Raw genomic sequence first — 282,863 nt, 5'->3', positions numbered from 1 at the left:
CCAGCCTGGGCAACAGAGTGAGACTCTATCTCAAAAATAAATACATACATATATAAAAATAAAACAAAAAGAAGAGCTTAGATTGGAATCATAACTTGTAACTCGTTTGTATCTTTAGTGCTACCTTATGGCAGTAGTTCATACTGGACTGTGACTTTGAACAACTAGTATATTTTTTATCTTCCCCCCTGCCCTTTCTTGGATCCCCAGTCAACACATTTTTTTAATTAAAAAAATTTTGGACTAGGTAATATACATGTGTCAACACTTAAAACATATAGAAGAGTATCCAGTGAAAAATAACTCACTTCTTCTCAGTCCTCTAGGCACCTGGTTTGTCTCCCACAGTGGCAATCACTTTATAACCTTCTGACATGTTCTGAGAATTTACAAATTTGTATTTACCTGTAGTTTCCTTTCCCCTCTTGTTCTATATCATACCTTTTTTATTTAGCAGTTTATTTTGGAGATTGCTTTAAATCAATAATATAAAGCTACTTCATTATTTTATTTTTGAATTTTGATATAACATAAAATATACCATTTAAACTTTTTTAAGAGTACAATTTAGTAGCATTAAGTATATTCATAATGTTATACAACCATTACCACTATCCATTTCTAGAACTTCTGATCATCCCAAACAGACTTTGTACCCATTAGGCAATAATTCGCCATCTTCCTCTCCCCACCCCCTAATAATCACTAATCACATTCTGTCTATGGATTTGTTCATACTAGATGCCTCATATAAATGGAGTCATAACAATATGTATCCTTGTGTCTTGCTTATTTCACTTAGCATATTATTATTATTTTTTTAAAAAAAATTTATTTATGTATGTATTTTTTTAGTAGAGACGGGGTTTCACCATGTTAGCCAGGATGGTCTCGATCTCCTGACCTCGTGATCTGCCCGCCTCGGCCTCCCAAAGTCCTGGGATTACAGGCGTGTGCCACTGTGCCCGGCCAGCATAATATTTTCAAGGTTCATGTATGTTGTAGCATGCATCAGAACTTTATTCCCTACTACAGCTTTAGTAATTCCATTCTTTGTTTTTGTTGTTTTGTTTTGTTTTGTTTTGTTTTGTTTTGTTGAGACAGAGTCTCACTCTGTCGCCCAGGCTGAAGCGCAGTGGCACGATCTCGGCTTATTGCAACCTCTGCCTCCTGGGTTCAAGCAATTCTCTTGCCTCAGCCTCCTGAGTAGCTGGGATTACAGGTGTGCACCACCACGCCCAGCTAATTTTTGTATTTTTAGTAGAGTTGGGGTTTCATCATGTTGGCCAGGCTGGTCTCGAACTGCTGACCTCGGGTGATCCACCCTCCTCGACCTCCCAAAGTGCTGGGACTACAGGCGTGAGCCACTGCACCCGGCCCCCATTCTTTGTTTATACCACATTTTGTTTATCCATTCATCCATTGATGGACACTTGAGTTGTTTCCACCTTTTGGCCATTTGAATAATGTTGCTATGAGTATTGGTTTACAAATATTTGTTTGAGTCCCTGTTTTCAGTTCTTTAGGGTATATAAGAGTGGAATTGCTGGATCATGTGATGAACATATGTTTACCATTTTGAGGAACCACCAAACTGCTTTCCATAGCAGCTGCATAATTTTACATTCCTACCAACAATGCATGTAGTCTCCAATTTCTTCATATTCTTGCCAACATTTATTTTCCTTTCTTAAAAAATTTTTTTATGGCCAGGTGCAGTGGCTCACACCTGTAATCCCAGGACTTTGGGAGGCCAAGGCGGGCAGATCACGAGGTCAGGAGATCAAGACCATCCTGGCTAACATGGTGAAACCCCGTCTCTACTAAAAATACAAAAAATTAGCCAGGCGTGGTGGCGGGTGCCTGTAGTACCAGCTACTTGGGAGGCTGAGGCAGGAGAGTGGCGTGAACCCGGGAGATGGAGCTTGCAGTGAGCTGAGATTGTGCCACTGCACTCCAGCCTGGGCGACAGAGCGAGACGTCGTCTCAAAAAATAATAATAATAATAATTTTTCTTTTAATTAATAATTTAATTTTTTTTTTTTTTAATGTATAGGATCTTGCTCTGTCACCCAGGCTGCAGTGTAGTGGTGTGATCATAGTTCACTGCAGCCTGCAACTCCTGGGCTCAAGCAGTCTTCCCTCCTCAGCCTCCTGAGTACCTGGGTCTACAGGTACCTGCCACCTCTCCTGGCCCTATTTTTTAATTATAATTATCCTGATGAGTATGGAGTGATATCTCATTGTGGTTTGATTTGCATTTCCCTGATGACTAATGACGTTAAGCATCTTTTCACATACTTCTTGGCCATTTGTATATTTTTGTAGAAATGCCTATTCAAGTCCTTTACCCATTTTTGTTTATTTTGTTTTAGAGGTGAGGTCTCACTCTGTCACACACGTTGGAGTGTGGTGGTATGATCCTGGCTCACTGCAACCTCCAATTCCCAGTGTCAAGCCATCCTCTCATGTCAGCCTCCTGAGTAGCTGGGACCACAGGTGCGCACCACTGTGCCCCGCTAATTTTTTGCAATTTTGGTAGACATAAGGTTTCGTCATGTACCCAGACTGGTCTCGAACTTTTGAGCTTAGGAGATCCAACCACCTCTGCCTCTGAAAGTGCTAGTGTTACACGCATGAGCCACTGTGCTCAGCCATTTGCCCATTTTTAAATTGGGTTTTTGTCATTGTTGAGGTATAGGAGTTATTTATATATTCTGGATATTAATCCCTTATCAGATATATGATTTGCAAATATTTTCTCCCATTCTATGGGTTTTCACTCCCTTGATAGTGTCCTTTGATGTACAAAAGTAGTTTCGATAAAGTCAAATTTCCTTTTTTTTTTTTTTTGGAGATGGAGTCTAGCTCTGTCACCAGGCTGGAGTGCAGTGGTACGATCTCGACTCACTGCAATCTCCACCTTGCAGGTTCAGATGATTCTCCTGCCTCAGCCTCCCGTGTAGCTGGGACTATGGGCGTGTGCCACAACGCCTAGCTAATTTTTGTATTTTTAGTAGAGATGGGGTTTCACCATGTGGGCCAGGATGGTCTTGATCTCTTGACCTCATGATCCGCCTACCTCAGCCTCCCAAAGTGCTGTGATTACAGGCATGAGCCACCGCATCTGGCCTTATTTTTTATGTTATTTTATTATTTTTTTGATCTGTGATTTTCTTAATTATCTTAAGTCATATGATCACACATAGTTTTAAAATGTGTGTATATCTCCTCTAATCATTGTAAGTTGGCAAAAGCACCATTCCCAATCACAAATACGCAACAGTTTTACAGTTTTATGTTTTCGAATGGCTTTTTTTTTTTTTTTTTTTGAGATGGAGTCTCACTGTCGCTCAGGTTGGAGTGCAGTGGCGCAATCTTGGCTCACTGCAGGCTCCGCCTCCCGGGTTCACACCATTCTCCTGCCTCAGCCTCCCAAGTAGCTGGGCTGTGCACATCCTAGTTTAGGTAGCATGCCATCATGTGATCCTCCCAGTTTCTCAGGAAAACTGAAAGGAAAAGAGACCTCAGATAAGTATCAGGGTGACCCTGCAGCAAATCACTACCAGGGGCTCTGAAGGGCTGAGACTCTGAGCGGGTGCAGGGCAGAGTCCCACACATTGCGCATGGCCTCCCCACACTCACACTGCCTGGTAAGCATTTTCAGAAGGACCAGTGGCCCCTTCAGGTCCCGTCTGCCTGTGTTAATCATGCTAAGAGGTGCCCATAGGGAAGAGGCTCCAGGAACCAGGACAAAACCCACAGAGAAAGCCCCTTCCAGGGTCCACCCAGGCCGGGCCTCAGGAGCCATGGGGCCCTAGGTACAGGCTGGGCAACCTTGGGCCATTCATCTCCCTCTATGGCCAGTGGCCTCCTTTTGGGGGGACATTTTCAGGAGGGACTGACAGCCATGGAGATGGGGAGCAGGCCTGAGCAGGGCAGGCTTCCTAGAGGTAGCCCAGAGAGCTGGGTCTGGTAGTGGGGGGGGCTCCAGCTCCACTGTAAAGGTGAAACTGAGGCTGAAGAGAGATCAGGTAGCACCCCCAGTGATACCCGGCCAGGAACAGATGGCAAAGATTTGCTGTTTTCCCCATCCCAGACTGCCCCGCGCCCACCCACTTCCAAGTACTCTGCTTTGTCCCCCTTCCCAGGTTCTGAAGTCGTCCTGTTTTACACCTGTCACTCCCACTGGAGCAGGGACCTTGCCTCCCTCACAGCCACAGAGGCCTTGCACCCAGTAGGCCACAAATCAGTATTTGTGGAATCAGTGAGATGGGATTCAAGCCCTAGGTGTGTCTGCAGAGCATTGGAAGTACAGTACTGGGTCCCCGAAGCCACAGGCAGAGGGTTCCTGGGGACCCGCAGGGGCAGTGGACGCCTACTATGATTTTCCAGAAGGCTGGTGTGACTGTCACTAAGTTTATTTGCTGGTCCAATTTTTTGGAATCCTGAAATTTCTACTGGGAGAAGCCAGAGTTTCCCACTTCAGCAGGTGTGACCACCTGGCCCAGGGCATCATCTCTTCCTCCTATCTGGCCCCTCTCCTACCATCTTCCCATGCCTCCCTGCCCAGGGGTGGGCAGTAGGGCAGGATGGGGTGGGAATCTGTTGTAACCAGGGAAGGGAATTGCCCCCAGGCCAGGAGAGTTTGTAGCTGGGGCTACTGTCACCAACAGCCCAGGACCTGGCAGCTGGGCCCTGCCCTACAGTCCTCCTGCATCTGGGCTCTCCCGAGGGGCTGTGAATGTTTTCCCAGGGTGGGGCTAAGCTAGAGCCCAGAGGTTTGCCCCTGGGGCACGGATTCCCCAGGTCACTCGCCTCCTATAGGCTTTAGTGAAGGAGGTACTGAGGGGAGGATGACTCTTCCCCTGCAAGGAAACGAGCCCCAGGGAAGGCATTCCTGCTCTGGGAACTGCCTCCCTCCCCCGCATGAGAGCCAGCCACTGCAGAAGCTTGGCCAAGCTGACCTTGATCTCTGCCAGGGAGGCTGAAAGAACATCCAGCCCCACCTGTGGTCCCCTCCCACCTCAGGCTAGGCTACATCCAGGCCTGCCAGGGAGACTGGTCTCACCAGCCCCCCTGCACAGATGTCTAGATGTCCAGAGTCCCAACAGAACACACACACGGATAAAAACGATACTGAAGCAGGCCAAGCTGAACGCTGGTGCCTCCCCAGGACATGACCCAGCCATGGGGAGCAGGATTAGATTCATTTGCTGAGTCTGCAATGAAACCAAGAAGCCTCATTTGGCTTTGTGGTCTCAGCACTTAGCACCAAGGAAGTGCATTTGTGGAAACTCCTGCCTGGCCTCTAATTCTGGCATAGGTCTGTGCTTGTCATTCAATCCTACTGGCTGGCTAGACCACCTTGCCTTGGCCCCTCCTGTTAGGAATCAGGTTGACTGTCTCATCAGAATATTGTTGAATCGAGGAGAGTCTCATACCCCAGGTAGCAGGCAGTGATCTCTGCATGGTACAGTCCTTGTCAGGACCTTTGTCCTCCTTGGCCAGGCTCCAGCTCTGAGCTGGCATTTTCCCTATCTCAGGTGCCGGTGTGTAAACACTGTGGTTTCCTTCTCTGGGTCCTCTTCTCAAGGTTTTCCTCTGCATCTTGCTGGTTGGGAATTGCAGCAACACTTAAAATATTTCTGAGTGTGAAGCTTCTTTCAGCAAACACCATTCATTTATTCAATAAATATTTATTGAGCTTCTACTCCATGTGCCCATCACTGTTCGAGTTGCTGAGCAGTTACCACATGTACAAAACAAGAAAATTCCTGTCTTCAGGGTTCCGATTTCAGTGAGGAAAGCCAGATAATAATGGTGGTAAATAGAGATATGTGTGTGTTCGATTGGAAATGTGCTTAGGAGAAGGATTGAGCTGGGGTGGGTGGGTGGTGTTGGCATGTTAGGTAGAATGGAAGCAAAGGCTTAAAGGAAGTGGGCGAGTGAGCTGTGTCCACATCTGGGAACAGCCGGCCTGGCTCGAGGACTCAGCCAATACAAAGGCCTGGAGGTCTGCGGGTGCCTGGCCAACGTGCCTGGCTCGTTGGCGGAATGGCGAGGAGGCTTGTGTGGCTGATGGGGAGCCGGGGGAGGGTAAGGGGAGGTGAGGACTCAGAGGTCAAGGGAGCAGTTCACACAGGGCCCTGGAGGACTCTGCCCTTTATCCTGGCAGGGGACCCTCTACTGAGAAGAGGAGGAGTGTGATGGGGACCTGGAGCCCTCTGGATGCTGCATGGCCCAGGGACCCAGGGGTGGGTAGGTGGAGGGAGGGAGCCCAGAGGCCACTGCAAGGATCCAGGCAAGTGATGACAGTGGCAGGACCAGAGGGGTGGCAGCAGGGGTGGGGGGAAGGGCTGGCTTCTGGACGTCCCTTGAAAGTGGAGCCTACAGCACTCGCTGACAATTATCCATTAAGCATCACCATGGCACTGCTGTTCCCACGGCTGTCACATCAGGTCCCCATGTTTGTCCTAGCATCTGTCTTTTCACACAGGGTCGGTGCTTTCTGTGTGTGTGGCTGAGCCTCAGCTGTCTTGCCCACTTGGTTCCTACCACCCCCGGAGCCAACTAATGAAAGGCTGCCTGAATTCTGCTCAGAATTCAGTTAAATGGTTACCAGTCATTATTCCGGAGATCACAAGATTTGCAACTTTCCCAGCTCACTATTATAGAACCTAAGATTGGCCTTTTGAAATGCAACCCTTTCATTTCAACCAAAAATCCTGGCCGGGCGCGGTGGCTCAAGCCTGTAATCCCAGCACTTTGGGAGGCCGAGGCGGGCGGATCACGAGGTCAGGAGATCGAGACCACGGTGAAACCCCGTCTCTACTAAAAATACAAAAAGTTAGCCGGGCGCGGTGGCGGGCGCCTGTAGTCCCAGCTACTCAGGAGGCTGAGGCAGGAGAATGGCGTGAACCCGGGAGGCAGAGCTTGCAGTGAGCCGAGATTGCGCCACTGCACTCCAGCCTGGGCGACAGAGCGAGACTCCGTCTCAAAAAAAAAAAAAAAAAAAAAACCAAAAATCCTTTCGGGTTTTTGCATTTCTGACGACTGGATGATCCCACTGGACCCTTGACTCGGCTCAACCAGTCCTGTGGCTCCACCTGGAAGCAGATTCAGTGCAAAAACAGCATTTCCCACACCCCTATGACTGCATCCCCACCCAGTCAGCAGCACCCATTCCTCTAGCCCCTGCCCACCAAACCACCCTGGTGAAACCCCAGCTTCCACATTTTCAGGGAGATTGATTTGGGCAGCAACTCCGTCTCTCAGGTGGCATGGCTAGGCTCGCGTCAGTTAAACTCTTTATTGCAATGCCATAGTCTCAATGAGTTGGTTTTGTCTGTGCAGTGGGCAGGAAGACCCCATCAGGTGATTACAAACCATGAAGGAAGGTCGAGGTTTTCTGATTACCATTCTGATTCTTAGGAGCCCCTCAACTTCAAAAAAAAAAAAAAAAAAAGCACACTGTAACTTTCAATTGATGGTTTGCATTAGCAAAATACTGTCAATGAATCTAAATCCATCAGAAGAGTGGCTAAATCAGCTCTAGCACATCTGTACCATGGAGCCTTTGAGGGAAGAATGCATAGTTCTATAGGAGCTCATGTGAATTGATCACCAGAATATATTAAATCAGAAGAGGTGGCCAGGCACGGTGGCTCACGCCTATAATCCCAGCACTTTGGGAGGCTGAGCGGGGCGGATCACAAAGTCAGGAGATCGAGACCATCCTGGCTAACATGGTGAAACCCCATCTCTACTAAAAATACAAAACAATTAGCCAGGCGTAGTGGCAGGCGCCTGTAGTCCCAGCTACTCGGGAGGCTGAGGAAGGAGAATGGCGTGAACCCAGGAGGCGGAGCTTGCAGTGAGCCGAAATTGTGCCACTGCACTCCAGCCTGGGCGACAGAGCGAGACTCCCTCTCAAAAAAAAAAAAAAAAATCAGAAGAGGAAAGTGTGACTGGAATAAGCATATGTGTATGTGATGGATGTCTATTTCTTTTTTATTCCTTTCTTTTCTTTTTTTTTTTTTTTTATTTTGAGGTGGAGTTTTGCTCTTATTGCCCAGGCTGGAGTGCAATGGTGCGATTTCTGCTCACTGCAATCTCCGCCTCCCGGGTTCAAGGGATTCTCCTGCCTCAGCCTCCCGGGTAGCTGAGACTACAGGCATGTGCCACCACACCCAGCTAATTTTGTATTTTTAGTAGAGACAGGGTTTCTCCATGTTGGTCAAGCTGGTCTCAAACTCCCGACCTCAGGTGATCTCCCTGCCTTGGCCTCCCAAAGTGCTGGAATTACAGGCGTGAGCCACCGCACCTGGCCTGTGATGGGTGTCTATTTCTTTTTTTTTTAATTTTTATTTATTATTATTATTTTTTGAGACGGAGTCTTGCTCTGTCGCCCAGGCTAGAGTGCAGTGGCGCAATCTCGGCTCACTGCAAGCTCCGCCTCCCGGGTTCACACCATTCTCCTGCCTCAGCCTCCACAGCAGCTGGGACTACAGGTGCCTGCCACCATGCCTGGCTAATTTTTTCTTTTTTAGTAGAGACGGGGTTTCACCATGTTAGCCAGGTTGGTCTCGATCTCCTGACCTTGTGATCTGCCCACCTCGGCCTCCCAAAGTGCTGGGATTACAGGCGTGAGCCACCACGCCTGGCCAATTTCTTAGTTATATTTACATCCTCTGTGTTTCTGAAAATACACACAAAAACAAGATGGTGTTTGCTTCTGAAGGAATCAGATGGGGTTAGATGAATGTTTACCCTTTGGAACCGCTTAAATGTTTTACCTTGCTGATATATTTCTTCTTCACACACACATACACACACACACAGTTTAAAAATCTAAGCCAGATATAAAAGACTATATGATTCATAATTTTCTAAATAATTTTTTTAATTTACAAAAATAGAAATAAAAATTTTTAAGATATATCATTCTATTTATATCACATTTTAGAAAGTCTATTTATATGACTATAAAGGGACAGATGGCAGCTTTTTGGTTTGCCTGAAATGGTGGTTACATAACTTTATAAATTTGCCAAAACTTATTGAAAGACATACTTGTAAATAATACATTTTATTGTATATAAATTGTCAATAAACAATGTTTTCAAAAATATCAGTTATTAAAATGATGTGCACATGCCAGGCATGATGGTTCACACCTGTAATCCCAGCACTTTGGGAATCCAAGGCACTCTGGGAAGCCGAGGCGGACAGATCTCTTGAGGCCAAGAGTTCGAGACCAGCCTGGCTAACATGGTGAAACCCCAACTCTACTAAAAATACAAACATTAGCCAGGCATAGTGGTGCACAGTCCCAGCTACCTGGAAGGCTGAGGCACAAGAATCTCTTGAGCCTGAGAGGCAGAGGTTGCAGTGAGGCGAGATCATGCCACTGCACTCCAGCCTGGGCAACAGAGCAAGACTCCGTCTCAAATAAAATAAAATTATGTGTACAAGAGCCGGGTGCGGTGTCTCACGCCTGTAATCCCAGCACTTTCGGAGGCTGAGGCAGGTGGATCACCTGAGGTCAGGAGTTTGAGACCAGCCTGGCCAATGTGGCGAAACCCCATCTCTAAGAAAAATAAAAATTACCTGGGCATGGTGGTGGGTGCCTGTAATCCCAGCTACTTGGGAGGTTGAGGCAGAAGAATTGCTTGAACCCAGCAGGCAAAGGTTGCAGTGAGCTGAGATAGTGCCACTGCACTCCAGCCTGGGCAACAAGAGTGAGACTCTGTCTCAAAGAAAAGAAACAAACAAAAAATTATGTACACAAATATGGACAGCACTGGCAAGAAGTGTGGCAAAAACACATGTGGTTCTCTTGTTTTGGGCTCAGACATGTGGCTGTGCCATCACAGGCCCCTGGGATTTAGAATCTTCCTTCTGAAAGGCGTCCTGTGCACACGTGAGCACCAGCCTGAACAAATGAAAAGGCTGAGCTGGAGGGGCTGGGATACAGCCCACCTTGACGATAGCTGCTCCTGGCTGTGCTGGGGGGCCCCAGGAAAGGCCATTCTCCCATTAGGATCACCAGGCCCTACTGAGGCTCAAGCTCCTTTGCTGTTTGGAATCTTCCCACCCCAGCCCCCCAGCCTCATCAAAGGCTGCCTTTTCCTGTTCACTGACCACAGCTGCTTTGACTCCATTAGCCTCGAGCTCCTGGAAGAAAAGAAAGAACCTTGTTTTCCCTGGGCTCAATGCCAAGAGACCGTGGGCAGTTGCTCAAGATTCACTTGTGAAACTCGGATCTCAGGAGGAGAGAAGCTTGGGACAAATACCGAGCCTCCCACCCCCACTCCAACTCTGTTACTGAGCACTTTACGGAAGGAGCAGGTAGGCCCTGCCACAGCTTCGGCAAGGGTGGACTGGGATAGCTTCTGTGCTGATACAAACATCAGGCCTCCCTGCCAGACGGCCCACCCCATGGAGCCAGCCTGACACCAGGCCAGCCTCCAGCCGTAACTGCAAAAGAGCAGGAGAGCCCGGAATAGCAGGCCTTCTTCAGCGAGCTTCTGAAGCAGCTTCGCCCACAGGTTGCAGGGTTTGGGTCCGCTGCCAGAAATAGCTCCCAGACCAGCTTTGGTAAAACAGACCTTTGCCTTAGTATTTACTAAATCCAAATAGGCTTTACAGTAAGAGTCGTGAAACGATTGGTTTTGTTTTATTTTTCGTTTTTTTTTTTTTTTTTTGAGACAGAGTCTCACTCTGTCATCCAGGCTAGAGTGCAATGGCATGATCTTGGCTCACTGCAACCTGTGCCTCCCAGATTTAAGCAATTCTCCTGCCTCAGCCTCCCAAATAGCTGGGATTACAGGTGCCTACAAGCATGCCTGGCTAATTTTTTGTATTTTAGTAGAGACAGGATTTGGCCATGTTGGCCAGGCTGGTCTCCAACTGCTGACCTCAGGTAATCCACCTGCCTTGGCCTCCCAAAGTGCTGGGATTACAGGCATGAGCCACCATGCCCGGCCTAAGTTCAGCCTTTCATGCTTGTCTTGAGTTGTCCAATATGGGAAAATGCCAGCTCACACTGATGAGAGGCTACTACTCTTTGGGGTTACCTATGAGCCCACTTTGAAATCCCGAGGTTGAAAGTCCTGAACATGAAAGATAAGCTGTCTGGCAAATTAGGATGGGCATTGACGGAGAAATGCCTTACAGCTTGAGTAGTACTTTTTCACCTAACCACTTAAACGGTTATTATAAAATGGGACACTGAGAAATTAGAAGAGTGATTTAATCCCACCTGCTCAATTGAAGCTCCTCTGATAGGTGAATTTAATTAGGAAATTGTTACTTATGGTATCAATTACATGGTCAGCTCAAGCCTCAAATTCAGCCGACTTTAGTTTCAAAATCAAATGCAATTTTTTTTTTTTTTTTGAGACGGAGTCTCGCTCTGTCGTCCAGGCAGGCTGGAGTGCAATGGTGCGATCTCGGCTCACTGTAAGCTCCGCCTCCTGGGTTCACACCATTCTCCTGCCTCAGCCTCTCAGGGTAGCTGGGACTACAGGCGCCTGCCATCACGCCTGGCTAATTTTTTTTTTTTTTTGTATTTTTAGTAGAGACAGGGTTTCACTGTGGTCTCGATCTCTGATCTCCCAACCTCGTGATCTGCCCACCTCGGCCTCCTAAAGTGCTGGGATTACAAGTGTGAGCCACCGTGCCTGGCCTGCAATTTTGTTTTTTAAAGAGCTTGGGCTCTTGCTATTGTGCCCCGGGCTGGCCTTGAACTCCTGGTCTCAAGGGATGCTCCCACCACAGCCTGCTGAGTAGCTGGGACTGCAGGCACATGTCACTGTGCTCAGCTTTTTTTTTTTTGTTTCCCCTTTGGTAGAAAAACTGCTATTATTTGTAATCTTACGTTATGGAGAATAGTTTGACAACAGATTCAGCTCTTCCTTTAGCCCTCTTCAACCTTCCAGATAGAACCCCACCCCAAAGAACACAGGCAAAGATACATCAGCATCAATAATTTATTGCAAATTCCCTAATATCACATGCTGGTGTGCTTGAGAATTCACTCAGGAATGTTCTGGGACGGGGGCCAGAAGGTAGAGAGCACCATGAAAGTACAGCCTGCGAGGCCGGATTCCTGAGGGGCAGACTTCATGCCAATGGAGGGGCAGACTTCGGGACCAGTCTGGATGGGCTAAGCTACCTTGGGCAGGAAGGAGCTAGGCCAGGCTAGGAGCCTGAGGTTCTCCTTTGGCCAACCCACCCCAGGTTTCCAGCCCCTCCTCCTAACTCAGGGTCCAGTGCGGTGAGGGAGGTGTGGGGAGGTTAGCGGCTCTACAGCTGCCAGGCTTGTGGGCACTACCAGTTGAGCGTGGGGTCCCTAGTCTAGTCCTTCACTGGGGAAAGCTAGGGCTTGGGCTTTCACTGCAGTATCTTCAGACAGGTCGGGATGAGGGATGAGGCCTTGCCCTTGGGGGGCTGCCCTTCCTCCGTAGCATCGAGGAGCTGCTGCAGGTAACGGGAGGTAAAGCAGCATGTGGCCTGTGGCTTGCATGCTGAAGAGGGCCCAGCGGAGAGCCTCCCTGGGTGGAATGAGAGGGCATGCAAGTCAAAACCACAAAGTAGGTTGGGCGTAGTGGCTCATGCCTGTAATCCTAACACTTTGGGAGGCCATGGTGGGTGAGTCACCTGAGATCAGGAGTTTGAGACTAGCGTGGCCAACATGGCAAAACCCAGTCCCTATTAAAAATACAAAAATTAGACCTGCTGGTGGGCGCCTGTAATTCCAGCTAATTGAGAGCCTGAGGCAGGAAAATCGCTTGAACCCAGGAGGCGGAGGTTGCAGTGAGCTGAGATGATGCCACTGCACTACAGCCTGGGTGACAGAGCAAGACTCTGTCAAAAAAATAAAAAAATAAAATAAAATAAAAAACAAAAAACAAAACCACCACCAACAACAAAACGAAGCTGGGCTCAGTGGCTCATGCCTGTAATCCTAGCACTTCAGGAGGCTGAGGCGGGCGGATCACTTGAGGTCAGCAGTTTGAGACCAGCCTGGCCAACATGGTGAAACCCTGTCTCTACTAAAAAATACAAAAAAATTAGCCAGGTGTGGTGGCACACACCTGTAATCTCAGCTACTTGGGAAGCTGAGGCACGAGAATCGCTTGAACCCGGGAGACAGAGGTTGTAGTGAGCCGAGATTGAGCCTGGGCAACAGAACATCTCAAAAATAAATAAATAAGAATAAAACATAAGTGTACACCTCCCTACAACCCATTATTCCCATGCTGGCCTGGAAGGGATTGGTTTCATTGTTTGTTTTCTTCATTAATAACATTTGAATACCACTGAGGTGGTAGCACTAAAAGCATTTCATCAATTCTAGAGCGATGTGCAAATAGGAACAGATGCTGCAGATGGGATCAGGATTAAGGCGAGGACCTACAATTCCACCTTAATTGAGATGCCCGGAACCTCCCTACTTTCTCATGCAAAACCCCAGCTCATTTCATATGGCTATTTTTCTACTACTACTTTGGTCCAGCCAGATTAATCTCCATAATGTGGCTCTGCCCTTGAGACACTCTGTTCTAGACTCTGAGGCCTTTCTAAGTCACCTGCAGTCTAGCTCATGTTCAGAGTGCTAGACATGAAGACACCCATGCCTGGCATGAGCATGTACTGAGAACTGAACCTGAATCAGGCAGGTCTAAGTCCTAATCCAGTCTTATTAGCTGGGTGAACTTCAACAAACTGCTCTAGTTTTGAGCTTCAGCTCCCTCATGGGTAAAATGGGATTGCACTTGCCACCCAGGGTCATGAGGCTGAAATAGCATAAAGCAATTAACATGGGGTTGGATATTTGGAAAGTAGGGGAAATGGGGAAGCGGGGGCAGGTTCAAGAGCAGCTGGTTGAATGCTAGACAACTTTGGCTAGGTGCCCTGGTTCACGCCTATAATTCCAGCACTTTGGGAGGCCGAGGAGGATGGCTTGAGGCCAGGAGTTTGAGACCAGCCTGGTCTAATGAGACCTTGTCTCTACAAAAGTATTAAAGAACTAGCCAAGCATGGTAGCGCACACTTGTGCTACTCAGGAGGATCACTTGCGCCTACGAGGTTGAGGTTGCAGTGAGCCATGATTGCACCACTGCACTGTAGCCTAGATGACAGAGGAGACGCTGTCTCTAAAAAAATAGAAAGAATGCTAGATAATTTTAATCAAATTCTTACCAAATCTGTTTGAAAGGGGTATGTGAGGGTCACTCGAGGTGTCTAGTCCTAAGTGAGATAGGGGAGTGGAAAACAAAAGGCAAAGAAGTGTTCCCTGGCTGTTGTTCAAACTTTAGTCTTTTATTAACATTCATTCAGTAAGTGAACTTATGGTCTGACTGGGGTGTGGGCAGCAGAAAGACTTAGAACTATTAACATCTACACAAGAGAATACTTTACATTTTCAAGGCTATATCTTAGAAGTATACCCACTTCTCAAATTAAGGAACTGAGGCTGACAACCTAGCTGACCAGCCTTAAAAAGGAATGAAATTCTGAGGTTGGCCGGTCGTGGTGGCTCAGGCCTGTAATCCCAGCACTTTGGGAGAACGAGGCGGGCGGATCACGAGGTCAGGAAATCGAGACCATCCTGGCCAAAACAGCGAAACCACATCTCTGCTAAAAATACAAAAATTAGCCGGGCGTGGTGGCATGCGCCTGTAATCCCAGCTACTTGGGAGGCTGAGGCAGGAGAATCGCTTGAACTGGGAGTTGGAGGTTGCAGTGAGCTGAGATCGTGCCACTGCACTCCAGCCTGGCGAAAGAATGAGACTCCGTCTCCAAAAAAAAAAAAAAAAAAAAAAAGAAAAATTCTGAGGCCGGGCACAGTGACTCACGCCTGTAATACCAGCACTTTGGGAGGCTGAGGTGGGCAGATCACAAGGTCAGGAGTTCAAGACCAACCTGGCCAGGATGGTGAAACCATGTCTCTACTCAAAAACTACAAAAAAATTAGCCGGGCATGGTGGCGGGCTACTCGGGAGGCTGAGGCAGAGAACTGCTTGAACCCAGGAGGCAGAGGTTGTAGTTAGCTGAAATCGTGCCACTGCACTCCAGCCTGGGTGACAGAGCGAGACTCTATCTCAAAAAAAAAAAAAAAGGAATGAAATTCTGATCCATACTGCAATATGAACGACCCTTGAAAATCCGAAGTCAAGGAAGCCAGAAACGAAGGATGAGTATTGACTGATTCCAGTTCCATATGGTACTAGAATTGGCAAACTGATAAGACAGAAAGTGGAGTGGAGGCTACCAGTGTCTGGAGGAGGAATGGAGACTTAGTGCTTCAGGGGGACAGAGTTTCTGGTTAAGATGATGCAAGAGGTCTGGAAATGGATGGTGGTGATGGCTGGGCAACATTGTGAATGTACTTAATGGCACTGAATTGTACACTTAAAATGGTCCAAACAATAGATTTTATGCTATACATATTTATTATAACTAAAAAAAACCTAGTGATACCACTAAGTCACTAAACTGATTCCAGTCACTAGACTGTGTTTAGGTTTAAGTGTCCCACCTCCCCTAACTGGACTGAGTTTAAGGTCTGAAACCTTTTTTTTTTTTTTTTTTTTTTTTTTGAGACAGAGTCTTATTCTGTCGCCCAGGCTGGAGTGCAATGGTGTGATCTCGGCTCACTGCAACCTTCACATTCCAGGTTCAAGTGATTCTCCTGCCTCAGCCTCCTGAGTAGCTGTGATTACAGGAGTGTGTCACCACGCCCGGCTAATTTTTGTATTTTTAGTAAAGATGGGGTTTCACCATGTTGCCCAGGCTGGTCTTGAACTCCTGACCTCAGGTGATTCACCTCCCTCGGCCTCCCAAAGTGCTAGAATTACAGGTATGAGCCACTGCCCCCGGCTGGTCTGAAACTTCTTGTTCATAATTTTGAAATATGCAGACTATTGGTAGTAGTCTGAGGTCAAGAGGTGGCATGAGATGGTAGTATCCTGGAAGAAGCAGCTGAAGAGGAAAATGGAACTCTCAGCCACAGAACCAGGCTCAAGCCTGCCACCCACCATTGTCTCTGGCAAGCAGACCCACACAGCCTCAGTTTCCTCATCTGCAGATTGGGTCTGCAGGAGATCAACTAAGAAAGCAAGAAGGTCTGATATGTTCTAGCTACATGTGATCTGGTAGAACTCTTGGGATCCTGAGCAGGATTTCTCAGAAGCCCCATGTGAACAGAGATCACCTGTGTCTTCATTTATTCTACAATCATTTAAATAACTACTATGTGTCAGCATTTACCAAGGTGCTGAAGGCCACAGAAATTCCTGCCCTCAGGGAACTTGTTCTGATATTCTGTTCATCTCTGAATCTGTAGTTACAGCATAGGGCCAGGCACGCAGTGGGCACTCAGAAAACACTGAATGAAGGAACTGGAGAAGAATAGACTATCAGAAAGATGGACTAGCAGCCACGCTCTGCTGCTCGCAAGTTTTGTGGCTTTGGACTGATTCAATCACTTCAGCCTCAGTGGCTACATCCACCCAATGGGTAAGGATGCCCCAGGGCGCCACTGGAGCAGCCGAATTTGGGAAACATCACCATAACGGCACGCAGCTTCTAACCTCACATATTCTCATGCTTCCTCAGACACTTGGTTAGGCTTTCAAAGTAAGTTTTAAGAAAAGTTCGTTATATGGTACAAATGACTGTGGTCTGTAAGACTTACAAACTAATTCTGTCCTATGGAGGGAGGATTATTTCATTCTTCCCATCCCCACGGGAGAAAAAACCCAATTTTGTATGTATACATTTATCTCTTTTTTTCTTCTTTTTAGAGACAAGGCCTCATGCTGTTGCCTAGGCTGGAGTACACAGTGGTATGGTCATATCTCACTGCAGCCTCAAACTCCTGGGCTCAAGCAATCCTCCCACCTAGCTGGGATTATGGGCACATACTACCACTGCTCCCAGCGTGCACGCCTCTCACTATGTTGCTCAGGCTGGTCTCAAACTGTGTGTGTGTGTGTGTGTGTGTATGTGTGTGTCTATGTTGCCCAGGTGTGTGTGTGTGTGTGTGTGTGTGTGTGCGTGCACGCATGTGTCTATGTTGCCCAGGCTGGTCTCAAACTCCTGGGCTCAAGAGATCCTCCTGCCGTGTGTGTGTGTGTGTGTGTGTCTCTCTCTCTCTCTCTCACTATTGCCAAGGCTGGTCTCAAACTCCTGGGTTCAAGAGATCCTCCTGCCTTGACCTCCCAAAGTGCTGGGATTCCAGGTGAGAGCCACTGCACCCAGCCTATCTCATCATTCTTACTGGACCTATATATGTGTGGGATTTTGAATTCTCCTTTGAATGATTGTAACTTCTTGCTAGTTCTCTCATTAATTAATGAATTCAATTAAATCTTTGACACATACTTTTTTTTTTTTTTTTTTGTAAGACACTTGCTGTTTCGCCCAGGCTGGAGTGCAGTGGCACAATCTCGGCTCACTGCCACCTCCACCTCCTGGGTTCAAACGATTCTCCTGCTTCAGCCTCCTCAGTAGTTGGGATCACAGGCATGCACTGCCATGTCCAGCTAATTTTTGTAGAGATTGGGTTTTGCCATGTTGGCCAGGCTGGTGTCAAACTCCTGACCTCAACTGTTCCACCCACCTTGGCCTCCCAAAGTGCTGGGATTACAGGCGTGAGCCACTGTGCCTGGCCAACACATGTTCATTTTTAAAAAAACTGACTAGAAGACTACTTAGGAAAACTTCCTATTTCAATGAAAAAATGTAGTTGCTAGAGTGGAAAGTAGTCATAAAAATAAAATGCATCCAGGTTCCACAAGGAGGAACACGTGCACCCCTGGGCACACGCCAGTGTCATCCACAGCACTTCGAGAGCCCATCAGGCTCCGTGTTGTCTGATACAGGCTATGCTTTGTCAGCACCAAAGCCAGACCCAGGTGCTGAGAAAGCTGAGTCCATGTGAATAGACAGGGGCTCTCCCATTGCCCGTACCCACCCTGTCCCCAGGAAATCCCAATTTGCTCACTTCATGATGCGTTTGGCCCCACAGCAGTGCAGATCGTAGGAAAGGGAGTACGTATCATAAAAAGTCGCTTTCATGTTCAGGCAGCCAATGAAGTCCTGTGGGTTCAGCTTGTACAGGTCAAAGTTTACACGGGCCACATCAATCTTCTTGGCAGGCTTATGGGAGAGGGACAGTGGGTGCCTCGTCCCCTGCATCGAGACAACCAGATGGTTAAAACCCCTTGAAGACTCTCTACTTATGCTTATGATAGGCTTATGACTACTGCATTCCAGCCTATTAGTCACTGCAGTATTCGATAGTGGTGATGGTTGCACAACTTTGTGAATATACTAAAAAACCCTGAATTGTACACTTTAAGAGGGTAACTTTTAGAGGAAGGAAACCATACCACAATTAAAAGGTAAATGTAACTTACATTCTATTTTATTGGACAATATTATTCTAGACTATGAACTCTGAAGCCAGGAGCCAAGAGGTACCCTGATAAAGTCTCTGGGTAGCGATTCCATAGCAGACGGCCTGGGGTCCAGTTCCACCTCATAGAGTCCAGCCCACTTGTTCTTTCCCTGGCAGCCAAGGAGCTATGAAGTGGGGCTTCCCAGACTGGCTCTGTGGCTCCATAGGGATGGCAGAAGCATCACTGACCTTATTCCCCAGCTTCAGTCTCGGCAACAGAGCGAGACAATGTTTCAAAAAAAAAAAAAAATTCTGACAGGTATTAAACCAAAGCTGAAAAATACATGAATAAAATACATTAGACTAGGTTTGGGGATAGAATGTGTGTAAAAAATGGTTCTCAAACTTGAATATACTACTGACTTTTTGGAAAGGAAAAGACATAGATTCTTAAGAATGTGGAACTCTGGTTTGAGAGGTACTGAGTTTAAAGTTTTATTATAAGACAATGTCTTTTAGGCCTGGTACAGTGGCTCACACCTATAATCCCAGCACTTTGGGAGGCTGAGATGGGAGGATCCCTTGAGCCCAGGAGTTTGAGACCAACTGGGCAACATAGTGAGACCCTGTCTCTGCAAAAAATAAATAGATGTCTTTGAGCTACAAATTACAAAGCTTTATCTTTATAACAATACAAGGACTTATTTTTAGATATTCACAAAAATAAAAATACAAAATTAAAAATTTATTGTAGAATTTGCAAACTTCAGAGAACACAGCTATTGAGTGTTTAGAAAATAAAAGATAATTTAAGATTGCTTATTTAGGGTCTTGAAATACCTCAGGGTCATGATATTCAACTCCATTTCTACAAAACTATTCAGCAGCGTAAATATAGGAGAGCTAGATGAATTTCTTTTGATTACACTGCCTGGAAAAGTCTTGAATTATCATAGACTGAACAAGTGTTTTTTCGTTTTTTTTTCTGGAGACAGGGTCTTGCTTTGTCACCCAGGCTGGACCAAAGAGGTCGAGGCTGCAGTGATTGAGGCTGCAAACGCAGTGGTGCGATCATGGCTCACTTCAGCCTCGATCTCCCGGGCTCAAGTAATCCTCCCATCTCAGCTTCCCGAGTAGCTGGGACTACAGGCACACACCACTGCACCTGGCTAATGTTTAAATTTTTTTGTAGAGACAGTGGTCTCATTATGTTGCCCAGGCTGGTCTTGAACTCCAGGGCTCAAGCGATTCTCCCGCCTCAGCCTCCCAAAGTATTGAGATTACAGGCGAGAGCCACCATGCCTGGCTGTGAACAAGTTTTTTGATGGCCTACCATATGCCTTGCACCCTGCTGCATGCTATGGGGTATAGAGTAAGACAAAGTCACGACCCTGCTCTCAGAGTTTCTGTTCAAGTGATAAAATATGCAAAGGGAAAAATAATAAATACTTAATCTAGTGCAACAAGAGCGAAACTCCGTCTCAAAAATTAAATTAAGTTAAATTAAATAAATAAATAAATAAATAAATAAATACTGCAATGAAGTATGTGAGGAAGTTGCCTTCACCCTAGGAAGGGAAATGATAATTACAATTCCTTACATGTCTAACAGCAGTGTTACAGATTGCAAAGCGCTTTGGTACTTAGCATCTCAGCTAACCATTGGAACAGTAATTTGGTAGAATGCAGATTATCACACTCACCCGACTGGATGTTACAAATACTAAAAGCTACAAAGCACCGGGCACTCTTCCCAACGAAAGGGTGGGATGGGATAGTTCATAGGTAACCCACCGAGGGTTGGCGACTAACCTAAAGGATTAACAGCACCGTTGTTTTTTGTTTGTTTTTAACACTCAATACGTCCTAGATCCTGTGCTAAGGGATTTATAGACATCATCTAATTTGATTCCCACCTGTCTATGAGGCAGGTACTATTATCATCCCCATTTCACAGAAGACAAAAGTGAAACACAGAGGTAACGGGTAAGGTCACCTTGCCAGTGGGGGCGAGACGTGAACCTCGGCAAATTGACACAACGCCTGCACTTTCTTGTCCAAGGTCACGGCGGTGTGAGGTAGGCTGGGGAAGGGAGGGCGCTGACCTGTCAGATACTTGTTCCTGGGTGAGCTTCTTGTCGCTCTCCAGCAGGATGGACACGTAGTGGCGGATCATGCCTACGAAGAGTGATAACGATGGGTAAGACCACCCAGAGGCAGATGTTGGAGTCAAGCAACAGTTCTGGCCCTGCCATCTTCACTGAAAGCTGGCTCCCAGCCGGTGATGGGCGAGCTTCTCTTCACCGGGTCGCAGTTGCTTCTCTCTGACGTCGCCTCTGGGCCTTCTCTCGCCCCTATGCCCGGCTAGCACAGAACTCTGCTGCAGCGCTGAGCCCAGCTTACTGCCTTCAGCTGGGCTGCCCAGCCTTCCACTTCCGGCGCGAAAGTTGGCGTCACGTCATGGCGCGCCTCGGTGGCGTCAGAGCGGCGTTGGGCCTGGCGGGAAAGTCGAAAACTACGGGCGGCGACGGCTTCTCGGTGAGTAAGTGGAGCAGTGGTCGTAGTCTCTCGAGGCCCCGCTCCCCTGCGGCCTAATCTCTAAGTCCGGGCCGCGGTCGGCGTTCTCCTCTGGGGCTCCGCGCCCCGAACCTTGGCTTCTTCATCTGCCCTGAGATGGGATAATCCCCACAGGTACCTTTCTGCGTCATTAAAATGAGAAAACGAGAAAGGCTTTTACCCTCACCCGCTTCCCGATGAACTAATCCAGGCCGTCGGCCTCATCTCACTTCTGTTCGGCTTTTCTGGAAGCCAGATGGTATCGCACGTGTTAAAGGCGGGTGCCTGGAAGCCGGACGTGCTGACATGACTTAGTTTTTCCATCTGCAAGATGGCTGATAATGGTTATCCGTATTAACCGAAGCGGCGATAAATAAAAAGCTTAGCACAGCGCCCGGTACCTCGTAAATGTTAACCATTATTAGAAGTCATTATAATCATGAAGAGTAAGTATAGGTGGTGAAGAGCGCAGGTGCTGGAGCCAGACTGTCCGAGTTAGAATCCCAGTTCTACCCGTGATGATGAGAAGAATAATGGTACCCACCTCAGAAAGTTTTGTGGGAAATAAATGAATTATTAAATATAAAGCATTTGAAACAGTTCTTGTTAGTTTTTAGCATTTCCCCTGCCCTGCGAGGTTTTCTCACTCTGAATATTCTCAGAAATTTTCCTTATGCCGGTAACTATGCTGGGCATTAGGGACATTGAGTAAGTGAGACTGGGTTCCTGCTCTCAGAGAGCCCCGGTCTAGTGTAAGCTAAGGGCCCCTAGATAAAGTGGAGCAGGGAAGCTGCAGTAGCAAACTCCCTTAGGGATAGGAGGAACACTTTTCAAGGAAGATGACATTCGATTGAATGTTTAGATCTGAGTAGGAATTTCCAGGCAAATAAGAGCACTTCAGATGAAAAGAACACCTTTGTGCAAAGGCACTGAGACCACGAAGGTTCTGATTTACAAGATTATGTGATTCAGGCACTCACCCACCTCTGCTGTCTCATTTCCAACTCCACATCTCCTTGTTTCAGTATGAGTGTTTATTTGCCTGGACTCCTCTTCTCCTACCCCTTCTACTGGCTAACTGCTGTTTCAGCCCTCAAGTCCCTGCCTAAAAATCACTTCTTCAGGCCGGGCGCGGTTGGCTCACGCCTGTAATCCCGGCACTTTGGGAGGCCGAGGCGGGCGGATTACGAGGTCATGAGATCAAGACTATCCTGGGTAACACGGTGAAACCCCGTCTCTACTAAAAATACAAAAAATTAGCCGGGCGTGGTGGCGGGCGCCTGTAGTCCCAGCTACTTGGGAAGCTGAGGCAGGAGAATGGCGTGAACCCGGGAGGTGGAGCCTGCAGAGAGCCGAGGGTGCACAACTGCACTCCAGCCTGGGCAACAGAGCAAGACTCCGTCTCAAAAAAAAAACCTCACTTCTTCAGGCTGGGCGGCTCACACCTGTAATCCCAGCACTTTGGGAGGCCGAGGTGGGTGGATCACTTGAGGTCAGGAGTTTGAGACCAGCCTAGCCAACATGGTGAAACCCTGTCTCTACTAAAAAAAAAAAAAAAAAAAAAATTCAAGGAGATTGTCCCTAAGAAATTGTCCTTGCTTCTCTTTACCACCCCTACTAGGAACTAGACTAAATTTCCTAGTAAGCCCTCATAGAACCTGTACTTTTATAGCACTTACATAACTGTAGTTCAATACATTAAGGCTATTTGTTAGTATACTGTAAATTCCCTGAGGACAGGGATCATGTCTGTCTAGTTCACAGTTGTAACCCCAGCACCTAACACAGTCCCTAACATATAGTATTGAAATAATGAATTAAAGGACAGGTACATTGGGGATAGATAATGGAGGGTCTTGAATCTCAGATGGAGAGCGATGGGTTTTATCCTTCAGCAACAGCGAAGTAGTCTGCCTAAAGAGGCAACTAAGACTTGAAAGGAAGGTAGTATTGACTAGATGTAAGAGTTGAAATTTGCTTAGCACCTAGATTTAGGTAGCATTAATATGGAGATGTGAGCCCCTCTGATTTTGGATAGAGCAGTTTTCTTTGAACAATAGCTTTAACTTCTCAGAATTTATCTTCTAGAGGGTTAACTTCTGTTTCCCGATTTTGCTCCAGGAAGTAATTTAAGTGCATATACTTAAGTGCATAAGACATTGGTCAAAATGGTTTCCAAAAGAAGACTGTCAAGATCTGAGGATAAAGAGAGCCTGACAGAAGATGCCTCCAGTAAGTATCTAGTCATTTGTTGCCTTATTTCCTGTAGCAATGTGTGAGGCATGTGAGAGATATAAAGTTTCTGCTTTTCGAGTGCTGAGAATCTTTAGTGTAATGAATGGAGTACACAGAATTAAGGGAGAAATACCAGATTTGGGACTGAGTTTTTGCCTCGAATTCTGCATGTAACTTTGAGTATGACCACAGCCTCTGGACCTCAGTCTCCACATCCATAAGAGGAATTAGTGTTACAGACTTTTTCTGCTATACATCATTTAGGTGTTGAGACACAAAGACATAACATAGTCTCTACCCTTAAAAAACTTTATGGTCTTTCTTCCTTTCTTGGGAAAAAAATATTATGATCTAGACACATGCTATGTTAGTGATGTGAAAGGAAAAATATATCAAAGCAAGCAAACCAGAGGCAAAGAAACAGTGCAGACGCTGCCCATATGAGAAATAGTTGACAAAGATCCCAAGAGTTCCAGATATAATGAGTTGATGGCCGGGTGCTATCACTCACACCTGTAATCCAAGCACTTTGAGGGACTGAGGTGAGAGGATCACCTAAAGCTAGGAGTTCAAGACCAGCCTGGGTAACATAGTGAGACTCCATCTCTACAAAAAATTTTTTTAACTAGCTGGGCGTGGTGGTGTGTGCCTGTGGTCCCAGCTACTGAGGAGGCTGAAGTGGGAGGATCACTTGAGCTCAGGAGGTCGAGGGTGCAATGAGTCAATAACAGCACCACTGCACTCCAGCCTAGGTGACAGGGTGAGAGAGACCATGTCTCAAAAAGGGAGTGGGGGACGGGGAGGTTGGTAGTTCGTTTATTGCTCTCATCTAGTCTATTAAAGCAGTTCTATCTCGATTTGTGTTGGTTTGTTTTTATTTTACTAGGTTTTTTGGGAACAGGTGGTGTTCGGTTACATAAATAAGTTCTCTAGTGGTGATTTCTGAAATTTTGGTGCACCTATCACCTGAAGAGTGTATAGTGTACCCAATGTGTATTTTTTCAATCCCTAACCCCCCTTCCACCCTTTCTCTTGAGTATCCAAAGTCCATTATATCGTTCTTGTTGTTGTTGTTGTTGTTGTTGTTGTTTGAGACGGAGTCTCACTCTGTCACCCAGGCTGGAGTGCAGTGGCACAATCTTGGCTTACTGCAACCTCCACCTCCCAGGTTCAAGCGATTTTCCAGCCTCAGTCTCCCGAGTAGCCGGGATTACGGGCGCCAGCCACCATGCCCGGCTGATTTTTTTGTATCTTTAGTAGAGACGGGGTTTCACCATGCTGGCCAGGGGGTGTCTGGAACTCCTGACCTCAAGTGATCCATCCACCTCGGCCTCCCGGAGTGCTAGGATTACAGGCTTGAGCCACCACACCTGGCCCATTATATCTTTTTTTTTTTTTTTTGAGATGGAGTTTGGCTCTTGTTGCCCAGTTTGGAGTGCAGTGGCACAATCTTGGCTCACTGTAACCTCCGCCTCCTGGGTTCAAGCAATTCTCCTGGCTCAGCTGCCCAAGTAGCTGGGATTACATGTACATGCCACCATGCGTGGCTAACTTTTATATTTTTAGTAGAGAAGGGGTTTCACTGTGTTAGTCAGACTGGTCTCAAACTCCTGACCTCCGGTAATCCACCCACTTCAGCCTCCCAAAGTGCTGGGATTTTGGACGTGAGCCACCGTGCCGGGCCTCATTATGTCATTCTTAATGCCTTTGCATTCTCATAGCTTAGCTTCTACTAACTTGTGGATTGAAGTTATTTCTTACTAGGTTATTGGAAGTTAAGTCTGATTCTTGGTCAATTCAACCGAAATAGATGAAAATGCTTGCTGAACAGCAATTATTTTTTTTTTTTTGAGACGGAGTCTTGCTCTGTCCCCCAGGCTGGAGTGCAGTGGCGCGATCTCGGCTCACTGCAAGCTCCGCCTCCCGGGTTCACGCCATTCTCCTGCCTCAGCCTCCCGAGTAGCTGGGACTACAGGCGCCCGCCAACACGCCTGGCTAGTTTTTTGTATTTTTAGTAGAGACGGGGTTTCACCGTGTTAGCCAGGATGGTCTCGATCTCCTGACCTCATGATCCGCCCGCCTCGGCCTCCCAAAGTGCTGGGATTACAGGCTTGAGCCACCGTGCCCGGCTAAACAGCAATTATAATGATAAAAATTGTGAGTCCAAAACCATATAAGGAATAGGCTTGATTTAAAAATGGAAACTGTGGGCCGGGCACGGTGGCTGACACCTGTAATCCCAGCACTTTGGGAGGCCAAGGCAGGCAGATCACCTGAGGTTAGGAGTTCAAGATCAGCCTGGCCAACACAGTGAAACCCCATGTCTACTAAAAATACAAAAATTAGCTGGGCGTGGTGTCATGCGCCTGTAATCTCAGCTACTCCAGAGGCTGAGGCAGGAGAATTGCTTGAACCCAGGAAGTGGAGGTTGCAGTGAGCTGAGATCACACCACTGCACTTCAGCCGGGGCAACAGAGCAAGACTCTTATCTCAAAAAAAAAAAAAAAAAAAGGAAGTTGTGAAGCTCCAATGGTTGATTGGTAATGGGATTATAGAATTAGAATATAGATAAATTGGTAGAAAATTTGAAACTGAAGAGGAATAATACAGGAAATTACTGAAAGTAAATGTTATACTTTGGAAATACTGTTCTCCAAAAGAGAAGAGACTTCTGAATTAAGTTTATTGAAGGGATTTGGGTTCTCTTGGTCGGTAATGAACAAACAATCTTTCATTCTGATTATGTTTTACATTTCATTCAGGAAGGTAGTGGTCTTTGTTTCATTCTGATTAAGGCTTTATTAGAAAGAGGGAGAGGAGGCTGGGCGTGGTGGCTTACGCCTGTAATCCCAGCACTTTGGGTGGCCAAGGCGGGCAGATCATGAGGTCAGGAGATTGAGACCATCTTGGCTAACACTGTGAAACCCCATCTCTACTAAAACTACAAAAAATTAGCCGGGTGTGGTGGCGTGCACCTGTAGTCCCAACTACTGGGAGGCTGAGGCAGGAGAATGGCATGAACCCGGGAGGCGGAACTTGCAGTGAGCCAAGATTGCGCCACTGCACTCTAGCCTGGGCGACAGAGCGAGACTGTCTCAAAAAAAAAAAAAAAAAAAAAAGAGGGAGAGGAATTGAAGAAGGAAAAAACAGAATGGCATCATTAAGGGAGAAGAGTAAATTTTAAACTTGGCTTCAAGTACCTGTTTGTTTCTTGTTTCTTTTTTTTTTTTTTTTTTTTGAGAAGGAGTCTCACTCTTTCACCCAGGCTGGAGTGCAGTGGCGCGATCTCGGCTCACTGCAGGCTCCGCCCTCCAGGGTTCATGCCATTCTCCTGCCTCAGCCTCCCACGTAGCTGGGACTACAGGCGCCCGCCACCTCGCCCGGCTAATTTTTTGTATTTTTAGTAGAGACGGGGTTTCACCGTGTTAGCCAGGATGGTCTCGATCTCCTGACCTCGTGATCCCCCCGCCTCAGCCTCCCAAAGTGCTGGGATTACAGGCATGAGCCACCGCGCCCGGCCCTGTTTCTTGTTTCTTATTTCTTTTTATGGGTTGAAAGTCTTGGGATTAAACCTATCTGAGCATTGTAGTCAAAGATATGATACAGGAGAAACTTCCCCATTCTGTCTACCCTTTATTCAGATCATTGAGTCTCAGATTTGGTGTGTATCAGGATTATTATCTGAAGAATGTAAAAAATTTGGATTCCTAGGTCCCATTCCCAAGATTTTGACTCAGTAACTCTGGTATATGGCATGGAATATGCCTTTTTTTTTCTTTGAGACGGAGTCTTACTGTGTTGCCCAGGCAGGAGTGCAGTGGCACTATCTGGGCTCACTGCAACCTCTGCCTCCCGGGTTCAAGTGATTCTCCTGCTTCAGCCTCCCGAGTAGTTGGTATTACAGGCATGCGCCACCACACCCAGCTAATTTTGTATTTTTAGTAGAGATGGGGTTTCGCCACGTTAGCCAGGCTGGTCTTGAACTCCTGACCTCAGGTGATCAGCCTGCCTCGGCCTCCCAAAGTGCTGGGATTACAGGCGTGAGCCACTGTGCTCGGTTGGGAATATGCATTTTAATAAGCTTCCCAGGGATTCCAGTGCAGTGGTTTGCAGGCAACAGCTTGAGAGACACTAGCTAGTTTAGTATTTGGGTGGAAAACATTTCCATGGGTTATTCTTGTTAGGCACTTGTTGGTTTGAATTTATTTTTTTAGAGATGGGGATTTCACTCTGTCACCCAGGCTGGAGTGCAGTGGTACTATCATAGCTCACTATAGCCTCAATCTCCTGGGCTCAAGTTATTCTTCTGCCTTAGCCTCCGAAGTAGCTGGGACTACAGGTGCGCGTCTCCTCACCTAACTAGTGTGTGTGTGTGGAGGGCGGGGGAGGTTGTGGGTGGGGGGGGTCTCACTTTGTTGCCCAGGCTGGTCTTGAACTCCTGGCTTCAAGTGATCCTCCTGCCTTGGCCTCCTAAATTGCTGGGATTACCACATGAGCCACCTTGCCTGGCCAGAAATGGCACATTTTGAATTCTTCAAATGAAAATATGTGAAAATAATTCTATTGGTTTGTTTGTTTGTTTTGGAAGCCACTATTGCTGAAGATAGTTTATTTCACTACAGCATCAATCCTAGTATAATTTTTAAGGACATATCAGTTTTCCTCTCAGGATTATTATTCCTGGGTTTAAGTTTTAATTTTTCCTTTACTATTTGCCATATTCTTGAAAATTTTTCTATTTTCAGAAACCAGGAAGCAACCACTTTCCAAAAAGACAAAGAAATCTCATATTGCTAATGAAGTTGAAGAAAATGACAGTATCTTTGTAAAGCTTCTTAAGATATCAGGAATTATTCTTAAAACGGGAGAGAGCCAGAATCAACTAGGTAATATTTTAATCTAATTTTATTCTCTGGGTTTAATGAAATAGCTCAGGACTGAATCATGGGTTTTCTAAATGGAGAGGCAATGAAGATTAGAAATGAGAGGGCCATCCATCTTGAGACAAAGTTGAAATTGCTTTATAGAAAATGGTACAGTCAGGCCGGGCGTGGTGGCTCACGTTTATCATCCCAGCACTTTGGGAGGCTCGAGGCAGGCGGATTGCCTGAGCTCAGGAATTTGCCTCCAGCCTGGGTAACACGTTTCTACTAAACTACAAAAAATTAGCCGGGCATGGTGGCTTGTGCCTGTAGTCCCAGCTGCTCGGGCGCGTGAGTCAGGAGAATTGCTTGAACCCAGGAGGCAAAAGTTGCAGTGAGCCAAGATCGCACCACTGCACTCCAGCCTGGGTGAAAAGAGTGAGACTCCATTTCCAAAAAAACAAAAAAAGGAAAAAGAAAATGGTACAGTCTTTGGTCCTCATTACTATGTGTTAAGTAAAGCATTTCTCATCCTTTTATTAGAAAAAAATATTGTATATTATTTATTTTGTTTTCCTATGAAAAAATAAATATCTAGAAAGCAGCTGTATCAGTGTCAGAATAATTTCAGAAGAAAATTTATAAAGCCATATAAGATTCTGTTTTTTTTTTTGTTTTTTTTTTTTGAGACGAAGTCTCGCGTTGTCACCCAGGCTGGAGTGCAGTGGCGCTATCGCGGCTCACTGCAAGCTCCGCCTCCTGAGTTCACGCCATTCTCCTGCCTCAGCCTCTCCGAATAGCTGGGACTACAAGCGCCCGCCACCGCGCCCGGCTAGTTTTTTTGTATTTTTAGTAGAGACGGGGTTTCACCGTGGTCTCGATCTCCTGACCTCGTGATCCGCCCGCCTCGGCCTCCCAAAGTGCTGGGATTACAAGAGTGAGCCACCGCGCCCGGCCTAAGATTCTGTTTTGGGGAACAGATTATTCTATCTTGCTAAGGTTATGGCAGGTCTTTTTTAGAACACTTAGTGGCTATCTGCTATCAAAGCTAAGTCTTTTTTTTTTTTTTTTTTTTTGAGACGGAGCCTCGCTCTGTCGCCCAGGCTGGAGTGCAGTGGCGCGATCTCTGCTCACTGCGAGCTCCGCCTCCCAGGTTCACGCCATTCTCCTGCCTCAGCTTCCCAAGTAGCTGGGACTACAGGCGCCCGCCACCACGCCCGGCTAATTTTTTGTATTTTTAGTAGAAACGGAGTTTCACCATGTTAGCCAGGATGGTCTCAATCTCCTGACCTTGTGATCCACCTGCCTCAGCCTCCCAAAGTGCTGGGATTACAGGCGTGAGCCACCGCGCCCGGCCAAAGCTAAGTCTTTTATGTGGATTTAGACAGAACCCCATGGCTCTGAGCTGGACACGGTGGCTCATGCCTGTAATCCCAGCACTTGGGAGGCTGAGGAGGGTATATCACGAGGTCAGGAGATTGAGACCATCCTGGCTAACACAGTGAAACCCTGTCTCTACTAAAAAAAAAACAAAAAAAACTCGCCTGTAGTCCCAGCTACTTGGGAGGCTGAGGCAGGAGAATCACTTGAACCCAGGAGGCGGAGGTTCCAGTGAGCCGAGATCACGCCACTGCACTCCAGCCTAGGCAACAGAGCAAAACTCCGTCTCAAAAAAAAAAAGATTTGGCTCTGAAATTAGGTTGAAAATATTTTTATTGGTTTCATCAGGCAAGAAACTTGGGTTTTTAGAGAAGGAAAACTATGGTAGGAAACCGGTGACCAGCTCTTCTTTTTTCTGCATAGCTGTGGATCAAATAGCTTTCCAAAAGAAGCTCTTTCAGACCCTGAGGAGACACCCTTCCTATCCCAAAGTATGTATTTTTCCCCTGGTATTTTTGCTTGTGCCAGCATAACTCTAGAATTTGGAATTTAAGGACACTGGTATAAAGTTGAGTGGGCCAGAATGATTTTTAACAGCAAATATTAAACTAAAAATTTTATTCTTTTTTATTTTTTAAATCTCCTTAAGATAATAGAAGAATTTGTTAGTGGCCTGGAATCTTACATTGAGGATGAAGACAGTTTCAGGAACTGCCTTTTGTCTTGTGAGCGTCTGCAGGATGAGGAAGCCAGGTGTGGAGAGGAGGCATGGAATCTTGCTGAAATTCAGTCTGTTCTGCTGACTGCATGGGGCTGGGGAGGGAGAGCACAGTTGTTTCAAATTTCATTTTTGGTGTAAGCTCTCTTTTCCACAGAGTTTAAGTTTAAAATTCCTAAGCTTGTGGTTATGAGCCTAAACATCAGTGTTTTCTAGAATGTGTTTCACCTATGTTGACAGAATTTCAAATCTCTACCTCTCCCTTGCAAAGAGCCATCTGCTCATTTCTGTATTTCTTGTCTAACAGGGTAGTTCCTCTTTAAAGATTATGTATTTAACCAATTTTATTGAGAAAAGATGATAAAAGCATTAAAACAAGGAAAGCAAAGTGGAAAACAGATTTCTTTTTTTTACAGTATGGGTGCATCTTATTCTAAGAGTCTCATCAAACTGCTTCTGGGGATTGACATACTGCAGGTAAGACTGTCACTTTTTCTGTGAACATTTGATGGATGAGGTTTGTGGTGTATGCTCAAGTCTAAATAGCGGGAACACAGGATACAGTAGGGTTAATTGGAGAATTTGGGTTTGTAACAGCTTTAGCACAGCCCTGTTGCTGTGATGGGTTTGGTAGGGTAATGTCTGTGTTTTAAAACTGTGCTTATTAGCCTAATACTTCTGGCTATTTATTCTCTCTGCATCTGATTCCTGTTCTTAAAGCTGCATCCTGTGTCTCTCTGAGTACTTGGTAATCTTTATCATATTCATATCTACATCATCTCCCATTTAGCTTTTTAGATGCTTATGTAACTTAATTTTGTCCTTTTCCTCCTCCTCTTCTCTTTTAATACATTAAGTAGACAATACATTAATATGACTTAAATATCTCAAGTTATACAAATGTATATAGAGCAGAAAACTTCCCTCCACCCCATTCTCCATTTTTCCTCTTCTCCCCTATTGTTAATCTTTTCACACTCTTAAACTCTTCCTTTTCACTGGAAATCTTGAAGATAATTTAGTTATTTTAAATCTAAGAGCTCCCTTGTTCCTCTGGAGAGCTCCCCTTGCAACTTATTTGATTTAAAGTCTGTATTTTGTGGATTAACAGTTATCATATTTAATAATATTTTGATTATCTGATTATTTTAACTTTGCCTTGATAATCATTTTCAGTTTTTCAGAAGACAAAGTAAGTCTTTGTATTCCAATAGCATATTCTAAAAATGAAGACATATTCATGTGGATATCCTTGTAATAAGATATCAACTTTAGCAAAGTGTTTATTCCAGGAGCTGTAGTTGGAAAGAGAATTATACATTTCTTTTTTTTTTTTTTTTTTTTTTTTTAAGTCAGAGTCTCCTCTGTCATCCAGGCTGGAGTGGAGTGGTGCAATCTCAGCTCACTGCAACCTCTGCCTCCCCCAGGTTCAAGAGGTTCTCGTGCCTCAGCCTCCCAAGTAGTTGGGATTATACATTTCTATTGTGTATTTTGAGATCATCTCCTAACTCCCTATGTCTTCTTTTTTAGCCTGCCATTATCAAAACTTTATTTGAGAAGTTGCCAGAATATTTTTTTGAAAAGTAAGTGGCATTATTATGGAATGTTCAAAGTACCCTGGTGTACTTAAGTTCTCTCTGAAAAGGTTACTCTGAAAACTTTTGGTTTCTCTGAAAGTCATATTTATCATGATGTTTCTTAAGTGACTACTAAAATTTTACTGTAGTGTCTTTGAAGTTTCATCTATTAACATGACTTTGTAAAAATAGATAGGATTACTGTTAAAAGTAACTATTGGCCTGGTGCAGTGGCTCACACCTGTAATCTCAACAGTTTGAGAAGCTGAGGCAGGAGGATTGCTTGAGTTCAGGAATTCAAGACCAGCCTGGGCAATGTAGTGAGACCTTGTCTGTATTTCAAAACAGAATTTTTTTTTTTTTTTAAGTATCTGTTGCTTATGCTCAGGAATAATCCCTAGTAGAAGGATACACAATATACTGGTAATGGTAGTTGTCTCCAAAGAGGGTAGCCAGTGGTTGGAATTTTCTGAATACTTTTCTTTACCTTTTAAATTTTGTAGTGTGTGTTCAGACAGGGTCTCACTCTATTGCCCAGGCTGGAGTGCCATAGTACGATCATGGCTCACTGAGGCCTCCACCTCTCAGGCTTAAGTGATCCTCACACCTCAGCATCATGAGTGCCTGGGACTACAGGTGTGCACCACCCGGTCCAGCTAATTTTCGTGGTTTTTTTTTTTGGTAGAGCTGGGGTTTCCCCATGTTGCCCAGGCTAGTCTCAAAACTTTCAGACTCAAGTGATCCACCTGCCTTGGCCACCGCTCAAACTACTGGGATGTGGCCCTACCTGTTTTTTTTTTAATTACTGTGTTGAAATGAACAGCCTAATAGAAAAGTAGACAAAGGTCATGAACAGACAGTTTACAAAGAAGAAATACAAGAACATCAAATATTTAAAAAATTCAATTTTGTTAGCAATCAAAGGCACAAATTTAAAACACTATATCAAAATAGTAAATAATAACTATTAAACAGTAAAATAAATGCATTTTTTCCTACTCTCAAAGGGTCTCCTTGTTGAGTGTAGTGAATAGGCATGCTCGTACATTGCTAGTGAGCATATAAATTAGTTCAGGCATTGATTCGGAAGAGCAATAGATTGTATGTGTCAAAAACCTTAAATTTTGCATACCCTTTAATCCTAATGTCATGTCTCCTAATTTATCCTAAGATAATAACTGTGAATGAAAATGAAATAATACTAGTTTAGTGCTTGCTTTGGCAGCACATATACTAAAATTGGAACAATACAGAGATTAGCATGGCCCTTTTGCAAGGGTGATACCCAAATTTGTGAAGTGTTCCATATATTGAAAAAGGATTACTCTTTAAAAAAAAGAAATGTAAATAATTGAGATGTTCAAAAAATAGAAATATTATGTGCACATTAATGATTGTAAAAGGAACTAGTTAATATCATACATTAACTGAAAAAAACAAACCCAGGTTACACATAGCATTTATATTAGGTTGGTGCAAAAGTAATTGCAGTTTTTGCAATAAGTAGTTCAGTATTTTGTTTAAAAAAGAAGATACACACATATACATATGCATATTAATAGTGTACATTTCTGGAATGACAGGATTATAGTCATTTTTATGTTCTCCTTTTTAATTTTTTCAGAGTCCTGATACAATAATAGTAAGTTTAAAGGTTTATTTATTTTGAGACAGAGTCTCACTCTGTTGCCCAGGCTGGAGTACAGTGGTGCAGTCTTGGCTCACTGCAACCTCTGCCTCCTGGGTTCAAGTGATTCTCCTGCCACAGCCCCCCAAGTAGCTGGGATTACAGGTGTGCGCGAACCACACCCAGCTAATTTTTGGTATTTTTAGTAGATATGAGGTTTCGCCATGTTGGCCAGGCTGGCCTCGAACTCCTGACCTCAAGTGATCTGCCTGCCTCAGTCCCACAAAGTGCTGGGATTGCAGGAGTGAGCCACTGCACCCACTGAAGGTTTATTTTTTCAAATTTGTTTTAGCTAAATGTCTCATGCTGTATGTTTTACATCCTGGCTAGTCTTTTTCAGTTAAGATTGGCTGCAATTGGCTGGGCACGGTGGCTCACGCTTGTAATCCCAGCACTTTGGGAGGCCGAGGCGGGAGGATCATGAGGTCAGGAGACCGAGACCACGGTGAAACGCCGTCTCTACTAAAAATACAAAAAATTAGCTGGGCGTGGTGGTGGGTGCCTGTAGTCCCAGCTACTCGGAGAGGCTGAGGCAGGAGAATGGCGTGATCCTGGGAGGCGGAGCTTTCAGTGAGCCGAGATTGCGCCACTGCACTCCAGCCTGGGCGACAGAGCAAGACTCTGTCTCAAAAAAAAAAAAAAAAAAGATTGGCTGCAATAAGAAGGACCATGCTGTCAAGGAGATGGAAGTGTTCCAAAACTTTAGATATAGGAGGCTCGAAGGAAGGTGGAAACTATCATTTTTGGAAAAATGATAATTGAGCCAACATTTTTTTATTTATAAATGATTTTTAGTACTTTTATGAATATAATCTAATTTGACTTTCTATGTTCCCTTAGCAATATATGCTTGCTTTTTTTTTTTTTTTTTTTTTTGAGACAGAGTCTTGGCTCTGTCACCCAGGCTGGAGTGCAGTGGCACGATCTCAACTCACTGCAACCTCCGCCTCCTGGGTTCAGGCAATTCTCCTGCCTCAGCCTCTCGAGTACCTGGGATTACCACCATCATGCCCGGCTAATTTTTGTATTTTTAGTAGAGATGGGGTTTCACCGTGTTGGCCAGGCTGGTCTTGAACTCATGCGATCTGCCCACCTTGGCCTCCCAAAGTGCTGGGATTACAGGCATGAGCCACCGCACCTGACTTATGCTTGCCTTTTTAAGCACTTACTGCGTTGATGTTATTAGTGTCTTACCTTTTAAAAATATTTGTTGTATTTAGTTTTTAAGATTTATTAACATTGTCTTTTTAAAAATTATTATTAAGAGATGCTGTCTAGCCCTGTCATCCCTTCTCTCTAAACCCTCCCTGGATGTAGCCACTGTTCATATTTAGCATGTCTTCTAGACATTTTTCTCAACAAACGTAAGCATATATCTCCTGCATATTGGGTATCACTTGTGTGTCTAGTGCAGAGCCGAATGCATAGTAGGTGTTCAGTAAATGTTAATGGAATGGCTAAAATATTTTGTGCAGTATTAATGCTTGCTGTTATTTTGGCCAGAAAGGCTAAGTTCCCTGTTTTCTCTTCCTAACATTTTAGCAAGAACAGTGATGAAATCAACATACCTCGACTCATTGTCAGTCAACTAAAATGGCTTGACAGAGTTGTGGATGGCAAGGTAGGCTTATGGACTTTATCTCTTGAATTTAAAGAGTATGTTTCTCATATCTTTTGGAAGTTGTATTTTTTTTCTCTTTCTAAACAGAAAATTCATACTTTTCCATCCATCCATTAGCTTTTTCCAATTTTCATAATTTGAGAATGATAGATATTTCACCCTTTAAATTTCAGAAAAGTTTACGAAGAGTAGATATCATTTATTAAATAAATTAAATATTTGGGAAGATTCCTTTTCAAAGTACAGAGATAAATAACTATGTTTATTTCTCAAATAATTTCAGCTCTGCATTTCACAAGTAGGTAGTCTTTCTTTATTCTGGGTAATGTGCTGCAGTTCTAATAGTGTCCTCTACTGCAGGACCTGACCACTAAGATCATGCAGCTGATCAGTATTGCTCCAGAGAACCTGCAGCATGACATCATCACCAGCCTACCTGAGATCGTAGGGGATTCCCAGCACGCTGATGTGGGGAAAGAACTCAGGTGGTTAAACACTCTGTCACCATCTAAGTGAGGCTCAGCTATGGGGGTTCTATCACTGCAGTATGCAAAGAGCAGTAGTAATATGGTCTCTTATATCTAAAAAGAGGTTGATACCCACCTTCATGAGTAGGGTATGGAATTTGACTTAAAAAAAAAAGGTATATATTTGAATAGATCCACGTACTTTCTTTTGTTTTTTTGAGTTGGAGTCTTGCTCTTGTCGCCCAGGCTGGAGTGCAGTGGTGCGATCTCAGCTCACTGCAACCTCTGCCTCCTGGGTTCACCCCATTCTCCTGCCTCACCCTCCCAAGTAGCTGGGACTACAGGCACCTGCCACTATGCCTGGCTAATTTTTTTGGTATTTTTAGTAGAGATGGGGTTTCACCGTGTTAGCCGGGATGGTCTCGATCTCCTGACCTTGTGATCCTCCCACCTCGGCCTCCCAAAGTGCTGGGATTATAGGCGTGAGCCACCGTGCCCGGCCCCACGTACTTTCTTTTAAATGGTATACCTGTTATGAGCGTGAAGTCTGGCTTAGGATTAGGTATCTAAATTTGGCCAATGGTGAAGTTGACCATGATCCCTTAAGTTTCATTAACTTGTTCTTCAGGGGATCCTTAACCCTGGCTGCACATTAAAATCATTTGTGGAGCCTATTAAACATCTACCTTCTTTGGGTTCCTAGGTGATTCATTCTAATGCACAGCCCTGCATCAGACCCCTTGTGGAGACCCATTGCTTACTGTCATTCATTTGAAAAATAGTAATTGGTAGGGCAGTATTGAGGAAGGGGAGAACAATATCCCTAGGTAATAAAGTTTCCATCTTAATGCAACTTTTTATTGTACTAGAAGTATTTTTTAAAAATTCAGTTTGTAATACTTCCTTTTGTATAGTTGTCTGCAAAGCTACCTCCAAAACGTCCAGTGATTTCTTGCCTTCCTCCTTTTGGGCAGGGTGCTCCTTCTGGGCAAAGCACTATGCCACCCACTTTACCTGCCTGATGCCAGCTCATCTCCTTTTGTATAGTCTTCTTTTAGCATCTATCACTGTCAGTTGGGCACAGTGGCTCATGCCTTTAATCCCAGCATGTTGGGCGGCTGAGGTGGGTGGATTGCTTGAGCCCAGGAGTTTGAGACCAGCCTGGGCAACATGGTGAAAAGCTGTCTCTCTAAAAATACAAAAATTAGGTGGGTGTGGTGGTACGCACTTATAATTCTGGCTACTCAGGAGGCTGAGATGGGAGGATCAGTTGAGCGTGGAAGGTCGAAGCTACAGTGAGCTATGATGACGCCACTGTACTCAAGCCTGGACATCAGAGTAAGACCCTGTCTCAAAAAGCAAAAAAAAAAAAAAAAAAAATCTATCACTGTCCTCCTCACTATGTTGTGCTCCTGTAGCACCATGTACATGTGTCTGTCATACTTATCACATTTCATTGTAAATGTTTTGGGTTTTCTTTTTCCTTTTTGCAGGGAAGGATATGTACCAAACTAAATAGTGGTGTTCTCTGGGTAGTGGGGATTGTGATGGAAGTCTTCTTGTTTCTACATTTATTATTTGAATTTTTATAATGAGCATATATTATTTTTGCAGTCAAAACAATTTTTAAAGAAACATACTATAAACGGTAATTTAATGGCAACTAAGTATATCCTTTATTTTCATACTCTAATAAATGATTTTCTCAAGTCATTGTCTGCCCAGCTCTGTTCAAACCATTACACAACTTTTTTCTTTTTCTACCATTCACAGTGACCTACTGATAGAGAATACTTCACTCACTGTCCCAATCCTGGATGTCCTTTCAAGCCTCCGACTTGACCCAAACTTCCTATTGAAGGTAGAAAAGACTCAGCTTTCCAGAAACAGAGCCAGCTTTCCAACCTCCCAGAACAAGTGTTAGTCAGTCATTGCCTTAGGAGTAATGAATATTTCACTTTGAAACCATAGTGAATCACATTTGATATCTCTTTTTTTTTTCCCTTCAATGAGTTTCAGATGCTATTCTATGATAGATTCACAGGTCTGGTTTTTTTTTTTGTTTTTTATTTTGTTTTTTGAGACGGAGTATCGCTCTGTCACCCAGGCTGGAGTGCAGTGGCGCAATCTCCGCTCACTGCAACCTCTGCCTACCAGGTTCAAGCAGTTCCCTGACTCAGCCTCCCAAGTAGCTGGGGTTATAGGCACCTGCCACCACGCCCGGCTAATTTTTGTATTTTTAGTAGAGACAGGGTTTCACCATATTGTCCAGGCTGGTCTTGAACTCCGGACCTTGTTTTCCACCCCCCTCGGCCTCCCAAAGTGCTGGGATTACAGGCTTGAGCCACCGTGCCCGGCCCACAGGTCTGTTTTTAAGCAGTAAGTTTTGAGTGGAAATCTTCTATATTGTCTGAATCATACCTGCTTCCCATAGGAATAATACTTTTTATGCCTTACTGTAGGCAGTTGAGAATTTAGGCTCTAAATGTAGGATAATAGCTCTGTTTCACATTTATTGCCCGTCTGTTTTTGATGAAGCTGTGGTATTAACAACTAAAAGACTTTAATTTGGGGAAAAATCTAAAATTTTGTCTTTCCCTAAATTATAAGTGGGAAAACGGAGTAAGAGAAGTGATTTTTTTCTAATTTTACCTAACAGTTCAGTACAAAGTTGAGATAGTGACATGAAAACCTATTAAGTTTTTGTGCTTTTAATCTTTAGGTTCGCCAGTTGGTGATGGATAAGTTGCTGTCTATTAGATTGGAGGATTTACCTGTGATAATAAAGTTCATTCTTCATTCCATAACAGCCATGGATGCACTTGAGGTATGCTCTTATATCCCATCACACCTAGATAAAGCAACTTAAGTGCCAATTGCTCTTCTCTGTCCCCAGACTAACTGAGAATACTGACTAATCCGGATAGCATTCAGAGGAGAGAATGGAGCTATTCAACGGGTTCATTGATCTATATAAGCTGCTATAAGACATTTACTCTTTCTGTGTAGTACCTCACAGAATTCTGAAATTTTGGGTATGACGTTCTATGACATTGCATTGGCTATTCTCATAACTCTATTTTTCAAAATGTATAACATTTAAAATTTTTTCTTCCTCAGTCTTTCAGGAGATTGTCATGGTAGAGAGACTGGACTGTGCCTACCCACTGTGAATGAGCAGAAAACCATAGCTAATATTTACTTTCTGCAGGTAATTTCTGAGCTTCGGGAGAAGTTGGATCTGCAGCATTGTGTTTTGCCATCACGGTTACAGGCTTCCCAAGTAAAGTTGAAAAGTAAAGGAAGAGCAAGGTAAAGAGCTCATCCTCACATAGGATGTCACAATTTTCTGACATCCCACAGAGTTAGAACTTAATACTTGCTACTACAAATAATGGTACTATTATGACACTTACGTCTAGCATTGTATAGTGTTTCAAATTACATATATGTATGTGAGTATGTATGTGTTTATATGTTTTCTTAGCCATTCAGATCAATCCCAGACAGACTACAGTGCGAGTTTATTAGCCATCTTACACATGAGGTTGTCATTTGCTCCAGGGTACATGGCTACTGAGCAGGAACTCTGATCTTGTAAGTTCTTTTCTGGTAGGTAGAAGAGTAATTTTTTTCCTCTCTGCTACTTGTAGTTCCTCAGGAAATCAAGAAAGCAGCGGTCAGAACTGTATTATTCTCCTCTTTGATGTAATAAAGTCAGCTATTAGATATGAGAAAACCATTTCAGAAGCCTGGATTAAGGTGAGATCTTTGGAACTTTGATTATCAAGGAGGAAATGCGTGGCAATTAGTGACAGATGTATAACTGAGGTAGACTGAAATAAAAATCTCAAAAGTCATTCAAGTGGAAATGATAGCTGATGGTTGCCATATGGACACACTGGCTCTCAGATGAGATAACAGGGCATGCTAAATAAGGTGTAACGTGTTTCGCTGATGTGTCATAATATTTTTGTGACTCTCTCCTGTTTTTTCAGGCAATTGAAAACACTGCCTCAGTATCTGAACACAAGGTAATGTTCATGTACTATGCATTTTAAGTATTGCAGACTTAAAAGTAATGACGTTGGCTAGCTTGCCTTCCCACTTTCTTTCTCTCTCCTCCCTCCAGTCACTCTTTTCTCTCTTCCCTAGTTGCTCTAATAAACATTAGCTCTCTGGGGAAGATAATCTGAGGTGGCGACTGGTCAGATAGCCTGCCCCTACTCACTCTGGGTATAAAATAAGCCTACAGTATCCACAAGGGGAAATATTAACATTGTAAACAAGCACATCAAGATGCAGTCAAAGAAGCCAGGTCCCCACTGATGAGATGAAGAAAATAACCACCTAAGTCTCAGGTCCCTATATCTGCCTAATTGCCCTTCCTTCCACCCAGCACCACTGTCAAGATAATGGCATTCCATGTTTTACTTTACTTTGCCCATGTAGACCTGACTGGAGTAAATCAGTCCGTCCACTGTCAAGGCAGTGGTACTGGATCTTATGTCTCTATTAATTCTAGAAATACCTTCCATCAAAAAGCCAGATGATTGGCCGGGCGTGGTGGCTCACGCCTATAATCCCAGCACTTTGGAGGCTGAGGCAGGCGGATCATCTGAGGTCAGGAGTTTGAGACCAGCCTGGCCAATGTAGCAAAACCCTGTCTCTACTAAAAATACAAAAAAAAATTAGCCTGGCCTGGTGGCACACGCCACTGCACTCCAGCCTGGGTGACAGTGCAAGACTCCGTCTCAAAAGATAAAAAGCTAGATGATTGAGTTCCTTTGGTGCTGATTGGTTGCCTTTAAAGATTTTTCTTTGGTTGCAATCTGTTTTGTGGGATTTTTGTTAGTTTTGTTATCCAATTTTTGGATGACCATCTTAAAAGCTTTCATGATGCTGAATAAAGCAATGAAAATTCATAATTTTTTGTGGTGAAAAATATCAAAGTACTCCAACACAGTGTTTTTGGTTTTGGATAAACATAAATTTACCGCCTTGGCTGCCTGCATTCCTATTTTTACATATTTGTAATCATTATATAAATATAATTTGTATTCTTACTTTTTTTCTTAACATTTTTTCTCCTGTCATAAATATTTCAAGGTCTGCATTGTCTTCATTATCTTTAATGACTGTATTCTGGTCTAATAACTCTCAATTTTGGTGTCCTAAGGAATGGGGCATTCAGTTAAGAGAAGTAGTAAAATTTGTTTTGTTTTTTCTTGTTTGTCCTGCTTGCCTTTTTGACTTTTTTTTTTTTTTTTACCTGGAAGCATAGACTCAGGTTGCCCTGAATACACTCCCAATGTTTTCTCTTTTTTTGTTTTGTTTTTCTTTTTCTTTTTTTTTTTTGAGATGGGGTCTCACTCTGTCACCTAGGCTGGGGTGCAGTGGCATGATCTCGGCTCACTGCAAGCTCCGCCTCCTGGGTTCACGCCATTCTCCCGCCTCAGCCTCCCAAGTACCTGGGAGTACAGGCACCCGCCACCATGCCCGGCTAAATTTTTATTTTGTTTGTTTGTTTTTGTTTTTGAGACGGAGCCTCGCTCTGTCACCCAGGCTGGAGTGCAGTGGCGCAATCTCGGCTCACTGCAAGCACCGCCTCCCGGGATCAGGCCATTCTCCTGCCTCAGCCTCTCCGAGTAGCTGGGACTACAGGCACCCGCCACCACACCCGGCTAATTTTTTTTTTGTATTTTTAGTAGAGACGGGGTTTCACCATGGTCTCGATCTCCTGACCTCGTGATCCTCCCGCCTCGGCCTCCCAAAGTGCTGGGATTACAAGCGTCAGCCACCGCGCCTGGCCACACCTGGCTAATTTTTTGTATTTTTAGTAGAGATGGGGTTTCATCGAGTTAGCCAGGATGGTCTCGATCTCCTGACCTCGTGATCTGCCTGCCTCGGCCTCCCAAAGTGCTGGGATTATAGGCGTGAGCCACTGCACCGGCCTTGTTTTGTTTTTCAGGAGACCAGGTCTTGCTTTCACCCAAGCTGGAGTGCAGTGGCATAATCATAGCTCACTGTTGCCTCCACCTCCTGGGCTCAAGTGATCCTCCCTCCTCAACCTCGAAAAGCAGTGGGATTATAGGCATGAGCCACCATGCCAAGCCTGATTATCCCTTTGCAGGTTGCTGTTTTTTCCACTTCATGTCAGGAATGTTTTTTCTCTGTCAAAAAATATAGTATGGCTCAGCAGTCCCTAACCTTTTTGGCACCACGGACTGGTTTCATGGAAGAGAGTTTTTCCACAGACCATGTCAGGGCATGATTTCAGGATGAAACTGTTCCACCTTAGATCATCAGGCACTACTTAGATTCTCATAAGGAATGTGCAGCCTAGATCCTGTGCATGTGCAGTTCACAATAGGGTTCACACTCCCATGAGAATCTAATGCAGCTGCTATTCTGACAGGAGGCAGATCTCAGGTGGTAATGCCCACTTGACCACCCCTCACCTCGTGCTGTGCAGCTTGATTCCTAGCAGACCACGGACTCTGTGGTCCAGGGGTTGGGGACCCCTGGTCTAGCTTATTCTTTTTGTTTTTAATTTTTTAATTTAAAATTTTTTTTAGATAGAGCTTTGCTCCATCGCTTAGGCTGGAGTGCAGTGACACAATCTCGGCTCACTGTAACCTCTGCCTCCCAGGTTTAAGTGATTCACTTGCCATAGCTTCCCGAGTAGCTGGGATTGCAGGCATCTGCCACCATGACCAACTAATTTTTTTGTCAGTATTTTTGGTAGAGATGCGGTTTCACCATGTTGGCCAGGCTAGTCTCGAACTCCTGACCTCAGGTAATCTGCCCACCTGGGCCTTCCAAAGTGCTGGGATTATAGGCGTGAGCCACCACGCCCAGCATGGCTTATTCTTTTTGATGACTGTGTAATATTCCAAAAATTAAAATTACTCCATCATAATTTATTGAACCTTTCCTGTATTGATGTATTGATGGGCATTTATAGTCTTTCCAACTTTTCACAAAGTAATTTTCCTTTTTTTTTTTTGAGACAAAGCCTTGCTCTGTCACCTAGGCTCGAGTTCAGTGGCTCGATCTTGGCTCACTGCAACCTCTGTCACCTGAGTTTAAGCGATTCTCCTGCCTCAGCTTCCCAAGTAGCTGGGATTACAGGTGTGTGCCACCTTGCCTGGCTAATTTGTGTATTTTTAGTAGAGACGGGGTTTCAGCATCTTGGCCAGGCTGGTCTTGAACTCCTGACCTCGTGATCCACCCATCTCAGCCTCCCGAAGTGCTGGGATTACAGGCATGAGCCACCGCGCCCGGCCTAGTAATTTTCCTAGTAATAGTGAAAATACATACTGTAGTTGGCAACAAATACACACTGGAGTTGGCAAGTTATTGAATTTTTCTTTTAATAAATATCAAGATGTTCAGAGTTACTTCTGCAGTAATATCACTTTTATGCATATTGCTCTGTATTCTTTTGTTTTGTTTTTTTTTTTGTTTTTTGTTTTTTGAGAATGGAGTCTCGCTGTCTCACCCAGGCTGGAGTGCAGTGGTGCGATCTCAGCTCACTGCAAGCTCTGCCTGCCGGGTTCACGCCATTCTTCTGCCTCAGCCTCCCCAGCAGCTGGGACTACAGGTGCACACCGCCACACCTGGCTAATTTTTTGTATTTTTAGTAGAGATGGGGTTTCACCGTGTTTGTCAGGATGGTCTCCATCTCCTGACCTTGTGATCTGCCTGCCTTGGCCTCCCAAGTGCTGGGATTACAGGCGTGAGCCACCGTGCCTGGCCTGCTCTGTATTCTTAAGGGGTACCAATGGTTAACAGTTGTGGCACTTTATTTATCTGAAAAATATTTCTGAGTTTTGTGAAAAGTGTAGATACTCCCAGGGGAGTGTGTGGAACAAATGAGCATTATCCTTTCTGTGTTTTAATTAGAGGAAAAGCTACTGTTTCATTGTAGCAAATGTACTGATTTGTTAACTGTTTTTCTTTTATTGCATATTTATTGACAATAGGTGTTTGACCTGGTGATGCTTTTCATCATCTATAGCACCAATACTCAGACAAAGAAGTATATTGAAAGGGTGCTAAGAAATAAGATTCGATCAGGCTGCATTCAAGAACAGCTGCTCCAGAGTACATTCTCTATTCATTACTTAGTAAGTGTCAGAGACTATATAATTTTTTATCTGAAATGGAAAGCTTTACAGCTCCCATATAAAATTTCATCTTATTTCAGTCCATTGTTCAAACCCATTGAGATTTTTGAATTTTATTTTTGCATTAATCATTTTAATTGCCTATCTCAATGCAGTTTGCAACTTTGACAGACTGGCCTTCCGTATCCTATTTAAGTAGCTTATAAAAACCTTGAGGGGAATAGGACCAGCCTGTAGAAACTAGTAGAAATGTAAATATGTACCTATTTGAACTATCACTCTTTGGCCATTCAAAACTGTGGACTTTAGGTGATAATTCCTCTGGAAATGTAAATTATTCAAAGTGGAATTTTATAAGCTAGGAATAGTGTTTTGCTGGCTGAACGTTCAGGATATTAACAGTATAGAACTTAGAAAACTGGATGAGTCAGTGGTTTGGGGTTTGGGTTAGGAGCTAATGAGAATACCTTGCTGGGTCTTAAATTTTATATTTAGGAATAGATTTAATGGTTGTATTATTTTATCTTGCAGTTCTTTCTGTGTTTATTTCTGCCAATTATATATGTTTTGGGCTGTAATTTTCTAGATGCAGAAACCGTGTGTAATTTTTCATTGCATTTTCCCCAATAAAGCATTATACCCAGCTTAGTACTAAATATAAGATTTTTAAAAATTATGGTATCAATAAGGAAGCTATGTTTATTAACTTGTTATTTAGTCTGGGTCCATTAATATCTATGTATATTGCATTATTGGTAGGGTATGATCACTTCTCTTCTTGATCTTTTAAAAAAATCAGTTTACTTAGCATTGAACTTTATAGACCTACTTCAAATTATAACCAAGGTGAAACATCCCTGGGGGATAGTGTGATTGCATGGGGAAACTGGTATTTAGAAGATCTGGCCTCCAATCCCAAATTGAGCAGATAGGAACGTTCTATTAGGCTTGTAATTTAACTTCTTTGAGCTTAAAGGTCAATTATTATCCAAACGTGGAATCCCATTGATGCTGAGAATAATCTCAGAATGATGAAGGATTATTTTTGTGTAAAACAAAGATTAAGATTTCCTAAGTTAAAATGAGAGCTAGGGAGGAGAAGTCTGACATTCCAAAAGGATAAGCAACTCCGGTTGTGTACTAACTGTTTCCTACAGCTTCTTTTCTCTCTCTACTCTTCCCCACTCAAGGTTCTTAAGGATATGTGTTCATCCATTCTCTCGCTGGCTCAGAGTTTGCTTCACTCTCCAGACCAGAGTATAATTTCATTTGGCAGTCTCCTATACAAATATGCATTTAAGTTTTTTGACACGTACTGCCAGCAGGTATGTTGAAACATTTATTTTGGCAAGGAGGGAACATGGAAAGGGAAAATAATCTGATGTTTATTTCTTATTGGTTGGAACTCACTGAAGGGGAAGGAACTCTGAACTGGGTCTCAAGAAAGCTCAATTCTAGTCCTAGCCTTGACGAAATGAAGAGACTTGACTGGTGGATCTAACTCTGTGTTCTGAGCTCTAAAATTCTCTGTCTGAAATTAAGATCCAGATCTAGTCTGTTTCAAAACATGAGACACTTTTTTTTGTTTTGTTTTGAGACGGGGTTTTGCTCTTCATGTCCAGGCTGGAGTGCAGTGGTGCTATCTCGGCTCACTGCAACCTTCGCCTCCCGGGTTCAAGCGATTCTCCTGTCTCAGCCTCCTGAGTAGCTGTGATTACAGGCACACACCACCACGCCCGGCTAATTTTTTGTATTTTTAGTAAAGACAGGGTTTCACCATGTTGGCCAGGCTGGTCTCGAACCCCTGACCTCAGGTGATCTGCCTGCCTCGGCTGGGATTACAGGCATGAGCCATCGGGCCTGGCCGAGACATATTTTAATAGCATATATCCAGAGAGGGAGGACTGTATTTGTGGAAAATGTTTATGAAAGCAAGTAAAGAACAGTGTCTTATTTTGTATTTTTACATATATTCTTCCTATCATTAACAATGTTAAAACACATTTGAATGGAGCTTTTAAAATGAAGATTTGTAAAAAAATTTTAAACATTTAAAGTAGAGCAATAGTTGCAGCTGACATGAGGTAGCTGTTGCAGTTAAGAATATAATTCTGTTATGACTATGATGGAGTGACAGTATAAAGGGAGAATGGCATCTAAGACATTTTTGAACCCTCTTAATGTCTTAGAGACACTATCATGATCCATGTTTGCTTGGAAACATGCAAATCTAGCCTGTACTATATAGAGAAAACCTTTAAAGCTTTTAGCTCCTTGAGTGCCATCTTTTTGAGGAATTTCAACTGATCTTGTACAACCTCAACTTAAAGGGTAAAATTTAACCCATATGGGAAAAAGAAAGAGGAAAACTATGCCAAGGAGCAAAATCAGGAGGGCTTAGGTAGTGCTCACTGATAAAATATGGGAAATAGGTCAAGACGGGATGGTCAAGTTACACTGGCATATTCCTAAATCTCCTGAAGCCAACATTAATGAAAACTAGATAATAGATGATGGGATTGGGTTGATTGTGATTTTAACGAAGAAGAGATTGGAGAGGCCTTGGGGGTGAATCCCTTTAGAATGGCCATCCATATTTTGTTTTACACTGTCCTATTGACTTTCCCCTGTATAGGAAGTGGTTGGTGCCTTAGTGACCCATATCTGCAGTGGGAATGAAGCTGAAGTTGATACTGCCTTAGATGTCCTCCTAGAGTTGGTAGTGTTAAACCCATCTGCTATGATGATGAATGCTGTCTTTGTAAAGGTATCTTACTGGCTTCTTGTACTTTAGATATTGAATACTATAATTGGTGGGAGGAGGTGGGAAGGAGGTGAGATGATGGGCAAGTAATATAAATAAAAATTGACTGTTCTATCTATGTGTTAATTCATTCAGCAAATACTTTTTTATACCTAACCTACAGGCTAAGCTCTGTTCTGGGTGCTATGAATGTAAAGTAGGCCCTTGCCTTTGATGTCAAAGACTAAGACACATAAGCAAGTCACTATAAATACAACATGGTGAATTCTCTGGTAAAGTACTATAGATACAACAGAGCAAGAATAATTAAATTTAGCCTGGGAAGCTGGAGAATTCTTCAAAGAGGCGATGTGCGTGATTGCTGAAGGATGGGAATGACTGACAAGAGAAAGTATGGGAAGTGCATTCTAGGCAGAGAAGAGTTTGAGCAGAAGCAAACTGGTGCCCAAGTCAATGGTGTGACTGAGGAATGAGAAGCAAACAAACATGACTGGAGAATAGGATATATATGGAGAGGAATGATGGGAGGCAAGGCTGGTAAGACATAAGACAGGCCCATGTTGCAAAGAGCCTCAAATAACATGCTAAAGAGTTTCAACTTTATTTTCTTTTTTTTTTTTTTTTTTTTTTTCGAGACGGAGTCTTGCTCTGTCTCCCAGGCGGGAGTGCAATGGCGCGATCTCGGCTCACTGCAAGCTCCGCCTCCCGGGTTCATGCCATTCTCCTGCCTCAGCCTCCCGAGTAGCTGGGACTACAGGCGCCTGCCAACACGTCCGGCTAATTTTTTGTATTTTTAGTAGAGATGGGGTTTCACTGTGTTAGCCAGGATGGTCTCGATCTCCTGACCTCGTGATCCGCCCGCCTCGGCCTCCCAAAGTGCTGGGATTACAGGCTTGAGCCACCGCGCCCGGCCTCAACTTTATTTTCTAGACAATAAGCTATTACTAGTTTTTACATAGAGTTGACCTAATCTACTCAGCATTGAGAGATAACTCAGTAGGCTATATGATGGGTGGATTGGAGACCACTGAAATGGTCTAAGGGAGTGAGTGTAAGGGCCGGATTTTGGTCACGGGAATGTAGAAGAAATGATGGCTTAAGAGACAATTTGGTGTTAGAATTAACATGACTTGGTGACTGTTAAGAATATGTGGCAGGCTGGGCGCGGTGGCTTATGCCTGTAATCCCAGCACTTTGGGAGGCCAAGGCGGGCAAATCACGAGGTCAGGAGATAGAGACCATCCTGGCTAACATGGTGAAACCCTGTCTGTACTAAAAATACAAAAATTAGCTGGGCGTCGTGGCAGTCGCCTGTAGTCCCAGCTACTCAGGAGGCTGAGGCAGGAGAGTGGCGTGAACCTGGGAGGCGGAGCTTGCAGTGAGCCAAGATAACACCACTGCACTCCAGTCTGGGCAACAGAGCAAGACTCTGTCTCAAAAAAAAAAAAAGAAGCTTAGAAGAGCACAGACATTTTGTTTTGAGAAGGTTAAAGTTTAAGTGGCAGATGAAAGCAAATGTCCGTAGAAGGAAAATGAAAAAACTGGAAGATTAATAATGTGAGCTTAAAGGATGTCAGGTAGCAAAAGCCCAGGAATGAGTTTCAAGAGTGAGGGATTGGCCGGGCGCGGTGACTCACGCCTGTAATCCCAGCACTTTGGGAGGCCGAGGCAGACGGATCACCTGAAGTTGGGAGTTCGAATCAGCCTGACCAACATGGAGAAACTCCTTCTCTACTAAAAATACAAAAATTAGCTGGGCATTGTGGTGCATGCCTGTAATCCCAGCTACTCAGGAGGCTGAGGCAGGAGAATCACTTGAACCCAGGAGGTGGAGGTTGCGGTGAGCTGAGATCATGCCATCACACTCCAGCCTAGAAGAGAAGAGCGAAACTCCATCAAAAAAAAAAAAAAAAGAGTGACGGATTTATCTCCAGTGTTGGATACTATAGAGGTTGAAGGTGGAGCAGAGGCTATTGGCTTTGGCAATTAGGATACCTCTGGTAACCTCTGAGAGAACAGTGTTAATTGAATTATAAGGGTGGAAGCCAGAGAGCAGTAACTTGAAGACTTGGGGAATAGAGTCAATGTTGAGAAGCATCAAGGAGGAGAGAATAAAAAAAGTAGCTTGAGAAAGAAGCTGGTTGCAAGGGAGATTATTTTTTAGATGAGGAGGTTTGAGATTGCTTGTAGGCTGAGAGAAAGGATTCAATAGAGAGGAAGAAATGGAAATTTTAAAAAATTAATTAAAAGTTTGCAAAGCTGTTTTATTACTTTATCCTCAGACAAACCATGAAAGGTACTATAGCTATTATTATCGCCACGTTACAGATGAGAAAAGCTGAGGCATTTCCCAAAGTCACAAAGTAAATACTTTCCTTGTGACTCCTTCCAGATCTGTAGAGAAGGGAGAAATAATTCATGGAGTAGAAGCTGGGAAGGGATGATATGGCAAGGAATAGGGTAAAGACATAACTTTTGGTAGAATATTGTTTTCACTGAAAGAAAGGGAAAGGTGGAGGTAAAGAATACCAACTGGGAGGTGCATTGGAATGATTAAGCAGTAGATGATTAAAGCCCAGGATTGTGGTTCAGAGTGAAGAGGATAAAGAAAACTTTATGTTTCCTGATAGTTCCTAGTCTCTGATAATAAGAGATTTAGAAAGTTGTAAGAGTTTTCTCAGTTTATATCTAGTCTATCAAACCTTTGGGCTCTGAGCATAGCTTTTAGAACTTGAGCTTTTAAGAGAGCTAAAAAGTTTTAGATACCTGGCTATCTATGTGTGTCTCTTTTAAAGGGATTTTAATTTTTTGAATTTTAAGGGAAAAATGTTAGCTGCTAGCCTCATTGTTGTCATCATTTTTTCCACAGGGCATTTTAGATTATCTGGATAACATATCCCCTCAGCAAATACGAAAACTCTTCTATGTTCTCAGCACACTGGCATTTAGCAAACAGAATGAAGCCAGCAGCCACATCCAGGTAAGAGGCAATATGCTGGGAAAGATTCTTTTTTTTTTTTTTCCTGAGATGGAGTCTAGCTCTGTCTCCTAGACTGGAGTGCAGTTGGCACGATCTCAGCTCAGTGCAACCTCCGCCTCCTGGGTTCAAGCAATTCTCCTGCCTCAGCCTCCCAAGTAGCTGGGACTACAGGCACGTGCCACCATACCCAGCTAATTTTTGTATTCTCAGTATTTTGTATTAATTTTAAACCTCTTTACTTGAAATTTGCTAGAAAAAAAAAAACAAGCAAATGATAGATTTGCTAGTGTGTAGTAGTGGAAATGGAGTACATAGCCATAGTACTAGCATTTTTTTATTCTTACCACAAACATTAAGTGCCTATTCTGTGCCAGGCACTGATATATTAGATCCTCTGCCCTCAAAAAGCTTTGTCTATTAGGGTAGAGATGGGTCTGTGATCAGCTAACCATGAAACAGTTCAGGTTCTGAGTGCAGTGGGGACACAGAATTGCCTTGTTTCCTAAGAAACATCTCCATCTAATGTGAACTTCACATGGGCTTGCTTTCGTTTGTGGACACCATTCACTGAAAAAGCCAGGCGGTAATCCCAGCACTTTGGGAGGCGAAGGCAGGCAAATCACATGTGCCCTGGAGTTTGAGACCAGCCTGGGCACCATGGTGAAAGCCCGTCAGTGAGCCATGATTGTGCCACTGCACTCCAGCCAGGGCAACAGAGTAAGACTCTATCCCAAAATAAATAATTAAATAAATAAATAAAATAAAACAAAAGGAAGAGATTAGATTGGAATCATAACTTGTAACTCGTTTGTATTTTTAGTGCTACCTTATGGCAGTAATTCATACTGGACTGTGACTTTGAACAACCAGCCTATATATACATATATATGTGTATATATATGTATGTGTATATATATATGTGTATATATATGTGTGTATATATATGTGTATATATGTGTGTATATGTGTGTATATGTATATATGTATATATGTGTGTATATATATGTGTATATATGTGTGTATATATATACGTATTATATATATACACGTATATATGTACGTATTATATATATACACGTATATATATACTTTTTTTTATTTTTTGAGATGGAGTCTCGCACCGTCGCCCAGGCTGGAGTGTAGTGGCGCAATCTCGGCTCACTGCAAACTCCGCCTCCTGGGTTCACAGCATTCTCCTGCCTCAGCCTCCCGAGTAGCTGGGACTACAGGCGCCTGCCACCACGCCTGGTTAATTTTTTGTATTTTTAGTAAAGACAGGGTTTCACCATGTTAACCAGGATGGTCTCGATCTCCTGACCTCATGATCCGCCAGCCTCGGCCTCCCAAAGTGCTGGGATTACAGGCATGAGCTACCGCGCCTGGCCAGAGCCATCATATTTTTTATCTCTTTTCCCCCCCTTTCTTGGATCCCCAGTCAGCACATTTTTTTAATTAAAAAAAAAAATTTTGGACTGGGTAATGTACATGTGTCATATAAAATTCAAAACGTATAGAAGAGTATCCAGTGAAAAATAACTCTCACTTCTTCTCAGTTCTGTAGGCACCTGGTTTGTCTCCCACAGGGGAAATCACTTTATAATCTTCTGAGATGTTCTGAGAATTTACAAATTTGTGTTTACCTGTAGTTTCCTTTCCCTTCTTTATTTTATTTTTATTTTATTTATTTATTTTTTTTGAGACGGAGTCTCGCACTTTCACCCAGGCTGGAGTGCAGTGGTGCAATCTCGGCTCACTGCAGGCTCCGCCCCCCGGGGTTCACGCCATTCTCCTGCCTCAGCCTCCCACGTAGCTGGGACTACAGTCGCCCGCCACCTCGCCCAGCTAATTTTTTGTATTTTTAGTAGAGACGGGGTTTCACCGTGTTAGCCAGGATGGTCTTGATCTCCTGACCTCGTGATCCACCTGCCTCAGCCTCCCAAAGTGCTGGGATTACAGGCGTGAGCCACCACGCCCGGCAGTTTCCTTTCCCTTCTTGTTCTACATCTTACCTTTTGCATTTAGCAGTTTATTTTGGAGATTGCTTCAAATCAGCAATATAAAGCTACTTCATTATTTTATTTTATTTTTGAATTTTGATAAAATATACATAACATAAAATAGACCGTTTAAGCTGTTTTTAAGGGTACAATTTAGTAGCATTAAGTATATTCGCAGTGTTATACAACCATTGCCACTATCCATTTCTAGAACTTCCTGATCATCCCAAACAAACTTTGTACCCATTAGGCAATAATTTGCCATCTTCCTCTCCCCACCCCCTAGTAATCACTAATCACATTCTGTCTATGGATTTGTTCATTCTAGATGCCTCATATAAATGGAATCATACGATATGTATCCTTTTGTGTCTCGCTTATTTCACTTAGCATAATATTTTCAAGGTTCATGTAGGTTGTAGCATGCATCAGAACTTTATTCCCATTACAGCTATAATAATTCCATTCTTGGCCGGGCGCAGTGGCTGACGCCTGTAATCCCAGCACTTTGGAAGGCCGAGGCTGGCAGATCATGAGGTCAGGAGATCGAGACCATCCTGGCTAACACGGTGAAACCCTGTCTTTAATAAAAATACAAAAAATTAGCTGGACGTGGTGGAGGCACCTGTAGTCCCAGGTACTTGGGAGGCTGAAGCAGGAGAATGGCGTGAACCCGGGAGGCGGAGCTTGCAGTGAGCCGAGATCGTGCCACTGCACTCCAGCCTGGACGACAGAGGGAGACTCCGTCTCAAAAAATAATAATAATAAATAAATAAATAAATAAATAATTCCATTCTTTGTTTTTGTTGTTGTTGTGTTTTATTTTGTTTTGTTGAGACGGAGTCTCACTCTGTCGCCCAGGCTTGAGTGCAATGGCACAATCTTGGCTTATTGCAACCTCTGCCTCCTGGGTTCAAGCAATTCTCTTGCCTCAGCCTCCTGAGTGGCTGGGATTACAGGCGTGCACCACCATGCCCAGCTAATTTTTGTATTTTTAGTAGAGTTGGGGTTTCATCATGTTGGCCAGGCTGGTCTTGAACTGCTGACCTCAAGTGATCCACCCTCCTCGGCCTCCCACAGTGTTGGGACTATAGGCGTGAGCCACTGCGCCTGGCCCCCATTCTTTGTTTATACCACATTTTATTTATCCATTCATCCATTGATGTACACTTGGGTTGTTTCCACCTTTTGGCCATTTGAATAATGTTGCTGTGACCATTGGTTTACAAATATTTGTTTGAGTCCCTGTTTTCAGTTCTTTAGGGTGTATATCTAAGAGTGGAATTGCTGGGTCATATGATGACCATATGTTTACCATTTTGAGGAACCACCAAACTGCTTTCCATAGCAGCTGCATAATTTTACATTCCCACCAACAATGTATGTAGGTTCCAATTTCTCCATATCCTTGCCAACATTTATTTTCCTTTCTTAAAAATTTCTTTTGATTTTTATTAATTAATTTAAAAATTATTATTATTTTTAGATAGGGTCTTACTCCATCACCCAAGCTGCAGTGCAGTGGCGCAATCATACTTCACTGCAGCCTGAAAATCCCGTGCTTAAGCAGTCTTCCCACCTCAGCCTCCTGAGTACCTGGGACTACAGGTACCTGCCACCTCGCCAGGCCCTATTTTTTAATTATAATCATTCTGATGAGTGCGAAGTGGTATCTCATTGTGGTTTGATTTGCATTTTCTAATGACTAATGATGTTAAGCATCTTTTCATGTACTTCTTGGCCATTTCTGTATTTTTGTAGAAATGTCTATTCAAGTCCTTTACCCATTTTTGTTTGTTTTGTTTTTGAGATGGGATCTCACTCTGTCACACACGTTGGAGTGCAGTGGTGTTATCTTGGCTTACTGCAACCTCCACCTCCCAGGCTCAAGAGATCCTCCCATGTCAGCCTCCTGAGTAGCTGGGACCACAGGTGTGCACCACCATGCCCAGCTAATTTTTTATAATTTTGGTAGACATGAGGTTTCATCATGTTACCCAGACTGGTCTGGAACGCTTGAGCTCAGGAGATCCACCCACCTCGGCCTCCCAAAGTGCTGGCATTACAGGCACGAGCCACCGTGGTCAGCTCTTTGCCCATTTTTAAATTAGGTTTTTGTCATTGTTGAGGTATAGGAGTTATTTATATATTCTGGATATTGATCCCTTATCAGATACATGATTTGCAAATATTTTCTCCCATTCTATGGGTTTTCACTCCCTTGATAGTGTCCTTTTATGCACTAAAGTATTTAGTTTCAATAAAGTCAAATTTATCTATTTTTTTTTTTCTTTTCCTTTCTTTTTTTTTTTTTTTTTTTTTTGAGATGGAATCTTACTCTGTCGCTAGGGCTAGGCTGGAGTGCAGTGGCACAATCTTGGCTCACTCCAACCTCCGCCTCCCAGGTTCAAGCGATTCTCCTGCCTCAGCCTCCTGTGTAGCTGAGACTACGGGCATGCGCCACAACGCCCAGTTAATTTTTGTATTTTTAGTAGAGACGGGGTTTCACCATGTTGGCCAGGATGATCTCAATCTCTTGACCTCATGATCTGCCTGTCTCAGCCTCTCAAAGTGCTGTGATTACAGGCGTGAGCTACTGCTCCCAGCCTCCATTAAGTTTTAAGATGGCACTCACCATCTTTGTGAAAAGTTGAACATGACTAACAAAATCTAATTATATCTTTAGAAGGGGTAAACAGTGATACCATTTACTGAATTGGAATTACTATTAAAATTTTAAAAAAACAACATATTCATTTAACCACAAGCCAGTCTTAGTTTTTTTTTTTTTTTTTTTTTTTTTTTTGAGACGGAGTCTCGATTTTTCACCCAGGCTGGAGTGCAGTGGCTCAATCTTGGCTCACTGCAAGCTCCGCCTCCCAGGTTCACGCCATTCTCCTGCCTCAGCCTCTCTGAGTATCTGGGACTACAGGCGCCTGCCACCACACCCGGCTAATTTTTTGTATTTTTAGTAGAGACGGGATTTCACCGTGGTCTCGATCTCCTGACCTTGTGATCTGCCCGCCTCGGCCTCCCAAAGTGCTGGGATTACAAGTGTGAGCCACCGCGCCCGGCCAGTCTTAGTTTTAAATGAGGACCACCCAAGAAGATATTCTGTCAGTCATTCATGATCTGAATTCTGGTGTATGACATCTATTAAAGTATGGTACACATAAAAAAGTCATGAGACATTTGTTTTGTAATAAATAAGGCAGTGGCCAATTATTACTCATTAGTAGCTTTTTTGAGATAAGCTATCAAGTTTACCCTTTCCGCCTTCTTAATTCTGGCAAAGATCATTTTTCTTCCAGGGATGTACTTCTTGGGATTCTCCAAATACTCCATCAGTGTACCCTCTCCCCAGGTGATGCCTTTGTTCTTACTGGTGTCTGTGTAAGAGAATCCAATGGCCTGACCTGTCTTCTACATGAAGAGACCATGGAGATTAGGCCCAGTCTTGTGCTTGCCTCCCTTTTCCACCGTGTGGCAATGGACACACTTCTGAACAAAAATCTTCTTACCTTTCTCAACATCACCCGTATTTAATTCTCTTTTTCGTCACTGGCACCACGAAGGTTGCCACTCCAAAGCTGTACGACCCACTCTCTATCAATTTTTTTCTTGTGTTGCTTGTCCTTTTGGTTGTCATGCTTAAGATACCATTGCCGAATCCAAGGTCATGAAGGTTTTCTTTTATTTTCTTCTAAGAGAAAGTTTTAGCTCTTAAATTTAGGTCTTTGATCCACTTTGTGTTAATGTTTGTATATAGTGTATTTTAATATTTTAAGGATTTAACTTCATTCTTTTGCACATGGATATCCAGTTTTTCCAGTGCCATTTGTTAAGAAGATGGTCCTTTCACCATTGAAATGATTTTGGCACCCTTGTCAAAAATCAATTTGTCACATATATGAAGGCTTATCTTTGAACTCTGTATTCTATTTCATTGGTCTATATGTCTGTCCTTCTGCCATCACCACACTGTTTTGACTGCTGTAGCTTTGTATTAATATTGAAATCAGGAAGTGTGAGCCCTCCAACTTTGTTCTTTTTCAAGGTTTTGGCAGTTTGGGGTCCCTTGAAATTCCATGCAAATTTTGGTATGGATCTTTCTGTTTCTGCAAAACATGTTGTGGGACTTTGATAAGGATTGCACTGAATCACTTTGAATGGTATTAGCAATATTAAGTGTCTTCCAATCCATGAAGACAATAGCTCTTTCCATTTACTTATGTCTTTAATGTTTTTTTTTTTTTTTTTTCTTGAGACGGAGTCTCGCTCTGTCGCCCAGGCTGGAGTGCAGTGGCGCAATCTCGGCTCACTGCAAGCTCCGCCTCCCGGGTTCACGCCATTCTCCTGCCTCAGCCTCTCCGAGTAGCTGGGACTACAGGCGCCCGCCACCACGCCCGGCTAATTTTTTGTATTTTTTAGTAGAGACGAGGTTTCACCACGGTCTCGATCTCCTGACCTCGTGATCCGCCCGCCTCGGCCTCCCAAAGTGCTGGGATTACAAGCGTGAGCCACCGCGCCCGGCCATGTCTTTAATGTTTTTCAGCAATATTTATTTTATTATTTTATTTTATTTTGAGACAGTGTCTGGCTCTGTCACCCAGGCTAGAGTACAGTGATGTGATCCTGGCTCACTGTGTTCTTGACTTCCCAGGCTCAGGTGATCCTCCCACCCCAGCCTTCCGAGTAGCCAGGACCACAGGCATGCACCACCACAGCTGGCTAATTTTTGTATTTTCTATAGAAACGAGGTTTTGCTATGTTACCCAGGCTGGTCTTTGGTCTTGAACTCTTGGGTTCAAGCAGTCCAGCCGCCTCAGCCTCCCAGTGTTAGGATGACAGGTATGAGCTACTTCGCCCAGCCTTGCCTCCATGTTTAAATCTTTACCTGAGTATTTTATTCTAGTTCATTATTTTGGCTGAGCAGTCATCAACATTATGATAATTTTCATATCCTTATAGAAATAATAACAATAAAAGATATTATTGAATGTCTATCATGTGCTAGGCACTGTTCTAGAAGTTTTTTATAATTTATCTCTAATCTTTAAAACAACGTTCTCCATTTCGGGCCAGGCACGTAATCACACCTGTAATCCCAGCACTTTGGGAGGCCATGGCAGGCGGATCACGAGGTCAGGAGATTGAGACCATCCTGGCTAACATGGTGAAACCCCGTCTCTACTAAAAATACAAAAAATTATCCAGGCATGGTTGGTGGCGGGTGCCTGTAGTCCCAGCTACTCGGGAGGCTGAGGCAGGAGAATGGCATGAACCCGGGAGGTGGAGCTTGCAGTGAGCCAAGATGGCGCCACTGCACTCTAGCCTGGGCGATAGAGCGAGACCGTCTCAAAGAAAAAAAAAAAAAAGTCCCCATTTCACAGACGTAAAAATTAAAACTTGGAGAGATGAATTGACTTGCTAAAGACACACAGGGCTGGGTGTGGTGGTTCACACCTGTAATCCCAGCATTTTGGAAGGCCAAGGCTGGTGGATCACCTGAGGTCAGGAGTTTACCAGCCTAGCCAACATGGTGAAACCCCGTCTCTACTAAAAATACAAAATTAGCCGGGCATGGTGGCGGGCGCCTGTAATCCCAGTTACCCAGGAGGCTGAGGCAGGAGAATCGTTTGAACCTGGGAGGCAGAGGTTGCAGTGAGCCGAGACTGCGCCTTTGCACTCCAGCCTGGGCAACAAGAATGAAACTCCGTCTCAAAAAAAAAAAAAAAAGCAGTAAACGATAAAAGCCTTTATAGTCTAGCTATATGGCTCAATATCCATACCTTCTTTTGCTGTGCCATTCCAGCATTTTCATCTTTCTTCATCATCTCATTGCAGGATGACATGCACTTGGTGATAAGAAAGCAGCTCTCTAGCACCGTATTCAAGTACAAACTCATTGGGATTATTGGTGCTGTCACCATGGCTGGCATCATGGCGGCAGACAGGTACACGTGGAGATTCTGACTTCTGTGGTTTAAGATCAGTTAATCTTACTAACAAAGTGTTACATCTCATAGACATCATTTTAGCAGTAGAAGTTACAACTATAAGAGAAACGAGCAAATGTGTTTTGCTACTTTTCCATTTTCCCTTCTAATCGTGACTATATATTACCATGTATATGTTTTGCTGGATTGTGTTCCTAGCCATTACAGTCTGTGGTTAAAAATTAAGGATTGCCTAGAGGTAAAATTCTAGAAATCTCCACACAAAACGGGAACCCTGATTCTTTTAGAATGCATTTTTCTTTATCTGCTCCTGATATAGGCATTAGACAATGCAGGTGTCTACATTGCTGTGTCATTCCTGTTGGGAACTTTATACATTTGGTACAAATAAGATCTTGTGTATTTCCCCTCACCTTGTTCCTTGAGGCCCCATTTGTAGAATCTAAAGAAATATCAGTTTGGGGGCTTGATAAGATGTTGCCATTACAAACCGACATTGGATATCAGTTCATGCTCCTTGGAATTTATTTTCTGAGACATCAGGAGACATCTTTAGAATCCACATTGTGGAATCCTAATTAGGGAAAAGGAGTCAGAACGGTGGGAGCAAAGAAAGCAAAGACAGAAAGTATATAAGTCTGCCTTTTTTCATGGTGCAGGACATGCAGCTCTCCTGCGCCCAACTTAATCACCAGACACCTGCAAGTTAGCTCACTGCAACTTTGGCATTATCAGTACTGCACAAAGCCCTCTTCGGCATACAGCATACATCATAAATACTACTCTATAAATCCCCAGCAAGCCGTTGTTTCCTTGCAGTCAGCTCCTCTATTGCTGGCTGCCCATTGCTTTCTTGCAACATATTTTTATACCTTCTCTAAGAAATCTGCCTTTCTTTACCTACAACTGTCTTAGTAAATTCTCCCCCTAACCCCACCCCAACCGCCACTGGCTCAGATAGTCATCACTGTCCTGTGACACACATTAATAATGGGAAGAGGTTGCAGAGTGTACTGGTTAAGAGTTCATTCAGTGAAGCCATACTGCTTGCCCAGCGTCAAATTCTGGCTCCATTGTTTATTAGCTGAATTACCTTGGGTAAGTTACTTTATCTCTCTGCCTTTGTAGACTCACATCAGTAATAAGGATAATAATAGGATTTATCTCATAGAGTCATTGAGAACATTAAAGGGTTAGAACAATGTTTAGCACATAATATGCACTAATTAAGTGCTTCCTCTAATTATTGCTAATTTGCCCTTAAAAAATACGTACCAAAAAGAAAAAATATATATAAGATAACCATCTTTTGCACTAATCTGTATTTTGTATGGACAAAATAAATACTCTTCACTGCCTTCATGCACTTTTATCTTTACCCTACCCTAGGGAAGTCAGAATTCTTAAACTTATTGGCAGTTGTTACAAAATATTACAAAAGTGAAATTAAAATTCTGTGTTTTTTACCAAACACTGGACGTTCTTACTCATAGGTGAGAACTGAACAATAAGAACACATGGACACAGGAAGGGGAACATCACACACTGGGGACTGTTGTGGGGTGGGGTGAGGGGGGAGGGATAGCATTAGGAGATACACCTAATGCTAAATGACGAGTTAATGGGTGCAGCACACCAACATGGCACATGTATACATATGTAACAAACCTGCACATTGTGCACATGTACCCTAAAACTTAAAGTATAATAATAATAAAATAAAATAAAAAATTCTTTGTTTTTAGAAGTGAATCATCTAGTTTGACCCAAGACAGAACCAACCTGAGTGATGAGCAGTGCACACAGGTGAGTTCTTTTTTTCTTTCTTTTTTTTTTTCCTGTCTTTTTGTTTTTTTTTTTTTAGAGAGTCTCGCTCTGTCACCCAGGCTGCAGTCCAGTGGCAAGATCTCGGCTCACTGCAACCTTCACCTCCCAGGTTCAAGTGATTCTCCTGCCTCAGCCTCCAGAGTAGCTGGGATTACAGGCGCGCACCACCACACCTGGCTAATTTTTTATGTTTTTGATAGAGACGAGGTTTCACCATTTTGGCCCCGCTGGTCCTGAACTCCTGAACTCAAGTGATCCACCTGCCTCGGCCTCCCAAAGTGCTGGGATTACAGGCGTGAGCCACCTCGCCTGGCCGAGTTCTTATAATGTGATTGGATATGTTTATGAGTAACTGAGGAATTGCTTCTAGTCACTGTCAGTTCACCAGAAAGTGCTTCTTTTGGAAAAGAAGTTTTCCTGAACTCCTACTTCTGTGGTTTTCTGACAGTTGGAAACTACTGGCTTGGGTTGCATTTATTTTTATGTTTTTTTATTTATGTTTAGATGGAGTCTCAACTCTGTCGCCAAGGCTGGAGTGCAGTGGTGCCTCCGAAGTTCAAGCGATTCTCCTGCCTCAGCCTCCCAAGTAGCTGGGATCACAGGCATGCACCACCATGCCCAGCTAAATTTATATTTTTAGTAGAGATGGGGTTTCACCATGTCACGGTTTTGCTACGTTGACCAGGCTGGTCTCAAACTCTGCCCCCATCAGCCTCCCAAAGCACTGGGATTACAGATGTGAGCCACCACCCCTGGGCCAGTTGCATTTATTTCTATTTCCATTTAATCTCTCTAATTAAATTATAAAGTCTTAGCAAGAAAGATATGCCATTTTTATGGAATAACACTTTGGTTGAAGCATGGGGACAAATAAGTATATAATTGGAAAGTGGGACATAAAGCTAGTTCAGGCAGGGCACGGTGGCTTGCGACTGTAATCCCAGCACTTTGGGAGGCCAAGGCAGGAGGATCACTTGAGGTCAGGAGTTTGAGACCAGCCTGGCCAACAGGGTGAAATCCCATCTCTAATAAAAGTACAAAAAATTTAGCGGGACACGGTGGCAGGCGCCTGTAGTCCCAGCTACTCAGGAGGCTGAGGCAAGAGAATTGCTTGAATATGGGAAGTGGAGGTTGCAGTGAGCCGAGATCACACTACTATACTCCAGCCTGGACGACAGAGCAAGACTCCGTCTCAAAAGAAAAAAAGAAAAAGCTAATTGAGAGAGAAAACAGAGAGCCTTGCATGTAAAGTAATACATTTTTATTTCATTCTTTAGGCAGAGGTATTCCTTAAGGGTTTCTTAGCATGGAGATGGCAAATCAAAGCTTTACTTTAGAAAAATTAATCTGGCTGCAGTGTCTGGCAGATTGGAAAAGGGATGATATCAGAAAGAGACAGACAAGTCAGAACATTCAGGAAAACTTCAAGTGAGGCGTAGAGCTTTGCCAGTAAAATCAGAAAGTGAAAAAACCATCTTGAATGGGGCGAGTGGAGTTTGGGAAGGATTGGCAGCCCAAGGTTTAAACCATTCTTCCTCTTTGCTCCAGGTGACCTCCTTGTTGCAGTTGGTTCATTCCTGCAGTGAGCAGTCTCCTCAGGCCTCTGCACTTTACTATGATGAATTTGCCAACCTGATCCAACATGAAAAGCTGGATCCAAAAGCCCTGGTAAAGCCAATTGTCTTTTCTTAAAGCAGTAAAGCATGAGAGCTGCTTTACCATTCAAGTCTTTCTGTTGCAGTGTGAAAATAGATCATCCTGTGACCTCTCCTAAATTCTAACTGGGAAAGGCTTTTCTGCCCTACCCTGCCTCACGGCTCTTCTCTGAGGCCTCCTTCACTTAATAACAATCACAATAGTAAAGAAGAGATTGACTTTGTTAATGATGATGGCTACTATCTGTCTGAGAGCCCTATTCTATGCTAGGCCTTGTGCTAAGTGCTTTTTATGCACTCTCTCTTCTCTACTTCACAATAATGAAATATTTATTGTTTCTTTTTAGAAATGAGGGAACTGAGACTTAGAAAGGTTAAGAGTAATTTATCTAGGGCTCTACAGCAAGTACACCCTGCACTGCCCTTTTTGTTTGTTTGCTTCCTGAAGGAATGGGTTGGGCATACCATCTGTAATGATTTCCAGGATGCCTTCGTAGTGGACTCCTGTGTTGTTCCCGAAGGGTAGGTATTGTTTACCTGCTGGCTTGGTTGTACTGGTGAAGTTACATCAATTCTGTCAGTAGCTGATACAAACTTCAGAATACCCTTGACCTCAGCCACAGCTGCCCAGTCCCACAGCTTCTTTCCTCCCAACCCCAGCACCTCTGCACCCTTAGCTCCAAAATTCCTAAAAGGTTCACTGTTTGTTCTTCTGTGTCTAATTTCCCCCCATGATGTTGTATTTGAAATTGGTTTGCTCTAGTGGTTTTCCCTGTAGCCTTGCGTATTCCTGAGCTGCAGCATCAGATTCTGGTTTTTCTCTGCAGTGACTTTCCATTTCCTGTGAAAGCGCTGTATGGACTGGAAGAATACAACACTCAGGATGGGATCGCCATAAACCTCCTGCCACTGCTGTTTTCTCAGGACTTTGCAAAAGATGGGGGTCCGGTGACTTCACAGGAATCAGGCCAAAAGTCAGTATAGTTTTTCTTTTCTAAACCTGTTAGTGTTTTGAATGTTCACGGGGAATTCCACAGTTCTTGGTGGGGAAGTTGAGTCAAAAAAGTTTCTCTCGAGACAATAGTATTTGGAGAACTTAGGGAGAATGGGGCAGATTCCTTGTTTTTTCTTGGATCCTTGGCTTGAGATTTATATTGCCTTGTGTGAGCCAACAGATATTCCGAGATTACTTTCTGGCCAACGTGGTGAAACACCGTCTCTACTAAAAATACAAAAATTAGCTGGGCAGTGTGGCATGCGCCTATAATCCCAGCTACTCAGGAGGCCGAGGCAGGAGAATTGCTTGAACCTGGGAGGCAGAGGTTGCAGTGAGCTGAGATCATGCCACTGCACTCCAGCCTGGGTGACAGAGCAAGACTCTGTCTCAAAAAAAGAAGTTGTGCTCCCTATGTACGTGGAGTAATACACCTATGAAGTGTGGTCTAGAAATTTATTTTTCCTTCTCAGATTGGTGTCTCCACTGTGCCTGGCTCCGTATTTCCGGTTACTGAGACTTTGTGTGGAGAGACAGCATAACGGAAACTTGGAGGAGATTGATGGTCTACTAGGTATGGGATGAAGTCATCAGATCCTTTCTTCTTTATACTCTTTCTTTGGTAAACTTAGGGAAAGGGCAGATCAGTACATGGTATATGTGGGGAGGAATTTTCTAACTTCAACAGAATAGTTTAGCATTGGAATTCCAAAGACAAAATAGTACATACAGAATCCCATTATGTTAACAAATCAATTGCTGCAAAAACTTTCTAATTATATTTGTTGATTGCTATATGATATACAAATATTTTAATCAGATCTTGGCCTTCAAATATGAGTTAAAGGGGAAAGTAAATAGCAAGGAGAGCTAGCTGCAGAGGCAACCTCCATGTTTTATTGGCTTGCACTAAAGGTAGTTGGAAATGTTTGTTCTCTCTCAGATTGTCCTGTATTCCTAACTGACCTGGAGCCTGGAGAGAGGTTGGAGTCCATGTCTGCTAAAGAGTGTTCATTCATGTGCTCTCTCATATTTCTTACTCTCAACTGGTTCCGAGAGGTGAGCAGAGTTAATAGGATGTTTCACTTATTGTGCATAGTTTTTCTCAAAACTATTTTCTTAGTTCCCAGAAGACTCCCTAGAAGTCCTCACCAAGCACTAACCCCCGTGTGCTTCTCTAGCTGTTATGTCCCACCACTCCCCAATTATATGAACCTCCTTATGTAGCCAAATGAGAATACTTAGAATTCACTTCACATTGCCCGTGCTTTATTTTCTCCAAGCTGCCTTCTGCCTAGAATGACCTTCTCACCTTCTTCACTGTGGAACTACTGTTGGTCCTAGCACAGGCATATGCCTACTGTTTTGATTCAGTGAGTGGTGGTAGTTTCCCTCCCATTAGAACATATTTGTGTTTAGTGACAACGATGGCAACATCTTATATCTCTACCTCACTGTCTTCCTCTCACATATTATTTCAGGAATTTTTGTGCACTTGAATGAGCTTATTTGATTACCACATCTCTATTATGATATGGGCAGGATAGCTATTGTCCTCATTTTACACATACAAATTTCAAGTATAGGGAGTTCAAAGTCATTAAAAATTTTTAAGTACTTACACTGTACCAAGTGCTGGACTCATTTCTTTATGAGGAAATACTTAGAAAGATTAAAGACTCAGCCAAGGTCACACAGTTAGTAAGTAGCAGTATAGAACTTGTTTCACCAAATTGTGTGCTCTCTGGCTATTCTACCTTGTAACATAACTAGTAATAAGTAAAACTAGGGTCACAAGCCTAATCTCCTTCCTTTTTTGTTTTTTTGAGACGGAGTCTTGCTCTGTCACCAAGGCTGGAGTGTGGTGGCTCAATCTCGGCTCATGGCAACCTCCGCCTCCCAGGTTCAGGCAATTCTCCTGCTTCAGCCTCCCTAGTAGCTGGGATTACAGATGTGTGCCACCATGCCCAGCTAATTTTTGTATTTTTGGTAGACATGGGCTTTCACTATGTTGGCCAGACTGGTCTCGAACTCCTGGCCTCAAGTGATCCTCCTGCCTCGGCCTCCCAAAGTGCTGGGATTACAGACATGAGCCACCACGCCTGGCTGAATCTCCTATATTTTGGCCCAGAGATTTTTTTTCTCTATACCACGTTGCTGAGGACAGTTCTATTACAGACTAAACTCAAAGATCCTGCTTTTCATAGACATCTCTCAGCTCTGGATAAATAATACAAACAAGATTAAAATCTGAACATTTGGAAGTATGAGAATGTAATTTGTACTTTGCAGATTGTGAATGCCTTCTGCCGGGAAACATCACCTGAGATGAAGGGGAAGGTGCTCACCCGGTTAAAGCACATTGTAGAATTGCAAATAATCCTGGAAAAGTACTTGGCAGGTAAGGGAAGTGTCCTATACTGGTAGTACTACTAGGCCAGTAGTGAGGCAATAAAGCACTTAGCTTTCCCTGATACCAAAACCAGACAAAGACACATCAAAAAAAGAAACCTCAGGCCAATATCCCTGATGAACGTTGATACAAAAATCCTAACAAAATACTAGCAAACCTAATTCAGCAACACATTAAAAATATCGGCCGGGCGCGAGGTGGCTCACGCCTGTAATCCCAGCACTTTGGGAGGCCAAGGCGGGTGGATCACTTGAGGTCAGGAATTCGAGACCAGCCTGGCCAACATGGTGAAACCGTGTCTGTACTAAACATACAAAAATTAGTCAGGCGTGGTTGTGGGTACCTGTAATCCCAGCTACTTTGGAGGCTGAGACAGGAGAATCGCTCGAACCTGGGAGGCAGAGGTTGCAGTAAGCCAAGATCGTGCCACTGCACTCCAACCTGAGTGACAGAGCGAGACTCCCATCTCAAAAACAAACAAAAAAAGATCATTCATCATGGCCAAATGGGATTATTTATCCCAGGGATGCAAGGATTGTTCAACATATGTAAATCAATGTGATACATCCTGTCAACAGAATGAAGGACAAAAACCACATGATATTTAAATTGATGCTTAAAAAAATTTTATAAAATTCATCCTTTCATCATAAAAAACCCTCAGAAAACTGGGTATAGACCCATAGCTACTATTAAACTGAACAGGGAAAAACTGAAAGCCTTTCCTCTAAGATCTGGAACAAGACAAGGATACCCACTTATATAATACCACTGTTATACAATACAGTATTGGAAGTCCTAGCTGGAACAATTAGACAAGAGAAAGAAAGAAAGGGCATCCAAATTGGAGAGGAAGATGTTAAATTATCCTTGTTTGCAGATGATATGATCTTATATTTGGAAAAGCCTAAAGACTCTACCAAAAAACTATTAGATAAATTCAGTAAAGTTGCAAGATACAAAATCATCATATAAAAATGAGTAGCATTTCTGTATGCCAACAACTAAGAATCTGAAAAAAATCAAGAAAGTAATCCATTTACAATAGTTACAAATAAACAAAAGTTACAGATAAAATAGGAGTAAGCTTAACCAAAGAAGTGAAAGAGCACTATAATGAGAACTATGAAACATTGATACAAGAAATTGAAGAGCAAATAAAAAAAGGAAAGATACTTCATGTTCATGGATTGGAAGAATTAATATTGTTAAAATTTCCATGCTATCCAACACAATCTACAGATTCAAGGCAATCCCCATCAAAATACCAATGACATTCTTCACAGAAATAGAAAAAAAAGCCTAAAATTTATATGGAACCACCGAAGACCCAGAATAGCCAAAGCTGTCCTGAGTAAAATGAATGAAACTGGAGGAATTGCATTACTTGACTTCAAATTATACTACAGAGCTATAGTAACCAAAACAGCATGGTGCTGGCATAAAAACAGATGCATAGACCAATGGAACAGAAGAGAGCCCAGAAATAAATCCATATACCTACAATGAACTCATTCTCAGCAAATGTGCCAAGAATATACATTGGGGAAAGACACTCTCTTCAATAAATGGTGTTGGGAAAACTGGATATCCATATGCAGGAGAATGAAACTAGACCCCTATCTCTTGCCATATACAAAAATCAAAATGGATTATAGACTTAAATCTAAGACTTCGAATTATGAAACTATTAACAACAACAATAACAAAAAACATTCAGAAAACTCTTCAGGACATTAGAGTGGGCAAAGATTTCTTGAGGAATACCCTACAAGCACAGGCAACCAAAGCAAAAATGGACAAATGGGATCACATTAAGTTAAAAAGTTAAGTTCCTTTCCTCTGCATAGCAAAGGAAACACCAAAGTGAAGAGACAACCCACAGAATGGGAGAAAATATTTGCAAACTATGTATCTGACAAGGGACTGATAACTGGAATATATAAAGATAGGAAAAAAAATTTATTCGGACTGAAAAATGGGTAAAAGGTCTGAATAGACATTTCTCAAAAGAAGACATACAAATGGTGGATATGTGAAAAGGTGCTCAACATCACTGAGCATCAGAGAAATGCAAATCAAAACTGCCATGAGATATCATCTCACCCTAGTTAAGATGGCTTTTATGCAAAAGACAGGCAGTAACAGATGCTGGTGAGAATATGGAGAAAAGAGAACCTTTGTACATGGTGGAAATGTAAATTAGTACAAGCACTATGGAGAACAGTTTGGAGTTTCCTCAAAAAACTAAAAATAGAATCACCATATATGATCCAGGAATGCCACTGGTAGGTATATACCCAAAAGAAAGGAAATCTGTATACCACGGAGATATCTGCACTCCCATGTTTATTGCAGCACTATTCACAATAGTCAAGATTTGGAAGCAACCTAAGTGTCCATCAGTGGGTGAATGGATAAAATGTACATATACACAATGGAGTACTATTCAGCCATAAAAAACAATGAGATCCTGTTGTTTGCAACAATACAGATGGAACTGGAGGACATTATGTTAAGTGAAATAGGCCAGGCACAACATATTTTCACATATTTGTGGGAGCTGAAAATTAAAATAATTTAACTCATGGAGATAGAGTAGAAGTATGGTTACCAGAGGCTGGGGAGGGTAATTGTGGTTGGGGGACTGGGAAAAATGAGGGTGGTTAATAGGTTCAAAAATATAATTAGATAGAATGAATAAGATCTAGTTGTTTTTCTGTTTTTGAGATGGAGTCTCGCTCTGTCACCCAGGCTGTAGTGCAGTGGCACGGTCTTGGCTTACTGCGACCTCTGCCTCCTGGGTTCAAGCAATTCTCCTGCCTCAGCCTCCTGAGTAGCTGGGACTAGAAGTGTGCACCACCACACCCAGCTAATTTTTGTACTTTTAGTAGAGATGGGGTTTCACCATGTTGGCCAGGCTGGTCTCGAACTCCTGACCTCAAGTGATCCACCTGCCTCGGCCTCCCAAAGTGCTGGGATTACAGATATGAGCCAGAGAGCCCAGCCAAGATCTAGTTTTTGATAGCACAACAGGGTGACTACAGTCAACAATAACGTACTGTACATTTAAAAATAACTAAAATAGTATAATTGGATTGTTTGTAACACAAAGAAATGATAAATGCTTGAGATGATGGATACCCCATTTACCCTGATGTGATTATTATACATTGTGTACCTGTATCAAAATATCTCATGTATGCCATAAATACATATACCTTCCCCGTTTTTTGTGGGTTTTTTTTGTTTTTTTTTTGTTTTGTTTTTTGTTTTTTTTTTGAGACAGGCTTGCTTTGTTGCCCAGGCTGGAGTGTGGTGGTGCGATCTCTGCTTGCTACAACCTCTGCCTCCTGGGTTCAAGTAATTCTCCTGCCGCAGCCTCCCAAGTAGCTGGGATTACACGCGTCTGCCAGCACACCTGGCTCATTTTTGTATTTTTGGTAGAGACAGGGTTTCACCATGTTGGCCAGGCTGGTCTCGAACTCCTGACCTCAGGTGATCCACGCACCTTGACCTCCCAAAGTGCTTGGTGTTACAGGCACAAGCCACCCTGCCTGGCCACCATTTAGATTTTAAATGTTTGTTTTAGTTTTTTTCTGTTTGTTATATCATTATTTAAAGTGGTTTTATGATAATTGATCATACTTAATATGACATTTCTGTGTTATCTCTGGCCATTTTGCTATGCCAAAACAATGTCAGATGACTTGAATATGTCTTATAAGCATTCAGCCATGCTTGGTAATTTTGGAAACTAGTTTTTAGCCAATGGAGTGACTGAATTTCAAGTCTAATGGTGGTGTGTAATTGGTACACATTGAGCTTCAGCCTGCTGTTTGTTTCAGTCACCCCAGACTATGTCCCTCCTCTTGGAAACTTTGACGTGGAAACTTTAGATATAACACCTCATACTGTTACTGCTATTTCAGCAAAAATCAGAAAGAAAGGAAAAATAGGTAAGTATGTTCTTTTCCTCTTGTCTTGTGTCTCCAAATAAGCTTCATTGAATTAACCTAAAAGTTATGTGTATCATGGCATCAGTAATTGGAACAATTGTAAAACTGAACTCTTTCTTTATTAGATTTATAAATACACTGTAATTTAGGGTTATAAAATTACCTCTTCTACCTCTAGGCAGTTTCCAACAGGTTGTTTTCTGAGGGCAATGGTATTTGGCAAACATGATTATTAATTACTTGAGTCATTTTTCCTTTTTAATATAAAAGAAAGGAAACAAGAAACAGATGGCAGCAAGACATCCTCCTCTGACACACTTTCAGAAGAGAAAAATTCAGAATGTGACCCTACTCCATCTCATAAAGGCCCGCTGAACAAGGTATTGGAATGATGGGTATCCGTGAAGGTTTGTGACATCCCAGTGAGATTAACAGAAACCAAGCTTTATTCTCTGCATTCTACAAAGAAAAAAAAATTAGGAAACAGCGAGCCAAAACTCTCTTAGGCCTTGGAGTAATCTCCTTAGTAGCAAAGTTCAGATTAGACTTTAGGTCCTTATTCCTGCCACACATTGTTGACTGTTTTTTTCTAATTATTTTCTTGACTGTTTTACTCCCTTTTTTGTACCCCAGCAGTATATTGAATTTTCTCTTGAGGTACTTGATTATCAGTAGTTCCCTTTTACTTTACATTTGTACTGTTTGCAGAATGAGTTTCATGTGTTTGAAATTGCCTGGACCACATGGATCCCAATTATTTCTGTTGATCAGCCACCATTTATTGTATATTTATTAGGTATAGTTTCTGTAAGAGCCCAAGTTTTATATTAATACCACATTTAATAAAGGAGGAAACTAAGACCCAGGGAGGGCAAGTGACTTGCGCAAAGTCACACAGTTAATAAATGCTGGAGCTAGCGTTTGAAGCCAGATCATTCTGGCCCCTAAGCTCACAGTTTTTTGTTTTGTTTTTTTTTGTTTTGTTTTGTTGTGTTTTTTTTTTGAGATGGAGTCTCGCTCTGTCACCCAGGCTGGAGTGCAGTGGTGCGATCTTGGCTCACTGCAACCTCCACCTCCCGAGTTCAAGCGATTCTCCTGCCTCAGCCTCCCAAGTAGCTGGGATTATAGGCATGCACCACCATACCCAACTAGTTTTTGTATTTTTAGTAGAGACGGGGTTTCACCATCTTGGCTAGGCAGGTCTCAAACTCCTGACCTCGTGATCCACCCACGTCAGCCTCCCAAAGTGCTGGGATTACAGGCGTGAACCACCACGCCCGGCCAGCTCACAGTTTTCTGTACTAGACCTAAATGCCTTGATTTGCCTAATAGATCATCCCTAAATAGAAACCAGCTAAGGGTCTTGATGTGTGACTTGTATCCCCATCTTAAATTAGGTGCTCTGTCTTGGGAATATTTAGGGACTTTGGGTAGAGGAAGTTGTTATTATAATGAAAATGTAATTTTTTGCATTAAATAAATGCATATTTGCACTTTGAAGTTTTTATTAAAATTTGATTAATATAGAAGATTTATTTATTCTCTTTGTTGCTGTGACTTCCCCATAGGAGTTCACAGGGAAGGAAGAAAAGACATCATTGTTACTACATAATTCCCATGCTTTTTTCCGAGAGCTGGACATTGAGGTCTTCTCTATTCTACATTGTGGACTTGTGACGAAGTTCATCTTAGATACTGAAATGCACACTGAAGTAAGTGACAGGCTAGGATCTCAGAATTTAATCTTCTTTCAGAAAGTTCCTCAGGTCTATTCTTATTTCACAAAGAACACTGTGACACTGAGGAGAGAAGTTAGACTGACTTTAAAAGCCTTTATATGTGAAAGTAATGACGAATAATCATCCTCATACTGGTGTTTGTAAGTCATAAGGTTTTTAATAATGTGTCAGACATTATAAAATATCGTGCCAATGATGTAATCCTTACATTTAGGTTACTACTACTACTACTACTAATAATAATAAGCTACCTAGATTATTTTTGTAGAGGAGCACTCTTCTGGTTCTTAGAAGTCATTGCCCTTTTCACTTTTTCACAACATTTGTTCAGCATCCGACAGTTGCTTACTGAGTCCTATTTTGTGTTTGCCACTAATCAAGGCACTTGTATTTCAGTAGTACATAGAGTATCATGCTTGCCTTCGAATAGCTTCTAATCTAATCAAAGAAGTGGAAATAGCTAGCAGTACCATAGCTTTATTATTATTATTAATTTTTTTTTTTTTTTTTTGAGACAGAGTCTCACTCTGTCGCCCAGGCTGGAGTGCAGTGGCGCAATCTCTGCTCACTGCAAGCTCTGCCTCCCGGGTTCACGCCATTCTGCTGCCTCAGCCTCCTGAGTAGCTGGGGCTACAGGCGCCCGCCATCACGCCCGGCTAATTTTTTGTACATTTTTTATAGAGACAGGGTTTCACCGTGTTAGCCAGGATGGTCTTGATCTCCTGACCTCGTGATCACCCGCCTTGGCCTCCCAAAGTGCTGGGATTACAGGCGCAAGCCCCCGTGCCTGGCCCCATAGCTTTATTGATGCCAAATACGGTATTAATGGTCCGAACCAAGGACTAGTGAAACTCTAGTGAGAGAATGATGTTTATATTGAAGTTGGGAGTAGAGAACATTTTCACAGATAAAGTAACTTTTGAGATGGGATTTCGTCAGAGACAGAGAGTAGAATTTCTCCAGGTTAAGAGAAATTGAAATAGCATTAATTTTCACGTGAAATTTACACGAATGTGGGTACCTTCAGAACAGAAATAGTATCTTTTTTTTTTTTTTTTTTGAGATGGAGTCTCGCTCTGTCGCACAGGCTGGAGTGCAGTGGCGGGATCTTGGCTCACTGCAAGCTCCACCTCTCGGGTTCACACCATTCTCCTGCCTCAGCCTCCCGAGTAGCTGGGACTACAGGTGCCTGCCACCATGCCTGGCTAATTTTTTATATTTTTAGTAGAGACAGGGTTTCACCGTTGTTAACCAGGATGGTCTTGATCTCCTGACCTCGTGATCCGCCTGCCTTGGCCTCCCAAAGTGTTGGGATTACAGGTGTGAGCCACCGTGCCCAGCCATATCTTTTTTTTTTTTTTTAATCTTTCTACATCATCTTGCCCTTAGGAGAGTCCACATAAATGTGTATTGAGTGAGCAGTTTGCAGTGAGACTGTATTTCACCCATTCTGCTTCTGGCAGTGTAATATAGTTATTCCACTGGGATCACTCTGGGATCCCGCCCAGAGTTAATAGTAGCAAAACATTAGACGAAAAGAAGTATGAAAGGATTATTTAATGAACAGACAAGTGAAATTCCCTTGAATTAGTCTTTTTTTTTTTTTTTTCGAAACCCTGCTTGTGGCATTCAAGGTCATTTTTTAAATCACAGGATATTTAGGAAATGCATCTTGGATCCGCAACTGGAAAGGTATACAGAGGAGTTTATAGAGAAAAAGTATGTCTTCTAAACTATCCTGTCTTGAATTATTATTTTACTATTCCGAATATTTATTTTGGACATGCTTGACTTTATTATATGACAGAGCATAATAGCTATCTTTTATATGAGATGGGTGCAATTTCCTCCCTTGCCTCTTTTTTCTTTTTGGAGACAGAGTCTTGCTCTGTCACCCAGGCTGAAGTGCAGTGGCAAGATCATAGCTCACTGCAGCCTTGAACTCCTGGGTTCAAGGATCAAGTGATCCTCCCAACTCAGCCTTCCAAGTATCTAGGGCCACTGGCATGCCCCACTACACCCGGCTAGTTTTTTTGTTTGTTTGTTGGAGACGGAGTCTTCCTCTGTCTGTCAGTCTGGAGTACAGTGGCGCGATCTTGGCTCACTGCAGCCTCTGCCTCCTGAGCTCAAGCGATTCTCCTGCCTCAGCCTCCCAAGCAGCTGGGATTACAGGTGCCCACAACCACATCAGCTAATTTTTGTATTTTTAGTAGAGATGGGATTTCACCATATTGGCCAGGCTGGTCTCAGACTCCTGACCTCAAATGATCTGCCTGCCTTGACCTCCCAAAGTACTGGGAGTTTGAGACCAGCCTAGGTAACACAGTGAGACCTATCTCTACAAAAAATTAAAAAAAAAAAAAGTAGCCAGGCATGGTGACGCACACCTGTGATCCCAGCTACCTGGGTGGCTAAGGTGGGACCATCACTTGAGTCCAGGAGGTTGAGGCTGCAGTGAGCTGTGAACACAATATTGCACTCCAGCCTGAGCAACAGAGCGAGACCCTGTCTCAAAAATAAGTAAATAAATAAATAAAAGTCAAATTATTTACCCAGCCGGGCGTGGTGGCTCACGCCTCTAATCACAGCACTTTGGGAGGCCGAGACAGGCGTATCACCTGAGGTCAGGAGTTTGAGACTAGCCTGGCCAACGTGATGAAACCCATCTCCACTAAAAATACAAAAATTAGTCAGGCATGGTGGTGGGCACCTGTAATCCCAGCTACTCGGGAGGCTGAGGCAGGAGAATTGCTTGAACCGGGGACGCAGAGGTTGTAGTGAGCCAAGATCGTGCCACTGCCCTCCAGCCTGGGTGACGGAACAAGACTCTGTCTCAAAAAAAAAAAAAAATTTTTTTTTCATCCATTGGGAAGTATGAACATGAAATAGCCAGGTGTGGTGGCTCATGCCTGTCCATAATCCCAATACCTTGGGAGGCCAAGGCAGGAGGATTGCTCGAGCCCAGGAGGTTGAAACCAGCCTGGGCAACAAAGTGAGACCCCATCTATATAAAAAAATTTAAAAATTCGCTGGGCCCAGGTGTGGTGGTTCATATCTGTAATCCTGGCACATTGGGAGGCCGAGGCAGAAGGATCATCTGAGCCCAGGAGTTTGAGACCAGCTTGGGCAATATAGTGAGACCTCATTTCTTATTAATTAAAAAAAAAAAAAATAGCTGGGCATGGTTGCATGTGCCTATAGTCCCAGCTACTCGGGAGGCTGAGATGGGAGGATAACTTGGGCCCAGGAGTTCAAGGCTGGAATAGCTATGATCTTGCCACGCCACTGCACGTTTACAAAAAAGAAAGAAGAAAATTATCATGAAATGACTAGGACATTCTTGGAACTAATCCTTTCCTCCATGTGACAGGCTACAGAAGTTGTGCAACTTGGGCCCCCTGAGCTGCTTTTCTTGCTGGAAGATCTCTCCCAGAAGCTGGAGAGTATGCTGACACCTCCTATTGCCAGGAGAGTCCCCTTTCTCAAGGTTAGTGTAGGCAGAAGCATAGGACTTGGGCTTAGTGGATTTGGGAACAAAGGAGGTATTATAATGAAAAAGTTGTCACTTTCTTTGGCATTGTGTTTGGGTCACTGGGTAGCATGGGTGCAGCTGTATTGCCAGACAATATTCTTATTTATTTATTTATTTATTTATTTATTTATTTTTAGATGGAGTCTCGCTCTGTTGCCCAGGCTGGAGTGCAGTGGTGTGATCTCGGCTCACTACAAGCTCCGCCTCCCGGGTTCATGTCATTCTCCTGCCTCAGCCTCCCGAGTAGCTGGCACTACAGGCGCCCGCCACCACACCTGGCTAATTTTTTGTATTTTTTGTAGAGATGGGGTTTCACTGTGTTAGCCAGGATGGTCTCAATCTCCTGACCTTGTGATCCGCCCACCTTGGCCTCTCAAAGTGCTGGGATTACAGGCTTGAGCCACCGTGCCCGGCCTCATCTTGCTTTAAATAGGAAGTCTGAAGGCTGGGCGTGGTGGCTCACGCCTGTAATCCCAGCACTTTGGGAGGCTGAGGAGGGCAGATCACTTGAGTTCAGGAGTTCGAGACCAGCCTGGCCAACATGGTGAAACCCCATCTCTACTAAAAATACAAAAAGAACTAGCCGGGCATGGTGGCGCAGCTGTAGTCCCAGCTACTTGGGAGGCTGAGGCATGGGGAGGCAGAGGTTGCAGTGAGCTGAGATCGCACCACTGCACTCCAGTCTGGGTGACAGATTTCGTCTCAAACAAAAAAAAAAGGAAGTCTACCTGTGCAGTGGCTCACACCTGTAATTCCAGCACATTGGAAGGCCGAGGCAGGTGGATCACCTGAGGTCAGGAGTTTGAGACCAGCCTGGCCAACGTGGCAAGAGGCTGTCTCTACTAAAAATACAAAAAAAATTAGCCGGGTATGGTGGCGCATGCTTGTAGTCCCAGGTACTTGGGAGGCTGAGGAAGAAGACTTGATTGAACCCAGGAGGCAGACGCTGCAGTGAGCCAAGATCATGCCACTGCACTCCAGCCAGGGCATTAGAACGAGACTCTGTCTCAGAAATTAAAAAAAAAAAGGAAGTCTGAAACAGAAAATAGAAAGGCACTTGGAATAAGAAATGTGTTTTTATTTTTTTGAGACAGAGTCTTGCTCTGTCGCCCAGGCTGGAGTGCAGCGGTGCAATCTCAGCTCACTGTAGTCTCTGCCTCCTGGGTTCAAGCGATTCTCCTGCTTCAGCCTCCTGAGTAGCTGGGGACTACAGGTGCACACCACCACACCCAGCTAATTTTTGTATTTTTAGTAGAGACAGGGTTTTAACATGTTCATCAGGTTGATCTCAAACTCCTGACCTAATGATCCACCCGCCTTGGCCTCCTGAAGTGCTGGGATTACAGGTGAGAGCCACAGTGCCCAGCAATTCATTCTTCTTTGTATTCACTATTGGCTCTACTTTTTGAGACAGGGCTTTGCTCTATTGCCCAGGCTGGAGTGTAGTGGCACAATCTTGGCTCACTGCAACCTCCACCTCCGGGATTCAAGTAATCCTCCTATCTCAGCCTCCTGAGTAGCTAGGACCACAGGCATGTGCCACCACACTCAGCTAATTTTTGTATTTTTTGTAAAGAAGAGTTTCAGCATGTTGCCCAGGCGTCTACATTTTTTTTTTTTTTTTCAATTATAAGAGGGAGGCAAGGCACAGTGGCTCATGCCTTTAACCCCAACACTTTGGGAGCCCAATCATGGATTGCTTGAGCTCAGGAGTTTGAGACCAGCCTGGGTAACGTGATTAAACCCCATCTCTACAAAAAATACAAAAACTAGTCATGTTTGTTGGCATGTGCCTATGGTCTCAGCTACTCAGGAGGCTGAGGTGAGAGGATCACTTGAGCCTAGGAATTCAAGGCTGCAGTGAGCTGTGATCGTCCCACTGCACTCCAGCCTGGGTGACAGAGCAGAACCTTGTCTCAAAAAAAAAAAAAAAAAATTATAAGAAGGAGTCTATTGCTCTACATTTGTCAACCTAAATGATTTCTACTTTTATGTGACCTTTATCTGATTAGTTATGATAGGGCTATATGTCTCAATCACTGTTCCTACTCTACAAAAGCCAATCTCTCAGTTATTGGAAGATGGAGCAAGATTTTTATCCCTCTGTCAGAATATAGTCTTAGGTGAACAGCTCATTTCTCCCATCCGCTCCTACCTGGTGACACAGGTTTGACTTGACTCCATTGTGAACCCTTAGTTTCTGAGAAGCTATCCAGCAGTTTCTTCACTCATAACTCTGAATTTATTATAGAACAAAGGAAGCCGGAATATTGGATTCTCACATCTCCAACAGAGATCTGCCCAAGAAATTGTTCATTGTGTTTTTCAACTGCTGACCCCAATGTGTAACCACCTGGAGAACATTCACAACTATTTTCAGGTCAGAAGCCTAGACTTAGAAGCTGCTAAGCAAATATGAGGTTTCATTTTTGGCCGAGAAAAAGGAAAATGAGGACAATTACTGAAGCAACTGTCCTAAAATCATTTTTATTTTTAGTGTTTAGCTGCTGAGAATCACAGTGTAGTTGATGGACCAGGAGTGAAAGTTCAGGAGTACCACATAATGTCTTCCTGCTATCAGAGGCTGCTGCAGATTTTTCATGGGCTTTTTGCTTGGTAAGTATGTGGGAAGTGTGGAGAGAAATGAGTATATACTTGCTTTTACTTGACAGTCACCAAGGCACTGAAATGTAGAAAAGAAAGAAAAGGTTCAAAAATCTTATGTGAATATGGTTCATTAATTTTGTGGGAGTGTTTTTGTCTGTATTATTTTGTTTGATCTTGTACCCTTTGAGTCCTTTGGAGCCACTATTGTTAACCCGTTTGACAGATTAGGTGACTTGCTGATGAGCTGATGTATAACAGATGTGGCCATCTGATCCTCAGTCCAGTTTCCTTTAGCGTGCTTCAATTCCAGATTGTTTGGTGACGAGCTGAACACTGTGAGCTGGGCTATTCCATGATACCTTCATGGAAACAGTGGGACTCGAGGGAACCCCAGAAGGGTACATGGCCTTTAGAGACATAAAGGAAGGAAGTGGAAGGTACAACATGGACAAAAGTAGAACTAAGGGAGGTGTGCCCCTTAAATACTTTTGTTCCTCAGGGATAGGCCTTGGGCTCTCTGTTCTCATTATACAAGATTTCTGGTCAATCCTACCCAAGCTTAAATTTAGCCAAAATTTATTTTTTGAGCTATAGGCATTTATATCCAACTGCCTACTCAACAACTCCTTAGATGTGTCATTGACATCTCACACTCCACATCCAAAATGGAACATGTCATCCCTAGCATGCTCCTTCAGCTTTGCCTGGCTTAGTAAATGGTACCACCAGTTGCCTGAACCAGAAACCAGGAGTTATTCTTTGTCCCTCCCTCTGCTCTCCACCGTCTTTTTCCCACATCTGATTGCCAAATCCTGTTGATTTTATTTTCTGTTATAATTAACATCTAGATAGCCATCTGTCCCTGTTTCTCCACTGCTTCCAGACTCCCATTATCTCTCAACCTGGACTGGGCTTGGTTCACACTTGGCCTCTCTCAGTCCATGCTTCACATGGCGGTAAGAGTGATCTTCCTAACGTAAACCCAATTTGATCCTATCCCAATTTTTATTTCTGATGGCTTTTAGATTTTTCTTGAGTTAAAACTCTCTTACCTAGCCTCTAGGTCTTCTTCTAGACTCCTGCTATTCCACTTATTATGTTATACTCTGCCTCCAGCCTCACTGAATTAATTTGAGCACCCTATATAGCTTTTACGTGGGAGGCTTTGCACATGTTCATTCTCCTGCCAGGACCCCCACTTTTCTTGATCCCCAGCTTTTTCTGACTCATCACATCTCTTGAGATCTGAGCTTAAGCATCCATCCTGCCTCTCTAACCCCCAGTTCTCTTCTAACACTCTGGTATCCGTTTGTGATAAAACTTAATCTCATTTTATTATAATTACTTGTTCATCAGTCTTTCCTGCTAGACTCTGAGCTCCATGAAGGCAGCTGTCTGTCATTTTTATATCCTCAGTACTTAAAAGCAGTGCCTGACAAAAAATTTGAACAATTTATCAAAGAGACTTAAAGATAGCAAATAAACATGTGAAAGGGGCCTGACATCGTGGCTTATGCCTGTAATCCCAACACTTTGGGAGGCCAAGGTGGGTGGATCACTTGAGCTCAGGAGTTCGAGACCAGCCTGGGAAGCATGGTAAAACCCTGTCTCTATAAAAAATACAAAAATTATCTGGGCATGGTGGCATGCATCTGTAGTCCCAGCTACTCAGGAGGCTGAGATGACAGGATGGCTTCTGCCTGTGAGGCAGAGGTTGCAGCGAGCCAAGATTGCAACACTGCACTCCAACCTGGGCAACAGAACCAGACCCTGTCTCAAAAAAAAAGAAAAATCTGGGCACCGTGGCCCAGCGAAGTTAACACAGAAAATAAACCATCTCTAAAAATTATAAAAACAACAATTAAAATAAATACATGAAAGGATGTTTATCACTTCTTAAGGGAATGCAAATTAAAAGCACAATGAGATAGCACAACACACTCACTAGCATAGCTACATTAAAAAGACTTAGCATGCCAAGTGTTGGTGAGAAGGTGGAGCAACTAGAGCTCTCACATGCTTCTAGGGGGACTTTATAATGGTACATCCATATTGGGAAATAGTTTGGTAGTTTCTTAAAAAGCTAGACATGCACCTACCATGTGACTCAGCCATTCTATCCTTAGGTATTTAATCAAGGGAAATGAAAGCATATGTCCACTGACCGGGCACAGTGGCTCACGCCTGTAATCCCAGCACTTTGGGAGGCTGAGGCGGGCGGATCACCAGGTCAGGAGATCGAGACCGTCCTGGCTAACACGGTGAAACCCCCGTCTCCACAAAAAATACAAAAAATTAGCCAGGCGTGGTGGCGGGCGCATGTAATCTCAGCTATTCAGGAGGCTGAGGCAGGAGAATCGCTTGAACCTGGGCGGCAGAGGTTACAGTGAGCCGAGATCGTGCCACTGCACTCCAGCCTAGGCGACAAGAGTGAGACTCTGTCTCTCACACACAAAAGCATGGGAAACAAGTTTAGAATATACTATGTAAAACCACAGGCTAAATTGCTAAAAATATTCCCGTACCAGACCCTGGTGGACATACGCTTTTTTTTTTTTTTGAGACAGAGTCTCGCTCTGTCGCCCAGGCTGGAGTGCAGTGGCGCGATCTCGGCTTACTGCAAGCTCCGCCTCCCGGGTTAAGGCCATTCTCCTGCCTCAGCCTCCTGAGTAGCTGGGACTACAGGCACCTGCAACCACGCCCAGCTAATTTTTGTATTTTTAGTAGAGATGGGGTTTCACCATGTTGGCCAAGATGGTCTCCATCTGTTGACCTCGTGATTCGCCCGCCTCAGCCTCCCAAAGCCCTAGGATTACAGTTGTGAGCCACCACGCCCGACCTCTCAATTCTTTTTTCAAACCGTTAAACTATTGATGGTACAAACTGGAGGCCAGGATCCTTAAATACTATCCAAGTAGTTTTCCAGAAACTAAGCTAACCCCTTTTACCTTGACTTCCTTAGGAGTGGATTTTCTCAACCTGAAAATCAGAATTTACTGTATTCAGCCCTCCACGTCCTTAGTAGCCGACTGAAACAGGGAGAACACAGCCAGCCTTTGGAGGAACTACTCAGGCGAGTCATACTACATAGCCAAGATTGTTGTCCCAAGAAACTCCTAGGAACAGGATTGGCAACTTTCTTTAAAATAACCTGGATGTCTTTCAGTAGTTGTAAAGGAAATTATTTTCAGCTACTCTCCTCATATATAAGCTTTCTCATCTATGTATTCTAATAAATCCTGAAGTATTAGAAACCTTGAATAATCATGCTAAATCTTCATGAATGCATCAGCCCATAAACTCAGCCTTTTCAAGTAATAATGATGAAAACATTGACCATCTGTAATCAACTCTTGATTATCCAGGGACCTACTGTCTCCCAGCAGGTTTGGGTAATTAGGCAGCAGCTCGTTATCACTGATAGCCTGTTTCTTTCCCCTTGTCTTGTAGGAAGACCTTATGTGGCTGAGGGGTAGGCAGTGGACAAGGGAGGTGACATGATCTCAGGGGCATGGCTTTCAGCCCCTCCCCCTTCAGTCAGAGTGACTTGGTCTTTCTCTCACTTCCCTTGATAACCTAGACCATCACTGGGTGAGCAGTCAGTGCTTATCATCCCTGTCTATAGGTCAGGACCTTCTTTCTTCTTCTTCTTTTTTTTTTTTTGAGAGTCTCACTTTGTCACCCAGGCTGGAGTGAGCTCACTGCAACCTCCACCTCCTGGGTTCAAGTGATTGTACTGCCTCAGCCTCCCAAGTAGCTGGGATTACAGGCACATGCTGCCACACCCAACCGATTTTTATATTTTTGTAGAGATGTTTTCGCCATGTGGCCAGGCTGGTCTCTAATTCCTGAGCTCAGGTGATCTGCCTGTCTCAGCCTAGCAAAGTGCTAGGATTACAGGCATGAGCCACCATGCCCGGCCTGTGAACCCAGATTTTAAAAATTATTTTCAGTATATTGCCTAAGGCTTTAAAGAGCAGATAATTTCTCTAGGGTTGTACATATTAGCGTGGTGCTTGGGTTTCTCAGCATACATGACCCCTTCAAGGCCAACATTCTATCCATGGGGCTGTCTTCTGCCCTGGCTTTTTCCATACAAAGGTATGGTTTTCTACCAAGATGCTTGAAGAGGGTTGCTACTAAAGCACCTGAAAATAAGGAGGATTCTGATTAGGCCATCAGACACTTAAAGGGACTTGGGCATGTCATGTGGATTTAAATATATTTGTAATACATAGGATACTATTGCATTTGTTTGTTTTTCTTGTCTCCTTACAGCCAGAGCTTCCATTACTTGCAGAATTTCCATCAAAGCATTCCCAGTTTCCAGTGTGCTCTTTATCTCATCAGACTTTTGATGGTTATTTTGGAGAAATCGACAGCTTCTACTCAGAACAAAGAAAAAATTGGTGATGGGCCCAGATCCTTTTTTTTTTTTTTAATGAATAGGACTAATGTCTCACACTTGTAAACTTGGGGCTTCCCAGGACATTTTTACATGTAAATCCCCACATAACCTTGGACAGGCCCTCTTGCTATACCAAGAAGGTCATTTTCCCAGAACAACCTGACCGATTTCTGCTAAAATTGCTTAGTCTGAGTTTGGTTAGACAAGCTGAGTAGATAGTTTTCTCTTTGGCTTAAGTTTAATCATGTTCTTCCTTTTCAAAAAAAAAAAAAATTATCTGAGATATTTGACAAAACGAGACATAAATCATGAGGTTAATAAAGTAGGAGATAAAGGAGAAATCAGGGTCAAGTGTAAAAGAAATACTAGCCTCTTCCCTGGCCTTTTTCTTTTTTTTTTTGAGACAGAGTCTCGCCCTGTTGCCCAGGCTGGAGTGCAATGGCACGATCTTGGCTCACTGCAATCCTCCACCTCCCAGGTTCAAGCAATTCTCCTGCCTCAGCCTTTCAAGTAGCTGGGATTACAGGCGCACACCACCATGCCCAGCCAATTTTTGTATTTTTAGTAGAGACGGGGTTTCACCATGTTGGTCAGGCTGGTCTCGAACTCCTGACCTCATGATCCACCTGCCTCAGCCTCCCAAAGTGCTGGGATTACAGACGTGAGCCACTGTGCCCAGCCCTGGCCTCTTTCTTAAACTGTCTTTTATTATAGCTCTTAGAATGCAGCTCATCCTAGTTGGCAGCACATCAGAAAGCAAGATAAAAATGCAAAACAAACCTTTATTTTTCCCTGTTGATTAAAAGGGGAAGGTTTGGTGGTGACCACTGCTATTGGCCAGCCCAGGAGGAACAAGATTGGTCTTCCCAGTGTCCAGCAGCATTCCTTTTCTCTGTGTGTCTGTATTTATGTTCATGTTTGCATGTTTGTGTGTTTCAGGATGGGGTTGAGGTGGGATGTTTTGAGCCTTAGATAAATGAGTTTATGTCTGGCAAAAGGGCCAGTGGATCAGGAACATGACAGCTTTTTGTAAGTTGCCTGTTAGACCGGGAACGTCTTAGTAAATCTAAACTAATGATCCTTTTGATCAATAATCATCCTCAAAAGCCTGAAAAGCAAGAATGAGGTCAAGTTCCCATATATAAGATTCCTTTGTCTTCTTTTCTAACAGCTTCCCTTGCCAGACAATTCCTCTGTCGGGTGTGGCCAAGTGGAGATAAAGAGAAGAGCAACATCTCTAATGACCAGCTCCATGCTTTGCTCTGGTGAGATGTGTGGTTTCTTCCAATGAGCCAAATAGCCTTTTTCTATTTTGCTACTGTTGTTTGTCAGAGACTGGACAAATGACCTTTTTAGTGGGAATTTGAAAACAATGAAGTAGTTAAAAATGAACACAATTTGGAACATGTGGATCTTAAGATCCTCTGGTTCTGTTTTATACTGTCAGCTAACTGCTTATTGTTAATTCAGATCATAGAGGAATTAGGGGAATCTGCAGTTGTATTCTACTTTGTTAATCAGTGGGTCAAATATTTGACTCTCAATGCAGTATCTACCTGGAGCACACAGACAGCATTCTGAAGGCCATAGAGGAGATTGCTGGTGTTGGTATCCCAGAACTGATCAACTCTCCTAAAGATGCATCTTCCTCCACATTCCCTACACTGACCAGGTAAGGGAGTTCTTTCCTCCAGTTTTTCTCTTAAGATAGAATCATCATCAGGCTGGGCACGGTGGCTCACGCCTGTAATCCCAGCACTTTGGGAGGCTGAGGCAGGAGGATCACCTTGAGGTCAGGAGTTTTGAGACCCACCTGGCCAACATAGTGAAACCCTGTCCCTACTAAAAATACAAAAATTAGCCGGGTGTGGTGGCACATGCCTGTAATCCCAGCTACTTAGGAGGCTGAGGTAGGAGAATTGCTTGAACCTGGGAGGCAGAGGTTGCAGTCAGCCGGGATTGTGCCTGGGCAGCAAGAGCGAAACTTCCATCTCAAAAAAAAAAAAAAAAAAGAATCATAATCACACTGTCCAACGTATATAGCTTCCACACAACTGCCTTGCTCCTTCTCATCTAATTCTGATATAGACAGTAGATATAATCATTCATTCAGTAAAGAGAGTCTGTTATGCATTCCTTTCAAGGGCTCTCAGCTAATACATTTGAGAGGACCTTGGTGGTTTTTGTTTTTTTTTGAGACGGAGTCTTGCTCTGTCGCCCAGGCTGGAGTGCAGTGGCGCAATCTCGGCTCACTGCAAGCTCCGCCTCCCGGGTTCACGCCATTCTCCTGCCTCAGCCTCTCGGAGTAGCTGGGACTACAGGCGCCCGCCACCACGCCCGGCTAATTTTTTTTTTTGTATTTTTAGTAGAGACGGGGTTTCACCGTGGTCTCGATCTCCTGACCTCGTGATCCGCCCGCCTCGGCCTCCCAAAGTGCTGGGATTACAAGCGTGAGCCACCGCGCCCGGCCTGACCTTGGTGGTTTTTGTTTTGTATTGTTTTGTTTTGTTTTTGAGAAAACTTGTCACCCAGGCTGGAGTGCAGTGGCACAATCTCAGCTCACTGCAACCTCCACCTCCTGGGTTCAAATGATTCTCCTACCCCAGCGTTTCAAGTAACTGGGATTACAGGCACCCACCACCACACCTGGCTAATTTTTGTATTTTTAGTAGAGATTGGGTTTCACCATGTTGGTTAGGCTAGTCTTGAACCCGACCTCAGGTGATCTGCCTGCCTTGGCCTCCCGAAGTGCTGGGATTACAGGCATGAGCCATTGTGCCCAGCTGAGATATTTCAGCCATCTTGAGAACAGGGTGCTCACATGTATGTCTCACTTAATGGGTGTGTGTCTCAGAATATCAATAGTTACCTTAACATTTGTAGTCTTTTCAGTTTATAAAGCACTTTCACTTTATCTCATTTGATTCTTTTGATAATTCTGTGAGGTTGGTATCATTGCCCCTATTTTACTGTTGAGGAAAATGAGAGCTAGGGAACTTCTCAAGCTTACACGTGCAATAAAATAAACATAGAACCAGGACTCAAACTCAGATCTTCTCACTGTTACTTCATTGCTTTTTCCATACTACCATAACACCTCCTTTCATAAAGTTAATTCCATTGTTTGATAGGCAATCTTCTTGGGCTTGTTACTGAGTCCTTTCCACTCCCCCATCCTCTTACTAAGGACCCTAGTAAAAGGACATTTAGAAAGGTAGGGAAGGAAGCTACTTTTGGTTCCTGGTTCTTCCCAGGTAGTTCTAAGCAGTGCATCATGGTGTGGGCACACATGCTTTTCCCATCTTCTAGGCACACTTTTGTTGTTTTCTTCCGTGTGATGATGGCTGAACTAGAGAAGACAGTGAAAAAAATTGAGCCTGGCACAGCAGCAGACTCGCAGCAGGTGAGTAAGATATAGAAGAAGTGGACTTTGGATTACTTGGAAGTTGCTGATTTTTTTTTTTTTTCCTGAGACAGAGTCTTGCTTCTTCTGTTGCCCAGACTGGAGTGCAGTGGCATGATCTCGGCTCACTGCAACCTCACCTCCTGGGTTCAAGCAATTCTCCTGCCTCAGACTTCTGAGTAGCTGGGACTACAGGCATGCGCCACCATGCCCGGCTAATTTTTGTATTTTTGTTAGAGACGGTGTTTCACTATGTTGGCCAGGCTGGTCTCAAACTCCTGACCTCATGATCCACCCACCTCGGCCTCCCAAAGTGCTGGGATTATAGACGTGCGCCACTGCGCCCGGTGGTAGTTGCTGATTCTTCTATTTCTTGGGTCCAAGTTTTCTCCTAAGCTTTTTTTTGTTTTTGTTTTGTTTTGAGTTTCTGAGATTCAGGATTTTTTTTCAAAGAGTTCCTAGTTTAATTTCCTTTCCCTCCAGTTAGAGGTGAGGAAAGGGCTGTCTTTTCCTTGGCCACTTCCCAGTTTGTCTCCTGCTAACTGGCATGAGGTAAGCCAGCCTGTTTGAGATACTGTGGATCTTGGCAGCCTGCTAACCAGAACGGAGCTAGACAAGTAAGAGAAAGGGCTAGCATAGGGAAGCAGAGAAGCTACAGCCAGTATATGTTTTTTCTTTTTTTTTTTTTTTTTCTTTTTGAGACAGGGTCTGAGTCTGACATCCAGGTTGGAGTGCAGTGGTGCAAACTTGGTTCACTGCAGCCTTTGCCTTCTGGGCTTAGATAATCCTTCCACCTCAGCCTCCCAAATAGCTGGGACCACAGGTGCACGCCACCATGCCTGGCTAATTTTTCTATTTTTAGTAGAGGCGGGGTTTTGTCGTGTTGCTCAGACTAGTCTTGAATTCATAGGCTCAAGCAATCCTCCTGCCTCAGCCTCCCAAAGTTCTGGGATTATAGACATGAACCACTGCACCTGGTCTGATGGCCAGTATATGTTGCAAAGGCTTTTACTTACTTGGAAATTGCTGAAGAGGAAACTTTTTAGAAAGTCTGACCCTATGAGGTGTTCTAATGTTACCACAACATGTGCAGGCCTCAGAACCATCTTGTGGATGCACTGGTTGCTACATCTAAGGATAATTGGCTTAAATATCTGTATAGCTATGTAATTCAAGAACCATATCTTAGTGGGAATACAGTAAGGGAAGTATTTGGCTGTGACTCAGAGGTGCCCATATATTTGGCTGCCCTAGATTCATGAAGAGAAACTCCTCTACTGGAACATGGCTGTTCGAGACTTCAGTATCCTCATCAACTTGATAAAGGTGAGTATGGAGGCTCCTTGACCCATCTCACCAAATAACTGCAGAAACCAAGTGTCCTGGCTTCCAAAATGGACTCTCCTTGCTCCTCTTCCCACTCTTCCTTGGGGCCTGCTCTCCCTGAGTCGTCTTCTTCCTTTGTCCCCCTACCCATCCTGGATAACCCCTTTTCTCACTAGGCATTCGTTTTTGTCTTTTCCTTCCTTCCTTCTACTTATGCCACAATACTATTTAATGACTCCTTCCATCTGTAATTCCCTCACTTTTTCACCTTGCCTTGGTTCCTCTATGATCTAAGCTCACATTCCCTCTTCTAACCCGGAATGCCCTCATTCTCCTTTAAACACACTGTGTTCTCACCCACTCCATCGTGGTTTTGCTCAGCTTGTTCCCCCAGCCTAGAATGTCCTTGTCTCTCCTTTCCACCTCTTTCATGTCTTTTTTTTTTTTTTTTTTTTTTTTTTTTTTTTTTTTTTTTTTTTTGAGGCAGGGTCTCACTCTGTTGTCCAGGCTGGAATGCAGTAGGGTGATCACAGCTCACTGCAGCCTCAACCTCCTAGACTCAAGAATCTTCCCATTTAAGCCTCTGGAGTATCTGGGACTACAGGAACATGCCACCACGCCCAGCTAATTTTTCTATTTTTTGTAGAAACAGGGTCTCATTCTGTTCCCCAGGCTGGCCTCGAACTCCTGGACTCAAGTGATCCACCAGCCTCAGCCTCCCAAAATGCCGGGATATCAGGCATGAGCCAGCATGCCCAGCCTCATCCAGTCTTTCTTAAGTCTTCAGATCAAGGTTTTGGACCTCTAATAATGCCATTTTCTCAACACTCCCAGTTGGAATCAGTTTATTTCTCTTTGCTCGTCTCTTCCTTTTCTTGAACTTCAGTTGTCAAAATTACTTTATTCTGCTTTGTGATATTAATTTAAATGTTGATATTCCTCCATTTTAGAATTCTCTACAGCACCAAGCTGTGCTTTGCGCAGTGGGAAAGAGGCTGGAGTGCTCAAAGGAGCAGATCTCAGCCTTGGTTTCTTGTCTTTCACCTCTCCAGGTATTTGACAGTCATCCTGTTCTGCATGTATGTTTGAAGGTGAGAGATTTACTGAGTCCTGTTTCATATTTATTCTTCCTGTGGATCACTCTAGAGAGGACCTCAGCTGAGATAAATTGCTCAATTTCTTGCCCACAAGCCAGAGTTTCCAGAATCTATGCCAGTTTAGGGAAGGCAATGGATACATTTTCCCACCCTAGTTGGATGATTGGAGAAGCCAGTTTTCCTATGAATTTGAAAACTTTTGGTAAGAATCTTAGTACTAGGAGGAATGGCTTCAGGGCAGTTGAGTTTAGGAGCAGTAGTTACCTTCCCTGCCATTCCTTACCAGGCAAAAGTGAGGAAGGAGGAGTAGATGATTCTTCTTTAAAGTCTATAGGTGGCCTTACAAATGTGGGATCTGATATCCTGATAATTGCCAAACTTCTCTTTTGTGGGAATAGCCTGTATTAGCCCTAGATTTGATGGGAAGTCCAGTCGGAATGTTATGGGGAGAATGCTACTTCCCCACTCCTCAAGTTTCCTTCCAAGTGGATGGTGCCCCATTCTTGTTATCTACTGGTCACTCTCCCTTTTTACTCCACCCTTGCGCAACGTGGGAGATGGGCGAGTTGGAGAGAGGAGTGATTTATCTGATTGGGAAATTCAGAAATTGGTCATATGCTTCCTCAGCTTTACCCAGTTTTTCCCTCTTGGGAGTAAGCTATCCTCTGAGCTCCCCTCTACTCCTCTATGCTCTCACTCCTAAGCTGAGCAAGTTCCCTGTCCATCGACTGTATCTGTGGTAGGTAAGTAAGTCTGCCTAATTCTGGGGCTTAGTTAACAGGCCTATTTGATTTTTGTATTAAGTTACATTCTCCAAATAAACCTTTTGGACCCTTCCCAATTTGTTTTCTATATATATAAATAAGAAAATAAAACCCTTGGGCTGGATGAGGCTATTCTGCCTCAGGGGTCTTTCAGTGAGATACCTCAGCTAGAGATAACAGTGTGTCTCTCTTCTTCAGTACGGACGTCTCTTTGTGGAAGCATTTCTGAAGCAATGTATGCCGCTCCTAGACTTCAGTTTTAGAAAACACCGGGTAAGAGCTAAGAGCAGAGAACAAAGATATGCACTGAAGAGTTGCTCAGAAGATATGTCCGTGGTGACTCCTGGGTGGGGCTGGGAGTGTTCTACCTGGGCTCCTCTGGTCCACTTCAGCTATAGCCAGAGATCCCCAAATCGGACTGAATATTCCAAAGTAGGCTGAACTCCTCAGACCCACTCTGGATCAAACCCACCTTTCTACTTCTTCTCCAGATCTGACAGTGGTCTTCCTTTTAGCCTGATTTTATTGTGCTACTGCACTCTCAGGTCCTCATATATCAGTGTGTCATTTGCTTATTCCTTTATGCTTCTGTAGGTATACTCTCAGAAATGATTTAAAAAAAAAAAAAGCTCATTTGTGTCATAAAACCCTTTGCTGTGGTAATGAACAGTCTTGACAGTTTTTTAGCCAGTGGCATCCAGGGCTAGAGTGATGAAGTAAGGATTGAATCACATTATTTCCTGTACATATTTAGCAAGTTGAACAAAACACTCACCATATTTGGTTGGTCCCTCACAGCCCTGAAAGAGAAAGGGAAGGTGGTATTTTATCCTAATGTTGCAGATGGGAAAACTGAGACATGGTAACCTATGTAAAACTAAAATGCAGGTCTTATAACTCTCAGATTTATACAAGGGACAGAAATGGGAGAGTTGAGAATAAGAGGTAGCCGCTATTCCTCCTATTTGAGAGGCAGATTAAGATGATTATCAGCATAGGCTGGAACCTGCAGAGTTTATCCTCTTTGGAGCTTTTGATTGCAAGGGTATCTTGAATCTAAAATGAAATCAGGACATTTCATAGAGCATTTATAAACTTATCGGTTATAGGAAGATGTTCTGAGCTTACTGGAAACCTTCCAGTTGGACACAAGGCTGCTTCATCACCTGTGTGGGCATTCCAAGGTAAGAAGGGGGAGCAGGTTCTATCAGCAGCCTGCCTGTTGGCTTAATCTGCTGTTGCTATTGAGGGATCCACGGGCTACCGTCCTTCTTCCTTTATGTCTGGGACTGTGTCTGTCCAAAGGCAGTTTATTCAGAGCAAATCCTTAGTTGCTCCTTGAGATTGGGCAGTCCTCTAGAGGGGAATCTCTGCATCTGAAATTTGATTCAAACTCCAAAGCTCTTTTTCCTCTAGAAACTTCTTGGGTGACAGAAATAGAATGCTGATATATGTTTACTTCTGCAGAGTCCTCTAGGTGACAGGACTGTGATGTAAGTGATGATCCTGCAGGAGACAGGAGGTGGCTCTAAAGCAGCCATCTGTAGAGGCTTTCATCTGTGCCACTTATTTTCAAGGAGCGCATCTATGTCTTATGAGAACATCTTAGCATTAAAGGATTTTTCCACTTGAAGCCTTCTTATAGTTAATGAGGTATTGTCACGTTTTGTCTGAATGAACACAGGACCCTAGAGTTCTGCAGTCACTGGCAAACCAAATGATTCTTGAGTCCAGTTTCTATTACTTACTTCCTCCTCTGGTTCTAAATTTATAAGGTCCTGAACAGTGATTTTTTTTTTTTTTTTCGAGACAGAGTCCCGCTTTGTAGCCCAGGCTGGAGTGCAGTGGCACAGTCTCTGCTCACTGCAAGTTCCGCCTCCCGGCTGAACAGTGAATGTTTAAGGAATTCTCTTAGCTAAACAGGGCTACTCTATTGTTTAATATCAGTAAAATATATATTCAAGAATATTTTAGGTAAATTCATTGATGATCGGCCTGTAAGGGGTTATGAAGAGGAACTAGAGGTGTTGGTGGTATGTCTTCTAGGCTTTGAATTCTTTAGCTCCCATTCTCTTTGGATTACTCTGCCAAACTATTCCTGTTTGATGGAACGTACCGTTGGCCCATATTGGCAGGGCTTGTGTTCTTATTCAGTATTCAAAGGTTTCTATAAGAAATGTGCAGGCATGATGATGAACTCACAAAAGATGGATGTTATTTGTTTCCGTTCAGATTCACCAGGACACGAGACTCACCCAACATGTGCCTCTGCTCAAAAAGACCCTGGAACTGTTAGTTTGCAGAGTCAAAGCTATGCTCACCCTCAACAATTGTAGAGAGGCTTTCTGGCTGGGCAATCTAAAAAACCGGGACTTGCAGGTAAGCCTTGGATCCTGCTAGTGATAATCCCCCACTCTTACTCTCTGTGACAGCATCAGATGGCACGTAAGGAAGGTCACCTAAGCCCTTGTCTCTCAGTAAGGCTACTTTTCTCTTAAGTCTGTGACTGTTTAACTCTTAAAGTTATGGTACATTGCTCATGGGCCCTGGTCACAGGCTGCACCCCTCATCTTAGGCAGCAAGGCACCAAAACATGCCTCAGACATAAAGGAGTCAGACCAGTACAAACCCCTCTCCACAGCCAGAGGGGCTCCTTTAAGCCCCACTGAGGGTAGATTCATAATAACATTTTCGTATAGGGACAAACATTTCTTTTGTTATTTTTTTCCCCTAAGCCAATCTTTCTTATTCGGGAAATTACAAATTAATCTCTAATTTTAACTAATGAGCATTTATAAGGTTTTTTAGTTGTCTGATTAGCTGAAATCTTGTGTTGTTTATAATACTACTTTGGAGTTACAACATTTTTCAGATAGGGTAGTATAAGCCCTTTTCTTTCATGCTTACAATATCTGAGTCTTATAGTCAGTTATATATGAAATATATAAAATAGCACCACAGAGAATTAGCTTCCTTTCTTCACATCAACCTTATGAGGCAGATACTATTGTTTCCGCATAAAAATTGAAGCTCAGAGGCTGGGCGCGGTAGCTCACGCTTGTAATCTCAGCACTTTGGGAGGCCGAGGCGGGCGGATCATGAGGTCAGGAGATCGAGACCACGATGAAACCCCGTCTCTACTAAAAATACAAAAAATTAGCCGGGCGTAGTGGCGGGCGCCTGTAGTCCCAGCTACTCGGAGAGGCTGAGGCAGGAGAATGGCGTGAACCCGGGAGGCGGAGCTTGCAGTGAGCCGAGATTGCGCCACTGCACTCCAGCCTGGGTGACAGGGCGAGACTCCGTCTCAAAAAAAAATTGAAGCTCAGAGAAGTTTTTTTTTTTTTTTTTTTTTTTGAGACAGAGTCTCACTCTGTCACCCAGGCTGGAGTGCAGTGGCGCGATCTCTGCTCACTGCAAGCTCCGCCTCCCGGGTTCACGCCATTCTCCTGCCTCAGCCTCTCCGAGTAGCTGGGACTACAGGCGCCCACCACCACGCCCGGCTAATTTTTTTTGTATTTTTTAGTAGAGACAGGGTTTCACCGTGTTAGCCAGGATGGTCTTGATCTCCTGACCTCGTGATCCGCCCGCCTCGGCCTCCCAAAGTGCTGGGATTACAAGCGTGAGCCACCGCGCCCGGCCTGAAGCTCAGAGAAGTTAAGTAATTTACCTAATGTCATTCAACAGTAAGTGAGTGGAGCCAGGGTTTGAGTCCAAACAGTCCCAAATCCAGAGTTGATGTTCTTAAACCACCTCACTGTACTGTCCTTTAGCCTCTGCATGGCCATTCGTGGTGGGTATGATGGTGCTTATATACCTTAAGGTATTTGGGAAATTTTAGAACCATGTTCAGCATCAACTTAGAGTCACCAATACAATCTAGCCTTTTAAAATGTAGTGTGATACTAGCATACTAAGATGAACCTTTCGTTACATTACTTATTGTATCAGAGCCACAGACATCTCAGAAACCTGGAGTTGAGTATCCCTCCTCTAGATGCTGAATCACAAGTTGGTATCCATGTTTGACTGTGTTTTGAATGGCTAAAATATCTTCCTTTGTATTGCCTGTAAACTCAACCTTCTCCCCTATTACCCTAAAGGTGATCATTATAACCCACCATTTTCTTGGTCCATTCACATTTAGGGTGAAGAGATTAAGTCCCAAAATTCCCAGGAGAGCACAGCAGATGAGAGTGAGGATGACATGTCATCCCAGGCCTCCAAGAGCAAAGCCACTGAGGTATCTCTGGAAAAGGCACCAGAGTCTGTCACTGATGGTTGCATTTTGTTAATTGTTCTAAGTTGGTGGAGCAGAACTTTGCCTACTTACATTTATTGTCAAATGCTTCTATGCCCATTTCCATTCCCTCCATAACAGCTTCTGTGCTTATATAATTTTGTGGGACCCAGAAAAAACAACCACACGATCTTAGAATCGCTCCTGAGTATCTTGAGTTGTGGCATTTGTTATAGAGTTGACAATTCTCTGCATTATAGCCTCTCATTTTCCATGAATTCATATCTGAAACCATTTTATAAGGGAGAAGTCATCGAAGTATTTTCTGAGTGTTGAGAAGAATGAGTTAAACCATTTAAACACATTTGAAACATACAAAAATAGAAATGTGAGAGCATTTGGTGAAAGCCAAAGCACAGAGTCAGAAGCTGCCACCTTAGAGAACTGAAATAAAAATAGAAGTTCTTACGCTTTTTTGTGGTACAGATGCTTTTGACAATTTAAAGAAAGCTAAATAAAAATGTATACATGGCTGGCGCAGTGGCTCATGCTTGTAATCCTAGCACTTTGTGAGGCCAAGGTAGGAGGATTGCTTGAGCCCGGGAGCTCAAGGCCAAGCTGCGCAACATAACAAGACCCTATCTCCACAAAAAAATGAAAAATAAACCTGGGTGTGGTGGCTCACACCTGTAATCTCAGCACTTTGGGAGGCTGATGTGGGCAGATCACAAGGTCAGGAGTTCAAGACCAGCCTGGCCAACACAGTGAAACCCCATCTCTACTAAAAATACAAAAATTAGTTGGGCGTGGTGGCACGTGCTTGTAGTCTCAGCTACTTGGGAGGCTGAGGCAGGAGAATCACTTGAACCCGGGAGGTGGAGGTTGTGGTGAGCCGAGATCACGCTACTGCACTCCAGCCTGGGCAACAGAGCGAGACTCCGTCTCGGGAAAAAAAAAAAAAGTACATTTATAAAATTTTGTCACAATTCAGGTAGGTTATAGACACCAAAAAGCTCAAATTTAAGAACCCCAGCTGTGGGGCCTCTGTCTGTAATGCAATTTGAGTCTGATCCAGAAAGATCATTTAGTATGAAAAGTCTGGCCTGGTGGGGTGGCTCACACCTGTAATCGTAGCACTTTTGTGAGGCTGAGGTGGGAGGACCGCTTAAGCCCAGAATTTCAAGACCAGCCTGAGACCCCATCTCTACAGAAAAAATTTTTTGAGCTAGCCAGGCATAGTGACGCATGCCTGTGGTCCCTGCTACTCAGGAAGCTGAGGTGGGAGGGTTGCTCAAGCCCAAGAGGTGTAGGCTGCAGTGAGCCATCATCACACTCCAGCCTGGATGACAGAGTGAGACCCTGTCTCAAAATAAAAAAGTTATTTTATTTACATGGTCCCCAGTTATATTTGTATAATATACCCCTTCTACTTTTTTCTCAGAGAATTTGAGACAGACAATATCCTATTAGTTTGGTACTTTCCCCTAAGCAGATCTCTCATACTAGTATTGTAAGCCAGACAGAACAGAATTTTATACTGGATTCCTGTTGAGATACACCAGCACAGCACTTCTTTTTTTTGAGACGGAGTCTCTCTCTGTCTCCCAGGCTAGCGTGCAGTGGTGCAGTCTCGGCTCACTGCAATCTGTCTCCTGGGTTCAAGCAATTCTGCCTCAGCCCTCCAAGTAGCTGGGATTACAGGTGCCCACCACCATGCCCGGCTAGTTTTTGTATATTTAGTAGAGACAGGGTTTCACCATGTTGGCCAGGCTGGTCTCGAACTCCTGACCTCAGGTGATCTACCCGCCTCAGCCTTCCTAAGTGTTGGGATTACAGGCGTGAGCCACCGTGCACTGCCATACCACCACTTGTAATAAATATTTCATTCTATATCGAATGCCCTCTTTGTTCCTATGTCATATACATGCAGTAGAGCGGGAGGACCATGGCTTGTTTAAAATTATGCAAATTGGGCCGGGCGCAATGGCTCACGCCTGTAATCCCAGCACTTTGGGAGGCTGAGGCAGGCAGATCACCTGAGGTCAGGAGTTTGAGACCAGCCTAGCCAATGTGGCGTAGCCCTGTCTCTACCAAAATACAAAAATTAGCTGGGCGTGGTGGCGCATGCCTGTAATCCCGGCTACTTGGGAGGCTGAGGCAGGGGAATCGCTTGAACCCAGGAGGCAGAGGTTGCAGTGAACTGAGATCACACCACTGCATTCCAGCCTGGTGACAGAGCAAGATCCTTTAAAAAAAAAAAAAAAAAAAAGTTTTAACAGTGATAATAATAGAGTTGTGAATCCTCTAGGAGCTGTATTCCAGAGGTCACCCAGAGCAGTAACCTAAAATATTTATTTATTCTTTGCCCCTTAGGATGGTGAAGAAGACGAAGTAAGTGCTGGAGAAAAGGAGCAAGATAGTGATGAGAGTTATGATGACTCTGATTAGACCCCAGATAAATTGTTGCCCGTTTCTGTGTCTCTGCCAGCCTGTGATCATTTTGTGTTAGAGTTTGAAATCCGCTGTTTGCCTTTCTTACTGGAAGGATCCTTTTTTGTTCCTCTTTTTTTTTTTTTTTTTTTTTTTAAAAGACAGGGTCTCGCTGTGTCTCCCAAGCTGGAGTGCAGTGCTGCAATCTCGGCTCACTGCAACCTCCGCCTCCTAGGTTCAAGCGATTCTCCTGCCTCAGCCTCCTGAGTTGCTGGGACTACAGGCACACGCCAGCATGCCCAGCTAATTTTTGTATTTTTAGTAGATACGGGGTTTCACCATGTCGGCCAGATGGTCTCGATCTCCTGAACTCATGATCCACCTGCCTCAGCCTCCCAAAGTGCTGGGATTACAGGCATGAGCCACCGCACCCAGCCATATTTTGTTCTTAAAGTGGGGGCTTTATTAACTTGTGGACATCATGGATTGTCTAACATCATCACAGTCCCTGGCTCAGGATTCTAATGTAGCATTATTTATTGGTTTGGATAAACCCAGCTGTGCTACACTGCAGAGTAAAATCTCTGAGTCATGATTCTGGACTTTGGGAGCTAGTTTTGAAACTCTGATTTATTGTAGAACTTAGGCTTGTACCAATTTTACAAATAAATTCTAAGTTCTGCCTCAGTTGCCTCATTTATCTTTCTGGATTTGCTTCATTATTCAAGGATTAGGTGGAATCGAATTGAGATTTGTGCAGAGAAATTATGGAGACTGGTGCTAACATAGTTCTGCTGATTAAAATCATGTCTTCTATTGTAAGAACCAACTTCATTTGAGATGAGATATATCTGATCTTTCTAGAGGATTGACTTGATCTTAATCTTCTTTCCTTTTTTTTTTTTGAGACGGAGTCTCACTCTGTTGCTCAGGCTGGAGTGCAGTGGCACCATCTCAGCTCACTACAACCTCCACCTCCCAGGTTCAAGCGATTCTCCTGTCTCAGCCTCCTGTGTAGGTGGGATTACAGGCACATGCCACCATGCCTGGCTAATCTTTGTATTTTTTAGTAGAGACAGGGTTTCACCATATTGACCAGGCTGGTCTTGAACTCCTGACCTCGTGATCTACCCGCCTTGGCCTCCCGAAGTGGTGCGGTTACAGGCATGAGCCACCATGCCCGGCCAACTTGAACTTCTTGTCAGTGCCCAAAGAAAGTCAAAAGGAATGTTTTGGCTGCTTTAAAAATTTATTTGATTGGTGTGATAGTATAGGACCAAAAAAAAGCTGGGCACGGTGGCTCACGCCTGTAATCCCAGCACTTTGGGAGGCTGAGGTGGGTGGATCACGAGGTCAGGAGATCGAGACCATCCTGGCTAACACAGTGAAACCCCGTCTCTACTAAAAAATACAAAAAATTAGCTGGGCGTGGTGGTGGGCTCCTGTAGTCCCAGCTACTCGGGAGGCTGAGGCAGGAGAATGGTGTGAACCCAGGAGGTGGAGCTTGCAGTGAGCCGAGATCGTGCCACTGCACTCCAGCCTGGGCAACAGAGTGAGACCCCGTCTCAAAAAAAAAAAAAAGACCAAAATAAAATTAAAAAGCAGCATCAAACTCATGTTAACTTTGTCATAATGTTTATTTCCATTTTCTGAGTTATACCTAACCTAGTTATAAGAACACTACAAAGGCCAGGTATGGTGGTTCACCGCTGTAATCCCAACACTTTGGGAGGCCGAGGCCAGGGCATTGCTTGAGTCCAGGAGTTTGAGACCAGCTTGGGCAATGTGGCGAAACTCCATCTCTACTAAAAAAAAAAATACAAAAATTAATGGCTGGGCGCAGTGGCTCATGCCTGTAATCCCAGCACTTTGGGAGGCTGAGGCAGGTAGATCACCTGAGGTCGGGAGTTCGAGACCAGCCTGACCAGCCTGGAGAAACCCTATCTGTACTAAAAATACAAAATTAGCTGGGCGTGGTGGCACATGCCTGTAATCCCAGCTACTAGGGAGGCTGAGGCAGAAGAATTGCTTGAACCTGGGAGGCAGAGGTTGCGGTGAGCCGAGATGGCGCCACTGCACTCCACCCTGGGCAACAGGAGCAAAACTCCTTCTCAAAAAAAAAATAATAATATAAAAATTAGCCAGATATGGTGGCCCGCACCTGTAGTCCCAGCTACTCAGGAGGCTGAGGCGAGAGGATCACTTGAGCCTGGGAGTTTGAGGCTGCAGTGAGCCAAGACCATGCTACTGTAGTCCAGCCGTGATGACAGAATGAAACCCTGTCTCCAAAAAACAAAAAAATGCTACAAAATTACATTAGGAGTACATTTCAGCTAAAATGGAGACTCATGAGTTCCATGTAGCCTACGACAAAGCCTAGCTTCAGTGCTGCTACCAAGATCTTTCTTGCCAGGCTGTAAGTATTGTTTAATATCAGTATTTCTACCCACTTTTGTACACTCCAGTGGTATTAGGGTGTGGTTAGTTAGGGTTTTTTTCTTATTTTCATTGTTTTGGTCAGGGGAGGTTTTAAACTAATCCTTGACCTATATATAGATTTTTGACATCCCCTGGTACATAGAAATCCATACGTCTTTCTCCTCTACACCCCTTTTCCCCTCAATTCATTGTGGTCTTAGGTATTTATGTGAGTTCACACTAGGCTCATTGGTTTATATCATTTGTTTAATGGTTATCACATGTACATGTCAATGCTAGTTTGACTCTAAATGGTTCAACCTTACAATGGGAATGTTCTTCCTTGTTCTCTATCATTGGTCCTTTTTTGGAGGGGAAGGGATGAAAGGGGCTCCTGAATCATCACTGCTTGAAACAAAAGCAAGATGCCTGGGACAATGTCACAGTTTCATTTACATGGACAGGTTTCTGTAAGCTTCGGGTACATACCAAAGGGCATGGTGTGAAGAAATGGGGATCAAATGAGGACCCTTTACTTGGAGTGCTGCAAGGCAAAGGTGCACTTTTTGTAAGTTGCATACAGCAAGAGGATAGAGCGCAGCATCTGTTTGCACATAGTCACTGTCATCTGAATCTGAGGCTCCTTCAGTCCAATGGGCCACTGGTGCTCCCTGCTAATGATTTTGCAAAAGGCTGACTTGTCTGAAACTCTGAAAGTCCCGGTCCACTTTGGTGGCTGAGCTGTGATAACCCTGCCAAAGACAGAATCTACTCCACTGAGGCGGATGGGCTGGGGCTTCCTGACCAGTCCTTTGTTGTTCATCGTTCGCAACTCTGATGTGTGGCAGGGTAACTTGGGACTCACTCCAGATTCCAGGAATGGGCTGTCTAGGACTAGGGTGACCTCTTGAAAGCACAGCTGCACTTCAAGGTCGGACGGTGTGTGTGGGAAGTAGGGGGAGGCCCTGAATGGGTGCTTGGAGGAAGGTGTAGGTGTCGTGTGGCGCAGCCATTGGAAACTCTCATCCAGTGGGGTCCATGGTGACCAGAGCTGGTATCCTGCCATTGACAGTCCTAAAGGAGGGAAATCAGAGCATGGAATTTCCCTGACATGCTTTTCATGAGAATATGGCCTTTCAAATTCCCATCTCTGTCTCACTATTGACATAAACTTGTTCTATAGTTCCCATGAATAGATTCCAACAGGTGTTAGGATATTAGTAATTCTTTTATTTTTTCTTTTTTGAGACAAGAGTCTCACTCTGTCACTCAGGCTGGAGTGCAGTGGAGTGATCTTGGCTCACTATTTTTTTTGTAGTGACAGAGTTTTGCCATGTTGGCCAGGCTGGTCTCCAACTCCTGACCTCAGGTGATCCACCCACCTCGGCCTCCCAAAGTGCTGGGATTACAGGTGTGACCCACTTTGCCCAGCCTAGGTATTAGTAATTCTAATACAGGGAAGTAGGGAATGATTACAAGTATTGATCTGGCAACTGCTATGTGTACTAAAACTTTATATTAAACTTTTTCACAAGACTTTGGAAGTAGGTCTTAACCCATTTTATAGATGAGGAAATGGATTTGTCTGAAATGAATATAGGTCCACTGTTAGGACCTATGCTGTGTTGTTAGCTGCTAATGACAGAATCTATATCTTCTGAGGTGACAGAAGCTTCTGGGACTTCATGATGAGACCTTATTACTTGAGATTAGAAGAAGCTCAGAAAAGTCCTGTCTTAAAAATATTTGTGGCTGGACACAGTGGCTCATGCCTATAATCCCAGCACTTTGGGAGGCTGAGGTGGGCGGATCACTTGAGGTCAGAGTTCCAGACCAGCCTGGCCAACATGGTGAAACCCTGTCTCTACTAAAAATACAAAAATTAGCTGGGCATGGGGGTGTATGCCTGTAGTCCCAGGTACGTGGGGAGGCTGAGGTGTGAGAATTGCTTTAACCCAGGAGGCGGAGGTTGCAGTGAGTCAAGATCGCACCACTGCACTCCAGCCTGGGCGAAAGAGCAAGACTCCATCTAAAAAAAAAAATATTGTGAGGTTTGCGATGTATGAACCCTGTAGTAGCAGCTTCAGCATCATTTGGTAACTTGTAGAAATGCACATTTTTGGGCCCCACCTCAGACCAACAAGAACAAACTCCATGTGGGACCCAGCAATCTGCATTTATACAAGCCCCCTTGCATTGTCTATTTTGAGAATTTCTTATGCTATTCCTTTCAAACAACTCTAGCTTTCACTATTCATTACTGAGATCATCTCCTGGCCCCAAAGGCCTCTGCATTTTCTAGCACAAGGGAGCAACTTGCAGACCCCTGGGTTATTTATATACCACCTCAGAGGAGCTGCACCAGGCTGGGAGGAGAAAACATTTCCAAAGTCCAGTCAAAAAATTGTTAAAGATTTTTGTTTTTCTAGGTGTGGGTATGTTTTTAAATTTGTTTTTCTGGGCCGGGCGCGGTGGCTCACGCCTGTAATCCCAGCACTTTGGGAGGCCGAGGTGGGCGGATCACAAGGTTAGGAGATCGAGACCATCCTGGCTAATGTGGTGAAACCCTGTCTCTACTAAAAATACAAAAAATTAGCCAGGTGTGGTGGCAGGCGCTTGTAGTCCCAGCTACTCGGGAGGCTGAGGCAGGAGAATGGCATGAACCTGGGAGGCAGAGCTTGCAGTGAGCTGAGATTGCACCACTGCATTCCAGCCTGGGCGACAGAGCAAGACTCTGTCTCAAAAAAATAAATAAATAAATAAATTTGTTTTTCTGACTTGTTTGTTTTCCATCTATGGAAGACCTACTGGTTCCATAAGACCTTAATTTTCTTTTTCCTTTGAAGATTAAAAAGGGCTGTGAGGATATTGCTAACTCAAAATTCATGCAAGTAAAATTAGAATTTTCCATCATTCTCCTTCAACATTGCCAGTATATAAGAAGTTTTACTAAATTCAGAAACTAATTTTTTTTAGCACGTACCTATTTTGTTAGTGGGCATAGTATGTCCCTTTTGTTTCTAGCCAAGTGTATTTCTCCGCCCCTTCGTCTCCCACAGAAGATAGCAGCAGATCTCATCCTATCCAGTAATTGCCCCAGAAATACTGTGAAAATTTTGACACCTTCACTGCCATTTGTGAGATAGAAAAGTTCATTTTAAAAAAAGAACTGTTGGCCAGGCACGGTGGCTCACACCTGTAATCCCAGCACTTTGGGAGGCCAAGGTGGGCGGATCACAAGGTCAGGAGATCAAGAACATCCTGGCTAACGTAGTGAAACCCTGTCTCTACTGAAAATATAAAAAAATTAGCTGGGCGTGGTGGCAGGCGCCTGTAGACCCAGCTATGGGAGGCTGAGGCAGGAGAATGGCGTGAACCCGGGAGGCGGAGCTTGCAGTGAGCCAAGATCGCGCCACTGCACTCCAGCCTGGGCGACAGAGCTAGACTCTGTCTCAAAAAAAAAAAAAAAAAAAGAAAGAAAAGGATCCTGGGATTAAATACTTTTTTAAATCCCATATTATGGGATTAAAAATATGCTTGGCAGCATTCATACCCTCCGCCCACTTTGCCATGGTGGTGTACCACAGTAGTCCCTGTCTTGGATATGTGCTCTGAAGGTCAAGATATCAAGCACCAGAAGCCTTTCACAGGGTGTTTGGAATAAATAACTGTCCCTTGGGTGTCCCTTTCTCATTCTAAGGCAGCCCAGATATTTGAACACTTAGTACTTTGCAAAGAGCCTACATAGATCATGAGAAACATACTAGTTGGAGAAAATCAACAAATCCCCCTATACTAACCATTGTCCGGGCCCCCTGGATCCTTTTCTTGCCGCATCTTCTAAGAGGAAATAGAGGTAGAAGTAAAAACCTTTGTCAAATGTCCAGCCTAGGTCGCGGCGCGGTGGCTCAGGCCTGCAATCGCAGCACCTTGGGAGGACAAGGTGGGCCGATCACTTGAGGTCAGGAGTCAGCCTAAATATTCGGAAGAACCAACATGGGACGAGAGGGCTTCTAAACCTAGGGCCCTGCACCACTTCGCACAAAGTTTAAAGATGGTTCACCCCATCCCCACCGCCCAGAAGTCACTGTCAACCACTCTAGAAGGGCTTGAACCTACAAAGTCTGCTCAAGCTGCTCAATAGCTCCCAGATATGGAACACCTGATTCTCCTGGCCAAAAAGGAAATCCCCTTCACACCCTACTTCCATTCCAAGGAACCCCATCTCTGGATTTCCCCACCTGGGAAACAGGGCGTTAGCGCCAAAGTGCAGCTGAGGTCCTGAACTGTAAACGAGGGTCTGGAGCTGCCGAGGGTCTGGAGCTGCCGAAGAGTGCGAGAGGCTCCCACTCCCCGCCGGGAAGAAGGGGCGTGGGCCTCCTGGGTCCCTATCTGGGGGCGGGGACCAGAAGGTTCTGGCTGAGGCGGACGATGCGGTGGGAACCCGGGCCCAGTCCCACCATCAGGGCCCGGGGTTCACCCGCTGAACTCTGAGGGTCGCACGCTCCAAAGTGGCGGCCGCTGTTCGTGGAGCCTGGCAACCGCCTTTGTGATCCAGGACCGCAGGACAGCCCGAGCCGCAGCGGGGATGGGGGCTCGAGGCACCCTGCTGGGAGGCGTCAGGGCCACACTCCCCGCCCCCACCTCACTGGAATGCCTTGTCCAGGACTTGGCCTTCAGGAGGGCTGGTTCGAATCCTGTCCCCTCCATTGTCCTCCTCCCTACCGTGCCACACCTGTGTGCCTTTGATCAAGCCACAGAGGACAGGCCACCCCTACTTCAATGGCCGTGGTCAGAGGCCTGCATAAAAGTCCCAGGACCTGTAGTTAGTGTTAAAAGTTAGTCCCAACTCATCACACTCTGTTCAGTGGGTGCTCAGGCAGAGTGACCCAGAGCTCTGTCAGGTTTTGTTGCTCTATTTGAATGATCCCAGTGGCAAAGAAAGAGAATTAATAAATGTTCGCCTGTCAAGAGCAGGAGGAAACGCACGTCTTTCCTTGATTTCCTGACAGAAAACCTTTCTCAGCCTTCTGTTAAACCTCAGAGTACCTGTAATCCCAGCTGTCTAGGTGGCTGAGACGATCAGACTGCTTGAGCCCAGGAGTTCAAGACCAGTCCGGGCAACATAGTGAGACGCCCGGCTCAAAAAGAGAACAAAAAAATCTCAAAAAGAATGATTTTGTCTCATTCTTATAATGCAGAAATACACTTTCATCATATTAGTGAAGGAGTGATTTGACAACTTTGTAATCATCACTTAAAATAATGACCCTTGGCCGGGCGCGGTGGCTCAAGCCTGTAATCCCAGCACTTTGGGAGGCCGAGGCGGGCGGATCACGAGGTCAGGAGATCAAGACCATCCTGGCTAACACAGTGAAACCCCATCTCTACTAAAAATACAAAAAATTAGCCGGACGTGTTGGCAGGCGCCTGTAGTCCCAGCTACTCGGGAGGCTGAGGCAGGAGAATGGCATGAACCCGGGAGGCGGAGCTTGCAGTGACCCGAGCCGAGATCGCGCCATTGCACTCCCGCCTGGGAGACAGAGCAAGACCCCGTCTCAAAAATAAAAAAAATAAATAAATAAAAAAATAAAATAAAATAAAATAAAATAATGACCCTGTATGGCTGAGGGAAGGGAGGAGTCTACCCAGCTGATGTCTGTATTCCCAGTACCTGGCTATTGCCGTGTCTGGCAGTGTGCAGTATTTGTGGGAGGAAGTAACTAATGGCCTACTTGGCCTTCCCTTGTACACCCAGAATTGCCCTTGCATTTTACAAACTATAGAACACACACCACAAATAAGACTTGTCACCTTTGTTCTGGTTTTTTGGGTAAAGCTGATGGAGAAAGACTGAGGGTCTGAGAATAGAGTCAGGCAAGATCCTGATTTAGAAGACACACACCCACTGTGTGTGCATGTGCACCTTGTGGAAGAAGAGGTAAGTGGAGAAGAGTTTGGAGGGCATGTCAGGTCAGAACATGAAGAGAGAGGCATAGAATAGTGAGACTTGGAAGAGACACAAATGATTTTGAATTACAAAACTTTTTTCCCCAGTTAGTTCATTTTTTTTTTTTTTTGAGACGGAGTCTCACTCTGTCGCCCAGGCTGGAGTGCAGTGGCGCGATCTCGGCTCACTGCAAGCTCCGCCTCCCGGGTTCACGCCATTCTCCTGCCTCAGCCTCTCCGAGTAGCTGGGACTACAAGCGCCCGCCACTACGCCCGGCTAATTTTTTTTTTGTATTTTTAGTAGAGACGGGGTTTCACCGTGGTCTCGATCTCCTGACCTCATGATCCGCCCACCTCGGCCTCCCAAAGTGCTGGGATTACAAGCATGAGCCACCGCGCCCTGCCAATTAGTTCATTTTTATTTCCCTCTTTTTTTTTTTTTTTTTTTGAGACGGAGTCTCACCGTGTTGCCCAGGCTGGAGTGCAGTGACTCAATCTTGGGTCACTGCAAACTTCACCTCCTGGGTTCAAGCGATTCTCCTGTCTCAGCCTCCCGAGTAGCTGGGATTACAGGCGTGCACCACCAGGCCCAGCTAATTTTTGTATTTTTAGTAGAAATGGGGTTTCACCGTGTTAGCCAAGATGGTCTCGATCTCCTGACCTCGTGATCTGCCCGTCTCGGCCTCCCAAAGTGCTGGGATTACAGGCGTGAGCCACCACACTGGCTTTATTTCCCTCTTGAATAAAAAAGACATCTTTATTTTTTTTTTAAGACGGAGTCTCACTCTGTCACCCAGACTGGAGTGCAGTGGCATGATCTCGGCTCACTGCAAGCTCTGCCTCCTGGGTTCATGCCATTCTCCTGCCTCAGCCTCCTGAGTAGCTGGGACTACAGGCGCCCGCCACCATGCCTGGCTAATTTTTTTGTATTTTTAGTAGAGATGGGGTTTCACCATGTTGGCGAGGATGATCTCAAACTCCTGACCTCGTGATCCGCCCGCCTCAGCCTCCCAAAGTGCTGGGATTACAGGCTTGAGCCACCGTGCCCAGCCGACATTTTTATTTTAAAAGAAAACAGTCGTTTTCATTTAGGTTTTAATTGCACAGTGGTTTTGGTTTTTGTTTTGTTTTGTTTTTTAAATGAAAGTCCTCAATGCAAAATTGTATGTTTAAAAATTATTGGATAGATAGGGCTTCATACTGTTATAAGAATTTGGGCTGGGTGCAGTGGCTCACGCCTGTAATCCTACCACTTTGGGAGGCCGAGGCGGGCGGATCACCTGAGGTCACAAGTTCAAGACCAGCCTGGCCAACGTGGTGAAATCCCATCTCTACTAAAAATACAAAAATTAGCTGGGCGTGATGGTGGGCGCCTGTAATCCCAGCTACTCGGGAGGCTGAGGCAGGAGAATCGCTTGAACCCAGGAGGCAGAGGTTGCAGTGAGCCGAGATCGTGCCATTGCACTCCAGCCTGAGTGACAGAGTGATACTTCGTCTGGAAAAAAAAAAAAAGAATTTGTACAACAGTCCCCTGTGCAGTCTGCCCAGCTCTAAAGGACGTGTTCTCAGAAGTGCCATTCACCATCACCTCCAAGTCCGATAGCATGCTCCATATGGAAAACCAGAATGTGATCTGTATCATCCAGTGCTCAACATTCTGGTTGCACTGTTCATGGATTCTCATGACAATAGCCACATTTACTCTGCCAAAAGCTGATTCAATGTTTTCAAAGCAGGCAGCAACATTGCTATGGTGCACAAGCTGTATCCATCCTTAGATGTCTCAGCACATGTTACATTTATTGTGGCACAAATATGGTGTCACAAAGTGTTAGTAGGAATTTGAAATACTGACTTAACAGGCCCAGCTGTGCCAGTGATGGTCCAACTGCATATGACTGCAAAGGAGGCTCAAATGACCAGGCTTAATACAAGTGCTATATTTCTTCGAGCTTTGATTCCACATTGATTCTTATATCTGAAGTCATCAATGAGATCCCCAACTTCCATGAAGTGTATGACCAACTCAAAGTGAAGATGGGCTGGGCACGGTGGCTCGTGCCTGTAATCCCAGCACTTTGGGAGCCTGAGGCAGGCAGATCACTTGAGGTCAGGAATTTGAGACCAGCCTGGTCAACATGGCGAAACCCAGTCTCTACCAAAACATACAAAAATTAGCCGGGCATGATGACACATGCCTGTAATCCAAGCTATTCAAGAGGCTGAGGCAGGCAAATTGCTTGAACCCAGGAAGCAGAAGTTGCAGTGAGCCGAGATCGCACCACTGCACTCCATCCAGCCTGGGCAACAGAATGAGACTCTGTCTCAAAAAAAAAAATAAAAAATAAAAAATAATAATAATAAAAAAAAAAAGTGAAGACAGGGACCTGGTTTCCCTATGTTAACTGTAGCATTCCTTGTTGTACCAACAACATTTCCAAAGCTGGCCTCTGCAGCCCTGTATCACTCATCAGAAACAATTCCTACAATGAAGAACTATCGGCCGGGCGCGGTGGCTCATGCCTGTAATCCCAGCACTTTGGGAGGCAGAGGTGGGCAGATCACTTGAGGTTGGGAGTTCAAGACCAGCCTGACCCACACGGAGAAACCCCATCTCTACTAAAAATACAAAATTAGCTGGGCTTGGTGGCGCATGCCTATAATCCCAGCTACTTGGGAAGGCTGAGGCAGGAGAATCGCTTGAACCTGGGAAGTGGAGGTTGCGGTGAGCCGAGATCACGCCATTGCACTCCAGCCTGGGCAACAAAAGCAAAACTCCATCTCAAAAAAAAAAAGAAAGAAAAGAACTATCATGCTAGCAAACCCATAACTAGAGGACTGTCTGACAGCAAGCTCTGTAAAGCATTTAGGAAAAGGCTCCTGAGGTCCAAAGGAACCATCTTCACTCAAGAAGAGCATCATATCCTTGAGTCATTTGGAATTACAGGGGAGATTCTGGAACAGGTGTATAGAAAGTCAAGCAAAAGGACAAGACTTGAGTCTGACCTGTCCATGGAAGATGATCATTAAAAAAAAAATTGTTGGATACAGTTTTCTGCCATCTGCATAATAAGAAAATATAAACTGATCCTGAGTGCCTGCTTTATGAAGAGCTAGGCATTGTGCTTAGTGTTTTATTTATACTTGCTCACATAATCCTCCAACAATCCTAATTCATCAGTGTTGTTATCCTTGAATTATACATAAAGAAACCAAAGCTAAGAGAGGTGAAATGACTCCTGGATGGTAGACTTAAGATTTCAAACCATGGTGCAATACCTTTATTTTTTATTTTATTTTTTTGAGACGGAGTTTCACCCTTGTCACCCAGGCTACAGTGCAAGGTGTGATCTCGGCTCACTGCACCCTCTGCCTGCCAGGTTCAAGCAATTCTCCTGCCTCAGCCTCCCTAGTAGCTGGGATTACAGGTGCCTGCCACTACCCTCGGCCAATTTTTTTTTTTTTTTTTTTTTGTATTTTTAGTAGAGACAGGGTTTCACCATGTTGGCCAGGCTGGTCTCCAACTCCTGACCTCAGATGATCCACCTGCCTCAGCCTCCCAAAGTGCTGGGATTACAGGCATAAACCACCATGCCCGGCCGGTGCAATACCTTTAAAGGAAAAGCAGGTCTATCTGACTTTGTGATATCTAAGCAAAATGCCACTTCAACAGCATCACTTAGGATACAGGGCCTTGAGCAGCAGATAGCCTACTGCATGCTTAGGCTTCCCTAATTCTCTATATCTATTATTTATTTTAGAAATCATTTATATGTAGGCCAGGCGTGGTGGCTCATGCCTGTAATCCCAGCACTTTGGGAGGCCGAGGCAGGTGGATCACCTGAGGTCGGGAGTTCAAGATCAGCCTGACCAACATGGAGAAACCCCATCTCTAATAAAAATACAAAAAAAAATTAGCCGGCCGGGCGCGGTGGCTCACGCTTGTAATCCCAGCACTTTGGGAGGCCGAGGCGGGCGGATCACGAGGTCAGGAGATCGAGACCACGGTGAAACCCCGTTTCTACTTAAAAAAAATACAAAAAAATTAGCCGGGCGTGGTGGCGGGCGCCTGTAGTCCCAGCTACTCGGAGAGGCTGAGGCAGGAGAATGGTGTGAACCTGGGAGGCGGAGCTTGCAGTGAGCCGAGATTGCGCCACTGCACTCCAGCCTGGGCGGCACAGCGAGACTCTGTCTCAAAAAAAAAAAAAAAAAAAAAAAAAAAAATTAGCCAGGCGTGGTGGCACATGCCTGTAATCCTAGCTACTCGTGAGGCTGAGGCAGTAGAATCGCTTGAACCCGGGAGGCAGAGGTTGCAGTGAGCCAAGATGGCGCCACTGCACTCCAGCCTGGGCAACGAGAGCAAAACTCCGTCTCAAATAATAATAATAATAATTTATATGTATTCATAGGAGAGCTCAGATAGACTTTAACCTGTTTTCAGAGTGGTATAGTGAAGAGATAATGAAGTCTGGAATCAGCTGGTTAGGGTCTACCTCTTAATTGGCTCTGTTACCTTGAACATCAGATTTCTGATTTTTTATTTTCAAATGAGAAACTTCTTCCTGGCTTCCTTCCACAGGGTTTGGGAGGGTCCACTGAGGTCATAGCTATAAAAGCATCTTTATAGGTCATAAAATCCTCTACTGGGGTAAATAACTGTTAGTAATGGTTGCTTCCCAGTTAATGCTAATACTAGCAGTAATCTGACTCTTCAGCCATTTTTTTTTTTTTTTTTTTTGAGACAGGGTCTCACTCTGTCACCCAGGCTTGAGTGCAAGAGTGTAATCACAGCTCACTACAGCCTTGACCTCCCTGGGCTCAGGTGATCCTCCCACTTCAGCCTCCCAAGTAGCTGGGATTACAGGCACATGCCACCATGCCTGACTAATTTTTCTATTTTTTGCAGAGACAGGGTTTCACTGTGTTGGCCAGGCTGGTCTCGAACTCCTGGCCTCAAGCAACACGCCCGCCTCAGGCTCCCAAAGTGCTGGGATTAACAGGTGTGAGCCACCACACCCAGCCACTCGGCCACATTTTTTCTTTTTAATAAAAATCATTTACTGGCCGGGCACAGTGGCTCACGCCTGTAATCCCAACACTTTGGGAGGCTGAGGCAGGTAGGTCATCTGAGGTCAGGAGTTTGAGACCAGCCTGACCAACATGGTGAAACCCCATCTCTAGTTAAAAAAAAAAAAAAATACAAACATTAGCTGTGTGTGGTAGTATGCGCCTGTAGTCCCAGCTACTTGAGAAGCTGAGGCAGGAGAATTGCTTGAACCCGGGAGGCAGAGGTTGCAGTCAGCCGAGATCGAGCCACTGCACTCCAGCCAGAGCAACAGAGCAAGACTCTGTCTCAAAAAAAAAGAGCATTTACTGCATGCCAGATTGTAAGTATTCCCTGAAACGAGAAAAAAGTTGTTCATATTCCACTACCTTAGCAAAGCAGATACTGACTTTTTTGGTAGATCCTTCTTGTCCTCAAACATACATTTTTCCATAGTTGCAATTAAAGAAAAATGCGGGCCAGGCAGGGTGGCTCATGTCTGTAATCCCAGCACTTTGGGAGGCTGAGGTGGGCAGATCACTTGAGGTCAGGAGTTTGAGACCAGCCTGACCAACATGGTGAAACCCCATCTCTACTAAAAAATACAAAAAGTAGCCGGGTGTGGTAGCGGGTGCCTGTAATCCCAGCTACTCGGGAGGCTGAGGCAGGAGAATCACCTGAACCTGGGAGGCAGAGGTCACAGTGAGCCAAGATTGTGCCATTGCACTCCAGCCTGGGCATTAACAGAGAAATTCCGACTCAAAAAAAAAAGTAAGAAAAGGAAGGAAGGGAGGAAGGGAGGGAGGGAGGATATTTTTGTTTTTCCCCTCAATTTATTGTATGTGTTTTCATGTTGCTTGTGTTCATAATTAGCATTTAAATGACTGCATAATAAGCCAGGCATGGTGGCTCATGCGTATAATCCCAGCACTTTGGGAGGCCGAGGTGGGTAGATCACCTCAGGTCAGTTCCAGACCAGCCTGGACAACATGGTGAAACCCCACCTACAAAAAATACAAAAATTAGCCAGGCGTGGTGACGTGAGCCTGTAGTCCCAACTACACCGGAGGCTGAGGCTGGAGGATAGCTTGAGGCTGGGGGATAGCTTGAGCCCAGGAGTTTGAGGCTGCAGTGAGCCATGATCATGCCATTGCATTCCAGCCTGGGCGACAGTAAGACCTTGTCTCAGGCTGGGCGCGGTGGCTCACACCTGTAATCCCAGCACTTTGGGAGGCCGAGGCGGGCGGATTGCCTGAAGTCAGGAGTTCGAGGCCAGTCTGGCCAACATGGTAAAACATCATCTCTACTAAAAATACAAAAAAATTAGCCGGGCGTGGTGGCGGGCGCCTGTAATTCCAGCTACTCGGGAGGCTGAGCCAGGAGAATCGCTTGAACCTGGGAGGCGGAGGTTGCAGTGAGCCGAGATCACGCCACTGCACTCCAGCCTGGGCGACAGAGCGAGACTCCGTCTCAAAAAAACAAAAAACAAGAAAAAACCTTGTCTCAAAAACAACACTAAAACACAAATTTCCTTCTGAAAGGGGCTGTTCCAGTTTGCAGTGTGCCCAGCTATTTATGACCATATCATTTTTGACTCCGTCTAAAAAAAAAAAAAAATGGCTTGTATTTAGTGTGATTTAATCGACTGTGCCCATCTTACTGCGGACACTGACTGCGCAACCTGAGCCTGGAGCAGTTGAGGGAGACGGCAAGACCACACGCGCCCATTTAACGATCATAACGCGCGTGCACTACACTCTCGCCGCCGGAGTCGAGGCTTCTGTTTTCTATAGCGTGGGAGTAGAGAGCAAACGCCGGCGAGGACGTGACGTTGCGCAGGCGTATCACAATGCCCGAGAATTCGTGGGTGCTCAAGAGGATGGGTGTCGCCTGGCAGCGCAGGCGCACTAGAAGCCTGTACGGTCGGGGCGCCTGCGCAGTCGCTCTTCCTCAGGCGGCCGCCATGGCGGGACAGGAGGATCCGGTGCAGCGGGAGATTCACCAGGACTGGGCTAACCGGGAGTACATTGAAATAATCACCAGCAGCATCAAGAAAATCGCGGACTTTCTCAACTCGTTCGGTCAGCGGGCCAGCAAGGGGAGGCGGGGAGGAGGGAGGCCGCTGAGGTGCTTGGGCTGGGGCGCCGGGGAGATGTTTTGAGAGGACTCCCGCAGCCTTCGGCTGTTGCGGGTTTTCACTTCCTCCTTCAGGTCCCACCTTCTCCCTCCCGCCCTGACCCTCAGGCTCCGCTAGACAGTCTCTGTAGGGTTATCCTGCCCTACGCTGAGCTCATGGCTTCCTGCCATCCCTCTGGATCCATTCTACAAGTCCTTCTCCTAGACGCGTCAGGCAGCCCCATCCTCGCTCCCTGGTTCTTCTCCTAAGTGGTCTCCCTGTCTCCTTTGTACTCTGCATCCATTCCAGTCGCCACTTTGCACTCAAAGTGAGCATCCGGGACCGTGTCACTGCACTGTTTCAAGACTGTTGACCGTTCCCCATCTTCAGGATCTGGTCGATACCCTCTAGCGTCGTGCCTTTTAGTTGGACCCGTTGTCAACCACTCGCGTCTTGTCCATTCCTTCCTGTTTCCTATATCTGCTGCGGTGAGAGTGTGGGAGATGAGGTCAGAGGGATGCCAGGATCTTGTAGGACCTTGGAAGTCCTCTCTGTATTGCTAGTATATAGCTTATGGTAGGTGTTCTGTCTGCTTCTAGCCCGTTCCTCAGAGCTAACACAGGTCGGGTGCCTTCAGCAGAAAGACATCTTTACCAGAATCTTTCCTAGGCATGGCCTGCTTGTGACAGCCTTAAATTCTTCCTTATGAACAGCAAGCAAAGTAATCGAGACTCCTACCCCTTCTTCTCCAAGTGTTTAAGAGAACTTGGCACTGGTTAGACTTTCTTGTGTAATAACAGGATATAGGGATGCACCTAGTGACCTTTTCTTCAACTGGTGTACTTTGGAAATATTTTTAAATGAATTATTCTTTTTTTTTTTTTTTTTTTTTTTGAGACGGAGTCTCGCTCTGTCGCCCAGGCTGGAGTGCAGTGGCGCAATCTCGGCTCACTGCAAGCTCCGCCTTCCGGGTTCACGCCATTCTCCTGCCTCAGCCTCTCCGAGTAGCTGGGACTACAGGCGCCCGCCACCACGCCCGGCTAATTTTTTGTATTTTTAGTAGAGACGGGGTTTCACTGTGGTCTCGATCTCCTGACCTCGTGATCCGCCCGCCTCGGCCTCCCAAAGTGCTGGGATTACAAGCGTGAGCCACTGCGCCCGGCATGAATTATTCTCTAGCTAAAGGACTGATGGCCTTAGGAGTACAAAGGTGACAGAGCAAGAGATTGTCAGAAAGCATCAGCGAGAGATGCTAGAGCTCCATGTGAGGCCCTCTCTTAAGGCATAGTGGGAGACACAGAATAAGAACCATGTCCTACATTCAAAGAAGTTCTAATCTTGAAGATGAAATAATGACAACTTTAGGACAAAGAAGAGCATCATTTTTGAATTAAAGTATTTTCATGCAGGGTGTTTAGGACTATAATCATGGCTGAGTTCAATGGCTCATGTCTGTAATCCCAGCACTTTGGGAGGCCAAGGTGGAGGATTGCTTGAGCCCAGGAGTTCAAGACCAGCCTGAGCAACATGGCCAGATCCTATCTCTACAAAACAACAACAACAAAAAAATTAGTTGGGCATGGTCATGCACACCTGTTGTCCCAGCTACTCGGGAGGCTGACGCAGGAGGATCACTTGAGCCCTGGAGGCAGTGAGCCATGTTCATGCCACTGCACTCCAGCCTAGGCGACTGACTGAAAATTGAAAAGCTTAAGCTTAGGATTTGCAAAGGAGAAATTTCCCTTTTCTTGCTTTATAGGCACGGAGATATCAGCTCGGATATCTTTATGTCTGATTTGTAAGAGTCACATTTTATGATCAGATAGAGAGTAAAGACTTTTTATTTGGGCTTTCCAACAAATTCTTTTTTTTTTTTTTTTTTTTGAAACAGGGTCTCACTCTAACCCAGGCTGGAGTGCAGTGGCGTGATCTTAGCTCACTGCAACCTCTTCCTCCTGGATTCAAGTGATTCTCATGCCTCTGCCTCCTGAGTAGCTGGGATTACAGGTGTGCACCACCACACCTGGCTGATTTTTGTGCTTTTTAAAATAGAGGCAGGTTTTTGTCATCTTGCCCAGGCTGGTCTCAAACTCCTGAGCTCAAGTGATCCATCTGCCTCGGCCTCCCAAAGTGCTGGGATTACAGGTCTGAGCCACTGTGCCCTGCCTCCAAAAATTCTAAACTAAGGAATTAGACATACAGAAGTCCAGTCTTTTGGAGCCAAAAGGAATGACTTCCCTTAGCTTAGATCATTATCCTCCCTTAAAGTGATGATAATGGCCAAATGTTTGGAGTAATTACTAGGTGGTTTTTAAAGATTTTAGAAAGTGAATTTAGAGAAAATAACAATTAAATACAACTAAGTAAGAAGAGAATTATAATGCAGGATTAACAGTCAATGGAATTTGACTTAGCAGTTAGGTGTACCTGAGGCAAGTTCTTAAAGATTGGCATGGTGGCTCCTGCCTGTAATCCCAGCACTTTGGGAGGCTGAGGCAGGCGGACCACCTGAGGTCTTGTTTGAGATCAGCCTGGCTAACATGGTGAAACTCTGTCTTTACTAAAAATACAAAATTATCTGGGCGTGTTAGCGCACACCTGTAATCCCAGCTACTCAGGAGGCTGAGGCAGGAGAATTGCTTGAACCGGGGAGGCAGAGGTTGCAGTGAGCAGGGATCGTGCCACTGCACTGCAGCTTGGGCAAAAGATAGAGACTCTGTCTCCAAAAAAAAAAAAAAACTGACAATATCACAATGCAAGAGTTTAGAAAAAGACCCCACAGGCTGCAAAACTGGATAAATTATAAGGATAGACTTGAGTATGTTGTCTTGGTATTGAATGAGTCAGGATGACTGTGTATGGGATGTTTTTTTTCCCCATCCTAAGTCATTAGTAGGCTTGTACAATTGTCCCTTGAACAATACATGTTTGAAGTGCATAGATCCATTTACAGGTAGATTTTTTTTTTGAGACAGATTTTCATTCTGTCACCTAGGCTGAAGTGCAGTGGCATGATCTCGGCTCACTGCAACCTCCACTTCCCAGGTTCAAGTGATTTTCTTGCCTTAGCCTCCTGAGTAGCTGGGACTACAGGTGTGTGCCACCATGCCCAGTTAATATTTGTATTTTTAGTAGAGACAGGATTCGCCATGTTGGCCATGCTGCTCTTGAACTCCTGGCCTCAAGTGATCCACCTCTGTTCAACCTCCCAAAGTGCTGGGATTACAGGCATGAGCCACTGTGCCTGGCCATAGGTGGATTTATTGCGATAAAAGTTATACAGTATGCCTACCTCTCCTGGCTCCCCTTCCACCTCTGCCACCCATGAGGTAGCAAAACCAACCTCTCTTCTTCCCCCTCTTCCTCAGCCTACTCAGCAGGAAGACAATGAGGATGAAGACCTTTATGATGATCCACTTCCATTTAATGAATAGTAAATATATTTCCTTTTCCTAATGGTTTTTTTTTGTTTGTTTTGTTTTGTTTTGTTTTTTTAAGACGGAGTCTTGCTCTGTCGCCTGGAGTGCAGTGGTGCGATCTCGGCTCACTGCAAGCTCTGCACTCGTGCCACTGCACTCCTGCCTGGGCGAAAGAGCAAGACCCTGTCTCAAAAAAAAAAAAAAATGGCCAGGCACGGTGGCTCACGCCTGTAATCCCAGCACTTTGGGAGGCCGAGACGGGCAGATCACGAGATCAGGAGATCGAGACCATCTTGGCTAACACGGTGAAACCCCGTTTCTACTAAAAATACAAAAAATTAGCTGGGCATGTTGGCGGGCGCCTGTAGTCCCAGCTACTTGGGAGGCTGAGGCAGGAGAATGGCGTGAACCCAGGAGGCGGAGCTTGCAGTGAGTTGAGATCACGCCACTGCATGCACTCCAACCTGGGGGACACAGCGAGATACAGTCTCAAAAAAAAATAATAAAAATAAAAAAATAAGAATTTACTTTGAGGACAGGCACAGTGGCTCATGCTTATAATCCCAGCACTTTGGGAGGCCGAGGCAGGTGAATCACTTGAGCTCAGGAGTTCGAGACCAGCCTGGCCAATATGGCGAAACCCCATCTATATAAAAAATACAAAAATTAGCCAGGCATGGTGGCTCATGCCTGTAATTCCAAGCTACCTGGGAGGCTGAGGCATGAGCATCACTTGAACCCTGGAGGCAAAGGTTGCAGTGAGCCAAGATCATGCCACTGTACTCCAGCCTGGGTGACAGAGTGAGACTCTGTCTCAAAGAAAAATAATTTACTTTGAGGGAGCATCTGAAGTTCTTCAAATATGTTAGCAATTCTGTAGTCCTTACCCTGACCACAGAGAATCTGCATGGGCCATGTATTTTGGAGAGAGAACTGTTTTTCTAAGATAGTGAATGACTTTCTGAAAAGCATTTACCCTGTGATTCCAGCTGGTGAGAGTAGAGTCACAGTCTCCCACGTGAACTTGAGGACATACAAATCATAATGTAGCAATAATATCATAACACTAGGCCTATTTTGTACTTTGGAATTGGTGAAGCTTCTAAAAATAGATGGTTAGAGATTATCGCTTTTTATTCTTATACTATTTTTTTCTGGTTCTAAAGGTAATATATGCAGAGAAGTATAAAGAAAAAATAGAGAATGTGGCTGTTTTTTTAAAATCTTAATTTTTGTACTAAGCCAACAAATGTAGCATGCCTGGTGTGTGTCAGATGCTGTGAGAAAGGAATAAATATGAATAAATGGGTATGATACCCACTCCTAAGATATTCAGAATTTTGCTGGAAAAGTAAGACTTAACTACAAAAACATTCCAAAAAAAGACAGTTTTTTTTTTTGTTTTTTTTTTTTTGAGACTGAATCTTACTCTGTTGTCCAGGCTGGCGTGCAGTGGTGCAATCTCAGCTCACTGCAACCTCCGCCTCCCGGGTTCAAGCAATTCTTCTGCCTCAGCCTCCTGAGTAGCTGGGACTACAGGCATGCGCCACCATGCCTGGCTAATTCTTTTTTTTTTTAAGATGGAGTCTTGCTGTGTTGCCCAGGCTGGAGTACAGTGGTGCAATCTTTTTTTTTTTTTTTTTTTCTGAGACGGAGTCTCGCTCTGTTGCCCAGGCTGGAGTGCAGTGGCACAATCTCGGCTCACTGCAAGCTTCACCTCCCGGGTTCACGCCATTCTCCTACCTCAGCCTCTCCGAGTAGCTGGGACTACAGGCCCCTGCCACCATGCCCGGCTAATTTTTTGTATTTTTAGTAGAGACGGGGTTTCACCGTGGTCTCGATCTCCTGACCTTGTGATCCGCCTGCCTCGGCCTCCCAAAGTGCTGGGATTACAAGCGTGAGCCACCACGCCCGGCTGTGGTGCAATCTTGACTCACTGCAACCTCTGCCTCTTGGGTTCAACCGATTCTCCTGCCTCAGCCTCCCGAGTAGCTGGGATTACAGGCACACGCTACCATGCCCAGCTACTTCTTGTATTAGTAGTAGAGATGGGGTTTTGCCATGTTGGCCAGGCTGGTCTCAAACTCCTGACCTCAAGTGATCTGCCCACCTCGGCCTCCCAAAGTGCTGGGATTACAGGTGTGAACCACCGTGCCCGGCCTGACAGTATTGATTTTTGTAATGCTAAAGTTATATGCAGTAAGTTCAGAGAAGGAGCTGTCTGATAACAGCATTTGTTCCCTAACGAGAACTGGTATTTTCAGTTAAAGGCTGGTGATAATGTACACATACCTGTGCTCTGGTTTCAGATTTATCCAGCTGCTGAATGCTTTCTCAGTGTTTTTTATTTGAACTAGCATATACTTACTAGGATTTGAAATATGACCAAGGTTTCTGGAGTTGAACATTTTCTATTTCTCAACAGTGTTTATCCACGTAGGCCAGTAGCATAGTATTGTTCTTGAATTCTAATTCATTACCAGATTGACAGCTAGAACAGAATAGCCACCCAGGAAGGAACCTTCCCTCTCTCCCACCTCCCCCAATAATTTTAGTATGTCTTCATGGGAAATGACAGGTTGTCAGAGATAATATTCATGCTCTTACTCAGTAGCATACATAATGTGCTTTCAGACTTCCAAAAACCAGACTGAAAAGAGGCTTTGTCCTATTGGGCAGTTCCGACAGAAAGTGGCAGTACATCCAGGAAAAGGGAGATGCTGAAGTGATCATACTTAAGCTAGACCTGGGAATTCAAGGAAGCAGCACAAGCATAAAAAGAATGAAGAATGTCCAGAAATGGCAAATCCATAGAGACAAAGATGAGTGGTTCCCAGGGACTGAGGGGTGACAGAATGGGGAGTGACAGGACTGAGAGGTATAAGGTGTCTTTTGGGGATGATGAAAATATTCTAAAAGTAGATTATAATGATTGCACAACTCTGTAAATATACTAAAAACCACTGAATTGTATACTTTAAGCAGGTGAAAGAATGGAAAGTGGCAGAGTTGGGCTGGAGACCTGGGGTATAAATTATAGCCCCGGAGGCACAGAAAGATGGTAGCAGTGTGCACTGGGATGCACACAGTATGAGAAAGAATACCAGTGACCCAACATGGGCCCTCAGCTTACCTAGACCTCAGTTTTCCCACTTGTAAGGTGAATAGAGTTACACTAGAGTCAATCTTTTGTTCCACTAACATACCAGAATCCATCTTTTTTTTTTTTTCAATCAACATCTGTGTACCAGGCAAGATGCTAAGGTTACAAGAGGCAATATGTACTTCTTTCGATTAACTTGTTCTAATGGTGAAACAGACATGTAAATAAATTGTAAATTACAAGTACATAAATATCATTTGGCTTCGTAAAATGAACATTTCCCCATTTCATTAAATATTCCTCAAATTTTTTTTTTTGGGGAGTTTTGCTCTTGTTGTCCAGGCTGGAGTGCAATGGTGCAATCTCGGCTCACTGCCTCAGGTGATCCACCCACCTCGGCTTCCCAAAGTGCTGGGATTACAGGTGTGAGCCACTGCACCCGGCCACTTTTTTTTTTTTTTTTTTTTGAAATGGAGTCTCGCTGTGTTGCCCAGGCTGGAGTGCAGTGGTGCAGTCTCGACTCACTGCAACCTCCGCCTCCTGGGTTCAAGCCATTCTCCTGCCTCAGCCTCCTGAGTAGCTGGGATTATAGGCGTGCGCCATCATGCCTAGCTAATCTTGTATTTTTAGTAGAGACAGGGTTTCTTTTTTTTTTTTTTTTTTTTTTTTGCATTTTTAGTAGAGATGGGGAATAGATGAAAGGGAAACTTGTTAGCTAAGTGTTAAATCATTACGTGGGAGAGTCTCAGCGAATATTTCAGACTTGAAAACTGAAGGTTGTTGAGAGATGACTGAACAACAAGGTTGGAGGAGAGAGTAGAAGATAATGACCATGCTAAGATACCTTTTCTCTCATATGTTGAGAATAGTTGGAAAAAGAATAGTTCCTGTTACAGAAATTTGCAGAGAAAAAGATGTTTTAAATTAAATCTGGTTTCATCTTGAATGAGATGATAAAAGAAGATTGGAAAAGCTAGAGGAAGAAAAATAATTTTGGCTGTTTTCACAGATGGAATGTGGGCTTTATAGGGTATTTGATGTTCTCCAAGTTTTCTCTAGTTCTGAAAGGCCTTTGCCTCTGGGAACAACAGTAGTGACATGGCTTTAATGAGCTCAGAACTCTCACACCTTCCCTCCCCATAATTTCTGCTGCTTTCTTAGCCTCTACTTTCTTTTTTTTTTTTTTTTTTTGAGATGGAGTCTCACTGTGTTGCCCAGGCTGGAGTGCAGTGGCACAATCTCGGCTCACTGCTACCTCCATCTCCCGGGTTCAAGCAGTTCTCTGCCTCAGCCTCCCAAGTAGCTGGAATTACAGGTGCCCGCCACCACACCCGGCTAATTTTCATATTTTTAGTAGAGACGGGGTTTCACCATCTTGGCCAGGCTGGTCCTGAACTCCTGACCTCGTGATCCACCTGCCTTGGCCTCCCAAAGTGCTGGGATTACACGCATGAGCCACTATGCCCAGCCTTTTTTTTTTTTTTTTTTTTTTTTGAGATGGCGTCTCACTCTGTCACCCAGGCTGCAGTGCAGTGGTGCAATCCTGGCTCACTGCAACCTCCGCCTCCTAGGTTCAAGTGATTCTCCTGCCTCAGCCTCCCGAGTAGCTGGGACTAGAGGCACCTGCCACCACACCCAGCTAATTTTGTATTTTTAGTAGAGATGGGGTTTCACCATGTTAGCCAGGCTGGTCTCAAACTCCTGACCTCAGTTGATCTGCCCACCTTGGCTTCCCAAAGTGCTGGGATTACAGGCGTGACCCATCACGCCCGGCCTCGTTTCTTTCCTGTTGAGATTATTTTCTTATTCTTGCCATGTCCCCTCTCTTGAAAGTCTTAGTTAGGCCATTAGTAAATGGCTGTACAGCCTTGGTGTATTCATTTGCTATTCCTGGAATAACAAATTACCACACAGGCTGGGCGTGGTGGCTCACACTTGTAATCTCAGCACTTTGGGAGGCCAAGGCGGGCAGATCACGAGGTCAAGAGATTGAGACCATCCTGGCCAACATGGTGAAACCCCGTCTCTACTAAAAATACAAAAAAAAAAAAAAATTAGCTGGGCATGGTGGCGCACACCTGTAGTCCCAGCTACTTGGGAGGCTGAGGCAGGAGAATCGCTTGAACCTGGGAGGCGGAGGTTGCAGTGAGCCGAGATCACGCCACTGCACTCCAGCCTGGCAACAGAGTGAGACTCCGTCTCAAAAAACAAACAAACAAACAAAAAAAAACAAATTACACACATTTTGTGGCTTAAACCACATAAATTTATTATTTACCATGTGTAGGTCATAAATCAAACACTGGTCACTGGGTTAGCAATCTTCACACCTTGGCCAGCAGTCTTCACACCTTGGCCTTCTGAAGTATTAGGATTACAGGCATGAGTCACTGCTCCTGGCCTGAGCTCCAATCAGGATTTCAGCAGGACTGCCTTCCTTTCTGGAGGCTCTAGGAGAGGGTCTAGTTCCTCGAATATTGGGTTGTTGGCAGAATTCAGTTTCTCGTGGTTGTAGGACTGAGATCTCTGTTTTGTTGCTGGCTGTGAGCTGAGAGTTGTTCCCAGCTTCTAAAGGTCACTTACATCCCTTGGCTCATGGCTCCCTTCTTCCACTTTCAAAGCCAGCAATGGCAGATTGCATCCCCTTCACACTTCGAATCTCTTTTTCTTCTTTCATTTCATCTTTGACCCCCTTCCTCTGCCTTTCTCACCTACATATGTGGACTATGATTAGATTGGGCCCAAATGGACAATCCAAGACAAACTCTAGATTCTCAAGGTTCTTAACCTTATCATACCTGCAAAGCCCTGTTTCCTCATGTATAATCCATATTCACAGGATCCAGGGATTAGAGAAAGGATTTTTTTTTTTGAGACAGAGTTTTGCTCTTTCACCCAGGCTGGAGTGAAGTGGCGAGATCTTGGCTCACTGCAACCTTTGCCCCCCCAGTTCAAGTGATTTTCCTGCCTCAGCCTTTCGAGTAGCTGGGATTACAGGCATGTGCCATCATGCCTGGCTAATTTTTGTATTTTTAGTAAGAGATAGGGTTTCACGAAGTTGGCCAGGCTGGTCCCGAACTCTTGACCTCAGGTGATCCACTCGCCTAGTCCTCCCAAAGTTCTCGGATTACAGGCGTGAGCCACCGTGCCCTGCAAGAAACGACATTTTTGTGGGGACATTATTCTCTACTTGCAACACTTGATAGGAAGTTCAGCAGATCCACTCTAAGCAACTGTGCTAAGAGTGGATCTTAGCACTGTATCCACTTCCATTTGTATTCTGTGTATTATTCCTCTTTTTCAGTGTAGGTGTTGTATATGTCTGTGTCTGTGTTCGGAGTGACATTAATCCTGAACACCAGTCTCTTTTTCTCAGATATGTCTTGTCGTTCAAGACTTGCAACACTAAACGAGAAATTGACAGCCCTTGAACGGAGAATAGAGTACATTGAAGCACGGGTGAGTTTGATGGGCAAGGGCATTCCAAGAGAGAATGCACATTTCCACTTATTGCTGAAAAAAACCTGAAAGCAGAAACAGTCTTAGGAAACTTAAGCACTGGCCGGTCATGGTGGCTCACGCCTATAATCCCAGCATTTTGGGAGGCTGGGGTGGGCGGATCACCTGAGGTCAGGAGTTCGAGACCAGCCTGGCCAACATGGTGAAACCCCATCTCTACTAAAAATACAAAAATTAGCCAGGCATGGTGGCTCACACCTGTTGTCCCAGCTACTTGAGAGGCTGAGGCAGAAGAATCACTTGAACCTGGGAGGTGGAGGTTGCAGTGAGCCGAGATCCCACCACTGCACCCCAGCCTGGGTGGCAGAGTGAGACTCCATCTCAAAAAAAAAAAAAAAAGAAAAGAAAAGAAAAGTTAAGCACATTGCCTGGATTTGAACGATGTTTCTGTGACTTCACAGCTATCTTCTTTTCTACTATTTCTCACTGCTTAGGATCTAAAGTAAGATTTCTTTTTAGACCCCTCTAATCTTTTTTAATTTATCTAAATGTCAGTTTTCCTTTCCTTTCACAGGTGACAAAAGGTGAGACACTCACCTAGAACAGTGCCGTGCTGCTGCTGGGAAGTTGCTTTACACAACACAGGCCACATGGGAAAGACCCCAGCAGCCTTCAGCTCCTTCCTTTCTCCTTAAAGAGCAACAGGGCTTATTCTTGTTTTTCTTTTTTCAAAAGTGTGGCCTTTGGGCTCTGCCATCTGGGGTGTGATGTGGTATGTGGGAAGAAGTTCAGAGGAACTGTTGGAAACGACATTAGGCATTTTACCTTTTCAGTAACATTTTATACATCTACTTGTCAATGTATTTGAGACATTCACAGCCAAAAGCCTGGGACTCTTTGTGAAGGTCCTCCCCACCTCTATCTTTCTTTCTCTCTCTCTCAAACTTTCCTTAAAGTTCTCATTGCCTTTGCACTGCTTCTGTGAACAGCCTTTGTCTCCTCCCCATCTTTGGTGGGAAGTTGGGGGGCAGTCCTGGTCAAGACACTCATGCCCTGGCAATGTGGCTGCCAGAGAATGTTGTTGCTAACCCACCAGTTTCTTGTTGATTTGGGGAGGTCAAGGCCAGGCCCCCACTTGGCTTGAAGGGACATTTTCAGACTTTTATTTCTGTCACTTGGAGTGTCTATGCCTCTCATATTTCCCTAATAAACTCCTCAACTTTTTTTCTGACTGCTGTGATTATGATGGGGAGAGGAGCTAGAGATGGGCTCACTTATTGCACAGAAATGTAATATATGGCATTATTATTCTAACATAAAACTTTCAGATGTAGCTGTTTGATTCAAAGCCTAGGTGGCTTAACAGCCCAAGTCCCCATGTTTGGACTTTCAGCTGACTAGCTCATCCTGGGAATCATTGGTCATTCAGCACGTTTACCAAGTATTTACTATGTAGTCATGTTAAATTCCAATAAAAGATAACAGCATTGAATCAGACATGATGCTTACAGTCTGTTGAAATACCAGCATTCACACAATTTAGCCACAATCCAAGGAAGATTATTAGTTTTATAAGGCACAGGCTAAATGTCTACTCTTTGAAAAGCAGATAGCCGGGTGCAGTGGCTCATGCCTATAATCCCAGCACTTTGGGAGGCCGAGGGTGGGTGGATCATGAGGTCAGGAGATCGGTACCATCCTGGCTAACACAGTGAAACCCCGTCTCTACTAAAAATACAAAAAATTAGCTGGGCATGGTGGTGGGCACCTATACTCCCAGCTACTCGGGAGACTGAGGCAGGAGAATCGCTTAAAATCGGGAGGCGGAGGTTGCAATGAGCCGAGATCGTGCCACTGCACCGCAGCCTGGTGACAGAGCAAGACTCTGTCTCAAAAAAAAAAAAAAAAAGAAAAGCAGATAGTTTAAACTTTTCATTTTGGTATCCAAAGCTTACTATAAACTTGTACCAACCTACTTCTAAAGGCTTATCCGCTATATAGAATGTCTATTTTAATCACACATAAGTCATTATGCTCTGTATACATTAATTTCCCTCAATTCAAATCATATTTGCCATTCAAAGTCTAGCTCAAGGCCAGGCATGGTGCCCAGCACTTTGGGAGGCCGAGGCGGTTGGATTACAAGGTCAGGAGATCAAGACCATCCTGGCTAATACGGTGAAACCCCAGCTCTACTAAAAAAAATACAAAAAAAAAATTAGCTGGGCGTGGTGGTGGGCACCTGTAGTCCCAGCTACTCAGGAGGCTGAGGCAGGAGAATGGCATGAACCTGGGAGGCGGAGCTTGCAGTGAGCTGAGATTGCGCCACTGCACTCCAGCCTGGGCAACAGAGCGAGACTCCATCTCAAAAAAAAAAAAGTCTACCTCAAGCCAAATTTCCCCCAGAAAGTTCTCCTGGACTTGACTTTTTCATTTAGTATTGCCCTTTTCCTCTTCTCAGTTCCTCCCAATCCTACCATGCTGACACTGCTTCAGCTCTGGATTTGATCTTGATATGGATTTGTCTCTGATTTAGCATGTGCATCCTAGAATAGAAATTAACATCTTTGGCCAGGTGCAGTGGCTCATGCCTGTAAGCTTATCACTTTGGCCAGGTGGATCACTTGAGGTCAGGAGTTCCAGACCAGCCTGGCCAATGTGGCGAAACCCGGTCTCTACTAAAAATACAAAAATTAGCTGGGCATTGTGGCAGGTGCCTGTAATCCCAGCTACTCAGGAGGCTGAGGCAAGAGAATCGCTTGAACCTGCAGAGATTGCAGTGAGCCGAGATCACGCCACTGCACTCCAGCCTGCTGGGCGACAAAGTGAGACTCTGTCTCAAAAAAAAAAAAAAGAAGTAGTTCTAAAGTTCAAGTTTTAGGTTATCTGGGGAAGTCAGTTTAAAAGACACATTGATTTAATAGCAGGCAGGTGCTTAAAAGCATTCAGTTCCTGCTATATGCAAGGACTAGCATGATATAGAGGCAAAAATGATGGTATACTAGGCAGAAAAACCTTTTTATGACATTACATGTGAAAATGCTCAATAAATTTTTTATTGACTTATAGATATTAATCTTAATTGGCCGGGCACAGTGGCTCACGCCTGTAATCCCAGCACTTTGAGAGGCTGAGGCAGGTGGATCACTTGAGGTCAGGAGTTCAAGGCCAGCCTGACCAACATGGTGAAAACCTGTTTCTACTAAAAATACAAAAAAAATTAGCCAGGCATGGTGGCACATGCCTGTACTCCCAGCTACTTAAGGGGCTGAGGCAGGAGAATCACTTGAACACAGGAGGCAGAGGTTGCAGTGAGCTAAGATTGCACCACTGCACTCCAGACTGGGCAACAAGAGCAAAATCCCATCTCAAAAAAAACCTCTTAATTTATTGGTATTAAAATAATATATTCTAAATGAGTTAGTGCCCTTAATAGTACCATACTGCTAGGTGTGGTGGTGTGCGCCTGTAATCCCAATTACTCAGGAGGCTGAGGTGGGAGGATAGCTTGAGCCTAGGAGGTCAGCACAAGCCTCAGCAACATAATGAGACCCGTTTTTATTTATTTATTTATTTATTTATTTATTTATTTATTCTTTTAGTTAGCTTTTTTTTTTTTTTTTTTTTGAGACAGAGCCTTGCTCTGTTGCCAGGCTGGAGTGCTGTGGCACAATTGCGGCTCGCTGCAACTTCTGCCTCCGGGGTTCAAGTGATTCTCCTGCCTCAGCCTTCCAAGTAGCTGGGACTACAGGTGCACGCCGCCACACCTGGCTAACTTTTTGTATTTTTAGTAGAGACGGGGTTTCACTGTATTAGCCAGGACGGTCTTGATCTCCTGACCTTGTGATCCGCCTGCCTCAGCCTCCCAAAGTGCTGGGATTACAGGCGTGAGCCACCGTGCCCGGCAGCTCTTTTTTTCTATTTATGTCCAGCCAACTCATCATAATTTTTTTAATTATAATTTTTTTAATCTACCTTTTTTTTTGAGACGGAGTTCGAGACCAACCTGGGCAATGTGGCAAGACCCCCATCTCCACTAAAGATACAAAAATTAACTGGCACGCACATGTAGTCCCAGCTACTCAGGATGCTGAAGTAGGAGGATTGCTTGAGCCTAGGAGGTGGAAGTTGCAGTGAGCTGAGATTGCACCACTGCACTCCATCCCGGGCAACAGAGTGTGACCCTGTCTTAAAAAAAAAAAAAATCTTGTGAGTGGAAAATGAGCTAAATTTTAAATTTTCCTCTAAGCCATTCATAGGCACCTTCAAGGGAATCTCTTCATGCCTGTATACTTTGAAATGTTTTTTACCCTATAATTTGGTTTAATTCACTTATTTACTGAAAAGCTGAAAAGTTTGAACCCATGAGCTATTAGGCATAGATTGCAAGTCCCTTGATAATAAAGCAGTTTTCAGTCTGTCTTTAAAAATTAAGCTTGGGCCGAGCGCTATGGCTCACGCCTGTAATCCTAGCACTTTGGGAGGCCAAGGCGGGCGGATCACGAGGTCAAGAGATCGAGACCATCCTGGCCAACATGGTTAAAGTGGATTTCAGAAGCAGGAAAAAATAGGGAGCTTATTGTCTGGCTGATTGTTACAGAAGTACCCAGTTCTGTCATTCCACTCTTGTTACTCAGACCTTTAACTACCCATGTTTATTTCACCAAGCTAAAGAAGTATACTAGAGGTTGATGATCCCCATTCTGAAAATCTGAAATGCTTCAAAATCTAAAACTTTTTGAGCACTGACATGGCACTCAAAGGAAATGCTCATTGGAGCATTTTGGATTTCGGATTAGAGATGCTCAATGAGTAAGTATATAAGGATGTTCCAAAAGTATTTCAGGTTTCTAAAAGCTGAAAAAATCCCAAATCCAAAACACCTCTGGTCCCAAGCATTTCAGATAATACTCAGCCTTTACTATAAGCCACACTAAGTGGGGTACAGGCCAGGCGTGGTGGCTCACACCTATAGTCCTAGCACTTTGGGAGGCTGAGGCAGGAGGATTGCTTGAGCCCAGGAATTTGAGACCAGCCTGGGCAACATAGTGAGACCCCTCTCTATAAAAGCAGTTTTTAAATTAGGAGGGTGTGGTGGCACAAGCCTATAGTCCCAGCTACTGGGGAGGCTGAAGTAGGAGGATCACTTGAGCCTAGAAGGTCGAGGCTGCAGTGAGCTATGATCATGCCACTGCATTCCAGCCTTGGTGACAGAGTGAGACACCATCTCAAAAACATGGTGTGGCAGCTGGGTGCTGAGGCTTATGCCTCCCAGCACTTTGGGAGGCTGAGGCGGATAGATCACTTGAGGCCGGAAGTTCAACACCAGCCTGGTCAACAGCAAAACCCTGTCTCTACAATAAAAAGAAAAATAGAAAAAAAAAAAAAACGTGGTGGGGACAGGAAGCCTGTTGTTCATCTCTAAGCTCCTTCCCAGTATTTATACTCAGATTCATGCTGTTGCCTGCAAAAAAGGTTGGACCCCAGTTGCCTCTGGATAATATGATTTAGAAAATTTGCTCTGGCAGTTTGCAGACAATTGCTGCTGTCAATAATTGTACCAAAATACATGGCTGGGTGCAGTGGTTCACACCTGTAATCCCAGTATTTTGGGAGGCCAAGGTGGGCAGATCGCTTGAGGTCAGGAGTTCAAGACCAGCCTGGTCAATATGGTGAAACCCCATCTCTACTAAAAATGAAAAAAAAAAAAATTAGCCAGGCTTGATGATGTGTGCCTGTAATCCCAGCTACTCGGGAGGCTGAGGCACAAGAATCGCTCGAACCTTGGAGGTGGAATTTGCAGCGAGTTGAGGTCACACCACTGCACTCCAGCCTAGGCAACAGAGCTGGATTCTGTCTCAAAACAACAATAACAGCAACAACAACTAACATCTAAAGGCCATATAACTGTCAAGTAGATTATACAATAAGAAAGGCTGATTTAGAGTTCTTAGGTTTTTTGTTGTTCTTTTTTTTTTTTTTTTTTTTTTGAGACAGGGTCTCGCTCTGTTACCCAGGCTGGAGTGCAGTGGTGCAATCTTGGCTCACTGCAACCTCCGCCTCCCAGGTTCAAGCGATTCTCATGCCTCAGCCTCCTGAAGAGCTGAGATTACAGGTATGTGCCACCAGGCCCAGCTAATTTTTGTATTTTTAGTAGAGACAGTATTTCACCAGATTGACCAGGCTGGGGTTTCTTTATTTAATTTTTCTTTATTTATTTGTTTTCTTTGTTTTTAGAGACAGGGCCTCACTATGCTGCTTAGGCTGGTCTCAAACTCCTGGGCTCAAGCAGTCTTCCCACCTTGGCCTCCCAAAGTGTTGGGATTACAGGCATGAGCCACTGTGCCCGGCTGGTTTATTTTCTAATGAAAAGTTACCTTGGAAGATCACTTGAGGCCAGGAGTTTAAGACCAGCCTGGGCACCATAGTGAGACACCGTATCTGCTAAAAAAAAAAAAAAGTAAAGTCACCCTGTGCACTAAATTGGCAAAAGATTAGGACTAGCAAGAATTAAAACTCACAGAACATTAGGGTGAGAAAGAATCTTAGAGATAATTTAGTCTGCTCCTGCCATTCTAGGAATATAGAAGCAAACCCAGACAGGTTGAGTGACATGTCCATCCTGGTGGCAAAGCCAAAACTAAAACCTTATTCCCAGGTCAGTGCAGAGCCACTCAGAGTCTCATAAATCAGTTTTGTGTTTTCTGTACCATACTGGCCCTCTATTAGCCTCTCCCTGGATCTCACTGATACCTTGAAAGTGCAAAAAAAGCAATTGTTTGTTACATTTGTCTAAGTGGTGGTATCCATTGGCATCAACGTTTGCATTTAGGACAAAGTTATCTTTGGCTCCTTTGAGCTTGCTAAGACTATCAAGCATGAAGTTTGTATTGTGCCTCAGCTGCATCTTCCAACCATAACGTTTTTTTAAAAAATAATCTTATTGCCGGGCGCGGTGGCTCAAGCCTGTAATCCCAGCACTTTGGGAGGCTGAGGCGGGTGGATCACGAGGTCAGGAGATCGAGACCATAGTGAAACCCGTCTCTACTAAAAATACAAAAAATTAGCTGGGTGCGGTGGCGGGTGCCTGTAGTTCCAGCTACTCAGGAGGCTGAGGCAGGAGAATGGTGTGAACCCGGGAGGCGGAGCTTGCAGTGTGCCGAGATTGCGCCACTGCACTCCAGCCTGGGCGACAGAGCGAGACTCCACCTCAAAAAAAAAATAATAATAATAATTTTATTGGATAGGTGTGGTGGCTTATTCGTGTAATCCCATTACTTTGGGAGGCTGAGATGGGAGGATTGCTTGAGCCCAGGAGTTTTGAGGACAAACTGGGCAACCCAGAGAGACCTCCACCACAAAAAATAAACAAAACAAAATTAGGTGGGTGTGGTGGTGCATGCCTGTAGTCCCAGTTACTCATGGGGCTGAGGTGGGACCCAGGAGGTCATGGCTGTAGTGAGCCAAGATCACACCACTGCATTTCAGCCTGGGTGACAGAGCAAGACCCTGTCTCAGTAAATAAATAAATGAAATGGAACATTTCAATTCAATAAATGATAAATGCTTCAGTGTGGCTTTCACAAACATTTTGCCTAAGAAGTTGTTTATTAGCATTAAATACAATGTATGTCTATTATGTGTGAGGCACTGGAGATAAAATGAGAAACAGTTTCTACGCTTATGGAGCTTATAGTGTAGTCATTTATTCACTGCATGTTCTCAAAGCAAAAGACACTAGAATGACATTTGCAGAAAAACCTCAGGAAAACGCAACATACACAAAGGAGCAATGCAGTATCAACTTCACTGCATGATAAAGATACCATAGGCCAAAACTGTATTGTACATGGAAATGATGTTTGGGTTTTTGTTGTTGTTATTGTTGTGTTTGTTTGTTTACCATTGTAAAAGTAATATATCACCACATATACATTATGGACATACACATGCATTTGAAAAGCATTAACAATTGGCTTCAATAAATATATAAAGAACTATTAATACTCAGCAGTAAGAAAACAGCTAAATAAATGGATGAAATATTTGCACTGACATCTTGAATATAAAAAACAGGCTGGGTGCGGTGGCTCACACCTATAATCCCAGCACTTTGGGAAGCCAAGATGGGTGGATCACCTGAGGTCAGGAGTTCGACATCAGCCTGGCCAACATGGTGAAACTCCGTCTCTACTAAAGACACAAAAATAGGCTGGTTGTGGTGGTGCACATCTACAATCCCAGCTACTCTGGAGGCTGAGGCAGGAAAATCACTTGAACCTAGGAGGCAAAGGTTGCGCCACTGCACTCCAGCCTGGGCAACAGATTGAGACTCCATCTCAAAAAAAAATAAAAAATAAAAAAATAAACAAGAATGGCAAACAAAATACAACAGATTTTTTCATAGTTCATAAGCATGATGAGTGGATTTTCATGTTCACGTGTGAGGTGTGCCTCCCTCAAACCTTGTTATGATGTCAACACATTGCCTATCTGATGTGAGAAGAAGCAAAAAAACAGTGAAAAGGCAGTTTACAGAATGGGAGAAAACATTTGCAAATCATACATCCAATAAAGAGTTAATATTCAAAATATATAAGGACCTCAATAGCAAGGAAACAATTTTAAAATGGGCAAAGGACCTAAGTAGACATTTCTCAACAGAAGACATTAAATGGCCAAAAGATAAGTGTTGGTGAGGATGTGGAGAAAATAGAACCCTCCCAGGCTCTTGGTGGGAATGTGTATTAGTACAGCCATTATGGCAAACAGTATGGAGGTTCCTGGCAAAACTGAAAATGGAATTACCATGTGATCCAACAATCTCACTTCTGGATATATATACATAGGAAATGAAAATCAGTATTTTGAAGAAATATCTGCACTCCCATGTTCATTGCAGCACTATTCACAATAGTCACACTATGGAATCAAGTGTCCATTGCCAGATGAATGGATAAAGAAAATGTGGTCTGGGCACGGTGGCTCACGCCTATAATCCCAGCACATTGGGAGGCCAAGATGGGCGGATCACCTGAGGTCAGGAATTTGAGACCAGCCTGGCCAACATGGCGAAACCCCATCTCTACTAAAAATACAAAATTAGCCGGGCGCAGTGGTGGGCGCCTGTAATCCCAGCTACTCTGGAGGCGGAGGCAGGAGAATTGCTTGAACCCAGGAGGCGGAGGTTGCAGTGAGCCGAGATCACGCCACTGCACTCCTCTTGGGCAACAAGAGCGAAACTCCATCTCAAAAAAAAGAAAAAAAAAAAAAAAAGAAAAGAAAAAAGAAAAATACTGCATGTTCTCACTCATATGTGGAATTTTTTTTTTTTTTTTTTTTTTGAGACAGAGACTCACTCTATCACCCAGGCTGAAGTGCAGTGGCGTGATCTTAGCTCACTGCCACCTCTGCCGTCTGGGTTCAAGCGATTCTTCTGCCTCAGCCTCCCGAGTAGCTGGGATTACAGGCGCCTGCCACAGCACCTGGCTAATTTTTGTATTTTTAGTAGAGACGGGGTTTCACCATCTTGGTCAGGCTGGTCTTGAACTCCTGACCTCGTGATCCACCCGCCTTGGCCTCCCAAAGTGCTGGGATTACAGGTGTGAGCCACCACGCCCGGCTGGAATCTTTAAAATAAATTGGCCGGGTGCGGTGGCTCACACCTGTAATCCAAGCACTTCGGGAGGCCAAGGTGGACAGATTACCTGAGGTCAGGAGTTCAAGCCCAGCCTGACCAACATGAAGAAACCCTGTCTCCACTAAAAACACAAAATTAGCCAGGCGTGGTGGCGCATGCCTATAATCCCAGCTACTCGGGAGGCTGAGGCAGGAGAATCGCTTAAACCCGGGAGGCGGAGGTTGCGGTGAGCCGAGATTGTGCCATTGCACTCCAGCCTGGGCAACAAGAGCGAAACTCCGTCTCAATCAATCAATCAATCAGTAAAATAAGTTGAACTCACAAAAACAGAGAGTAGAATGGTGGTTGCCAGGGCCAGGGGAGTTGAGATGAAACAGGGAGATATTGGTCAAAGGGTACAAGTCACCCTTTTGGTTGGGAGGAATATATTCTGGACATCTGTTATACAGCATGATGACTATAGTCAATAAATAATGTATATTCGAAAATTGCTGGCCGAGCGCGGTGGCTCACGCTTGTAATCCCAGCACTTTGGGAGGCCGAGGCGGGCGGATCACGAGGTCAGGAGATCAAGACCATGGTGAAACTCCGTCTCTACTAAAAATACAAAAAATTAGCCGGGCGTGGTGGCGGGCGCCTGTAGTCCCAGCTACTCCGAGAGGCTGAGGCAGGAGAATGGCATGAACCCGGGAGGTGGAGCTTGCAGTGAGCGGAGATCGCGCCACTGCACTGCAGCCTGGGTGACAGAGCGAGACTCTGTCTCCAAAAAAAAAAAGAAAAGATGCTCAACATTGTTAGTCACTAGAGAAGTACAAATTAAACCTCAATAAGATACCACTATACATCAATTAGAATGGCTAAATTTTTTTTTTTTTTTTTAAGAACAAAACCCCAGGCCAGGCGCAGTGGCTCATGCCTGTAATCCCAGCACTTTGGGAGGCCGAGGCAGGCGGATCACGAGGTCAGGAGATTGAGACCACCCTGGCTAACATGGTGAAACCCCGTCTCTACAAAAAATACAAAAAATTAGCTGGACGTGGTGGCAGGCGCCTATAGTCCCAGCTACTTGGGAGGCTGAGGCAGGAGAATGGCATGAACCCGGGAGGCAGAGGTTGCAGTGAGCCAAGACTGTGCCACTGTACTCCAGCCTGGGCGGCAGAGCGAGACTCCGTCTCAAAAAAAAAAAGAACAAAACCTCAAATCTGATAATACCAACTGTAGACAAGAATGTGAAGCAACTGGAACAGTCATACATTGCTGGTGAGAATGCAAAATGATACAACTGCTCTGGGTGAAACAGGTTAGCAATTTCTCATGAAGTTAAACATGTACTTACCATTTGACCTAGCAATCTCCTAGGTGATTCTCACCCAAGAGAAACAAAACTTATGTTTGCAAGAAACCTGTATACAAATGTATATAGCAGCTTTATAATTGCTAAAAACTGGAAACAAACCAATAGCTTGCAGTTGGTAAGTAGATAGTGTGGAATACCCTTGGCAATAAAAATGAGTAAGTTGTTATATACTACAACTTGGATGAATCTCAAATGCATTATGCTAAGTGAAAAAAAGCCAAACTCAAAAGGCTACATATGATATGATTTTGTTGTGTGACATTCTGGAAAGGCAAAACTATAGGGACAGAAGACAGACAGATCAGTGGTTGCCAGGGATTAAAAGTGGGAGCAGGGTTTGACCATGAAGGAGTTTTGGGGATGACAAGATATTCTGGTTTTTTTTTTTTTTTGAGACAGAGTCTCACTTTGTCGCCCAGGCTGGAGTGCAGTGGCACGATCTCAGCTCACTGTAAAAACTGGAAACAAAGGAAGTAAATATGACAACATGCTAATTACATGTCATGAGATTATCAGTATTTGCTTTATTATTCTACTTGTATTTTTTAATTGGTCGACATACAAACAAGGCAAAATATATCCCCCTTAGAGAAAATTTAGAAAAGACAGAAAAGGAGATAGAAAAAGTCACCAGTTGTCTTATTTAATTTATTTATTTTTTTGAGACAGAGTCTCGCTCTGTTGCCCAGGCTGGAGTGCAGTGGCGCCATCTCCACTCACTGCAAGCTCTGCCTCTCAGGTTCACGCCATTCTCCTGTCTCAGCCTCCTGAGTAGCTGGGACTACAGGCACCCGTCACCATGCCCGGCTAATTTTGTTTTTGTATTTTTAGTAGAGAGGGGTTTCACTGTGTTAGCCAGGATGGTCTTGATCTCCTGACCTCGTGATCCGCCTGCCTCGGCCTCACAAAGTGCTGGGATTACAGGCGTGAGCCACTGCGCCCGACCCACCAATTGTCTTTAGACATTGTATTTTTTATTCTTTTCTATATGTCTTTTTGCCTAATGAAAAGTGTACTGTAAGAACAATTTTGCCTGTGGTTTTACTTAGTATATTCTAAACATGTTTCCTCTGCAACTTTTTTTTTTTTTTTTTTTTTTTTTTGAGACAGTCTCGCTCTGTTACCCAGGCTAAAGTGCAGTGTCGCGATCACAGTTCACTGCAGCCTTGACCTTCCTGAGCTCAGGTGATCCTCCAGCCTCAGCCTCCTGAGTAGCTGGGACTACAGGTGCACCCATGCCCAGCTAATTTTTTGTAGAGACAGGATTTCATCATGTTGCCCAGACTAGTGTCGAACTCCTCAGCTCAAGTGATCCACCCACCTTGGCCTCCCAAAGTGCTGGGATTACAGGCATGAGCCACTGTGCCTGGCCACCCCTTCCTCTTAAATGATCTTTGAAACATTATTTGCAATCTCAAAGCCTGCATTTATCTAAACAACTGGTTTCATTTTAGGGATGTAGGCATTTCTGTAATATTAAACTGTTATATTTCACCCGCTAGCATGGGAGTACAACTGAGGGGATGTTTGCATGAATCTTGTGAATTATGATGGCTCTGAGCCATTGTAATTTGATTAACAGAAGTCCTACTTTGGGGTTTATTTTATTTTTATTATTTATTTATTTTTTGAGATGGAGTCTCACTTTGTTGCCCAGGCTGGAGTGCAATGGTGCTATCTGGGCTGACTGCAACCTCCGCCTCCGGGGTTTAAGTGATTCTCCTGCCTCTGCCTCCCGAGTAGCTGGGATTACAGGCGCGGGCCACCATGCCGGCTAATTTTTTGTATTTTTAGTAGAGATGGGATTTCACCATGTCGGCCAGGCTGGTTACGAACTCCTGACCTCAAGTGATCTGCTCACCTCGGCCTCCCAAAGTGCTGAGATTACAGGTGTGACCCACCGCGTCTGGCCTACTTTGGAATTTTTCTCTACAATGTTTTCATGTTGTTAATGTAGCTGGGGTTCCAGCATCACTGCTGGTCACTTAATCCTGCTGGAGGCCACCAGGATACACCATCTCTGTGTAGTGAGCTGTCAAGGACAGCCCTAGGCGAAATTACTTAGGTTCATGGTGTCAGTGCTTTTGTGGAGATGTCCAACTCCTGAGGTTCACTCATACTGTCATTTTCTCCTAAGGCATCAGGTGATGAGCCTCTGTGATCCAGCATTTTGACTACCCTTTTCACATTTTTTTTTTTTTTTTTTTTGAGACACAGTCTGGCTCTGTTGCCCAGGCTGGAGTGCAGTGGCATGATCACGGCTCACTGCAGCCTCAACCTCCCAGGCTCAAGTGATCCTCCTGCTTCAGCCTCCTGAGTAGCTGGGACTACAGGTGCACGCCACTATGCCTGGCTAATTCTTTCAATTTTTTTTTTTTTTTGAGACGGAGTCTTACTCTGTCGCCCAGGCTGGAGTGCAGTGGCACAATCTCGGCTCACTGCAAGCTCCACCTCCCGGGTTCACGCCATTCTCCTGCCTCAGCCTCTCCGAGTAGCTGGGACTACAGGTGCCCGCCACCACGCCCGGCTAATTTTTTGTATTTTTTAGTAGAGACGGGGTTTCACCGTGTTCTCGATCTCCTGACCTCGTGATTCACCCGCCTCGGCCTCCCAAAGTGCTGGGATTACAAGCGTGAGCCACCGCGCCTGGCCTTAATTCTTTCATTTTTTATGGAGACAGGACCTTGCTATGTTGCCCAAGCTGGTTTCAAACTCCTGGACTCAAGCGATCCACCCGCCTCAGGCTCCCAAAGTCTCGGGATTACAGGCATATAGTGCCTGGCCTTCAGATTCTTATACACCCTTCTGTTTTCTTAGCTGTGAAATGGAGATAATGACATAGCCTTAATTCATGTGGGATGCTTAGCACAATGTCTGGCACTTGATAGATTTTTTCTTTCTACTTGAAATGTATTTTTGAGCTGGGCATGGTGGCTCACATCTGTAATCCCAGCACTTTGGAAAATCAAGGCAGGCAGATTACCTGAGGTGAGGAGTTCGAGACCAGCCTGGCAAACATGGTGAAACCCCGTCTCTACTAAAAGTACAAAAATTACCCGGGTGTGGTGGCACACACCTGTAATCCTAGCTACTCCAGAGGCTGAGGCATGATAATCGCTTGAACTCAGAAGATGGAGGTTGCAGTGAGCTGAGATCGAGCCACTGAACTCCAGCCTGGGTGATAAAGCGAGACTGTCTAAAAAAAAAATATTTTTAACTAATATAAAACTCTCTGAACCCTTCTTTTTCTGAGCTGCTTCTCCACTTGAGTCCATCCCACATCACTGAACATTTAATTACACAGAATTGTGTACCGTCTTCCTTGACCCCCAGATCTTTAGCCTTCTATAGTGCCCTGTCTCTTTTTGACGTACTAGTCACAGTTGCAATTTTTTTTTTTTTGAGACAGTCTCACTCTGTCACCCAGGCTGGAGTGCAGTAGCACAATCTCAGCTCACTGCAACCTCTGCCTCCCGGGTTCAAGCAATTCTCCTGCCTCAGCCTCCTAAGTAGCTGGGATTACATGCGCTCACCACCATGCCGGGCTAATTTTTGTATTTTTAGTAGAGACGGGGTTTCACCATGTTGGTCAGGCTGGTCTCGAACTCCTGACCTCGTGATCAGCCCACTTCGGCCTCCCAAAGTGCTGGGATTACAGGCGTGAGCCACTGCACCCGGCCATAGTTGCAATTTTATTTGTGTGATTGATTACCGTATGACCCTTTTATTGAAGTACAGTGAAGGCCGGAAACATGACCGGTTTTTACAATATTTTCAACACTTATCACCATAGGTGGTACATAGTAGGGCCTTAATAAATATTTGTAAAATGAACAAAGTTCATGAGCGTTTGTTTGTAGTTTTAATTGCCCTAAATATCTGATTTTCCAATTTCCACCAGAGTGCTCTGCACACAGTAGGTCTAATTATTTTTCCCTTTTTACTAATCACCCATGCCTTGTAAGAATTCAGTTAGTTGACTTTTTGTAGTTTATAAGCGTGATGATTGGGTGTTCCCGTGTGAGATGTGCCACCCTCGAACCTTGTTATGACATCGGCACATTGCGCGACTGACATGAAGAAAAAAAAATTCAGTTAGTCCGCCAGGCACAGTGGCTAAGGCCTATAATCCCTGCACTTTGAGAGGCCAAGGCAGGAGGATCACTTGAACCCAGGAGTTCGAGACCACCCTAGGCAACATAGCGAGACTCCGTCTCAAACAACAAATCAAAATAATTAGTCGGGCATGGTGGTGCGCGCCTGTAGTACCAACTACTTGGGAGGCTGAGGCGACAGGATCGCTTGAGCCAGGGAGGTCAAGGCTGCAGTGAGCCAAGCTCGCGCCACTGCACTCCAGTCCGGGCGACAGAGTGAGACCCTGTCTCAAAAAAAATAAAATAAAAACCAAACCTTAGAGGGGTGAAAAAAAAATTTATAGTGGAAATACAGTAACGAGTTGGCCTAGCCTCGCCTCCGTTCGGCCTCCGCCTCCGTTAGAACGGCTCCTGGTGCTGGAGGATCCTTTTGCGCACGCGCACAGCCTCCGACCAGCTATTTCCGCTAGCGGGTTCCATCCTCTACCGAGCGCGCGCGAAGACTATAGAGGTCGACTCGGGAGCGCGCACGCAGCTCCGCCCCGCGTCCGGCTCGCGAATCCCGCGGCGTCCGGCCCGGGTGGTCTGGGCCGCGGCGGGAATGCCCCGGAGGGCGGAGAACTGGGACGAGGCCGAAGTAGGCGCGGAGGAGGCAGGCGCCGAAGAGTACGGCCCTGAAGAAGACGGCGGGGAGGAGTTGGGCGCCGAGGAGTCCGGCCCGGAAGAGTCCGGCCCGGAGGAACTGGGCGCCGAGGAGGAGATGGAGGCCGGGCGGCCACGGCCCGTGTTGCGCTCGGTGAACTCGCGCGAGCCCTCCCAGGTCATCTTCTGCAATCGCAGCCCGCGCGTGGTGCTGCCTGTATGGCTCAACTTCGACGGCGAGCCGCAGCCCTACCCAACGCTGCCGCCTGGCACGGGCCGCCGCATCCACAGCTACCGAGGTACTGGCCCGGCGCTTAGGCCTGACCCAGCAGGGACGATAGCACTGTCTGCTGAAGCCCCTCTACCGCCCCGGGGTCCATTTTGCAGACGGGGAACTGAGGCCCCTTGAGGCGGGACACATCCAGGGTGACGCTGTTCTCAAGCATCAGAGCATTCTTTTTTTTCTTTTCTCCCCTGAGATGGAGTCTCGCTCTGTCGCCCAAGCTGGAGTGCAGTGGCGCGATCTCGACTCAGTGCAGCCTCCGCCTCCCGGGTTCAAGCGATTCTCCTGCCTCAGCCTCCTGAGTAGCTGAGATTACAGGCGCGCGCCACCACGCCCGGCTGATTTTTATATTTTTGGTAGAGACGGGGTTTCACCATGTTGGTCAGGCTGGTCTCGAACTACTGACCTCATGATCCGCCCGCCTCGGCCTCCCAAAGTGCTGGGATTACGGGCGTGAGCCTCCGCGCCCGGCCCAGAGCATTCTTTATAAGGCCGAGTAGTTTGCATTTGAAGGTGGCTTCCCCCACGCCCCCCGCCCCACGTGTATTTTCCCCTAAAAGAAAAGCTCCATCCTTAACACCCCATCTGTTCAGTCCTGATGACTCCAGTGGGCCAGTTCTGCGTAGTCCCTGCCCTCATGGAGAACACATTCCTCCTGGGGAGACTGAGAGATGCATAAACAGACAGGAACAAGCCAGGGTCATGTTGGTGCGGGAAGAGCTGAGCCACGAGCGTGTGTGGCGTGGGAGCTTGACCTACCTGCCTGCTGGGAGATGGAGGGGTTGCAGTTGTGTGGTTTCAGTTAAGGAGCACTTCCCAGAGAAGGAAGGGAGCTGGATGGAGTAGGAGCTAGCCAGCCCTAGGTAAGAGGTTCTAGACATGCGTACGTTGAGGCCTGGAGTCTTGGGAGAGGACGCTCAAAAGGTGATTTTACCCCTAGGAATATGGGGGCATTGAAAAATTTTTTTTTTTTTTGAGATGGGAGTCTTGCTCTCCAAACTGGAGTGTAGTGGCTCAAGCTAGAATGCAGTGGTGCGATTGTGGCTCATTGCAACATCCGCCACCTGGGGTCAAGTGGTGCTCTTGCCTCAGCCTCCCTAGGAGCGGGGATTACAGGTGTGCGCCACCACGCCTGGCCAATTTTTTTTTTAGTACAGACGGGGGTTTCGTCATTTTGGCCAGGCTGGTCTCGAACTCCTGACCTCAGATGATCCACCCGCCTTGGCCTCCCAAAGTGCTGAGATTACAGGTGTGAGCCACTGTGCCCAGCCCTTTGAAAGTTTTTCTGTATATATATATATATATATTTTGTTGTTGTTGTCATTGTTGTTGAGGTGGAGTCTGGATCTGTCCCAGATTGGAGTGCTGTTGTGCAATCTTGGCTCACTGCAATCTCTGACTCCCTGGTTCAAGCAATTCTCCTGCCTCAGCCTCCCGAGTAGCTGGGATTACAGGCACACACTACCATGCCCAGCTAATTTTTGTATTCTTAGTAGAGACAGAGTTTCACCATGTTGGCCAGGATGGTCTCCATCTCCTGAGCTCGTGATCTGCCTGCTTCGGCCTCCCAAAGTGCTGGGATTACAGGCGTGAGCCACCACGCCTGGCCGAAAGTTTTTAAGCAGGGACATGACGTTGTCAGATTTACATACTGAAAAGCTCACCCAAGTTGCCAAGTGGTTTGGAAGGGAAAGACTGCTGTCGAGGAAGCAGTTAGGTAGTTGTGAAAACCCAGGTGAGGAATAACTAGGCCTTACCTAAGGTGCAGGCAGTAATCTTCCCATGGCCTTTAAGCAAAGAAGTAGTCCTAGTGTCACTTAATCTTTTCAAAGGATTTTTGCAAGGACCCTCATAGATCTTTTCTTCCTGGAGGGTGGTATACTTAATACACTTTTACACCAGACTTCTAATGTTACATGAAGAACACAATATTTCCAGGGATCAACATTTCTGTAGGCTCCTATTTTATATAGGAAATTGTATGAATTTTGTATTTTACTCCAAAATTTTTCTGTGCCCGATTTAATATAAAAATTTATTGAGACCGGGTGCAGCGGCTCATGCCTGTGATCTCAGCACTTTGGGAGGCTGAGGCAGGAGGATTTCTTGACCCCAGGAGCTGGAGACCAGCCTGTGCAACAGTGAGACCCTGTCTGTATTTAAAAAAAAAATTCTTGAAAAATTAGCAGGGCACATTCCTGCCTTTAGTCCCAGCTACTTGGGAAGCTGAGGCAGGAAGATCACCTGAGCCCAGAGTTGGAGGCTACAGTGAACTATGATGGTGCCTCTGAATAGTTACTGTACTCTAGTCTGGTAACATAGCAAGACCCTGTCTCTGTATCTTGTCTTTTTTTTTTTTTTTTTTGAGACAGGGTGTCCTGCTGTTGCCCGGGCTGGAGTGTGGAGGCTGGAGTTTGGTGGCATGATCACGGCTCATTGCACCTTTTTTTTTTTTTTTTTTTTTTTTTTTTTTTTTGAGACGGAGTCTCGCTCTGTCGCCCAGGCTGAAGTGCAGTGGCGCAATCTCGGCTCACTGCAAGCTCCGCCTCCCGGGTTCACGCTATTCTCCTGCCTCAGCCTCTCCAAGTAGCTGGGACTACAGGCGCCCGCCACCACACCCGGCTAATTTTTTTGTATTTTTAGTAGAGACAGGGTTTCACCGTGGTCTCGATCTCCTGACCTCGTGATCCACCAGCCTCGGCCTCCCAAAGTGCTGGGATTACAAGCGTGAGCCACCGCGCCCGGCCTTCGTTGCACCCTTAACACAGGGTCAAGCAGTCCTCCCAGAGCTTCAGCTTCCCAAAGTAGCTGGGACTATAGGCATGCTCCACTATGTCTGGCTAATTTCTTTTTTTATTTTTATTTTTAGTAGAGATCAGGTCTTGCTATGTTGCCCAGGCTGAGACCTCATCTCTTTTTTATTTTTTTAAATTTTTTATTATACGTTAAGTTGTAGGGTACATGTGCACAACGTGCAGGTTTGTTACATATGTATACATGTGCCAGGTTGGTGTGCTGCACCCATAGAGACCTCATCTCTTAAAAAAAGAAAATTACTTTTGAAGGTACTTAATGCACTGAATTGTACATTTAAAAATGGTTAAAATGGTAAATGTTTGAGGCAGGTGGATCCACCTGAGGTCAGGAGTTCAAGACTAGTCTGACCAATATGGTGGAACCCTGTCTCTACTAAAAATACAAAAGTTAGCTGCGCGTGGTGGCATGCGCCTGTTTAGTCCCAGCTACTTGGGAGGCTGAGGCAGGAGAATTGCTTGAACCTGGGAGGCGGAGGTGGCAGTGAGCCAAGATTGTGCCACTACACTCCAGCCTGGGCAACAGAGCAAGACTCTGTCTCTAAATAAATAAATAAAATGGTAACTTTCATGTATATTTTACCAAAATTTAAAAAATTACCAGTTTACATTTCTTAAAATTTCCCACCAAATCTGTAAGTAAATTTATGCCCCGAGGAACAAGTGCTATATTTATTCTGAGACAACCTCCTCCTTCCTTAAACAGAATCTTAGGGCTGGAGGCTTGCTTCCTGCCCTCTTTTGTATGTGATATATGTATTTTGAAAATTCTGGGCCGGGCACAGTGGCTCACTCCTGTAATCCCAGCACTTTGGGAGGCCGAGGTGGGCGGATCACGAGGTCAGGAGATCGAGACCATCCTGGCTAACACAGTGAAACCCTGTCTCTACTGAAAATACAAAAAATTAGCCAGGCGTGGTGGTGGGCACCTGTGGTCCCAGCTACTTGGGAGGCTGAGGCAGGAGAATGGCATGAACCTGGGAGGCGGAGCTTGCAGTGAGCTGAGATCGTCAGCTCTCAGCTCTTTGAGACTGAGATCGTCAGCTCTCAGCTTCTTTGAGACTGCGTCTCAAAAAAAAAAAAAAAAAAAGAAAAGAAAATTCTGGTATAATTTACATACAGTAAAATGCACAGATCTTAGGGTTTGATGAATTTTCTCTCGACGTGTTTTTGCACTTCCTTGTTTTTGAGAAGCACTGATTTGAGGAGTCAGTGGCTTTCTCTCTTTAATTTTCAGGGTTTGCTGTGATTTGCAATCACGTACTTGACCTAGGCTTCCCTTTTCCACCATGGTAGCAGAAAGGGCATGGGATTTAGAGCTTCAAGTATGTGCTCTTTGCTTATTGTCTTATACCTTGAGCATGTCACTTCCCCTCTCAGACCTGTTTTCACATCTGTAAATGGATCTGTTGTGAGGACTGACTGAGATAATGTTACTAGAAGGGCTTTGTATGATATTTAAGCAGAATGAGAGGTAAGCTTTTTGTGTAGGTCAGGGGAAATGGAGAAAATAGGTGCCCTGACTCAGACCAGTCTGGCTCTTTTTTTTTTTTGGAGATGGAGTCTTGCTCTGTTGCCCAGGCTGGAGTGCAGTGGCTCGATCTCGGCTCACTGCAATCTCCGCCTCCCGGGTTCACGCAATTCTCCTGCCTCAGTCTACCGAGTAGCTAGGACTACAGGTGCTCGCCACCACACCCGGCTAATTTTTTTGTATTTTTAGTAGAGACGAGGTTTCACCGCGTTAGCCAGGATGATCTCGATCTCCTGACCTCATGATCTGCCCGCCTCGGCCTCCCAAAGTGCTGGGATTACAGGCGTGAGCCACCGCGCCCGGCCACCAGTGTGGCTCTTTAACAACCTTTGCTTGTCCTGATAGGTCACCTTTGGCTCTTCAGAGATGCAGGGACACACGATGGGCTTCTGGTTAACCAAACTGAATTATTTGTGCCATCTCTCAATGTTGACGGACAGCCTATTTTTGCCAATATCACACTGCCAGGTACTGATGTTTTACTTTTTAAAAAGATAAGGTTGTTTGTTGTAGTAAGTACAGGATAGGCCACTTGAAAAATTAAGCCCAGTCCTCAATTTTTGCCTGATAGCAGGCAAGGTATCCAATCTTTTTGTATCCTATTCTCTACCATAAATAAAATGGAAGTGATGTATTTGTATGTTCTGTGTTAAAGATGTTAATGGTGTCTCAAAAGCACTTTGGGCTCTTAAGAGACAAGCGAAATTAAAGTACCATATCATAGGTTAGTTTTGTAGAATTATAGAATTATGAATGCCTTTTGTTTCCCTGGCCGAATTGTGCCTTGGAGTTCCAGGAGAACAATGTGTAGAGCATGAGATATTTTGGCTTATTTGTTGTTGACTTCTAATGTTTTTTTATTTTTTTGAGACAGAATCTCGCTGTGTTGGCTAGGCTGGAGTGCAGTGGTGCAATCTCGGCTCACTGCAACCTCTGCCTACTGGGTTCCAGTGATTCTCCTGTCTCCCAAGTAGCTGGGACTACAGGCATGTGCCACCCACTCCACTAATTTTTTGTATTTTTAGTAGAGACGGGGTTTCACCGTGTTAGCCAGGATGGTCTCCATCTCCTGACCTCATGATCTGCCCGTCTCAGCCTCCCAAAGTGCTGGGATTACAGGCGTCAGCCACAGCACCTGGCCTATGTATTTTTAATTTAACACAATCAAGCTCACAGTGCCAGTCAGAGGTGTTTTTTTTTTTTAATTTTTATTTTTAGAGAGTCTCACAGTGTCATCCAGGCTGGAGTGCAGTGGTGCGATTTCAGCTCACTGCAACCTCTGCATCCCAGGTTCACGTGATTCTCCTGCCTCAGCCTCCTGGGTAGCTGGGGTTATAGGTGCCTGTCACCACACCTGGCTAATTTTTGTATTTTTAGTAGAGACGAGGTTTCACCATGTTGGCCAGGCTGATCTTGAACTCTTGACCTCAGGGGATCCACCCACCTCAGCCTCCCAAAGTGCTGGGATTACAGGCATGAGCCACCGCATCCAGCCTGGTTTTTTTTTTTTTTTTTAATCATTGAAGATTGGTATAATACTTCGCTATTTGTTTGAAGCTCCAATGATTTTATCAAGGTAAACCCTGATAAACTGATGTTCCTGTGGGTAAAAAAAAAACTCACTGAAGACCAGCAATGTGTGGTGGCTCATGCCTCTAATCATGCCTGAAATCATGCCTGTAATTCCAGCACTTAGGGAGGCTGTGGCCGGAGGGTTGCTTGAGACCAGGAGTTCTTAACCAGCCTGGACAACAGAGTGAGACCCCAGCCTGGAATGGACAACAGAGTGAGACCCCAGCTCCACAAAAAAAAAAAAATTTTAATTACCTGGGCATCTTAGCATATGCCTGTAGTCACAGCTATTTGGGAGGCTGAGGTGAGAGGACCCCTTGAGCCCAGAAGTTTGAGGCTGCAGTGAGCCATGGTCACACCACTGCACTCCAGCTCAGGTGACAGAGTGAGACCCTGTCTCAAAAAAAGAAAAAAAAACAAACCCCCCAAATACATGGGTTTCATAGGACTCAAACTAATATGTGTGTATAGATCCTGCTTTAAGGAAGTAGATATATAAAAATGAGCATTGCTGAGTTAAATTTGGTAAATTTGCCTTATAGAATACCCTTAAAGAGTATGTTTCCAGTGAGTGTAAAATAGGAATTGGGATACCCAATTCAGTTGTACTAGATTTTCTAAGTACACATTGTTTAGGTTATGTGTTTTGTGACTACCACCCCAAAACTAAGAACCACCCTTTTTTTTTTTTTTTTTTTGAGACACAGTCTCACTGTGTCACCCAGGCTGGAGTGCAGTGGCGTGTGATCTTGGCTCACTGCAACCTCTGCCTCAGGTTCAAGCAATTCTCCTGCTTCAGTAGCTGGGACTATAGGTGTGCACCACCAAGCCTGGCTAATTTTTTGCATTTTAGTGGAGACAGGGGTTTCACCATGTTGACCAGGCTGATCTTGAACTCTTGAGCTCCGGCAGTCTGCCTGCCTCAGCTTCCTAAAGTGCTAGGATTACAGGCATGAGCCACCGCACCCAGCTCACCATTTTATTTGTTCATAATTCTGTAGTCCAGGCTGGGCTCAGCTAGGCAGTTACTCTGCTGGTGGTAGCCATTGGTGTGGCTGCCTTTTGCTGGCAGCTGGGGGCTGGGCCTGTCCCTCTTTTTTTTTTCTCTTTTTTCTTTTTTTCGAGATGGGGGTCTCACTCTGTCACCCACGTTGGAGTGCAGTGGCATGATCTTAGGTCACTGCAACCTCTGCCTCCAGGGCTCAAATGATCCTCCCACCTCAGCCTCCACAGTCGCTGGGACCACAGGCATGTGCCACCATGCCCAGCTAATTTTTTGTATATTTTGTAGAGACGGGGTTTCGCCATGTTGCCAGGCTGGTCTCGAACTCGTGAGCTCAGGCGATCTACTCACGTCGGCCTCCCAAAGTGTTGAGATCACAGGCATGAACCGCCATGCCTGGCCAGGGCCTGTTCCTCTTTATGTGGTCTCTCTAGCAGGGTAGCTCAGGGCTTTCAAAAGTATAAAAGCAGAAGTCGACAGGCCTTTTTAAGGCTTCGGCCCAGAATTGCCAGTGTGGCTTCATCCACATTCAGTTAGTTAAAGCAATCACAAGCCTAGCCCATTTCAAGGCAAAATTACTAAACAGAGGCATGAACACCATGAGGTGTCCATAGGGGGCCATCAGCATAACACACTGCCACATACACGCACTCACTTTTTTTCTTTAACCTAAAATGAGATCCATCAGTAGTAAAAGTAGTTGTTGGCAAAGCCTCTTGTTCATTCCTTGTACTGAGACCCTAGTCTGCCACTGAGGATTTGGTTTTTGCCCTTCCAGTGTATACTCTGAAAGAGCGATGCCTCCAGGTTGTCCGGAGCCTAGTCAAGCCTGAGAATTACAGGAGACTGGACATCGTCAGGTCACTCTACGAAGATCTGGAAGACCACCCAAATGTGCAGAAAGACCTGGAGCGGCTGACGCAGGAGCACATTGCACATCAACGGATGGGAGATTGAAGATTTCTGTTGAAACTTACACTCTTTCATCTCAGCTTTTGATGGTACTGATGAGTCTTGATCTAGATACAGGACTGGTTCCTTCCTCAGTTTCAAAGTGTCTCATTCTCAGAGTAAAATAGGCACCATTGCTTAAAAGAAAGTTAACTGACATACTAGGCGTTGCGGTGTTTAGGGGCAAACATCACAAAATGTAATTTAATGCCTGCCCATTAGAGAAGTATTTATCAGGAGAAGGTGGTGGCATTTTTGCTTCCTAGTAAGTCAGGACAGCTTGTATGTAAGGAGGTTTGTATAAGTAATTCAGTGGCAATTGCAGCATATCGTTTAATTTTAAGAAGGCATTGACATCTGCTTTTAATGGATGTATAATACATCCATTCTACATCCGTAGTGGTTTGTGACTTGTCTGCCTCCTGCTTTGGGAAGACTGAGGCATCCTTGAGGCAGGGACAAGTCTTTCTCCTCTTTGAGACCCCAGTGCCTGTACATCATGAGCCTTCAGTCAGGGTTTGTCAGAGGAACAAACCAGGGGACACTTTGTTAGAAAGTGCTTAGAGGTTCTGCCTCTATTTTTATTGGGGTGTGGGAGAGGGGACCTTAAAATGTGTACAGTGAACAAATGTCTTAAAGGGAATCATTTTTATAGGAAGCACTTTTTATAATTTTCTAAGTTGTGCACTTTTCTCGGTCCACTCTTGTTGAAGTGCTGTTTTATTACTGTTTCTAAACTAGGATTGACTTTCTACAGTTGTGATAATAGCATTTTTGTAACTTGACATCTGCACAGAAAATAGGAGAAAATCTGCATGTTTGATTATAGTATTAATGGGCAAATAAGTTTTTGCTAAATGTGAGTATTTCTGTTCCTTTCTGTAAATATGTGACATTCCTGATTGATTTGGGTTTTTTTGTTGTTGTTGTTTTGTTTTTTTGAGATGGAGTCTCGCTCTTGTCACCGGGGCTGGAGTGCAGAGGCTCTTGTCACCGGGGCTGGAGTGCGGTGGCACCATCTTGGCTCACTGCAACCTCTGCCTCCTGGGTTCACGCGATTCTCCTGCCTTAGCCTACTGAGTAGCTGGGATTACAGGCGTCCGCCACCACGCTGGCTAATTTTTGTACTTTTAGTAGAGACAGTGTTTCGCCATGTTGGCCAGGCTAGTTTCAAACTCCTGACCTCAGGTGATCTGCCCACCTCAGCCTCCCAAAATGCTGGGATTACAGGCGTGTGGGCCACCGCGCCTGGCTGATTCAGCATTTTTCATCAGGCAGGACCAGGTGGCACTTCCACCTCCAATCTCTGGTCCTACCAGTGGATTCATGGAGTAGCCTGGAATGTTTCATAGTTTTCTAAATGTACAAATTCTTATAGGCTAGACTTAAATTCATTAACTCAAATTCAATACTTCTATCAGACTCAATTTTTTGTAACTAATAGCTTTTTTTTCCCCATTTTTATTCTACTACTTCCCTAATAGCTTTTTTAAAAATCTCCCCAGTAGAGAAACATTTGGAAAAGACAGAAAACTAAAAAGGAAGAAAAAAGATCCCTATTAGATACACTTCTTAAATACAACCACGTTAACATTTTGAGCTATTTCCTTTCAGCCTTTTTAGGGCATATTTTGGTTGGTTTTTACACAGTTGAGATTGTATTGTTTATACAGTTTTATACCCTACTTTTTCATTTAACTTTATAACTTAAATATTGCTCTATGTTATTATAAGCTTTTCACAAACATTAGTATAGTCTTCCTTTTATAATTAATGTTTGAGGGTATTTCTTGGCATGCATCTTAATTCCTTATCCTAGCCTTTGGGCACAATTCCTATGCTCAAAAATGAGAGTGATGGCTGGCATGGTGGCTCCTGCCTGTAATCCCAGTACTTTGGGTAGCCAAGGTCAGAGGATTGCTTGAGCCCAGAACTTCAAGATGAGCCTGGGCTCATAGTGAGAACCCACCTATACAAAAAATTTTTAAAAATTAGCCCTCTGCCCGGCCGCCCCTTCCGGGAAGAAGTGAGGAGCGCCTCTGCCCGGCCGCCCCGTCCGGGAAGAAGTGAGGAGCGCCTCTGCCCGGCCGCCCCGTCTGGGAGGTGAGGAGTGCCTCTGCCCGGCCACCCATCGTCTGGGAAGTGAGGAGCGCCTCTGCCCGGCCACCCATCGTCTGGGAAGTGAGGAGCGCCTCTGCCCGGCCACCCATCGTCTGGGAAGTGAGGAGCGCCTCTGCCCGGCCGCCCCGTCCGGGAAGAAGTGAGGAGCGCCTCTGCCCGGCCGCCCCATCCGGGAAGAAGTGAGGAGCACCTCTGCCCGGCCGCCCCGTCTGGGAGGTGAGGAGTGCCTCTGCCCGGCCACCCATCGTCTGGGAGGTGAGGAGCGCCTCTGCCCGGCCACCCATCGTCTGGGAGGTGAGGAGCGCCTCTGCCCGGCCACCCATCGTCTGGAAGGTGAGGAGCGCCTCTGCCCGGCTGCCCCATCTGGGAAGTGAGGAGTGCCTCTGCCCGGCCACCCATCGTCTGGGAGGTGAGGAGCGCCTCTGCCCGGCTGCCCATCGTCTGGGAGGTGAGGAGCGCCTCTGCCCGGCCACCCATCGTCTGGGAAGTGGGGAGCGCCTCTGCCCGGCCACCCATCGTCTGGGAAGTGAGGAGCGCCTCTGCCCGGCCACCTATCGTCTGGGAAGAAGTGAGGAGCGTCTCTGCCTGGCCGCCCCGTCTGGGAAGTGAGGAGCCCCTCTGCCCGGCCGCCCCGTGTCTGGGTAGAAGTGAGGAGCTCCTCTGCCTGGCCGCTCCGTCTGGGAGGTCTACCACGGAGGCCAGAAGCAATGTGGGGGCTGGACGTGGTGGCTCACGCCCGTGGTCCCGGCACTCTGGGGGGCGAGGCGGGTTGATCACTTCGGGCTAGGAGTTCAAGACCAGTCTGGCCAACTTGGCAAAACATGAAGAATACAACAGACAAACCAACCAACCAACTCAATGACAACAAAACAGGTCTACCCTGGAGTCATACTCTAATTTTTTCTATTTTCCTCCCTTTCTGATCCTTTATCCCACTTTCTTTTTCTTCCTCTTCCTTCTCCCTCTTCTTTGTCAAATAGAGGATTGAGATATTATCACTGAAAAAAAAAAAAAAAAAAAAAAAAAAATTTCCCTTGGTAACCATTTTCCCTGGTTACTTTCTTGGCTGATTTTCTGCACAAAGAACTGAAAGGCATTTATCCCCAAGGGAGGCAGTTATTTTAGATTTTACTAAGAAGTTCAGCAAATACTTTTCAACATTCCCTTCTGTCCTTTCTTTGTTTTTAAAGAAAGCTCTGATTTTGTTTCATTTTCAGCTGGAGACTTAAATGACACCAAGCAAAGCCTCTACTTAGTTTAGATATCCAGGTAAAAAAGTTTTAAAATTTAAGTTTCTACTTAGCATGTGGAATGGTTTTAATATTTGGGTATTTTATTTCGCAAATATGTTTAACTCTTGAGTAACTTAGCTCGTTACTAATAGATTTTTAAAGTTCAAAGTATGCATTATTCTGTTTGTTTTTTTCACGATGTACTTTCAGACCTTGTATACTTAGTATTAAATTATTTTTATATGTTTAGGTGGAATTATGTGTTCAATAGAAGTATAAATTGGTTTGAAAATATTATTCTTAACTTTTAAGTCCTAAAAGAATATAAACAATTCAAAATATTTTTCATTTTAAATCTGTTGAATGAAAAGAGATAATAGACATCTCATGACTTCATGTAGAATTTTAAAATTCTAAATTAATATTTTTAAAGTTTACTTAAGACAACTGGTGAGAAATTTTAAATGAAGAAAAATAAGTTAATTAAGGTTTATATAATATTTAATGTTGGGATAAACACAGTAAGTGCTAGAAGGAAAAAAATTACTTGATAAAAATGATACTATGATTGGAATCCCAGAAAATTTACCTCTAGGAGGCAAACACTCAGTTACAAAGTTGTTTATGAAAGCAAATATTAAGTGCAAAGCAAAATTCTGTATATAATATCAATGAAAATAATGAAGGCCTAAGCATTAATAGTAAAATTAGTATTGAGAGACCGTTTCCTAAAATGTATTTAAACACTGTAGTGAGACTGTTTAGATACTGATTTTGTCAAAATTAAAATAGCTCTGTAAATTAAAAAAAAAAAAAAAAAATGAGCATGGCGGCACACATCTGTAATCCTAGCTACTTGGCAGGCTGAGGTGAGAAGATCATTGGAGTTTAGGAATTGGAGGCTGCAGTGAGCCATGAGTACGCCACTGCACTCCAGCCTGGGGGACAGAGCAAGACTCTGCCTCAAAAAAAAAAAAAAAAATCAGGCTGGGCATGGTGGCTCACGCCTGTAATCCCAGCACTTTGGGAGGTCAAGGTGGGCAGATCTCCTGAGGTCAGGAGTTCGAGACCAGCCTGGCCAACATGGTGAAACCCCATTTCTACTAAAAGTACAAGAATTAGCCGGGTATGGTGGCGCACTCCTGTAATCCCAGCTACTCAGTAGGCTGAGGCAGGAGAATCGCGTGAACCCAGGAGGCGAAGGTTGCAGTGAGCTGATATCACACCATTGCACTCCAGCCTGGGTGACAGAACGATACTTTTGTCTCAAAAAAAAAAAAAAAATTCAAATCAGAGTGAAGTGAAGGAGACACTCCACAGTTTTCCTTCTACTCCAAATTTCAACTGATTTTAGCTCCTTCTTTCAACATTCAACAAATAGTCCTTTTTTTTTTTTTTTTTTTTTTGAGATGGAGTCTCGCTCTGTTGCCCAAGCTGGAGTGCAGTGGTGTGATCTCTGCTCACTACAAGCTCCGCCTCCCGAGTTCAAGTGATTCTCCTGGTTCACCCTCCTGAGTAGCTGGGATTACAGGCGCCTGCCACCATGCCTGGCTAATTTTGTATTTTTAGTGGAGACGGGGTTTCACCATGTTGTCCAGGATGGTCTTGATCTCCTGACCTCGTGGTCCGCCCACCGCAGCCTCCCAAAGTGCTGGGATTACAGGTGTGAGCCACCACGTCCAGCCGGCTTTATTTTTTTTTAAGCTGTCTTTGTGTCAGAATGATAGTTCATGTTCCTCTTGTTAAAACATGCAGGCCGAGCATGGTGGCTCATGCCACCTCCCAGCATTTTGGGAGGCCGAGGCGGATGGATTACCTGAGGTCAGGAGTTCAAGACCAGCCTGGCTAATATGGTGAAACCTCATCTCCACTTAAAATACAAAAATTGCCAGCCGCGGTGGCTCACGCCTGTAATCTCAGCACTTTGGGAGGCCTAGGCGGGTGGTTCACGAGGTCAGGAAATTGAGACCATCCTGGCTAACATGGGTGAAACCCCATCTCTATTAAAAAATAGAAAAAATTAGGCAGGCATGGTGGTGAGCGCCTGTAGTCCCAGCTACTCGAGAGCCTGAGGCAGGAGAATGGCATGAACCCGGAAGGCGGAGCTTGCAGTGAGCTGAAATGGTGCCATTGCACTCTAGCTTGGGCGACAGAGTGAGACACCGTCTCAAAAAAAAACAAAAAACAAAAATTATCCAGGCATGGCAGTGGGCGCCTGTAATCCCAGCTACTCGGGAGGCTGAGGCAGGCGAATCTCTTGAACCCGGGAGGCGGAGGTTGCAGTGAGCCAAGATCACACCATTGCACTCCAGCCTGGGCAACAAGAGTGAAATTCCATCTCAAAAAAAAAACCAAAAAACAAAAAAAACCATGCAGTTTGAGTACTGTGTTTTTGGTGTTGTCCAAGGAAAATTGAAAACCTGTAGCATGAATAATGTTTGTTTTTCATTTCGAGTCTTGTGAATGTATTAAATATATCGCTCTTAAGAGACTGTGAAGTTCCTATTTTAAGTTTTTTTTTTTTTTTAAGCTGTTCTTTAATACATTAAATGGTGCTGAGTAAAGGAAATAGGCAGGGTGTGTTGTGTGGTGTTTTAACCAGGCACTTCTTCTTTCAGAGAGTTTTGAAACCTGTTGACATAAAGGCCTAGGATGGGAAGGAGATCCAAACATAAGCCACCAGCCTCATTCCAAGTCTCTTCTCTTTCCAACCCTGGATTTTTTTTTTTTTTTATTTAACATTGTTTCTTTTAGCTTTATTTTTCCTTATGAAAGAAATATATCACTATAAAAAATTAAACACTACAGAAAAATATTAAGAAGAAAAACATTCACATGGGAAACAAAGTTTTTTCCCATGAAAACAGAACCCAAAAAGGTAAGTGGTTAATATTTCACCAGCAATTAATTATGTTGAGAATAAGACCAGGCGAGGTGGCTCACGCCTGTAATCTCAGCACTTTGGGAGGCCAGGGCAGGCAGATTGTCTGAGGTCAGGAGTTTGAGACCAGCCTGGCCAACGCGGTGAAACCGTATCTCTACTAAAAATTAAAAAATTAGCTGGGTGTGGTGGCATGTACTTGTAATTCCAGCTATTCAGGAGGCTGAGGCAGGAGAATTGCTTGAACCTGGGAGGCGGAGGTTGCAGTGAGCCGAGATAGCACCATTGCACTCTGGCCTGGGCGACGAGTGAAACTCTGTCTCAAAAAAAAAAAAAAATATATGTATATATATATATATCTATATCTCTATATATATATAGATATATATATATCTATATCTATATATCTATATATATATATAGAGAGAGAGAGAGAATACCACAGTGAGGGCATGGGCTAGAAATCAGTGCACTAAGGATATGAAATAGATATCAATGTGAACTTTTCGGATACTTTCACCCTGGGTCTCTGTATCCCATTCTTAGCACCTCAGTCCCACTCTCTGGTAGTCACTGGCTTTCTGATACCCCTTCAATACAGATTGAGTATCCCTAATCCAAAAATTCCAAATCCAAAGCACTCCAAAATCCAAAAGTTTTTGAGTCCTGACATGATGCCACAAGTGGAAAATTCCACATGTGAGTACTTAACACAAACTTTGTTTCATGTGCAAAACTATGGAAAATATTGCTTAAAATTACCTTCAGCCTTTGTCTATAAGGTGTATATGAAACTGGTGTTATGATGTATATGTTTTCTTTTTTTGTTCCTGGCTCATAACTCCCATAGCCCTTGTTACGCATGTGAGCCACCTTGCCTGGCTAATTTTTAAGTTTTTTGTAGAGATGGGGTCTCGCTGTGTTGCCCAGGCTGGTCTTGAACTCCTGGGCTCAAGCGATCCTCCCACCTTGGCCTCCCAAAGCCCTGGGATTACAGGTGGGATTACAGCCCTCATTTCAGAGAAGGTCCCATCCCATAAGCTGGGGGAAGGAATGGTGACATCATAAAGCCTTGTTAAAACCCATGAGGAGAGTGGAGAGTGTCAGGATAGCTGAACGTGTACAGGTTCCTGGAGGGTGGTAGGCCCAGGGAGGGGACAGAAGCTCCGCGCCCCTTACCCCATACCTTGGTCTACGCATCTCTTCATCTGTATCCTTTGTAATGTCCTTTGTGATAAACCAGGCAGTCCGGGTGTGGTGGCTCACACATATAATCCCAGCACTTTGGGAGGCTGAGGTAGGAGGATTGCTTGAACCCAGGAGTTCAAGGTAACATCATAGTGAGATACTGTCTCTATTAGAAAAAAAAAAAAAAAAAAAATCCACCAGGAGTGGTGGCGCATGCTTGCAGTCCCAGCTGTTCAGTTTGCACTCCAGCCTGGGAGATAGAGCAAGACCCTGTCTCGAAAAAAAGACTGGTAAACATTTTTCACTGAGTTCTGTTAGCCACTCCAGCAAATAACCCAAAGCGAAGGTGGTGGGAACCCCAATTTGAAGCTGGTTGGTCAGAAGTGTCTGGAACCCTAGACTTGCTGCTGGTGTGTGGGTGGGGGCGGTCTTGGGGACTGAGCCCTCAACCTGCAGGATCTGATATTATTTCCAGAAAGATGGTGTCAGAAGTGAATTAGAGGATATCTAGTTGGCGTTCGCTGCAGAATTGATTGATTGCTCGCTCTCGGGAAGAAATCTACACATTTGGACACAAAAGTGTTCTGGGTTGGTATTGTGTTAGTGTGGAATCTAGAGGAAAAACAGAGTTTTTCTGAAGCAGAAAGGTAAATGAATTTTGCTTTTAGACTTGGGTCCCATCCTCAAGGTATCTCATATATGCACGCATTCCAAAATACAAAAAAATCTGAAATTGGAAACACCTCCAGTCCCAAGCATTTCCAATGAGGGATATTCAACTTGTTTTTCCCCTTTTGGCACACCTAAACTGCCTGTCCCAACAAAACATTTTCCTGCCCCCACCCCTCACCACACATACCCAGTAGTCCATTGGCAGGTCACAGAAAATTGAGGTACGCGTATGATAATCATGAGAAGGATTGGGCAATAGCACTCGATATATGAGAGGGAGAAAAACCCACAAAACTTGTTTCAAAATTCAAAACATGAAATCGCAGGAAAATATAAGTCTGCTTGACATACAGACTAATGGCAGTAGTCTCCCTGTCTGTCAGATGGAAAAACACGAAAGATTGTTTCGTTCCAATTGGGAAAAGTTGAATTCTGGAGGCCTGGAGCTGGCCCCACAAGTGCTGATAACAGAGCTGAGGTTACTGAAAGGCTGGGGAGAAGTCCTGTTCAACCATTTCATCTTAACATAAGTTGGAGGAGAGTTAATTGGGCAAAGGACAGTTTAGCAATTTGCTTGATGGGGAGTGACATGAGTTGATGGATCTTCCCTTGTAGGAGGGTGTTCATTACCTAGGCCCGACCCAAGAATTTTGAGAACTCTTGTAGCAATTCCATGCTCAGAAACCTCGGATAGGAACCGTGGTAAGGGCTCGTATTAGTCTGTTCTCATGCTGTTATGAAGGAATACCCAAGACTGGGTAATTAATAAAGAAAAGAGGTTTAATTGACAAAGTTGCTCACAGCTGGGGAGGCCTCAGGAAACTTAACAATCATGGTGGAAGGCACCTCTTCACAGGGCAGCAGGAGAGAATGAATGCCAGCAGGGGAAATGGCAGACGCTTATAAAACCATTAGATCTCAAGAAAACTCTGTCACTATATGGCCGGATGTGGTGGCTCACACCTGTAATCCCAGCACTTTGGGAGGCCAAGGCGGGTGGATCACAAGGTCAGGAGTTCAAGACCAGCCTTGCCAAGATGGTGAAACCCCGTCTCTACTAAAAATACAAAAATTAGCCAGGCGTGGTGGCGGGTGCCTGTAATCCCAGCTACTCGGGAGGCTGAGGCAGAGAATTGTTTGAACCTGGGAGGCGGAGCTTGCAGTGAGCCGAGGTTGTGCCACTGCACTCCAGCCTGGGTGATAGAGTAAGACTCCGTCTCAAAAAAAAAAAAGAAAAAAGAAAACTCTGTCACTATCATGAGAACAGCCTGGGGAAAATTACCTCCCATGATTTGATTAAACCCTCCCACGATATATGGGGATTACAATTCAAGATGAGATTTGGGTGGGAACACAGCCAAACCGTATCAGGGCTGTTCCAGCAGTTCTGGATTACCCTGGCCTGGAGCGACTCCAAGCAGTAGGGAGGGTTTTGAGAAGGTCTAGTGTGCCTCTGGGGCAGCTGTTTTCCAAATATTTGTTTATACTTGGCAGCCTCCAGGATTTCCACCTCCCTGATAGATGCAGAAAGCAGATCCCTCTGGAACAGACTCCAGTATTGGAAATAAATGTACATCCATGGGAGATTGCCCAAATTAAGTATGGCACTCCTAAATAAGCCATTAAAAAGGATAGGGGACCAGGCGCTGTGGCTCACACCTGCAATCTCAGCTCTTTGGGAGGCTGAGGCTAGAGAATCACTGGAGGAGAGTTTGAGACCAGCCTCGGCAACATAGGGAGACCTCCATCTCTACCAAAAAAAAAAAAAAAAAAAGGTAAAAAGGATAGGATAGGATAGAGGTTTATTCATCTTTCTAAGAGAGAGAGTAAGAGTAGCCACTTTCTTTTTTTTAAATTTTTTTTTCTTGAGAGAGAATCTCATTCTGTTGCTGAGGCTGGAGTGCAGTGGCGTTGTCTCGGCTCACTGCAACCTCCACCTCCTGGGTTCAAGCAATTCTCCTGCCTCAGCCTCCCGAGTAGCTGGGATTACAGGTGCCCGCCACCATGCCTGTCTAATTTTTAATATTTTTCTTAGAGACAGGGTTTCACCATGTTGGCCAGGCTGGTCTCAAACTCCTGACTTCAAGTGATCTGCTCGCCTTGGCCTCACAAAGTGCTGGGATTACAGGCATGAGCCACCACACCTGGCTGAAAACTTTATTTTTTAAATTATAATAGAGACAGGGTCTTGTCATGTTGCCCAGGCTGGTCTTGAACACCTGGGCTCAGGCAGTCCTCCCGCCTTGGCCTCCCAAAGTGCTGAGATTATAGATAGGCATGCACCACTACACTTGGCCTTGTTTGTTTTTCTTAAATTTTTTTTGTTTGTTTCTTGTTTTTTTTTTTTTGTTTGTGCTTTTTTTGCCTTTTCTTTTTCTTTTTTTCTTTCTTTCTTTTTTTTTTTTTTGAGACAGCATCTCGGTTTGTCACCCAGGCTAGAGTGCAGTGGCACAATCTCGGCTCACTGCAAGCTCCGCCTCCCAGGTTCATGCCATTCTCCTGCCTCAGCCTCCCAAGTAGCTGGGACTACAGGCGCCCGCCACCATGCCCGGCTAACTTTTTTGTATTTTTTAGTAGAGACAGGGTTTTATCATGTTAGCCAGGATGGTCTCGATCTCCTGACCTCGTGATCCACCCGCCTCGGCCTCCCAAAGTGCTGGGATTACAGGCATGAGCCACCGCACCTGCCTCTTTTTCTTTTTTTTGAGATGGAGTGTTGCTCTTGTCACCCAGGCTGGAGTACAATGGCATGATCTCGGCTCACTGCAATCTCTGCCTCTGGGTTCAAGTGATTCTCCTACCTCAGCCTCCCAAGTAGCTGGGATTACAGGATGTGCCACCACAGCCAGCTAATTTTGTATTTTTAGTAGAGATAGGATTTCTCCATGTTGGTCAGGCTGGTCTTGAACTCCTGACCTCAGGTGATCCGCCTGCCTCGGCCTCCCAAAATGCTGGGATTACAAGTGTGAGCCACTACACCCAGCCATTTTTTAATAGAGATGGGGTCTCACTATGTTGTCCAGGCTGGGCTCCTGGGCTCAGGCAGTCCTCTCTCCTTGGCCTCCCAAAGCGTTTGGATTACAGGGGTGAGCCATGGCGCCCAGCCCATCACAATTTTAGATGTTCATCTTTGCTCCAGAAAATCTAGTTTTAGGAATTTACCTTAAGAAAGAAACAACAAGTGTGAATAGATGTATGTATGTGAAGTTTGCTGCAGTATTATTTAGAATAGCATAATACTGGAAATAAAAGTATACTGATAGGAGTTTGGGCACATATAGTATGGTGTTCCTAAATAAGCCATTAAAAGGGAAATAGTACTATGCTCATATAGTGACATGAAACGCTATTAATTGAAGAAAAAAAACCAGAAAATTAAATGTTAAAAAAAATTTTTTTCACCATAGTGTCTGCAAAAAATTTAAAAAATTGGCCAGTCATGGTGGTTCACGCTTGTAATCTCAGCACTTTGGAAGGCCAAGGTGGGCAGATCATGAGGTCAAGAGATCGAGACCATCCTGGCCAACATGGTGAAACCCCATCTCTACTAAAAATACAAAAAACTAGCCAGGTGTGGTGGCATGCGCCTGTAGTCCCAGCTACTTGGGAGGCTAAGGCAGGAGAATCACTTGAACCCGGTAGGTGGAGGTTGCAGTGAGCTGAGATTTCACCACTGCACTCCAGCCTGGTGACAGAGTGAGACTCCGTCTCAAAAAAAAAAAAAAAATTCATTTCGTATAGGACTAAAAACATGTAAAAGGAGTATATACTCCAAACAATAATGGTGATTCCTCAGGGATGAGGTTATGGGAAGGTGTTTGTTTTCTCTTTCTGTCTTTGACAAATATCACATACTATCAGAGAAACCAAGAAAGATATTTTTGTAGAAAAAAAATATAGCCAGGCGTGGTGGCTCACGCCTGTAATCCCAGCACTTTGGGAGGCCGAGGTGGGCGGATCACCTGAGGTCAGGAGTTTGAGACCAGCCTGACCAACATGGAGAAACCTCGTATCTACTCAAAATACAAAATTAGCTGGGTGTGGTGGCACATTCCTGTAACCCCAGCTACTCAGGCGTCTGAGGCAGGAGAATTGCTTGAACCCAGGAGGCAAGGGTTGCAGTTAGCCAAGATCACACCATTGCACTCCAGCCTAGGCAACAAGAGCAAAACTCTGTCTCAAAAAGAGAGAGAGAAAAAAAAATATATGCAAAGTGCATAGAGAAGCTTTATTATTCTCCTTTCATCAGTCTTCCCTCCTGCTCCAGCTTTTTTTTTTTTTTTTTTTTTTTTTGATATGGAGTCTCACTATGTCCCCTAGTCTGGAGTGCAGTGGTATGATCTTGGCTCAGTGCAACCTCCACCTCCCTGGTTCAAACGATTCTCCTGCCTCAGCCTCCCAAGTAGCTGGGATTACAGGTGTGTGCCATCACGCCCAGCTAATTTTTTTTTGTATTTTTAGTAGAAACAGGGTTCCGCCGTGTTGGTTGGGCTGGTCTCGAACTCCTGACCTTAAGTGATCCACCCACCTCGGTCTCCCAAAGTGCTGGGATTGCAGGCATGAACCACCATGCTTGGTCTCTGCCCCAGCTTTCTGATATGACTGGTTCTCAACTCTGTCAGCACATATTAGAATTATCTGGGAAGCTTTAAAAAAACAGTAGTGCCTGAGCCCCACTCCAGAATAATTGAATCTGGCTCCCTGGAGGTAGGGCTAGGCAGTTATACTTTTTAAAACACCCCAGATGTTTCTAATGTGCAGCCAGGGTTGCAAACCACTGACTGTAATTTCAAGGGAGTTAAACTTGAACAGCTCAAAATGACGTAAATGTGTAACTAATTACATTCAGCCTCAATAACTTTCTAACTGATCCTGGTGGGTGTTGGTCATGGAAAATAGCTGGTTAGAGGAAGAAATTAACTGCAAGATCAGAGGAGATTCCTTGTGGCGAGGCAGTATAACACAGCAGAAAGAGCATTTGCTTCAGGTCAGACTTGGGTTGCATCCTGTTGATGCGGGACAGGCAAGCCCCCAAACTGGTGTTTAGCCTGGGAGGGTTCTTAGCTTCATCCAGAAAGGAATTCAAGGGCCAGCCAGTGGTGTTAAATAGCACCTTTTATTGAAATAGCAGTGTGCAGCAGCAGCAGAGGTACTGCTCCTTGCAGAGTAGGGCTACCCCATAGGCAGTGTGCCCAGAGTAGCGGCTCAGAGGCAGTTCTACAGTCACATTTATGCACACTTTTAATTATATGCAAATTAAGGGGCAGTTTGTGCAGAACATTCTAGGAAAGGGGTGGTGACTTCTGGGAGTCGACATGGCAATGGTAAACTGACAAGGTACACTGGTGGCAGTGTCTTATGCGAGGTGCTTCCCACCACACCTGTTTTAGCTAGTCCTCAATTTGGTCCGATGTCCCAGCCATTGCTTTGGAGTTGAGTACTGCCCCCTACCTCACTGTCACTTGGCCAACTTGGCCCAGTTACAATTGACTTCAGCCTCAGTTTCTTCATCTGTAAAATAGAAACAATAAACCTTTGCAAGGTTGTATGGATTACAGATAATGTATGCCAAATGCCTGCTAGGTGAGTTGGTGGGTGAAGGGCAACTCTTAGTGATAGCAAAGACCTTACTTTGAAGAACTTATTCTAAAGAGTGGTAACTGAGATGTGTCCTTGTGATGACCTGCTCAGGCCCAAAATGACTCAAGCTTCTCTGGAAGACAGAATCCTAGGGCTCAGATCCCAAGCCCTGAGGCTGGGGTGAGAAGGAATTGCGGGAAGAGCCTGAGGAGGCAGCAGAGAGAGAGCAGTGGGGGCTCCCCTGCCTTCCAGGATTGACCAAGGCTGAATGGGAAACTTCTGTGGTCTTAAAGCCTCATCCCAAGGAAGAGGCCCTGTGGCACTGAGGGAGGAGCTCTACACACACGCTGCTTGCAAAAGAGAAGGAGAAGCAGGTAGGGGACTCTGCAAAAAGAGAAAAGGAGAAAAAGAAGAGGACCTTTATTCTCGTCTGCCCCCGTGTGCCTGGGATGGAGATGCTTCTCCACCCACCCTGTGGCAAACCATCATTACAGTTCCCAAGTCCACCTTCAGCCACTGCTGAAAACACAGGACTTCACTTGAAAAGTAGTCTCAGAACACTGAAATATGTCCCACTTTCAACATCAAGGAGGACATAATAGTAATCCTTTACTGGGCTCAGCACTTCACAGTTGATCTTGAGCGTTTTGGAGTCCATTTAGGCTTCCTAACAATCCTTCCAAGTGCCTGCAGCAGGAGACCCAGTTTCCAAAAGGGAAAACAGAACTGGCTCAAAGGACTAAGAGCCGGAGAGTGGCTGAACCAGGGCTCTAAACTTGATAGGACTCCAAGGCCAGTGGGTGCTTTTTCAAGACCACTAATGACAGCTACCATTTTTTGGGCACATTCTCTGTGCAAGGAAAGCCCTGTAGTAGGTGTTCTATATAGGCTACATAATTTGATCTATTCCACTCCCCTCACAACTCTAAGCAGTAGGAATGAGCAGGCCCACTTTACAGATGCTGGAAACAAGGCTTGACAAACGAAATGAGTTGTCCAGAGTCACAAAGGCTGTTGGTGGCAGAACTGCAACTTGGTCCTGGGACTTCTCACTTTGATTTCAGTTTCCTCCTTTTGCAGCGCTACTCCATAGCTGATGGCCACAGCTACACAGTGGTACCTACTCTAGTTACTTATCTGCCCTTCATGATCTCGCCTAACCTCTTGGAATCTATCTACTTCTGTGTAAAATGGGAATAATAATATCTATAGTATAGGCTTGTAAGAATGACATAAGATCATTTTAGCAAAGTACATTGTAGATGCAGAGAAATGTATCTGTATCTACAATATACTTTAACCGGTGGTGATGAAGAGCCTGGGGTCAGAATGCTTAGGTTCAAATGATTTTAGCCATATTATTTAACCTCTCTGTGCCTTAGTTTCCTTATTTGTAGAATGGGGCTATAACCATACCTACCTCAGAGGGTCGTTGTAAGGAGTAAGTAAAGTAACCCAGGTGAAGGCTACACATAGTAAGTGCTCAATAAATACTAGCTATTATATATATCTGTGTATATATGTATATATGTGTATATATGTATATATGTGTATATATGTATATATGTGCATATATGTATATATGTGTATATATGTGTGTATATGTATATATGTGTGTATATATATATGTATGTGTATATATATGTGTGTATATATATATGTATACACACTCTATACATTCTGTTCCTTGTACCCTCTTTGTTTATTTAGAGACAGGGTCTCTCACCCAGGCTGGAGTGCAGTGATGCAATCTTGGCTCACTGCAATCTCCACCTCCTGGGCTCAAGTGGTCCCCCTACCTTAGCCTCCCAAGTACCTGCCATGCCACCATGCCTGGCTAATTTTTGTAGAGACAGGGTCTTGCTCTGTTCCCCAGGCTGGTCTCGAATTCCTGGGCTCAAGCGATCTGCCTGCCTCTGCCTCCCAAAGTGCTGGGGTTATAGGCGGGAGCCGCCACACCCAGCCTCTTATACCCTATTTAATAATCCAGTTTGTCCTGCAGTCCCCTGTACCATACTCTGCTTTTCCTCCAGTAATAGTTATCATCTAAGATAATGCAATTAGCCACTTGCACTCCCTTTTACCTCCCTCTACTTTCATTCTTTCTTTTTTTTTTTTTCAGAGACAGGGTCTCATTCTGTCACTCAGGCTGCAGTGCAGTCATAGCTCACTGCAGCCTCAAACTCCTGGGTTCAAGAGATTCTACCCCCTTAGCCTCCTGAGTAGCTGGGACTATAGGTGTACACTACCATGCTTGGCTCATTTTAAAATTTTTTGTAGAGGCCAGGCGCGGTGGCTCACGCCTGTAATCCCAGCACTTTAGGAGGCTGAGGCAGGCGGATCACGAGGTCAGGAGTTAAAGACCATCCCGGCCAACACGGTGAAACCCTGTCTCTACTAAAAATACAAAAATTAGCTGGGCATGGTGGCGCGTGCCTGTAGTCCCAGCTACTCGGGAGACTGAGGCGGGAGAATTGCTTGAACCGGGACGCGGGAGACAGAGGTTGCAGTGAGCCGTGATGGCGCCACTGCACTCCAGCCTGGGCTACAGAGCAAGACTCCGTCTCAAAAAAAAAAAAAAAGTTTTTTGTAAAGATAAGATCTTGCTATGTTGCCCAGGCTTCTACTTTCATTCTCCAACATAGCTTATCTGCCTATTTTTATTGCTTATTATCTGTCTCCCTCCAGGACAAGGATTTTGTCCTTCTCTTCAGAGTTATTCCCAGCACCTACAACAGTGCCTGGCACATAGTAGCTGCACAATACATATTAGCTACTATAGTAAAGTCTATCTGACTACCCTATTTAATAGAATATTCCCCATGCTCAATCTGAATTCCTGATTCCCTTTAACCACCATTTTTTCCTTTTTTTGCAATAGTACTTATTACCTTTAAGACACTCTGTAACGTACTATTTTTATTATTTATTGTTAGTCCTTCTCTCCACACCTAGATTGTAAGTCTCACGAAAGCAAGGGCTTTTGTAGGCTTTTTTTTTTTTGAGACAGAGTCTCACTCTGTCACCCAGGCTGGAGTACAATGTCACAATCTGGGCTCACTGCAATCTCCGCCTCCAGGGTTCAAGCGATTCTTTTGCCTCAGCCTCCCAGGTAGCTGGGACTACAGGCGTGCGCCACCGTGCCCGGCTAATTTTTGTATTTTTAGTAGAGACGGGGTTTCACCATATTGGCCAGGCTAGTGTCGAACTCCTGACCTCGTGATCCGTCCGCCTCGGCCTCCCAAAGTACTGGGATTACAGGCGTGATACACCGCGCCCAGCTGTAGGCTTTCTTATTCAGGTATTACCAACACCTAGGGCAGTACCGGGCATACAGTAGGTAATTAATGGAGTATTTGATGAGCGCATGATACATGGTGTAGTGCCGATGGAAGTGGAGTCAGAAGGCCGCCTGCCGCTGCGGCAGAATTCCTGTGTGGCCTTCTCCCCCTAGGGCCTCAATTTCCCCTCTTAGTGCCAATCCTCTGGCCGGCGCTGGGGTGGAGCCGGCGGGGCCGTCGTGCCGCCCGTGGCCGCTGGGGACGCTGGTGTCCTCCCGCCCCGCCCACTTCCCCGCCGGTCCGCCCCTGGCTAGAGAAGCCCCAGCCCGCGGTGTCCGACCCAGTTGTCCCGCGCCGGAGCCGGCCCCGTAGCTTGCCATGGCCTGCTACATCTACCAGCTGCCCTCCTGGGTGCTGGACGACCTGTGCCGCAACATGGACGCGCTCAGCGAGTGGGACTGGATGGAGTTCGGTGAGTGCGGCCCGGGGCGGGGAGGGGACCAGGGCGACCGGAGCCCCCAGCGATCCCGCCTGGAGCCGGCCTTCAGGCTGCCTCGGGCACCCGGGTTCAGCGGGTCCCGATCTGAGTGCGTGCGAGCTGAGCCTCCTGGACCGGGTCCGCCGCGGATCTCGGCCCGTCACCTGAAGGTGCCGCGTGGTCTCTGAGGACGTCTGTCGGGAGCTCTGTCGACGAGCAGGGGCCGCCGCCACTGCGCTCTGAGTCCAGAGAACGGTGGGTGCGGGGGCCCTCCTGTCACCGCTGCTGGCTCGGTGACGGCCCCGGGTGGCCTCTCATCCAGCCCACAACGGCCTGCGAAGTGCGAGCCTGGACCCTGTTTTGCAGACAGCGCGGGCAAGTGCGCGGGAGGCTTGGCTGCCGAGCTGCAGAGGGACTCTCAGGGACCCACGGTGCTGTCACTCCTTGAGGGTGTGTGTGTGTGTGTGTGTGTGTGTGTATGTGTGTAGTTTTAGTGTATATTAGAAGGATCTAATATTTAACATACATATATATATATATATATATTTTTTTTTTTTTGAAACGGAGTTTCACTGTTGTTGCCCAGGCTGGAGTGCAATGGCACGATCTCGGCTCACTGCAACCTCCACCTCTGGGATTCAAGCGATTCTCCTGCCTCAGCCTCCCGAGTAGCTGGGATTACAGGCGCCCGCTACCACCCTGGCTAATTTTTTGTATTTTTAATAGAGACGAGGTTTCACCATGTTGGCCAGGCTGGTCTCGAACTATTTCTTTCTTTTTTTTTTTTTTGAGACGGAGTCTTACTCTGTCGCCCAGGCTGGAGTGCAGTGGCGCCATCTCGGCTCATTGCAACCTCCGCCTCCCGGGTTCACGCCATTCTCCTGCCTCAGCCTCCTGAGTAGCTGGGACTACAGGCGCCCGCCACCATGCCTGGCTAACTTTATATTTTTAGTAGAGACGGGGTTTCACTGTGTTAGCCAGGATGGTCTGGATCTCCTGACCTTGTGATCTGCCCGCCTCGGCCTCCCAAAGTGCTTGGATTACAGGTATGAGCCACCGTGCCTGGCCTCTCGAACTCTTGATCTCAGGTGATCCACCTGCTTTGGCCTCCCAAAGTGCTGGGATTACAGGCGTGAGCCACTGCGCCCAGCCTATTTATCATATTTGTGATTAAATGTACTTTACCATTATAGTTTTAAAATCAAATATTTACTTTTAGTATACATTTTTTTTGCTCACAGTATTTATGACTATCAACCTGTTTTGAGATCAGATGTGTCCTAATAGGTTCAGTGTGTATAATGTGGCCTAAGCACAAGCACTTACTTTCACTCTATTGCAAGGTGCACAGTTCTAGATAATTCTGTGGGAAGGCACTCAGGCAGCCTCCATATGTTTTGTTTGTTGGTGCCTGATGGATGACTGTTGGAGAGGGCCATGGACTCTGCTGGGAGGCCGCTTGCCTGTTGCCTCTGCTTTCCAAGTGGAGATCTGCATTCCAGGCTCTTGCTGTATGACTTAGGGCCAGTTTGTTAACCTCTCTGAGCCTCAGCTTCTGAATCTGTATGTAAACTGGAGATGATAATTATAGCTTCTTCATAAAGTTGTGAGCAATGAAAATACTGTACAAAAGCACTGACACCTAAGTGTTAAATATTCTTATAAGTCATAAGTTGTAATATTCTCTTTTCATTTTTATTTTTTTGAGACAGTCTCATTCTGTGGCCCAGGCTGGAATGCAGTGGCGTGATCTCGGCTCACTGCAGCTTCCGCCTCTTGGATTCAAGTGATTCTCCTGCCTCACCCTCCCAAGTAGCTGGGATTACAGGCATATGCCACCATGCCCGCTAATTTTTTTTTTTTTTTTTTTTTTTGAGACGGGGTCTCTCTCTTTCGCCCAGCCCGGAGTGCAGTGGCGCAATCTCAGCTCACTGCAAGCTCCGCCTCCCAGGTTCACACCATTCTCCTGCCTCAGCACCCCGAGTAGCTGGGACTACAGGCGCCCGCCACTGCACCCGGCTAATTTTTTGTATTTTTAGTAGAGACGGGGTTTCACCGTGTTAACCAGGATGGTCTCGATCTCCTGACGTCGTGATCCACCTGCCTTGGTCTCCCAAAGTGCTGGGATTACAGGCCTGAGCCACCGCGCCCGACCCATGCCCACTAATTTTTATGTTTTTAGTAGAGATGGGGTTTCACCATGTTGGCCAGGCTGGTCTCGAACTCCTGACCTCAGGTGATTTGCCTGCCTTGGCCTCCCAAAGTGCTGGGATTACAGGCGTAAGCCACTGCACCTGGACCTGGCTTCACTACTTTGAATGTTTCCTGGGCAGTGGACAAACTTTGGGTGAGACTTCCTCTCATTTTTTCCACATTGGCCCAGCTCTCAGTTACAAATGCCAGAACAACTTCTGTTTCTAGGAAATTCAATTAGAAGGCATACCTATGACTTTAAAAAAAAAAAAAAGCTTTACTGAGATAGTCACATACCATACAATCCACCTGTTTAAGGAGTACAATTTGTGGCATTTAGTATATTCACAGGGCTGTGTATCCATTTTTACAATCAATCTTAGAACATTTTAATCACCCCAAGAAGAAACTGTACCCGTTAACTTCCAATCCCCTCCTTCCATTTTCCTGAGTTTTAGACATTGCCTATTCTGGACATTTCATATAAATGGAATCATATAATATATAGTGCTCTGTGACTGACTTGTTTCAGCTAGCATAAGGTTCGTCCATGTTGTAGCATGCGTCAGTACTTAGTTTCTCTTTTTTTTTTTTTTTGAGATGGAGTCTCGCTTTGTCACCCAGGCTGGAGTGCAGTGGCACAATCTTGGCTCACTGCAAGCTCCACCTCCCGGGTTCATGCCATTCTCCTGCCTCAGCCTCCCTAGCAGCTTGGACTACAGGCGCCTGCCAGCATGCTCGGCTAATTTTTTTGTATTTTTAGTAGAGATGGGGTTTCTCTGTGTTAGCCAGGATGGTCTCGATCTCCTGACTGTGTAATCCGCCTACCTTGGCCTCCCAAAGTGCTGGGATTACAGGCGTGAGCCACTGCACCCGGCCAGTTTCTTTTTATTGTAGGATAATGTTCCATGGTATGGATATACTACATTTTATTCATTTATCAGTTGTTGGGCATTGGGTTCCTTTCACTTTTGGGCCATTATGAATAGTGCTGCTGTGAACACTCACATACAAGGTTTTGTACAGTGGTGCAAATGTAGCTCACTGCAGCCCCAACCTCCTGGGCTCAAGCGATCTTCCTGTCTCCTGAGTGGCTGGACTACAGGTGTGCACTGCTGCGCCCAGCTAACTTTTGTATTTTTTGTAGAGACGGGTTTCACCATGTTACCCAGGCTGATCTTGAACTCTGGAGCTCAAGCGATCTGCCCCTCTCGGCTTCCCAAATTGCTGGGATTACAGGTGTGAGCCACCGCATCTGGCTTTATGTTTAACTATTTGAGGAGCTACCAGATGTTTTCTAAAGTGGCTGAACCACCAGTGTATGAGGATGACCATTTCTCCATATCCTTGTCAACATGTGTTATTTTTTTCTTTTTAAAAATTTTTTTTGAGACAGAGTCTCGCTCTGTCACCGAGGCTGGAGTGCAGTGGCATGATCTCGGCTCGCTGCAACCTTAGCCTCCTGGGTTCAAGTGATTCTCGTGCCTCAGCCTCCCAAGTAGTTGGGATTACAGGCGTGCACCACTGTGCCTGACTAATTTTTGTATCCTTAGTAGAAACAGGGTTTCACCATGTTGGCCAGGCTGGTCTCAAACTCCTAACCTCAGGTGATCTGCCCACCCCAGCCTCCCAAAATGCTGGGATTACAGGCGTGAGCACCATGTCCAGCCTTATTGTTGCCTTTTTGACAGTAGCCACCTGAGCCAGTGTGAAGTGGCATCTTACTGTGGTTTGATTTGCATTTCCCTAATGACTAATGCTGTGGAGCATCTTTTCCTGTGCTTATTGGCCATTTGCACATCTTCTTTGGAGAATGCCTCTGCAAGGCTTCCCACTGGGATGGATATGATCTGAACACCTCGCCAGGCATGTCGGCTCTGACACATCTGCCCAGGGCTGGCCTCTCTGACCTCCTCTTCTTCCACACCCACTGTCACTCCCCTGCTCTAGCCACACTGACCTCCCTGGGCCAGACACAGGGTCTTTGCAGGTGCTGTTCCCTCTGCCTGGGACGTTCTTCCCCCTGTGTTACCCGGGGCTAGCTTTCTAGTCTATTAGTTTCCTCCTGTTGCAGTTATAGATTACTACAATATCAGGGGAACCAGCCCCCAATATTTCAATGTAGGTTCTTTTCTATTTTCCCTAAGTGTCGGCCAGTCTGAGAAATAAAGAGAAAGAGTACAAAGAGAGAAATTTTACATCTGGGCCTCTGGGGGTGCCATTACATATTGGTAGAACCATGATGGCAACCCCGAGCCACAAAACCAGCAAGTTTTTATTAGGGATTTCAAAAGGGGAGGGGTGTACAAATAGAGAGTAGGTCACAGAGATCACATGCTTCAAAGGGCAATAAAAGATCACAAGGCAAAGGTGAAATTAGAATTACTGACGAAGGTCCATGTCCCACTGGGCACGCATTGTCTTGATAAACATCTTAACAGGAAACAGGGTTCGAGAGCAGACAACCCATCTGACTAGAATTCGCCAGGCTGGAATTTCTCAATCCTAGTAAGCCTGAGGGCACTGCAGGAGACCAGGGCGTATTTCATCCCTTATGTCAACCGCATAAGACAGACATTCCCAGAGCGGCCATTTATAGACCTACCCCTGGGAATGCATTCCTTCCCCAGGGTTATCAATTATTAATATTCCTTGCTGGGAAAAGAATTCAGTGATATTTCTCCTACTCACACGTCCGTCTATAGGCTCTGTGAGAAGAAAAATATGGCTCTATTCTGCCCAACCCCGCAGGCAGTCAGACCTTATGGTTATCTTCCCTTGTTCCCTGAACATCACTGTTATTCTGTTCTTTTTCAGGGTGCCCTGATTTCATATTGTTTAAACACCCGTGTTTTACAATCAGATGTCACATTTTTCAAACACACATGTTTTACAAACAATTTATACAGTTAATGCAATCATCACAGGGTCGTGAGGTGACATACATCCTCAGCTTACGAAGATGACAGGATTAAGAGATTAAAGTAAAGACAGGCATAGGAAATTATAAGAGTATAAATGTCCATGAAATCTTCACAATTTATGTTCAGAGATTGCAGTAAAGACAGACGTAAGAAATTATAAAAGTATTAATTTTGGGAACTGATAAATGTCCATGAAATCTTCACAATTTATATTCTTCTGCCATGGCTTTAGCCGGTCCTGTTTGGGGTCTCTGACTTCCCACAACACTACAAAGTTGGTGGCCTGTAACACCTCAAGTTTATTATCTCAGCATTCTGGAGGTCAGAAGTCCTAACTCAGGGTGGCTCTAGGCGGGAGTCGGTCTCCTTGCCTTGACTGGCTTCCTGAGGCCTGCAGCATCCTGTGGCTTATGGCCCCTTCCTCCATCATCAAGGCCATGGGTGTATATCATCACATCTGTCTCTGTGACCTCTGCTTCTACCATCACCTCGTCTCTGAATCTGATGTTCTGGCCTCCGCCTTACAGGGATCCTGGTAATTACCTTGGCCAGACCCAGAGAATCCAGGATAATCTCATCTCAGAATCCTTAATTTAATCTAATCTGCAAAGTCCCCTTTGCTATGTAAGGTACCATATTCACAGGTCTCAGGGCTTAGGATGTGGATGTTTTCCAAGGGTATTATTCTGTCTGTCATAGTCCTTCAGGTAAGCTCCTGTGGCCCTCTTTGAAATCAAGAGGACTTTCCTGCCCCTGTTCCTCTCTAGCCCATCACCGTGTTTCATTTCTCTCATTCCACTTCACAGCCTTTGATGTCCCCTCGTTCCTTAATTGTTTCCACCTGTCTCTCCCTATGGAGTGGAAGCACCGTGTGGGCAGGGGCCTTACCTGTCTAGTTTTTCACTGCTGTATTCCCAGAGCCTGGGACAGTGCCTGGCTAGAGGGCAGGTGCCAGAGTGAATGATGAGCTGCCAGGCCTTGGTGTGGTGAGGATGCGGGCTGTCCACTCTTACCCATTGGAGCTGGCCTGGAGCCTTTGGTCAGCCTACTTCCTACATTGGATCAGAGCCAGACGTGCCCCCAGCCCACTGCTCCTCACTCAGTCCCAGTGCTCCGGTTCCCTCTTCAGCTGAATGAATGAGTGACTGTGATTGTCCCTTCAGTCCTAAAAATTCTTGGCTTCCTGTGGGTCATTTTAGAAAGAAGACAGTCCCTCGGAGCTGATGGTGGTACTGGGAGAGTGTAGTGAGAATGCTAAAGTGATTCAGAAGATCCCGCAGCCACAGACAGCCACGCTCTTTCGGATCCGACACTTGTTGGCAGATAATCCGACCACCCCTAGTTCTTGTCTCTGTGATGGCAGCTGCCTCTGTTGGGCTTTGCCTGAGCCTGTGTAAAATGGATTTCCTACAGCTTCAGCCCCAGGTGTGTGCAGAGGGGCTCGGTGCAGGGGCTCTTCTGTGTGTGACTGCTCCCCGTCTCGTTAACTCATGCGTGTGCCAGCCTTTGTGCACAGCCCTGCTTTGCCCCTGCCCAGCAGTGTGACATCAGGCAGGTGACTATCTCTCTCTGAGCCTTAGTTTCCTCATCCATGAAGCACCCTCACAGAGTTGCTGAGAGGCTTAGGAGACTCAGCTCATTGTAAAGGGTCAAGTTAGGGCTTTCCTCATCCCCCACCCAGGGAGGGGTGTGGGCATTTGATTCTAAGATGGGTCATTTCAGGAGGCTGTGCCATCCCTGCTGTGGAGGACTTTGAAGATAGGGAAGGTTTTCTACTGCCTCGGGTGAACTCCTGCAGGATTCAGGAACTTAAGAGTGATAGTCCCTGTACTGTTAACCATCAGGGATAAAAACATTTTCAGGCCAGGTGCAGTGGCTCACGCCTCTAATTTCAACACTTTGGGAGGCTGAGGTGGGAAAATTTATTGAAGCCAAGAATTTGAGACCAGCCTCGTGATCCGCCCGCCTCAGCCTCCCAAAGTGTTTGGATTACAGGCGTGAGCCACTGCACCCGGCCTTTTTTTTTTGTTTTTGAGATGAGGTCTCACTTGTTGCCCAGGCTGAAGTCCAATGATGCAATCTCGGCTCACTGCAACCTCAGCCTCCTGGGTTCAAGTGATTCTCCTGCCTCAGCCTCCAGAGTAGCTGGGACTACAGGCGCATGCCACCACACTCTGCTAGTTTTTGCATTTTTAGTAGAGATGGGCTGGGCGCGGTGGCTCACGGCTGTAATCTCAGCACTTTGGGAGGCCAAGGTGGGAGGATCATGAGGTCAGGAGTTCGAAACCAGCCTGACCAATATGGTGAAACTCTGTCCCTACTAAAAATATGAAAATTGGCCAGGCGCGGTGGCTCACGCCTATAATCCCAGCACTTTGGGAGGCTGAGGTGGGTGGATCATGAGGTCAGGAGATCGAGACCATCCTTGCTAACACGGTGAAACCCTGTCTCTACTAAAAAAAAAATTAGCTGGGCATGGTGGCAGGCGCCTGTAGTCCTAGCTACTCAGGAGGCTGAGGCAGGAGAATGGCGTGAACCTGGGAGGCGGAGCTTGCAGTGAGCAGAGATCGCGCCACTGTACTCTAGCCTGGGCGACAGAGCGAGACTCCGTCTCAAAAAAACAAACAAAGAAACAAAAAATTAGCCAGGTGTGATGGCACTCGCCTGTAATCCCAGCTACTCGGGAGGCTGAGGCAGGAGAATCGCTTGAACCTGGGAGGTGGAGGTTGCAGTGAGCTGAGATGTGCCATTGCACTCCAGCCTGGGCACAAGAGTAAAACTCTGTCTCACAAACAAAAAAAGGCCGGGAGTGGTGGCTCATGCCTGTAATCCCAGCACTTTGGAAGGTCGAGGTGGGTGGATCACGAGGTCAGGAGTTTGAGACCAGCCTGGCCAACATAGTGAAACGCCGTCTCTAACAAAAATACAAAAATTAGCCGGGCATGGTGGCGCATGCCTGTAGTCCCAGCTATTCGGGAAGCTGAGGTAGGAGAATCGCTTGAACCCAGGAGGTGGAGGTTGTGGTGAGCCAAGATCACGCCACTGCACTCCAGCCTGGTCAACAGAGCGAGACTCTGTCTCAAAAAAAAAAAAAAAAAAAAAATGTAGAGACGGGGTTTTGTCATGTCGGCCAGGCTGGTCTCAAATTCCTGACCTCGTGATCTGCTTGCCTTGGACTCCCAAAGTGCTGGGATTACAGGCATGAGCCACTGCACCTGGCCAAACTCTATGGAAAACAGGTTTTCATAGAGTGTAGATAGTTTAACACTTACAGCTAATACTTATATCACGTTTATTGTGTGTCAAGCACTGTTCTGAGTGCTTCTGTACATATAACTCACCTAATCCTTGCAACAATCTCTGAGGCAGGTGCTGCTGTTATCCTTGTTTGACAGATGAGGAAACTGAGGCTCAAGGAGAGATGAACACCTTCCCCAAAAACACAGAAAGTAAGCAGCAGAGACAGGATTTGAACCCAGGCCCCGAATCCCAATATCTGGCCTCTGAACCACCACTACTGTCCTGTTGATTTTCGCACATGTTTTCATATCTGTAGAAAAAGTCTGGAAGATTAGACACCAAAATATAACTGGTGGTGTCCTTGGAGTCCTCCAAGTGGGATGATCATGGGGACTTTCATTTTCATGTTTCCCAAATGTTCTGCGATGACCAGGTATTACCTGTCCATGCTGAGAAAAAAGCTGCAGACTTAGCAGAAGGCCTTGGTAGTGACTCATCCCCTCAAGATCTCTATCATGTCCCAACTCTAAAGGGTCTGGTTGAGACTGGGTACAGTGGCTGACGCCTGTGTTCCCAGCTCTTTGGGAAGCCAAGGAGGGCGGATCACTTGAGCTCAGGAGTTTGACACCAGCCTGGCCAAGATGGTGAAACCCCATCTCTACTAAAAATACCAAAAAATTAGCTGAGAGTGGTGGCACATGCCCTGTAGCCCCAGCTACTTGGGAGGCTGAGGCAGGAGAATTGCTTGAACCTGGGAGGCATAGGCTGCAGTGAATTGAGATCACACCACTGCACTCCAGCCTGGGCAACAGAGCAAGACTCCGTCTGAAAAAAACTAAATAAAATAAATAAAGGGTCTGGTTAAATGCCGATTGGTCAACACCTTAAGATATGGCACTGTCATGGAACAAAAATGTCTAAGCTGGAAGGCACCTTAGAGTTTAATTCCTGTTTCTCTTGTATTACCATCACGAGTAAGGAAAGTTCAGCCCACAGAGAGTCAGGCTGTGGCTGAGTTCCTGCTGCCACCAGCCACCAGGGGTGGCCCTGGGCTTCTGTTTTCCCATTATGTCATGCTGCCTCCCAAGATGGGAGAGTGTGTGGATGACCAATGCTTCGTGGAGGGAGATGGTCCTTCCTTTTCCATCCGTTCTCTTCTCTGTATTGCTAGAAGCAGCCCCTGACCCAGCTGACATCACTTCCCACTGACCAGCAATCTAGCCTGGGGTTTCCAGTGACTAACATAGCAATTTAGGAACTTCCTATCCTAACGGGGCACTTCTCCTGGAGGCTTTCTGTGTGCAGGAGGCTGTCACCAGCCCATTTTGTCCAAAGGGTAGGAGATTGTGCAATCTGGTCGCAGCACTCACTGGCTCTGAAATCTTCTGCGGTCCCTTGTAACTCTTAGGATCAAGTCCAAACTCCAAAGCTGGGCATTCGCTTGAGGGTCTTTGTTATGTGGTCCTGGGCTTCATCTCTTGCCTTTCATTCTTCCACTCAGCCCATCTATGTTTATATTTTCTTTTTTTTTTATTTTTTTGAGATGGAGTCTCGCTCTGTTGCCCAGGCTGGAGTGCAGTAGCACGATCTTGGCTCACTGCAACCTCTGCCTCCCGGGTTCAGGTGATTCTCCTGCCTCAGCCTTCTGCGTAGCTGGGACTACAAGTGGGCACCACCACGCTTGGCTAATTTTTGTATTTTTAGTGGAGATGGGATTTCACCATGTTGGCCGGGCTGGTCTTGAACTCCTGAACTTAGGTGATCCGCCCACCTCAGCCTCCCAAAGTGCTGGGATTACAGGCATGAGCCACTGCACCCGGCTGATTACTCCTAGTTTAAAAAAAAAATGCCTTTCTCACTTCAGTAAACTCAGTGGAATACTGGTCATAAAAATCCATTTATGGGCCAGGCACAGTGGTTCACGCCTGTACCAAAAAAAAAAAAAAAAAAATTAGCCAGGGATGGTGGTGTGTCTGTCGTCCGAGCTGCTGGGGAGGCTGAGGTGGGAGGATTGCTTGAGCCTGGGAGGCCAAGGCTGTGGTGATCCATGTTTGCACCACTGCACTCATGCCACCTGGGCAACAGAGTGACATCCTGTCTCAAAAAAAAAAAAGAATTTTTAATTTTTATTTATTTTTAATTTTTATATTTTTGAGACTCAGTCTTACTCTGTTGCTCAGGCTGGAGTGCAGTGGCACGATCTCAGCTCACTGCAACCTCCACCTCCTAGGTTCAAGTGATTTCTCCTACCTCAGCCTCCTGAGTAGCTGGGAGATTACAGGCGTCTGTCACCACACCTGGCTAATTTTTGTATTTTTAGTAGAGACGGGGTTTCACCATGTTGGCCAGGCTGGTATCGAACTCCTGACCTCAGGTGATCCACCTGCCTCGGCCGCCCAAAGTGCTAGGATTACAGGCATGAGCCACTGTGCCCAGTCCCTGTGGTATAATGTTAATAAATAAGACCAGGATGCAGAATCTCAGGTGAGGCACGGTGGCTCACACCTGCAATCCCAGCACTTTAAGAGGCTGAGGTGGGAAGATTGCTTGAGGTGAGGAGTGCAAGACCAGCCTGGGCAACATAGTGAGACCCCATCTCTTAAGAAAAGATAAAAAATCGGCTGGGCACGGTGGCTCACGCCTGTAATCCCAGTACTTTGGGAGGCCAAGGCAGGCGGATCACAAGGTCAGAAGATCGAGACCGTCCTGGCTAACGCGGTGAAACCTTGTCTCTACTAAAAATACAAAAAAAATTAGCTGGGTGTGGTGGTGGGTGCCTGTAGTCCCAGCCACTTGGGAGGCTGAGGCAGGAGAATGGCGTGAACCCGGGAGGCGGAGCTTGCAGTGAGCCGAGATCGCACCACTGCACTCCAGCCTGGGTGACAGAGGGAGACTCCGTCTCAAAAAAAAAAAAAAAAAAAAAGATACAAAATCTTACCTGTAGTGTGGCAACAACTACTTCCAAAGACACATCTATGTAGAGGGGGTGATTTTTGGAAAGGGGAAGTACCCTAATGGCCTTAGGAGGGTGGTGAGATGCTGTGTAACTTTTCCCCCTGTATTGTCCATGTTGTTTTTTTTTTGGTGAACAACCATCAATTTTATGGTAACACACCGCAAGAAAGAATGCATTATTTTTATTGTTACTAGTGGTAGCTCCCTGCAAGTTTTGTCCTGTACTTCAGAACTGGCAAAGTATTTTTGTATCCATGGCTCTCTTGATCCTTATAACAGTTCTCTGAAGACAATGTGGTATGTGTGTGTGTTTTCATTCAATCATTCACTTAGCATATCTTTTTTGTTGTTGTTGTTTTTGGAGACGAGGTCTTGCTGTGTTGCCCAGGCTGGAGTGCAGTGACATCATCATGGCTTGCTGCAGCCTCCAACTCCTGGGCTCAAGTGATCCTCCCATCTCAGCCTCCTGAGTAGCTAGGACTACAGATGCATGCCACCATGCCTGGCTACTTTGTTTATTTATTTATTTATTTATTTATTTATTTATTTATTTTTAGACAGAGTCTCACTCTGTCTCCCAGGCTGGAGCGCAGTGGTGTGATCTCAGCTCATTGCAAGCTCCGTCTCCCAGGTTCATGCCATTCTCCTGCCTCAGCCTCCCAAGTAGCTGGGACTACAGGCGCCCGCCACCAGGCCCAGCTAATTTTTTGTATTTTTAGTAGAGACGAGGTTTCACTGTGTTAGTCAGGATGGTCTCGATCTCATGACCTTATAATCTGCCCGCCTTGGCCTTCCAAAGTGCTGGGATTACAGGCATAAGCCACCGCGCCTGGCCTACTTTGTTTATTTTTTGTGGAGACAGGGTCTTATTTATTTATTTATTTATTTTTTTTGAGATGGAGTCTCGCTCTGTCGCCCAGGCTGGAGTGCAGTGGCGTGATCTCGGCCCACTGCAAGCTCCGCCTCCCGGGTTCACGCCATTCTCTTGCCTCAGCCTCCTGAGTAGCTGGGACTACAGGCGCCCGCCACCATGCCCGGCTAATTTTTCTATTTTTAGTAGAGACAGGGTTTCACCATGTTAGCCAGGATGGTCTCGATCTCCTGACCTTGTGATCCGCCTGCCTCGGCCTCCCAAAGTGCTGGGATTACAGGCGTGAGCCACCACGCCCGGCCTACTTTATTTATTTTTTGTAGAGACAGGGTCTTGCTATGTTGCCCAGGCTGGTCTTGAACTCCTGAGCTCCAGCAATCCCCCCTTGGTCTCCTAAAGTATTGGAATTACAGGTGTGAGCCGCTGCACCTGGCCTCATACACTTGTTGAGTTCCCCTGACCAGGACTGGGACTTAACTGAGACGAATGAGATGCCCGGGGCAAAATGTAAGGAGGTGCTGATGCTCAGAGTCCTGCGGTGCCACCTGAAGATGAGCGCCTCCTGCATTTTTCTTCCCTAGGTGCCTCACCTGACTCACCCTCATCCTGGCCCCACCTCCACTCTGAACCAGGCACTATTCTTAATTCTGGGGAAGTAACAGTGAACCAAACAGGTAGAGCTCCCTGCCTACACGGACCTTCCATTATAGTAGGGGAGGCAGGCAGAGCTAGTACCCACCGAGGTTCCCACGGGCGCAGTGACTGCCGCAGGCTTAGCAGCAGCCAATGCTCAAGGCTTTGACCCTCCTGTCCCGTGGTCTTTCTCCTAAGTCATATGTACTGGACCCCATGGGTGTCCAGCAGAGTCAGCGTTGTAACTTGGGCCACCTGTGGACCTCAGCTAATGATGGTGTTTCCAGTGTGGAGGGGGTGGTTGGGGAGGATGTCCTGGAAAAGCCCAGCTAGTGGCTAGTGTGGGGACCTCTCCTGGAGGGGCTGCCTCTCTGACTCTAAGCAGAGTCCTTTCCCTCCCTTCCAGCCTCCTACGTGATCACAGACTTGACCCAGCTGCGGAAGATCAAGTCCATGGAGCGGGTGCAGGGTGTGAGCATCACGCGGGAGCTGCTGTGGTGGTGGGGCATGCGGCAGGCCACCGTCCAGCAACTTGTGGACCTCCTGTGCCGCCTGGAGCTCTACCGGGCTGCCCAGATCATCCTGAATTGTGAGTAACTCAGGGCCCTCCTTGGGTGGGGCCCATCACGCCCCTGAGCAGTTTCCATCCGTGTGAGTTGCACTCTCTGGCCTTAATACTTTTTTCCTCTTTTAATTAAAAAACGAATTTAATTAGTGAGTTTACCATGCACATAAGAAACTGGTAACAGGCCAGATGCGGTGGCTCATGCCTGTAATCCCAGCACTTTGGGAGGCCGAGGCGGGCAGATCACTTGAGGTCAGGAGTTCGAGACTGGCCTGGCTAACATGGTGAAAACCCATCTCTGCTAAAAATACAAAATTAGCTGGGCTTGGTGGCCTGCGCCTGTAATCCCAGCTACCCGAGAGGCTGAGGCAGGAGAATCGCTTGAACCCGGGAGGCGGAGGTTGCAGTGAGCCAGGATTGCACCACTGCACTCCAGCCTGGGCGACAGAGTGAGACTCTCTCCAAAAGAAAAAAAAAAGAAACTGGTAACAGTGGTTACCTGTGGGGAGAGGAACTGGGCTGCCAGAGAACACAGTATTGGAGGGAGACTTTACTGTAAATTCTTTCGTACCTTTTAAATTTGGGCTATCTGTTCCAAAAATACATACATTAATTAATTTAAAAAAACCCAATAGCTATAATAAAAATTCAAAAAAGCATGCAGTAAAAATGATTCATATTGCCTCCTTTCCCAAGAAAGTAATGATTTACATCCCAAGAAGTAATGATTGGTAAAAATTTCTGGCTTGTCTTACTAGAAATTTTCTTTGCATGGGCAAGAGTATTATATATCTGCAATCCCTTTTTAAAAAACTTTTTTTTTGAGACAGGGTCTTGCTCTGCTGCCCAGGCTGGAGAGCAGTAGTGTGATCAAAGCTCACTGCAGCCTTGATGTCCTGGGATCAAGTGTCCTCCTGCCCCAACTTCCTGAGTAATTAGGACTATAGGCACATGCCACCATGCCTAATTTTTCATTTTTTTGTAGAGATCGAGGCTGGTGTTGAACTCCTGGTCTCAAGTGATCCTCCTGCCTTGGCCTCCCAAACTGCTGGGATTGCAGGCATGAGCCACATCACCCTGCCTGCAACCCCCTTTTGATACAGCTAGTAGCACATCATGTATTGTTGTGAATTTTTTTTCACCTAGCAATAGACCTTGGGGACTGTTTCATATTGACACATTCTTTCTAATAGCTACATTGTATTCCTTTGACAGATGTTCTATGATTTGTTTGCCCCTATTGAGATGTGTTTATGCTCCTTCTAGCATTTTTCAGTTCTTTTTTTTTTTTGAGATGAAGTTTTGCTCTGTCTCCCAGGCTGGAGAGCAGTGGCACGATCTTGGCTCACCACAACCTCCACCTCCCATGTTCAAGAGATTCTCCTGCCTCAGCCTCCCAAGTAGCTGTGATTACAGGTGCCCGCTACCACATCCAGCTAATTTTTTGTTTTTGATATGGAGTCTCTCTCTGTTGCCCAGGCTGGAGTGCAGTGGTGAGATCTCGGCTCACTGCAGCCTCTGCCTCCTGGGTTCAAGTGATTCTCCTGCCTCAGCTTCCTGAGTAGCTGGGACCACAGGCACCCACCACCATGCCCGGCTAATTTTTGTATTTTTAGTATAGATGGGGTTTCACTGTGTTGGCCAAGCTGGTCTCAAACTCCTGACCTCAAATGATCCACCCGCCTTGGCCATCCAAAGTGCTGGGATTATAGGTGTGAGCCACTGTGCCCAGTCAACTTTTTGTATTTTTAGTAGAGACAGGGTTTCACTATGTTGGCCAGGCTGGTCTCGAACTCCCAACCTCAGGTGATCTGCCCACCTTGGCCTCCCAAAGTGCTGGGATTACAGGTGTGAGCCACCATGCCTGGCCATTTTTCTATTCTGTATAGTGTCATGATACACTTAGATGTATAGAGCCTGTTCTGCACACATGTAAGTGTAGCCATGGAATGGCTTTCTATTATAGTATTGGAATGTTTGGGTTGAAGGTTTTTGCATTTTAAGTGTTGATTGATATTTACTATTAACAAATTACCCTCCTCTGGGAGAATAGGATCATGTGTGGTGGGGACATATTTAGCTGGTAATACCTCCCTACCCTGAAGGGTGGCTGTGAAGTTGAAGAGGAGAATGTTAAGTGCCTGATGTTCAGCTGATGCTCAGCAGAAGGCAGTGGGGATGGGGGGCCTGGTTACCCCCACCCCTCCTCACATCCCCAAAGAGAACCCCTCAGTGTAGGGCAGGGAGCCGGTCTTCTGCAGGTACTTAACTGAGCACCTGCCTGGTGCTGCCCTAGGTTCTGGAATACAGCACAGGCAAAGTGACAGGTCCTCTGCCCTCATGAGGGCACAGTCTTGTGAGGAGACAGTTAATGCATAGGAAAACTAGTAAAGAAATGGGCAGGCAGGATACAGTGACCAGATAGGGGAGCCGCCTAGGACAGGGGGTCAAGGAAGGCCAGTGTGAGGATGTGAACCTGGAGGAATAGGAAGAAGACAGCCACATGACGCATTGGGTAAGAGCTCAGGAGAGAGGGGCCAGCATGTGCAAGGGCCCTGAGGAGCCAGTGGTAGGAGCCCCAGACACCTGGGGAGGAGCTGTCTTGTCTGGGGTTCCTGAGCTGGGAACCACCTGGCTGGACCATCAGACCAGATTCAGCACCTGCCTGTCCCTCAGGTCTTCTGGAATCATTGAGGGCTTCCAGGAGGAGGGACTGGGAGCAAAGGCCTGAGGGTGGGGGCCTAGAGAGCACCACCCTCTGAGATAAACCAGGAGAGCAGGGGATGCTGTGGTGGACCTGCAGGTGGAGAGATCTAGAGCTACAGCCCAGGCTGGGCTTTTGGGGGCATCGTGGGGCAGACCACACCAGTCACGGGGAGGCCAGTGGGGCAACGAGAACATCTCCTCCCTTCAGCTGCCAAGCAACTTTCCAGGCCTTCCTGTCTGGGGTAGGGAATGGGGCGATCTGGCTACCAGTGGGAGTGATGTTCCAGCACAGGACCGCGGCTGGGCCTGACTCCCCTGTGTGCCCCCAGCAGCATAGTGGTGGCTCCTCTCGAGTCATAGTCTTCCCCATCCCCTGGACTTCTGTCTCCACCCCTGCTGGCCGCCTCCCTAAGCCCACCTTCCTCCTCAGAGTGGACAGGGTCAGCTTCCCAGGCCACAGCCTCCCCATTCCTGGAACCCACCTGAAACCCCTCCCTGCCCGGTGCTCCTGAGCCGCAGCCGTTCCTCTCCTTACATTCCCCCTGCGAAAGTTGTCAGAATCAACATGGAGTGATTTTGTGTTAAAAAAAAAAATAACACTTGTCTGGGCATGGTAGCTCACGCCTGTAATCCTATCACTTTGGGAGGCTGAGGCGGGTAGATCACTTGAGGTCAGGAGTTTGAAACCAGTCAGACCAACATGGTGAAACCCTGTTTCTACTAAAAATACAAAAAAATTAGCTGGGTGCCTGTAGTCCCAGCTACTCATGAGGCTGAGGCAGGAGAATTGCTTGAACCTGGGAGGCGGAGGTTGCAGTGAGGGGAGATTGCACCATTGCAATCCAGCCTGGGTGACAGAGTGAGACTCCATTTCAAAATAAATAACCCTGACAAATAGAACTAGGGAAAGCCATGAAGGGAGGACTGTCATGCATAAATGCCCGACAACAATAACTGTCACGGAAGACTCTACAAAAACCACAACCTTGCATAAAGACCATTGTAACCACACACAAAAAATACTTCTGCGAGGACATCTGCCCAGCAAATTCCTATCCGACCCTGGAGACTGGAATCACTCTTGTTATTCAAGGATAGTTATCTCAAAACGGTTATGTAATCCTCTTCACTTTTCCTTTGAAAAACCTCCCTGGATACATGCTTAGTTTACTATGGCACGTGTACTCTCATTCCGATGCCTCATTCCCGAGTAAGCATCATTTTCTTTTTTTTCTTTTCTTTTTTTTTTTTTTTAAGATGGAGTCTTGCTCTGTCACCCAGGCTGGAGTGCAGTGGCTTAATCTCGGCTCACTGCAACCTCTGCCTCCCAGGTTCAAGCGATTCTCTTCCTTCAGCCTCCCGAGTAGCTGGGACTACAGGCACCTGCCACCACACCTGGCTAATTTTTGTATTTTTAGTAGAGACGGGGTTTCATCATATTGGCCAGGCTGGTCCTGAACTCCTGACCTGAGGTGATCCACCGGCCTTGGCCTCCCAAAGTGCTGGGATTACGGGTGTGAGCCACTGTGCCCAGCTACATCATTTTCTTTTTTTCTTTTCTTTCTTTTTTTTTTTTTTTGGGGGACAGAGTCTCACTCTGTTGCCCATGCTGGAGTGCGGTGGCACGATCTCAGCTCACTGCAAGCTCCGCCTCCCAGGTTCACGCCATTCTCCTGCCTCAGCCTCCCGAGTAGCTGGGACTACAGGCGCCTGCCACCACACTCGGCTAATTTTTTGTATTTTAATTAGAGATAGGGTTTCACCTGTTAGCCAGGATGGTCTGGACCTCCTGACCTCGTGATCCGCCCGCCTCGGCCTCGCAAGGTGCTGGGATTACAAGCGTGAGCCACCGTACCCGGCCTGTCATTTTCTTGTAGAAAGCCTCTCCTTGTTTGTTATTTAGGTTGACACCCCGAAGGCCAGATCCTCATTCTGGCCCACCAGAGAGGCCAGGTGGTTTCACAGTGCAGTGCTGGGCGGCGGGCCTGAGTTTCAGTTCAGGCTCAGCCTTGATTGTTTGGCTCTGGACAAGTCCCTTCCTTTCCCTGTGCCCCAGACCTCTTGACCCCCTTGTTGTCCAGCTTAAGTGTAGTCAGGAGCAGGGGCGGGAGTTCCAGCTAAGTCCACATTGGAGAGGGGGACAGTGGGGTGGGGCTGGCTCCAGACCCCGGTATTGCTCCTGCAGCTCAGGCTTAGACGTTGCAGGGGGAGTCCTGACGCCTGAAAGCAGAGAAGCACCAGGGCTTGAGACACAGCCTCTTGTTGGACCCTCACCATCGACATCAAAACCTGTTGACTAATCTCACACAGCTTCTTAGCAATGTGAGGCCAACAAACCATAGAGTGCGAAATTTCCAGAGATACACTCATCTCAGTGTGATGCCTTTTTAGGGGAACACTGAGTGCTTTTGAGGTGCTGGCAACCCCCGAGGGTCTGCTCAAAGGAGCCCCTTCTCCACCCAAGGAACCTGGCCAAGAATGGCCAAGGGGTGAAGGTCACACCTAGGTAGCCTGGATCCAGAGCCATCGTGCTTAAGTTCTTTTTTTTTTTTTTTCGAGATGGAGTCCTGCTCTGTCCCCCAGGCTGGAGTGTAGTGATGTGATCTCAGCTCACTGCAACCTCTGCCTCCCAGGTTCAAGCGATTCTCCTGCATCAGCCTCCTGAGTAGCTGGGATTACAGGCACCCACCACCATGCTCAGCTAATTTTTGTATTTTTAGTAGGGATGGGGTTTCACCATGTTGGCCAGGCTGGTCTTGAACTCCTGACCTCAGGTGATCCGCCTGCCTCGGCCTCCCAAAGTGCTGGGATTACAGGGGTGCGCCACTGCACCTGGCCGCCCTGTTTAGCTTCCACAGGGGAACTTCAGCTGCATCAGTCGCCTCTGAGTGCAGTGTTTGGGCGTCCAGGAAACACTAGCGATGCTTTTGCCCGTTGGCCTCTGTTCTGCTTAGAATTTTACTCAAGATCTGTGCTCTCCAGTTCTCACCGCCTCTACCCTCCTTTCTTGTTCCCCAGACCTCCTCTTTCTTCTAGTCCTGCTGATCAAAATTGCCTGAGGAAGACAGATTAAGGCTGGTTTCCACATCCACAAAATCCCTGCTGTTCTTCTGTTATGGGGGTCTGGTCATGTTTTACTATTGGTTTGAATTCTCAGGCAAGGCACTTCCCCTTTCTGTATCTTTTTTTCTCACTAGGAAAAAAAGTGCTGTAAATTCTTGTCACTTTTTTGAGGTGAATATAGAGAAGCATTTTAAATTTCTTATTCTACCTGGTCAGAGCCTCTTTCTTTCCCTAATTGTTTAATGTTTAACATCAGTTAAACATGCCTTTGCACTCACTTGCTTAGGATTGGTTATCAACTTGCTCACTGCCTCTGGCAGTTTGAGAACCTGACCTCTGCCCACCGCTTTAATTAATTAATTAATTAATTTTTTCAGACGGAGTCTTTCTCTGTCGCCCAGGCTGGAGTGCAATGGCGTGATCTCAGCTCACTGCAACCTCCACCTCCCAAGTTCAAGCGATTCTCCTGCCTCAGCTTCCCAAGTAGCTGGGGTTATAGGCAAGCTCCACCATACCTGGCCTAATTTTTTTTTTTTTTTTTTTTTTGAGACAGAGTTGTACTCTTATTGCCCAGGCTGCAGTGCAATGGCGTGATCTCAGCTCAGTGCAAACTCCATCTCCCGGGTTCAAGTGATTCTCCTGCCTCAGCCTCCTGAGTAGCTGGGAGTACAGGCATGCACCACCATGCCCAGCTAATTTTGTAGTAGAGATGGGGTTTCTCCACGTTGGTCAGGCTGGTCTTGAACTCCCGACCTATGGTGATTCACCCACCTTGGCCTCCCAAAGTGCTGGGATTACAGGCATGAGCCACCGCGCCCAGCCTTGTATTTTTAGTAGAGACGGGGTTTCGCCATGTTGGCCAGGCTGGTCTCAAACTCCTGACCTCAGGTGATCTGCCCGCCTCGGCCTCCCAAAGTGCTGGGATTACAGGCTGAGCCACTGCGCCAGGCCCTTTAATTTTAATTTTAATTTTTTGTTATCTCTATAGTAGTTCAAACAGATGCCCACTAATTTGTTTTTTTTTTTTTTTAGACGGAGTCTCGTTCTGTCACCGAGGCTGGAGTGCAGTAGTGCGATCTCAGCTTACTGCAACCTCTGCTTCTGGAGTTCAAGTGGTTCTCTTGCCTCAGCCTCCCGAGTAGCTAGGATTATAGGTGTGCCCCACTGCATCTGGTTAAGTTTTTGAATTTTTAATAGAGATGGGGTTTCACCATGTTGGCCAGGCTATTCTTGAACTCCTGGCCTCAAGTGATCTGTCCACCTCGGCCTCCCAAAGTGCTAGGATTACAGCTGTGAGCCACCGCTCCTGGCTGGATGCCCACCACCTCTTAAAGGGTGTTAACGATAAATTTGAAGAAAACAGTACTTGAAAACCCCACACACCAAAATTCCTGGACATGAAGTGGCTTCCTGGGGGACTTTCCTCTCCAGGGGATGTGCCTGGATGTGACTGTGGCCTTTTGAAGGCCATGCTTGAACTCAGTGGTACGACAGGGGCCCACTGGGGGCCATATCCCTGTACAGTCTCTTGAAACTGTGAACTGCGGTGGCTGCCTGGTCTGAATGGGTAGAGGGCTGGCTCTGTGGGTCTCTGTTCCTTGATATTTCCTCAGCCTTAGTTGCCAAGGCCATAGTTATTTAATTTGTCAAACACTGAATATTCTAAGAATTAGAATGGGCCGGGCGCAGTGGCTCAAGCCTGTAATCTCAACACTTTGGGAGGCAGAGGCGGGCAGATCACAAGGTCAGGAGATCGAGACCATCCTGCCTAACACAGTGAAACCCTGCCTCTACTAAAACAAACAAACAAACAAACAAAAATTAGCCGGGCATGCTTGCGGGCGCCTGTAGTCCCAGCTACTCGTGAGGCTGAGGCAGGAGAATGGTGGGAACCCAGGAGGCGGAGCTTGCAGTGAGCCAAGATGGCACCATTGCACTCCAGCCTGGCGGCAGAGCGAGACTCCGTCTCAAAAAAAAAAAAAAAAAAAAGAATTAGAATGAATCAGTACAGAAGGCTTAGAACAGAAAGCAGCTACCCATTCCTTGCCCTAGCAAATCTGCTGGCCAGAGTCAGCCCCTTTTTCCTCTTTTAGCCATCCATGTCTTGGTCTCCTCTATTAGCCTTCCAGGTTCACTACTGTAAAACAAGCGCAGACCACAGTGGCTGAGAAAAGACAGGCGTTCATTTCCCTCTCCTGTGACTGCCAGGCTGCCCCGGGCTCATGTGGCAGCTCCGTGGTTTTGTGGCCCAGGCTCTTTCTTCCTTACCGTTCTGCCAGTGTGTTCACAAGACTTCTCACATCTGAGATGGCCCCTCTGTGCCCCTACATGCACATCGCAGCCAGCAAGAAGGGAAAAAGAGGAAAAGGGTGGGCACACTCCACTTCTTTTAAGGACATGACCAGGAAGTTGCTCACCTACTTTCCCTCATAAGCTGTTGGCCAGAACCTGGTCACAGAACCACACCTGCTTGCAAGGGAGGCTGGGAAACGTAATCTTTAGTTGCAAGGTTATACGTGCAACTAAAGCTTCTAGTACTCTAGAAGAGGAGGAAATCAGTATTGGAGGGACAATTAGCAGTTTCTGCCATGGTCCATTTTGGCCACCCAGATATCTGTATACACCTGTCTTGACCTGCATAAAACATCTGCTTTCCACAAGGGAGATAGGCCTGGGGGCCTAATCAGTCACTTCCTTTAGGGCAAGTCTGGTATGTGTGGGTGATGTGTAGCCTTCTCTAATGGCCCCAGTGACCCAGGGCCTCTCAACCAAAGAGAAGCTGTCTGCATCCCCTTCCTCCAGCACACCCAAGTTCAATGGTGGAATTTGAACCGGAAGCCACAATAAAAACTCCTACTTGAGATGAGAAACACGAGGTAGTTACTTGTCTATAGCAGTCAACAAATCTGGCAGAGGAGCAATTGTAAAACTCCCTTCCCTGTTTTTTTTTTTTTTTTTTTTGAGACGGAACCTTGCTCTGTCGCCCAGGCAGGAGTGCAGTGGCGCGATCTCGGCTCACTGCAAGCTCCGCCTCCCAGGTTCATGCCATTCTCCTGCCTCAGCCTTGCGAGTAGCTGGGACTACAGGCGCCCGGCTGTACACGCCCAGCTATTTTATTTATTTATTTATTTTTGTAGTTTTAGTAGAGATGGGGTTTCACCACATTAGCCAGGATGGTCTCGATCTCCTGACCTCGTGATCCGCCCGCCTCGGCCTCCCAAAGTGCTGGGATTACAAGCGTGAGCCACTGCGCCAGGCCAAAGCTCCATTCCCTGGTAAAGGAGTAAATTCTTTGCTTGGCCCATCTGGCAGCCCTTGGTTCTCAGTGATCTGTGATTCTCAAAGCATCCTAAGCATCAGTATCACCTGGGAACTTGTCAGAAACGCAAATTATTGGGCCCCACCTCATCTGTTGATTCGGAAACTCTAGGGGTGAGCCCCAGCAGTCTGGCTTAAGTTCCCCAGGTGATTCTGATGCACCTTGAGGTTTAACAACCACTGCTCGGCTGGGCGCGGTGGCTCACGCCTGTAATCCCAGCACTTTGGGAGGCCGAGGCGGGCGGATCACGAGGTCGGGAGATCGAGACCATCCTGGCTAATATGGTGAAACCCCGTCTCTACTAAAAATACAAAAAAAATTAGCTGGGCGTAGTGGCGGGCGCCTGCAGTCCCAGCTACTCGGGAGGCTGAGGCAGGAGAATGGCTTGAACCCAGGAGGCGGAGCTTGCAGTGAGCCGAGATCGAGCCACTGCACTTCAGCCTGGGTGACAGAGCAAGACCCCGTCTCAACAAAAACGAACAAAAAATACACTGCTCTGATACCTGGTCCTCTGTGATTTCTGGGAAGTGGAGCTTCCATGTTCATTATTCTCTGTGGCCTTATCTGAAACGGAACTGGAAAGAATGTGCTTTTATTTAGGGCTCCTTGGCTTTCCCCTGCTGGTGTGGGTTTGGGGACTTGAGTGGAGCTGTAGGAGTCAAATAATCTCCAGCTTTTATCAGATTCAGCTGTGGTTTCTTTGGCAACACAGTTCTGTCAAAAAACTAGAAGTTTCTGCTCTCTTGGCTTCTAATCAGTTCTGCTGTGGTAATCACAGCTGAAGATCCAGCCTAGACACATCTTAATTCTTAGCCCTGAAGTGTGTGGTCTGTTATTTCCTGGCTTCTGCGCTTAGCCTCGCCCCCTCATCCCCCATTTTAATATGCTTACCCGGAGCTTCCCTTGAAGCCACCTGAAACAGTAAGTTGGATGGGAAGGCAGGACTCTTAATTTGACTTTTGCCTTTGAGCTCTCTATGGCAGAGAACCTCTTCTGAGGGTCAGTAGTAGAACTCAGAAAGGTGGAGCGGAGATTAGATGATTAGAAAGGTTAGTACCACGGTCTTCCCTGCTGCTGAGGCAGACTCGAGATCCCCCAAAATGGGGATTCTTGTCGACTTGGATTATTAGATACAGGCTGGGTCTTCGTTTTCTTTCTTTCTTTTTTTTAATATAGAGACAGAATCTCACTTTGTTGCCCAGGCTGGAATGCAGTGGTGCAATCTTAGCTCACTGCTGTCTTGAACTCTTGGGCTCAAACAGTCCTCTTGCTTCAGCCTCCCAAGTAACTAGGACTATAAGTGCAAATCACCATGCCTAGCTAATTTTTTTTTTTTTCAGATTTTGGAATTTTTGCATTATATCCTTAGTGGCTGAGCATCCCTAATTCGAAAATCCAATATCTGAAGTGCATTTCTTTTGAGTGTCATGTTGTTGCTCAAACAGTTTTGGATGTTGGAGCATTTTGGATTTCAGGTTTTCAGATTAGGGCGACTCCACCTGTTATCACTATTTTCAGTCCCTCTATAGGTGGGCTTTGCAATGTTAACAAATATACTTACATTTCTTCCATAAGCTGTAGGCAATGTCTCCCGATGCCCCATTTTGTAAGATGAAGCCCGTTCTTACCCTCTCCCCTCCACTTTCACCTCCCATCTTCTGGCAAAGACTAGTTGAAAAATAGTTCTCTGTGAATGTTGTGACCCCTGAGCCTCCAGGGAAGAACTGGGTCTTGGATGAAAATTCACTCTCTGGGTCAGACAGGAAGGGGGAATACTGCCTTTGTGTCCTAGTTGAAAGTTGCCTCATTGTGATGGGGAGAGTACTACATGCACAGGGCATCTGCAGTGGCAGGTCATGGTCTAGAGTAGCATTTCCCACACCATGTGCCTCAGAAGACTGGTCCAGCAAGATACCCTGCTACAAACAAAAGGGTTCATGAATAACTAAACTTGGGAAACCCTGCATACCTTATCACTGCCTCCACCTTTGGAGATTTACAATGCACACCAACTGTGAAGGCTCTGATAAGTCCTGCAGCAAAGAAACTTATTTAGGCTATTGTTTCCGATTCATATTTGACCATGGTACTCCTTTTCATTTGATACTTACTCATACACCCATGAGATCAATATACTTTGTGAGTCACTGCTCTGAGGAAATGGTGACCATGGTGAGGGTGCTGGGCATCTCAGGGAAGCCCCATGATGGAGAACCTAGGGGGTCAGAGGCAGTACTTGTATGTTCAGACCAGCATCCAGCGTGAGAAGAGTCTGTTTCTGGGGCTGGGGTCCACCATCACCCTGGGGCTTAACGATGAGAGGCCTGCTCCTGAGAGGGATTTTTCCAGATGACCCGGCTTAGGAGGGGACTGTGGGCTGGGCTCCAGACCTTATATGCTGGCATCTTAGGGGCTTAAGAGCAGGAATTGAGGCAGAAGTGAGTATCCCAGCTGTGGCTCCTAGGCAAAGGAGAATCCACTATAATCAGTGCTGAGCTCTAGAGCTGATTAAGTGCTACCAAAGGCTGGGTTAGGTGCTGAGCCTGTAGATGGTGGGGAGCAGATGGCTCTGGCTCTGAGAGTGGAGGCTGGAAACCGGGTGCACTGGCCTGTGAGGTGAAATTCTCCCTCAGCCCTGCCACAGGGATTTAGATATGCAGGAGCTGGACAAGAGTTAATAAGGAACTAAAAATACATTTTTTGTCTTTTTTTGAGATGGAGTCTCGCCCTGTCACCCAGGCTGGAGTGCAGTGACTCGATCTCGGCTCACTGCAACCTCCACCTCCCGGGTTCAAGCGATCCTTGTGCCTCAACCTCTGAGCAGCTGGGATTACAGGCATGCACTGCCACGCCTGGCTAATTTTTGTAACTTTTATTTATTTATTTATGTATTTATTTATTTTTGAGTTGGAGTTTCGCTCTTGTTGCCCAGGCTGGAGTACAATAGCACAATCTCGGCTCACCACAACCTCCGCCTCCTGGGTTCAAGCGATTCTTCTGCCTCAGCCTCCCGAGTAGCTGGGATTACAGGCATGCGCCACCACGCCCGGCTTATTTTGTATTTTCAGTAGAGACGGGGTTTCTCCATGTTGGTCAGGCTGGTCTCAAACTCCCGACCTCAGGTGATCCCCCTGCCTTGGCCTCCCAAAGTGCTGGGATTACGGGTGTAATTATGGGTGTGAACCACCGTGCCCGGCCTGATTTTTGTATTTTTAGTAGAGACGGGGTTTTGCCGTGTTGGCCAGGCTGGTCTTGAATCCCTGACCTCAGTGATCCACCTGCCTTGGCCTCCCAAAGTGTTGGGATTACAGGCATAAGCCACTGCGCCTGGCCCAAAAATACATTTACTGAGTGCTTACTGTGTGCTAGATGCTGGGGATGCAACCATGAAAACACAGCCAAGGTCTCAGGCCTCAAGGAGCTTACAGTCCAGTGGGAGATGAATTGTAAGGGACTAACACACAGATGCATGTCACCCACTGCAGTATGAGTGCCCAAAGGATAAATGTAGGTTGGGTGGGGAGGGCAGGTAGGAGAGTGCAAGATGAGAGGATTTGATCTCATCAGGGGAAGTTTCCCAGAGGCAGTGAAACTTGAGCCTCCTTCGAAAGGAATAGTGGACCAAGAAGTGAAGAACCACACACACATTATCTAGCCGGGGGAGCAGCATGTACAAAGGCCTGGGGGTGGGCTGAGGCTGGGGACAGGGCAGGGTCAGGCCACCCAGCACCATGCAGGCTACCGCCAAGAGTTTGCTTTTACCCAGGAGTGAAGGGAAGATGTTGGAGGGCTTCCACCTGGGAGTATCCCCTGTTTTGACCACTATATGGACTGGGGGACCAGGCCTGTGAGGTTCCAGATGTCAACTGAGTAGGACGGGAAGACACTTCAGGAATCTGAAGGGATTTGGGAAGTGACCAAGGTTTTCTCTTCCCATCTGTTGCTACTATCTTCCTGAAGTCTTCAGTTTCACAATTTTCAAGCAGTTTCTTCTTGGTTGTGCAACTCTGACAGTTTCTAACTTTGGGTTTGGCATCTCAGCCAGAGTCATTTCCTTCCTGGAGCTGGGCTCTCATTGAGTGGAAAATTTGGGGCTGCTATGTAAAATGAAACAGAAGAGAATGAACCCTTCCTCTCCGGAAGGGGCCGGGCTATGCCAGGTCCAGACAGGGCTTGTGTGCCTGCTCTCTTGGAAGGCTGCCCCGCCTCCGCCCCTTTCCAGCTGCTAGGGCACAACAGAACATGCCTACCTCCAGACCCTGCCCACTGCAGACTTGCCACTGGAGGTGACACTGTTGTGGGGCAAAACCACAGGCCAGGGGTCAGAGCACCTGGGTTCTAGTAATAGCTTGTATTTAGCACCTGATATGTGCTAGGTAAGCATCTTTTCTCACAACTCTTATTATCCCTATTTTATAGAAGAGGAAACTGAGGCTCAGAGATTAAGTAATTTCCCAAGGCCACATAGCCTGTAGTGATGAGGCCAACATGGGAATTCAGGTCTGCCTGACCTTACCCCCTTCTTGGTAGGTTACTAGATTGCATCAAGTCTCACTTTCCCCATCTGGAAAACAGGTAAAGACATTGCCCTATCTACTTTTCTTGTAGACTGGGAAGGTTCAAAGCATACGAGATGGTGAGGTTTTCTTTTTTTCTTTTTTTTTTGTGAGACAGAGTCTCACTCTGTTGTCCAGGCTGGAGTGCAGTGGCATGAGCTTGGCTCACTGCAACCTTTGCCTCCTGGACTCAAGCAATTATCCTGCCTCAGCCTCCTGAGTAGCTGGGACTACTGGCGCCCACCACCACACCCAGCTAGAGGTTTTCTTAAAGTTAATTGCTGAGTGGCTAAGGACAGGTTGCTTGACCTTTTCCTTCCATGCATTCATTATTCCACTGGAAAAAAGCAAGGCTTTAATCACTGTTGGTCTCTTGAGAGTGGTGTTAGAATGAACAGAGTGTGGAATGCCTCTAAGCCAGTCCCCAGTGTTTCAGAGAGGAAGGGTAAGAGCTAGGGTGAAGTGAACCATCCTTTACTGAACTCCTGCTAGATGCTTAGCTCTTAGAACTAGGCTCCTCCAGTTGCAAGTTTTGGACACATACTCAGATGATGCATTAGCCAGGATAGGCTCGATTATGCTGCAGTATCAGATGAACCTTGAAACCTAGTTCCTCAACGCAACAAATATTGATTTCCCACTCACCTGAAGTCCAGTATGGGTCATGCAGCCTCCTGCATTCTTGTAGCCAGCTATGTCATCTAGAACATGTGACTTCCAAAGTCACTGTGGCCGGGGAAGAGAAGGATGGAAGAGGCTCACTAGCTGTTAAGTGCTTTGTCCAGGAAGTGACGGATAGCATCTCCACTTAAAATCCACTGGCTAGGCCGGGCGCGGTGGCTCATGCCTGTAATCCCAGCACTTTGGGAGCCCAAGGCGGGCGGATTACAAGGTCAGGAGATCGAGACCATCCTGGCTAACATGGTGAAACCCCGTCTCTACTAAAAATAAAAAAAAATTAGCCGGGCGTGGTGGCAGGTGTCTGTAGTCCCAGCTACTCAGGAGGCTGAGGCAGGAGAATCACTTGAACCTGGGAGGCGGAGCTTGCGGTGAGCCGAGATCGTGCCACTGCACTCCAGCCTGGGCAACAGAGCAAGAATCCGTCTCAAAAAAAAAAAAAATAATAATAATCCACTGGCTAGAACCAGTCATGTCGCCCAGCCTAATTGCTAACGAGGCAGGAGTATGAGATGGAGCAGATGGTTATTTGGTAAGTACTCTCTCAGCTACGGGTTACCTCAGTTCCAGGGCGCTTACAGTAAGGTTCTGCCTAACTGTGGCCTACAAGGCCCTGCGTGGTCTACATTTGCCCGGCTCGTCGACCTCACCTTTACCACTTTCCCCCTCAGTCATTCCCCTCAGCCACTAGGGTCATCCTTCACTTGCGGGGATATGCCAAGCGTTTGCTGCCTAAGGACCTTTGCACACGTGTTCCCTCTCCTTGGAACGCTGTCCCTCCCCAGCTTCCCTGCATTCTTCCATGCTGGTCCTTTTCATCCTCTGGGTGTCTGCATATGTGGCCCCTTCTCACGGCAGCTTTTCCTGGCCAGCCGATGGAAGTAGGTCCATCAGGCATCCCTCCCTTGAGTTTGTTTTCAGCATAGAGCTCCTCCCAGTTTATAATTAGATGTCTTTTATTTAACTAGCTTAATGTCAGTATTATGGCAGTTTTGATAAAGGATTCCCCATTCCCCAACACAATGAATGAATGAATGAATGAGAAAGAATGAGTCATTTCAGCAGCAGGTGGAGTACAAGTTCATTGGAGAACCAGGGATTGCACAATTATTAAGGCAGGCTGTACTCTCAGGTTTGCCTCATTTCAGGTCTAACTTGAGTTGGGAGTTTGTGTGTGTGTGTGTGTGTGTGTGTGGGTGTGTGTTGTGTGTGACTGTGTATGGCCTGGAGGGCCAAACCCAGGAATTAGGAGGGAAAGGAAAAGAGAGGGTACAGAAAACTGTGTTTGTCCCTGATAGGGCCAGCTGGCACGAGGGTGCTTTAGTTACAGCTGAATCACTTTTGTTTGTTCTGGAAGGGATCTATTCTGGCCACATGAGTCAGCTTAAGAACAAATTACTATTTAGTTTGACGGCTGTGAAGAGTTGGGGGGGATTTCCAGAGTGTGCTCACCGAGGAAAGACCTTGTTGCCAGCTCTGGGTCCCCTCTGCTCCAACAGCTCCTGGATTTGCCACTGTGTGAAATGTTCTCACGCAGCTAGTGTGACGGCCCAGGCCCCATCAGCCAAAGGCCCAGCACCCATAAACATCCTTTAATCCTTTCTTCCGAAGGAAGTGGTGCATAAACAAGCACATAATAAATCTGCATTCTAGGCTTTGCTTTCTTCAGATATAAGACAATTACTTTATACTTGGTAGCAATTGTCCCCCAGAGCTGTTATCTGAATTAAATAGGCCACAGATATGAGAAAGAACTTAGGAAAAAAAGCCTGACCTAGAGTTAGAGATGGTCATTATAGTAACAGTAGTAGGAGGCCAAGGCGGACGGATCACTTGAGGTCAGGAGTTCCAGACCAGCCTGGCCAATATGGCAAAACCACGTCTCTACTAAAAATACAAAAATTAGCCGGGCGTGATGGTGTGTGCCTGTAATCTCAGCTACTCGGGAGGGTGAGTTAGGACAATCGCTTGAACCCAGGAGGCAGAAGTTGCAATGAGCAGAGATAGTGCCACTGTACTCCAGCCTGGGCAACAGAGCGAGACTATAGCAAATGATAGTAGCTTAAATCTGCTGGGTGTTAATTTTCTTATCCTCATGGCAGGTCTTGGGGTCAAGGGTCCACTTCCACATCTCATTTGTCGGATAAGGAAGCCAAGGCTTAGGAGGGTCCCCCTGCTGGTGAGCCTGACTGCAGAACACACTCCAGACTGCTGGGAGTTCATTTGCATTCCGTGGCATCAGTGATTCATGCTCATTAGGAAGAGCACAGGCATTCCGAAAACAAATCAGAGAGAAAAAGAAATCATGCCTGGCAACCAGCTCTGGTGAACCATGACGGGCACAGAGAAGCGCTTCTGCCCCTCCCCCATTTCCTCCTTGTATCTGGGACTCAGCCCTCATCACTGTGGGTTCTCAGCCTCAGCAAGGCAGCTTTCAAGGATATCCAGATTCCAGGCTGGGCGCAGTGGCTCACACCTGTAATCCCAGAACTTTGGGAGGCCAAGGCAGGTAGATTGCTTGAGCCCAGGAGTTTGAGACCAGCTTGGGCAATATGGCAAAACCTTGTCTCTACCAAAACAAAAACAAAATTAGCCTGGCGTGGTGGCATGTTCTTGTAGTCTCAGCTACTTGGGAGGCTGAGGTGGGAGGATTGCTTGAACCTGGGAGGTAGAGGCTGCAGTGAGCTATGGTTGAATCAGTGCACTCTAGCCTGGGCCACAGAGCGAGACTCTGCCTCAAAAACAAAAACAAAGGATCCAGACTCTGTCTGAGAACCACCATGTCAACCTCCTGGTGCCTGTGGCCACCTAAGCTGTAGATTAGCTGTTCCTTCTGTCACCTGCATCCCCTTCCCATCCCTGGGGGTCCCAGCAGGGAGAACCCTGGGCTGCCCACCTCCAGTATGTGACTGAGGCTGGCTGCCAATGGCGTGGGTGCAGGCCCCCACCTCCCCTGCTGCTGGGCTCCTGTGTTACTTTGCCCTCATGGCCACTGTGCCTCTCAGGACTGTGCACCAAGTTGCTGCCCACCTAGAATCGGTTTCCATTAGAGTGTTTAAAATGTTAAAAATAGCCTTCCACCCTAAATACTTCCTTCAGAGGCCCGAGTTGGGAATCAGAGATTCTTTTCTATCTGCACCTTTCTGGCAGAACTGAAGGAGGGTGGCTGTTTGCACAGTGTTTCGGGCCCCTGATCTGGGCCAGCCACTTCACATTTGTCATCCTGGAGCCCCGGGATAGCCCTGGGAGGTGTGGGGTTATTATTCTGACTCCACAGGAGAGGTGCATGAAGCTCAGGATTAGGAGGTCTGTGCCTGGGCGTGAAGCTGGAATTGTAGAGCCTGGGTCTGGTTCAAGCCAGAGCCAACACTTCCCCACGCTTACTCTTGTGATCCTAGTTCTACTCTTTGATCACAGTCTGTATTTTTGGATCTCATGATCCTGCAGAATCAACTTTATGTGTGGAATTCTCTTGAGAATTTACCCCTGGGAGGAAAGAGTGCTGTCTTGGAAGCCTGAGGCTGCCTCTGTCTATCTGTGATAAGAAGTCCATGAGTAGCTCACTCCTGAGCCTTGGCCTTGGCAGACAGGAAGCTCAGTGCGAGAGTTAAAGCTCGTCACAGACCTTTCTTGTGGGCATTTGGCCTCCTTTGCCTCATCCTGCCTTTGGTGTTCTATTTTTATTTCACTAGCTCTCTGGTATGCCAGCCCGAATGAGTGGGTGTTGTGTCTGTCTAGCTAGCAGGGAGCAGGTTTGGAGGGATGAGGACGGAGGCCATTTTCTCCATCTTCAGGTTTGGACAGTGGGGACAGGCATGCATGGGCCTGCCCGCCCACGAAGCTCAGACCATGCCGGCAGCTCCAGGGTGGAGATGAGGGCGGTTCATGTTTATACATACCATTTATTGCTTGCATTTTAAAGACATCTAAAAAAGTTTGCTAAGATGGGGGTTTCACAGGAAACCAAAACTTCTTGTTGGAGCTGACATGGGGCTCTGTTGGCTTACATCCGTGGCTGGTGTGACCTGGTGCCTCTTGTGTGGGAGGGTGGATGTCAGCCCCAAGTGTGCTGACAGGTCTGGTCACAGGTAGCCCTGCCGACACTGCCCCTCCCCATCTGTTCCTCACTCCTGCTCACTTCCAAGTGCCCTGTGGTGCCAGGTGGGGCCACCGCATGTCACTGCAGAAAGAACAAGAAAAAGAAAGAGAAAAGCTGGACTCTCTTTAGGATGAAAACATAATGACACTTTTTATCTTCCCCACGGGTGGAGCTCACAGAGGTCAGCCACAAATGGGTTGGTGGCCTTGATGTTCCTGTCAAATGTGTTTTGACAGAGAGGCAAAGATTTGTGCTGAACAAAACATTATCCTGAATAGGACACTGGACTGGGAGCAGTGGCTCAGGCCTGTAATCCCAGCACTTTGGGAGGACAAGGTGGGAGGATCACTGGGGCCTAGGAGTTTGAGACCAGGCTGAGCAACATAGTGAGATGCTTTCTCTACACAAAATTAAAAATTAGCTGGGCGTGGTGTTGCCTGTAATCCCAGCGGCATGGGAGGCTAAGTGAGGAGGATAGCTTGAGCTCAGGAGTTTGAGGCTGCAGTGAGCTGTGATCACACCACTGCATAGCCTGGGTGACAGAGCAAGACCCTGTCAAAAAAAAGAAAAAGAAAGGAAGAGGGCACTGAAGTTAAGTAAGGCTGTAAGTATCACCCTCATCCCCATTTTACTGATGAGAACAATGAGGCTCAGCCAGGCAGGCCTCCGACAAGGAGAAGGTGCCTCATTTGCTGGGGTCATGGGCAGTTCTGGGTGTAGGTAAGACCTTTAGGGAGCATTTTATACTGTTGCGGGCCTGGCCTCTGCAGGAGGTCACTGTTGGGAAGTGACTTCAGCAAGCCCAGCCAGTCCTGAGCCAGGGGAGCCACTGCTGCCCTTTTGACACAGATGTCACAAGGATGACAAGCCTTTCCAGGAGCACAGGCCCCACTTGAGGCAGTTTGAGGAGGGAGGGTGGAGGGAGAGAGGCAGTCTCTCCCTGCCAGAGAGGGGAGGCTGGGAAAGATGAGGACTGGGACTGGTGGGTGGTAGCCTTCCAAGGGAGCACAGGCAGAGCATTCACTTCTGTGCACCCTGGGAGTGACAGCTCTGTTCCAGACCCATGCTTGAATCAGCACTCACCCCGGCATTGTTCATTGTCATTCTGTACAAGGGACTGGTTTTCTGTTGTTGTTGTTTTCTGAGACAGAGTCTTGCTCTATTGCCTAGGCTGGAGTGCAGTGGCACAATCTTAGCACACTGCAGCCTCTGCCTCCTGGGTTCAAGCGATTCTCCTGCTTCAGCCTCCTGAGTAGCTGGGACTACAGGTGTGCACCACCACGCCTGGCTAATTTTTGTATTTTTAGTAGAGATGGGGTTTCGCCATGTTGGCCAGGCTGGTCTAGAACTCCTGACCACAGATGATCTGCCCGTCTTGGCCTCCCAAAGTGCTGGGATTATAGGTGTGAGCCACTGTGCCCGGCCTAGGGACTGTTTATTCTCCTCCTGGGCCTGTGGAAGGCAGCGGGATGCCATGAGGCAGACAGTGATCCTGTGATTCCTGCAGGCAAGGCCCTTGTTGGAGAGAAACTGGCTTCTAGACTCGAGTTTCAGCCACAAAGGCCTTGGCCTGATGGCAGTCAGGATGGGGGGCGTGGCCTATCGAACCACCGAAGTGCCTGTGGAGTCCAGGTAGGGAGAGAAGTGCGTGTTCTCTGGGTGCCCTTACGTCAGTGGTTCTGGGAGGAGACCCCGCCTTCCTGCCTCAGTGCTGCCTGCCTTTCTGTTTCCCTTGGGCAGGTCTTGTTCCCCACTGAGCCTCAGCTTCCTGACTTGAGATCTCCAGGGTTGTGGGGAGGGTGCTTGAATTGAATGTATCAATACACGACGTGGACATTTGTTGGTGAAAAACAGAAGTGAGGTGGATCTGAATCTCATGAAGGGCTGATTCATCGTCTGCTCACTGGAGCCAGAGGGGTCACCAGGGCAAACGCTACTCACACTAGCTTGGAAGCCTCAGTTCTCGTCATTATTTTACCTAGCTTGCTAACTGATTTTTTTTAAAAGAAGTATACTTTACTGTGTAAATAATGCATAATGATTTTGTTGAAAAATTCTATGATATGCATAAATCACAAAGAAAAAAACCCCACAATATAAAATCAGGCCAGGCGCGGTGGCTCACGTCTGTAATCCCAGCACTTTGGGAGGCCGAGGCAGGTTGATCACTTGAGGTCAGGGGTTCAAGACCAGCCTGGCCAACATGGTGAAATCCCATCTCTACTAAAAATACAGAAAAAAATATTAGCTGGATGTGGTGTTGCACGCCTGTAATCCCAGCTACTCAGGAGGCTGAGGCAGGAGAATCGCTTGAATCCAGGAGGCAGAGGTTGCAGTGAGCCAAGATTCTGTCACTGTACTCTAGCCTGGGCGACAGAGTAAGACTCTGTCTCAAAAAAAAAAAAAAAAGGAAAGAAAACTAAAAGACTCCCATCCTACTCTTCTTATCCTCAATATGTGGACTATTTAAGAGATAACCAATATTTTAAGACTATAACCACCACAGTAATAAAGGTCCCATATTTTGAGCTAAGCAGTGTCTCCATTAGTCTTCATAAAAGTTATCCAAAGGAGGGCCAGGCGTGGTGGCTCACGCCTGTAATCCCAGCACTTTGGGAGGCTGAAGAGAGCAGATCATGAGGTCAGGAGATTGAGACCATCCTGGCTAACACGCTGAAACCCCGTCTCTACTAAAAATACAAAAAATTAGCCGGGCGTGGTGGCGGCGGCCTGTAGTCCCAGCTACTCGGGAGGCTGAGGCAGGAGAATGGTGTGAACCCAGGAGGTGGTGCTTGCAGTGAGCTGAGATCGTGCCACTGCACTCCAGCCTGGGTGACAGAGCGAGACTCCGTCTCAGAAAAAAAAAAAAAAATTTATTTAAAATGTCAGTGACAGTAAAGAAAACACAAGGAAGAAGCCACTCATCACCCCCCCGACATTCAGCCTTGTTGTTATTTTTGTGCATTCCCGATGTCTCCCCAACTCCTCCCACCCTGGGGAAGTCAGTGATCACCCCTTTGTTCCTGTTTGTCCAGGGATTGGGGCATCTGCCCTGGGGGGATTCGGGCTGGTGGTAGCAGTGATGGCAGTGGTGTTTCAATAGTTCTGCCCTAGCTAGGTGGGAGACAGTGAAACCAGTCCCAGGTTTGACTGTTGTTGGCTGTTTTACTTGACACAAGTCATTTCACTTATCTGAGCCTCAATATACTCAAAACTAAAATGCAGATAAACCTATGAACTACCAGAGATTGTTGTGAAAATTAAATAAATCTGCATGGTGCCATACCAGTGTGGTGCTATGCAAATTTAGGTCTTACTGTTTTAGTTCAAAAGCTTGGGTTTGAAAAGCGAGGTCCCAGGGTAACAATTGGTTTTGTTTAGAGAGGCACAGTTCACCAGTTCAAAGAAATGTTGCTGGAGATGTTTTGTCCCAGCCCTACCTGGGACATCTGTTGTGACATCCCCTGTGTCATGCTTTATGTCATGCTCTGTGTGACATCAAGTGAGTCAGCAGCCTTTCCTGGGACTTCAGTGCCCCAGTTTTTGTCGTTCTGAAACACGAGTCTATCCCAAACCACCAGAGAATGAGGGACTTGAATGCAGGGCTATAGAATCGGGTTTTATCTGGGAGGCAATGGGGAGACAGAAAGATTCAGGCTAAGGAGTGTGGACATTAGGCAATGGGGAGCCCCATAAAGACTTCAAGCAGGGAAGTGATGAGGCCAGATGTATACTTTGGTAAGAGGTAGCCTGGCAACGGTGTGGGGGCTGCCTGCGCTGGCGGCAGGGCCCAGCCAGAAGGGATAAGATCAGGGCCCAGCCAGAAGGGATAAGATCAGGGCCCAGTGGAGCAGGGGAGATGAAGCTGTTCCACAGAGCAGCTCTGAGAAGCTGGCTGGAAGCTGAGGTTGACACACCCTGGAAGCACCTTTGGGGTTTCCCAAGTTGATGTAAAAAGGAAATGATTACCCTCGAGAAGGCAGGGGAGTTCTTCGGCCAGTCCTGCCTGCCTTTGGCATGTGATCTTAGCAAGTCATTTAACCTGCTCAGGCCTCAGTTTCCTCATCTCTGAACAGGGATGAGAAGCAGAGATGTTGTGAAGATTCATGTCTGTGCAGCTGGGCCTGGGCCCGGTACAGCCCGTCCTCAGTGGCCATGGCTGCTGTTTTAGGATTCCCATCCATCAAGTGGGAAGGATGCGTGTGTCTCCACTGCGTGAAAGGGAGGTTGTAGGACAGTCAGAACTTTGATCCCTAGGGGCTGGAGTGGGAGCTTAGAGGGATGGTGTCTTTGACCCGCTCACATGTTCAGGGAAATGTGCAGTCTACAGCGCCCATCCCTGTCTCTACTCTCCTTTCCCACATGACACCCCAGTGGGAGGCAAACGGACACCATTATCACCTCCGTTTTATAGCTGAGGGAAGGGAGACCGAGAGCAGGAAGGTGACTTGTTGGAGGTCACACAGCTGGTTGGGTGGAAGCAGGTGTGTGTGACTTAGCACGTCAGAGCTCCACCCTCGCCAGGACTGCCATGTTCAGCCACTGCTCTTTTTTTTTTTTTTTGAGACGGAGTCTTGCTCTGTCGCCCAGGCTGGAATGTAGTGGCGCAATCTTGGCTCACTGCAAGCTCCGCCTCTCCGGTTCAAGTGATTCTCCTGCCTCAGCCTCCCAAGTAGCTGAGACTACAGGCGTGTGCCACCATGCCCAACTAATTTTTGTATTTTTAGTAGAGATGGGGTTTCACCATGTTGGCCAGGCTGGTCTCGAACTGCTGACCTCAGGCAGTCCACCCACCTTGGCCTCCCAAAGTGCTGGGATTACAGGTGTGAGCCACCGCGCCTGGCCTACTGCATTTTACAGATGGTGAGGCCGAGGCCAGAAAGGGAAAGACCCTCCCGCCCTGCAACACCATGCATTTGTGGCAGAGCCAGAATTAGAACCCAGGTCTCTGACTTCCAGACCCAGTCTCTCAATGGCTACCCCACTTCATGGAATAGCAATAACTTTCTTTCCACTTTGTTTTCAGGGAAACCGGCTCCTGAAATCAGGTGTCCCATTCCAGCCTTCCCTGACTCTGTGAAGCCAGAAAAGCCTTTGGCAGCTTCTGTAAGAAAGGCTGAGGATGAACAGGAAGAGGGGCAGCCTGTGAGGATGGCCACTTTTCCAGGCCCAGGTATTTTAAATTTAACTTTTTTACTTAAAGCACTTTTATTAAAGGAAATGAAGATATATCTATAAGGACATTCAGCTTAGCATATGAGAGCAAAAAATTGAGGCCGAGCATGGTGGCTCATGCCTATAATCCCAGCTCTTTGTGAGGCTGAGGCGGGAGGATGGCTTGAGCCCAGGAGTTTGAGACCAGCCTAGGCAACCTGGTGAGACTTTGTCTCTACAAAAAATTTAAAAAAAATTATCCAGGCATAGTGGCATGTACTTGGTAGTCCCAGCTATTCAGGAGGCTGAGGTAGGGGGATTGCTTGAGCCCAGGAGTGCAAGGCTGTGGTGAGCTATGATCACACCACTGCACTCCAGCCTGGGTGACAGAGCGAGACTCTTCCTAAAGAAAGCAAAAATCTGGCAACAACAATGGGGGATAATAAAATTAATATCAGACACTCACAATAAAGTACTATCAACAATGATGTAGACATGCATATGTACATGGAAACATACTGACAATATAGGGAGGTAGAAAAGTAGAAAAAATCAGGTAACAAAATGTATATAACATCTATTACCATTTTTGTGAGCAGAAAAGAAATAACTCAGCAATTGGAAGCTTTCTAGTGCCAGACACTATTCCAAGTACTGTACTTCAAAGATATTGACTCATTTAATCTTCAACTAACTATGAATTAGGTATTGTGATTATGCCCATTTTATGGATGAGAAAACTAAAGCACAGAGAGGTTAACCAGCCTGGCTGAGGTCATGTACTGCCGGGTCCCTGTTTTTCACCCGTGGTCTCCCAAGCCCCCAGCACAGGTTGGCCCTGCGTGCAGGCTCTGGACCGGATGTCTGACCATTTCTCTGTCCATTCTCCATAGGCCCCGGCCCTCGCAGCCATGCAGTGGGGAATTGAGGGGTGCTTCCTGCCCACCACTTTCCTCCCCTCCATCAGTCACAATCTGCTGAAGCCCAGAGAGGGACAGCAGTTTGCTTAAGGTTACACAAATAGGAAGTAATGTCTGAGCTGTGTGATTTGAACACTCACATCCCTAAGCATCGTACTCACTGCTATCCCAAAGCCTTTCAGACCACTTCAGATTTGTCCCCGTCACCTGTGCCCAGGCAAGGGCTCAGGGACAGTTTTCAAATGACAGAATGGCTCAGCCAGCAGATGACCTCCCTAGGGGAGCTGCTGCTCAGCCCAATCTCCATTCTCACCGCCTCACCCCTGGAGCCCTGCCTCACCTCCTGTCTCCTGCGGCCTCCTGAGTGGTGAGCCAGAGACCCCAAATCCACATAATCTCAGTTCATTGGTGCTGTTCCTGAAGCCAGGGGCAGCATCAGCTGAAAGGAACATGTTTTGTGGGCTTTTGTATTAGACAGACTCGTATTTGAATCCCAGTGCTGCTGTTTTGTAGAATGACTTAGCCTTTGTACCTCAGTTTACTCATTTGTAAAATGGGGAGAATAATAGACCTTATTTCATCATGTTGTGGTAAGAAATCCTGCACCTGAGTGTTGCACCATGGAGGTGCCAATTAAATGTTATCTGATATTATGACCATTTCAGACACTCCAGATAGGTTGAATCTAGAAAGTTAATTCTAGGCCAAGGAGTCTGGATTATTTCCTGTAGCTAAATATATATATTTTTAAGTGCAGACTTTTGATCAGCAATGAAAGATAAGGGGAAATGGTCCTGACCAAAGAGAAAATTATAACAAAATAGGGAAATGGTAGGGGCGTGCTGGTCAGGATGGAGGAGGTAATAGGCATAGCAGTTCCTTCTGATATTCTTTATCTAGGTTACTGTAAAGATAAACGTCACGGCCAGCCGGGCGCAGTGGCTCATGCCTGTAATTCCAGCACTTTGGGAGGCTGAGGCGGGTGGATCACGAGGTCAGCAGATCAAGACCATCCTGGCTAACACGGTGAAACCCCATCTCTATTAAAAATACAAAAAATTGGCTGGGCATGGTGGCAGGCGCCTGAAGTCCCAGCTACTTGGGAGGCTGAGGCAGGAGAATCGCTCAAACCCAGGAGGCGGAGGTTGCAGTGAGCTGAGATCGTGCCACTGCACTCCAGCCTTGGTGACAGAGTGAGACTCTGTCTCAAAATTAAAATAAAAATAAAATAAATGTCACATGTCTCTGTCAGCCTTTGCTGTTTACTTTCTTTCCTTTTTGTGTTTTTTTTTTGAGATAGGCCTTGCTGTGTTGCCCAGGCGAGATCATAATGGCACAGTCATAGCTCACTGCAGCCTCAACTTCCCTGGCTGAAGCAATCCTCCCACCTCAGCCTCTCAAGTAGCTGGGACTACAGGTGTACATCACTACGGCCGGCTAATTTTTTATTTTTGTAAAGATGGGGTCTCATTATGTTGCCCGGGCTGGTCTCGAACCCCTGGGATCAAGCGATTCTCCCACTTTGGCCTCCCAAAGTGTTGGGATTACAGGCATCAGCCACTGCACAGGGCCCTATTTACTTTCTTTTTTTGGCGGGGGGATGGAATTTCTGTCATCCAGGCTAGAGTGCAGTGGCACAATCTCGGCTCATTGCAACCTTTGCCTCCCGGGTTCAAGAGATCCTCCTAACTCAGCCTCCTGAGTAGCTGGGACTATAGGCACTCACCACCACGTCTGACTGATTTTTGTCTTTTTTGTAAAGATGGGTTTCGCTGTGTTGCACAGGCTGGTCTTGAACTCCTGGGCTCAAGCAATCCACCCGCCTTGGCCTCCCAAAGTGCTGGGATTACAGGCGTGAGCCACTGCACCCAGCCCCTATTTGCTTTCTTGATGGCACTTGGAGCAAATGTGCCCAGGCAGGTCAAGATGATAACTACAATCTGCAGGCAGAGACAGGAAGTTGATTGTCTATCTTTGCCTAAACTGAAAATAAGAAATCATTCATTTCATCAAACCACCCAAAGCTTGTCTTCTCTTGGGAAAACCCCAAGTTTCCGCTGAGCCCCAGAGTTCAAACTCATCAATTATCTTGAAGGATTTTGGTAGGAGTGAAGGATACTGAGCCCACATCTTTACCCCTGTGATACCCTGGCTCCCCCTTGCCGTAGGTGGGAAGGAAGTGGGAAGAGACATGGAGGAGGAAAATATGTTTGTTTGTTTAGTTTTTTGAGACAGAGTCTCGCTCTATCACCAGGCTGGAGTGCAGTGGCGTGATCTCGGCTCACTGCAGCCTCTGCCTCCTGGGTTCAAGTGATCCTCCTGCCTCAGCCTCCCGAGTAGCTGGCACTACAGGTGTGCGCCACCACGCCCAGCTAATTTTTTGTATTTTTAGTAGAGATGGGGTTTCACCATGTTGACCAGGATGGTCTTGATCTCTTCACCACCTGCCTCGGCCTCCCAAAGTGCTGGGATTACAGGCATGAGCCACCGCGCCTGGCTGAGGAGGAAAATATGTGAGCAGAGGAGCCATGGCTAGGCTATGAGCACCTCAGCAAAGAAGTCTCGAAGCTAGAATTCAGATAAAAGGGTTTTGAGCAGCTGAAATAACTGTCACAAAGCCTTAGCTGTAGGAGAGGCCACTGGGCTATCAGTCAGAATCTGTTTACTTACTCTACACATAGTTTCACCAGCCTTGGTAAAATACCAAGTACTGCATGTGTCACAGCCTGATCTTTGTGCTTTATAAACATCAGCTCTTTTTACCTGGACAAGGAACAGACCATTATTGCTCTTTTTACATTTGAGGAAGCTCAGATAAGTGAGGCACAGCTCATGTGAGGTCAGATCTTGAGTAGTGCTGGAGCCAGCGCTTGAGCCGAATTCTGTCTGATACTAATAAAGGAGATGGGGCAGCTGGGGGTAGACCCTCTGCCAGCATCAGGGCAGGACATAGAGGACCCCACGTCAGATACGGTGCCGCTGCTTCTGCAATTCTTGTACCTGCAACGACACAGCTCGGCAGGACCAGAGGTGGTGCATTTTGCTTGAGAAAGCAGGCGTATTAGCCTCAGTAGAATAGCAACAAAAAGGCCAAGGCAGGCGGATCACTTCAGGTCAGGAGTTCGAGACCAGCCTGGCCAACATGGTGAAACCCCATCTCTACTAAAAATATAAAAATTAGCTGGACATGGTCTCAGGCGCCTGTAATCCCAGCCACTCGGGAGGCTGAGGTAGGTAGGAGAATCGCTTGAACCTGGGAGGTGGAGGTTGCAGTGAGCCGAGATCACGCCACTGCACTCCAGCTTGGGTGACAGAGAGAGACTCTGTCTCAAAAACAAAAACAAACAAAACAGAACAAAAAAGAAAAGCAAGAAAAAGAAAGCTGCTGGAAGCATTTCCATAGGAAATGGTTTGTTTTTTAGCTAAGTCCTGGCACTTGATCTGACCTCCGATTAGCTGTGCCTCACTCTTGGAAACAAGATTATGTAGAAGCCCCAAGCCCCGTCCATCACTATCACCCAACAAATATCCCATCTTGTTCATCTACTCTCCTGCCCTGTCTCCCTCCCCTCCTTTAGCCATTATTTTAAAACATTTTTATATGAAAAAATTACAAACATACAAAAGCCAAGAGCATAATGACCCTCCATGTCCCCATCAGCTGGCTTCAGTAATGATCCACCCATGGCCAACTTCTGATTACTTTGTATTGAATCCAGGGAGATTTTCATATCCTTGATAGCAGGAGAATTCCTTCTCATTCTCCTCTCTCTGCCCTTGGACATACAGTGGGGGCCTTTAATGATTATGGTTGTGAGTTTCTCCTACCACAGATAACTATCCCGGGCATGAGGAGCCAATCCGATTAGATCCCAGAGGAGGGGAGGGCTGGGTAGGGAGAGATGGAGAGTAATGGCTGGTGGGTCCTGTCTGATTTTCCAGACCAGGGTCCATTCCTTTTCCCCAAGACCACAGGGATAAATAAACCCAACTAATAGCCCTCATATGTCACAGGAGCAGGCCTCAGGGATTCCCCCAAACTGAGAGGCCTGGGGGAGCCTCCTGAGCAAGCCCCAGGCGTTAAGTCAGATAGGAAACTCGTGACTTGTGTGAGGCAAGCTCTGACCTCAGACTTACTGGGCACAGAAGGACCCTGTGTGCAGAGAGAGCCCTGCCCTGTGGCCAGGCCTGGCAGCAAGGTGGAACTCAAGTTAGTCTGGAGCAGCGGTTCCCAGTGTGGGGCCCACACCTGCAGTGGTGCACGGAACCTGGGTGTTAGCACAAATATAGATCATGTGTAGAAGAACTAGGGACTTCATGGATATTACTGTTTAACACAAGGCTGAATACATAACACTGGAATTAAAGTTGGTTGAAAGAAAACCATCAAGTGACTCATAGTGAGGTGGCACAGACATGGCCAAAAACTTGGAGACCAGATGAACATAACTGCAGTCTGAGGGATGCGGGCCAAGGGTACTGAGCTGAGGCCAAGAGAAGGCAGGGCAAGTGGAAGTGGCCATCACAGAGCAGCCTTTCTGCAAGACAGGGACCCTGGGCTGGCCAGCAGAGGCCTCCATTAGTCCAGGTCCTTGGTGAGAGGCAGATACCAAGACAGGATAGGATTTCATCAACAAGATAGGATTTCATTAGGACAAATACTTGCAAGAAAATGGAGAGGGAGCTGGGCAAAGCTGGGAGAGCCTTGGGACCACGGTGCACCATTTCCGAGGAAGGCTAGATGGGCACTTGCTGGCCTGCCTTCGGTCTAAGGCAGACTCTCCAGGGTGTCTGTTGGCCATCACAGTCCTATCTGCACACAGTGCCTGGGGAACAGCCCCTGGGAAGCATGGTAGGGATGCAGATGCAGGAATTGATTGGAGCCAGCCACAGCCGGGCCCACAGACAGCCAGGCTCCCAGCAGCTGGGGGTCTCCAGCTCGCATTCTCCTGGCTGCTAGACTCACACAGCAGCAGGGCAAAGATCCCAGGAATGAGGCTGAGGGCAGCCCCTTGACAGGCTCCAGACCTTGCCTCAGGTGATTTCATTTTATCAGCTATCTGTGTGGGTTAATTGTTTAGCCAGGCTGATTTTATTTTCAGTCTCGCGAAATAAAATTTTTTGTTTTTTGTTTTTTGAGACTGAGTCTGGCTCTGTTGCCCAGGCTGGAGTGCAGTGGTATGATCTTGGCTCACTGCAACCTCTGCCTCCCAGGTTTAAGCGATTCTTGTGCCTCAGCCTCCTGAGTAGCTGGGACTACAGGCATGCGCCACCATGCCCAGCTCATTTTTGTATTTTTAGTAGAGACAGGGTTTCACCATGTTGACCAGACTGGTCTCGAACTCCTGACCTCAGGTGATCCACCTGCCTCAGCCTCCCAAAGCACTGGGATTACAGGTGTGAGCCACTGTGCTGGCCAAATTTTTTTTTTTTTTTTTTTTGATACAGTCTCGCTCTGTCACCCAGGCTGGAGTGCAATGGCACATCTCAACTCAAGGCAACCTTTGCCTCCCTGGTTCAAGCAATTCTCCTGCCTTAGCCTCCCAAGTAGCTGGGATTATAGGCACTTGCCATCATGCCAGGCTAATTTTTGTATTTTTGTAGAGATGGGGTTTCACCATGTTGGCCAGGCTGGTCTTAAACTCCTAACCTCAGGTGATCCACCTGCCTCGGCCTCCCAAAGTGCTGGGATTACAAGCCTGAGCCACCATGCCCAGGCCAAAATAAATTTTTTAATAGCCAAAGTTCCAGATGAGTCACTCCTTTCCTGATGTTGTAAGCCGCAAAAACCTGAAGCGGGTAGATTTATCCAGTAATCTTGGGGTCAAGCCCAGTTTCCTTTGGAAGGGTCAGGTCCCCAGTTACTCAGAAGCTGTCCTTGCCATGGGGCTTCCTGGGTATTTCCAGATGATGATGTTTGAAGCCTCTGGCCTGTGGCCAAGGCCTGCTTCTGTGCGGACCAGCCACCATGGCTCACCTCACCCACGGTCTGTGCCTGCACCCACCCAGGAGCCCCCTACCAGATGGCCTCATTAGTCTTCAGATTAATCTTCACATGGGGCCTAGTGAAGAAATTTCACCCTCTTTAACCTCACGTTTAAGTGACCCTAAACTACTTGTCAGACATTCCGTCTTGTGAATCTTGTTCACTCACCAAGGGATTAGAGGCATAGATGCGGCCGACCGCGGTTGCTCAGGCCTATAATCCCAGCACTTTGAGAGGCTGAGGCAAGTGGATCACTTGAGGTCAGGAGTTCAAGACCAGCCTGGCCAACATGGTGAAAACCCGTCTCTAATAAAAATACAAAAATTAGCTGGCATCATGGTGCACGCCTGTAGTCCCAGCTACTTCATAGGCTGAGGCAGGAGAATCGCCTGAACCTGGGAGGCGGAGTTTGCAGTGAGCTGAGATTGTGCCACTGCACTACAGGCTGGGCAACAGAGTGAGACTCTGTTTCAAAAAAAAAAAAAAAAAAGAACACAGATGCTGGAACCACTGACTATGTATCCTTGGAAAAGTTACTTAACCTCTCCATGCCTCATTTCACCATCTGCAAAGAGGCAATGAAAATGGTGCAGTGGTACCTTATCTCCTGATTGGCATGAAGATTAGATGAGTTAACGCACGAGAAGGATTTTTTTTGAGACAAGGTCTCATTCTGCCTCCTAGGCTGGAGTGCAGTGGTGTGATCATGGCTCAATATAGCCTTGACCTCTTGGGCACAAGTGATCCTCAGCCTCCCAAGTAGGGGGGACCACAAGTGTACACCACCACACCTGGCTATTTAAAAAAAATCTTTTGTAGGACTGAGCGCGGTGGCTCATGCCTGTAATCCTGGCACTTTGGGAAGCCGAGGTGGGTGGATCACGAGTTCAGGAGATCGAGACCATCCTGGCTAACAGAGTGAAACCCATCTCTACTAAAAATACAAAAAATTAGCTGGGTGTGGTGGCGGGGGCCTGTAGTCCCAGCTACTCGGGAGGCTGAAGCAGGAGAATGGCGTGAACCCGGGAGGCAGAGCTTGCAGTGAGCAAAGATTGCGCCACTGCACTCTAGCCTGGGCAACAGAGGGAGACCCCGTCTCAAAAAAAAAAAAAAAAAGAAAAAAAAATCTTTTGTAGAAACGAGATCTTGTCATGTTGCCCAAGCTGATCTCAAACTCCTGGGCTGAAGCAATCCTCCTGCCTCAGCCTCCCAAAGTGCTGGGATTACAGACGTGAAGTATTTAGAACAGTGCCTGGCATGATGTTTGCTAACTCATGTACCTAGATGTTAACTTACTCCAGCCCCGGGCCCTTCTACTGCCCCACCTCTGCATGGGCTGGTTCCACTGCCCCATATCTGCTTGTTGAAAACGTTTCTCCATATTTCAAGCCCAGGTCAGGTGCCACTTCCTCTGTGAACCCTCCTCATCTCCCAGCCTGTTATGGTCTCTCCTGCCTCTGACCTCGCTTTCCCGTGGGATGTATCCTCGGAGGATAGTTACTGCATCCCTGCTCCGGTGGAGGTTTCTGGAAGGCAGGCTTGGTAGCTAGTTCACCTCTGTGTCTTTTTTCTGCTCTTTGAGTAGGAGGTGAGATAGTGCAGGGCCTAGAAGTCAAACAGATTTCCATCTGAATTTCGGCTCTACCATCTACTGGCTGAGTGGTTCTGAGCACTGTGTCTACCTCCGGTGTCTCCATGTCTCCACTTGTCAACTGGGATGATAAATAGGCCCCAGGCTGTAGGGGAGTCAGAGGCTTATCCTAAGGTGATGCTTGAGGAGTGTGTTGGTCGGCACATGGTGGGTGTCAGGAAGTGGCAGCAACAGCGTTTGGGGAGTGAACAGGAGACTGGCATGATCTGAGGACTAGACCAGGATCCCTCCTGTCTTCCTTCCCGAGGCTGCATCCTGACCCACAGTCCCTCCTTTCCAGGGTCCTTTCCAGCCAGAGCCCACCAGCTGGCCTTTCTCCAGCCTCCTGAAGAAGATGCCCCTCATTCCTTGAGAACCGACCTCCCCACGTCATCTGATTCAAAGGTAAATCCACCCCTCGGCTGCAGCGCCCAAGCCATGTCTCCCAGTGTGTAGTTCCCTCTCAAAAATGCAATTTCTCTATCCCTTGAGACCAGTTTAAGGGTGGAGAGGAGAAAGGAAATTGCCATCAAATTACCCCAAGCTTCTAAGTCTATAAGTAGAGGAGGTCAATAATAGTGGGGAGAGGGAGGGAGGGCACTTCAGTGAATATACTTCTTGTTTTTTAATTTGTTATTATTATTATTTTTGAAACAGAGTCTCACTCTGCCACCCAGGCTGGAGTGCAGTGGCACGATCTCGGGTCACTGCAACCTCCACTTCCTGGGTTCAAGTGATTCTCCTGCGTCAGCCTCCCAAGTAGCTGGGATTACAGGTGCATGTCATCATGCTCAGCTAATTTTTTGTAGTTTTAGTAGAGACAGGGGTCTCACCATGTTGGCTAGCTTGGTCTTGAACTCCTGACGTCAGGTGATCCACCCGCCTTGGCCTCCCAAAGTGCTTGGATTACAGGCGTGAGACACTACACCCGGCCATTATTTTATTTTCGACCTGTGGTTTCAGCTACTTGGGAGGCTGAGGCAGGAGGATGGCTTCAGCCCAGGAGGCAGAAGTTGCAGTGAGCTGTGATCCTGCCACCACATTCCACCCTGGGTGACAGAGTGAGACCCAGTCTACAAAAAAAAAAAAAAAAATTATGATCATATTGATATGAAGATAAATAAAATCCAAGCAGGATTAAAAATGAGGACATTACTTTGACTCTAAAAGTTCATTTATTTTCTTCTGATTTTAAAACAAATTAAAATGTTTTGACGGCCCCTAAAAGTGTTGTGAGTCTGAGACCCTTTGCATCCAGTGCCTGGGGGAGAAGCCAGCTTTTCATGAGTGTGGTTAATGAAGCTCTTCCATGTCCCAGGTGTGGTATCACACGCCTATAGTCCTGGCTACTCGGGAGGCTGAGGTGGGAGGATCGCTTGAGCCCAGGAGTTGGAGACCAGCCTAGGCAACATAGGGAGGCCCCATCTCTAAATTAATAAATAGATCAATCTTCCATGAAGGATAATCCCAACACTTTGGGAGGCTGGTATGGGAGGATCACTTGAGCCCAGGAGTTTGAGACCAACCTGGGCAACAGTGTAAGATCCTTCTCTACAAAAAAGTTTTTTTTTGTTTTGTTTTGTTTTTTTGAGGAGTCTCGCTCCATTGCCCAGGCTGGAGTGCAGTGGCACAATCTTGGTCACTGTAACCTCCGCCTCCCAGGTTCAAGCTATTCTCCTGCCTCAGCCTCCTGAGTAGCTGGGATTACATGCACATGCCAGCACGGTTAGCTCATTTTTTTGTATTTTTAGTGGAGACAGGGTTTTGCCATGTTGGCCAGGCTGGTCTTGAACTCCTGGCCTCATGTGATCCGCCCACCTCAGCATCCCAAAGTGCTGGGATTACAGGCATGAGCCACCACGCCTGGCCAAAAAGTTTTTTTGAGACAAAGTCTCCCTCTGTTGCCCAGGCTGTCTCGACTCACTGAAACCTCTGTTTCCCCAGTTTAAGCGATTCTCCTGCCTCAGCCTCCTGAGTATCTGGGATTATAGGTGTGTGCCACCATCCCTGGCTAATTTTTGTATTTTTAGTAGAGACAGGGTTTCACCATGTTGCCCAGGCTGGTCTTGAACTCCTGGCCTCAGATGATCTGCCCGCCTTGGCCTCCCACAATGGCGAGATTACAAGCGTGAACCACTGTGCCTGGCCTTTACAAAAAAGTTAAAAAATTAGCAGGCGTGGTGGCACACACCTGTAGTCCCAGCTACTTGGGGGCGCTGAGATGAAAGGATCCCTTGAGCCTGGGAGGTTGAGGCTGCAGTGAGCTGACATCATGCCATTGCACTCCAGCCTTGGTGTCAGAGTGAGACCCTGTCTCAAAAAGAAATCAAAACTATGTGTGTGGCATGATACCAGTTTTGTTAAATAAATCCTAATATATCTAATTGGCTGGAAATACACTAACAGCAGTTAAATGGATAATGGGGTTATGGATACTAATTTTCAAAAACTGTTAAGAGCATATGTAACTTAAAAAAATTGAAATTTAGGCTGGGCGCGGTGGCTCATGCCTGTAATCCCAGCACTTTGGGAGGCCGAGTCGGGCGGATCACAAGGTCAGGAGATGGAGACCATCCTGGCTAACACGGTGAGGCCCCATCTCTACTAAAAAAATTACAAAAAATTAGCTGGACATGGTGGCGGGTACCTGTAGTCTCAGCTACTCGGGAGACTGAGGCAGGAGAATGGCGTGAACCTGGGAGGCGGAGCTTGCAGTGAGCCGAGATCACACCACTGCACTCCAGGCTGGGCGACAGTGTGAGACTCTGTCTCAAAAAAAAAAAAAACAAATTTACATACATCTGTTTTAAAGTGAGAAGTTATTAAAAACGGAAGCAGAACTTCTTTTTATAGGCTTATATACACATGCAGTCTCTGGAATTCTGTTTAAAGCAAGCTTGTCTTGCTTGCCCATGGGTCGTGTGTAGCCCAAGATGGCTTTGAATGTGGCCCAACACAAATTTGTAAAGTTTCTTAAAACATTATAGGTTTTTTTTGCAATTTTTTTTTTAAAGCTCATCAGCTATCGTTAGTATTAGTGTATTTTATGTGTGGCCCCGGACAATTCTTCTTCCAGTGTGGTTCAGGGAAGTCAAAAATTGGACACCCCTGGTTTGGTTATATGAACCTGTATCCTACTTCCCAGTAGTCTGGAACCCCAGTATCTATGCTGTGTATTAGACCAAGGGTGCTGAGTTCGGCCACTGACCAGCTGTGTGACCTCATTTCAGCTGTTTTATTTCCTCAGTGCTCACTTCTGTAAACTGAAATAAACGAAACATCAACCATAGGCCAGGAATACTCACATCTTAGTCTTCAAAATTACTCTTCAGGGTACTATTGTTACCTTCATTTTTGCTGATGGAAAAAACTGAGACTCAGAGAGGTTAAGTAACTCACCCAACGTCACAGAGCAAGATACAGATGGAGCTGGGATTTGAGCTTGGGCCTATCCATGTCCTTTTTTTTTTTTTTTTGAGACAGAGTCTCGCTCTGTTGCCCAGGCTGGAGTGCAGCGGCACGATCTCGGCTCACTGCAAACTCTGCCTCCCAGGTTCACCCCATTTTCCTGCCTCAGCTTCCCGAGTAGCTGGGACTACAGGCGCCCGCCACCACGCCCGGCTAATTTTTTTTTGTATTTTTTAGTAGAGATGGGGTTTCACTGTCTTAGCCAGGATGGTCTTGATCTCCTAACCTAGTGATCCGCCCACCTGGGCCTCTCAAAGTGCTGAGATTACAGGTGTGAGCCACCGCGCCCAGCCTATCCATGTCCTTTTTACAGTTTCCGTTGGATAAGATGATCCCCTCCACCCCTTCATCTCTGGTGTTCCAAGGTCCCTTGAGGTAGCAGAAAAAACGAGATTCTATAGTAATCTCCATCTCTTCTCTCTGGGTCTCTAGGACTTCAGCACCTCCATTCCTAAGCAGGAAAAACTTTTGAGCTTGGCTGGAGACAGGCTTTTCTGGAGTGAGGCAGACGTGGTCCAGGCAACCGATGACTTCAATCAAAACCACAAAATCAGCCAGGGGACCTTTGCTGACGTCTACAGAGGGCACAGGCACGGGACGCCATTCGTCTTCAAGAAGCTCAGAGAGGTGAGCGCTTCTTGGTTTCTAGTGGGGGTAGAGGCTGCAAGGGTGGGGCGGGATCTTCATGTTCTGATGTCTTTCTCTACAGACAGCCTGTTCAAGTCCAGGATCAATTGAACGATTCTTCCAGGCAGAGCTGCAGATTTGTCTTAGGTAAGTCTCCCCTTTGTTTAGTAATAATGATAGCTAACCTTTATATAGTGCTTCCTGTGTGCCCAGGCATGTTTTAAACACTCTATTATGTATAAATTCATTTAGTCCTTACAAGAACCCTATACATGTAGCTACTATTATCACATTATTTTACAGATGGGTAAATTGAGGCACATGGTAAATTTTACACATGGGTAAATTGAGGTTAAATGTCTCATCCAAGGTCACACAGCTAATGAGTGGCAGAGCCAGGATTTGGATCTACCTGGTTTGGCTCCAGAGTCCATTCTTCTCCTATGTAGCAATTCTATGTATAGATTAGAATTACAAAGGAATCTTGGCTTACTCCAACTCCTTCCTTCCACACGGGAATAAATCTTCTTCTCTCCTTTTTTTTTTTCTTTTCTTTTCTTTTTGAGACAGAGTCTTGCTCTGTCTCCCAGGCTGGAGTGCAGTGGCATGATCTCAGCTCACTGCAACCTCTGCCTACCAGGTTCAGGTGATTCTCGTGCCTTAGCCTCCCGAGTAGCTAGGATTACAGGCATGCGCCACCACGCCTGGCTAATTTTTGTATTTTTAGTAGAGACAGGGTTTCGCCATGTTGGCCAGGATGGTCTCAAACTCCTGATCTCAAGTGATCTTTCCGCTTTGGCCTCCTAAAGTGCTGGGATTATGGGCGTGAGCCACCGTGCCTGGCTTTTTTTTCTTTTTTAAGAGATAGGGTCTTGCTCTATTGCCCAGGCTAGAATGGCCTTGGAATGATCGTAGATCACTGCAGCTTTGAACTCATGGGCTGGTGATCCTCCCACCTCAGCTGAGAAGCTGGACTACAGATGTGCGCCCAGCTCATTTTTTGCTTTTTTTTTTTTTTTTGTAGAGATGGGTCTTGCTATGTTGACCAGGCTGGTCTTAAGCTCCTGGGCTCAAGTGATCCTCCTGCCTTGACCTCCCAAAATGCTGGGATTGTAGGTGTGAGCCACTGTGCCCAGCCATGTGTGTGCTTTTTTTTTTTTTAATTGTTTTTCATCTGAAACACTTGTGCCTTATATTGTAGGGTATTTTAAGAAATAAAGAAAATTGAGGCCAGGCGTGGTGGTTCACGCCTGTAATCCCAGCACTTTGAGAGGCGGAAGCGGGTGGATCACGAGGTCAGGAGATCGAGACCATCCTTGCTAACACGGTGAAACCCCATCTCTACTAAAAATACAAAAAATTAGCCGGGTGTGGTGGCGGGTGCCTGTAGTCCCAGCTACTCAGGAGGCTGAGGCAGGAGAATGGCATGAACCCGGGAGGCGGAGCTTGCAGTGAGCTGAGATCGCGCCACTGCACTCCAGCCTGGGTAACAGAGCAAGACTCCGTCTCAAAAAAAAAAAAAAAAAAAAGAAAATTGAATATCTATTCATTCTGGAACCAGTGTTAAAAAATAAAGAAAATTGACCAGGTATGGTGATTTATGCCTGTAATCCTAGAACTTTGATGCTGAGGCAGAAGGATTGCTTGAGCCAAGGAGTTTGAGACCAGCTTGAGCAACATAGCGAGACCCTGTCTCAACTGAAAAAAATATATATACAAAAACATTTTTTGGCTGGGCATGGTGGCTCACACCTATAATCCCAGCACTTTGGGAGGCTGAGGCGAGTGGGTCACTTAAGCCCAGGAGTTCGAGATCAGCCTGGGCAACATGGCAAAACCCCATCTCTACAAAAAATACAAAAATTAGCTGGGTGTGGTGGTGCATGCCTTCAGTCCCAGCTACTCGGGAGGCTGAGGTGGGAGGATCACTTGAGCCCAGGAGGCAGAAGTTGCAGTGAGCCGAGATCACAACACTACACTCCAGCCTGGGCAACAAAGTGAGTCTCTGTCTCAAAAATAAATAAAGGCCAGGCATGGTGGCTCACACCTGTAATGCCAACACTTTGGGAGGTCAAGGTGGGCAGATCAGTTAAGGTCAGGAGTTTGAGACCAGCCTGGCCAACATGGTGAAACCTCATCTCTACTAAAAAAAAATTCATACAAAAATCAGCCTGGTGTGTTGGCATGCACCTGTATTCCCAGCTACTCAGGAGGCTGAGGCATGGGAATCACTTGAGCCCAGGAGGTGGAGGTTGCAGTGTGCCCAGATCGCACCACTGCACTCCAGCCTGGGCAACAGAGTGAGACTCTGTCTCAAAAAAAAAAAAAAAAAAAAAAAATTAATTAATTAATTAAAAAGTAAAACAAATTTAAAAAGGAATACAGAAAATTATAAATAAGAAAACAGAAACTGTTTTTCACAGCACCTATAAATAAGCACTACTGTTTTAATATTTTGATATATTTTCATTTTTAATTGTTAAAACTTTTTTTGTAGAGACAGCATCTCACTATGTTGCCCAGGCTGGTTTTGAACTCCCTGGCTCAAGTGATCCTCTTGCTTTGGCCTCCGAGAGTGTTGGGATTTTAGATGTGAGCCACTGTGCCGGGCCCATATTTTGATATGTTTTCTTTAATGCTTTCTCTATTCATACATGTATATGAATACTCACGTGTACATACACACACACACACACACACACACATAGATACACACACACACATACATCTAATAAAAACTGGAAGTATGATTCCCTTTCCACTTCGGCTTAGTGCTTTCATGGAGTCGGCAGTCACTCCTTCATTCATTGACTCAGAAAATGTGAGTAGTCAAGCCCTTTTCTAGGCTCTAGGGAGTGTATGCCAGAAGCATACAGAGCCCCTGCCTTGGGGAGGTTTATGGTCCAGTGGGGAGGCTGATATGTAAATAACTCTAATAAGTATGCAAAAGCGAGTAATAGGATGGCTTGCGGGAAGCAGAGGAGGGCAGAGAGATAAGGCAGGAGGCCATTTATAATAGTCTTGGGGAGGTTGAATCAGAGCCTGACCCAATCCAAGTGACCGAAGGCAGAGGAGAGGGGAATGAAGGGACATTTTAAAAGTTATCTGTGGCAGTGAATGGTGACTGATTTGATACGGGAGATAAGAAGGTTTCTAGGAAACTGAGTGGGTGGTGATGTGCCTTTCTGGGATAATAAATATGGGTGAAGAAGCAGGTTTGGGACTTGTTGAGGCTAGGATGATGTTGACCTGAGCATCAAGATGCAAATTGACATTCAGGTCTGGAGCTTAGGATGGGGCTGCAAATAAGAGATTTGGGAATGTTCCTTATAGCAATGGGAGGTTCCTGGAGGAGCAACATACAAAACAAGATGAGGAGTCCAGCTGGCAGAAAGAGGAAGGCAAAGGAGGAGGGTCTTAGTGAAAAGGGCCAGGAAAGAGTGGTCAGAGAGGCAGGAGGAAAGTGAGGAGGGAATGGTGACTGAGAACCAGCGTAAGAGGATTTCAGGAAAGAACCCCAGTCCTAGAGTCAGGCAGATGTGGGATCTGGTCCTGGCTTTACTACTTTCTAGTTTGTGACCTTGGGCAAGTCCCTTAACCTCTCAGTCTCTGTTTCTGGAGATGGGACAGTTGAGATGTCATGTGCTGCAGAGCAGTAAAGCAGGATGAGGACCACCGTACTCCTTGAAGGCAGACAGTTTTCATCTTTCCACCCTGGGGCCAGGCCCTTAGGGGTCAGAGCATGTGGTACCTGGGAGGTTACTGGTGGCATTGGAGGAGGAGAGGGCAGAAGAGGGGTGGGACATGAGGAAGTAGATCATTCTTTCCGACTCCTCACCCCTGCACTGATGCCCGATTCCAGATGCTGCCACCCCAATGTCTTACCTGTGCTGGGCTTCTGTGCTGCAAGACAGTTTCACAGCTTCATCTACCCCTACATGGCAAATGGTTCCCTACAGGACAGACTGCAGGGTCAGGTAAGGGACTGGGTCATGGTCAGAGAATGGGACCAGGCTGCACCCAGCCATGGGGTCAAGGGTTAAGGACTTACAGAAGTTCAGAGGGGAAAGGGGCCATCTAGGTGAGACCAGGGAGACTTCAAGGAGAGAAGTGGGGCCAGGATACATAAAATCTGGTTAAGTGCTCACTTTGGCAGCACATATACCAAAATTGGAACGATACAGAGAAGATCAGCATGGCCTCTGAATGAGGATGACAAAATATGAAAAAGAAAAAGAAAAGCACAAAAAGATCTGATTAAACATCTTCAGGAAAAATCTATAAAAAATTATTTGACGAGAGGCATTTCATTCAAATCAAGAGCATGACAAAGGTATCTCACAGAACTAACTTCGTTCATCATGGTTCTGGAGGTGTTAGCCAATGCAGTAGGACAAGAAAAAGAATTAAGAGGTAAAGAGTATGGAAAAGTGGAGGTGAATTTTTATTATAAAATGTTCTTCTAATATATACCTATTTGCTTGTGTGTTTATGGAATGTCTCTGGAAAGATACACAAGAAACTGGTTCACTGGCTGCTGCTAGGGAGCGGAACTAGGTGATTGGGGCCTAGGATAAGAAGCAAACTTACTATTAGAGTATTATATCATGTGAAGGTAATCCTTGATAAAAATTACAGTGTTTTAAAACAGGTCTTCTGCTTATCTTATCCTCAAATAGAGGGTAAAGAGTTATTCCACAACAGAATTATTGCTTCCCATGGCAGGGACAAGACAAAGCAGTTATTCACAGCATACTAATGATCTTTAGCTTTTCTGGGCACTCACTGTATGCAGGTTGCTGTGATAAGGGTTTTACATAGGTCATCACCTCCAGGCTGTGCCACAACCAGAGCAATTTCTTCCCTCATTTTTCAGAAGAGGAATCTCTGACACATAGAGACAAAGTGACTTGCCCAAAGGAACATAGAGGACAAATGTCAGTCCAGAGCTTACAATGGGTTCATCTGGCACTAGGTTTCAGAGTTTTTGAGAAGAAATTAGCAGGGGCTGTCCAGACCAGTTCTTAGAGGATGTGGGACCTACGCCAGGGCTTCAAACATAGGTGATGAGGCTGGGCACAGTGGCTCATGCCTGTAATCCCAGTACTTTGGGAAGCCGAGGTGGGTGGATCACTTGAGGTCAGGAGTTTGAGACCAGCCTGACCAATATGGTGAAACCCTGTCTCTACTAAAAATATAAGAATTAGCCAGGCGTGGTGGCACGTGCCTGTACTACCAGCTACTCAGGAGGCTGAGACAGGAGAATCACTTGAACCTGGGAGGCAGAGGTTGCGGTGAGCCGAGATTGCACCACTGCACTCCAGCCTGGGCGACAAAGTGAGACTCTGTCTCAAAAAAAAAAAAACAAAAAACAAAAACGGTGATGATTTAGCCTGGGAGGGTCAGTCTTAGAACAACAGTGGGAGCAAATGAGAGGCTTTAGCCCATCCCACAATCCCCATCAGCCCTGGTGAAGTTTCCCCTAATACAGATAAAATCAGTGTAAGGTCCAGGTGCTTGGCTTGCAAACACAAGCTCCCTAGCTCCTCTCCCAACCAGCCTCTTTTAGAGAGAAATTCCAGAGCAGCCACTGTAATGGGCATGATAAAAATAACTGCTGATTGAGCACCTACTGTGTGGCAGGTGCTATGCTAGGGGCATACCATATACTCCCTTGAATCCTTACAGCAACCCTAAAACATAGGGATTAACATTTCCATTTTATACCCAAGGAAACTGAGGCTCAGAGACGTTAAGTGTCTTTCCAAAATTATACAGCTAGCGCATGTCTGAACTGGGAGTTACAACTAGATCTGTCTGATGTCAAAACCCATAGTATAGGGTCAGGCACATGGCTCATGCTTGTAATCCCAGCACTTTGGGAGAGCAAGGTGGGCGGATCACTTGAGCCCAGGAGTTCGAGACCAGCCTGGCCAACATAACAAAACCTGTCTCCACGAAAAATACAAAAATTAGCTGGGAGTGGTGGCACGTGCCTGTGATCCCAGGTATTTGGGAGTCTGAGGTGGGAGAGTCACTTCAGTCTGGGATTTTAAGGCTACAGTGAGCTATGATGCTGCGCTCCAGTCTGGTTGATAGCAAGACCTGTCTCAAAACAAGCAAACAGGCCGGGCGCGGTGGCTCACGCTTGTAATCCCAGCACTTTGGGAGGCCGAGGCAAGCAGATCACGAGGTCAGGAGATCGAGACCACGGTGAAACCCCGTCTCTACTAAAAATACAAAAAAATTAGCCGGGCGTGGTGGCGGGCGCCTGTAGTCCCAGCTACTCGGAGAGGCTGAGGCAGGAGAATGGCGTGAACCCTAGAGGCGGAGCTTGCAGTGAGCCGAGATTGCGCCACTGCACTCCAGCCTGGGCGACAGAGCGAGACTCCGTCTCAAAAAAAAAAAAAACAAGCAAACACACAAAAAATGAAAAAACTCACAGTATCATGCTGAGCCCTGTGGCAGAGGACATGAAGGGTGGGAGGAGGGTCAGGAGCCTGGGACCCTGCCATCAGGACTTCGTTTTTTTTTTGAGATGGAGTCTCGCTCTGTCACCCAGGCTGCAGTGTAGTGGCGCGATCTCGGCTCACTGCAAGCTCCACCTCCCAGGTTCACGCCATTCTCCTGCCTCAGCCTCCCGAATAGCTGGGACTACAGGCACCCGCCACCAGGCCCGGCTAATTTTTTGTATTTTTAGTAGAGATGGGGTTTCACTGTGTTAGCCAGGATGGTCTCGATCTCCTGAACTTGTGATCTGCCCGCCTGGGCCTCCCAGAGTGCTGGGATTACAGGCGTGAGCCACCACGCCCCCGGCTGCCATCAGGACTTTAAAACGGTACATTGTGACTATTTGTCCTCCTGCTTTTCTTTCTCTTAGGGTGGGTCCGACCTCCTCCCCTGGCCCCAGCGTGTCAGCATCTGCTCAGGGCTGCTCTGTGCCGTCGAGTACCTGCATGGTCTGGAGATCATCCACAGCAATGTCAAGAGGTGAGAGAGGTGGGCTGGACCCTGCTGGGGCCTGGGCTGCAAGGGTGGAACTGGTACCTATTCCTGGCTCACCTCCCACCCCGCCACTCACCCCTGTCCTCTTTGTTTTTCTCTTCCTACCTCCTCTCCTCTGCCCTCCCCTGGATGTCTTTTTCTCTGTTATGCCCTCAAAAATGAGTGTTTCCGGGCTGTGCTCCGAGTCCAATTGCTCCCAGCATGAATTGCCTACCTGTCACATTTGTCCTTCTGAGCTGCTGTTTTCCCAACAAGCCCTCCACACCTTGCTGCATCTCACTGTCCACTCAGCAGCTGGCCTGGGCCTCATCCTCGAATGTCTGCCAACCCCCTGGGATTTCGAGCTCCTCATTCAGTGTCTTTTCTGAGACCTGTCCCCTTCTTGTGTAGCTGTTGGTGTCAGCATCTTGTCTGGAAGGCTCCTGCAGGTTAGGCCTGCACCCCTGCATCTCAGTGCCATGCACACGAGAGGAAGAGGTCCCCATCTGGGGACGGTTAGGATAGGGAGGGATTCCGAAGATCCCCAGAATATCTGGCAGAACTGGCTCCAGAGACACAGAACTCTTATTTCCCCAAAGTTCTCTTTCCATTTGACTTGTGGAAGTCCTTTCCTCTTTTCTCTCTCCCAATATTTTTTTTGTTTTTTGAGATGGAGTTTCACTCGTCACCTAGGCTGGAGTGCAGTGGTGCGATCTCAGCTCACTGCAACCTCCACCTCCCTGGTTCAAGCAATTCTCCTGCCTTAGCCTCCTGAGTAGCTGGGATTACAGGTGCTCGCCACCACGCCCAGCTAATTTTTGTATTTTTAGCAGATAGGCTTTCACCATGTTGGCCAGGCTAGTGTTGAACTCCTGACCTCAGGTGATCCACCTGCCTTGGTGTCCTATAGTGCTGGGATTACTAGCACCGCCCCCCGGCTCTCTCCCCTAATTTGTATTTGATTGCATCAATAATGCTAATAGCAGGCAAGGAAATGAAAGGGTGAGAGAGGTCACCACTAACTTACCCCATGACTCATCAGCTGGCCTCTAGGTTTTGTTTCGTTTTTCTTTTTTTTTTTTTTTGAGATGGAGCCTTGCTCTGTCGTCCAGGCTGCGGTGCAGTGGCGCAATCTTGGCTCACTGCAAGCTCTACCTCCTGGGTTCATGCCATTCTCCTGCCTCAACCTCCCGAGTAGCTGAGACTACAGGCACCCGCCACCATGCCCGGCTAATCTTTTGTATTTTAGTAGAGACGGAGTTTCACTGTGTCCGCCAGGATGGTCTCGATCTCCTGACCTCGTGATCCGCTCGCCTCGGCCTCCCAGAGTGCTGGGATTACAGGCATGAGGCACCATGCCCAGCTGTTTCTTTTTTCACTTCCTGCCTATACAAATCCTTAGTCCTGAGGTAGCACCTGGGTACCAATTCACATCCTGTTTTTTACCCGTTCATTTAAACATAGTAAACATTTTGCTACATTGTATACCGTCATGTTTTTTAGTGTCTTAGTCTTCCCATGAAGGAATTTGCCCATAATTTACTTAACCACTCCTGGCACACACACCCGCGCGTTTGTGGGTGTGCGCACACACACACACACCCCTTAAAAAAAGTTTTTTTTTTTGGCTGGGCGCGGTGGCTCACGCCTGTAATCCCAGCACTTTGGGTGGCTGAGGTGGGCAGATCACGAGGTCAAGAGATCAAGACCATCCTGGCTAACACGGTGAAACCTCGCCTCTACTAAAAATACAAAAAAAAAAAAAAATTTTTTTTTTTTTTTTTTTTTTTTTTGAGATGGAGTCTTGCTCTGTGTCCCAGGCTGGAGTACAGTGGCACAATCTCTGTTCACTGCAAGCTCCGCCTCCTGGGTTCATGCCATTCTCCTGCCTCAGCCTCCGGAGTAGCTGGGACTACAGGCGCCCACGACCACGCCCGGCTAACTTTTTGTATTTTTAGTAGAGATGGGGTTTCACTGTGTTAGCAGGATGGTCTCGATCTCCTGACCTCGTGATCCGCCCACCTTGGCCTCCCAAAGTGCTGGGATTACAGGTGTGAGCCACCATGCCCGGCCAAAGAAAAATTTTTTTTGAGACAGGGTCTTGCTCTTTTGCCCAGGCTGGAGTACAGTGGCAATCTCAGCTCACCGTAGCTTCCCATCTTAGCCTCCCAAGTATCTGGGACCACAGGCATGCACCACCATGCCCAGCTAAATTTGTTTGTTTTAGTAGAGATGAGGTCTTGCCATGCTGCCCATGCTGGTCTCAAACTCCTGGGCTCAGGCAATCCTCCTGTCTCGGTCTCACAAAGTGCTGGGATTACAGGCATGAGTCACTGCACCTGGCCTGCACTATATATCTGTACACATGTGGCTTAGCTTTTTCCCATTTTGGAATATGTTCTCAGTGTTTGCTCTTGGGGGTTAGATGACTGGATCAAATGACTTTTTTTGAGACAGTGTACCACTCTGTTGCCCAGGCTGGAGTGCACCTCTGCCTCCCGGGTTCAAGCAATTCTTCTGCCTCAGCCTCCTGAGTAGCTGGGACTACAGGCGCACACCACCATGGCTGGTTAATTTTTGTATTTTTAGTAGAGATGGAGTTTCGGCATGCTGGCCAGGCTGGTCTTGAACTCATGACCTCAGGTGATCTGCCCATCTTGGCCTCCCAAAGTGCTGGGATTACAGGCGTGAGCCACTGTGCCTGGCCAAGAGGGATTTTTTTTTTTTTCTTTTTTTACATGATCTGGGCAGGTTTAGTCACAAAGGATGCTGGCCACTTAGACCTGAGTCAGCCAGGCCAGAGCTGGGGGTTGGAACAGTTGTGGAAGAGACTGAGTCTGCACAGCCTATAGGCTTGGCAAGCTGAGGCTGATCAGGGTTGGCATCTGTGGGGATTAGGGAGGCTGCACTTCTTTGGCCACATTCCTGGGGCAGCAAGACTAAGTCTGAACTCCATCTGCTGGAGGGAGTGTGCTCCTGATGCCCTCTCTTCCCCAGTCAGGGCTGGCTCAGAAGCTCCATGCTGAGGGTCTTTAGAGACCTCAACTTGCAGGAGCTGAGGTTGCTATATTGTCTCCCCAAAGGGTCTCCATGGCAACCTGTTGTTATCCAGCTCAAAATGAGAAGGTTCTCTCTCCTTTCATTTCCACAGCTCTAATGTCTTGCTGGACCAAAATCTCACCCCCAAACTTGCTCACCCAATGGCTCACCTGTGTCCTGTCAACAAAAGGTCAAAATACACCATGATGAAGACTCACCTGTTCCGGACATCAGCCGCGTATCTGCCAGAGGATTTCATCCGGGTGGGACAGCTGACAAAGCGGGTGGACATCTTCAGCTGTGGAATAGTAAGAGTGTCCTGCTCTGCGTAGAGTGGGACCCACCTTGATTTGTCCTTCCCACGGCTCCTTTGTAATCACAGGATACGGTAGAGGCACACAGACAGGTTCCATCAAAGTACAGCAGGGGCTGACAAACCGTGGCCAACAGGCCACTTTGGCCTGTGGCCTATTTTGTGTGGTCTGTGAGCTAAGGATAGTTTTACATTTATAAAGGATTATATTTTTAAACACAAAGCATATGTGATAGAGACTGAACATGCTCCCCAAAAGCTCACATATTTACTGTGTGGCCTGTTATAGAAGAAATTTGCCAGCCCTTGAAGGAAAACCACTCATGAATGTCCAGGTTCCAGTAGGCTCCAGATATCCTCTCCTGACTTCCGTAATTCCCATCCAGCCATCCACTTGTCCATCCAGTTGTCTATTTGTCCTTATTTGTTCTTCACTGTCCGATCATCCATCCACCCTTTAGCTGCCCATCCACTCAGCGACCGTTGACCCACCCAGCATCCCACCCTACCACCACCACCATCCTTGTCTGCCATTATGTTGTGCCAGGCACTAGGAATGTGAATGTAACAAAAACACAGTCCCTCCCCTCAGGAGCTCATGGTCTGCGTGTAGCAGTCTCCAAAGTATATTTCTGTAGAACTCCAGTTCCTTTGGACCTCTAGGGTTGATGTGTTAAAAGGGTTTGTGCCCTGACAGGCTTGGAAATATTGCATTAGGCAAAGTCAAGCAGGTTTCTTTACCACAAGATTAATTCAAGCTGGTAGGATGGTAGTGAGCCTTTAATCTGGTACTTGTGAATTCACCAGAGAGGGGTATGCAGTGTTTCCCAAGCTCATTTGACTATGGAACCTTGTTTTCTCAGAATATCTGTCCTTGTCAGTGTTCCATGGAACCCAGTCTGGGCAATGCTGGCTGAGAAGAGTAACAGTCAGGTTGGCTTCAGCCAAGTGCATACAGCTGCCTCTTGGGCCTCACCCTCTCTTCTTCTCTAGCCTTGAACTCTGTACTTCCTCTCTCTGACCACAGTCTCCTGTCTGTCTACCTCTGCCACCAGAACCGTGGCCCTGGGTCACCTCTGCCCTCAGCCAGAACCCCAGATTCTGCACCTCTGTGTCTCCCAGCTGGTTCCTCTGCCTCCCTCAGCCCTACTGCAAGTTGTTCAGTGAAGCTCAGCAGGGCTAGTCCAGGCTCCTGCTCCTTTAAGAACCAGGGGGATGGGCAGGGAGTGGTGGCACATGCCTAAAATCTCAGTACTTTGGGAAGTCGAGGTGGGCAGATCACCTGAGGTCAGGAGTTCAAGACCAACCTGGCCAACATGGTGAAACCCCGGCTCTACTAAAGATACAAAAATTAGCCGAGTGTGGTGGCATGTGCCTGTAATCGCAGCTACCTGGGAGGCTGAGTCAGGAGAATCACTTGAACCCGAGAGGCAGAGGTTGCAGTAAGCCGAGATCACGCCATTGCACTCCAGCCTGGGCGACAGAGCAAGATTCTGTCTCAAAAAAAAAAAAAAAAAAAAGAACCAGGGGGATAGAACCCCTAGGCCCAGCTCAGTTACTTTCAGCTGTGTGACTTACACCCAGCACCTCTGTCTCTGGGCCTCAGTTATGCCTTCTGTAAGATGGGGCTAACGATACACATGGAGATGAATGGGATAATGTATATAAGCAGGTGAGCATGGTACCCTGCACCCTGCACCTACCAAGAATATTATGATGACTGTGGTTATTGTTATTCCCATTTTTACACCCTCCTTCTGATATCTGTTTACTCTTGACCTTCTAACTGGTGTGTTAGTATCACAGATGACTTCCTCATCCATCCATTCACCCTCCCACCTATCCATCTACCCATCTACCCATCCACCCATCCACCCACACACCCACCCTCCCACCCACATACCCATCCATCCATCCACCCACCCACCCATCCATCCACCTACCCACCTGTCCACCCATGTACCCACCCTCCCTCCTACCCACCCACCCACCCATTTATCCACCTACCCACACATCCACCCATCCATCCATCCATCCATCCATCCATCCATCCATCCACCACCCATCCATCCATTCATTCATTGAATGCCCCCTGGCTCCTGCCACCCTTTTGCTCAGCCCTGCCTCTGGTTGACTGATATGCTTTTGAACTTTGATTCCTCCTGCGGGGAGCACAGTGCATTGCTCAGTGTTTTTTGGTGAGTGCTCAGTGACCTCTATAAAGGACTTGGCTCAGAGCCTGCTCTGTGAAAGGGGCACAGGAAATCTTTGTTTATTCATTTCCCCTTGTTCCGTCCCTTCCTGGCAGGGACCTGTCAGGAGTCCCTTTTCAATTGGCTCCTGTCCCACTTGCAGCAGTGATGCCCTCTGCTGCCCTCTTCTGGTCACTGCCAGTCTGTTATTAATCCTGGGTGGTTTAAAACCTTTATCCTTTCCTTCCTCCAGGCTTGGAGGGATTCTTGGCTGTAAATGTGACCCTATTCTGACTTGCTTTGAGAGATGCTGTGAGAGAGAGATTCCACACTAAGTGTGGGGTATTCACGCCTTTAATATTCACAACTGCTAGTCCCCATTTAACAGATGAGGACACTGAGGCTCAGGTTTTAGTTACTTGCCTAAAGATCACCTGAGCATATAAGGTACAGAGTCAGAATTTGAACTCAGGCCTGACTGTAGAGCCCTTAGCCATCATAGCATTGTCTCTACTGAGAAACCCTGTTCAAAGCAGGTTTCCTGTTTATGAAGACATATATCATGGTTTGCCAATTTTGTGGTCACGTATACAGGGTTGTGCTCCTTCTGCGAGTGGATGCACTAATGAATAAATAATGTTAGTAAAGGCCTGTGAGTGAAACATGCTATGGATGCTGCAAGATTTGTCTAGAATAGATACCTGCCTGCATGCAGACTCCTTCCTTCCCTGAGATTCACAGAGCAATGCCTGCTTGCCATAGCTGAAGGATTTTTGGTTTTTTTTTGAGATGGAGTCTTGCTCTGTCGCCTGGGCTGGAGTGCAGTGGTGCGATCTCAGCTCACTGCAAGATCCACCTCCCAGGTTCACGCCGTTCTCCTGCCTCACCCTCCCGAGCACCTGGGACTACAGGTGCCCGCCACCGCGCCTGGCTCATTTTTTTTATATTTTTAGTAGAGACGGGGTTTCACCGTGGTCTCGATCTCCTGACCACGTGATCCGCCCGCCTCAGCCTCCCGAAGTGCTGAGATTACAGGCATGAGCCACTGCGCCCGGCCAGCTGAAGGATTTTTAAATGAAACAATCTTTAAAAAATAGTGTATGTATACGTGTGTGTGTATCTGTATCTATCTATACCTATATATATCTTATGGTAATACACATAAACACACACACACATGAATTTTTGAAAACCATCTTCTCTGTCTAGCTATCAGTTAATTACAACCTTCTGGCCGGGCGTGGTGGCTCACGCTTGTAATCCCAGCACTTTGGGAGGCCGAGGCGGGCGGATCACGAGGTCAGGAGATCGAGACCACGGTGAAACCCCGTCTCTACTAAAAAATACAAAAAATTAGCCGGGCGCGGTGGCGGGCGCCTGTAGTCCCAGCTACTCGGAGGCTGAGGCAGGAGAATGGCGTGAACCCGGGAGGCGGAGCTTGCAGTGAGCCGAGATTGCGCCACTGCACTCCAGCCCGGGCGACAGAGCGAGACTCTGTCTCAAAAAAAAAAAAAACAAAAAAAAAAAACAACCTTCCACTGGCAGCTTGGTGGCATCTTTAATTGGAGGAGGTGTTTAGTGATATTCCCACGTTCCAGATTTTGGGCAGGTGTGTCTGCTGGCAATGGCAGAGCTGCGCCTGGAGCTCAGACCTTGCAACTGAGAAGAGAAGACAGAATCTGCTGCCTGGCCATGTGCACGAGTGTCTGAACCATGCTAACTCACATTCTGTTCTCTCCAGGTGTTGGCCGAGGTCCTCACGGGCATCCCTGCAATGGATAACAACCGAAGCCCGATTTACCTGGTAAGGGAACTTGTCACATCTGGCTGGGTGGTATATTTGGGCCTCACAGCTCTGGAGAGAGGGCAACGACCTTAATTCTAGCTAGTTTTACACATGCTAATGAGGCCCGGTACAAGGTTGCATTTGCATCCCCGCAAAGCATCTTTAACCTCCCATCCCCACCTGCCAGCCAACCATTGCTTTTTCATGATAATAGCATCTGGGGCTTGGTGCGGTGGCTCATGCCTGTGATCACAGCCTTTGGGAGGCCGATGTGGGTGGATCATTTGAGATCAGGAGTTCAAGACCAGCCTGGCCAACATGGTGAAACCTTGTCTCTATTAAAGAAAAAAAAAGAAAAAACTTACAAAAAACCCCCAACATTATCCAGGCGTGGTTGCATGTGCCTGTAATCCCAGCTACTCGGGAGGCTGAGGCAGGAGAATCACTTGAACCTGGGAGGCAGAGGTTGCAGTGAGCCGAGATTATGCCGCTGCACTCCAGCCTGGGTGACAGAGTGAGACTCCATCTCAAAAAAAGAAAAAAAAAAGAATTTGGAATGTTTATAGAAAGCACACTTCTTCTCTACATATCAGGCAATTCATTAGGGATTTTCCTCAAATTGATAAAAGTTCATTTCAGCCCTTTTAAACAAGTTTCTGTAATAAAAACAATTTCCATTTTGTAGGCCAAAGATCTGATATACATAGTCATTTAAAAAATGTAACAACCTGGCTATGTGTGGTGGCTCACACCTCTAATCCCAGCACTTTGGAGGAGGCCAAGGCGGGCAGATCACTTGAGGCTGGGAGTTCGAGACCAGCCTGGACAACATGGCGAAACCCCGTCTCTACTAAAAATACAAAAATTAGCCAAGCGTAGTGGCACACACCTGTAATCCGAGCTACTTTGGAGACTGAAGCAGGAGAATCGCTTGAACCCAGGAGACAGAGGTTGCGGTGAGCCAAGATTGCGCCACTGCACTCTAGCCTGGGTGACAGAGTGAGACCCTGTCTCAAAAAAGAATAAAAATATAACAACCTAGCCTGACTTTGTGCTAAATACTTCCCATACATTATCTACCTAAATCATCTCAACTTTTCCATGATAGAGTCATTATATTCATCTGCAGATGAGGAAAGCTGGCTCTGAGGTAGGTTGGCCTAGGGTCTCGGTTGGAATTACCAAGTGTCAGAGCTGGAATTCTGAGTCAGAGCTCCCTGACCCGAGATCCTGAGTTTTTTTTTTTTTTTTTTTTGAGACGGAGTCTCGCTCTGTCACCCAGGCTGCAGTGCAGTGGTGCAATCTTGGCTCACTGCAAGCTCCACCTGCTGGGTTCATGTCATTCTCCTGCCTCAGCCTCCCGAGCAGCTGGGCCTACAGGCGCCCACCACCACACCTGGCTAATTTTTTTGTATTTTTAGTGGAGATGGGGTTTCACTGTGTTAGCCAGGATGGTCTCGATCTCCTGACTTCGTTATCTGCCTGCCTCGGCCTCCCAAAGTGCTGGGATTACAGGATCCTGAGTTCTTAACCACAGCAGTCTCCTGCTTGTTTCTTGTGACAGTCCAACCATACGAATTCAGTATTATCATTCCCATTTACAGCTGAGAAAACTGAGGGCAAGCTGAAGTGACTTGTCTCACACCCCTCAGTGAGATCAGTGGTGGAAGTGGGGTTTAACTGAACCCATGGCTTCTGCAGAGTTTCAAATCTCATGCAAGCTCTAGTCTTCCTCATCAGTTTGAGAGGGGGCACCTTTTCCTACTGGGTATTGAGGCCATTGGAACAGACAGATTATTATTTTATTATTTTTTTCTGGTGACTGGGCTCCAGAAGCATCCCCTGGGCTCTGGGGTAGGGAGGCTGAAGTCCTCCCTACTACATGCAGAAAGTCACGACATGTTCCTTTGATGAACTCTGTGAGTTCCACCCCTTTTGGGCAGTCAACCCCATATGCTGCAGAGAGGTTTGTCTGGGCAGCTCAGATGTGGTTTGGGGCTGTTTGGGGGCAGTTTCTCATCTCCTGACTATTTTCTTGAGATGGATTTCCCAGCAGTCCTCTGGGGCTCCCCGGACAAGTGTCACAGTGGAAGGAGGCTTTTGAGGCACTGACAGGAAATTGTCTAGAATTATTTTTTTGCTAATGATTTCTAAAAATGTGGAAAATAACAATTTTTTAAAATGTAGTTTCTTTCCCTTACTCTAGACTCTCGTATGGTCTCTTATCATGTTCTGTTGTGGTAGGTGCAATCCAATGGTTAATCAAGATTTGAGTCAGGGAGGAAAGCTTGCTGACTTCCTGTGGTCCAGGGTAGCAGGAAGCAGGCCTCCTCCAGGCTTGGGAAAGTGTTAGTTGCCACAGTGTTTCCTGAGGGCATTTGGTGGTTTCCACCAAAATTGAAAATATGGGTACCCTCTGACACGGCAATTCCATTTGTGCCTAGAGAAACATGCACGCATGTGAGGCGAGACAGATGAACAAGGATATTTGTAGTGGCATTTTTTTTTTTTTTCGAGACAGAGTCTCGCTCTGTTGCCCAGGCTGGAGTGCAGTGGCGTGACCTTGGCTCACTGCAACCTCCACCCCCCGGGTTCAAGAGATTCTCCTACCTCAGCCTCCTGAGTAGCTGGGACTACAGGCACGCATCACCCAGCTAATTTTTGTATTTTTTTTAGTAGAGACAGGGTTTTGCCACGTTGGCCAGGCTGGTCTTGAACTCCTGACATCACTCAGGTGATCTGCCCACCTTGGCCTCCCAAAGTGTTGGGATTACAGGAGTGAGCCACTGTGCCTGGCCAAATTTAATTTAATTTGATTTAGAGATAGAGAGGGGTCTTGCCCTGTCACCCAGGCTGGAGTGCAGTGGCATGATTGTAGCTCACTGCAGCCTCGAATGCTTGGGCTTAAGCGATCTTCCCATCTTGGCCTCCCAAAGTGTGAGGATTACAGGTGTGAGCCATGGCGCCCAGCCTGTATGAGTTTTGACAAATGTATACAGTCATGTAACCACCACAACAATCAAGATATGGAATATTTTTGTCACCCCAGAAAATTCCTTCCACTTACAGGCCCTGGCAATTACTCATCTAATTTCTGTCCACATAGGTCTATCTTCTTTAGAGGGTCATATCAATGGGCCCATGGCAGATGCACCCATTTGTTTCTGTCCCCCTTCATGTAGCATGGTGCTTAGATTCATCCATGTTGTTGACATGTCAGTAATTCATTCCTTTTCATTGCTGAAGAGTATTCCATTGTATGGATAGATGACTGTTTATCCATTTACCAGTTGCTGGACATTTGGGTTATTTCCAGGTTTTGGCAATTCTGAATAAAGCCAACACAAACATTCTTATTTTAAAAAAATGAAAAAGAGGCCGGGCACGGTGGCTCACGGCTATAATCCCATCACTTTGGGAGGCTGAGGTGGGTGGATCACTTGAGTTCAGGAGTTCAAGACCAGCCTGGGCAACATGGTGAAACCCCATCTCTACTAAAAATACAAAATTAGCCCTGTGTGGTGGCGAGTGCCTGTAATCCCAGCTACTCAGCAGGCTGAAGCAGGAGAATCGCTTGAACCTGGGAGGCAGAGTGCAGTGAGTTGAGATTGCGCCATATCACTCCAGCCTGGGCAACAGAGTGATACTCTGTCTCAAAAAAATAAAAAAGTAAATTGAAAAAGACACGTATGTTCTGACAGGGACATATCTCCAAGTGAAGAAAGCAAATTCAGAATAGTATATAGTATGATGACATTTTTGCTAAAAATAGATGGATGAATGAATGAAAACATTGTATCACATATTTTCTTCTTTATAAATTGAGGATAATAGTAGTACCCCCCCACCGACAAGGTATGTTTGTTTGTTATCATTTTTGGAGATAGGATCTCCTATCTCCTATCTTCTTTGTCACGAAGGCTGGAGGAGTGCAGTGGTATGATCATGGCTCACTGTCACTTCGAACTCCTGGGCTCAAGGGATCCTCCCACCTTAGCCTCCAGGGTAGCTGGGATTATAGGCATGAGCCACAGTGCCTGGCATCTGACAGGGTTATTGAAGGTTAAATAATATGTGAGATGCCTAAAATAGTAACTAGAACATAATAAACAATATATGTTAACTATTAGTATTATCATTATTATTTGAGATAAGGTCTCTGCCACCCTGGCTAGAGTATAGTGGTGCAATCATGGCTCACTGTAACCTTGAACCCCTGGCCTCAAGTGATCCCCTGCTTTAGCCTCCCAAGTAATTGAGTCCACAGGCACGTGCCGCCACTCTTAGCTAATTTTTATTTTTATTTTATTTATTTTTATTTTGAGTCAGAGTCTTGCTCTGTCACCCAGGCTGGAGTACAGTGGTGCAATCTCCGCTTACTGCAGCCTCTGCCTCCTGGCTTCAATTGATTCTCCTGCCTCAGCCTCCTGAGTAGCTGGGATTACAGGCATGGACCAACGTGCCCAGCTAATTTTTGTATTTTTAATAGAGACAGGGTTTCACCATGTTGGCCAGGCTGGTCTTGAACTCCTGACCTCAAGTGATCCACCTGCCTCGGTGGCCTCCCAAGTACCTGGGACCACAGGCATGTGCCCTCACGCCCAGCTAATTTTTAATTTGTTATTTGTAGAGATGGGGTCTTGTTATATTGCCCAGGCTGATATTGCTATTATTTTAACAGCTCTTAGGATACTGTTATAATTATTATGTAAGTAAATATATAAACAAAATAATTATAGCTGTATAGCAGAAAGTAATATAATCCAAACTATTAGCAGGGGTTAGTTACCTTTGGAGAGTAGAAATGAAAGGAAAGGTAAACTTTTGTCCCCAAATTTTAATCACTTATGTTTAATTTAATTTTTTTTTGAAATGGAGTCTCCCTCTGTGGCCTAGGCTGGAGTACAGTGGTGTGCTCTTGGCTTACCACAACCTCTGTCTCCCAGGTTCAAGCAATTCTCCTGCCTCAGCTTCTCATGTAGCTGGGATCACAGGTGTGGGCCACCAGGGCCCAGATAATTTTTGTATTTTTAATAGAGATGGGGTTTTGCCACGTTGCCCAGGCTGGTCTCGAACTCCTGAGCCCAAGTGATCCTCCTGCCTTGGCTCCCAAAGTGTTGGGATTACAGATGTGAGCCACTGTGCCCAGCCAAAAGTTGCTTTTTAAGGGTGGTTTGTTTGAAACTAGACCCAAAAAATGTCCATATATTACTTTGGTTATGTTTCTTTGTTTTTTTCATTTTTTAAAAATATTTTTATATGGAGATGGGATGTCACTTTATTGCCCAGGCTAGTTTTGAACTCCTGGGCTTAAGCATTCGCCTGCCTCAGCCTCCCAAAGTGCTGACATTACAGGTGTGAACCACCATGCCCGGGCATGGTTATGTTTCTTGAGACTCTTCTTCTTGGCCGGGAGCGGTGGCTCAAGCCTGTAGTCCCAGCACTTTGGGAGGCCGAGGCGGGTGGATCACGAGGTCAGGAGATCGAGACCTTCTGGGCTAACATGGTGAAACCCCGTCTCTACTAAAAATACAAAAAAATTAGCTGGGCGTGGTGGCGGGCGCCTGTAGTCTCAGCTACTCAGGAGGCTGAGGCAGGAGAATGGCATGAACCCGGGAGGCGGAGCTTGCAGTGAGCCGAGATCGCGCCACTGCACTGCAGCCTGGGCGACAGACAGAGACTCCGTCTCAAAAAAAAAAAAAAAAAGACTCTTATTCTCTCACAACCTCTCCCGCAATGCCCTTTTTCATTTTGGATGTCGTTGGATTTTTGCATAGAATAGGTCATTTGCCCTATATAGACACACTGTCTCACATTCTGGGTTTTGCTGATTACATCGTGTGATCTCCTTCCCTTGTTTCTCTATTCCTCATATTTCCTATATTTGGCAGTTAGCACTTGTGACTTGTTTAGCGTCATGGTCATTGCCTTTGTCAAGAACACTTCCTGGAGGCGCTGTGAGCCTTTCATTGCTTCACTACACGGAGTGTAGCCTGTTGTCCTACTTTTAGTGCTAAGACCGATCAGTGTGTTCAGGTTTTAGTGCTAAGATTGATCAGTGGAGGCCGGGCGCGGTGGCTCACGCTTGTAATCCCAGCACTTTGGGAGGCCGAGGCGGGCGGATCACGAGGTCAGGAGATCGAGACCACGGTGAAACCCCGTCTCTACTAAAAATACAAAAAATTAGCCGGGCATGGTGGCGGGCGCCTGTAGTCCCAGCTACTTGGAGAGGCTGAGTCAGGAGAATGGCGTGAACCGGGAGGCGGAGCTTGCAGTGAGCCGAGATCGCGCCACTGCACTCCAGCCTGGGTGACAGAGCAAGACTCTGTCTCAAAAAAAAAAAAAAAAAAAAAAAAGATTGATCAGTGGTTTCAGGTGGAGCTGTCGACTCCTCCATGGTGAAGTTCCCTCGACATCCTTTCATTGCATGTTCTCAGTCCCCCAACCCCTGTTTAAACACTAGGTGTCTTTTGTACTTTTTTTGATTATCATCATAGTCTTTGCATCAAGATACATAGCAATGATGGAAGGTTTCCAGTTGGGGCAAGTTGTGAGACCCTGCCTCTAGAAAGGAAGAAAATAATACATTTCTACTGTTCTTGATTATCAGCTTTAAACACTAGTACACTTTAAAAAAAAATAAACATTTAGGCTGGCTGCAGTGGCTCACACCTATAATCTGAGCACTTTGAGATGCCAAGGCAGGAGGATTACTTGAGCCCAGGAGTTCAAGACCAGCCTGGGCAACATAATGAGACTCCATCTCTACAAAAAGTTGAAAAATTAGCCAAGTACAGTAGCATGCACCTATAGTCCCAGCTACTTGAGAGGCTGAGGTAGGAGGATCGATTGAATCGAGGAGGTTGAGACTGTAGTGAGCTGTGATTATATCCCTGTGCCCGGCCTATTTTTATTTTTAATTTTTATTTTTTATTTTTTTGAGACGGAGTCTCACTCTGTCGCCCAGGCTGGAGTGCAGTGGTGCAACCTTGGCTCACTGAAGCCTCTCCCTCCCTGGTTCAAGCAATTCTCCTACCTCAGCCTCCGGAGTACCTGGGACTACAGGCATGCACCACCATGCCTGGCTAGTTTTTTTCTATTTTTTAGTAGAGATGAGGTTTCACCATGTCAGCCAGGCTGGTCTCGAACTCCTGACCTCGAGTGATCTGCCAGTCTCGGCCTCCCAAAGTGCTGGGATTACAGGCATGAGGCACAGCGCCTGGCCTACAATACATGTTTTTGCAATATTTAGTACAATATATTTGTAACATTTATATATGCTAATCATATATACCATATTATGAAATATACAATATAATTTATATTAAATAAATATGCTTACATATTTGTATAAAATTATATAGCATATGTTCTATTGTATGCATAGTTCAGATTCCTGCATTTTATGTGGTACAAAATATAAAATATATGTAAATACAAAATGTATAAAAAGTATAGACATAATATTTTCTTTATAGTGGCTCTCCTGTTATGTATACATAGGTCAGAATCCTACGTTTGAAATGTTTATATCATAAGAGATTGTCCATGTAGTTGTTAATAAGATTAAATTATTAAGTGCTCATCATGTAGTAAGTGCCATATAAATGGTAGCTATTGTTACTATTAGTTATCATCACTAAAAGACTATTGAATGTTCCGTGTCAGATGTCACTCTCTGTGCTTTAGGTGCACTGTTTCACTGAATGGTTGTGTTAGTCCTTGGTGTAGGTATTTTATTATTTTTTTGAGACAGAATCTTGCTGTCACCTAGGCTGGAGTGCAGTGGCGTGATCTCGGCTCATTGCAGCCTCCGCCCCCCACCTCCCCCACCATGGGTTCAAGCAATTCCTCTGCCTCAGAGGTCCGCCCTAGTAGCTGTGATTACAGGCGTGCGCTACCACGCCCAGCTAATTTTTATATTTCTAGTAGAGACGGGGTTTCGCCCTGTTGGCCAGGCTGGTCTCGAACTTCTAACCTCAAGTGATCCACCCGCCTCTGCCTCCCAAAGTGCTAAGATTACAGGCGTAAGCCACGGCGCCCGGCCCTGGTGTAGGTATTTTTGTTATTCCCATTTTCCTGATGAACCAACCGAGGCCTAGAAAAATTAAGGCCCTGTGTTTGTGGCATGAGTTCACTATGGAGTGTCCTGTGCATGTAGGAAATCGATTCCTTCTCCATTTCTTGGGTGTTTTACTTCCTTCTGGGACCCTTGCATTTATTCTTAACGATGTCCTGTTGGTTTTCTGAGCATTTTTTGCAGCTCTGGAGGTGAGTGGGGCGCGTGTGTTGGCTCTCGCAGCTCTGCAGCTCACGCAAGGGCGTTTCTACCCTTCTTCCCACAGAAGGACTTACTCCTCAGTGAAATTCCAAGCAGCACCGCCTCGCTCTGCTCCAGGAAGACGGGCGTGGAGAACGTGATGGCAAAGGAGATCTGCCAGAAGTACCTGGAGAAGGGCGCAGGGAGGCTTCCGGAGGACTGCGCCGAGGTCCTGGCCACGGCTGCCTGCCTGTGCCTGCGCAGGCGTAACACCAGCCTGCAGGAGGTGAGCCTCGCCGCAGCGACCTCGCTGCCTGGGCGCGTAGGTCCACCTCATCGGGGACGGCCCCTTCACAGAGGCCTGGTGCACAAACCAGGGTTGTACTTGCTTGCAAGCGGCAGAACCTCCTAGAGCTCCCATCAGCCAAAGGGCGGTGTAGGGATAGATAGTGAGGAGCCCGAGGACGGGTATTGCAGGGCCTCAGGGCGCAGGACCAAACCCGCGGATGTTAACAGAACTCATGCACTCTCTGTGAATCGGCTTTATTCCCCCTTCTCTATAGGCCCCTTCTCTACACGCCCCTTCCCCTTTCCTCAGTGTTCTCTGGAGGCAACGGCTCTGCCTGCTGGTTATAACAGAGAGAATGAGCCTCCGCCCTGAGTCCCACCACAGAGGGAGAACCTGATTGGCTGAACTTGGGTCAGGTGTCTACCGCTTGGCCAATCAGGCATGGCGGGGCGGTCCAGCATGCAAACCGGGCTGCCCAGGGCTCCATCCCTGGATGGTGTCGGGGCCAGGTCCCAAAGGAAGGGAGTGTGCTCAGCCCATGCACTAGGCGGACGTCCTAGAAAGCAGCCACTACATGGGGTAAGACATTTTTTTGGACATGAGAAGTAGCCGTGGCTTCCATGGTAAAAGGTAATCAAGAGACTACTGCTTGATCTTTTTTTTTTCTTTTTGAGACAGAGTCTCCTTCTGTCACCCAGGCTGGAGTGCAGTGGCGCTATCTCCAACCTTCGCCTCCCGGGTTCAAGTAATTGTCTTGCCTCAGCCTCCCGAGTATCTTGAATTACAGGCATGAGCCGCTGCGTCCGGCCATTGCTTGGTCTTTCTAAGGATAAACTCTCCACTGCCTGGGAGGACCCTTAGAAATCATCTAGCAGAGTGATTTTCAAGTGGTGTTGGGCACAGAGGGGCTCCTTGAGAATACTCAGGAATTGCTGTTGGCAGCAGGAGGGGTTGGGGGAGGTGCAGGCCCCCACCTGTGACTCGGACCAGACACCCACTTTGACTTCTCTCAGTTACTGTATTGGGTTCTCTGGAAAGGGTTTGGTAGCTGAAAAAAATTCTTCAAAAACCACTGCTGTAGCCCAAGCCTCCCATTTTACAGAAGGGCAAGTGAAGGGCCAGAGAGGAGAAGATGAGGCCACAGAATTTGTTTTTGTCAGAGCTCTCTGGACTCCCAGTTCAGCCTTATGTCCATCGTCTTGCGCTGTCACGTGGCAGGAGCTGGAGGCTTCAGTCTTTGTTCTCAGCCTTTGCTAGCACAGGTGTCCCCCAAGTGTCCATGTGCCACGATGTTCAGTCATTCATTCCGCAGTTGTACACTGGGGCCAGGGGACACAGCTGTTTGGGAACAAGGCAGACCCAGGTCCACTCTCCTGGAACTCATGGACATTGCGTAGTAATTGTCTGTGTGGTGAGTGCCAGGACAGTGTATGACGAGGACCCCACCCTGCTGACCTTCCTGGGGAAGGGGTGTTTAAGCACACGAAGAGCAATCCAGGCAGAAGGAACACCCTGCAAATGGCCTGAGCTGAGAGAGAGCTCAGCACATTCAAGGGTGTGGAAGAAGGTCCGAAGGGCTAGAACACAACACATGGGGCACAGTGGCTTGTGTTGGGTGTGTCAAGGAAGGAGTTGTCCAATGATAGAGGGCTTTGTAGGCACAGTAAGGATTTTTGCAGAGCCACTAAAGTTTTTTTTTTTTTTTTTTTTTTTTTTTTTTTTTTTTTTACAGAATCTCACTCTTTCACCCAGGCTAGAGTGCAGTGGTGCAATCTCAGCTCACTGCAACCTCCACTTCCTGGGTTCAAGCAATTCTCCTGCCTCAGCCTCCCGAGTAGCTGAGATTGCAGGTGTGTGCCACCACACCCAGCTAATTTTTGTATTTTTAGTAGAGACGGGGTTTCACTTTGTTGGCCAAGCTGGTCTTGAACTCCTGACCTCAGGTGATCCATCTGCCTCAGTCTCTCAAAGTGCTGGGATTACGGGCGTGAGCCACTGTGCCCAGCCTCACTAAGGGTTTTAAGCAGAGGTAGGACATAATCAGATTTATATTCTAAAAAGTTCTGTCTCCTCCAACCAATTACTCTTTCAGTAAGACTTCCATTCTTTTATTCATTCCATTATTTTGTTCAACGTGTCACTTAAGGTGCAGGTGAAACTGCTGTAACGAGACTGCAAAATGCAGTGGTTTAAATAAGATAGACGTTTATTCTCTTTAGTGTAACAGTTTGAATTTATGCAGTCCAGTGCTAATGTGGCAGTGCCACGGTATTGGGGACCCAGGCTCCTTCTATATTGTTTGTCAGCTATCCTTACCATGTGGCTTCCATGTCAGGGTCTAAGATGGCTGCTGTTGCTCAGGCCATCACACCTGCATTCCAGCCAGTGAAAGAGAGTTAAAAGGAAAAGGTGGACACACTCCCTTTCTTTTAAAGATATAACCTGGAAATGCATCACTTTTTCTCACATAACAGAGAGCAGAACTTAGTTACATGGCCACGCCTAGCTACAAGGAAATGCATTCTTTAGGTTGGCAAATATTTATTGGGCACCTACTGTGAAGATTTATCTCAAGAAGTAACATGTGACCTGGGTCTTGAAGAATGAGACGTTTGCCACGTAAAATAAAGGGGATAGGGCGCTTTAGGTGTAAGAAGAGGTAGGAGATGGCCTTAGCTCTTAGTACATCACAACCAAACTAGGAAGATGAAAGAACAGCTGGGTCAGGGACTGGAAGATAAGCAGGCCTGGGTTTGATGGTCACCTTTGCCATTTACTGGACTGGCTGGGTGGGTTTAGGCAGGGAACTTAACTTTTCTGATCTTTTAATTTTTTATCTATAAAAACTCATGCATTGTGTATGAAATGGATACATTAGTGGCTGGGCGCGGTGGCTCACGCCTGTAATCCCAGCACTTTGGGAGGCTGAGGCAGGTGGATCACGAGATCAGGAGATCGAGACCATCTTGGCTAACATGGTGAAACCCCGTCTCTACTAAAAATACAAAAAAATTAGCTGGGCACGGTGGCAGGCGCCTGTAGTCCCAGCTACTCGGGAGGCTGAGGCAGGAGAATGGCATGAACCCGGGAGGCAGAGCTTGCAGTGAGCCGAGATATGCCCCTGCAGTTCGGCCTGGGCAAAAGAGCTAGACTCCATCTCAAAAAAAAAAAAAAAAAAAAGAAATGGATACATTAGTATACTGAATTTTTTGCAAGGCACTGAGGAGATGAGATTTGTTACTGTTATTACTGGTATAAGAGTATGTATGTGTGCTCTGCGTGTGTGTGCATGAAGAAGAAACATTCCTTCCTTCCTTCCCTCTAATTTTCTTAACCTCCCTAACCAGAAAAACCTTCCAGGGCAACATCTATATTATTTGTGCTTTTTTGATTGAAAGTGTTAGGAACTTAAACTCTTACACACACACATTTGCACGCACACACACACAGACATAGGGAGAGGGGAAGAATATGAATGAGTGAATTAGTGAATGAATGAACTTAGTGTCTCATTTAACCAAACAACAGAGAGGACAGGCATTGCTCTGGTTTCAGGGAAGTTAGACCCAGGATCTCAAACACCAAAGGTACAGCCATTGTGTCTCTGTGTCTGTGGCTCTCTCTCCGTTGCTTGCCTCTGCTTTACTCTGTGTTGAGCTTTCATTTTCCCCTACTGTAAACGGGTTTTCTGGGTGTAGTGGGGCATCTGGTTCTACCACTAGAAAGGAAAGGCTGGAGGTCTTTCCCCAGTAAGCTCTAGGTGGAAAAGTTTCAGGGAAGGATTCTGATTGGCCAGCTTGGATCACATGCCCAAATCTAGCCTAATCTCTATGGCCAAAGGAGTGGGGTACTATGATCTGCCCATGTTGGGTCATGCCATCTCATCTATGACAGGGCGGTTGGTGGGCAAGCACAGGTCTTTTCAAAGGAAGGGTGCGGTTTTTTCAGACAAAGCAACCAGCATTAGGTTCTTCAGTCTGCTCCCCGCCCCCTCTCTGCTGGGAGGCCAGATGTTAGCATTTCTATTTCAGAGAGAATTCCTGATGAGCTCCCTTCTCCCTCTTCTCCTAAAGGTGCGTGGCTCTGTGGCTGCTGTGGAAGAGCGGCTCCGAGGTCGGGAGACGTTGTTCCCTTGGCGTGGGCTTTCTGAGGGTACAGGCTCTTCTTCTAACACCCCAGAGGAAACAGACGACGTTGACAATTCCAGCCTTGATGCCTCCTCCTCCATGAGTGTGGCACCTTGGGCGGGGGCTGCCACCCCACTTCTCCCCACAGAGAATGGGGAAGGAAGGCTGCAGGTCATGGTGGGAAGGGAGGCTGACTCCTCCTCTGAGGCCTGTGTTGGCCCGGAGCCTCCCCAGCATGGTAAGCCAGAGGTCAGAGTGCATTTGGATGCTCATGTGTGTGTCCCCAACTTCAGCCCATCATTTTTTCTTTGTGTTGTCCTCATTCACTCCTTCATTTGGTTATTCAGCCATTCACCAACCAGCCAGTTTTTCACAGAGAAACCTGGGAGGTATCCTTGATACCTCCCTCTCCCTGCCCTGGACTGTGTCCGGTTAATCACCCAGTCCTGTCCATTTGCTTCCAAAATCTCTCTCACTTCCATCTACTTCTCTGGATTCCCCCTTTGTCAGAGCTCCTGTCCTCAGGGGACTGCATAGCTTCCCTGAGTCCTCCTCCATCCCAGCCCCTCCCTCACCAGGTCCTTCTCCAGGAGCCAGCCAGAGTAGCTTTTAAAAACACAGTGCAGGCCAGGCGAGGTGGCTCACCCTGTAATCCCAGCACTTTGGGAGGCCGAGGCGGGTGGATCACCTGAGGTCAGGAGATCGAGACCAGCCTGGCCAACATGGCGAAACCCCGTCTCTACTAAAAATACAAAAAAATTAGCTGGGCATGGTGGCGCGTGCCTGTAATCCCAGCTACTTGGGAGGCTGAGGCAAGAGAATTTCTTGAACCCGGGAGGCGGAGGTTGCAGTGAGCCAAGATTGCACCACTGTACTCCAGCCTGGGCGACAGAACGAGACTCCGTCTCAAGAAAACAAAAAAACAAAACAAAATGAAAAACACAATGCATGTCATTCCTCATTCAAAGTCCTCAAGGCCCCATGTGGTCTGTTCCTGTCTGCCTCTCCTCTCAACACAAACACCATCCTCACTAGTCACTTCTAAAGATATCTTCCAGGCTGGGTGCGGTGGCTCACACCTGTAATCCCAGCACTTCCGGAGGCTGGGGTGGGCGGATCACCTGAGGTCGGGAGTTCAAGACCAGCTTGGCCAACTTGGTGAAACCCTGTCTCTACTAAAAATACAAAAATTAGCTAGGCGTGGTGGCGTGTGCCTGTAGTCCCAGCTACTTGGGAGGCTGAGGCACGAGAATCACTTGAACCCAGGAGGTGGAGTTTGCAGTGAGCCGAGGTCATGCCATTTCACTCCAGTCCTGAGTGACAGAGTGAGACTCCGTCTCAAAAAAAAAAAAAAAAAAAAAGAAGATACTTTCTGGCTGGGCGCAGTGGCTCACGCCTGTAATCCCAGCACTTTGGGAGGCTGAGGCAGGCAGATCACGAGTTCAGGAGTTCGAGACCAGTCTGGCCAATATGGTGAAACCCCGTCTCTCTACTAAAAATACAAAAATTAGCTGGGTGTGGTGACAGGCACCTGTAGTCCCAGCTACTTGGGAGGCTAAGGCAGGAGAATTGCTTGAACCCGGGAGGTGGAGGTTGCAGTGAGCTGAGATCGCACCACTGCACTCCAGCCTGGGTGACAGAGGAAGACTCTGTCTCAGGAAAAAAAAAAAAAAGATACCTTCCATTCCTGCCACTCAGGTCTAAGGATATCAAATTTCTTGCTGAAATAAAAAATTAGGAAGGCCCCCCCCTTTTTTTTTTGAGACAGAGTTTCACTCTTGTTGCCCAGGCTGGAGTATAATGGCATGATCTTGGCTCATGGCAACCTCTGCCTCCCAGGTTCAAGCGATTCTCCTGCCTCAGCCTCCCGAGTAGCTGGAATTACAGGCATGTGCCACCATGCCTGGCTAATTTTGTATTTTTAGTAGAGACAGGGTTTCTCCATGTTGGTCAGGCTGGTCTTGAACTCCCAACCTCAGGTGATCCGCCCACCTCGGCCTCCCAAAGTGCTGGGATTATAGGTGTGAGCCACCGCACCTGACCAGGAAGGCCCTTTCAATGCAGTGTCCCTGTCCCTTAGTAAACATGGTTCAATGAATGTCCCAGGCTCTGACCACTCCTGTTTCTCTTTTACTCCTCCTGCCATGGGGAGGGGAGAGGAAGAAGAAGACAGGATGTGAGCATTTTTTTCACTCCACCCTCCCACCCCTCAACATCATAAAGAGGAGCAGAGAAACCCTCTCCTTTCTGGAAGGTCAGGGTAGGTTGCAGGGCTTCCTGCAAAGGCAGAGGAGATGAAAATGCTCATTACAGCCGGGTGCAGTGGCTCATACCTGTAATCCTAGTACTTTGGGAGGACGAGGTGGACAGATTGCTTGAGCCCAGGAGTTTAAAGATCAGCCTGGGCAACATGGTGAAAACCTGTCTCTACGAAAGATGCAAAAATTAGCCAGGTGTGGCCAGCCAGGCATGGTGACTCACGCCTGTAATCCCAGCACTTTGGGAGGCTGAGGCGGGTGGATCACTTGAGGTCAGGAGTTTGAGACTAGCCTGGCCAACGTCGTGAAACCCCATCTCTACTAAAAATACAGAAAAAAAAAAAAAAAAGACCAGGCCTGGTGGCTCACGCCTGTAATCCTAACATTTTGGGAGGCTGAGGCGGGCGGATCACGAGGTCAGGAGATGGAGACCATCCTGGCTAAGATGGCGAAACCCCATCTCTACTAAAAATACAAAAAATTAGTTGGGCGTAGTGGTGGGCGCCTATAATCCCAGCTACTCAGGAGGCTAAGTCAGGAGAATTGCTTGAACCCAGGAGGCAGAGGTTGCAGCGAGCCGAGATTGAGCCACTGCACTCCAGCCTGGGCAACAGAGTGAGACTCCATCTCAAAAAATAATAAATAAATAAATAGGCTGGGTGCCCTGGCTCACGGGCTGGGCGTGGTGGCTCACGCCTGTCTGTAATCCTAGCACTTCGGGAGGCCAAGGTGGGTGGATTGCCTGAGCTCAGGAGTTCAAGACTAGTCTGGGCAACACGGTGAAACCCCTTCTCTACTAAAACACAAAAAAATTAACTGTGTGTGTCGCCCAGCCTGAGCGACAGAGTGAGACTCCATTTCAAAAAAAAAAAAAAAAAAAATAGCCAGGTGTGGTTGTGCACGCTTGTAGTCCCTGCTACTCGGGAGGCTGAGGTGGCAGGATCACCTGAACCTGTGAGGTCAAGGTTGCCTTGAGCTGAAATTGTGCCACTGCACTCCAGCCTGGGCAACAGAGCGAGACCCTGTCTCGATAAAAAAAAAAAGAAAAAAAAAAAGAAATGCTCATTACACTCAGGGCCTGATTCAGAAACCTGATTTAAGTGAATCTAAGAATTATAATAATAGTAACTTTCATTCAAGTCGCTCTTGTTTGCTTTCTGTTGAACATCAGTTACAGAGACTTCGTGGCAAATTGAGATCAATGAGGCCAAAAGGAAACTGATGGAGAACATTCTGCTCTACAAAGAGGAGAAACTGGACAGCATTGAGCTCTTTGGCCCCTGATGACCGGAACACAGCTGAGGACCCTTGTCCTCAATTGGAAAGATGAGCATCAGATCAAGAAAAAGGTCTGAGGCAGAATCCAAGGTCTGCCAGGAAACACACAACAAAACATCTGCTGTCCTGGGTGGGAGGGAAACTTCATTTCACTGGAAAGAGTTGGGAGAGAAAGGCCCTCAGCTTTTAGAGACACAAAAATCCATGAAGTCTCTTCCTTTCTGGGCTTTGTTAGTCAGAGGATGGGATCAGAGGAGACTGAAGCAGAAACCCTGCACACGGGCGCAGGATGTGGCTGATTTTGTGGTTCCGGGGAGTGTGTGATCATAACCACCCCAGCAGATTCCATTACCTCAGCAGCTCTTGTTCCCCCACCACTAGCAGTTCTGCAATGCCATAGCATTTTCCAGAGCTAAGGTCTCTGGGATGTATTTGCTGACAGCCTGCAAGCTTGCATGCTCTGAAAGATTTTTTTTAGTTTTTATTTTAATTTTTTTGTAGAGATGGGGTCTCGCTTTGTTGCCCAGGCTGGTCTTGAAGTCCTGGGCTCAAGCAATCCTCCCAACTCAGACTCCCAAAGTGCTGGAATTACAGTTGGGAGCCACTGTGCCTGGCCTGAAAGACTTTCTTTTTTTTTTTTTTTTTTTTTTTTTTTTGAGACGGAGTCTCGCTCTGTCACCCAGGCTGGAGTGCAGTGGCGCAATCTTGGCTCACTGCAAGCTCCGCCTCCCGGGTTCACGCCATTCTCCTGCCTCAGCCTCTCCGAGTAGCTGGGACTACAGGCGCCCGCCACCACGCCCGGCTAATTTTTTTTTTTGTGTTTTCAGTAGAGACGGGGTTTCACCGTGGTCTCGATCTCCTGACCTTGTGATCCGCCCGCCTCGGCCTCCCAAAGTGCTGGGATTACAAGCGTGAGCCACCGCGCCCGGCCAAGACTTTCAACTTGTGTCTCAGTGCAGTTCTTGACTCACCTCTCTGGGTCTCAGGTTCTACAAATGCCAGACACCTAGCGAAGAGCTCTGCAGGCTTTCCACTGCCTGTATTGGAAATCTTGCAATTCACATAATTATTCAATCACTGCCTGGTACCTTTATCTTCCCATCCCACTAATGTTAGTATTTTTTAATGGAGCTTTTATTTTGAGAATATGTGTTTGTTTGTTTGTTTGTTTTTTGAGACAGAGTCTCACTTTGTCACCCAGGCTGGAGTGCAGTGGCACGATCTCGGCTCACTGTAAGCTCTGCCTCTCAGGTTCAGGCGATTCTCCTGCCTCAGCCTCCTGAGTAGATGGGACTATAGGCACCTGCCACTACGCCTGGCTAATTTTTGTATTTTTAGTAGAGACGGGGTTTCACCATATTGGCCAGGCTGGTCTCGAACTACTGACCTCGTGATCCGCCCGCCTTGGCCTATCAAAGTGTTGGGATTACAGGCTTGAGCCACCGCACCTGGCCGAGAATATATGTTATTTATGACTGGATGATGAAGAATCAGGAGAATGCATTTCATGTCTGATTCTGCTGCTAGTTAAGTCAATCATTTAATTTTTGGGACCTCAGTTTCTTTGTAAGTAAAATAACACCTGCTTGTTCTTCATCCCTGGGCTGTTGGGAGGAACAGATGAGACAGTGGCTATAGAAGCGCTTGGAAAATGCACTTGTCCTATTTTGTAAAATAAATAAAAAGGTATTAAATGTGTGTTTCTGCCATGTACCTAATGATTATTCAGTGCGTATATATCTGAAAAGTCATGTTGCACATCTTTTTGTGAAACAGATGCTATTTTAAATTCACTGGGAGAAATATCCTATTTAAAGTAATTCTATAGTAATTTCTTTTTATATAATAAAAATATATTTGTAAAGTCAACAGATAACTTGTAGTTTTGTGTCTGGAAGAATTTGTTCAGAGAAGACACTCTGCATCCTTGAGATGGGGTAGCCAAGAGCTAGGACCCTAGCTTTTACTGTTGACTGTTAATAGCTGCATGATCTTGGGCCCAGTTAGGGAGTTACTCTGAGGCTCTGTTTCCTCATCTGTACAATGGGAAAAAGAAAAAGTACCCATCTTGTAGGGTTGTTGTCAGATGGGTCCTGCCTGGTGAAAGCATTTGGCAGCTCCCCAGTAAGGACAGCTTTGGCTTGATGTGTGATGTAGCTGAGCTGGGTCCCAGTCCAGGTGGACAGTGATCTATACAGACAGCCCTGTCTTCAGCTCTTGTGTCTGTGAGGATTCAAGGTGAATGTGCATTTTGTGCCCCAAATGGGACCTGGCCTGTTGCGAACACTTTACAATTATAAGCAGGGTGTTTCCAGGGCTGTTTGAGCAATAGATGGCTGACACCAATAGGTTTGTGGTTATCCAGACATACTTACATTTCTAGACTAGGATTTCATATATTTTTGGAGAAGGCAGTGAATCCCCTTGGGACTTGGATGAAAGCTCTAGACCTTTGCTACATACAGACATACATACATGTGCATTCTGAGTACATGAATTCCAGACCTTCACGGGCACCATGATGTCTTTTCATGGATCCCCCATAGGGACGGAGTCTTGCTGTTGCCCAGGCTGGAGTGCAGTGGCACGATCTCGGCTCACTGCAAGCTCTGCCTCCCGGGTTCACGCCATTCTCCTGCCTCAGCCTCCCGAATAGCTGGGACTACAGGCTCCCGCCACTGTGCCCAGCTAATTTTTTGTATTTTTCGTAGAGACGGGGTTTCACCGTGGTCTCGATCTCCTGACCTCGTGATCCACCCGCCTCGGCCTCCCAAAGTGCTGGGATTACAGGCGTAAGCCACCGCGCCTGGCCTGAATTATTTTTTTTTAGGTTAATAGAGGATTTAAAAATCTAAACAGTACAAAGTTTCCGTGGTGAAAAGGCAGGCTTTTTCTCAATGGGATCTTAGTCTCCAGTTTCTTGTTCCCAAAGGCAACCACTGTCACTAGGTTGGAGTATCCTTCCAGAGGTGATGGAAAACAGAGGTGATGCTCAACTTAGTCATCAGGGAAATGCAAATCAAAACCTCTATGAGATGCCACTTCACATTCACTAGGATAGCTATAATCAAAAAGACAGAAACAAGTGTTGGCTATGATGTGAAGAAATTGGAGCCCACACACACTGTTGGTGGGAATTTAAAATGGTGAGCACTTTGTAAAACAGTTTGGCACTTCCTCAAAAGGTAAGAATTTCCATATGACCTAGCAATTCTACCCCTAGGTATCTACCCAAGAGAAATAAAAACATGTCCACACAAAAGCCTGCACACCAATGTTTATAACAGCATAAATCATAATAGCCAAAAAATAGAAACAACCCAAATATCCATCAACTGAGAAGTGGATAAATGAAATGCGGTCTATTCATACAATGGAATATTCAGCCATAGAAAAGAATTAAGTACTTGTGAAAAGTAAAGTAGAGGTTCCTCTTCAAAGACTTTCCTCCCCGTCTAATTAGAAATAAATAGTAACTTCTCTTAGAAGCAAAATTTATTCAAAGACCTAACATTCTTAAATATCTGCTAGCCATAATAAATCAATGTACTTTATGTTCTTAGCTCCCACAATTTAGCCTAAATATTTGCCCTGGCATGGTTATACTGGTCCAAGCAAGCATTAAGTCATAGCCTGTTCTTCTTCCTTATTTGAAAGTGTTTTTACCTTTCTCAGCATTCCACAAGTTACTTCCTCCTTCCTTTGCTCTCCTCTGCTTTTGCCTCTTTTAAAAAATTCTAAGTTGCTAGCCAATCAAGACAAATACAGAATGTGAAGTCCCGTTTCAGCCAATGGAAACTGGACACAGTGGTAGGGTGGATATGTCAGGTTATAAATGACCCTGTTTCCTTTGTTTGGTGTACTTGTGGCAAAACTGCTGGTGAGTGTACCCTTTCTGCAGAAAGTATAAAAATGGCCTTGCTGAGAAAATTATTTATGTTCAAGTGCTATTTCTTTATGGCACCGGGGAACAAGCATTTCAAACATACTGACACATGTTACAACATGGATGAACCTTGAGATCATGGTAAGCAAAAGCAAGTCACATATTTTATGATTCCATTTTTAATTTTGTCAGAATAGGCAAATCTATCAAGATAAACTAGATTACAGTCTTGCTGAAATTACAGGAGTGAGCCACCAGGCCAGCTGGTCATACACCTTTTTTCTTTCTTTTTTTTTTGTTTTGAGACAGAGTCTCCCTCTGTTGCCTAGGCTGGAGTGCAATGGCATGATCTTGGCTCATTGCAACCTCCGCCTTCCAGATTCAAGCGATTCTACTGCCTCAGCCTCCCGAATAGCTGGGATTACAGGTGCACACCACCATGCCCTACTAATTTTTGTATTTCTTTTTAGTAGAGATGGGGTTTCACCATATTGGTGAGGCTGGTCTTGAACTCCTGACCTTGTGATCTGGCCACCTCGGCCTCCCAAATTGCTGGGATTACAGGCGTGAGCCACCATGCCTGCTGCTCATACACTTTAAATGAGTGAACTTTATGGTATATAAATTATATCTTAAAGCTGTTAGAAACAAACACACAAAGTGGTTACCCTCAGGCATTTGAAAAAAGAAAGCTACATTTACCTTTGTATGACACTCCTCTCTATTTAGCCACACACATATTTTGTTCATGCTTTTCTAGGTCCTTTGTTTTTTTCATGTCTTTCTTGGCCATTGCTCCTCAACAGTAAGTTTAGATCACTTCATTCTTTTTGCCTTACATTCCATTGTATGGATATTTCTTAATGTATATAACCAGCTCCTACTGACAGAGATTGAGGTTTTGTTTTCATTCCAGCTACTACAGACAATGCCACCTTCCAAGGAGATTGTATCAATTAACACGTTCATCAAGGATGTATGGGAGTGCATTTCCTCACATCCTCAGCCACAAGGTATATTATCTTGCTTTTTTTTTTTGAGATGAGTTTTGCTCTGTTGCCCAGGCTGGAGTGCAGTGGTGTGATCTCGGTTCACTGCAAGCTCTGCCTCCTGGGTTCACGCAATTCTCCTGCCTCAGCCTCCTGAGTAGCTGGGACTACAGGCACCCGCCACCATGCCTGGCTAATTTTTTTTTTTTTGTATTTTTAGTAGAGACGGGGTTTCACCGTGTTAGCCAGGATGGTCTTGATCTCCTGACCTTGTGATCTGCCCACCTCGGCCTCCCAAGGTCCTGGGATTACAGTCGTGAGGCACCGCACCCGGCCCCTTACCTTGTTTTTTGATTATTGCCAATCCAACGAGTGGAAAATTATAATTTTTTATGTACTTTTTAATTTAATTTAATTAATTTTTTTTTTTTAGAGACGGAGTCTCTCTGTCGCCCAGGCTGGAGTGCGGTGGCGCAATCTCGGCTCACTGCAAGCGCCGCCTCCCGGGTTCACGCCATTCTTTTGCCTCAGCCTCCCAAGTAGCTGGGACTACAGGCGCCCGCCACCACGCCCAGCTAATTTTTGTATTTTTAGTAGAGGCGGGGTTTCACTGTATTAGCCAGGATGGTCTCAATCTCCTGACCTCATGATCTGCCCGCCTCAGCCTCTCAAGGTGCTGGGATTATAGGTGTGAGCCACCACACCTGGCCTTATATGTACTTTTTTAATGGCTGAGGTGGAGCCATCTTTGTTATGTTTAAGAGCGTTTCATAATGTGTTTTTGTTCATTGCTTCCTTTGCCTTTTTTTTTTTTTCTTTTTCCCTGAGACAGGGGTCTCACTTTGTCTCCCTGGCTGGAGTGCAGCGGTAGTAATCTTGGCTCACTGGACCCTCGACTTCCCAGGCTCAAGGGATCCTCCCACCTCAGCCTCCTGAGTAGCTGGGACTACTGGCGCCCACAACCACACCAGGCTAATTTTTGTGTTTCACTAGAGACAGGATTTGCCCACGCTGGTCTCGAACTCTTCGCCTCAAGAGCTCCACCTGCCTCTGCCTACCAAGGTGCTGGGATTACAGACGTGTGCCACTGGACCCAGCCTCCTTTGCCAGTCTTAATACTAAGTTATTTTATTATTTTGGGAGAATTGCTACATCGAATATCAGCCCTTTGTCATATGTTTCCAGTATTTTTCTAAATTTGTACTTTGTCTTTCATTTTTTTTCTCTCTTTTTTTTTGAGACAGGGTCTTGCTCTGTCCTCCAGGCTGGAGTGCAGTGGCGGGATCACAGCTCACTGTAGCCTCGCCCTCCCGGCCTCAAGTGATCCTCCCACCTCAGCCTGAGTAGCTGGCACCACGCCCAGCTAATTTTATTTTTTTGTAGAGATGGGGGTCGCACCATGTTGATCAGGCTGGTCTCTAACTCCCGAGCTCAAGCCATCCTCCCGCCTCGTTCTTCCAAAGTGCTGAGATTGCAGGCGTGAGCCACCGCGCCCAGCCGTCTTTAATATTTTTCACCAGGCGGATAGTCTACATTTTTGTGTAGTCTTTTTTTTTTGGTGGCTTCTAATTCTAATTCTTCCTCTTCCTGGGTGTGTACTTAGTTTCTCTGAGCCACAGTTTTTTGCTCTACAAAGTGAGGTGATAATGCTCAGCACACGGTTTGCTTTGGCTCGATGAGAAATCCAGGTCTGAAAGCTTCAGGCACAGGGGCGGGCGCTGAGGGGAACAGCGTTAAGCGAGGCGCGTCAGCGGACACCGCCTGCCTGCAGAACTGGCTGGCCTCAGCTTCCCGCTGTTCAAGCACACGTGAGTGGCTCCGCCCCATCTGGCTTCTGACCAATGGACGAGCTTCCTAAGGCGTACCATCCCGACTCCAAGCCGCTTGGCTTTGAGGCGGGCTCAGTCTTGCTCGGAGTCCCGCCCCTTGCCGGGTCGAGCAATGGGCGCCTTCCGTTTGGCGCAGGCCCCGCCCCTGTCGCTCTCCGGCCTGCGGGCCGCAGGGCTCGTTCCGGAGGGCGGGCGCCACGGAGGCCGGAGTGGTCGCAGTTCGGGCGGAGGCCGGGTCAGGCGGGGCTGTAGGGCTGGGGCGGGCGGCGGGCGGCGGGCTGCCCGGCGGGACAGCGGCGGCAACCGGCGGGGGGCGTCCTGAGTTGGCGGACGGGGGCGCTGCCAGCTCCTGAGGGGCCGCTCGGGCCCCTTCCGGCCCGGGTCTGGTCGGGCCGCAGTAGCAGGGCGGGCTGCGGCGCCGGGTCTGGCCCTGGCCTACGGGCTAAGCGCCCGGCCCCAGGGCTGCGGGTCCGGCAGCCATGTGTGGATCTTGAAGCGCCATGTGGTCTTCTGAAGCGCTTTGACAGTTCTGAAGGGCTTTATATTGCAAACTGATCAAAGCGCTTTGTAGCCCCGGAAGCGCTTAGGTATCTCCGAAGCAGCGCTGGGCAAAGTGAAGGCTTCCTGATCTCAGAAGTACGTTGTGGGCTTGGAAACCAACGGAAGCCTTTAGTAAATTTTGGATCGCTTTGACTTCTCTGACACGGTTTGGCATCTCTGAAACCTTGAGAACTGTGATGGGCAGTGGAAAGAAGAGGGAAAGGTTAGTGAGGCTAGCCTCTGGCTCTGCCCTTGTGTCTTGCTCTCCTCCTGGGCCCGGGGTGGGGGGAATCTGAGGTGGGGCCGCCAGGAAGAGTGGTGTTGGAATCCAGGCCCCCTGTACCTTGCAGGTGCCCATGGCGTCCGAGCGGGGCAAGGTCAAACACAACTGGAGCAGCACGTCGGAAGGGTGTCCCCGCAAGCGCAGCTGCCTCCGGGAGCCCTGTGATGTGGCCCCCTCCAGCCGGCCAGCTCAGAGGTCTGCGTCGCGTTCTGGAGGGCCCAGCAGCCCCAAGCGCCTGAAAGCCCAGAAGGAGGACGATGTGGCTTGCTCGCGGAGGTTATCCTGGGGCTCATCTCGCCGCAGAAATAACTCCTCCTCCTCCTCCCCCCATTTCTGGGGCCCTGGTGTGGGCGGGGCCGCCTCCAAAGGCTGCCTGATTCCGAACACTCGGGGGTTCCTGTCTTCAGGGGGATCCCCTCTGCGTCCTGCCAACGCCTCTTTGGAAGAAATGGCTTCTCTAGAGGAGGAAGCCTGCAGCCTTAAGGTAGGTGGCTGCCACGCTTTGCAATCAGTGAAGCCCCTTCCACATGGCTTGAGAGGTTGGGGATGGGAATTTTGGTGGAAGGAGACTATAAAACATTTAACATTACATCCTTGAAGGTCTGGAGGCTCTTCCTGGAAGTCCGCTCCACCCAAACTCGAAGACCTAGCAGTCTTCCAGGCGCGTGGCTGAAGTTAAGTAGAGAGGTAATTTTCAAACTCGGCAGCACTTTAGAACTACTTGGAAAGCTTTAAAATACTTGGGCCTGCCTCCTACCCCAGAGAAACTGATTTATTGGGCTGAGGTGTGGTCTGGGCTTCCAGGTTTTTCAGTGCTCCCCAGGTTATTGTAAACGTGCAGCCCCGTTGGAGAATCACTGCAGTAGAAGGTGGATTATGTGCTCAAGAGAAGAATGTATTTATTTTAGTTGTCAGTTTAAAGAATTGTGTGCCCTTGTACTTTGAACCACTCTGAATCACAGAACCAAGAATTGTGGTTCTTGGTGTAGCTTTTCTCCAAAGTCATAGTTTCCAGCATGTTGGGGTTTTGCTTGGTGATGCTAGTTTTTTTTTTTTTGGAGGTTAAATTGTTAGTTCCTTAATGGAAACACGCAAGAGGGTTTCATAAGTACTTTGAGCAGACAAAGGAGTGCTTCACGGAGAAGGTATATTTCGCTCATCTACTCAATCAAGGCTTTGAACAAATATGTGTTGAGGGTTTAGTTTGTGCCAGGCGATGTTCCAGGTGTTTGGGATTCTTTACTAACAAAACAGATCACTTTCCCCTTAGAGTTTGCATCCTAGGTTTTGAAGCTCTGAGTCTTAAGAAGTGAGAAGTTCTGCCTGTGGAGGAGTGGAGAAACAGTCTTATTTGGGATGAGACGGGCTGCCTCTAGAGAGAGAAAATTACTTTACGAAAGCAATTAAAACAGGCCCTAAAGAATATGGCTTTGTTTTTAAGCCTAGCAAGGAGGCTGTATCTGACTGTTTGTCTTGGGGACTCGTAGGCTAAGTGCCCCTGGTTTTTTCAATGTGGACCTCACTGTCTGAACTCTTGTGTGGGCAGGTGGAGTTTTTCTTTTTAAGTTCACAAATAATGGTGAGTTGAAAAGCCCTGTCTCTAGCGTAGGAATGCTGAATTTGTCTCAAATCAGGTAAGTATGGGACTTTGCTCATACAAGTTAATCTTGCCATTAATCCTTGATACAATTTCAGTAGACTTGGGTACAGCATAAAATAATACCAATTGATTAAATTTAGCTTCACTGACAATTTATAGATAGAGTGAAACCTGGTACCGGGAGAGGCAGGAAATTTATTTTACATAGTCTTTCAGGTGTGCTGAATCCCTGGCTGTCCTAAAGACGTGGAACTCGGGTTTGAGGGTGTGGTCTAATCTGGGTGGGTCTAATTGTAGGATGGACCCACCTTTCTCTCATTAAGGCTAACGCGGCCTTGTTTTGCAAGAACTCAATGGTTTCAGTATAAGCACTTGAGGGTTATTGTGCGCCATGCACTGTTGGGTCTGGGAGTGATGAGCTTGTAGGGAGCAGTCTGGTGGGAGGGCTGGAGGGGTGGTCATATGACTGCCCACAATGTGGTATGATGGAGTAGTGAGCCCAGAATGGAGGCTGGAGAGCGAGGTAGGGGGCGGATTGCAGCAAGGTGTTAGTAGCCAAGGGAATTTGGATTTTATCCTAAGGACAATGGATTTTATTCTAAGGGACAATTCCCTTAGAATTGTATTTTTTTTTTTTTTTTTGAGACAGATTCTTACTGTGTCACCCAAGATAGACTGCAGTGGCGCGATCTCTGCTCACTGCAACCTCCACCTCCCGGGTTCAAACAATTCTCCTGCCTCAGCCTCCCAAGTAGCTGGGACTACAGGTGTGCGCTATCATGCCCAGCTGATCTTTGTATTTTTAGTGGAGATGGGGTTTCACCTTGTTGGCCAGGCTGGTCTCTAACTCCTGACCGCAAGTGATCTGCCCGCCTCAGCCTCCCAAAGTGCTGGGATTACAGGTGTGAGCCACCATGCCCGGCCAATTGTAGTCTTTTTTTAAAAAAAAATTTCATTTTTTTGAAACAACTTCCCAGGCTGGAGTGCAGTGGTGCAATCATGGCTCACTGTAGCCTCAAACTCCTGGGGTCAAGCAATCTTCTTAAATAGGTGAGAATATGGGCATGTGTCACCACACCCTGCAGATTAAAAATTTTTTTTTTGGGCTGGGCGTGGCGGCTCACACCTGTAATCCCAGCACTTTGGGAGGCCGAGGTGGGGCGGATCACGAGTTCAGGAGATCAAGACCACCCTGGCTAACACGGTGAAACCCTTTCTCTACTAGAAATACAAAAAGAAAATTAGCTGGGCGTGGTGGCAGGCGCCTGTAGTCCCAGCCACTCGGGAGGCTGAGTCAGGAGAATGGCATGAACCCAGGAGGCAGAGCTTGCAGTGAACTGAGATCAAGCCACTGCACTCCAGCCTGGGCGACAGAGTGAGACTCAGTCTCAAAAAAAAAAAAAAAAAAAATTTTTTTTTTGTAGAGATGAAGATCTCACTCTGTCGCCCAGGCTGGTCTCAAACTCCTGGGTTCAAGCTGTCCTCTTGCCTTGTCCTCCCAAAGCGCTGGGATTAGAGGCATGAGCCACTGTGCCAGCTGGATTGTCTTCTAAGCAATTAGAGAATTTATACAGGGCTTTACACAGAAAAGGAAATTGTATTGTAGAAAGATCACTCTTGTCGAGTGAGGATTTTTATATTATCCTGATCGTCTATCTCTAGGACTGCTTAGGTCTCTTCCTGGAGTATATGTTTGTCAGTTTAAAAACCAAGTGTACAGTACTTGACTCATCTTGATGAATTACAAAACACCTCTTACCTTCCAGCTTCATCTGTACCTCTTCCTGCCTTGCTCTGTAGTCATCTGTGAACTTCTCTGTCCTGGTCCTAAGTCCTTCAGCAAGCATAGCCGAGGGGTACTCACAAAAATGGCATGTTCATCCTCAGGTCCTTCTAGAGTCCTCTCACCACTCTCCTGTGTCTGCTCTGTAAACTTTTTTTTTTTTTTTTTTCTTTGAGACAGGGTCTTGCTGTGTCCACCAGGCTGGAGTGCACTGGCATGATCATAGCTCACTGCATCTCAACCTTCAGGCTCAGGCGATCCTCCTGCCTTAGCCTCCCAAGTAGGTGGAACTACAGGCATGTGCCAACCTGCCTGGCTAATTTTTTTTTTTTTTTGAGACAGAGTCTTGCTCTGTCACCCAGGCTGGAGTGCAGTGGTGTGATCTCGGCTCAATGCAAGCTCCGCCTCCTGGGTTCATGCCATTCTCCTGCCTCAGCCTCCCCAGCAGCTGGGACTACAGGTGCATGCCACCACGCCTGGCTAATTTTTTTGTATTTTTTAGTAGAGATGGGGTTTCACTGTGTTATCCAGGATAGTCTCAATCTCCTGACCTTGTCATCCGCCCACCTAAGCCTCCCAAAGTGCTGGGATTACAGGCGTAAGCCACCGCGCCCGGCCTGCCTGGCTAATTTTTTATGTTTTGTAAAGAGTCTCCCTATGTTGACCAGGCTGGTCTTAATCTCCTGGGGTCAGGCAGTCCTCCCACCTTGGCCTCCCAAAGTTCTGGGATTACAGGCATGAGCTACTGTTCCTGGCCTTGCTCTGTAAACTTTGAGGGTTACACAGTTGACTTTGTTCCCTTCTCCCACCAGCCTTTAACACATCTTTCTCTGTGCCAGGTCACAGAATATTCTGAGGGGAAGGTGTTAGACTGGTCATTTTAGAATAGGTAGAGATCCCTGCTGGCTGACCTCACATCGTTCCCTTCTTACCTCCAGGACAGTTGGAGATGTTTTATATTAGCTGATGATCTTCATTTACTCTTCACAGAGGAGATTAACTGTGTGACAAGCACCTTCATGTAGTAAGGATTATTTTTACTATGACATCTAAATGTCTACATTCAATTTAGAGTAGGAAGAATGGAAGGGAAAGTTTGAGCATGTATGATAAGGCTTGATCAACTATGATTCTCGATGTTTGACCTATAGACTGTCACATAATCCCAAGAGTGTCGTGAAGTAGGTGGTATTATCTCTACATATGTTAGTAAATACCTTCATATCAATTAACAAATATTTAAGCACCTACTCTGTGTAGGCACTGGGCAGATGAGATTCAGAAAGGTTAAATAAGCTGACCAAGGCCATGCAGCTGCTAAGTGGCCAAGCTGTGGGGTAGTATCAGATCAGTCCAACTTCAAAGCCAGTGTTCTTTGCACTGCTGCCTCTGGGAGCACCTGCTCTGTCCCAGCCTGGCATCAGATGTAGGGGTGGCAAGATGAAGGTGCTAAGGTCCCTCCCTTGAGGAGCTCTCTGCAGGGTGAGTTAGCCCAGGCACAGTAAAGCACTGGGTATCGAGGCTCTCGAGTGATAGAGCTTTTGCACATCCCCTTTCCTGCATCTCCACTTGGCACATGTCCAGTGCTCACGTGGAACACCAGGCTTGGGGCTGTTGGTGCCAAGGACAATCAGGCCATGCTTCACAGACTGAAAAGTCACTCACCACAGGGCAGTGAGTGGAGTGCTGTAACAGGGATGGGTTTGGAGTACCCAAGGGTCAGGGGAATGAGCGACTGACCATCAGGAAGGTCCTCACAGAAGAGGTGACACCTGAGTCTTACTGATGGACAAGGAGGGGGACAGGACATTTCGGGCAGAGGGAGCAATATGTGCCCAAAATGTCAGGAAATGCTGCTTGTCTGGAGTGCTTGGGGCACTGCTGGCCCTCCCTTCTCTCATTCATGCTCTTCTGCATTCCCTGGACACTTGGGTGTTTGGAGGAAGGCAGAAGATGAGGCTAGACAGGAAGGATGGGGCCAGTCTATGAAGGGTTCCTGATGAGCTCAGGGGTGGGGATTATTCTTTAGGCAAATGTGGAGCCCTGGAAGGGTTCTAAGCCAAGGCTGAAGTGTTGGGGTTTGCATTTTAGAGCTCCTCTGGCATGCTGCAGGGAAAGGGTAGGAGGGAGAAGACAGGGAGCTGATGAGGAGCTGTTGAAATCCTTCAGGCTACTGGTGATAGGGCTGGAGCAACATCTCCACTTATCTTTCCTTCTTTCCTTTGGAGATGCACAGTTCACCAAGCAGTGCTTCCAGGAAGAACGAACTCTCTCCTTTATGAAGTCAGGTGGTTTGTCTCTTACCTTCTGCCCATGGTCTACCTACTTCTTACCTTTAGAGCCAACTATCACCTGCTGAAACTAATCCTCGGTGACATTGATCCATCTTAGGTCCTCCAGCCTAGGAGAGTGTTTCTCACTTTCTCTCTTTTTTTTCCCCCTTCCTCCTTCCCCCTTCCCACTCCCCCTCTTTTCCTGTCGGTCACCCAGGCTGAAGTGCAGTGGTGCAGTTGGCTCACTGCATCCTTGATCTCCCAGCTCAGGTGATCTTCCTGCCTCAGCCTCCCAAGTAGCTGGGACTACAGGCATGCACCACCATGCCCAGCTAATTTTTCTGTATTTTTTGTAGAGATGGGTTTTTTTGCCATGTTGCCCAGGCTGGTGTTGAACTTGTGGGCTTGAGCGATCTGCCTGCCTCAGCCTCCCGAAGTTCTGAGATTATAGGCAGGAGCCACCACGCCCAGCCAACAGTGTTTCTCACTTTCATATTTCATTACTCCTTTTCCTTGGCTTCCAGGATGTTAGGGAGAACTTGAGTTTGAATCCCGGTTCTGCCACTTACAAGCCATGTAGCAGTTTCACATTCTGTAAAAGAAGGATGACGGCTATAGCACTTCTGTAAATTGTAAATCTGTATGAAAACATAAGGTATATTATTATACTCCTAATTTTTTTTTCTCCCCCAACTCCAGTCTTGGTCTTCACAACCAGAGATGGCAAAACTGCTGGTCTGCGGACTGGATGTAGCCTGCTAGGTCCTTACAGTATTTACATTTTGGGACAATTCACATTCAGAAATTATGACTCCAGGCTGGGTGCAGTGGCTCACGCCTGTAATCCCAGCACTTTGGGAGGCTCAGGTGGGCAGATCACTTGAGGCTGGGAGTTCAAAACCAGCTTGGCCAACATGGAGAAACCTCATCTCTACCAAAACTACAAAATTTAGCTGGGCGTGGTGGCACATGCCTGTAATCCCAACTACTCAGGAGGCTGAGACAGGAGAATCACTTGAACCTGAGAGGCAGAGGTTGTAAGTGAGCCGAGATGGCGCCACTGCACTCCAGCCTGGGCGACAGAGTGAGACTGTCTCAAAAAATAGAATTTATGACTCCAGTCTAAGTCCCTACCTTGAACTGAAGAATTGAATGACGTCACCTCCCCACTTTATGTCCCCTTTCCTTATTTTGTTTTTCTCCTTGGCAGTTATCACTCTCTAACATACATATTTCACTTGTCTTACTTTTCTCCTGGTTTTCCCTTCCCTTACCAGCTAGAATGGGAGCTCCAGGAGGCGGATGTTCTTGTGTGTTATTACTATTATTATTTTTTTTTTTGAGACAGTGTCTCCACAGGCTGGAGTGTCTCCACAGGCTGGAGTGTCTCCACAGGCTGGAGTGCAGTGGCACAATCTCGGCTCACTGTGACCTTGACCTTCCAGACTCAAGCAATCCTTCTGTCTCAGCTCCTGGAGTAGCTCGGACTACAGGCGTGGGTCACTGCACCCAGCTAATTTTTGTATTTTTCTTGTACAGATAGGGTCTTGCTATGTTGCCCAGGCTGGTCTTGAACTCCTAGGCTCAAATGATCCTCCTGCCTTGGCCTCCCAAAGTGCTGGAATTGCAGGCATGAGCCCCACCACACCAAGGCTTGTTTTTTTTTTTTTTTTTAATTGAACGCTAAACCCACAGGTCCAGAACCGTGCCTGCTGGCACAGAGTAAGTGCTTAGTAAGTGCTTGCTGAATGGTTGAAAAATGCACTAAATTCAATATTTCTGGTTTTACTTGAAAAAAACAGAATCTCTAACTCTGATTCTCTACTCTGAAATGGCACTAGTTAGAGGTGAGGAGCAGCTGCCCGTCTGAGGGTGCAGATACTCTTCAGTTTGCTGCAGATCTCACCCTCTGTGTTGTATACCTGGCTTCAGCGGGAGCAGAGGGCAGGGGTGGAGAAGCAGTCAAAGTGGAGATGGGGCCTTAATAGACAGGTGGGAACACAAAATGGGATGGAGGGAAGGACATCGCAAGCAGAGGAGATAAGATGTGCTAGCAAATGTGTAAGAGGGTGTGATGGGCCAAGGGTGGCAGGTGGTTGGTGGCAGGCAGAAGAAGGCACTAGAGAAGAGAGCTGGGAAGTTGGGGCTGTGTCTCACAGGGCAGGCCCTGGGAGTCATCAAATTTATTATTAGTATTAGAGGCCAGGCACGGTGGCTCATGGCTGTAATCCCAGCACTTTGGGAGGCCAAGGCAGGCAGATCGCTTGAGGTTAGGCCAACGTGGTGAAACCCCATCTCTACTAAAAATACCAAAAAAAAATTAGCCAGGTGTGGTGGCAGATGCCTTTAATCCCAGCTACTCGGGAGGGAGGCTAAAGCACAAGAATTGCTTGAACCTCAGAGGCGGAGGTTGCAGTGAGCTGAGGTTGTGCCACACACTCCAGCTTGGGCAACAGATTGAGATTTTGCCTCAAAAAAAAAAATTATATATATATATTATATATATATGAATTCCTTAAATTTAAAAAGATATAAAGAAAACAGGCTGTGCACGGTGGCTCATACCTGTAATCCCAGCACTTTGGGAGGCCGAGGCGGGTGGATCACCTGAGGTCAGGAGTTCAAGACTAGCCTGGCCAACATGGCGAAACCCCGTCTCTACTAAAAATACAAAAATTAGTGGCCGGGCGTGGTGGCTCACGCCTGTAATCCCAGCACTTTGGGAGGCCGAGACAGGCGGATCACGAGGTCAGGAGATCGAGACCATCCTGGCTAACACGGTGAAACCCCGTCTCTACTAAAAATACAAAATATTAGCCGGGCACGGTGGCAGGTGCCTGTAGTCCCAGCTACTTGGGAGGCTGAGGCAGGAGAATGGCGTGAACCCGGGAGGCGGAGCTTGCAGTGAGCTGAGGTCGCACCACTGCACTCCAGGCTGGGCGACAGAGCGAGACTCCATCTCAAAAAAAAAAAAAAAAAAAAAAAATGCCAGGTGTGGTTGCACATGCCTGTAATCTCAGGTACTTGGGAGGCTGAGGCAGGAGAATCTGTTGAACCTCGGGGACGGAGGTTGCAGTGAGCTGAGATCGCACCACTGTCTCAAAAAAAAAAAAAAAAAAAACAAAAATGACCCGTAACCTCCTTTAACAAATAATCTCTCTAGACACATGTTAGAAAATTCAGAAAGTAAGAAAATTTAGTAAGTCCAGAGAGGTTCAAAATGATAGGAAACACCACCTTTCCTATTCATCTTTGTGAAGTTAGCAGCTGCCAACAGTTTGAGTACTTTCAGGAAAACAGATGTCTATATTAACAAGTATAGATTTCTAAAGGTTTATGATTTTTTTTTTTTTTTTTTTTTTGAGACAGAGTCTTACTCTGTTGCCCAGGCTGGAGTGCAGTGGTGTCGTCACGGCTCACTGAAACCTCTGCCTCCCAGGTTCAAGCGATTCTTGTGCCTTAGCCTCCCATGTAGCTGGGATCACAGGCATGTGCCACCATGGCCCAGCTAATTTTTGTAATTTTTAGTAGAGACAGAGTTTTGTCACCTTGCCCAAGCTGGTCTTGAACTCCTGAGCCTAAGTGATCTTCCTGCCTCGGCCTTCCAAAGTGTTGGGATTATAGGCATGAGCCACCGCGCCCCGCGTGTTTTTATAGAGATGGGGTTTTGCCATGTTGGCCAGGCTTGTCTCGACCTCCTGGGTTCAAGCAGTCCACCTGCCTCGGCTTCCCAAAGTGCTGGATTAACAGGCATGAGCCACTGTGCCTGGTCTGTATTTACTTTTGAGAGGAATTTAATAGAAATGACTTAGGAGTGCAAATGGGATAATGGTTTACTGCTTATGGAATGGCCTTAGGAGGACATCTGTGGAGTGTTCTTACACCCGGCAGGGATTAGACTGGATTAGAATTCCACATCAAAATAGTCTGGCAAACAAAAAGTCTGGCTTTTTCTGTGTGGAGTCCTGGAGTGAGTGGGTGCAAGAGGGGGCTGAGGCTTCACTTCCGTCTTGGAGGGGGTTTGTTGTTGGGAGCAGTCTATCTTGATTGACCCTGGTGCAGTCACTGAGAAACTCAGGTATTTTCCAAAACCAAGTTGATTATTTGAGGGGAAGTGTTTGCAGAGAACTTTCAGGAGGCTTTGGGTATGGTGGGAAAAACACTGCACTCAGGACTGGGGGATTGGAGTTCTGGGGCTAGTCCTTCCCCTCACTGGGTCCTCAGGTTTCCTTTACCCTTAGATATGGGATTGGGCTAGCTGGTTTCTAGGGCCCTTTCCAGTGGGAAGAGCTTGAGCTGCTGTTTTGCCTGAAGTGTAGTCCTTGCCTTCCAGGAGCTTGCAGTCTGGTTTAATGAGAGTGTTCATTTCAGCTCCTTCCCTCCCCCTGCAGTGAGAGGATATCATCTGCTGAGCATGAGTAGGTGAATGCTAAGAAATGGCAGCAATCAGCCCCTCTTACAGTGCCACTTCACCACCTGGAGAGAACCTTTGCCTTAGCCACAGTCACTTTCCCTTTGACTGGTAGAACCACCACTGATTTATAATTTGCCAAATGCTTCATGTACGAAAGTGCCCTTGGAACAGCCCTTTCAATTCTGTTTTTTTTTTTTTCCAGGTCGATTCCAAAGATAGTTCTCATAACTTCACAAACTCTGAATTTGCAGCTGAAGCTGAGGGTCAGAATGATACAATTGAGGAACCCAACAAGGTCCAGAAAAGGAAGAGGGATAGACTTCGAGACCAGGGCTCCACAATGATCTACCTGAAGGCTATCCAGGGCATCCTGGGGAAATCGATGCCAAAAAGGAAGGGAGAGGCTGCCACTCGGGCAAAACCAAGCGCAGCAGAGCGTCCCAGCCGTGGAGAAAGACCAGCCAGGGGTGAAGGACCAGCCAAGACTGCAGAAGGAGCAGCCAGGAGTGTCACAGTCACTGCTGCTCAGAAGGAGAAAGACTCAACCCCACAGATCAGCGTGGAGGAGGATAAGACAGTGCCAGAGAGGAGCAGCTTCTATGACAGGAGAGTAGTTATAGACCCTCAGGAGAAACCCAGTGAGGAGCCCCTTGGGGACAGAAGGACCGTCATTGACAAATGTTCTCCACCCCTAGAGTTCTTGGATGACTCTGACTCTCATTTAGAAATCCAGAAAGTGAGTAAAGCTTGCACCAGGCATCTGACTTTTTAGTTCTCTTGATGAAATGTGTTCCATCTTTCTAGTTTGATCCTAAGTGTTACTAATTAAAAACAGTACTTTACTTAACCAGGCCTCCAGGAAACAAATTGATGATTTTCTTCTAACATACTTTTCAGATTTTCAGAGTTATTAATAAACCTAAACTAAGTGCTTTTTTTTTTTTTTTTTAAAGAATTTATATGTTGGGATATGGGTTTAGCTGCTGTGTAAAAGGCCAAAATAATAGTGGCTTAAACAGAATATAAGTTTGGCTTAAGAAGGATGGCTCCATCATATCAGAGATAGTGGTACCTTTTGTCTTGATTCTCTATCACCCCTCAACACATTGTCCACCTGTTGGTGTGAAATGGGTACTCTGATAGGACTCAGGGTTTGTTATGTGGGCATTCTGGCCAGTGGGAAGGGAGAAGAGGAAAGTGCATTCCTTTCCTGTTAAGAGCTTGGCTTAAGAGTTGCACATGTTGTATCTGCTGTTGACAAGAGCGGGGAAACCCGGCTGACATCTGGCTGCAAGGGAGTCTGGAAAATCAGCCTTTATCTAGGCACACTTGTACCTGGATAACCAGAGAAGGAAGGAGGAGGAGGGAAACTAGTGATTTTTAACATAGCTTATAATTGAGGGGAAACATTCCTCCATCTTTTTTTTGTTGTTTTTGAGACAGAGTGTTGCTCTGTTGCTCAGGCTGGAGTGCAATGGTGCGATCTTGGCTCACTGCAACCTCCACCTCCTGGGTTCAAGCAATTCTGCCTCAGCCTCCTGAGTAGCTGGGATTACAGGCGTGCTCCACCAAACCGGCTAATTTTTGTATTTTTAGTAGATACGGGGTTTCTCCATGTTTGCCAGGCTGGTCTCGAACTCCTGACCTTGTGATCCACATGCCTTGGCCTCCCAAAGTGCTGGGATTACAGGCATGAGCCACTGCACCAGGCCGCATTCCTCCATCTTACTCGTCTCCATCCATCCTTTACTACTGCTCTGCAGGCAGCTTCTCTCATCTTTAGCTCTTTCTTCTAGTACTTACCTCATGTTTCTAAATAATCTTTACTGTTGATCAGTTTTTCAGTTTTAGATGTCTGAGGACTTCCTGCTTGGGAGATGAGAATTTAATTCTCTATACCTCCTTCAGAAGCACCCACACCCAGGGACACATTAGCTTCTCCTTTCTGCAGCCTCCCTGTGTGGCTTGAATACCTTTTGGGTTAAGTCTGTTTAAGATTTGTTACTGCCATGTTCACAGCTAAGTCGCCTTGTATACTCTGATCACATTTTCTTTCTTGTAAAACTTCATTTTCCTTAAAGTTCATCATTACTTTGTTTTTCCTTTGGTTTTCCCGGTACCTTTCACTAATTAATCCCCATACTGCGAGAGCCATAAAATTCTTCTCAATACTGTCAAAATAAGGAATCTTTTCCTTTTTTTTTTCCTCTCTTGGAGGTATATGTCCTCAGCCCTCTGTCGTCCTGCTCTGGTCTGGATTGCCTGCCCTCAGGCCAGCTGGCAGCTGTCTCTCTGGAGCCTCCTTCACATTTCTCCCGGATTGAGTCTTCTGCTACCTATACTCTGTGTCTTCTCATGTTCTTCCTTGGTTTACTCTCACATTTTGGTGGAATACTTTTTCTAGTAGCTTCTTGAGAAAGGGTACATGGAGAAACTTTTTTTGGAAAACGTGTGTCTGAGATTGCCTTTATTTTACCTTTAACCTTGATTACAAGCTTGGCTGGTTTTGGAATTCCAGGTTGGAAACCGTTTTGTTTGGGATTTTGAAGGCATTGCTCCTTCTGGGCTTTTTTTTTTTTTTTTTTTTTTTGAGGTGGAGTCTCGTTGTTCTGTCTTGCCCAGGCTGGAGTGCACTGGTGTAATCTTGACTCACTACAGCCTCCACCTCCCGGGTTCAAGTGATTCTCCTGTCTCAGCCTCCCGAGTAGCTGGGATTACAGGCGCACGCCACCACACCTGGCTAATTTTGTATTTTTGGTAGAGACAGAGTTTCATCATGTTGGCCAGGCTGGTCTCGAACTTCTGACCTGAGGTGATCCACCTGTCTAGGCTTCCCAAAGTACTGAGATTACAGGTGTAAGCCACCTTGCCTGGCCTCTTCTGGTTTTCTTGATGTCTGAAGCTATGCTGGTTCCTGAACCTTGGTATATGATTTTTTATTTTTTATTTTCTTTTGCTTTGAGACAGGGTCTCGCTCTGTCGCCCAGGTTGGAGTCCAGTGGTGTGATCTCAGCTCACTGCAATCTTCGCCTCCTGGGTTCAAGTGATTCTCCTGCCTCAGCCTCGTGAGTAGCTGGGATTACAGGCGTGTGCCACCACACCCAGCTAATTTTTGTATTTTTAGTAGAGATGGGGTTTCACCATGTTGGTGAGGCTGGTCTCGAACTCCTGACCTCGTGATCCGCCCATCTCAGCCTCCCAAAGTGCTGGGATTACAGGTGTGAGCCACTGTGCCTGACCTGTATTTTTTTTTTTTTTTTTTTCCTCTGTGGAATCTCGTAGAATATCTTTTGATCTCAGGGCTCTGAAATTTCATGGTGGTGGTGTCTACTTTGCTTAGCATGGGACATTCCCTTTCAATCTAGAAACCCTTGTACTTTAGCTGTGGGAAAAGTTTGTGAATTACTGTACTTCGCTGATGTTTTCTTTCCATATTTTTCTTCTCTCTCTTTCTAGCTTCTCTAGCTTCTTTCTCTTATTTGGATGTTGTATTTTTCAGGACTGGTCCTCTAATTTTATTGCCTTTCTCTCTCGTTTCTAGCCAATTTCTTGCGTTACTTTGTAGGATATTTCCTTTTCTTTATCTTCCAACCCAGCTGTTTATTCAGTTTTACTTTTCTGCTGTCATACTTTTATTATCCAAGAGCTCTTTTGTTTTTTAATAACATCTCTGTTCATGTTTCATCTTCTGTTACCTCTTTTAGGGAATTCATGGTAGTTTTTTGGCTTGGTTTTAGTTTTCTTTAAGTTGCTTCTTTCTGTTTCTTTTCATCTCTTCTGTGTTAGAGGCTGTCTTCACGTGTCTGGTAATCTTTGGTTGTCTGTTTATGATCAAGAATGGGAGGAATAAAAAGCTATTTGGAAGCTCTGAGCGTAAAGACTTTGAGCTTTGCTTTGGGATGATTGAGAGTGCATAACCCTCTTCCCCTCGCCATGTCACTGCTTTTAGGAAAGCCTCGAGACTGGTCACCTTGCCCAGAGGAGTGTTTTTCAGCCTGCTTAGGAGGAAAGGTGTCTGGGAGCTGGGTAGCGAAAGGGGCGGCTGCGGGTGCGGCCTCAGCATTCACTTAATCTTTCTCTTTTTGGTGCAGTACCAGTGCCCTCCACTGATCTGACCAGGCCTTATTCTAGAGCTCCTCTTGTTTTACTGTCTTCAAACAACTCACCTTCTCTGAGTATGAGGAGAGAATCTGGGATCTAACTCATTGGAAACCAGATTTCACCCTGTCCTCCTCATTTTAATGTTCTTCTGTAACTCCAGTTCCCAAGGTGCCCCAGCACTGCGAGTGCCTGCTCTGTTCTAAGCTTTCCTGGTGCCTGGCTTAGGTCTCAGCCGTCTCTTGGTCTGCCAGTGAGGTGTTATTTGGCCATCTGCTTTCCAGCCTGCAATGCATGATGGCTGTAGTCTCTTGTTGTTCCTGTTCTGGTGTTTTTGTTATTGTAGAGGGGTTTTATTTGTTTTTTGTTTGGTTTTTAGATTCTTTAGTTTTAGTGAGGTTTCAGGAAAGAGTAAAATAAGTCGAATTTGTTCAGTCCATCCTTAGCCTAGAAATGTTCTGGGAAAATTTCTTGATTATTTGATTTCTTGTCTGTTTCTTCTTTTTCTGGACCATCTATTTTGTGCTTGGTCTCTTGGATGGAAATTCCAATTTTCTTCCCAGTGAATCCTTTTTAAAAATTTTTTCTGGATGGTTTCTTCAACTTTATCTTCTTTTTTTTTTTTTTTTTTTTTTTTGAGATGGACTCTCACTCTGTCACACAGGCTGGAGTGCAATGGCTTGGTCTCGGCTTACTGCAACCCCTGCCTCCCAGGTTCAAGCGATTCTCCTGCCTCAGACCCGTGAATTGCTGGGACTATAGGCGCATGCCACCATGCCTCTAATTTTTGTATTTTTAGAAGAGACGGGGTTTCACAATTTTGGCCAGGCTAGTCTTGAACTCCTGACCTCAGGTGATCCATCCGCCTCGGCCTCCCAAAGTGCTGGGATTACAGGCGTGAGCCACCGCGCCTGGCTCAAGTTTATCTTCTAACGTTTGTGTTGATTTTTTTTTTTTTTTGGTCTTTTTTTTTTTCCCATGTGTGGTTTTTTTTTTTTTTTTTTTTTATTGCTGCTAATTTTTTTTTTCTTTTTTGTCTTTTTGAGATGGAGTCTCACTCTGTGGCTCAGGCTGAAATACAGTGTTGTGATCTCAGCTCACTGCCACCTCTGCCTCCTCGGTTCAAGCAATTCTCCTGTTTCAGCCTCCTGAGCAGCTAGGATTACAGGCGTGGACCACCATGCCCGGCTAATTTTTGTATTTTTAGCAGAGACAGGATTTCACCATGTTGGTCAGGCTGGTCTTGAACTCCTGACCTCAGGTGATCCACCTGTCTCGGCCTCCCAAAGTGCTGGGATTACAGGCATGAGCTACCGCGCCTGGCCAGAACTTTTTTTTTTTTTTTTTGAGACGGAGTCTCGCTCTGTCGCCCAGGCTGGAGTGCAGTGGCGCAATCTCGGCTCACTGCAAGCTCCGCCTCCCGGGTTCACGCCATTCTCCTGCCTCAGCCTCTCCGAGTAGCAGGGACTACAGGCGCCTGCCACCACGCCCGGCTAATTTTTTGTATTTTTAGTAGAGACGGGGTTTCACCGTGGTCTCGATCTCCTGACCTCGTGATCCGCCCGCCTCGGTCTCCCAAAGTGCTGGGATTACAAGCGTGAGCCACTGCGCCCGGCCTGGAACTTTTAAAAATTAAAAATTTTAGGCCGGGTGTGGGTCTCATGCCTGTAATCCTAGCACTTTGGGAGGCTGAGGTGGGTGGATCATGAAGTCAGGAGATCGAGACCATCCTGGCTAACATGGTGAAACCCCGTCTCTACTAAAAATACAAAAAAAATTAGTCGGGCATGGCGGCAGGTGCCTGTAGTCCCAGCTACTCCTGAGGCTGAGGCAGGAGAATGGCGTGAACCTGAGAGGCGGAGCTTGCAGTGAGCCGGGATCGCGCCACTGCACTCCAGCCTAGGCGGCAGAGCAAGACTGTGTCTCAAAAAAAAAAAAAAAAAAAAAAAAAGTTTTTGTCATCCAGGTTGGAGTGCAGTGGCATGATCATAGCTCATTGCACCTTTATTCTGTGGTCCCCTTGGTTTAACTTTTCTAAGCATCAACTTTTGTCTTTTGCTGGGTGGGGAAAGGGCAGGCCCTCTGCACAGGGTGGGAGCAGGGGTCTGGAGATCTTGACAGACTTCAACTAATCTATTTTCATCTGCAACTTCACCCTCACTTTGAGAGGTCTGGCACCTCCAATTCCTGAGTCTTTCTGGGGTCCTGTAGTCTGGTTCTGGGTTTTTCCTCACTGAAGGCTTAGGTTTTGGCTATCTGATCTCCTTGGCTGATAATCATTAACCCATCTGTTTTCTATGCTCTGTTATCTGTGAATAACATCCAATTCTTATTTAATTTGCTTTGCTGTTCATTTTGTGTGCTTTCCCCTTGTAGGTTTATACCTTTTCAGATATATTTCCTGTAACTTTAGTAGGGTTTTTGGGTGGGAAGGACAAAAACTATATGCTATATATATAATTGGAAATTCCTACATAAAGTAGGTTTGTAGGGTATTTTCCTCCCAAATATGTAATGGGTGTATTTTCTGTCTAATGTAGATCGTCTTACTTGGTTGCCTTGAATTCCATTGTGTGGATGAATTTTCTAAAGTTATACCCAGACTTTTGTTTATGAGACTGGATGACATTTAGGTTTTCTCTTACATACCTATTTGGAGGCAGCACAGTATGGTAGGTGAGCATGTCAGTGTTGGGATCAGACCATTTGGGTTTAAATCCTGGCCCTGCCACTCAAATTAGGATCTTGAGAAAGTCAGCCTCTTTGAACCCCAGTTTCTTTCTGTATGTAAAATGGGCTAGCTCTTCAAATGTTACCACTTGTAAAAAGCTAATACAGGGTCAGATGCATTTTGGTTTTACAGCCTCTGTTGCAGCTATTCAACTCTGCATGAAAATGGCCATAGACAACATACAAGTGCATGGGCCTGACTGTATTCCAATAAAACTTTATTTACACCAGCAGGCAGTGTGTTGTTTAGTGAGGTTTCAGGAAAGACTAAAATAAGACGAATTTGTTCAGTCTACCTTAGCCTAGAAACGTTCTTGTGGGCTACAGCATGCGGAACTCTGAATTAATACATGATTACTCTTTGCTCAGTGCCTAGTAGTAGGTGCTCAATAAATGTAACTTTAAATTTTACCATCCAGGCTTAAACCTAAGGCAGTCTTTTTTTTTTTTTTTTTTTTTTTGAGACAGAGTCTTGCTCTATCACCCAGGTTGGAGTACAGTGGCTCACTGCAACTTCTGCCTCCCAGGTTCAAGTGATTCTCATGTCTCAGCCTCCTGAGCAGCTGGGGTTACAGGCGTGCATAACCACATTTGGCTAGTTTTTTTGTATTTTTAGTAGAGATGGGGTTTTGCCATGTTGCCCAGGTTGGTCTAGAACTCCTCAGCTCAGGTGGTCTGCCTGCTTCGGCCTCCCTAAGTGCTGGGATTACAGGTGTGAGCCACCGTGCCCGGCCAAGGCAGTCTTGAATATAGGCAGTCTCCTATTTCCCCCCTCCTGTGCCGACAAAAAAAAAATCTAAAAACATTTTCTTGGCCAACTTGACTCTAGAAACCTTTCAAGGATTTAGATGACATTATTATTATGTCTGTTTATGGTATATGTTTCTAGTTACATGTACATTTTTGAAACTGCTTTTTTCCTTACTTTGCCATTTTCCTATCCAGTCAGTGATTAAATTTCCCTGTTTGATGATTGTTTTGGTTCATTTGAAAGAGGATCCAAATGAGAACTGTATGTCGCAATTTTTAAATGTGTCAAGTCTCTTTGTCTCTATAGATTCTTCCTTCTCCCCCTCCAAGATGTTGTAATTTATTTGTTGTAAAAAATGGGGTCATATGTCTCGTTTTTGCTGATGAGAATATAGCACTTTTTGAATCTGTGTATTGTTCTTGGAAATTTTATTCCAAGTTGCAAATAGTCATATCACATTTGGGCAGTCTTGTTTCCATTTTTCCTCGAGGTGTGTTTTTGGGATTGCCATAATGTGACCACCTCCAATTATTTTGCAGACATGTTAACGATGTGTTACTGTATATGATAAACATTTTAACTTTCAGGTGCACATATACAAAAGTAGACTTGTAGTTCCAATATGTCTCACTAGAAAATTCATCAGGGAAACAAAACACAAAAGCCTTGTCAAGCTTAGGCAAGACCGCAATTTTTTATTGTCTGGGTTGATGGAAATTTTCTGTTATAAGCAACATAGTTTTTGAAGGATTGTTCTCCCTTATAGACAAGTTTTTAAAGGTTTTAGGGGAAATTGCAAACGTTCAAAGTAAACAGAATAGTGTATTGAATCACCAGGTGCCTATCACCCAGCTTCAAGAGTTCAGATTAAATTTAAAATGTGCTACATTTAAGTTAGCTTGCATTTTAGAAAAGATTCTTGTTTGGATATTTCTGCCATTCAAGCAGTAGCTGTAAGAAGTCTAAGGCAGGAAAGTGTAAAATGGGAAATGGGTAATTCATTTAAGTGTTGGTTACTAATACTTGTTTCCGATAGAGTGTAGATAGGGGTATGAAATATTAGTACAGGCAACATAAACAGTTTTGTTCCATTTTAATCAGGTAATTTAGCTAGAATGCTCTTTCATTGTGAATGTTTGTTTTATTATGTGAATTACATATACTCATAAAAATATTAAGAGAACTTTGTAAGGCCTCTTGCTCAAGCCTTCTGGCATTGGCAGGTATAGATGGCTGCTTTAAGAAGAAATGATGGCACTTAAGTTTTATTTCCAGCATGAATTGATATTGATGTGCTTACTATATTTCTCAACCTGCTCTGCATCACAATTCTAGGGAGAATTAAATGCGGATTCCTTGGCCCCACCCTGGACCTATTGAATCACAATATCTCAGGGTGGAATGGGCCTTAAAAATCTGTTTTTAAAATGCTCCCCAGTTGATGGAGATGTGACGCTAAGTTCAGGCACCATTTATTCTAGAAATTCAGCAGATATTCATGAGCACTTAGTATCTGCCAGGCACTGTTCTAGGTGTTGGGGAGACATCAGTGGAAAAAAAATAAAAATTCCTGACCTCGTGGAGCTTACCTTCTCTAGTAGGACAAAGCCAATTTAATGCAAGGGATGGTTGTTTCAGTTACTATTACTAGTTAGTAGCTTAAAATAACTTTTCTTTTGCTCTCAGTACTGTGGGTCAGGAATTTGGAAAGGCGTAGACTGGGCAGGTCTTTCTTGGGGAGCCCCATGTAGTTCCTTTCAGATATTGGCGAGGGCTTGTCGTCATCTGAGAGTATGACTGGGCTGGACATCCGAGATGCTCGCTTACATGGTGGACAGATGCTGGCTGTCAGCCAGGAAGTCAGCCAGGCTGTAAACTGGCACACCTACATGTGGCCTCTCTAGCAGGATGTCATTTGGGTGGCCAGACTTCTTACATGGTGCTTGGCTTGCTCCAGAGCGAACAAGTGGAGTGAACCAGATGGAAGCAATGAGGCCTTTCTGGCCTGGCCTTGGAAGTTACACAGCTTCACTTCTGTTGCATTCTTTTGGCCATAAGTAAGTCTCTAGGTAGGTCCAGATTAAGGGGAGGGGTCATAGACCCCACTCTCAATGGGGAGAAGGGTTAAATAATTTGGGGACACATTTAAAAACTATCACAATGGCCAGGTGTGGTGGCTTATGCCTGTGATTTCAGCACTTTCGGAGGCCAAGGCAGGATTGCTTCAGTCCAGGAGTTTGAGACCAGCCTGGGCAATATAGGGAGACCCCCTACCTACAAGAAATTAGCCAGGTGTGGTGGTGTGTGTCTGTATGTAAAATGGGCTAGCTATAGCTCCCAATATTTTTTGAGCTACTTGGATGGCTGAGGCAGGAGGATTACTTGAGCCCAGTAGTTCAAGGTTTCGATGGGTCGAGATCTCACCACCGCATTCCAGCCTGGGCAACAGAGCAAGACCCTGTCTGAAAAAAACTACAACTGCCACAGCGGTTGTAGTTTTACATTTTGAATATATTGATGACAGTGTTAGAGAGGAAAAGCCAGGTGCTGCTTTTCTCTAAAATCTCCAATCTGGAGTGTGTTCTAGAGAGCAGTTTTTCTCAAGAGAAAGGGTTGCAGGTAGAGCACCACCTTTAGGAGTAGCATGATGAGGCCATGGTCACAGGCCTATTCCCTGAACCCAATACAGCTGTTCACAGCAGTAACTTGGCTCAGTTCTGGACATTTCTGGAAATGGTAAGGAAACCAGGTGACAGGGTGAGCTAATGAGCCAATGCGAAGCCATCACTGTGGCCAGAAGAACAAGCCAGGGTTTATGTTCAGCTGATGACAGCCTGGGAGGCCATCTTCACATTTGAAGGCTAACCCACTGTTGTGTGCCTTCTTTTTCTGCAGCATAAAGATAGGGAGGTGGTGATGGAGCACCCGTCTTCTGGAAGTGACTGGTCTGATGTTGAGGAGATCTCCACGGTCAGATTCTCTCAGGAGGAACCTGTCTCGCTGAAACCTTCAGCCGTTTCAGAGCCTTCTTCCTTTACCACTGACTATGTCATGTACCCGCCTCATTTGTACAGTAGTCCTTGGTGTGACTACGCCAGCTATTGGACCAGCAGCCCCAAGCCTTCTAGCTACCCCTCCACAGGCAGCAGCAGCAACGATGCAGCCCAGGTTGGGAGGAGCAGCCAGAGCCACCTGAGTGATTATTCCCCCAGCTCTACAGGGAGCGTCCAAAACACCTCCAGAGACATGGAGGCCTCAGAGGAAGGCTGGTCCCAGAATTCTCGTTCATTTCGCTTCTCCAGAAGCTCAGAAGAAAGAGAGGTGAAGGAGAAAAGAACATTCCAAGAGGAGATGCCTCTGCGTCCTTGTGGAGGACACGCATCCAGCTCCCTGCCAAAGAGCCACCTGGAGTCAAGCCTAGAGGAGGGCTTCATTGACACTCATTGTCACCTGGACATGCTCTATTCCAAGCTATCTTTCCAAGGGACCTTTACAAAGTTCAGAAAAATTTACAGCAGCTCCTTCCCTAAGGAATTTCAGGGCTGCATCTCTGACTTCTGTGATCCTCGCACCCTGACAGATTGCCTATGGGAGGAGCTGTTGAAAGAGGATCTGGTCTGGGGGGCCTTTGGCTGTCACCCTCATTTTGCACGTTACTACAGTGAGAGTCAAGAAAGAAATCTTTTGCAAGCCTTAAGGCATCCCAAGGCTGTGGCATTTGGAGAAATGGGCTTGGATTACTCTTACAAGTGCACCACGCCTGTCCCAGAACAGCACAAGGTAACAAGGCTCTCTTTAGTCTGCTTATAGTTTTAATTTTTCTTTTAGTTGTTGAAGCCTGACAATAAGTGTTTATCTAATTTTAGAACTAAATAATTTAGAATCCCTGAAAATGCAGTGTGCTTGCTCTCATCCAGACCATCTAGATGCCATTTGTCAAATGCTTTACAAGCTATTTCTTACTGTTCAGCTTTATTATGGAAGATGGGGGAGAAGTACTTTGTGACTTCTTATGGATGATACCAAGGTGTCAAAACATTTCTTCTTTCTTTCTTGGGAAGCAATAAACTTTAGGTTTTCTTTTTTTTTTTTTTTTTGAGACGGAGTCTCACTCTGTCCCCCAGGCTGAAGTGTAGTGGTGTGATCTTGGCTCACTGCAAGCTCTGCTTCCCAAGTTCACACCATTCTCCTGCCTCAGCCTCCAAAGTAGCTGGGATTACAGGTGCCTGTCACCACGCCCAGCTAATTTTTTGTATTTTTTTAGTAGAGAGGGGGTTTCACCATGTTAGCCAGGATGGTCTTGATGTCCTGACCTCGTGATCCGCCCCCCTTGGCCTCCCAAAGTGCTGGGATCACAGGCGTGAGCCACCGCGCCCAGCCAACTTTAGGTTTTCTTAATTTTTGAGAGGGAGTCTTGCTCTTTTGCCCAGGCTGTGGAGTGCAGTGCAGTGGTGCGATCTCAGCTCACTGCAACCTCCGCCTCCTGGGTTCAAGCTATTTTCCTGCCTCAGCCTCCCAAGTAGCTGGGATTACAGGCGTGCATCACCACACCCGGCTAATTTTTGTATTTTTAGTAGAGAACATGTTGGCCAGGCTGGTATTGAACTCCTGACCTCAGGTGATCCACCTGCCTCGGCCTCCCAAAGTGCTGGGATTACAGGCATGAGCCACTGCGCCTGGCCTGCATTTTTTTTTTTTTTTAGTATACCTATTGCAGAATATTTGAAAAAATATTAAAAAATGCATAATTTCCCATTCAACCAGAGATCATGGCTAATACTCTGTTAATATTTTTTTCTTTTTCTTTTTGGAGACAGAATCTCACTCTGCCACCCAGGCTGTAGTGCAGTGGCGCGATTTTCGCTCACTGCGGCCTCTGCCTCCTGGGTTCAAGCGATTCTCCTGCCTCAGCCTCCCGAGTAGCTGAGACTGCAGGTGTGTGCCACCTCGCCTGGCTAATTTTTGTATTTTTAGTAGAGGTGGGGTTTCACCATGTTTGTTAGACTAGGCTCGAGCTCCTGACCTCAAGTAACCCACCTGCCTCGGCCTCTGAAAAGTGCTGGGATTACAGACCTGAGCCACTGCACCCGGCCCCTGTTAATATTTTTTTTCCTCCCAATATTTTTTGAGCATAATGCTTTGGCAGGGTAAGAGTTGTAGTATTTTAGAATTTCTTTTCCTTTTTTTTTTTTTTCCAGAGGTAAGGTCTTTGTCACCCACACTGGAGTTCAGTGGTGCAGCCACAGCTCACTGCAGCCTTGACCTCCTGGGCTCAAGTGATCCTCCCACCTCAGCCTCCCAAGTAGCTGGGACTGCAGGTGCACACCACCACACCTGGCTAATTAAAAATAAAAATTTTTTTGAGATGGAGTCTTGCTGTGTCACCCAGGCTGGAGGGCAGTGGTATGATCTCAGCTCACTGCAACCTCCACCTCTCTGGTTCGAGTGATTCTCCTGGCTCAGCCTCCTGAGTAGCTGGGATTACAGGTGCCTGCCACCACACCCGGCTAATTTTTTTTTTTTAAGGCAGAGTTTCGCTCTTGTTGGCCAGGCTGGAGTGCAATCGCATGATATTGGCTCACTGCAGCCTCCAGTTCCCAGGTTCAAGCAATTCTCCTGCCTCAGCCTCTTAAGTAGCTGGGATTATAGACTCCCGCCACCACGCCCAGCTAATTTTTTGTATTTACAGGGTCACATCTGTAATCCCAGCACTTTGGGGGGCCAAGACGGGTGGATCACTTGAGGGCAGGAGTTTGAGACCAGCCTGGCCAACATGGTGAAACCCCATCTCTACTAAAAATACAAAAATTAGCTGGGTATGGCTGGGCACGGTGGCTCATGCCTGTAATCCCAGCACTTTGGGAGGCCGAGGCAGGCAGATCACCTGAGGCCAGGAGTTGGAGACCAGCCTGGCCAACATGGCGAAACCCCGTCTCTATTAAAGATGCAAAAATTAGCTGGGTATAGCTGGGCGTGGTGACTCATGCCTGTAATCCCAGCACTTTGGGAGGCCAAGGTGGGCGGATCACCTGAGGCCAGGAGTTGGAGACCAGCCTGGCCAACATGGCGAAACCCTATCTCTACCAAAAAAAAAAAAAAAAAAATTAGCCAGGTGTGATGGCACATGCCTGGGGTCCCAGCTGCTCAGGAGGCTGAGGCAGGAGGATTGCTTGAGCCTGGGAGGTTGAGGCTGCAGTGACCCATGATTATGCTCCAGCCTGGGTGACAGAGTGAGACCCTGTCTCAAAACAAAATTATCAGGGTCTCAGGTCTGCACTTAAAGGTCCATGGGGCGACCTGCACAACAAACTGAACTAGAAGCGATAGGCATAGGGTGATAAACACAGTCTTGAAGATGTCATTTGGCTTGGTGAGATTCGACTCAAGACTGGAAGATAATGAGTCTGAGGAATTGCTGGCTGGGAGAGGGCTAAGCTGCCTGTAAAGGGGAGGAAGACTAGAAAATATTTGTGAACACCAGAGACTCCTAGGCTGCGTGGGTGATGTGGACACTGTTTTGATGTAAATAAAAAATTTGGGACCGGGCGCGGTGGCTCAAGCTTGTAATCCCAGCACTTTGGGAGGCCGAGGCGGGCGGATCACAAGGTCAGGAGATTGAGACCATCCTGGCTAACACGGTGAAACCCCGTCTCTACTAAAAATACAAAAAATTAGCCGGGCGTGTTGGCGGGCGCCTGTAGTCCCAGCTACTCGGGAGGCTGAAGCAGGAGAATGGCGTGAACCCAGGAGGTGGAGGTTGCGGTAAGCCGAGATCGCGCCACTGCACTCCAGCCTGGGGGACAGAGAAAGACTCCGTCTCAAAAAAAAAAAAAAAAAAAATTTTTTGCACCCAGATGAGGTGAATGGTGGTGACTGGTAACTGCACTTAGTTGGATGTCAGTGCTGAGTTGCATTTACCTAAAAGAGCAGTTAGCAAGTTCTTGATGTGTCCTGCTGAATGTTTTATCTTGTGAAGGGAAGAAGAAGAACCTATAGAGGTGGCTCACGCCTGTAATCCCAACACTTGGGGAGTCTGAGGCAGGAGATTGCTTGAACCTGGGAGTTCAAGATGAGCCTAGGCAACATACTGAGACCCCATCTTTATTACATTAAAAAAAAAAAAGCCTGTGGAAGGACTGTATCTGGCCAAGATGATAGGGTGCCAGACCCGGCTCATTATAAGAGAGTTTGGTTGAGGTACCTAAAATTTTCTGGAAGGATTGGAAAATAGAGAAAAGCAAAACAATTGGGAAAACAATGGGTAGTTATAGTTATTCTGCTGGTTAGTGCAAATTACTGTTAATGTTTTCTTTGTTGATCTGTGGTGTTTACAGATTAACTGTGTAACTCATAAGAGTTAGATCCTGAATAGTTTGTGTGTAAGTTGCACATGTCAGCATCTGGGAGGGATGCCAGGGAGAGTAGACTGTCGTTCCCTACCCAGGCTGTATCTCTTTACTTGTGGTAAAGAGGAATTAATTAATTATTAAGGTAATAAATATGCAAGAGATGCCTGGGGCAATCCCCAGGAGAGACTAACTCTGGAATCCCTGGAAATAATGGATCAGTTAGGAACCCAACCTTATGCAGGTAGAAGTGAGTAATTATGCTGGGTAATAACTCATCTGTACTTCCTTCACTCCTGTTGTTTTCCACCTGGGTTCCTGGTGAGGACAAATGCTGCAAATAGCTCCTGTCCAACCACAAGTTCCTGCATTCTAATGAGTTCTTCCTTCTTAACATTTTTGAAATCTGGATGTGTTTTATGAAACATTATAAATGTAATGTTATTGTCCCTTGGAAAATTGCAAGGGACAATAAAATTGCAAGGAACAATTGCAAAGTGGCTTGTCTTCCACGCACCTGTCGTAGGTTGGATGTGTGTGCTTGTGTTAAAAAAAGACATTAGGAAATTAAATAGTTTTAAGTGTCTTTTCTACTTGTGAAATTTTCCCATTCATCAACTATACTTTGAAAAATGTTTAACAGCTGTGTAATATTCTATCCTAAAGCTCTAATAGTTTATTTCACTACTCTGAGGGATAATTTTTTAGAGGCAGGAATGAAATGTTGGAATTGGAATCTCTTGAAACCTCTCCTGCCTGTGTGTAGGGGTTGGGGAGGACACATGAACAGCTTAGCAGCAGATGCAAATAGGAGGGGCTCCAGCCACCTATTGATAGTGGAACTGGCCAGGCTTTAAATAAAGCCTCTGTCAAGCAGTCTATAATTTTGATGTCTGTGGTCATTTTCCTTTTGTTGAAAACACAGATTAAACAAAAGTTACATCAGAATTGGTATTGGCTTAGTGTTGCTATTTTGAGAAGAGGCAGTACAGGTGTTAGACTTGTAAATAGTCTCACGTGAATATCACCTGACTCAAATTACCAAAAGTATCTCATTGTTTGATGCTAAAAACATAAACACAAATTATGTTCCACAGTTGTAGAAACTACTCATGGAAACATTAATAAGAGGTAATTTCCTTATAATGAATTAATCTTTTTTTTTTTTTTTTTTTTTTCTGAGACAGTCTTGCTCTGTCCAGGCTGGAGTGCAGTGGCATGATCTCAGCTCACTGCAACCTCTGCCTCCCAGGTTCAGGGGATTCTCCTGCCTCAGCCACCCAAGTAGCTGGGATTATAGGCACCTGCCACCACACCCAGCTAACTTTTGTATTTTTAGTAGAGACAGGGTTTCACCATGTTGGCCAGGCTTGTCTTGAACACCTGGCCTCAAACCCGACTTGGCCTCCCAAAGTGGTGGGAATTACAGGCGTGAGCCATCACGCCTGGTGAATTAATACTTTTCTTTGTTCTAAACCTGGGCTCATTAGAGGAAAGAACAGGTCCTAACTCTACTTTTTTCATTTAAATTAACAACTGTGAAGATTTAAAAGCGGGCAGTGTTATAAAGGGTAAAGTATATCTGTAGTTATTGACCTGCGAGGATATCCGATTTTGATTGAGTAAAGGAAGCAAACTGGTCGGGCACGGCGGCTCGTGCCTGTAATCCCAGCACTTTGGGAGGCTGAGGCGGGCAGATCAGTTGAGGTTAGTTTGAGACCAGCCTGACCAACATGGCGAAACCCCATCTCTACAAACAAATACAAAAATTAGCCAGGCAAGGTGGTGCCTGCCTGTAATACCAGCTACGCGGGAGGCTGAGGCAGGATAATCGCTTGAACCCAGGAGGTGGAGGCTGCAGTGAGCTGCGATTGCGCCACTACACTCCAGCCTGGGAAGCAGAGCAAGATTCGGTCTCAAAACAAAAACAAAAAACCAAAAAGCAAGTTGTAGAAAGTAAGTGTAGTATTTGTTTCTTTAACAAATATTTGAGCACCTTCTGAGAGCCAGGCACCTTGCTGGAGATGCACACAAACACCACGCCCTGCCATCCCCAACAGCTCTGCATAGGAGAGGTCTGGAAGTTGGTATCTCTTGAGAGCGGAGGTGGGGACAGTGAGGTGAGGGACATTAACTTTGTGCTTTATGTTCTTGATCCCTGCCCTGCCCTGCCCCTGCCACCCCAGGTCGGCATCATATAGTGGTTACTGTGTGGACTGCCAGGGTTCAAGTTTGGATCCTGGTGCTGTAGCTGCTGGCTGCAAGTTAACTTGCCCTCACTGCATGCTGTGCAGACAGCAGCACCTGCCTCAGGGTGGTTGTGAGGACTGCAGGTTATGATAGACCTGCAGTGCTTTGGGCATTACCTGGCTCTATTGTAAGTGCCCAATAATCATTAGCTATTATTACAGTATATAGTTAAAAAAAGAGAGACACGGGGGGTGCCTGCTGGACTGGGCGTTCCAGAGGTGATGGACTTCTGAAGTGCTGCTAACCAACAGGGGTTGTCGCTGTGTCCTCTCCTAGGTATTTGAGAGACAGCTCCAGCTGGCTGTGTCTCTAAAGAAGCCCTTGGTGATCCACTGCCGAGAAGCTGATGAAGATCTGCTAGACATCATGAAAAAGTTTGTGCCCCCTGACTACAAGATCCATAGGTTAGAAGACTGGAACTTCAGCGGGCAAATGAAAGAAACACTTCCCTCTGTCAAGTTGATGAGGACAGCAATGATCGTATTCTGTCATTGTACACTATCCTTTTTTTTTTTTTTTTTTCAAGACGGAGTCTCACCCTGTCGCCCAGGCTGGAGTGTAGTAGTGCAATTTCGGCTCACAGCAACCTCTGCCTCCCGGGTTCAAGCAGTTCTCCTTCCTCAGCCTCCTGAGTAGCTGGATTACCGGCACATGCCACCATGCCCAGCTAATTTTTGTATTTTTAGTAGAGATGGGGTTTTGCCATGTTGGCCAGGCTGGTCTCGAACTCCTGCCTTCATGATCTGCCTGCCTCAGCCTCCCAAAGTGCTGGGATTATAGGTGTGAGCCACCGTGCCCGGCCTATACACTATCTTTTCTAAAGAATTAACTATTAGATTAAACCACGTGAAATTTCTCATATTTGACTTTTTTTTGCTCACAAAATAGTAACTTCATATGGTTTGAACTAATAACCCTAAATCACCAGTGAGCACAAGGGGCCTTTTGTGCCCCCCTCCTGGGGATGGGCAGAAATGGAGTCTCAGTTCTCGGCAGTGAGGACTGCTGATCTTGAGAGGTTGCTGTGGGGTCTGGTGGCTTAGCACACAGGGCATCTTAGGGTACTTGAAAGGACATTTTCTTTCCTATTTTGAACTTGAAAGCTCCTTTCCCCCCAGTTATGAAAATCAAGGTCATGTTTTATTAGAATGGCATCTATGGGTTCTTAAGTTCAGTTTGGTAAACTCTCTGAACTTCTGAACTCTTGCCATGTGTAGGTACTGGGCTTTGGCTTGCCTCTGGGGACATCTGGAGGTGCTGCCAGGAGACAGGTTGGATGGTGGCTTCTGCCTACATAGCGTGTGGGAGTGGGTGATCATAGGTGCTGCGGGAGCCAGAGCAGGGGCCCATCATCATAGCCCAGCCAGAAGACTCAGGAGGTGATGCCTGGCCGGCTCCTTAAAGATGGTTGAGAGGGGTTGGCTGAATAACAAGGACTCTAGCACCCAAACTGGGTCTTGTCAGATGGCAGAAAAAGGAGGATGGGGCTGTCAGGGCCTTTGAGTACCTAAGCAGAGTGAGTGAAGCCTCTGACCCCTGGCTGGTGCACATACCAATGATGAGGCAGTCAGTTGGCTTTTCTGGCTCGGTTGGTTTTTCATTACTTCATTTTGGGCTAACTTTGAAGGAAATGTAATGGTGGCTGGTAGGCCAGGGCTAAGGTGACCCAACGAGGTGGTATTGCAGGAGGAGGCCCTGAATTTCCAGATTGGTAACTATATATATGGCACCAAGAACATGAACAGGTATCAGATAAAGAAAATTCACCTGTAGTTTGACTCCCCAGTATTTTGTTAGATTTCCTTTCAGTTCATTTGACTACATGGGCATAGTTTTTATATGCTGTCACTGTCATCGTAGGGGCCACAGTTCTTGATTTTGCTCCTCTTCAGTGTTAGAAGCATTTCCTATCCCAGTGTGTTCTCTGTGGTGGTCATCTCAGGTGACTGCAGAGCACTCTGTGGTGTGCGTGGTATCTCTGAGTGATCTCTGATCACTCACCAAGTGCCATCTCGGGGCTTCCTGTGTTGGAGCTGGCCCTTGTCTGTGTTTACTGTGGAGTCCTTCCCTAGGATGCAGTCTTTCCATTTCTGGGAATCATTGAAAAGGGGTGATGGGTCTAGGGGGAGCTGGGGGCTGCTACAGAGGGGACTGCGAGCAGCCCTGATGTGGAGTTCTGTCCCCAGGCATTGCTTCACCGGCAGCTACCCGGTCATCGAGCCCCTGCTGAAGTACTTTCCCAACATGTCTGTGGGCTTCACGGCAGTGCTGACATACTCCTCCGCCTGGGAGGCCCGGGAAGCCCTGAGGCAGATCCCACTGGAGAGAATCATCGTGGAAACGGATGCTCCCTATTTCCTCCCTCGCCAGGTAAGGGGGTCTTCAGGCTGAGTGGAGGAACTGGAGGGAGAGGGTGGGGAGGTGGGTGGTCACCCTTACAAGGTTGGCAGGGCCAGAGCCCCAGTGACTTCCAGGTCCCATCCTGGGCTGTGTAGATGCCTCCTTGCTGTTACTCTGCAGAACCAAAAGTCTAGGGGGCTGAGAAGCTGAAGGGTAACCACTCTCTTCCAGGCAGTGCAAAGCCCTACCCTGTAGAGGGTAGTCCAAGGAAGCGTGGGACCCTGCTCACCCAGAGCCCCCATGACTAGGACTCTCCCTGCACCTGCAGGTAAAGGGGTCTCTACAGGGCAGCCCCAAAGAGGTCCTTGCTGGGGAAGGGACAGGGAGGGAGTTCTAGATTATGACTGTGCACAGATGGCACAATGATGTTATGACCGCTTGATGTCTTCCAGGTTCCCAAAAGCCTTTGCCAGTATGCCCACCCGGGCCTGGCCTTGCATACGGTCCGAGAGATTGCCAGGGTCAAAGATCAGCCACTCTCCCTCACCTTGGCTGCCTTGCGTGAGAACACCAGTCGCCTCTACAGTCTTTAAGCAGAGAAGGTACAGTCCTCGGGAGTCTCCTAGAAAAGGTCATAAAACTCACATTCTGTATTTTTTAAAAACCAGGACGAACAAGTCTTTTGTTGCATTTTGTTAATGTAAAGAATTATAAACATAGTGTGAGCATTAAGCCTGGTTTGTTTTGAGTGACATGGTTTGGAACCTTCTTCCTTTTCTCTTCCACCCTCCAGGGCGACCAGCAGCCTGACAGAACACAGGCTGGCTTGAAGTCTGTGTCTCAGGTCGAGGATGTGTTTAGAGAGCTGATTGGAACACAGAAAACCAGGACAGGATGTTTTCCTCGAAGCGCGTCATAAGGCTTCAGCTTCTGGGTGGTGGGTGGGGTGGGGTGGGCGTGGAATGAGGGGTATGGGGACTGCCTGTAATAGCACTGGGATTTTGCCTCCCGGCCAAAATGCTCCAGGGTAGGCAGCAAAGAAGAAAGAGTGTGATATGAGGGTACAGTGAGTTTGGCAGTCCAAATTCTGTTCTCTGCAGCCTATGTTTTTGAGCAGTTTGTGAATAAAGTCACCCGCCTACTCGTCTAAGCACGTGTGGGTGTGTAACTCAGTTCCTGGTTCTCAGTTCTAAAAAGAGACTTCCAACTGGGAAACTTTTGGGGGAAATTAACTGGAGATCTATCTCAGAGGTTTATTTTCTTGCAACCGGTGAAGTCGTCGTCCTTCCTTCCCTGGATAACTCTTCAATTTGACCGTCACTGTTCTGGTGTCAACTCCAGCGTCGGCGCAGGCAGAAGGACTTCAGCTGCTGGTCTCATTGGTTCCACTGCCACTGATATGGGGGGGTGCAGAGGAGCACTCATTGTCCATGATGGAGATCCAGGACAGACTGGGGGACTCCAGGAAGAGGCCTTCTTGGGGAAGAGGACCCCAAAGGAGGTACTTCCTACTCACTGATGCCCTCAGGGCTGCTGTGTGGGTGTGTTAAGCTGATAAGGTTCAGTTTGCAGCAGAAACTACCTGCTAGTCTTGTGTCAGGGGTTCCCAGCCTCCTCTTGTTTCACTTTTGCCCCCTTCTTTTCGACCAAAAATAATCCTCATTTCATCTTGCGTACAGTCCCTTGCGTGCCCCCCCCCCAGGTTGAGAGGTGAATCAACGTAATTCTCCGAAGCTCTGCTGGGCAGCTCAGCCATGTTACATTGTCTATGCAGAATAAGCAGGCCTGGTGTCTGCAAATGTACCAGTCCCTCTCCCGCTTCTCCTGGGTGCCCCTTTGCCTTTGCCTCTCCTGTGTCCTTTCTGTGTTTTAGAAGTGAGAGCCTCTCCTTCACCTTTTGAGCAACTGAGTCATCTCAAGTCCTGAGCTCTGCTCTGCCGCCTGCTGGTGCCTTGTAAAGGTATATTCGTTACAGGCCCTAGAGGTTCTAATGGTCCAGGGTTAAGTGAGAAGAGATTGTACTTTGTTTCAAAGGATCCTTCACGCTGATCTCCTGCAATAAGGTGGATAGGTCACCTGGAGTCCCTCGTCTATGTTCTTGGAGGCTTAAATTGTAAAATACATCCCTTTTGGAATCCTAAATTCCTCTAGGTGTTTTTGGAAGGTGCGTTTGAGCCTTGTGAGCTAAGATGGAATGGATTTAATATTTCCTATCTGGTATTTCCATCTTGCCCCCGGTATACAAGTCACTGGCCTGGAACTCAGCCTTGATTCACTGTCTGTCTTCATGGGTCGGCTGTGCTGTTACGTTGTCTGTGCTGCAGATTTGCCCATGTGGGAAGTCGTGGGGGAGGGAGGGGGAGACCTGATTTCCTGCTTGGAAGATGTGGGGGACTGCTGAGCATATCAAAGTGCTTTATTGTCACCAAGTGAACTGCAGCACAACCATCTCCTCTCCAGCAAGTCCTGAAGTCCGTAGTGCCTACAGGTGAAACCAACCAGCCCTGTGTAAGAGGAGGAAAAGCGGAGATGACATGGAAGTCTCCGAGCCTGTGCCATCCACCTGCCAAGGAAAAGCACAAGGTGCTATCTACTTTTCTCTCTAGGATTTAGATTATCATTTATGTGCTGTTGCACAGTGAAACCTCACCTGTGTGGGCGTGAAAGCTGATTGGCATTGTTTTTGATTCAGCTTTTTGGATGGCTGATTGTTTTCACTGTGCTGTGGGAATGCCTCTGTATTTTTTCCCCTCTTTGGCCATCTTTTTCTGAAAATAAAGTGATGGATCCTCTAGCCAACCCAGTCTCTCCATGTTTGTGTAGACTTACCTGAGTGATGCAGTGGTTTAGTCTGGTTGTTGGCCAGCATTGTAACCCAAGAATCCAGATAGCTAGAGACTTTCTTATCTGTGTGGCTCTCTGTAAAATTAAACTGCATATAAGAATTCTTAAAGTTCGGCCGGGCATGGTGGCTCACTTCTGTAATCCCAGCACTTTGGGAGGCCAGGGCGGACAGATCACTTGAGGTTAGGAGTTCGAGACCAAGCTGGCTGACATGGTGAAACCCTATCTCTACTAAAAATACAAAAATTAGCTGGGCGGGGTGGCACGTGCCTGTAGTCCTAGCTATTCGGGAGGCTTAAGCTGAAGAATCACTTGAACCCGGGAGGTGGAGGTTGCAGTGAGCCAGGATCACACCACTGTACTCCAGCCTGGGTGACAGAGTGAGACTCTGTCTTTCCCCTCCCCCTGCCTCCCCCCAGAAAAGAATTCTTAAAGTTCTACAGCCTTAGAGTGTTAAGTAATTTTACTGTCTGGGAACTCGGATGCACTGCTTCTTTCTAACCTATGTAGATACTTTATTTTATGTATGTATTTATGTATGTATGTATGTATTTATTTATTTATTTATTTTGTTTCCAGCTCAAGGCTGTAGGAGGAAGAAAAATCTAGTCCCTGGGGGTACTGATGAATCAGTTGGATGGTGGGCGTTGGACTGTGAATTCCTGATGCCTCTGGGTAAACTCTGGAGGAAATTCTGTTTCATTACTTACACTCAGCCCTCGTATTTTGTACTAAGGTATTGAATACAAGTGCACTGGCCAAAAAGTAAACTTACGCATAAAAAGAAAGGCTCTCTTCCTTCCAAGAATGCTGAACACCTTTGAAGTCTCTGTTGCTGCCTCGTCTTTTAGATACAATCATTGTTTATGTATTTTTGGCATCGTCCTGAACTTTCAGTTCCTTCACAGTTGAATGTGCAGTTGGCTTTGTCCACTCAGTGGTGGTTCTTGTGACTGTTCTTGGCTTTTCTGTTGTTTTTCCATCTTTCTGTAGGAAGCTTGGGACCGACACTCATCGTTTGCTTTCAGCACCTTAATTTTGCGTCGTTCATTTTTGTAAAGTAAGGGCAAATGGCCTCCGGAATGTACAGTGATTGAAGAAGCAAACTCTGTCAAAGATGGTGATTAGTGGCCAGCCAGTCCCTCTCAGGATCACTGTATTAAAAAAGTGCTCATTTGTCAGTGACATTTTTTTTGGTTTTGTTTTTTTTGTTTGTTTTTTTTTTTGAGAATGAGTGTCACTCTGTCGCCCAGGCCGGAATGCAGTGGCCTGATCTTGGCTCACTGCAACCTCCGCCTCCCAGGTTCAAGTGATTCTCGTGCCTCAGCCTTCTGAGTAGCTGGGACTGCAGGCAACCAACAGCGAGATTGCCTAATTTTTTTTTTTTTTAATTTTAAGTAGAGATGAGGTTTTGCCATGTTGGTCAGTTTGGCCTTAGACTCCTGATCTCAGGTGATCCACCCGCCTTGGCCTCCCAAATGCCAGTGACATTTGAAGGTGGATTCAGATTAAGGTGGGTAGCTTAGTTGAGGCGTCTCAACCCTTTTCTGTGCACTGTCTTAAGATAATTTCTGAACACACAGCTATAAGTGCATAAGAACTTAAATACATATGCTGTTACGCTAATTATACACAAAGAAAGTTTTTTCACAAGGAGAATATTTTTCTTCAGCAAATAGCTCGCTTACCCTAGGGGTATATACACCCCACTTTAGAGACCCTCAAGTTACAATGGTATCATTAAACGATGCATAAAGGAGTGGGTTTAAGAAAGTTGATACAGGAACATGTTTGAAATAATACATTTTCTCAAGGGTGTCCTCTAACCATTTTCTTTGATAAATTATATTTCTGCCCATTGTTGACTTGAAATTGTCCTCACTCCTCTACCAATTTCACCCAGTGTATTCTGAAGGAAAATGAATGAAAATGGAAACCTCTCTCATCCTAGGCAGTAGAGTGAGGGAAGCTGCACTGGCTGAGAGGCTGTGGAGCCAGATTAAAAAGCAGCACCTGAGCCCTGTTGCGTTGGCCGTGAGTCGGCCACGTGCTTGCTGTGTGACTTCAGGAAAGTTACTTAATTTCTCTGAGCTTTAGTTTTCTCCCTCATAAGTAGGCTTGCTGTGAAAATGAAGTGAAATCACATGAATCTGCATGAGCATTTAACACGGTGCCTGGTGCACATCAGGGGTGTGGCAGTAAGTGCTGGCTGCTGTAGTAATTTA

At 46.2% G+C, this 282,863-nt stretch overlaps 8 protein-coding genes, 1 long non-coding RNA gene, 3 other non-coding genes and 3 pseudogenes across 39 annotated transcripts in view; 11 read left to right on the top strand and 4 right to left on the bottom strand.

Moving 5' to 3' along the window:
- The window catches only part of LOC134735432 (Fanconi anemia group D2 protein-like), a 19,519-nt gene extending 9,305 nt beyond the window's left edge, over window positions 1-10,214 (top strand). The window contains exon 3 of one of the 3 annotated variants that reach the window (XR_010118550.1): window positions 10,170-10,214. The gene's annotated coding sequence lies outside the window, so the exon portion shown is untranslated. Of the gene's footprint in view, window positions 1-2,056; window positions 2,233-2,375; window positions 5,714-10,169 lie in introns of those variants that run through there. The other 2 variants (XR_010118549.1, XR_010118551.1) reach the window with 2 other exon arrangements.
- On the top strand, window positions 9,599-17,396 carry LOC134735431 (uncharacterized). Its single transcript, XM_063630414.1, has 2 exons — window positions 9,599-10,353; window positions 16,818-17,396. The coding sequence occupies exons 1-2, from the start codon at window positions 9,784-9,786 to the stop codon at window positions 17,256-17,258; spliced, it is 1,011 nt and encodes a 336-aa protein (XP_063486484.1). The 5' UTR covers window positions 9,599-9,783; the 3' UTR covers window positions 17,259-17,396.
- Window positions 11,979-20,591, bottom strand: LOC129471660 (lipid transferase CIDEC-like; annotated as a pseudogene).
- Window positions 20,592-20,788: 197 nt separating this feature from the next.
- FANCD2 (FA complementation group D2) lies at window positions 20,789-94,429 on the top strand. 16 transcript variants are annotated; one of them, XM_055260481.2, is made up of 44 exons: window positions 20,852-20,953; window positions 23,093-23,203; window positions 27,952-28,092; window positions 29,872-29,939; window positions 30,098-30,201; window positions 30,583-30,643; window positions 31,697-31,749; window positions 34,973-35,051; window positions 35,412-35,536; window positions 37,292-37,379; window positions 38,241-38,345; window positions 38,730-38,830; window positions 39,172-39,280; window positions 39,517-39,552; window positions 43,507-43,650; window positions 44,841-44,975; window positions 46,286-46,417; window positions 49,284-49,394; window positions 57,239-57,348; window positions 59,097-59,157; window positions 60,727-60,846; window positions 61,282-61,355; window positions 61,661-61,807; window positions 62,301-62,401; window positions 62,771-62,886; window positions 64,120-64,228; window positions 68,089-68,199; window positions 68,470-68,579; window positions 69,768-69,911; window positions 73,309-73,425; window positions 75,722-75,850; window positions 75,968-76,086; window positions 79,040-79,150; window positions 80,356-80,486; window positions 81,657-81,750; window positions 82,035-82,157; window positions 83,795-83,888; window positions 85,143-85,214; window positions 86,267-86,305; window positions 87,274-87,348; window positions 88,185-88,259; window positions 89,308-89,454; window positions 91,220-91,315; window positions 93,686-94,429. In XM_055260481.2, exons 2-44 carry the CDS (start codon window positions 23,140-23,142, stop codon window positions 93,758-93,760), a joined length of 4,356 nt encoding a protein of 1,451 aa, XP_055116456.2. In that variant the 5' UTR covers window positions 20,852-20,953; window positions 23,093-23,139; the 3' UTR covers window positions 93,761-94,429. The 16 variants fall into 16 exon arrangements, with proteins under 16 accessions (XP_055116458.2, XP_055116456.2, XP_063486430.1 ...); XM_055260482.2 differs by having other exon boundaries at window positions 20,890-21,106; XM_055260483.2 differs by lacking the exon at window positions 49,284-49,394 and having other exon boundaries at window positions 20,789-20,953.
- On the top strand, window positions 32,953-33,056 carry LOC129471806 (U6 spliceosomal RNA). Its single transcript, XR_008653754.1, has one exon. It is a non-coding gene; the product is annotated as a U6 spliceosomal RNA (small nuclear RNA).
- On the bottom strand, window positions 54,583-55,040 carry LOC129471677 (cytochrome c-like; annotated as a pseudogene).
- On the bottom strand, window positions 75,942-100,697 carry FANCD2OS (FANCD2 opposite strand). 3 transcript variants are annotated; one of them, XM_055260578.2, is made up of 4 exons: window positions 100,402-100,665; window positions 99,961-100,134; window positions 96,650-97,234; window positions 75,942-76,153 (listed from the first exon to the last, which is right to left on the bottom strand). In XM_055260578.2, exons 2-3 carry the CDS (start codon window positions 99,995-99,997, stop codon window positions 96,693-96,695), a joined length of 579 nt encoding a protein of 192 aa, XP_055116553.1. In that variant the 5' UTR covers window positions 99,998-100,134; window positions 100,402-100,665; the 3' UTR covers window positions 75,942-76,153; window positions 96,650-96,692. The 3 variants fall into 3 exon arrangements, with proteins under 3 accessions (XP_055116553.1, XP_055116554.1, XP_055116552.1); XM_055260577.2 differs by lacking the exon at window positions 75,942-76,153 and having other exon boundaries at window positions 96,672-97,234; window positions 100,402-100,666; XM_055260579.2 differs by lacking the exons at window positions 75,942-76,153; window positions 99,961-100,134 and having other exon boundaries at window positions 96,410-97,234; window positions 100,402-100,697.
- An 8,312-nt stretch (window positions 100,698-109,009) lies between these two features.
- Window positions 109,010-120,474, top strand: BRK1 (BRICK1 subunit of SCAR/WAVE actin nucleating complex). The gene is made up of 3 exons (XM_055260589.2): window positions 109,010-109,234; window positions 119,168-119,250; window positions 119,825-120,474. The coding sequence occupies exons 1-3, from the start codon at window positions 109,033-109,035 to the stop codon at window positions 119,849-119,851; spliced, it is 312 nt and encodes a 103-aa protein (XP_055116564.2). The 5' UTR covers window positions 109,010-109,032; the 3' UTR covers window positions 119,852-120,474.
- A 7,171-nt stretch (window positions 120,475-127,645) lies between these two features.
- LOC129471763 (small nucleolar RNA U13) lies at window positions 127,646-127,749 on the top strand. The gene has a single exon (XR_008653723.1). It is a non-coding gene; the product is annotated as a small nucleolar RNA U13 (small nucleolar RNA).
- Window positions 127,750-134,225: 6,476 nt separating this feature from the next.
- Window positions 134,226-134,323, top strand: LOC129471762 (uncharacterized; annotated as a pseudogene).
- A 483-nt stretch (window positions 134,324-134,806) lies between these two features.
- Window positions 134,807-148,981, top strand: VHL (von Hippel-Lindau tumor suppressor). Of its 2 annotated transcripts, XM_055260574.2 has the most exons (3): window positions 134,807-135,282; window positions 139,956-140,078; window positions 142,964-148,981. In XM_055260574.2, exons 1-3 carry the CDS (start codon window positions 134,943-134,945, stop codon window positions 143,140-143,142), a joined length of 642 nt encoding a protein of 213 aa, XP_055116549.1. In that variant the 5' UTR covers window positions 134,807-134,942; the 3' UTR covers window positions 143,143-148,981. The 2 variants fall into 2 exon arrangements, with proteins under 2 accessions (XP_055116549.1, XP_055116551.1); XM_055260576.2 differs by lacking the exon at window positions 139,956-140,078 and having other exon boundaries at window positions 134,848-135,282.
- Window positions 137,609-138,107, bottom strand: LOC129471663 (uncharacterized). The gene is made up of 2 exons (XR_008653682.2): window positions 138,024-138,107; window positions 137,609-137,708 (listed from the first exon to the last, which is right to left on the bottom strand). It is a non-coding gene; the product is annotated as an uncharacterized lncRNA (long non-coding RNA).
- An 11,397-nt stretch (window positions 148,982-160,378) lies between the features above and the next one.
- Window positions 160,379-242,553, top strand: IRAK2 (interleukin 1 receptor associated kinase 2). Of its 4 annotated transcripts, XM_063630398.1 has the most exons (14): window positions 160,380-160,563; window positions 173,334-173,426; window positions 173,792-173,974; window positions 197,398-197,544; window positions 206,363-206,466; window positions 209,962-210,156; window positions 210,239-210,303; window positions 214,019-214,133; window positions 217,037-217,146; window positions 220,292-220,487; window positions 224,426-224,488; window positions 232,816-233,016; window positions 237,093-237,384; window positions 240,576-242,553. In XM_063630398.1, the coding sequence occupies exons 1-14, from the start codon at window positions 160,470-160,472 to the stop codon at window positions 240,686-240,688; spliced, it is 1,971 nt and encodes a 656-aa protein (XP_063486468.1). In that variant the 5' UTR covers window positions 160,380-160,469; the 3' UTR covers window positions 240,689-242,553. The 4 variants fall into 4 exon arrangements, with proteins under 4 accessions (XP_055116509.2, XP_063486469.1, XP_063486468.1 ...); XM_055260534.2 differs by lacking the exon at window positions 173,334-173,426 and having other exon boundaries at window positions 160,379-160,563; XM_063630399.1 differs by lacking the exon at window positions 237,093-237,384 and having other exon boundaries at window positions 160,379-160,563.
- LOC129471810 (U6 spliceosomal RNA) lies at window positions 214,297-214,404 on the top strand. The gene has a single exon (XR_008653758.1). It is a non-coding gene; the product is annotated as a U6 spliceosomal RNA (small nuclear RNA).
- A 4,980-nt stretch (window positions 242,554-247,533) lies between the features above and the next one.
- Window positions 247,534-280,593, top strand: TATDN2 (TatD DNase domain containing 2). Of its 5 annotated transcripts, none has more exons than XM_063630395.1 (8): window positions 247,534-247,621; window positions 248,277-248,693; window positions 258,482-259,015; window positions 268,754-269,638; window positions 275,731-275,858; window positions 277,641-277,824; window positions 278,247-278,396; window positions 278,588-280,593. In XM_063630395.1, the coding sequence occupies exons 2-7, from the start codon at window positions 248,283-248,285 to the stop codon at window positions 278,385-278,387; spliced, it is 2,283 nt and encodes a 760-aa protein (XP_063486465.1). In that variant the 5' UTR covers window positions 247,534-247,621; window positions 248,277-248,282; the 3' UTR covers window positions 278,388-278,396; window positions 278,588-280,593. The 5 variants fall into 5 exon arrangements, 4 of the variants coding, with proteins under 4 accessions (XP_063486465.1, XP_055116490.1, XP_063486464.1 ...); XM_055260515.2 differs by having other exon boundaries at window positions 247,534-248,149; window positions 278,247-278,425; XM_063630394.1 differs by having other exon boundaries at window positions 247,550-247,621; window positions 278,247-278,425.
- The last annotated feature ends 2,270 nt before the right edge of the window (window positions 280,594-282,863 follow it).

This window comes from Symphalangus syndactylus, chromosome 21 (genome assembly GCF_028878055.3).
Source record: "Symphalangus syndactylus isolate Jambi chromosome 21, NHGRI_mSymSyn1-v2.1_pri, whole genome shotgun sequence".
Taxonomy (NCBI): domain Eukaryota; kingdom Metazoa; phylum Chordata; class Mammalia; order Primates; family Hylobatidae; genus Symphalangus; species Symphalangus syndactylus.
The sequence above is the reverse complement of the archived record's forward strand: the minus strand, read 5'-3'. Positions and strand labels throughout refer to the sequence as shown.

Excerpts from the sequence above, each read along its gene's own strand:
- LOC134735431 (XM_063630414.1), top strand. The coding sequence starts at position 9,784 with ATGTACACAAATATGGACAGCACTGGCAAGAAGTGTGGCAAAAACACA. Across the intron at positions 10,354-16,817 it reads GCACTTTACGGAAGGAGCAG|AGACAAGGCCTCATGCTGTT; the intron begins GTAGGCCCTGCC and ends TCTTCTTTTTAG.
- BRK1 (XM_055260589.2), top strand. The coding sequence starts at position 109,033 with ATGGGTGTCGCCTGGCAGCGCAGGCGCACTAGAAGCCTGTACGGTCGG. Across the intron at positions 109,235-119,167 it reads GGACTTTCTCAACTCGTTCG|ATATGTCTTGTCGTTCAAGA; the intron begins GTCAGCGGGCCA and ends TCTTTTTCTCAG. Across the intron at positions 119,251-119,824 it reads TAGAGTACATTGAAGCACGG|GTGACAAAAGGTGAGACACT; the intron begins GTGAGTTTGATG and ends TTCCTTTCACAG.
- FANCD2 (XM_055260479.2), top strand. The coding sequence starts at position 23,140 with ATGGTTTCCAAAAGAAGACTGTCAAGATCTGAGGATAAAGAGAGCCTG. Across the intron at positions 62,887-64,119 it reads CTCTCAACTGGTTCCGAGAG|ATTGTGAATGCCTTCTGCCG; the intron begins GTGAGCAGAGTT and ends TGTACTTTGCAG. Across the intron at positions 64,229-68,088 it reads CCTGGAAAAGTACTTGGCAG|TCACCCCAGACTATGTCCCT; the intron begins GTAAGGGAAGTG and ends TGTTTGTTTCAG.
- VHL (XM_055260574.2), top strand. The coding sequence starts at position 134,943 with ATGCCCCGGAGGGCGGAGAACTGGGACGAGGCCGAAGTAGGCGCGGAG. Across the intron at positions 135,283-139,955 it reads CCGCATCCACAGCTACCGAG|GTCACCTTTGGCTCTTCAGA; the intron begins GTACTGGCCCGG and ends TTGTCCTGATAG. Across the intron at positions 140,079-142,963 it reads TGCCAATATCACACTGCCAG|TGTATACTCTGAAAGAGCGA; the intron begins GTACTGATGTTT and ends TTGCCCTTCCAG.
- FANCD2OS (XM_055260577.2), bottom strand. The coding sequence starts at position 99,997 with ATGCGGCAAGAAAAGGATCCAGGGGGCCCGGACAATG. Across the intron at positions 97,235-99,960 it reads TCCAGGGGGCCCGGACAATG|GACTGTCAATGGCAGGATAC; the intron begins GTTAGTATAGGG and ends TCCCTCCTTTAG.
- TATDN2 (XM_063630395.1), top strand. The coding sequence starts at position 248,283 with ATGGCGTCCGAGCGGGGCAAGGTCAAACACAACTGGAGCAGCACGTCG. Across the intron at positions 248,694-258,481 it reads AGGAAGCCTGCAGCCTTAAG|GTCGATTCCAAAGATAGTTC; the intron begins GTAGGTGGCTGC and ends TTTTTTTTCCAG. Across the intron at positions 277,825-278,246 it reads CCTATTTCCTCCCTCGCCAG|GTTCCCAAAAGCCTTTGCCA; the intron begins GTAAGGGGGTCT and ends GATGTCTTCCAG.
- IRAK2 (XM_063630398.1), top strand. The coding sequence starts at position 160,470 with ATGGCCTGCTACATCTACCAGCTGCCCTCCTGGGTGCTGGACGACCTG. Across the intron at positions 210,157-210,238 it reads TCTTCAAGAAGCTCAGAGAG|ACAGCCTGTTCAAGTCCAGG; the intron begins GTGAGCGCTTCT and ends CTTTCTCTACAG. Across the intron at positions 224,489-232,815 it reads ACCGAAGCCCGATTTACCTG|AAGGACTTACTCCTCAGTGA; the intron begins GTAAGGGAACTT and ends TTCTTCCCACAG.